This window comes from Canis lupus, chromosome 31, assembly GCF_011100685.1.
Source record: "Canis lupus familiaris isolate Mischka breed German Shepherd chromosome 31, alternate assembly UU_Cfam_GSD_1.0, whole genome shotgun sequence".
NCBI lineage: Eukaryota > Metazoa > Chordata > Mammalia > Carnivora > Canidae > Canis > Canis lupus.
The window spans coordinates 37,792,852-38,067,721 of NC_049252.1; the positions used below are offsets into that span (position 1 = coordinate 37,792,852).

General features: G+C 57.4%; 7 protein-coding genes and 3 long non-coding RNA genes across 16 annotated transcripts in view; 7 read left to right on the forward strand and 3 right to left on the reverse strand.

Annotated features, from left to right (window-relative positions):
- Positions 1-11,333: 11,333 nt before the first annotated feature.
- On the forward strand, positions 11,334-100,363 carry TRAPPC10 (trafficking protein particle complex 10). Of its 3 annotated transcripts, XM_038581612.1 has the most exons (23): positions 11,334-11,463; positions 30,684-30,765; positions 35,286-35,421; positions 45,767-45,963; positions 50,664-50,859; positions 52,963-53,074; positions 55,411-55,658; positions 66,629-66,775; positions 67,390-67,504; positions 68,291-68,367; positions 69,162-69,253; positions 71,331-71,471; positions 71,772-71,884; positions 74,823-75,337; positions 76,357-76,498; positions 77,545-77,703; positions 78,500-78,729; positions 85,991-86,091; positions 87,673-87,799; positions 89,006-89,176; positions 94,145-94,322; positions 96,550-96,744; positions 97,076-100,363. In XM_038581612.1, the coding sequence occupies exons 1-23, from the start codon at positions 11,397-11,399 to the stop codon at positions 97,312-97,314; spliced, it is 3,780 nt and encodes a 1,259-aa protein (XP_038437540.1). In that variant the 5' UTR covers positions 11,334-11,396; the 3' UTR covers positions 97,315-100,363. The 3 variants fall into 3 exon arrangements, with proteins under 3 accessions (XP_038437540.1, XP_038437542.1, XP_038437541.1); XM_038581614.1 differs by lacking the exons at positions 11,334-11,463; positions 30,684-30,765; positions 45,767-45,963 and having other exon boundaries at positions 35,284-35,421; XM_038581613.1 differs by lacking the exons at positions 11,334-11,463; positions 30,684-30,765; positions 35,286-35,421 and having other exon boundaries at positions 45,799-45,963; positions 50,777-50,859.
- A 578-nt stretch (positions 100,364-100,941) lies between these two features.
- PWP2 (PWP2 small subunit processome component) lies at positions 100,942-113,621 on the forward strand. The gene is made up of 21 exons (XM_038581615.1): positions 100,942-101,017; positions 101,339-101,451; positions 102,298-102,392; positions 102,639-102,738; positions 103,469-103,612; positions 104,372-104,507; positions 104,724-104,950; positions 105,170-105,313; positions 105,436-105,506; positions 105,883-106,019; positions 106,199-106,347; positions 106,502-106,649; positions 106,859-107,009; positions 107,456-107,636; positions 108,637-108,784; positions 109,181-109,289; positions 110,537-110,602; positions 111,399-111,617; positions 111,772-111,922; positions 112,040-112,114; positions 113,071-113,621. Exons 1-21 carry the CDS (start codon positions 101,000-101,002, stop codon positions 113,240-113,242), a joined length of 2,754 nt encoding a protein of 917 aa, XP_038437543.1. The 5' UTR covers positions 100,942-100,999; the 3' UTR covers positions 113,243-113,621.
- Positions 113,622-115,225: 1,604 nt separating this feature from the next.
- Positions 115,226-128,694, reverse strand: LOC111093532. The gene is made up of 2 exons (XR_005382463.1): positions 128,092-128,694; positions 115,226-117,863 (listed from the first exon to the last, which is right to left on the reverse strand). It is a non-coding gene; the product is annotated as an uncharacterized LOC111093532 (long non-coding RNA).
- Positions 128,695-128,797: 103 nt separating this feature from the next.
- GATD3A (glutamine amidotransferase like class 1 domain containing 3A) lies at positions 128,798-137,921 on the forward strand. Of its 3 annotated transcripts, XM_038581617.1 has the most exons (7): positions 128,798-128,933; positions 129,063-129,115; positions 130,172-130,285; positions 131,038-131,157; positions 133,904-133,996; positions 135,971-136,127; positions 137,193-137,921. In XM_038581617.1, exons 1-7 carry the CDS (start codon positions 128,823-128,825, stop codon positions 137,319-137,321), a joined length of 777 nt encoding a protein of 258 aa, XP_038437545.1. In that variant the 5' UTR covers positions 128,798-128,822; the 3' UTR covers positions 137,322-137,921. The 3 variants fall into 3 exon arrangements, with proteins under 3 accessions (XP_038437545.1, XP_038437546.1, XP_038437544.1); XM_038581618.1 differs by lacking the exons at positions 128,798-128,933; positions 129,063-129,115 and adding an exon at positions 129,683-130,016; XM_038581616.1 differs by lacking the exons at positions 128,798-128,933; positions 129,063-129,115; positions 130,172-130,285; positions 131,038-131,157; positions 133,904-133,996 and adding an exon at positions 134,018-134,711.
- A 35,725-nt stretch (positions 137,922-173,646) lies between these two features.
- Positions 173,647-178,906, forward strand: LOC111093479. Of its 2 annotated transcripts, none has more exons than XR_005382027.1 (3): positions 173,647-173,890; positions 174,225-174,470; positions 178,740-178,906. It is a non-coding gene; the product is annotated as an uncharacterized LOC111093479 (long non-coding RNA). The 2 variants fall into 2 exon arrangements; XR_005382026.1 differs by having other exon boundaries at positions 173,661-173,838.
- A 6,441-nt stretch (positions 178,907-185,347) lies between these two features.
- Positions 185,348-195,315, reverse strand: ICOSLG (inducible T cell costimulator ligand). The gene is made up of 7 exons (XM_038581619.1): positions 195,065-195,315; positions 193,051-193,091; positions 191,908-192,267; positions 190,996-191,286; positions 188,672-188,840; positions 187,885-187,919; positions 185,348-187,130 (listed from the first exon to the last, which is right to left on the reverse strand). Exons 1-7 carry the CDS (start codon positions 195,076-195,078, stop codon positions 187,120-187,122), a joined length of 921 nt encoding a protein of 306 aa, XP_038437547.1. The 5' UTR covers positions 195,079-195,315; the 3' UTR covers positions 185,348-187,119.
- Positions 195,316-196,357: 1,042 nt separating this feature from the next.
- On the forward strand, positions 196,358-198,050 carry LOC111093475. The gene is made up of 2 exons (XR_005382028.1): positions 196,358-197,146; positions 197,723-198,050. It is a non-coding gene; the product is annotated as an uncharacterized LOC111093475 (long non-coding RNA).
- Positions 198,051-199,670: 1,620 nt separating this feature from the next.
- On the reverse strand, positions 199,671-215,570 carry DNMT3L (DNA methyltransferase 3 like). The gene is made up of 15 exons (XM_038581157.1): positions 215,277-215,570; positions 213,014-213,147; positions 212,708-212,847; positions 212,204-212,290; positions 211,946-211,990; positions 211,289-211,368; positions 211,098-211,210; positions 210,686-210,901; positions 210,266-210,437; positions 209,069-209,156; positions 208,402-208,490; positions 206,168-206,243; positions 205,532-205,671; positions 202,296-202,381; positions 199,671-200,139 (listed from the first exon to the last, which is right to left on the reverse strand). Exons 1-15 carry the CDS (start codon positions 215,568-215,570, stop codon positions 199,974-199,976), a joined length of 1,926 nt encoding a protein of 641 aa, XP_038437085.1. The 3' UTR covers positions 199,671-199,973.
- A 24,307-nt stretch (positions 215,571-239,877) lies between these two features.
- Positions 239,878-250,656, forward strand: AIRE (autoimmune regulator). Its single transcript, XM_038581151.1, has 14 exons — positions 239,878-240,129; positions 240,582-240,756; positions 240,959-241,114; positions 241,433-241,504; positions 242,027-242,140; positions 242,897-243,039; positions 243,134-243,217; positions 244,115-244,230; positions 245,243-245,342; positions 245,737-245,919; positions 246,385-246,500; positions 246,587-246,686; positions 248,245-248,313; positions 249,234-250,656. Exons 1-14 carry the CDS (start codon positions 239,884-239,886, stop codon positions 249,312-249,314), a joined length of 1,755 nt encoding a protein of 584 aa, XP_038437079.1. The 5' UTR covers positions 239,878-239,883; the 3' UTR covers positions 249,315-250,656.
- A 6,143-nt stretch (positions 250,657-256,799) lies between these two features.
- Positions 256,800-274,870, forward strand: part of PFKL (phosphofructokinase, liver type) — a 22,316-nt gene continuing 4,245 nt past the window's right edge. Inside the window, exons 1-15 of one of the 2 annotated variants that reach the window (XM_038581620.1) lie at positions 256,800-256,977; positions 261,380-261,453; positions 264,406-264,483; positions 266,305-266,494; positions 267,093-267,258; positions 267,589-267,633; positions 267,822-267,930; positions 269,639-269,734; positions 270,427-270,519; positions 271,121-271,246; positions 271,988-272,052; positions 272,648-272,711; positions 273,948-274,094; positions 274,402-274,472; positions 274,804-274,870. The exon at positions 274,804-274,870 is cut by the window's right edge and continues 21 nt beyond it. In XM_038581620.1, coding sequence (XP_038437548.1) covers positions 256,893-256,977; positions 261,380-261,453; positions 264,406-264,483; positions 266,305-266,494; positions 267,093-267,258; positions 267,589-267,633; positions 267,822-267,930; positions 269,639-269,734; positions 270,427-270,519; positions 271,121-271,246; positions 271,988-272,052; positions 272,648-272,711; positions 273,948-274,094; positions 274,402-274,472; positions 274,804-274,870 — 1,476 coding nt within the window. In that variant the 5' untranslated portion in view covers positions 256,800-256,892. Of the gene's footprint in view, positions 256,978-257,537; positions 257,561-261,379; positions 261,454-264,405; positions 264,484-266,304; positions 266,495-267,092; positions 267,259-267,588; positions 267,634-267,821; positions 267,931-269,638; positions 269,735-270,426; positions 270,520-271,120; positions 271,247-271,987; positions 272,053-272,647; positions 272,712-273,947; positions 274,095-274,401; positions 274,473-274,803 lie in introns of those variants that run through there. The other variant, XM_038581621.1, reaches the window with a different exon arrangement.

A 274,870-nucleotide genomic window follows, 5' to 3' on the forward strand; every position in this document is an offset into this window, starting at 1 on the left:
ACAACTGGTGAATTTGGCAAATGCCTTTTCTGAGCTAACAGACATTTACAAGGGGTTTCTCCTTAGATCTATTCCTTTGATGTGTTATGTGAGCAGATTTTCTAGTATTAACTCACCATTTTACTTTTGCAACAGGCTCCATCTGGTAATATCTTATTCTTCAGCACGTTGATAGATTCTACTTGCTAATATTTTAAGACTTTTGCATTGACATTTGTAAGGTACGATGGTTTCTAGATTTCTTTTATGTGCAGTCTTTATCGGGTTTTGGCATGAATATTATACTTCTTTAATGTAAAAGAGTTGTAAGTTTTCCTTTCTTTTTTTTAATATTTTATTTATTTAATTGACAGAGAGAAAGAGAGGGGGAGCGACATGAGCTGGGGAGAGGCGGAAGGAGAGGGAGAAGCTGATTCCCCACTGAGCAGGGAGGCTGACATGGGGCTCCATCCCAGGACCCCAGGATCATGATCTGAGCTGAAGGCAGGTGCTTAACTCACTGGGCCCCCCCAGACCCCCCTCCCTCTTCTGTGCTCTGGAGTAGTTTGGAGAGGGTGGACTTTCCCTGGGAAGCCGTCTGAATGAGGGGCAGTTTAGGGAGGGGGGAGCTTTAACAACAACTTTCCCTAATGCTTTGGAAATTATCTGTTTAGTCTTTATTTTCTAGAGTCATTTTCTTCCCTAGAAAATTAAATTTCATCCCACTATAAGATTTATTTTAGGGCAGCCCCGCGCTGGGTCGGAAAGGGCTCCCCGACTTGTAGCTCACTGATCGGTCTTGAATGTGGTCACGTTTTGTCCTGGTTCCACCTTGGACTGAGAGAGGCAGAGCCACTGTTCCTGCTGCTGCAGGGCCAGCCTCTCCCCCGAGTCTCCCGACGTGGGGATGGGCCTTCAGCAAGGCGGCACGTCCTTCGTCCACGCTCCCGGCCGGGCGGGCCCTCGGGGGGAAGGCCAGGAGCACGGCCAGCGCCCTCCCCGTCCCCCGTGTGTCTGTAGAGATCCCTGCGAAGGAAGAAGCGGGGCGGTGCGGGGAGGGCTGTGGGGTCGGCGGGGCTGCCGGGGCCTGGGAGATGCAGCCCTTGGGGCCGCGAGCGAGGGGTGCGAGGGGGACAGCAGGCCCCTCTACTCGGAAAACGCGGCAGGACAGACGGGCCGTGGCGAGCCATCCGCCAACACCGACACGGTGCCAACCGGTTCGCAAGCCGTCTGCACCTCTGGTCTGGAGCCCCGGGCCCGGTGTGCGGGGGGGGGCAGCTGGCTGACCCGTGGAGCGAGGCCGTTGGTGCCCACCCGAACCAGGCCGGGGCGTGCGGCGGCCTCCCTGGCCAGGCCCTCCGGGGATGTGGTCCGCCACAGGGAGGGGGCCCTGGGTGGCTCAGAGGTCGAGCATCTGCCTTCGGCTCAGGGCGTGACCCCAGGGTCCCAGGATCAAGTCCCCCATCAGGGTCCCCGCAGGGAGCCTGCTTCTCCCTCTGCCTGTGTCTCTGCCTCCGTGTATCTCTTGTGAATAAATAAATAAAATCTCAAAAAAATAAAAATAAAAGATGCAAGGAGAAACTGGGTTTTCTGTTATTAACAAGTAACTCAATGTTCACAATGAAGCGTGTATTCAGTGTGATTCTCTGAGCCAGGCAAATTCTGGGGCAGGGTATTAAACATTTAGCATTTAGGCGAGGGCGCGTGATGTCATGAGCACTGGGTGTTGGATGCAACTGATGAATCGCTAAACCCTACCTCTGAAACTGATAACATACTCTATGTTAATCAAATTTAATCTTAAATTAAAATTTTTTTAGATAAATGAATTATTGAGTATTTGTAACCAGGCCATGGAGGCACCTGTTTCAGACCTCTGGGCAACCATGGGTGCCCCCCGTGGGTTAGTGGGTGGGGCAGCAGGACCTCATCCATTACTGACTGGCTGCATCTTGGGGGGACTCGGGTGCAGGTGGTTTATTGCTGGTGGCCCCAGAGAGAGGAAAGAGGGAGGGGGGAGAGGGTGAGGAAGGGCAGGGCAGAGAGCCACAGGGGCTGTCACTGGGCTGGTCATCTCTTCGGGCTCAATCCCACTGGCCCTCTCAGGAACCACGCAGAACGTGCTCTGAGAAAGGGAGGTTTGCACATTTGTCCATGCTCTCAATGGAGGGCTTGCTGGTATTAGTTCCTTGGAGAAGATCCTGGGCCCGAGGCAGGAAAGTGGAGCCCCGGCGGTCCCCGAGGTGAGACCCTACCAGTGCCCGGGCCATCCAGCTGCCACTGACCAGACAGAGCTGTAGGCATGTGGCCTGGGGCCCCTAACGTGTGTCTACTACCATCTGGGTGCCCCACTCAGGCCCCCGTGATTGGACAGTGGTACCTTGTGCTGGTTTGGTGGGAAGAGACTCACAGAAACCTGGGTTAGCTGACGTCACCCTTCCCAACTATTCTGATGGAGTTTTGGTGCCTTTGGAGGTGAGCATTCGGGTTGCCCAGCCCTGAACCGGTGCTTAAGTCCTAGCTCCCTCTTCTGCCCCTGTGACCGGACATCGGACGTGTCAGGGGCTGGCACAAGACATGTGGGCCCCATTGGCAGGGCTAAGCCAGCCCACAGCCGGCTTCTGCTGCCGTGGTAAGGGGCAGCTCCCTGGGTGTGAGAAGCCAGAAAGGGTGGCTGGAGGGCAATGAGGGTCTCCAACAAGGTGGCCCCTCCTGCCCCTGCCGCCCACCTCCATCAAGCAGGACAAAGGTGAGGGACAGGCCTCTCGGGGGATAACCTCAGCTTGAGAGGAGAATGCGAGACTCCAGGCTGTCAGAAAGCCAAGAGAGAAGGCAAGTGAGCTAAATATAGGAACACTGAGCAGAATGTCCGGAAATGTCAACCACGGCGCCAGGTCTGACTTCATTACTCCTAATTATTTGATTTGAGTCACATTATGCAGAGTCAAACCTGGGAAGAGGGTGCTGTCCCCGCACAAGCGGACGCGGAAGGTGGGTTCTTCATGCAAGCAATGCGCCAAGACAGCAGCAGTTCCAGGAGGGGCGGGGGCCCGGGGTGCATCCCCCCACTCTTGTTAACCAGGTGGTAACAGCAGGTGCTTTTTATCCGCCCAGGTTTGGGAGAGACTATTTCCTTCAAGAGAGCCAGAAGTGCAACCGCAGGGTGACAGGATGGAACGTGATCCATGCTTTATCAAAAGGTGGCCTCCGGGCGTCTACCGATGCCCCCTCCTGTGCACTGGACGCCTGTTTCACCCTCCCCTTCTCCGCTCTCCCACCCCGCCAGGGTTAGTTCAGTAGGAAAAAAAACAAAGCAAAAAACCTTTCTATGGCATTTTCTTGATTATCTGAAGGGTAGATTATTTCTTTTTTTTTAAATTTTTATTTATTTATGATAGTCACAGAGAGAGAGAGAGAGAGAGAGAGAGAGAGAGGCAGAGACACAGGCAGAGGGAGAAGCAGGCCCCAGGCACCGGGAGCCCGACGTGGGATTCGATCCCGGGTCTCCAGGATCACGCCCTGGGCCAAAGGCAGGCGCCAAACCGCTGCGCCACCCAGGGATCCCAGAGTAGATTATTTCTGCACAAAATTGTTCCTACTTCTACTTTTCTTTCATGCACTATTTGCCCACCCCAGGCACAAATCACCGATGGCTCCGTTGCATGCACAGAAATGTGACCCAGAGGCCCGGGACCCAGGTGGAGGAGATGCTCCTCAAGCCGCGGCCAGCACGCCGAGCGGGATCACAGAGGAGCGGGCTCGGGGCAAAATGCTCAAGCATCGCACAGTTCACCCTGCGGATTTTTTGTAGACTCAGGTGTTACGACTTTAAAGTCAGTTGGTTTTTTTTTTTTTAAAGATTTATTAATTAATTTGTTAGTTATTCATGAGAGACTCAGAGACACAGGCAGAGGGAGAAGCTCCCTGCAGGGACCCTGATGCGGGACTCGATCCCAGGACCCCGGGGTCACACCCTGGGCCGAAGGCAGACGCTCAACCCCTAAGCCACCCGGGGGCCCCCATCAGTTGGGTTTTTCATTAAACTTTTATTTTGGGATAATGTAGATCCACATGCACCTGCAGTGTGTCCTTTACCTCCTTTCTCCCCGGGAGTGAGTGGGGCAGAGCTCCGGTGCCCACCTCGACCGGGATACTGATGATGATACCGCCCAGATGCAGCACGACCCGTCCCCACCAGGACTCTTCAGCCCCCTTCCCTGCTTACCCCACGCCCTCCCCTGACCCCATCTGTTCTCCAGATCTGTGATTTTATCATTTCAAGAGTGTTCTATGACGGAATCACAGAGCATGTGACCTTTTGGGGGTGGGTTCCTTCACCCGGCACCATTCTCTCAAGCCCACCCAGGTCCCTGCACCTGCCAGCAGTGCGTTCCTTCCTATCGCCGTGTCGCGCTCCACGGTGCAGGGGGCGTGTTTAACGAGTCACCCATGGGGGGACATTCTGGGTCGTTCCTGCTCTTTCACTACTAGGAACCAACCTGCCATGAACATCTGCGGGCTGGCCATTCCTTCAGCCAGGTCTCTGTGGAGACAGCGCAAACGCCGTGGACCCTCCCTGTAGACACAAGCAGACGTGGAGAGTGGGTTCTGCATGTGCGCGAAGCACAAGGACAGTAGCCATATCCCAACACATGCAATATCCCAATACATAATTTAACAGGCTCTTGGATGCCCAGAGACAACGTAATGGGCTACCAGGAAAGACCATTTGAGCACAAGTTCCAGCAACCTTAAAAAAACAAAACAAAACAAAACAACCCCCCCCCAAAAAAAAAACAAAAAACAAATGCTGTCTCAGGAGAAAAGGATCTGGAGAAAAGAATAGACATCGATTAATAGGAATAGCGTCATGTTCACCCTTATTAAAAGGAATCACTAAACCAATATCTGAATTCAAGTATTCAAGTGCTGAATTCAAGTATTTTCTAAATTCCCATGTGTAAAAAAGTTCTGATAAGTCTGCTGAGAGGGAAAAAGCCCAGGAGTCCCCTTTCAGCTCACGAGCCAGAAGGTTGGCTGCAGCCCTCCCTCCTTCCAGAAAGGAAACTTCCATATCTTGGCGATTATAGACATTGGGGTGCACACATTTTTTCAAATTAGTGCTTTTGTTTTCTTTGGGTAAACACCCCGTAGTGGAATTATTGGCTAGCATGTGGTAATTGTGTGTGTGTATATATATATATATATATATATATATATATATATATACATATTTTAAATATTTTATTTTTATTTATTCATGAAAGAGAGAGAGAAAGGCAGAGGCACAGGCAGAGGGAGAAGCAGGCTCCCTGGGGGGACCCTGATGCGGAACTCGATCCCAGGACCCCGGGGTCACGCCCTGAGCTGAGGCAGATGCTCAACCGCTGAGCCACCCGGCGTCGCTGTATTTTTAGTATTCGAGGAACATCCATACTGTTCTCCATGGGGAGAAGGGTGGGGGAGATGGGCCAAACGGGGGAAGGGGAGTGGGAGGTAGGGGCTTCCAGTTACAGCATAAGTCACGGAAATAGAGGCACAGCCCAGGGGATACAGTCAATGACCATGTGCCAGTGCTGTGGGATGGTAGCTGCACTTGGGGTGAGCCCAGCACGCCCCACAGAATCGTTGCATCACTGCGTTGTACACCCAAAACTAATGTGACATTGTGTGTCAACTGTACTGCAAAAAAAGTACCTTGTAGGGCAGAAAAAAAAAGAAAAGAAAGGAAAGAAAAGAAAATTCTTCCAAAAAGGAGCCAGGTGGCGCGGGGGGGGGTGGTGGCAGGACATGGCACCTGCACGGTCATGAGACAGAGTGCTTAGTGTCCGCTTTCCCAGAGCCTCTGAACGATGTCTCGGGGAGGCTGGGCTAGTTAACGCAAGTCCTGCGCTGGGAGTCTACACTTCATATTGGCAGATTTTTAAAAATTTTATTTTGGGGGCGCCTGGGTGGCTCAGTCAGTTGGGCGTCTGACTGTTGATTTCAGCTCAGGTCAGGATCTGAGGGTCATGACATGGACCCCCCCACCGCCCGCCCCGCACTCAGGAGGGAGTCTGCTTGGGACGATTCTCTCCTTCCCTTTTTCCTCTGCCCTTCCCCCTACTGCTCAGGTGTTCTCTCTCTCTCTGAAAAAAAAAAACTGAACAATTAAAAAATTTTTATTTTCACTATTCGAATAGGCGTGAAGCGATATGTCAGTGCCCCCCTCATTTGCCTTTCCCTGATACCTATGGATGCTGAGCATCTTTTCAAGTGATAACCACTTGGGCTGGTCCTCTCTGTCCTTACTCTTCTGCTGTTCCTTTCCTGCTTTCTTTTGGATTAATCAAGTATTTCATAGGATTCCATTTTATTCTCTCTATTGGTTTCTTGGAAAATCCTTTCAAATTATTTTTATTCTTTTCTAGTGGTTTTGCTGTGGGGCTGGATATAAGGATTCTTCCGTCGAATTCCGTTGAGTCAGTGTTGTATTACTTCAGTCCCCACCTTCATGCACATCTGCGATGTCCCGCTTCGCAGGTGTAACCAAGCGGCACAGGTGCTCTACCCTGATCCACCCCGTCCTCTGCGCCAGCGTTGTCACGGCTTTGACCACCACATCCATTCTAAACCATCACACCACATCATTACGCGTGTTTTAAATAGTTGTCTTTTAAGGGAACTACGGAAAGAAGAAAGAAGCATTAACAATTCATGTTTACCTATTTGTTGATCATTTCCAGAGCTCTCCTTCCTACTTTCCACCTGGTGTCGTTTCCTCTCACTCTGAAGAACACCCTTCACCAGGTCTTGTCGTACTTGCTCGCTGGCCACAGATTCTGTGACGCTATCGGAAAATATCTTTATCTGTCTCTGTTTTTATTTTTATTTATTTATTTTTAAAGATTTTATTTACTTATTCGGGAGACACTCAGAGAGAGAGGCAGAGACACAGGTGGAGGGAGAAGCAGGCTCCATGCAGGGAGCCCGATGTGAGACTCCATCCAGGGACCCCAGGATCATGCTGTGGGCCGAAGGCAGACACTCAGCCACAGAGCCACCCAGGCATCCCTATCTGCCTTTGTTTTTAAAGAATATTTTTGCAGGATGTAGAGTTTTGGGATAAGTTTTTAAAAATCAGCACTTTAAAGGAAGATACCATGGTTCTCTGGTTGACACGGTGTCTGACGAAAACTTGGTGGAAATTTTTGTCATTGCTCCACAGTGGGTAACATGTCTTTATCACTGCTTGCTTTCAGGATACTCTGGTCCTCAGGTTCTACTGAGGCTCTTTTTTAAAAAAATTTTTAAATTAATTAATTTATTTATTCATGATAGAGAGAGAGAGAGAGAGAGAGAGAGAGAGAGAGAGAGAGAGGCAGAGACACAGGCAGAGGGAGAAGCAGGCTCCACGCTGGGAGCCCGACGTAGGACTCCATCCCGGGACTCCAGGATCACCCCCTGGGCCAAAGGCAGGCGGTAAACCGCTCAGCCACCCAGGGATCTTCTCTTTTTTTTTTTTTTTTTTAATTTAAGATTTCATTTATTTGAGAGAGAGAGAGCATGCACATGCATGCACAAGAAGAAGGGAGCAGCAGAGAGAGAGGGAGAAGCAGATGCCCCACTGAGCAGGCAGCTCGAGCCCAGAACCCTGAGATCATGACCTGAGCTGAAGGCTGACACCTCACCAACTAAGCCATCCAGCTGCCCTCTGCCGAGTTTATTGACCAATAAGTTGAGATTTTTCACCAAATTTGTGAATTTTTGGCCATTATTTTTCAAATAAATTTTCTGCCACATTCTGACAGCACCGCCCCCCCCCTTCCGAGACTCCTGTTAGGCCACTTTATATTGTCCCATAGGTCTCTGAGGCTTTGTTCATTTTTCTTCCATCTTTTTTTCTCTTTTTCAGATTGAAAATTTGTATTGATTTCTCTTCAAGGCCACGGACTCTTCCTGCTATTTCCAACTTGCTGTTAAGCCAATGCGGTGAACTTCTCATTTCTGTAACTATGCTTTTTAGTTCTAGGCTTTCCATTTCATTATTTTTATACTTTCCCTTACTCTGCTGTGAGTCCCTGTCTTTACTCATTAAGAGTATCTTTCCTCTTAATTCTCAGAGCATGTTTATTATAGCAGCTTTATGGTCTTAATCTGTGAATATGATATCTAGGCCATCTGGAGGCTGGTTTCTATTGAATGCTTTGTTTCTTGATTATGGTTTATGCTTTCTGGTTTTTAATTTTTTAAATTAATTTTTTTAGACAGATTTTATTTATTTATTCATGAGAGACACAGAGAGAGAGGCAGAGACACAGGCAGAGGGAGAAGCAGGCTCCATGCAGGGAGCCCGACGTGGGACTCGATCCCAGGACGCCGGGGTCACACCCTGAGCTGAAGGCAGACGCTCAACCACTGAGCCACGGGGGCCCCTTACTTTCTGGTTTTTTAGGAGTAGTGATTTTCTAATATATGTTGAGCATTGATAAATCATGAGTCGTACAGACTCTGGATCACCTTCCACAGAAGAGTCTTTTGTTCTTGCTGGCAGTTCAACTACTATCTTTATCACCTTGACTCTGTATAGGATTGGTTTTATGCTTTCTGCTAGGTTGGATCTGAGGAATGTTCAAGGCATCCACAAGCCCCACCACTTTGGCAAGATTCAAATCCAAGTGCTGTCTGTCTTGAAGATCTTGTCAAGTCTTTGTGTTATACCATTTTAAGGTAGGCCTTATTTTGGGGTAGGGGTTTGCAACCTATGGCTCATAGGTCACATCTGGGCCATGCCCTGTTTTCGTTTGGCCCTTGAGATATGAACGGTTTTTATATTTTCAAATAATTGTTTTTTAAAAGTCCCAAAGAAAATATGTAAGGCAGAAACTGCAGATGGCCTGCAAGGCCTAAAATACTCATCTGGGCCGCCACAGATAAAGTTGGCTAACTCTTGGGCACATGGTCCTCCATCTAGTGTCTCAGTGGAATGCCCCGGGAGTTGGAGAGAAGTTACGGAGGGCTTTGTAGCCCTGCTTGACCTCTAGTCTCTGTGCCATGCTCGACTAGGTCACAGGCAGAGGCTTTCTGGTAAGCCCCGTGGAGCCTCATCCTACAATGCTGAGCCCGGCTGAGGCCAGGACTTACAGGGAACCCCCACACGGGCTCTGGCTCTGCACCCCTCCTTAGTTCCTTCTTCTCCGGCGCTCTGCCTCACTGGCTCCATCTGTCCAAAACTCTGCTCTTTGCATCCTCACTCAGCTACAATGCACATGCTACACTATGCACGCACGATCAGCACCTTTGTTCACACTCAAGCTATTTCCCACATACACTTGCTTTATTTCATCTGCAAAGGCTACCCCAAAACGACTTTCCTTGCACAAGAAATTTACATGCATTACAGTAGGGCCTCTTTTTGTGGCATTCCCAAAACTCACCCACTCCATGGAAGGCCCTGGGTGGCTCAGTATGGGGGAAGGTTTGGGACACAAGTAGAAGGCGCAGTCCCTCGTGCAGGCGTTTGTCACCGAGACAGGAAAGCAGTGCTAACAGGAGTGTGGGCAACCTGCTATGGAATTTCAGGAAGAGGCAGTTCATTCCACCACCGGAGGGTTGGGGAGTCGTCTCCAAGGTGAGACTCGAGGAGTAAGTGCAGTGCTGTAGGGTCTTTGGTTACAGCCAGAAGGTAAATAATCCTGCTCGACTTTATGGCAGCAATAATACTGTAAAACCAGTGTAACAAGAAAACACCAGACCAGGAGTTTCGCAAGGAGCAACTGCCATTCGGCCCAGCGGTGGGAATTAATCTGGTGCTTTGACTGTTTCCCCTGAGGCACTGGGTGTCTGTAAACACAAGGAGAGCAAGGTTCTGGGCAGCACACCCCGAGGGTGAGCAGCTGCCCGGCCACTGTCCACATGCTCCTCCTAGTGACCGCAGGGTGGTCCCTGGGTCCACGGGTGTCAGTGCCTCTCACGCCAGTGTACAGTGACCCCCGGGGGGCATCCTGTGTCCAGGTGCTGTCAGTGACCTCCAGGGGTCGTCCCAGTGTCCACCTGCTGTTGGTGACCCCCGGGGGGCATCCCATCTCCCCGTGCTGTAGGTGACCCGGGGCTGGGCCCGTGTCCAAGTGCTGATAGTCACCTGGGGGAGGGGGGCAATCCCCATGTCCAGGTGCTGTCAGTGACCTCTGGGGGTCATCCCTGTTTCCACCTGCTGCTGGTGACCCCCAGGGGCATCCCATCTCCCTGTGCTGTAGGTGACCCTGGGGTCGTGTCTGTATCCAGGTGCTGACAGTGACTCTGGGGGTACATTCCTCTGTCCAGGTGCTGAGAGTGATCCTGAGGGGCATCCCCATGTCTAGGTGACCTCTGGGGGACATCCCCATGTCCAGCTGCTGCCAGTGACCCCTGGGGGGCATCCCGTCTCCAGGTGCTGTAGGTGATGCCAGGGTTGTGCCCGTGTCTAGGTGCTGACAGTGACCCCGGGGGTACATCCCTCTGTCCAGGTGCTGACAGTGATGTGGGGGGGGTGGGGGGGCAGGTATATCCCTCTGTCCATCTGCTGTCGGTGACCCCCGGGGGTCACCCCATTTCCCTGTGCTGTAGGTGACCCCGGGGATGTGCCTGTGTCCAGGTGCTGACGGTGACCCCGGGGGGGGGGGGGGGTACATCCCTCTGTCCAGGTGCTGACGGTGACCCCGGGGGGGGGGGGGGTACATCCCTCTGTCCAGGTGTTGAAGGTGACCCGGGGGGGGGGGTACATCCCTCTGTCCAGGTGTTGAAGGTGACCCCGGGGGGGGGGGTACATCCCTCTGTCCAGGTGCTGACAGTGACCCCAGGGGGCACCCCGTCTCCCTGTGCTGTAGGTGACCCCGGGGCCGTGCCCGTGTCCAGGTGCTGACGGTGACCCGGCGGGGGAGGGGGGGGATGTACATCCCTCTGTCCAGGTGCTGACAGTGACCCCAGGGGGCACCCATCTCCCCGCGCTGTCGGTGACCCCGGGGCCGTGCCCGTGTCCATGGGCTGCCAGTGACCGGCGGTGGCTGACGCCGGGGGCGGAGGAGGGTCCCCTGGGCCGTCGGGCCCGCGGAGGGGCGGCCGCAGTCGGGGGCGGGGGGGGGGGGGGGGGGTCCCGGCTCCGAGGCGCACGTGGGGCCCCGCCCCCTCCCCGCCCCGCCTTTCTGTCGGAGGACAGCGCGCGAGCGCCGCCGGGAGGCCGCCCCTTTAAGCCGCGCGCCCCGGAAGCGGTAGCGCGGCGGCGCCGGGGCCGGAAGTGGTGCTGCGGGAGGCGGCGGCGGCGGCGGCGGGCGGCTCGGGAGCTGCCTCGCGCGGCCGGGCGGGCCTCCGTGTCGAGGCGCCGCTCAGGCTCGGGCTGGCCCGGCGCGGCCTCGGGGCTGCCCATGGGGCGCGGGGGGCCGGGCCGGTGACGGCGGACGCCCATGGCCGCCCCTGCGGAGCCGCTGCCGCCGGTGATCTACACCATGGAGAACAAGCCCATCGTCACCTGTGAGTGCCGTCGGCGCGGGAGGAACCGGGGCCCCCCCGCCCCGCGACCCCCGACCCCTGACCCCCGACCCCCGCGCTCCGGGCCCGGCCGCTCCCCGGGTCGGAGGCGTGGCCGGGGCGGCGGCTGCGGCGGGGCCTCCGCGCCCGAGGGTGACCTCCGACCCCGGGACGCCCGCGGGCCGTGGCGGGGGCGGGGCTGGGGCTTGGGGGCGGGGCCGAGGGCTTGGGGGCGGGGCTGAGGGCTTGGGGGCGGGGCTAGGGGGCTTGGGGGGCGCGTGCGCTCGGATCCCCGCGGTCCCCGCAGCTGCCCCTCTGCCCCGGGTCGGGCTCGCGGGCGCGCACAGGCCGCGGGGGGGGGGGTCCTCCTCCTGTGACCGGAAAACGCCCCCCACTAACTTCTCTCTGCAGCCGCAACTTTAGGATTAGACACTTTTTTGAGAAGTGCGGAGGGTACAGGCCGCGCCGAGGCGTCGCTGACGTTCCGTTCGGACCACGGGGATTTCAGACCTTGACAGTGTCCCGTCGACTCTCCTCCTGTGTCTTCCGTGCTTTCAACGGAGGCCCTGTTTTCTGCGGAAAAAGCGGGCGCCCAGGCCGCCCATGGCCGACTGCTGTGCGAGTCTGGGGCACGCTCGTGTTCTTCTCCCTTTTCCCGTCCAGCGGGCGCGCCCCTAGCGTGTCCTCTCTGCTCAGGTCGCGGAGGGACTGGGTGTCTGACCTTGAAGTGTGTGGCTTCATCTCCGGGTGACAGACTTCCTTAGGGAAGTGGGCTGTCTCCTCCCGACTTGGACCCTGGCGTGCTCCAGCCACAGCCGTTTCTTCCCCGCCCCCCCTCCCCCCCTATATTTGTCGGCGGGGCGTCTTGACTTCGGTCGTCTCTAGAGCTTGCTCCACCTTCAGCCCCAGAGGACAGGTGCACGCGGACCTGGAGGCCCCCCCGCAGGTGCTCTCCAGGTGCTGGGGCAGAGGAGCCGCACCCCCGGTGGTCATCCTGCCGGGTGTCCCCCGTATAACGCAGACCCTGGAAACGCCTCCCCCAGTGCCCACAGCCCCTGAGCTCGGGAGAATCCGCATCATCTAATTGCATCTCGCACCCCTTGGCCTAGACAGGGTTCTGCAGGCGTCCTGTAAATACAGTTCTGGGGAGGAAGTTCCTGAATCTCATGATGGACTGAGTAGCTGGCTCTCCCAGCAGACAGTGACCGGCGTGTTTAGCGTTTACTTTCATGCCCACCTGCGTGACAGCGAGGGGACAGAGGGGACAGCGTCGTCTCCTGTAGAAGGTAGCCGCAGCCTCTGGATGCAGTGTTGTGTGGGCCAACGACGTCTCTGTCGTAAAGGCCAGAGCCTTCCACTCGTCGGAGTCCCAGGAAAGAAAGTGCCGTCGGTAAACTTTCAGACAAGTTAGCTGGAATAATAAAAAAGGGCTCTCTAAACTGGACAGGTGTGTTAGCGTGGAGAAAAGCTGGCTTCCCTGTTCACACTTGAAATTACACTTGGGTGTTTCCGTGTTTGGGGCTGCGGCTCTGGGAGGCACTTGCCCTGGTTTTTGCCCCATACTTTCTTTATCTGTCCCGTTCTCTCCGGCCTCCAGCCTGTGGTTTGAAGGGAGGAGTTGGCCTAAGCCCTGTAGACAAAGGCAGTAGGAAAATTGCTTTTGAAGAATCCACCCCGAGGCTCCTTATTCTTGGAAGTTTTGATGTCATGTACATGATCTCTTAGTTTGCAACACATCTGTGTTCCCAGTGGCTCTGCTCCCGGGACACCTGGCTATCCTCAGCAGCCTGATCCCCTGTGAAGTCGGGTTTGTTCCTTTTCCGATGAGAGCACAGTTTGTGCTGCTTTGGCTTTTGCTCTTGGAATTTAGGACACTTTGAGTCGAAGTGAACTGTGAGTGGAGCTTTCTGAGGAGGATGTAGAGTGTGTTCAAGTAAGTGTAGGAACCAGTTAGATGTGTGTTGCTGGGAGAAGAACGGAAAGTCCCCAGAGCCGAGCGGTAACTACAATGCACGATTACTTGAAAGCTTGCTGAGTTATTTTAATAATATTCTGAAGCTACCTAAACATTTTTTATGGCCTTCACTCCATAACTAAGAGCCTCTGAACCTGCTGCCTAGCTGCCTCTTACCAACAGCCTCAGCAGGGGATCTGCTTAGACCCCAGACTAGTTAGGCTAGTAAGTACCAGAGACCATCTGTGAAATAGCGGTGCTGATGGTGTGATGACGGCTGATGCATTACCTGCTCATAGCAATTTGAGTGCCTGTAGCATAATTCATTAATCATGAAAAATGTACAGTTCAACTGAAGCAAACCCAGCAGATTTATTTGATCTAAATTTAAGTATTAGCTTAGATTTTTTTTCTTTTTCCCCAAGCACTGGGTCAGTTCTCTGCTTTAGATTAAGACAGGTTTCTGTTACAAGGGTATGTTGGGGAAGACCCGTTCCTTTTCCAGCTCTCTCCTTTTGTGGACAAAGTTATTGTAATTCCACTGATTTGTGGCATTTCTTTGTGGGCTGTTAGCATCGTGACAAGACTAGAATATACAGTCAACAAAGAATTGTATAGTATTTGAAAAATCACAATGCGCCATGCAGATGATCTCATCTTACCAGTCACTTCTTAGACTGTGTGGTTTACTTTTCTGGATCTCTCTATTTGGGGTTCCACATCTATACATTTGAAAGCGGGGGAAAGGCAACAAAAATGAGTAAAGCCATGATGCTTTGTGTGTGGAGTTTGACCCCGCCCCCCAGGTTAAAGTTTATAAATGTGCACCTTGTTAATTTTTCACCCACCCCGTAAGTGTGGTGCTTGTGATTTGACCACTGTCGCAGTCTGAGTCCCAGAAAAGTCACTTAAAATATCTTTTTTTCCCAATTGATGCACATAAATGCAGACCTTGGTTCATACTGAATTCTTAAGCTGGTAACAAATCAACAGCTGAGACGCAGGAGAAGCGTTTGTCCTCAGAAACCTCAACTGTTCGAGGACTGAAATGCTACCACATGCCCTTGCCTGGCTCCGTGTGTCCGTCGTGCCCGCGCATGCTTAAGCACACGTGGATCCTTTATGTGGGACCAGCTCGTCCTCATCTGTGAAATAAGGATGGCCACGGTACCAATCTCATAGGGTTGATGCGGAGTTGAAAGAATGAACGTGTGTAAAGCACGCAGAAGAGGCATCAGCGTGCCAGACTGTTAGCTGCTAAGGAGTAAGTCCTGAACTTCATTTGTTCACTGTGCCTTTGTGTCTCGGTAACTTTGTCATGGCATCTCTAGGTTAACGAGAATACTGAATAACTCCATTTATTAAATCGTTAGGTCCAACTAATTTTATTAAATAAGTATTATGCCCTAACAGTCGTTATTGGGGAAAGTCATACACATAAATTAGAAGAAACATTTTTATTTCATTCTTGGATAACCGTGGTGACATACTAATGGGATGGTTGCACCTCTTGGGCACTGCACAACTTCTCTAGCTTGGGAGTCCAATGGACGTTGCCGCCCTCTGTGGTTTTTTGGTTTTTGTTTGTGGTACTTTCCTTTTATCATAGCAACCCCGCTGTTTTGTGACATAGTGATGCCATGGAGAGGAATGTACCAGCATCTAATACTGAAACTGAATACCTCAAGTGGGGTCCGGTCCATCTCTGGCGTTGCATTTTCCTCTTAAATTCAGAATGCCCTGTGGGGCCTCTGTGGGTTTGCTGTGGTACACGGAGGCACCCAGGTACATGGTCTGGAAACACCTGTGACTAGCATGTTAACCCAACTCTAGGGTGGGTTTGAACTGGTGACATTGAAGTAAAAAGTGCTTCTCTGTTTGAACTTTTGCTTACAGGCCTGATTTACAAGATGTGTTTCAGAAGTGGTTCTATTAAAATTTGGTTTATGCAAATGAAATGCAAGGGCCTGATATTTGTTCTTAAGTTCTGAAGAATGTCCGAGATAGTCGAGCGTGGCGGACCTTGCAGGAGCTGGTCTCTGCCTGGAAAGGAGTGGTCGGCAGCGTGGTGGGGCCCCCACACTGACACGGGAAGGGCCGAGGGGCTCGTCTTCGATGGAAGTGCGAGTGACGGGCTAAAGAATTTGTCGTCTAAGAGAAGCTTTCCCCAGGTGTCAGAGCGTCTCTTCATGGGGATCACGTGGCGTCGCCTGCGTGTGGTCTCAGGGTACGCCGGTCCCCCACTGTCTCTGCACAGCTGCCTGGGCCTGAGCTGTGGATCCAGGTGTGGAGGGCAGCATGGCTCTGCCTCGGGCAGCCTCCTCGCCCTGCTGGCCTCGGAGCCGGCTGCGGCTCTCCTGCCTCCCTTCGAGTCTGGGCTCTGTGACTGCTCTGAACCTGATTTCATGTGTATTCACAGTGGTTTGGTCTTAGAAGATATTATTTTTTTCTTAAGATTTTATTTATTTATTCACAAGAGACACAGAGAGAGGCAGAGACACAGGCAGGGGGAGAAGCAGGCTCCATGCAGGGAGCCCGATGTGGGACTTGATCCCAGGACCCCGGGGTCATGCCCTGGGCCTAAGGGAGATGGTCAACCCCTGAGCTACCCGGGTGCCCGTCCGAGGGGTCCCGAGAGGCATGCAGTCCTCTGCTCGGACCCTTCTTGGGCTAGCCACCTTCTCAGCAGCATAACACTCGCAGACCTTTCTGGGGACCAGGAGCCCCTCCATGACTTACAAGCCCTGGACCCCCAAGCCTGGCTTCTGGCTGTACCTTCACCTCCCCCAGCCTTCCCCTTCCTACGAGCCTGCACTGCTCTCTGGCCCCCCTCACTGCCTCCCCCTCACTCTGGTAGCTGCTCACATACTACCTCCCACACCCCGCTCCCTGTTTGGCACACTGTTGACTATTCAGTCTTCTTGGCTCAGCATCCCCCTGACACAAACATTTGTTTTTTCTTGGCTTATTGTCTCTCTCCACCCCTGACCCAGGCTGCCTGCCAGCTACAGTGAGAGGGTCCGAATTTCTGTTGGTGACTCCTGTGCTTCTGGCAGCTGCAGCGGTGCTGGGCACACAGTAGGTGCTCAGTAAATACTTGTCGAATAAACGAAATAGATAAGTGAGTGAGCGTCTCTAAGGGAAACACCGTGCTATCTTTAACGCCTCCATAAGTTAGAGGCTTTGGACAGCGTAGAGTTATTTTCTCCCAACACGTGTCTCATCGAGATAAGACAGCTTTGTGGGAAATGCTTGGATGGTTTGAACCCTGATCACTCAGACTTGGTTTTAGTTAAACTGCTCTGTGCTTAAGTCTTTTTGATATTGCAACATTCCCTGGAGTTTTTGAATCCAGGGAATATATGTTAATCTGGTAAAAGAAATAAAGCTAACTGGTATGCTAGGGACCATATTCTTTGAACTGGTTCCTCTGAATTGAGTTCAGATACGGTTTCTTTACTACAAGTCTGTGGAAACTGGAGACCAAACCGGAGCATTCTTGGGTTGAGTATTTGGCTTCTGAGGTGGAATGTGTAGGATTGGAGGACTGTCAACCTGGCATGTAGATGAAGCCTTGAAAGAAGATATATCTGTAACTTTCAAAACCACCTTTAAGCCTTAAGAACACATAAACAAAGGAGGAATAGGTTTTTTAAACAAAGAATGGAATCCAGAAATGGACTTGCTGGGTCAGAAGGTAAGAGCAGTTCAGATATTGGAGGCAGCTTCCGAATCGCCCCGTGTAGAGGTGCACTCCGAGTGACACGGCTCCGCAACACACGCAGAAGTTTTCTTTCATCGCTGCATTGAGCTTTCATCCGGGTACAGTGAGGGTCATCCATCCTACGTGCACAACTCTGGACCCCGTTCGTCCCCAGAGCTGTGCAGCCGGCACCACGATCCACTTCCATCACCCGTCGGGTCCCTCATGCTCTTGAGCAGGTAATCCCTGCTCCCACCCCTGGGCGTGGGCAACCTCTCTCTCAACGCTGGTGTTTTCTAGACCTTTCGTAGAAATGAGATTGTGCGGCTTTTTTCACTCAGCGGCATTTGGAGGCTCAGCATCCTCCTTTGTGGAGTTGTGCCGTCATCTGTCGTGCGTTCCTTCTTTCACCTCTGGGTAGTAGTCCTCCGTACGGATGGCCCACATCTTGTCTGTGTTCACCAGCCGATGGACTTTTAGGTTGTTTCCAATTTTGGGGTGTCGGGAGTAACGCTGCCGGGAACATTCGCACACCTGTGCGTGGGCATGAGTTCCTGTCCTTTGTGTGAAGGTTCTCAGGGGCAGAATTGCTGTGTTGCATGATCAGCTTATGTCTGACTTTTTAAGAAACTGCTGGATTGTCTTCCCAAGTGTCTGCAGTTAACATCCCCACCAGCAGTGTTTGAGGGTTTCGGTTGCTCCATATTCTTGTGGACACACACCTGTCTGTCTTCTTTATCGTAGCTGTCCCAGTGGACGCGAAGTGGTATCTGATTTTGGTTTTAGTTTGCATTTCCCTCATGGCTAGCAAAGTTGAGCATTTTTGCCCTTCCTAATCAGCCATTTGTCTACTTTCTTCAGTGAAATGTTTATTCAGATATTTTTTCATTTTTAAATTAGATCATCATTGAGTTATAAGAGTTTATGATTTTTGCTGATACGTGTCCTCTGTCAGATCCATGGTTTGCAAATACTTTCTCCTAGTCTTTGGCTGTCTTTTTAATTTTCTTAGTGCTATCTTTTGAAGTACATTTTAAATTTTGATGAAGTCTAGTTACCAGATTTTTTGTGTGTGGGTTGTGCTTTTTTTTTAATATTTTATTTATTTATTCATGAGAGATACACACAGAGAGAGAGGCAGAGACACAGGCAGAGGGAGAAGCAGGCTCCATGCAGGGAGCCCGACGTGGGACCCGATCCCGGGACTCCAGGATCACGCCCTGGGCCGAAGGCAGGCACTAAACCGCTGAGCTACCCAGGGATCCCTGGGTTGTGCTTTTGATATTGTATCTAGAATCTTTGTCCAGCCCAAGGTCATCGTAGTTGTTTGGGGGTGCATTTACCTGATGATTAGTGAAGTCCTTTTTATATGTTTATTGGTGATTGGACCTCTTCTGAATTACGTGTTCAGCCGTGTTTCTTTGACATTTAAGAAGTATAGTAAAAAACATGTCTAAAACATGAATTGGAATAGCATTAGGAAAAATGCGTTCTATTTTTGTATTTTATAGCATATGCATTAGTTTCTTAGGGCTGTTGTAACAAATTATCAGAAACTTAGTGGCTCAAAACAAGGGGAATCTATTCTCTCACAGTTCTGGAGACCAGAAGTTGAAAATCAAGGTGTTGGTAGGCTGTGTGCTCCCTCCTGTGGCTCCCAGGGAGGATCCTTCTGTCTCTTCCAGCTCCCAGTAGCCCTTGACGCTTTGCTCAGGTCTCTGCCCTGTCTTTGTGCGGCTCCTCTATCTCTGCATTTGCTCTCCTGTCCCGTATGAGGACACTGTCGTTGGATTTAGGGCCCACTCAGATGATCTGGGGTGATCTCATTTGAGAGCCTGAACTTCATTACACGTACAAAGATCCTTTTTCCAAATCCGGTCCCATGCACAGGTTCTGGGGGTCGAGCGTGGACATGTTGTTTGGGGGCCGGGTCCTTTCCTACACCACAGCATCTGTGTCTGGTGCGTATCAGCCAGCATCCATTGTGCTTCTCTGGTTTTTATATCGCTGCTTCTGTCTTTAGAGGTTTGTCCTCGTTGAACTGTTGACCAGGGGGATGATTTCTTGGCATCTGGGATTTTGGCTCTAGATGTTGACACAAGGTGGGATGATCTCTTAGAAATAGTGAACATTTTTTGTAATCTCTCTTTTATTATTTTCCCCTAGGGAAATAAATGTCTTTACTTGGCTTCTTGCCACTCATGTTCCATAATGTTTTGTTCCTTCGTATTATTTTAGGCCCTTGTTTGCAAAATTAAAAAAAAAGTGAGTAGAGAAATTATGAAGAAACTGACAACAGATTTAGACCTTGGTTTCGCTGGGAACTGTTGTATGTTTGGAAATTTTTCTTGTTTTTAACAGATCTGTTTAGCATTTGGAACTAGCTGCATACATTCTAGAGCTACAATTTTAGGTAGAGCCATGGAGCTAACAATAACTCATATGGGTAGTAATTTTTACTACCTCCCTAGCTCACCGTTTATGGGTACTTTTAGATCAGCTGGATCAGTTAGTAAGTTTCTAAGCGTGCAGGTGAACACCAGGATGGGCCGTCCGAGGGCCCATTTTGAAGACGAAGATCCGAGGGCCGGCTGCGCTGGGCCCGACCAGGACCTCTCAGTGTGTGATAGCGCAGTGAGGATCAGCATCGAGGTGCCTGGCTCCTCCTCTACTACCACTTTACCAAGCAGTTGGGGAGGCAGACACCATCTGCCCAGATGGAAGGAAGGGGGGCTTTTCCCTAAAATTACCCCTCAGAGAAAGCCTTTGCCACAAAGTTAAGTAAAATAAAAACCGCGCTTCCTTTGGTTCAGCAATCTAAGGGCTGGTAAGTCAGCCACACTAGAAATCGCCAGTATAATCTTACCCATTCTAAAATTGCATTCCTATCGTGAGAACATGTTCTGACAGCCAGCACTGTTGTTCCCTCTGCGCGGGGTGTCCGTGTCCGGGGACCCTGGGTTGTCTGGCGTAGGATATGAAGGGGCCTGGCGAGGCTGCCCAGTTGGGGTCAGCAGGGGTGCGCTCGGCGCCTGGCCTGGCCGGGCACTGTTGCAGGGGCTGGGGTTACATCCAGCAGCAAAGACCCCAGCCCTCGGAGCGCTTCCACCAGGGGGAGGAGGGACACGATACGCATAAATAGCGAATTATGTAATCAGTGATAAGTGCTGTGGAGGAAAGAGAAGGATAAGGGAAGTGGGAGAATTGTAGCATTTCATACTTTTTATTATGGAAACTTACAAACGTGTGCAAAAGTGGAGTAGTCCAACAAAACCCCACAAACCTGTCTACCCAGCTTCAGCAGTTGGGAGAATTGCCCAGTCTTGCTTCCCTGAGCCTCGTTCCCTGTAACCCTGTGTTACTCTGAAGCAGCCCCCGGGCATCACGTTCTTGCCCCGCAGGCAGGTGTGTGTTACGGACGGAAGGTGTCTCCCCTCTCCCAGCTCGTGTGCTGGAGCTCTGGCTCCCAGGGTGACGGCATTTGGAGATGGGGTCCCCGGGTGGCCGGTAGGGCCCTGGGCGGAGAGCAGCCTGGAGAGGAACGGAGGGTGGGCCCTGAGGGTCGAGCCAGTGGCCTTATGAGAGGGGCCGAGGGTGCTGCCCCCACCCCCTCGTGCACACCAGGGAAGGGCCCCAAGCAGGAGGAGACCAGGCTCCTGCACGAGTGGTCAGCACCTTGGCCTGGGACTTCCCGGCTCGGGAGCCGGGGGAAGACAAGTGGAGCCAGTGGGGCGCCGGGAGCCAGCCTGTCGTATTGTGTCACGGCAGCCGGAGCCGAGGTGGCGGGTGTCGCTCAGGACAGCGCATCTCTGAGAGAGCAGGGCTTTTAAAACCAGAACTGTAAAGCCTTTATCATACCTAAAATACTGTCCCCGATATCAAATATTCAGCGTTCACATTTTCAGTGTGTCTCTTTCTTTTAAAGCCTTTGAATTAATTAGTATCCAGATGAGGTCTTGAGTCTCTTCTAATCTCGGGTCCCCCTCGGCCTCCCTCCGGCTCCTGGCCGGTTCCCGAGGAGCCCAGGTCCTCCATCCGTGGCCGAGTCACACTCACTCTCCCACTCGGCCGGCTGTGTCCCGCGTGACCGCCATCCTCTGTCCTGGGGGTTCTGTGTCTCCCGGAAGGTGGTCCCTGGAGCCGGGGGCTGGGTCAGGTTCAGGCTGCGTGTTTTTGGCAAGACTCTCCCGGCTGGTGGTGCGCAGGCTCCGCAGGGGTGTCGGGGGGAGCGGCCCTCGCCCTGTCGCTCAGCCCTGTGGGTGCGGGATGGTCGGACTCTAGTGTTCCCGCTTCTTCTTCGTTTGTTAGCAGGAATGTGTCTGTGCCAAGTGTGCGTGTGTGTCCCTCGCTTACCCAGTAGGGTAGTTGTGTGGGAAAGGCAGACTACATGCCTGGCTCGCGGGGCGCGGGGTGGCTCCGTTGGAAGCACCTGCCTTCGGCTCAGGTCGTGACCCCCGTCCCTTGGGCTCCCTGCTCAGCTGCTCGCTCTGCCCTCCCCTTGCTCCCCGCTCGCGCTCTCTTTCTGACAAATAAAATCTTAAAAAAAAGTCAGCGCCTCACTCCCTTCCTCTGTAGCTGTTCTCAGGGTGAGTTGGTTCACTCGGGGTGGGGGGGGTGGGGGGGGTGGGGGGGGCCCTCGTGCTGATCAGTTACTTTGTTTTAAAGTATCTTGAATCTAAGGCTTCAACCTACCTGCTCTGTCACAGCCCATGGCCGTGGCCCTGCTGTCCTTACTGCCCTGCAGGCTGCTTCATCTTTGCCGATTAGTGGGCCCCCCGAGTTGGACGAACCCTGAGAGTTTCTGTGCTCTCTGTTGTGTTAAGTGTTCCACACGCCTTTCCTGCCCTGGCCCCAGAGTCTGCCGTTTCTCCAAGAAGCCCTGCTGCTTCTTAATGGGAAAAGGTTTGTCAGGACCCTGGTCTGCGTGCTCGGACTCCTGGTTGCTGTTGGGTCTTCTTTTTAGGGGACAGAGCTAGGAATTTAAAGATAAAATACACCCTAAGTTCACACTGGTCTTTTTGATTTGGTTTCAGGACTTAGTTTTTTTTTTTTTTTTTTTTTTTTTAAAGATTTAATTTATGAGAGAGAGAGAGACAGAGAGACAGAGGCAGAGACACAGGAGGAGGGAGAAGCAGGCTCCATGCTGGGAGCCCGACGCGGGACTCGATCCCGGGACCCCAGGATCACACCCTGGGCCAAAGGCAGGCGCTAAACCGCTGTGCCACCCAGGGATCCCCGGACCTAGGGGTTTTAATGAGCTGCTGGATCTTCTGTATTTTCTTTCTTCTCATTCTGTGGATACTTGGGGCTGACAGAGGTAGGGCCTTCTCCAACTTGAGCTGCATCAGAATCCCCTAGTGGGCTTGTTAGAGCCCGATGCTGGGCTCCACCCCAGTTTCTGATTCAGTGAGGCAGGGCGGGCCTGGGAACGAGCATTTATCAAACACCTAGCGGATGCCACAGGTCCTGGGAGCCCCTTCTTCTACCTTTACAGTCTCTGACACTGCTTCAACAGTGACTCAGGAGCACAGATTTAAAATGCTTTTACTGGTTCTCTGTGGCATTTGGACATATTGCACCAGGAGCACATGGTCTGACCACCAGTCTCACCAGAGTTCTTTCTCTGTGGCTGTACTGCCAGCCACACGTGCATTTAACTCACTTTGTTTGATTTTTTTCTGATATTTTTCGGGAAAACTTTTTAAGCATTTAACTTCGTTTTGTAATTATATGAAATGCTTGCTTTTGAAACCAAATCTTCCAAGCAAGGTATAATTATAAGCAATGTAGTGTTATTTCTGTCCTTTCCACCCTGACCCTTCCCTTATCTAAGTATTCTCCTATCATAAAAAAAAAAAAAATTCATACACATTTGTGCTTCCCTCCTCAGATAGGAAATTGCAGACCAAGACACATTTTTGCCCCTGGCTTTTTCTCTCCACGTTTCCTGGAGATCTTTCCTGTTGCTTTAACAGTCCTGTAGTACTCTGCCATGTGGCTTGTGGATGTTCTGTGGTTATTCTACTTGGGTGCTATCTGTGGAAATTGCTTTTGCTCTTTCAGGTAGTCCTGAATCAAGTAGCTTTGTGTGTGTGTCTGTTGGGATGGATTCCTTCAGGGATTGCTGGGGTTTTGGATTGAGGTGATGCAACAGTTAGGGTCAGGGATGAAGCTGGAAGCTGGATGGGGGAGGCATAACTTGACCGCCAGCAGTGAAATGGCAGGACATACTGACGTGTGAACTACAGTTGGCATTTTGGCGGGACAACCGAAGATAAAGGTGATCCCCATCATCCCCATCATGTTGACTGTAGGAATGACTTTTCTTTAGAGTTGTCCTCTGCAGTAAAGAGCTGTGGGAGGGCCCACTGGTTTCTTCTCATATATGCACCTCGCAATGAAGGGAGGGCAGTGTGTTTACACAGAAATGGGGGTCCATTCCCCAGTCATTTTAGGGCACAGAATAAACCTCGGCTTTTACTTCCCGAATCTGGATGACATATGGATCTTGTTTGTTTTTTCTTTTGAGCCTCACTCCCCACCTCCAACCCCCAAATGTGAAAGCCTTTTATGTGCAGGTAAGTACTCTGAGAGGACCACTGGGGAGGGTTTCCATATTCTGTGAAGATGCATTTGGTATTAGTTTTCCCGCAAAAGAGTGACTAATTTGAAGAATCCATTAATTTTCCTTGCTGTGCTGATGTTATACAAGAAGTATAGCAAGCACGTTTTATACGTGATTGTGGGTAATTACAGACATGGCCTCCCAGTTTGTGACCTTGGATGTTTCTATCATCCATTTGAAAGTCTGTTTTACCAAAAGCCGTTGAACAGTTAATTCATGTGTGCATTATTGGTCTTGGGCAAGTGTATACACCATTGTTAGGGGTAATGCCTGTATTCTCTTTCACCCTTGTAAGTCCCACCCAAGTACAGGAATGTACTGCTGCTTCCTGGAGAGCTGGAGCTTTCTTCCCTTAACAGCATACTTTAAGAATGGCTCTTTCTGAAAATTTTTCTGTAAAGCAAAGGCTAGGAAAAGTATACATTTCGTTTGACTTATCTGTTCCAAGGTGGACTCCTAGAATCCCTTGCTTGGAAGGGCCTTGGAACTGGTCATCTGGTCCCAGTCCAGCCACTCCATGGCGGAGGAGGTCCTCAGAGGGGAAGACACAGCAGTGCTCCAAATGCAGGTCTCTCAGCACAGCACTTGGTTATATTGGGCTGCAGTCTGCATCGTCTTTGCCACCCCTCAGTGCCAGGGAGCCTGTGGAGGTAAATCTAATGCCTTTGAGACGTTGCCCATGAGATGGTTGAATACACCCATTTTGTTAGCAGACTAAAATAATCTGGATGTCTTCAACAGCTTAAGATAAAGTGAGAGATGCGTTTTATTGGAGAAGTTACTAGTTCCCTTTACTAAGATTATACTAAAGAATTTGAAGAAGAATTATACTGTATGAGAGTATCAATCTTGATTTAAAATCTTTTACCCAACATAAATTTCCAAATAAAAATATTGATCTTAAAAATGCATATATTATGAGGAGAGTTACCCATCAGCTGCAAATCGGCTGAACCTTTTGTTTTTTTTCTGCCACTTTTCTCACGGTTACCGTGTCCTGATCCTTTTCTCCGTTAGTGTTGAGATTTCATAGCTTTGCATGTTTAAGGGCTAGTGACTGGTAAGCAAATGACAGAAGTGTTCACTATTGATGGAAGGTCTTTTGGAACCTGTACCTTCAGCCAGACAGCATTGACAGAGCCTCCGTGCAGTTTAATTAGCAAATAATAAAATTAAGAAATAGAGAAGCAACTCAGGGCAGCAGAGAAGACTTTTTTTTTTAAGATTTATTTATTTATTTATTTATTCATTCATTCATTCATTCATTCATTCATGAGAGATACAGAGAGAGGCAGAGACACAGGCAGAGGGAGAAGCAGGCTTCCTGTGGAGAGCCTGATGTGGGACTTGATCCCAGGACCCCAGGATCATGACCTGAGCCAAAGGAGACATTCAACCTACTGAGGCCCCCCCGGGTGCCCCAGCAGAGAAGAATATTGAGTCCAGAGCCAGGCTGCCTGGAGGTGAATAGGTCCCAGGTTTGAAGCTCATTAGCTGCTTGTCCTTGAGCAGGTTTCCACGCTTGACCTCTGGCTTAGTTTCCAATCAATGGAATAGCCCTCTCTCCACAGGCTGGCTTGTGAGTGAGTGTGTGCCAGACCCTGCAAGTGTTCCAGGCCCCTCGTGCTGTGTATTGGTGGTAAGCAGATGGCTCCTCTGACTTCTTTTAGCTAGCTCTCACCTGGTGCTAAGCCCTCCTGTAGCATCAGAAGAAAGGTAGTATGTAGAATTTTTTTTTTTTTTTCAAATTAAACGCTTTAATTTTTCTTGTGGGTGCTATAGCAAATTACACAGACTTAATGCCTCAAAATAACACAAATGTATTATTTTGGAGTTGTGGAGGTCAGAAGTCTGAAATGGGTCTCGTTGGGCTCAAATCAAGAGGTTGCCAGGGCTGATTCCTTCTGGAGAGAATGCATTCCCTTGTCCTTTACCGGCTCCTAGAGACTGCCCACGTTCCTGGGCCCACGGCCTTTCCTCCATCTTCAGAGCCAGCAATGACCAGCTTAGTCCTCACGATACCAACTCTGGTTCTGGGTCTGCCTCCATCGTCCCCTCTGAGTGCATTGGCCTCCTGGATGATCCAGGATAATCTCTTTATTTAAGTTCACCTGATTAGCAACCTTATCTACCACCTAATTTCTCCCTCGTCTTGTAACATATTCACAGGCTCTGGAGAGCAGGGCTATGACAGATTTCCAAATGCCCTTAACATATGTCTGGGGAAAAAAAAAAACAAGAAACACAGGGAGTAAGGATTGTACAAGCATGAAAACCCTGTGTCCTTCCTGACTGAGTAACTTCAAAATAGCTTGTGTCTCCCCTGAGGCATAATTTATAGCTGCCAAGCACTCAAACCACATTTGGTAATTCATGCTACTCTTTCTGTACACTCAGTGCCAAATTCAATCTTAATGTCATATTTGAGTCCTAAAATCTTTTAAAAATTGTTGTATAAACATTATAGGACCATTAGCAACAACCAGTGCATAGCTTTTGAATGTAGGTACGAACCTTTTTCTTTTAGGTTAGAGAGACTATGTACCTTTTAGTTTAGTTTAGACACCCTATATATTTTTTTTAAAAATATTCATTTATTTATTTATTTATTTATTTATTTATTTATTTATTTATGAATGACACAGAGAGGGAGGCAGACACAGGCAGAGGGAGAAGCAGGCTCCATACAGGGAGCTCGATGTGGACTCGATCCCAGATCCTGGGATTATGCCCTGAGCTGGAGGCAGATGCTCAACCGCTGAGCCACCCAGGCGTCCCTAGACACCCTATTATATTCCTGAGATGCAGAAAGTGAACACCCCTGTAATCTTGTTCTCAAATTGAAACCCTCCCGATGGTTTGGTTTAGACCGAGACTTCTGATAGGGTGCAGTGCCGGTTGTCTTGTCTGGGACATTTCGCTGCAAAACAGGACATCCCAAAGTCCTGTGCTCCGTCAGCTTAGTGTTGTTTCTGTTCCAGTTGCCATCTAGTGTTAAGAATTAAAAATCTGAATTTCAAAAATGTCTAAATAACACTTGTGACTTTGTAGTTCTAGTGGGCCCCCAAATAAAGGTTTTGGGCATCAAGTGATTGAAAGTGAAAGTGTCCACTGCTCTTCAGGGAGCAGACCAGTGAGCTACATGGTGTAGGACTGGTTTGGGGCGGGGGTCTGGCCTGCTGTTAGGCTTTAGTTAGATTCTAATCTCAGTGACAGCATCTTGGGTCAGGAGACTGGCCTCCAGATTTCTATTTCTGTTATGATCGACTGCTTTGAAGGTTAGAGTTGTTTCAAAAATAGCCATTTTCTTACTGTCTTACTGTCGGTGATCTCAAGTGTAAGTGATGTATTTATATCTGTAGTTACTTTTATCTTATAAACTGGATACATATTAGTGTCTTTTTAATGTTGATACAGGTTACTAATTACTTTTTCCATAATTGAATTCCCAGTTCCTTCTGTTGTAAGACAAATGTTGAATTGGTTGAAATAGGACCCATTTATGCCTAAATCACTGAAATCTTATTTTTTGGCTTCTTTTTCCCTCCATATTTAATTAGCTCTTACTGCTTTTAGCATTAAAAAGTTTTAAATTACATGATTAATACATGCAAATATATGCTGGTAAAAATGTGAGAATGTGGGAGGTAACAAAGGTCTGGCCAGTCGTCTGACTGCATCTGACAAAATCTAGTTACTGCTGACAGAAATAAGGAGAAAACAGGTTCATACCATCAGAAATCTGGGACTCTGCCTGCCTTCACTGGGGGCCGTCTGAGCGGGGCTTTTCTCAGCCTGGGGCAGGTGCCCAGCAGGTCTGGGCAGCACCCTGGGTGCCTGTGTCCCTCTCTTCCCAGCAGGATGACTGTCCCGATGTTTGCCTTCACATCTGAGTGGCTCCTGTGTCTGCCCCTCGCAGCCCTTCCTGCCAGGGCCCTGCCCTGCCCTGATACTGGCCAGGGGTGGAGGCCGACCAGCCGCCCTGGTCTGCACACCCCGGGAGCTGCCTGCGGGTGGCGCGGGCACGGTGTGCTCCCCCAGCCCTCTTGTCTCCACGTGTCCCCTACAGTGATGGGAATGGGCCCGGCAGAGCAGGGAAAGAGAGGTTTTTTGTTTTTATTTTATTTTATTTTATTTTATTTTATTTATGATAGTCATACAGAGAGAGAGAGAGAGAGGCAGAGACATAGGCAGAGGGAGAAGCAGGCTCCATGCACCGGGAGCCTGACGTGGGATTCGATCCCGGGTCTCCAGGATCGCGCCCTGGGCCAAAGGCAGGCGCCAAACCGCTGCGCCACCCAGGGATCCCGAAAGAGAGGTTTATGTTAATGGGATTATGCTTTGAATTACCCTTATTAAGGACTGAGGAGGCTCCCCTTTCTCACACGAAAAGGGATCTTAGTTATTACAATAAATACTTTGACTTCAGTCCTTTAATAGGCCTCTTGAGGTGGAAAAATAAACACAGTTCTCTAAACAGGGTTCTCTGAAGCTGGGCGCATCAGTCTTCCACCTCGTTTTTGCTGTTAGTAGCTACTTTCTGATGAACATCAGCCCAGAAGTTGCTCCGTCTTCTATCTTCTGGTTCAGACCTCAAAGCTCTAAGGACCTTTCTACTCCATGGTTGGGCTATTTTGGGGATTCTACTAAGTACGTATTGTAAATTTGGTCACCCATCGCGTAAGCAGAGATGTAATTGGGATTCTATGCCTACACACAGTCTCCTATCTTCCTCCCTCCACTCTCCTGCTCTCTGGAGCCCATTTCCAGGGGGCATCGCAGCTTTGCAGGATGCTCCATACAAAGATTGAAGCTATTAGGACAATGATGGCGTGCGTTCTGGAATATCAGGTAGCTTTTCTTTGTTCTCAGTCCTGGTAGAGCTTCAGTGGGTTAGAAGAATTTGACCTTCAGGTATAACTTGAGGGGGCAGGGGTGTTAGTCTGCAGAGGAGCACAGCCTGCGTGGCTGGAGCAGCGAGTGGGCAGCTCTAGAGGATGGAAGGCCAGTATCAGGGTGTCTGTGGGGTTGGCTGCAGAGCCTTTCTGTTCTTGCTGTGTACATAGATGGCTGTGTTCTCTCTGTGTCTTCATGTGGGCTTGTCTCTTTCTGTGTATCCACATTTTCTCTTTAAAAGGGCACCAGTCAGATTATATCAGGGCCTGGAGACCTTAAAGACTTGATTTCCAAATACGGTCACACTCAGAGGTCCTGGGGGTTAGGACTTCAACAGGAATTTTGTGGGGGCACACCGTTCAGCTTGTGGCAGGCACCGGGGTCAGACAGTCACATTGAAGTCTGCCATTAGTGTGCTAGTTGACCTCTGATCTTTTAAAATTGAACTTAGGACAGAAATTAAAGATTTATTCCATGAGATAGTGTAAGAAAACTTACCTTACGGTCCCCATTTACATGAGCTTTACTCTAACAGGATTTTCCAAGAGAGCTAGCTTGGGGGATGTAGGGGGCACTTTATTGGGAGGCTCTGTACCCAGGTGTATTTGTGTGAGACTTTGTTATGAGGATGAACACAGGTGAAGCAGGAGAGAGCTTCTACTGCTTGCCCTCAGGGCCACTCAGCAGAAGAGTGGCAATTTTTGTACATTAACCTTGGAACCTTCTAAGGAGGCCATAGGGATGGCAATCCAAGGTAAGAAATCTGAGGCTGATTATTTTCTTACTTTAATGATTTCTAAGATGATTATCAAATAAAGAAATACAATGAAAAATGCTAAGTTAAAACATAAAAATTGTTTTTATTTGAACAGAACATGTAGTAAGAGTAACCTAAACTACTTTGCATCAGGCCCGGGTCAAGGCTGATTCATTTGACCATCACCACAGCCCTAGGTGTTATTTCCCATTTCACAGGTAGCCCTCTGAGGCCCAGGAGGGGTGGCACACTCAACTGAGGGGCTCTCTGTGCCCATCTGACAGCTGCGCTTGGCTGTTCCCCACAAGCAATGCTCCTCTCAGCAGTGATCATCTCGTTATGTGGTTTTGGGGAGGTCTTTTATTTATTTATTTTTTAATGTTCATGATAGCAAAATAAGCCAGTGTATTAATGGCCCACATCAATTCCCAACGATTTAAGATCAATACAAAAGCAATTTGGATAATGGTTTTGCTTAAAGTTTGAGGATCTCCAGTGTAAGAGTTTGAGTCATCTACATTAAAAGGTTCTTTTTTAGCCTAAGGATAATGTGGTTATCCTCTCATTTTATGGGAGCTAATGGACCTTGCAGTTCTGTTAACACTAAGATAAAAGAGCTGAGTAAAAACTGAGCCTGTAGCGTGAAGTCACACATACCTGGATGCAAAACTAGGATCCCCAAGAGCCAGCTTTGTGTTCTGAATGGGCGGACCCCTGTAGCCTTGCCTTCCTGATCTGAGAAGGCTGGTCGTGCCCTAGCAGGGACTGCGAGGACTAATGCAGAGAAGCCACGTGTCTCGTGTCTTGTGTGTCATGTGCACAGAGTGTTCTGTATGTATTTTAGTTCCTACTAGTGTCTGGATGCATATTGAGTTTATTTGGGTGAGGAAATCCACGTTCACTTCCTGGGGTTTCCTTTTCTGCATGATGTTTGTGGCCGTTTGCATGAAGCAGAAGCAGTAGCTGCGGGCCATACGCTCAGGAGGTTGCTGGTGGAGCTGAGCCAGCTCCCTCTCTCCTCAGCTTTGTGGTCTTGGGCAACGTACTCAGCTTTTCCGATCCTCATTCTCCTTGGGGAAAACCGTTCGAACCACATGGAGGTGTCGTAAGGGTGGAGTTAGACTGAATGTCAAGGGCTGGGTTTTCTTGAGATCAATAACTTAAAGGTATAAAACAATCTTGTTTTGTGATGTCATTTTACTAAATATAAAATTGTGTAAGTTACCAATTCAGTACGTTCTATAGCCCATGTTGCCTGTTGTAACTCTGTTCTTTATTCCTGTTGTAGGTGCTGGAGATCAGAATTTATTTACCTCTATTTATCCAACGCTTTCCCAGCAGCTTCCAAGAGAACCCATGGAATGGAGAAGGTGTGGCATATTTGCTCTTTGGCTTTATCTCCCTCTATATTTTGTAGACATTTCTGTGAGCAAATGAGGTCATAAAAGTTAAAGCCTAAGTTCTAAGGTGTTTTGTAAAGAAACTGAACATATCACATAATCTGTGGGACTCACTCTTTAAGGATTATGTTGATTTTCTTACTGAGACCTAGGGTGGTAGAAACAAGACAGTTCTTTTGATTTAAAGGTTCTCTTTTATAGGAATGACATCTGATTCCTCGTGGTATATCAGTGTCTTTTAAAATTTTTTTTTGAATTTAAATTCAGTTTAGTTAACATATGGTATAGTATTAGTTTCAGGGGTAGAATTCAGTGATTCATCAGTTGCATATAACACCCAGTGTCCATCCCCCAGTTACTCCCTACCTTCCAGGGACCCTCAGTTTGTTTTCTGTGATTCAAAGTCTGCATCAGAGTGTCTTAAAGGTACGGGCACTTTGGAGGGGAGGCATGCGCTCAGCCTCCACATTAGTGTAGAACCCGTGGCCTTTACCTATGGTCTCAGCACGACCTCTCCACCCTGAGCTCCCGTGCTCTTTTTGTAAGGATGAGGAAGTGTACAGAAAGATGCTATTTAAAAATTGAGGGAAACCAGACCAACAATCCTATGTGTCCTTCTGTAGGCGATTGTTTGTCTCAGGACTTGTCTGGAGAAGTAGTCCATGTTTGAATTATCTTATTGGAAAACTTCTTTCTGCTATGGTTAGCTATTATTTCTAGAAAATGTTTGGATTCTGACTTGTTGGTGCAGGGAATCTGATTTTAATCGAGGTGTGTACACATCCCGGCTGTCATTCATGCTCACGTAGCCCAGCTCCTGCCACACCGTTTCCCTCTGACCAGCAGCATGCTGCACCTCCACCACCATGAAGAATTGACGTGGCTTTCTGGGTGTGACTCACCAGAGATGGGGTCTAGTCTCATTTTTGTGTGTGATACACTGTTAGAAGGAATGCATTGAACTACTACATTGACTAGAAAGAGCAGATGGAAAGTGGGAGAATCGTTCAACATCTGAGCAGGCCCTGTGCTGTCAGCGAGAGAAGGTAACTCAGTGGAGGAAGTAACGTCTGGAGAGGACTTCTAATACACATTAGTTAAACATTCAGAAAGAGAAAACAAAGAAGCATGTCCATGAAACAAGACCAGGGGTTGTAAGGAAACAAGGAGAGACATAGATTTAGTGTGTGTTCATCTCTTTGCCTCCCTGAACCTGTCTGAGCCAGAGGAAGGGCTGAAGAAGGGTGAGGGTGCAGAGACAGAGTGCGTGCGGGTGACACAGTGGAGACTGGACACCTGCTCGAGAAGGATGACAGATGGAGGCCTCGGAGAGGAGGCTGAGCCCCTGAGTCTCGTATCTGCAGAGGCAGCTCCTGGAGACGCAGGGAGCGAGCCCAGGACCACAGCAGGCAAGGCCAGAGCACGCGGGGAGGGGACTGGCGGCGCAGGGCCACCTCTGCGGGAGCCTGTGGCTCGTGGCCAGATGAGCTCCAGGGCCGTGGATATGAGGCACCGCAGGAAGCGCGGGAAAGGGCCAGTCTGGGTGTGAGCAGGTGCGGCCAGCACCAGAGCTGTCTGCCTCCTCCACACTCTGCAGGCGGGGCGGGATGGACCGGAGGGCGCTGCAAAGAGCCCTGCTCTGGCCCCCGGTGCCTTCCCCATGGGAGCAGGAGGCCTGCGGGATACTAGCCCAGAGACAGGACCGAGACAGGGACCGAGACAGGGACGGACGGACTAGCTGAGGCTTGGCCCCGTCGGTGGCACATGGGGTTTGCAGTGCCCGGGCAGCTGTGAGCTGAGGGAACGAGGATGCAGGAGGACGAAAAACACATCATAGAGCTGCGTAACTGGAGGTGATGGCACATTTAGTAGGAAGGGAGTCCCGGAGTTGGGACAGAGGACGGCGACAAGGTAGTTGGGAGGGCGGGGGGCAGGCCCGAGGATGGCGGGCAGCGCTGAGCCCGCGTCTCCCATCGTGGACATTTGGACCTTGTGTCAAAAATGAGAGTGTTGGGGGAGATGCAGTGGGCTGAATGGTGGCCCCGAGGAGATGCGTCCCCCTGGAAGCTGTGAGTGTGACTTTATTTGGTGAAAGGGGTCTTGTAGCATAATGGAGGTAAGGATCACGGGAGATCAGCCTGGAGCAGTGTGGCCCTAAGTGCAGTGACAGGTGTCCCGAGAAGACATGGACGCAGGCCGAGTTGCGGTCCGTGCAGAGCTGGCCTTGGAGATCGGGGCACCCGGGGAGAGCGGGGCCCGGCTGCAAGCCCAGACCGCCCGGGTTTGCGGGCAGGGTGGAGGGCAGGGCGGACAGACGCCCGACACGGACGTGTTCTCCCACCAAGGGTCAGGGAAGCCAGCGCTGCCGGCTCCTGACCTCCCATTGCTGGTCTCCTGCGCTGCCAGACAATTCGTGTTGTTTTAAGCCTCTGGGTTTGTGGTAGTTGTCAGAGGAGCTCTAGGAAACCCGGAGGGGGGCGGGCGCGGAGGGGGCCGGGCGGGAGCCGCGCGTGAGTGTGAGAGAACGAGAGGCCGGTTGATGCTGCCTGACGTGTTAAAGTAGGTGCGTGTGACTGTGATAAAAATGTACAGTTGATTGAGCAGACCTCGGAACGAGAATTGAAGCCAAGATTCTGCTAGCTGCAGGGACGGCTGTAGGGCGCCGAGCACATCGGGGAGTGGCAAGCCGGAGCTGCGCGGCCCTGCGGCGCCCTGGGGCTGGGTGCCCGGAGCTGCACGCGGGGGCGCTGGGCCGCGTCGACGTGGGGGCGTTAGCTAGAGGTTTCAGAGCAGGGGGTAGAGAGTAGGGGACGAGCAGCATCTGAAAAATTAAGGTCAGGACTTTCCCTGTGGCGAATCAGGGGCTTGCTGGAGCCCCCACTACCAAGTCCCGTGGAATGAAAGCAAAACAAAGCGAACCAAAAGCCATGCCAGGAAGACAGACAAAAAAAGAAACCAGATCTGCCGTCTCTGACAACATCGAAAATCGAGAGTAAGAGCCAGCACTTCTCAGAGTCCTGACGGAAAACTTCTTTCGACCTAGAAGTCTGTGCTACTCCAACTCACACGCAGAAGGGAAGACTGAGTCAGCCCCCCTCCACCACCCCTGCCGTCTGCCCCCTGCCCTGCCCCTTGGCCTGTGGGCCTGGCTGAGGTAGGAGCGACAGGGTTTGTCTCTCCAAGGCCTGGGGACCACCTGGGGCCGCAGGATCCGTCACTTCTGGCTGCACGGAGCTTCACGTGTGTGTTCCTGTGTGCCATTCGCCTGCTGTATTCATTACTTGCCATGACGTGGAGAGGGTTGGGAAATACATAAAATGTTTTCAGACATGTCTGATCACAGACCTTACCACCCTGAAATAATGAAAGGACACATCTCAACAGGAAGGAAAATGAGCTCAGAATTCATAGATGAAAGAAGCAGCTGTCAGCAAACAAGTCATAAAAATATTTAGTTAATAAGCTCAAGATATCACTCAATTTGTAAAAATTAAATCTACAATTTTAGATGTAAGGAAGAAAGCAGAGAGAAGAAAATGTACTTGTCTTGTTCAAGGAGAGGGTAGACATCTACTCTACTTTTAGAAAGAAAAATTTAAGTTTTTATGTATTAAAAATAGAAATGTAACCAACAGCAGAATAGAAATAGAAGGTTAAACTTTCAAACCAACAGAGAAAAGGATGGAAAAAGAAAACTTGATGAGTCTCACAAAGGACAGAGAAAAATAGTCTCTGAATAGAAAGTACACAAGTTCAAGCATCCTCATAATCGTGTTAAATACAGTTAGTTTCAGTTTATTAGGCACAGACCCCTCAGATTGGACAAAAAATACAAAATGCAGCTAGAGATGTGTTAGAGATGCAGCTACTAGAAGTGGGAAGTAAGTATGAAGGAAAAATAGATGTAGCCTAAGGTATGTTGTAGAAGTACAGTGAAAGCGTCCACACCCTGCCAGCCCTGGCTTGGGCGTATGCAGCCTACGGGCCTCCTCTCTGTGCCTCCCTCGGGGCCGAGGGCGCTCTCTGTTTTCTGTTTTGGGTCATACAGGGGATCATAAAACAAAAGTATTTGTATAGTTTGAAACTTTCCTATCTTCAAAATCCCCTTTTGACCTTTGGGAATCTTTTTTTTTTTTTTTTTTTAATAGTGACTTACAGATTCAGTGAAGCTCTAAATAATACCCATTTTTCTCAGAAGTCTGTGTTGTTGCAAATAGTCCTGGTTAAGTCGGATATTACTGTGCGCGTGTCACCTGAGTAAGGTGAAAGACTTACAGAGAGGGAGCTTTGACAGGTACATAGGAAGCGTGTTTAGATATTACAGAATTCTTTTGGACAGAGTATTGCCATTATAATTCAGGATTAATACTGTATATTATACTTTGAACTCGTGGATATGATTTAATTATTGTTGCATTTTTCCCCCCTTTTCTTTCTGCTGAATCTTCTGTTGTCATTTTTCTCAGTGATGTTTTAAAAATTGTTCATAGGTCCTATGGCCGGGCTCCAAAGATGATTCACCTAGAATCTAACTTCGTTCAATTCAAAGAGGAGCTGCTGCCCAAAGAAGGAAACAAAGCCCTACTTACTTTCCCCTTCCTTCATATTTATTGGACGGAATGCTGTGTAAGTATTCACAAAGGGAGAAGAAATTATGAGAAAATACCTTGGAATAGGATTGAGAAGTCACCAGTCTGGCTGTTGTTCAGGAAATCGTAATTTTTCAGATTGACTTTTTAATGTACTCTACTTGGTGTTCTCTTCTCTCCCGTCCTCAGGCACATGCCTGGTTGTCGCCCCATGCTTCTGCTCTGGTTCGGGGTGTGCCCTCTTGGTAACCACCACGTATGATCTCACTGCTGTGTTTGGAGTTCTTGTGAGCTCCCTGCACCCTCATGGCCTCTGGGATTGTTATTTACTCCCAGCTTTGTTTGCCTAACCTCCATATTCACTGTCCTGGACTTCATACTCCCTGTGGGGCTCTCCTGAGGGCTTCCTGAGGGCAGGGGACTGACCTGCTTCCTCACCATCACAGCGCCTCCAGAGCAGGGATGCTCTGGTCACCAGAGCCCTTACTAGTACTTTGCAGTTGCATATTTATGAACCTGGAAAGAAGCTTGTCACTGTTGACAGAATTCTTCTGTCATTAACTGACAGAAAACACTGTGGTTCATTTCTTGTGTGTTTTGGCTCTAATAAAACAGGCATTTAGTGAAATATAGCATGCACAAATCATTACGTGTTGTGACATTTTCACCTGAGGATGTAGAAGTAGTGTTGTGTGGTTTCATAAGAAAGGGCTGGAAGCTTACTCCTACACCCTTTTGCCTTTGCAGATTTTGCTTTGTAGCTTTTTCAGTGGAGTCTGTTGTGCAGAGTGGGCTTACACCGTCAGCAGTGAGCGAGATGACGTATGTGACACGTTGTCTACCAGGGAGCTCGTCAGAGGTCAGCACCCAGGGCTTTTATTGGGGTTCAGGCCCATGGGCACCCACCCTCTGCCTGACTCATACCAAAACTCTAGACCCCAGAGGGAAAGCAAGTATTCGGCACAAGCTGTGTTATTTGTATGAAGAGCTTATGCCCAATGAGGCCCTCTGATCCCACGGTGGTGGGACCCTCCCACAGTTCATGTTCCCAGGCCTCAGCCAAGGGCCCACCTTGTGAACTGGCCTAAGGATGGCTGTCCTGGGCCTGTGACCCTAACTACCTCTTTCTACGGCCCCCTTGGCAGTGAGGTTAGATTTGATGTTATGGTCAGAGTTTCTCCATGCTGTAATTAATGGTTTTCCCCTTGCAACTAGTAAGCCATCTCTAGGGGGAGTGGGGGGTCACTTTAAGACCACAGGATTAGGGGTACCTGGGTGGTTCAGTGGTTGAGTGTCTGCCTTTGGCTCAGGGCATGATCCCGAGGTCCTAGGATTGGGAGGCATGATCCCGAGGTCCTGGGATCGAGTCCTGAATTGGGCTTCCCGCGGGGAGCCTGGTTCTCCCTTTGCCTGTGTCTCTGCCTCTCTCTCTGTGTCTCTCATGAATAAATAAATAAAATCTTACAAAAAAAAAATAGACCACAGGATTTTCCTGCTCCTCATCCAGCATTCTGACTTCGCTTGGGCACCAGCGATGATTCTTCCTGAACCAGTCTTTCCTGAGGGCTGTGACCAGCACTCCAGACCATCAGTGGTGCTCTGCTCTGAAAGCCTCATGGGTTTCTGTCCCATTTAATGCTTTGCCATCAGTTCCATCCTTACCTGTGATGCTTAGGTCATAAGAGTCACTTCAGACTGGCCCCTGGGTCCTTTTCAGGGACTTCTCAACTTTCAGGCACAACGAGGTATCCTGGGCTCTGGTACCTCTGTCCTGGGGTCTGCCCTTCATTCCCAGAGCTCCGGTGCCCCTGGTGCTGTGGGCGTGTCAGCGCTGCTGGGCCTCTGGTTGACAGAGGTGGGAAGGTGTGGGTCTCAGAGACCACAGGTTGCCACTGGTGCCTCTGGTTTGAGCCTCACCCCACAGGCTCTCTGTTGTGTGGTCCCATTCCATGTTTGCGTCTGCCCTGGCTCTGCACAGCATCACGCAGGTGCCTCCTCGCTCTGTCCTAGACACACATAGCCATGGTTTCAGCTCCTGAGCTGCAGCCAGACGTGTCCGGAGACCTTGGCCTGCAGTCGCCACGCACCCGCATCATGGTCCGAGTTCCCACCTGGCTGGCGAGGCCGCCCTCCTTTTCATGGTTTGCCTCTTGCTCTCTTGTGGTTACTTCTCTGTAGGATTATCAGTAGCAAGTTACTGAGCTCTAGACAAAACTTTCTGTGTTTTTTATTGGGACCATGTTAAGCTTATAAATTACCATATGCAGATACAATATCTTGATGGTGTGGAGATGTTCCGACCCAGAACGAGGGATGTCTTTTCTATTTGTATGAGTCCGCTTCTTTGCCCTTCAGAAGTGTTTTGTGCTTTTCTTCATTGCAGATTTTGCATGTTTCTGGTTAAATTTATTTCTAGGCATTTTACTTTTCTGTTGCTAAAGTACATGGGGTTTTCTGTCTCATGGTACCTTCTAGCTGATTAGTGTATATGGGAAGGCTGTTGTTTTTTTTCACGTTAGCCTTGCCAATTCTCTTACTGTGTGAATTCGTTCTATCACTGGTTCCCTAGGCCCCAGAGTCTAGAGCTCTCCTACATGTCTCGTCATATCTCTTTCTCAGTTTTTAGGCCTCTAATAATTTCCTCTGAACTTGTTGTTAAATAGTAGTAGAGACAGTGGGCCTGGTTACCTTGTTCCTGACTTCTGTGGGGGTGCCTGCAGTGTGTGCCCGGTTGGAAGGGTGCTGGCTGTAGGGCCGAGGAAATGTGCATGAGCTTGAAGGGGGTTCCATCCCTTCCTGATTCCTCAAGGATCTTTATTAGGAATACATTCTTGAATTTTGTTCGGAAAGGCTTTTTCAGATTTGGTGGAGATAATCATGGATTTTTTCTACTTAAATTTACTGATATGTTGAAATATATTAGTGGATTTCTTATTATTGAACCATACTTGCATTCCTGGTATAAAAACTGCTTGGTGAAAGTATTATTTTTATAAAGTGATAATGGTGTCTGTTCACCTAATTTAGGATTTTTTTTTTTTTTTTTTGCATCTATGGTCACAAGTGATTGGTCTATAACTTTTTTTATATTTTCTGTCTTACACATAAGTATCAATATTATATTTGCTTCCTAATAATTTGGAAGTTTTCATTTATTTTCTATTTTTGAGACAATTTATATGGCACCAGAACAGTTTGGTCTCTAAGATTTGATGGAATTCTCCTGTGAAACCATCTGGGCCTGGTATGTTCTTTTTTTTTTTTTTTTTTTGGGCCTGGTATGTTGTTATAGGACAGTTCCTTGATCATGTTCTGTGTCCCTTTCACGGAAGTAGGTCTTTTGCAGCCATTTGACAATTTTGATAAAACTATATTTTTCATAGAAATTGTACATTTCAGTTAGGTTATAAACATTTCATTGAGATGTGCAAAGTGGTCTTTTTTTGGACTTTTAACATATGCTCTTGTGGCAATTATTATTTCTTTGTATGTTTGTATTTTCCCCCTTTTCTACCTTGGTTAAATTAGCTCTTTGTAGTTTGTGGATTCTTTCTAACCAGGGAACCAGGGTTTTCATTTCTGACATACCACTAGTCTGTTTTCTACTTTATTAATTTTTGCTTTCATTTTTATTTCCGTCCTTTTGTTTTCTTATGGTTTACTTTGTTCTTTTTCTAGTTTCTTTCTTTCTTTCTATCTCTCTCTCTTTCTTTCTTTCTTTTATGAGTTGGGAATGCATTTATTTTCTTTTTTTTAATTTTTTTTAAATTTTTTTTTTTAATTTATTTATGACAGTCACACAGAGAGAGAGAGAGAGAGAGAGAGAGAGGCAGAGACACAGGCAGAGACACAGGCAGAGGGAGAAGCAGGCTCCATGCACCGGGAAGCCTGACGTGGGATTCAATCCCGGGTCTCCAGGATCGTGCCCTGGGCCAAAGGCAGGCGCCAAACCGCTGTGCCACCCAGGGATCCCTATTTTCATTTTAAATTTAAATGATACAGATCTTTAGAGATAGGAATTTAAATCCCAATAGTCAGTCATTTTTCATAAATTCTCTGTTTTTTGGCAGCCCTGGTGGCGCAGCGGTTTAGCACTGCCTGCAGCCCAGGGTGTGATCCTGGAGACCTGGGATCGAGTCCCACATCGGGCTTCCTGCATGGAGCATGCTTCTCCCTCTGCCTGTGTCTCTGCCTCTCTCTCTCTCTCTCTCTGAATGAATAAATAAATCTTAAAAAAAAATAAATTCTCTGTTTTTAGTTTGTATTGGCTCTTTCACTCAACAGTTTAACATGAAGTTAATTTCCAGAAAAAAATTCTTTAAATTTTTACTTTAAATTTTCTAATTTAATTGCATTGTGATTAGGATGTTCATAATTCTGCTTTATGAATTATTTACTTTTTCTCTGTGATCTAATAAATGATCAGTTTTTGTGGATGTTCCATGTGTGTTTGAGAATGTATTTTCTCTACTTTTTAGATTGTAATGCTAAATATAGATCCTTTAGAGCTGTCTTACTGATTTAATGTTTAGGTCATTTATATTATTTTTGTTATTTTTTTATTTGTTTTGTCCACTTGACCTGCTTGTGGCTGACAGCGGTGTGTTAGAGTCTTCTGTTACTGGTGTGTTTCTGTTTCTCTTGCTTGCATCATCTGTGGTTTGTGTTTTATGTAGATGGTTCATGTATCATTCAGTGCATAGGTATTTGTGACTGTTACAGTTTCTATGGCGTGAAATACGTCATTTTAAAAAATGGTTTCTGAGTAGAGTTGATCATGTGTAGGAAGACCATGTCTGCCTAAAGGTAATAATTGGTTTTCTCCTATATTTTCTCTTAATAGTTTTATAATTTGTGTTTTATATTTGAATCTGTAGAGCTTCAAGTTTTTTTTTGTGTGTGCAGCAGGAGGTGTGGTGGTTTAGGGTCTAACTTTACAGTCTTAACTAGGTAGCATATTGGCCTAACATCATTTCATAATTATCTGTCTCTTTTCCACGTATTGAAGATGTCCCCTTTATTTTAAACCAGTGGTCATGTGTGTGCAATATTGTGTTGATCGTCATCTATTCTGTGCCAGGACCAGACTTTTAATTATTACATTTTTATAACATGTATTGATAATCTGCTCTTTTAAAGTAAATCCCTTGTCAAGTATACATTTTTTCTTCCATATAAATTGTAGAATCAGATTGTTAGTTGTACAAATTTTATTTTCCAAAAATGACTGTGTCCACATATTCCATCTCCCATGCTCTTCTCTATGTGGCAGTGACATTCTTCCATTGAAAGACCGGGTCTGTGTTTCCTCTAGTTGACTCTGAAGTGGCCCTCTGACTGGGAGGAGAGGCACTCTGACTTTTGAGACTAAGTCATAAAAGGGGTAATACACCTTCTCTGGGATCCTCTTGGGATGCATGCTCTCAGAGCCCAGCCACTATTCTTTGAGGAAGTCAAGGGCCCACATGGGGAGGCCACCTGGAGGTGTGCAGCCCCGGTCCCAGCAGATTCTGGCCAACAGGCTAGCATCTGGCAGCAGACACGTGATGGGTTTCTTGTTCCAGCCTTCATGCGCCACACTGGGTGGGGCAGGCAAGCTATGCATCTGGTCTTGCTGAGGTTGTAGATTGGTGGCAGAACGAATGTTCTGGACTGCTGTATGTTGTCATGCTTTGTTACAAAGCCATACAGAGCAGTTGAAAAGAGAAAAAGAAACCAGGGAGGTATTTTGGTTGGGATTGCTTTGAATAAGTTGCAGATTCATTTGGGGAGAATTTTAATCACAACTCTTTGCATGTGGGACCATGGTTTTTGTTTCTCCATTCTTTATGACTTTTTGATACCCTGAGTAATGTGTGCTAATGTTTTTCATAGACATCTTGGATTTTTATTGCTAGATACACTTTTTTGTGGACATTATGAACGGAGGGGTCCCCCCCCCCCTTAAAATTACATTTTCTAATAGGGATCCTGTGTTTTGTTGTTGTTGTTTTGCTTTATTTTTGATCATTATCTATTAAGGGAAGTTTTCTAGAACAAGTAGATAATGTTTAGGATTTTAGAATTAAAAGTAGAACCCCTGTACGTTAGTAGTTGCTTTTGGGTTTCTAGCACCCATCTTCAACATCACCTCCTCCCTTCATATGGTGCTGGGCCACCGCCCACCTTTGCGCAGGCCTGCTGGTCCCATGCTTGTTACAGACCTGACAGTACGTTGTTACTGTTTTTGCTTTAAACAGTTATGTGGTAGAAATTAGACGTAGGAAGTATGTCTCTTAGCTACTACTTCAGGGCTCCTCTTTCCTTTGCTATAGGGCAGGTCCATGGTGAGACTTCTTTCAGTTCTATGCAGCTGAGGAGGCCTTTATTTTTGCAAAATTTTTTGCTGGATGAGAATTCTAGAACTGACAGTTCTTTATTTGTTCCCAGCATGTAAGAGACTTGGCTCCACGGTCTTGGTTTACATTGTGACCGATAAGTCTTTCATTCTTGTCGTTGTTATTTTGTATGTAGTGTATCTTTTTTTTTCCCCCTTCCATGGTTAAAGGTTTTTTTCTTTGTCACTGGTTTTACACTGACTATGGTGTGCCCTGGTGTAGTTTGCTTTGTGTATCTTGTGCTTGTGCTGTGGGTTTGTAATTTTGACTTAGATTTGGAACATTTTTGGTTGTTATTCCTTCAGATACTTGTGTTCCTCTCTTCTCCTCTGAGGACTCCAGTCACTCACATATCAGGTCCTGAAACACCGACAGCTCAATGACACTGTGTTGGTGGCTTCTCAGTCTTTCTGTTTCATTTGGATGATTTCTGCTTCTGTGTCTTCACATTACCTAGTCGTTCTTCTGTGGTGTCTAAACTGCTCTTAATCCCTCCCATCCAGTGTATTTTGCAGTTGAGATGTGGTTTTCATCTCCAGAAGATCCGTAAGGGTCTCTACCTTTTAAAAATATCCTCAATGTCTCTGCTTAACATCGTTTTTTCCTCTGATGGAATCTTCCTGAACACATGGGATGTGGTCACAATATGTTTTTTAATGGTTTTGTCTACTAATTCAGTTATCTGTGTTATTACTGAGTCTCTTCTGTTGATTGATTTTTCTACTTGTTATAGACCACATATTCTTCTTTGACTGCTCGGCAATTTTTTATGGGCTGCCATGCATCGTGAATTTTTTATCTTCTTGAGTGCTTACATCCTAGAAATTTTCTTGAGCGTTGTGTCATTAAGTTACTAGAGTGTGATCGTCTCAGGTGTGGCTCTTGTGACCTGTGGGTCTGGAATAGAGGTCAGTCAGGCACTGATTCTCTCCTCCTTCCCGAGTTCTCCACCTAGTGGATCTGAAGGTTCCCAGCCCCATCTGTGGGAGCAGGCCCTCATCCCAGTCCTGTGTGGCAGCTGAGTCCTGTCTGGAGGGGTCTCTCCCTGGCTCTGAGTCGCTCTTACACTTGTGTGCTGGTCAGCCTCCTGCTGATCACTTGAGGGGCCCCCGTCCTCTGGCCTCCTGTGAAGTCAGCTGTCCTTGCCTCCCAGGGCACTGTGCCTGCCTTTGGCTCTATGCAGGGTGCCTGGCATACAGGACCTCAGTGCCCCTCGTGGTGCCGCAGGCTGGGAGCTTCCAGCAGTCATTCAGTTCCCTGCCTGTTCGTTTTGTCTGGAGGTCATCCTGTGTGTTGATGTCAGGATGCACCCGCTGATTTCTGATTTGGGGAGGGTAGTACTTTCCTATTGGTATTGATTTTCATGCTCACATTGTCCCAGATTTGGCTTCTAAGACCTTTGGACATGTCCTTATTTTCTGAGCTCTCCCTAACACAAGGTATGCCAGGGTCGTCCCGTCCTTTCCCTGTCTGAGCCCAGGGGTCAGCTGGTTCCCAGCGAGCGCTGAGCTCTGGTTTGTCTTAGTGGGAAACTGTATTTAGAAACCAAGCCCTGGAGCTAGACGTGTTATCTCTGGAGCCTTTGCAGTGGGCCCAGCTGGGAAGTACATGTATGTGTGCCTCTGTGTGCCCACCCATGCACACATTTACATTTATTTCCGTTTGTAGGTGTACATGTGTGCACATACATGTGTGCATGTGTATACACGGTCCGATTCCAGTCCTGCACCACACGGCAGTTCTTTCTTCCTTTTCCATGTCCGTAACTCCTTCTCCGGCATGGAGAGGCCAGGTCCTCACTGTGCTCCAGAGGTTTGCTTGTTTGAATAACTGCTGTTAGGGAGTATCCTGCCACTGCTGTCCTGCTCCTCTGCACCCCACCCCCCCAGCATGGTGCCCTCTCCCTGCCCTGGGGCTGATGCTCCACATTGGATGACTTCCCTTCTCCCCTCAGCTGATCCACAACACCCTAGATTAAGTCACCCCAACAGGGAGCCCCTCTTTGCCCTTCTCGGTCTCTGACACCTCCTGCCAGCCCTATGGTCCTTCATCCTCTCACTTGGGCTTCCATATCTTGTGCTGTGTTACCCTTCTTGCCCTTTGTGCCTCTGGCGCCCAGGCAGGGCCACTCCCCACCTTGGTGCCCTCCTCATCCCTGACCGTGGGCACCTTCCCCACCTTCCCTGACTTTGTTTCCTGGAGACATTCTTAACTTTACTGGCTCAGCTTGGACTCTTCTTCTGAACAGTCAGCGGGTCTTTTTAGTGGTTTGCTCACTGTTGCAAGTGAGGGCCTAGATTACATACCACTTACTTCACCAGAACTGTGGGGACACAGCCAGGTCTCTGCTGCAACCAGAGCATCCCAAGAGGAGGCGATTGTGTTCCCTCAGGGGGTGTGGGAGTGCCTCCCTGGTTTGGAGAGCTGGGAGCCAGGGCTGGGGGTGCTGGAGTGGGGAGAGGGTGCCTGGCACCAGCCCTGGGGTGGCCTTCCCGTGCTTCTTGGCTCTTCCTGCTCCCTGTCCTGCACCCTGAGGTTTGATTTTAAAGACGTTGGGGTCTGTGGCCTTTGGTTTCACTCTGCAGGCATGATGCTTGTGGGCTCCTAGAGCCCAGCAGGGCGCTGGCATTGCGAGGCGGAAGCATCCAGCCCAAAGAGCTGCCGTTCCATGGAGGCTGTAGTCTTCACGAGATGGTTTTCCTCGGTTTTTTTTTTTCAGCAGAAGATCTTTCCAGTTTATATTTGTTTTTAATTTAAACTGAGGACACAGTGGGTTTAAAAATCACACTAAAAATGAAAAGTACTCACTTCAGTACTCACCTTCACTTACCAATTAAACCAAAGAGGAAATGGGTACAGAAATTGGGATTTCTCATTCATAGATTGATCCCGTTAGCATATTTGAGAGAGACTAAAAAATCCAGAGAAAATATGGGCATGATAACAAGGAATCTTTCTATTAAAGAAAAGGGGGGAGGGTACATATTTAAACAGTAGCTATATAGTATAGTTTGTGAAAGTTTTTAATTGCCTGATTTGGATATGAATTAAGTGTCTTGCTTTTAGATTTTCACTCCAAGTCTGATAAGTAGATTTATGGAGTGTAAGGGCGATCATCACCAGTTACCAAAGGCAAGGAAATGTTCTGTGTTCCCACTTTTTTCTGGATGAGCTGAGGCAGGCTCACGGGCTTTTGTGCAGGCTGGTGTTTGGGACTCTGGGTCAGAAGCAGCAATGATTTTCTTTTTCTTTAGGACCAAGATGATTCTCCTTTCGGTCTTTCTGAATGAGAACAGCGTTCAAGAAGCCCTAGATTGGGGATGCCTGGGTGGCTCAGCAGAACGTCTGTCTGCCTTTGGCCCAGGGCGTGATCCTGGGGTCCTGGGATCAAGTCCCACATCGGGCTCCCTGCGAGGAGCTTGCTTTTCCTTCTGCCTATGTCTGCTTCTCTGTGTCTCTCATGAATGAATAAATAAAATCTTAAAAAAAAAACAACCCTAGATTGTTATCTTGGGCTTAGGTCCGAGGCTGCCTTGCACCTGCTGTGGCCTGCAAGTGGCATTCAGGTCAGAGTGGTTCTAGGGGCAGGCAAGGAGTTGGGGAGCCATGAAGGACACTGCTCGAAGGCAGCCTAGGTGTCCTGCAGATGTGAGGCCTCTGGGCCGCGAGACCTGGGTGGGAGGAGCCGCTTCGACATGAGGCAGGTGGCAGGTGGGATTATGCAGTTCTTGGGCACGAGGCCTTTGGCAGAGCCAACCTGAGTTTTTAAAGTCCCAGCTTACCCCGTGGCCTATGTTGCTGTGGGTAGGTCTGCCTCGGTCTCTTCCTCTGAGACATTAGGACCGTCTCCTGTCATCGGGGCAGGTGGGCATGGGGCCTGGCGTGCAGTGTCGCAGCTCCCAGCGAGGTCGTGCTGTGGCCGATGTAGCTGTTAGTGGACAGCTCGTGCTGTTGCACTGAAGGGCGTTGATGAACTTTGCTTCACAGTGACTTATTTGTTTTTAGGATACGGAAGTGTATAAAGCTACGGTAAAAGACGACCTTACCAAGTGGCAGAATGTTCTGAAAGCTCATAGCTCTGTGGACTGGCTGATAGTGGTAGTTGAAAACGATGCCAAGAAAAAAAACAAAACCAACATCCTTCCCCGAACTTCTATTGTGGACAAAATAAGGAATGATTTTTGTAATAAACAGAGTGACAGGTAAGTATACCTTGAATTTTACCCCATTGGCTGACCCCTGGGTGATAGAGATTACTAGGAGTAGCCCAGGTCACCGCCTCCCGGCCTCCCGGGTAACTGGCTGAAATGCTGGAAGTTGTAACTACGGCGGGAGAGACCACACCGGGGTCCCCTTGGAGGATCCCCTGAGCGTGTTAGTGCAGCCGGGGCTTTGGGAAGTGTCGTCCTCGTGGACAGCAGGGTTCCCTGCATGCACTTTGTGAGGGCGCCATGTGTTTCATTTACCTTCGTATCTATCAAGAGTTCCTCAGAACCAAGATTCTAAAATGCTGACTTAATCTTCAGAATCTGTAGAAGGGAACCTTGAGGGTCTAGTGTCGGCATCCCTGCGCGGACTCTACTTTCCCCTTGCTTCTCTCTGTCTGGCCCTGTTTTGTCTCCTGGGGGGGCAGCTCGCCTCCCTTCTCTGCTGTGAGGCCTAGCTGGGCAGGCCGGCCTACCTCCTGGTGCCCGGTGGTGGTGTGCTCATTGCCTTAACTCCCCCCGGGTCCTGGGGTCTGGTGCTGGGCGTGGTCCCACGGGGACACAGGGCACTGCTTCACACCCACGTCGCCACACCCATGGCACCCCGGCAGTCAGTGCTCAGAGCATGACAAGAGATTGGAGCCGGGGGCTCGGCTACCGAGCAAAGGGTACTGAGGTGCTGGGGATGGGCTCTGGCGGAAGGCCCGGGTATGTGGCCGGGAGCATGACTGACACTGTCCTGTGCTGTTCTCATTCTGAGACCACATCCTGTGTCGGGGCCACCCAGTAAGTTGACAGTTCTTCAACTTAACTGTGGGCTTCCTTTTAATGTTCCACATGGTTCTGGACACAGAGTAATGTTCAAGCTTACTTTACTTATAGTTTGAAATAAATGTTAGATTGTGGAGCTTATGGTTCATCTTAGAGAAATTTCATGGCATCTGGACTTGTGGGACTTTTTCCTAAGGCCTGTTATTCATAAGTTACTTAGCCTGAAGGAATCAGCTTCGCATTTCAACAAGGTGCCCCTTGACTGAGTGTCCTTCCTGTGTGGTTCGGGAATACTGCACACTTGTTCTGGAAAGGAGGAGGAGCAGCCGCCAAGAGGCTCTGGGGTTCCTCGGGAGGGTGGGGGGGTGGGCAGCACGGGGTAGCGAAGGGGTGGGGAGTGGTGACTGGCGGCCAGACCTAATGGCCTCTTGGTCTCATTTCAGTGTGATTTTATTAAGTACATAACCTGGGACTAATGGGGCATATTAATCTAAACCTGTGACATGTTTGAAGTGTAAGATTTTTTTCAAAGTGCCTGTTGATTCCTTTTAAGTCTATGTTTTAATTTTATCTGACAGCTTAAAGTGTGTTCCTGCTGAGTCCATCAAAGCCTAGCTTGTTTGTAATGAGTCATTCTATATCCATACACATAAAATCTAACTTACTAAAATTTTTGACATTTCCTCTCAGTATATAAACATGCCTTCCAGCATTTAGATTTTCATTAATTTGCAAGCTCCCTTTAACAAATCTGTACTTTATTTTTTAAAGAGTGGGGTCAGATTTATATATATATATGAGTTTGATAACATCCGTATCAGCAATTGTTTTATTAGCTGGTGTGATTTCTGGCCTTTGGAAATGATGGTGCACTTGGCCATGGGGAGGCTTACTGGTTTAATTTTAACCTTGTATGTAATTTGTGATTATAAACATTGCATGTTCATGGTAGGGTTGTAAGAAGAAGGTAATGAGTAAAGTGAAAATAGATCTTAGCTCTTAGTATTTGGTGTGTATGTTTCAAACTTTTTCTCTTTATGTGCACACAAAGAACACGTGTGTGTGTGTGCACAGTATACCATGCACAATGTTTCATACTTGCTTTTTTGCCCTTAATATGTTATAAAAATGTTTCCATGAGCAATAGGTGTATTTCTCCGCCATTACTGCCAGTGAGTGTGTAACACTCCCTAGTGGTGATGTACTCGGTCTTTATCCAGTCCTCTGCTGGATGGATGCGTTACCACTTAGGATGAACAGCATTGGAAACATCTTTCGAGCTTGGATGTTCTGTATGTCCTTAATTATTTCCTTAGGGTACATCCCTAAAAGGAAAATTGTGTGGCCAAAGGTTCTGTGCAATTTTCAGGCTGTTGGTGAGTATTGCTGTCGGAGGGCTGCCCCGCGAGCTGCCGGGGCTAGTGGTGGCCCCGTGACGGGTGGGGCCGGGCCCCTGCCTGTGGCTGCCCTGGGCACAGCGCCGCCCGTGCTTGGGGGGGACCCTTCTCTGAGCAGGGTTTTGGGCTCTCCCTTCCGAGTGAATCATCCAAACTTAATGCGAATTTCTGAAGCATGGTTCTTTTTTGTTAGATATATATATATATATATATAAAGATCTAGAAACAGTAGAAGTTGCAGGGCATAAGAAGGGCTAGAGGACTTAAAGAACATGGGGTCTGCTGGGTAAGCACCGGGTCACGGGACACAGAAGGTCTCAGGACGCTTCCTCTCCCTTGCACCCCTGTGGCTTCAGGGGAGAATTCTGTGTCTGGGCCGGAATGAGTGGCGGTGATGTTCAACCTGGAGGACAGCTTAGGGATAAACGGCCCGCCGATAGGTTCCAGCAGCTCCTGGAGTGAATCAATGCATGTTAGTCCTTTGGGGCGCTGGGAGAGAGCTGGTGGGACCCCTTTGTTTTCAGGGGAAGAAATAGCACCAGGGGGCGGAATGTCTGGAGTTGAAGCCTGTTACCGGTTTTTAAATCTTCTTGGTACTCATTGTTCAACTGGTGGATCATCTGGACCATGGGCGGCTGCACATTTTTTGTCTTTTGTCCACCAATTTATAATTCCAGAGATTTGGCTCTTCCTCCAAAGGGTATAATGGGGCACAGAGACTTAGAATCTGTCCAGCTTGCTGCTTGCTAGTAATCAAAGCAACATATTTACTGAGGAGAAATATTGAAGCTCCAGCATTTTATTTTATTTTATTTTATTTTATTTTATTTTATTTTATTTTATTTTATTTTATTTTATTTTAATTATTTTTTTTTATGATAGTTACAGAGAGAGAGAGAGGGAGGCAGAGACACAGGCAGAGGGAGAAGCAGGCTCCATGCACCGGGAGCCTGACATGGGACTCGATCCCGGGTCTCCAGGATCGCGCCCTGGACCAAAGGCAGGCGCCAAACCGCTGCGCCACCCAGGGATCCCAAGCTCCAGCATTTTAAAATTATTTGAGTTCATATTAAATAATTTTCTTTGTAAATTATTATTACTGAGGATAAAGAAATCCAGCTCTTCCAATCTCTTAGATGGACACATTGCCTTTTCCAAATCCATTGGAAACTTGGAATTTTATGCCTTTGATATTTCCATACCATAGTATGGATAGTCTTTTACTTTACTTTTCTTTTATCTCTCTCTCTCTCTCTCTCTCTCTTTTTTTTTTTTTTTATTCATGATAGTCACAGAGAGAGAGAGAGAGAGAGAGAGGCAGAGAGACAGGCAGAGGGAGAAGCAGGCTCCATGCACCAGGAGCCCGACGTGGGATTTGATCCCGGGTCTCCAGGATCGCGCCCTGGGCCAAAGGCAGGCGCCAAACCGCTGCACCACCCAGGGATCCCCTTTTTTCTCTATTCTATTCTATTCTATTCTATTCTATTCTATTCTATTCTCTTCTAAGTAGGCTCCATGCCCAACATGGGGCTCAAACTCAGAGCCCTGAGTTCAAGAGTCACGTGCTCTACTGACTGAGCCGGGCAGCTGCCCCACAGATACTCTTTTTGTAGTGAAATTATATCATATCTATGTGTTAAGACACATTCTTGAAGCTTTTATTATGTTTTTAAAGATTATTTACTTACTCATGAAAGACACAGAGAGGCAGAGACACAGGCAGAGGAATAAGCAGACTCCCTGCAGGGAGCCCCAAGAGGGCCTCGATCCGGGTCTCCAGGATCACACCCTGGGCTGAAGGTGGCGCTAAACCGCTGAGCCACCTGGGCTGCCCTCTTTAAGCTTTTATTTATGAATTACCTATTAACCCTGCTCTTGTGGAGCTCACGGTCTGGGCTCTGGTGGGAGAGATAGGTCTACAGAGGGGAAGGGTGTACAGCCTGGCACCTGCCGTGGTGGTGGTGCGATCACAGTGAGGCCCAGAGGGCAGAGCAGCGGGGGAGAGGTCCCATGAGGACCTGTGTCAGCCCAGCCGGGTTTGGAGAGTGAATAGGAAAGTGCTAGATTTAGAGAGCAGAGCTCGAGGAGTTGAGTGGGCTCGGCTGGATGGCGAGGCTGGGTCCCCGCTGTCACCACCCTCACGTGCTTGGTAGTAACTCAGCCCTGGCCTGTTGGTTACAGGGAAGCAGAGAGGTTTCTGAAGGGGGCTGCGTGGATGAGGTTTGGGGGCCAAAGGCGACGTGATTGCCCTACTCCACAAGGAGCCCCGGAGGCCGGCTCCCACTCTCTTGCCTTCTCTCCCTCCCCGCTGCCCATCATTCTGCAGCACAGACAGCTCGTGGGGCGTTAAGCCAGTTGATGATGAAACCTTTCCTAACCTAGTTTCTCACCACCTGCCTGCTGTTTGTCACCAGTGGACAAAGGAGGAAGTGGGGCAGGACAGCAGTTGGCCGTGCAGGGAAGTAGCAGCCGCGGGCCATGTGCTGTGCTTGGGGAGGATTTTCAGACCGTCCGTCCGTGTCTCTGCAGGTGTGTCGTGCTCTCTGACCCCCTGAAGGACTCTTCTCGAACTCAGGAATCCTGGAATGCCTTCCTGACCAAACTCAGGACATCGCTTCTTATGTCTTTTACCAAAAACCTAGGCAAATTTGAGGACGACATGAGGACCTTGAGGGAGAAGAGGACCGAGCCAGGCTGGAGCTTCTGTGACTATTTCATGGTCCAGGTACGTGACTCAGCGTGCAGCCACGCAGCTTCCTCTTTCTCTTCCTGTCTCTGTAAGTGAGGCGGGTTTTTTGTGGTAATTCTTAACTGGCATAGTTTTTAAAACCAAAGGACAACACACAGTAGCTGACAGCCGTTTCCTTCTCTGGGCTCCCCAGGCAGATCCGAGGTGGCCTCCTGGGTGGTTCTGTCATCAGCTCTCCTGCTCCTTCAGAGCTTGGCATCTGGCTTTTTATGAAATGGCCTTGTCCTCAGAGTAATTTGGGTTTTGTTAGTATGTTGGGCCTTCTGGGCATCTCCCATGGAAGTGACTAAGGCAGAGAAGCGCTGGTGGTGGTGACAGTCCTGAGGACGGAGTTGCCTACTACCTGCATGACACCGTGGGTACATTGTGACTTCCTGGGGCCATTTATTTCCTCTGTGGTTTTATTCTATGGTCTTGGGTTCCAATAAAGACAGTCTTAAGCTAGTTTCCAGGGGACCTTTCTAACCCTGCAAAGAGTGACAGGAATGATACCCTTAGGCTTCATTATTCTTGTTGACTATATTTGACTGAAAAAAACCTAATTTTTGTGTTTAAATTGCACTTATATGTAAATTACTGAAGAAATAATGCACCTTGAACAAATGAGAGACCAGTTCTGATTAGAAATGTTGACCCTTATCTCAGACTGTTGCCTGTGTCTTAGTGGTATTTGGGTGACTGGGTGCGTGTAAGGGGATTGCACAAGTCCACAATTCACTGTAGGGTTGAATTGTTGCAAACCTTTCAGTGGCCCTGTCACTTCACCTTTCAAACTTCTTAAACTTGGTTCCTAAGAGTTACAAACAAGGAACGGGGGAATCCGAGTGAACCCTGTGGGGTGGGATTGGAATCTGAGATATCCGAATGAAGCCATGGATGGATAGATGGATGGATGGATCAGAAATACAGACACGTGTGTGAGGATTATATGAATGCATATATTTCCTTTGTCCTCTGACAGGGCCTAGAAAAAAAATATTTCTCAGTAATGTAAACACACTTAGTGCCAAAATCTTGGTTTCTAAACTCCATTCTTAGTAACAAGTGCCAGGGCTCCTTCTAGAAGTGTTTGATTCCAGGGATGGGGTAGGGAAAATACAAGATGGACCAGGAATAGGACTTAGCAGAAAGTAAGGAAGCACCCTCAAACAAGCTGAATATCCATTAAAAGAAAGTTAACACTGGGCAGCCCAGGTGGCTCAGCAGTTTAGCGCTGCCTTCAGCCCAGGGCGTGACCCCGGGGTCCTGGGATCGAGTCCCACGTCAGGCTCCCTGCCTGGAGCCTGCTTCTCCCTCTGCCTGTGTCTCTGCCCCTCTCTCTGTGTGTGTGTGTGTCTCATGAATAAATAAACCTTAAAAAAGAAAAGAAAAGAAAGTTAACACCACCTAAAGGAGCCTCCTCATGGCCATAGCTGGAACAGTCTGTACAACGATGGAACTGGATTTTAACCATGGAATACAATTCCTATCCATGAACCCTCATAGATATAGATAGTTGGTTAGATTAGTAAATGGAGGAGAAGGTTCAGCTTTTCCATATAGAAGAATGCCAATTTTATTTATATTTTTATTCATTTATTTATCTATTTATTTATCTATTTACCTATTTATTTATTTGAGAGAGTGAACGTGTGCGTGCACAAGCAGCGGGAGAGGGAGAAGCAGGCTCCCCACTGAGCAGAGAGCCCGATGCAAGGCTCAATCCTAGGACCCCAGGATCATGACCTGAGCTGAAGGAAGATGCTTCACTGACTGAGCCACCTGGGTGCCCCAAGAAGAATGCCAATTAAAAAGCATGTGTCTGGGAAGGCAAGGGCAGTAGCAGAGATAGAGGATGCCCAGTTGTGTCCCTGCTGCTGAAGGGCCATGGATGGTTCCAGGGGTCATAGAGGCCTTTTCCTACTTCTTCTGGCCTCCTCTGTGTGCATTTCTACATGTTGACACTTTAGGTCCTAAAACTGACTTTTACTTAGTATAATAGAAATGTTACTTTTAATGCTGCAACTTTAATAACTATGTGTTGTTTCAAAAAGTTGATTGACATTTTTGCTTTTTAAAAACCTTTTGTTTGGGTAATAGGAAGAACTTGCCTTTGTGTTTGAGATGCTGCAGCAGTTTGAAGATGCCCTTGTACAGTATGATGAACTGGACGCTCTGTTTTCTCAATATGTTGTCAACTTTGGTGCTGGGGGTGAGTAGTCCACTTTTGGAAGCAAATTCTTTCTTAGTATAGCTTTTCCCACTTGTAAATAGTCTGGAAGCTGCCATTATTTATTTACCTAATGATTAAATCACCTTTTGTGGTTTTTTGCAAATTATATGGGATATATTCTCATGGTTCTAATAGGAAATGATAGGAGAATTAAAAATTAGTCACTTTCACTGTTAGAGCATCTTAAGAAAGCATTTACAAAGAAGGTATTTTTCTGGTATAAAGAGTTGTTTATACATAACAGCTGGCCAGTTATGCTTCTAATTTCCGTGCCTCCTTGCTAGCGTAAGAGTGGGAATCGTGTACTTCTGTTGATAAGCTGTCTTTGTAATATTTGAGTGCTCATTGCAGAATTTTAAATGGCACCATTGTACATCTTTTTTTAAATTTTGAAGTCTTGAATTATTTTAGAAGTGTGAAATTAGCTCAATGAAACCACATACAGAGAAAAGAGTTCGTAATCATTCTCACTGTTTTGGTTGATACTTATTTCGCTAGAAATGACATCGTATTATATAGATGTTTGTAGCTTCTTATTCTTATTAACAGCCCATCATGGACATTGTTCCAAGTTAACAGATCAAGTTTTCAGTTATTTTTGCTGTGGATTCATTCATTAATTCAACCATCCCTTGATGTTGGACTTTTGGGTTGTTTCCATTCTGGCCACCACACACAATTGGGTAATTGCTAGGTATTCTTTTTGAAAGAACGCTAAAGTTTCTGAAGAAAGGAATGATTTCAAGGAATCCTAGTGCCTACTAGAAAACCTGTAGGAAGATGAGTACTGGTACTTAGCTTGGGCACTGTCTTCTAGAAATGATGATGAATGGCACCTATTGGTTCTCTCTCCAAACCAAATTTAGGAAGCTCAGAGGTTGGATCTCTTACTTTGCTAAGATACAAATGTAAACATAACCAGAGCAAAGTATTTACTAATTAAATTTTAAAAATTTAATTTTCATCTCCATATTGTACATATTTAGATATCTTACATATTTCTTACATCATATTTCACATAATTTCTTTGTACACTCAGCTTTTAAATAAATCTTGGATAAATTAAAACCCAAAAGTATGCCTGGACCACATTTTGCAGGTGAATGTTAAGATTGTTCATTTTTGTTCATTCATTTCACGGATGCTTATTGAGAACCCTGTATGTACCAGGCACAGTTCTGAATATAGTAGGTAACAAGACAAAACCTCATCCTTCATGGAGTTTATGTGAAAGGGAAAAGAGTAAAGGAATAAAAATCTTCAAGTCAGGTAATTGTAATGAGTACAGGCTGTCAGAAGGGGTTGTGGGTGAAGGGGCAGAGTGTGATGGTAAGTGCTAGGTGGTCTTAGTGTGGTCCGAGAGGTTTGAGTAAAATGTGAAGGGGAGCCAGGAGAATGCTGGCCAGGGGGCCGGACAGAGGGGCCTGCTGGTGTAGGCACCTCCCTCAGTGTGCACTTGAGCAGTTCTGAGTATAAGTTCTGGTCAGTAAAGGGTAGTTGCACTTGGCATTTGAGATGTTTAGTAACATCAGTTTGCCAATATTGAGTTGCTTCCTGGTGGGAATGCAGCATGATGAAATGGTACAACAGCTCTCTTTTGAAGTGAGAAAAATAGATTAAATTTTTGCCATATGGGTTGAATGACTAGTTATCGTGGGCTTTTAGGCTTACTTTAAGGCCATGCTTGAGTCTGGAGCTATAAGTTAGAATTGCGGAGCCTAGTTAGAAATTTTTGACAAGCAAGGATGTTTCCCTCCTGCTTCCTGCTACTACTCTTTCCTTGTACCTACTGTCCTTTCCTCTAGGGTTGTGATTCAGGTAGCTGACATGGTTGAGTTAGAGACAGGCATGAGGCTTCAGTAAAGAAGGACAGGGTAAGGGAGGCAGAAAGACCACATCATATGAACAAGCTAATGTCTGGCATGCAGGCAGAGAGGAGCTGGCCCAGTATGCTCCGGCCTTGTGCCTTCTCTCAGACCTGAGTACGGAGCCTAAGGTCTCCCTGACGCCTTAGCCCGCCAGGGTGCAGTTGCATCCCGACCTGGTCATGACCCCTGGGCATGGTATGTTGGTGTGCCTCATGGTCTTGTGCTCATCATCGATTGCCACGCAGGGGTGGGACTACTCGTGGCTACTGCTCTGTCCCCCCATCACGAGACTGTTCCATGCTAGTGTAAAGGGGGCGGGCCCATGGCTAGGGACTAACTGGTTGTTGGGCCACCTGCTGGTACGTGAGTTCTCACAGCCCCGAGTGGGAATCTCAGGAAGGTGAAGTCATCTGTAGTCAGCGCCTTTCATGATGTGTGTTTGTTTAGATGGTGCCAACTGGCTGACTTTTTTCTGCCAGCCGGTGAAGAGCTGGAATGGATTGATCCTCCGAAAGCCCATAGATATGGAGAAGCGTGAATTGATACAGAGGCAAGAAGCCACCCTGTTAGATCTGCGCAGTTACCTGTTTTCTCGCCAGTGCACCTTGCTCCTCTTCCTGCAGAGGCCGTGGGAGGTGGCTCAGCGCGCCCTAGAGCTGCTGCATAACTGTGTGCAGGAACTGAAGCTCTTGGAAGTGAGTCTCCCATTTTCCCAATTTACCCGTTTCTTCATTGTTCAAACAGATAACTCTGAACCTTGGATCCCAGGCATTGAACTGTTTGGGCCGGAGGAGAGGGTTCTCTTTTTCTCAATGTCCTTAATTGTTAGCATATGATTTGTATAGCTACTCTGTATGTTGATTATTTAACTGTTCAAAAGTGTCATTCCTGCTGTCAACATTGGGGAGTTCATGTTGGCCCAAAGCAAGACTCTTAGATCAGTTTCTTTATGTAGGTTCTGAGAGAACTTTGGCTCATTCCCTGAGGAAGATCGCTCACCTGCCACACACGCAGCATGAGGCTTTGTAGGCGGACCTTTGCGTGATTTCAGAACCACTTTTTTATGTTGCATGTGAACACGTGGATAACAATGTCAGTGACACACAGCAAGCTGTGCCACATTAATCAGTAGCATGAAGGTTCAGGAAGGTACTTTACAAACGTGTATGCATGTACGTTTGAGTGAAACCCGTTAGTGAGGCTGTATATTGTGCGTCGATTGTGGAATATTGGCCTTTGAGGATCGATTCCCCCCAGGGCTCCTGCACCCTTACTGCTCATAAAATCATACACGTTTTGGTGAAGTCAGGGACCTTTAATGACTAACTAGTCTGCGGGGGGAATCTCACCTTTTTTGTTTCAGTGATGTCTTTACCTAGAAAGGGGCACAGATGCACATACACAGTGTCACGTATCATCTAGAGGGTTCATGGACACCCCTACCTCCCCCACCCCATTCCGCGGTTAACGACTAGCTGAGCGATCAACTCCATTTTACAAATGAAGAAAGCAGGCCCAAGAGTGACTAGGTGATTTACCCAGTAACCAGTCACAGAGTCAAACCCTCCACGCCAGACTCGTGTTCTTTCTTTCGTGCCTCCTGCCAGCGCTCCCAGGGGCACAGTTCTAAGAGGTCCCCGAGTGTAACCGTACTGCGTTAGCCAAACCATGGTGGAGGCAGTCCCCCATAACATAGTCACTTTCCTCCTCTGTACCCCAGGATACTGAGGAACAGGCTCAGCACTTAGTTTAAAGTGATCTTAAGAGATTAAAATTTTTTTTCTGACCTAAATGAAGAGAAATTATCTTAATTTCTAAAGGAGAAATCCCTAGCCTAGCTGAGAAATCCCTAGCCTAGCCACAAACTCATGAATGTAAGAATTTGTATCAAATTATTATTCTTGCCTAGGTACTTAAACAAATGAGGGAAGATCCTGCCTTCCGTCCTGAAGTGATGATCCTTTAGCTCCCATCTTACTGTGTAGACCTGGGTGATCTGCTTTGGCTGCTCCGATCTGGCTGTACACAGCGGGGGCTGTGAGGCAGGGCACTCTGTGTATGTGTGTGCCTGCACACTTGGCCCGATTTAGAGATCCTGTCAGGGGTTGGAGGAGAGCTAGGGTGTGCAGTAGAGCCCAGGTGGTTCACACTTAGCGTCTGCAAACTGTGCTAACCCCGGGAGGGTTCATTAGCACGTGCTTGTGAGGCTCAGGGCGCGGGGGAGTTGGGGGATGCTGGGCCCCACCTGTCACCAACTGCAAGATTTAAGAATCTGTCCGAAATTCTTGCTCTTGCCTCCGGAAGTTGACTAGTCAGAGCCTCGTGGCCAACCTGCAGAGGAGAGGAGAGGAGATGTTGTCAGTGGCTGCCGCTCCTGGGGAGGGGCCTCTGGCCCTGCAGGGAACCACTTCCTGCCACTCCTCCAGGCTTCTGGAAGGCAAGGGAGCCTGTGGATGTGTTACATACAGCTCCCCGGATCTGTGAGGCCAGCCTAGGGGAGCAGCGGGGAGGCCTCTTGCTCTGACGCCAGCACACAGGCGTCCTCGTCCCAGCACAGATCCCTTCTCACGCCGGCACCCACACGGTGCGAGTGGGCTGCATGGGGGCATGCGAGGTGTCCCACTCGTTCTCAGCACAGCACACATGCAGCAGCATCTCCTGCCCACCGTGGCTTGTCTCTGAGTCCCTGCTACCTCTGGCCATAGTAGGAGCGCATGGAAACAGGTCGGTTACTGCCCTTCTGGCTGGAAAGAGAAGCATGCAAGGAGCAGGTGGTGTGGACGCTTCCTGGGAAATGCTCCTGCCTGCAGGTCAGTGTGTCGGCATGAGGTAGTTGGATCCTCTGCTCCCGTCCTCTGGTGCGGGAGTGCGCTGCGGGCTTTCCACGGGCGTGGTGGTGTGGTGTGCACCTCGTGTCCGTTACACTATCCTTTCTCCTGGTTGTTTTCTGAGTGAACGGGTCATCCTTTGGGCCGTTCCTCGAGGGGCTGCACCCCCACTATGAATCACGGTTATTGTACTTTGTACTTTTCTGGTTCTGCTGTGTGCTGTGGAGATGAGTTGACCAGAGCGGAGTTCAGGGTGAGGACATACTACCCACTGTTTGCTTTCTCTTTCTCTGTTCTGATGACCCAACTTCTCGTTCGCTGTTCTCTGCTGTTCTCCTCATCCCCCCACTGGGGGTGGGGTGGTCTGTGACTGTGCCTTTCTTCTGCATCCTGCCACGTGAGTGCCGTGGACAGTAGCTGGGCCCCAGAGGCGTGCTGCGCCCCATGAACTGCCCAGGGCACAATCTGCTGACCTCCCTTGTGCTCTGCTTGTCCCACAGGTGAGCCTGCCCCGTCCTCCAGGGACACCTCCTCTCACGTGTAGTCAGCACCGATGTGAACACCGTCCCCTTGCAGCCCTTTGCTACGAGCCGCTTTTTTGTCCTCTCTGCTGTCCCAGCAATTTTTTTTTTAAAGATTTTATTTATTTATGCATGAGAGACATATATAGAGAGAGGCAGAGACACAGGCAGAGGGAGAAGCAGGCTCCACACAGAGAGCCCGACATGGGACTCGATCCCCAGTCTCCAGGATCACATCCCGGGCTGCAGGTGGTGCTAAACTGCTGCGCCACCGGGGCTGCCCTGTCCCAGCAATTTGTAATCTTGTCGTTAGGGGTTCTTTGTGCAGGTCAGCTTTTAGGAAGACAGTTCAGCTTGGAGGCAGGGAGAGTGGGCTCTGGAGCCGTAGGGCCCACACTCTGGCCACACCCCGCCCTGTGCCTCCCTGCTGGGGACCGGGGCTTGTTTACTTGCCCCTTTGGGCTCCCCTTCTCCGTCCAGGAGATGGAGGCAGACAGTAGCTGCCGTGTGGGTGCTGCAGACCCGCCAGGTAGCAGGTGTCCAGGGAGCTGAGTGTCAGCCCCCCGAGGTGCCAGTCAGGTCTTAGTGTGACCCTCCTGTTAATGTCTTCTCGAACATTTCTTTCCAAGGATGGAGAGCCCATGCGAACATGTGTGTCAGCATTATCCTAAGGCTAGATGCTACATGATACCTGAGGCAAAAATTATTCTCTTTGCCTTCTTATCTCAGGTTCTTTCTGGAGGTTGGTTTCTGGCGGGGTGGGGGAGGGTGTTTTGTCTTGAGTAAAGTTTTCAGTTGGCAATTATTTGGAAAAGTGTATTCTTACAGTTTCTTTTAAATTTTTGTGGAAACTTAGGGAAAAGACCCTAAATTATTTACATTTTGTATACATTTAGTTCTACTATAAAAAATAGGCTCATTTCCTGGTGTCTGGGCTAGCTTTTTGGTGGGGGTGTTTGGCACATTTATATCAGCAGCCAGAAGCTATCATGGAGCCATGGCTTCTGACACAGGCCCGAGGGGGCTTGAAATGGTGCCATCCCAGGCTGTGCTGACGGAGAGGCCAGGAGCTCAGCCAGCTTGCAGCCTGGGTCCGTGTGTAGCTCTTGTAGCTTTGGCTTTTGTTCATCCTTTTAAGCCTGTTTGTGCATCTCTAATTGTGACACTTCTTGAGCAGAAAATGCTATGTCTGTTTGCTTCTGTGGTTTGTAAAACATGTCCTGATAACCTCCTGGTTGATTTATCCGTTGATCTGAAGTGTCTTCTTTGAGACTGGGAGGCCACACGCTGGCCAGATGCCATGGGAACAGAACAAGCCCCACCTCTGTAGTGGGACCTGGAATTCCCGTGCCAGGGGTGCCACTGAAGAGCCTTGGGCCAGCACGTCTGATTGAAAATGTGTAAAAATGGAAATTGTACCTACCCTGTACAGCTGTTAGGGATTGAGGCGTAACATCCGTAAAGTAGAGCAGTTCTGTGTGAGCTCAAATGTCTTTCCACAGAGTATTTTTTTCCAGAACACTTAAAAAAATTCCCTCCATTTATGAAACATTGAATGTATTGTTTATATGAATTTGGAATAAAGATAGGTATACAGAAGGAAATGTCATCGCTTATTCTAACAGCAGGTCCCCTTTTGGGTCTGTGGCCTGTCTGCAGAGGAAGTGCATTCATTCAGTCAGTCCTGTTAGGAACATTTGGATTGCTCAGAATTATTTGCAACTTCATCAGTGTGTATTTTTGTTTATCTCTGTATGTGATGTATTCATTCATGTTGAACTAGTAGCTCGGGGACATATGGGACATACATGTTTTTTTTTTATTTTATTTTATTTTTTTTAAATTTTTATTTATTTATGATAGTCACACAGAGAGAGAGAGAGGCAGAGACACAGGCAGAGGGAGGAGCAGGCTCCATGCACCGGGAGCCCGATGTGGGATTCGATCCCGGGTCTCCAGGATCACGCCCTGGGCCAAAGACAGGTGCTAAACCGCTGCGCCACCCAGGGATCCCCATACATGTTTTTAAAGCTTGTATTTATTTATTTTTAAGACTTAATGTATTCATGAGAGACACACAGAGAGAGAGGCAGAGACACAGGCTGAGGGAGAAGCAGGCTCGCTGTGGGGAGCCCGATGCGGGACTCTGTCCCAGGACCCTGAGGTCACGCCCTGAGCTGAAGGCAGATGCTCAACCATTGAGCCCCAGCAGGTGTCCCTTAAAGCTTTTAATATACATTGTCAAATTGCCTTCCAGAGAGATCGTCCCATTTTTCAGTTACACTAGCAGTGCCTGTTTCCCTGCATCTTTGGTAAGAAAAAAAAAAAGTAATGTGCATATATTTTAATCTTTACCAAATTGTGAGACTATAAGGAAGATATTTTCTAGAAGGTCATTATATATGTTATAATGACTTCCCAAATGATTTTTTTAAAACATGTGTCCCCCTCAGTACTGATTCAGTTGGCAGACAGGGTCGACCAAGAAGCACCAGGATCCCAGAGGAGCCACTTGGTCTGGAGACTGGCCAGAGCCAGGCACAAGAGGCCATCATAGCCAGGCCACCAGTTTGCAAGCAGAGGCTGCATGTAGTAGAAGCTTTTGGGCTAAACTAGATGAAATAGAAAAGGCGTGCCTTCCAGGCTGGCCACTGGGATCAGTGTTCTGAGGTTCGGGCTCAGCTGAGGACAGAAGCCAAGGCGTAACTGAGGAGAGTGGCTTATGGTCAGTGAGTGCTTGCTGTGGGGCTCCTGGGTAGGCAGGTGGGAGTTGTTGGCGTGACCTGGAGCCATGAGGACCTGACGTGGAAGAGGAGTAGGAATGGACAGGAGGACAGGTAAATGGTGGAGGTGTTGCTGAGGAGGAACTGGAGAGGGTTGGTGGCTCTCAGGAGGAGAGAAGGGTGGGAAGCATTCGGGAGCCAGTTGGTTGCCCTCAGGACACTGGTAAGTATGGGCTGGGGGCACGGCGCACAGACGAGGAAGAGCAGGTCCCTCTTGACCCGAGGAACCCACAGTCGAGTGCACCGAGCCGGCCATGGGTATGGAGGGTCAGCAGTGTCGCCAGGCGGTCAGAGGAGAATGTTCGGGTACAGAAGGTGTATCAAGGATGCAGAGGTCCCATCTCTGCACAGAGGCTTCAGTTCAGTTCAGGGAACATTTCTGTGGCACCTACTGTGTGCTAGGGAAGGTTTCTAGAGGTGGTTTTGGATGATGTATGCCAAGCAGGCATTTATTCTAGGCACTGCATTTTTAGCAGAGAACAAGATAGACCCGACCCTATCCTGGGGAGTTTACATTTTAATGGAATGAGTAGGTTGGGTGAGAATTCGCCAGGTAGATGTAGGCTTGTGGTGGCAAACGCGAGAGCAAGTTTGGGGCAGAGAAAGTTTTAGTGAAGGGAGCATAAAGGAGCTCAGTCTTGCGGAACTTAGGGGGTGAGACAGGGTTTGCTGGTGAGGCTACAGAGCGATTGGAAGTGTTTGTATGTCCTCCCGAAGCCTGGGTTTGGTTCCATAGCCTGGTAAGGAGCCGTTGTTGGATTTGAAGTCACGGTGCCATGAAAAGTGTGGGACCTGCTGGGGCAGAGGGCAGATGGAGGCCCACAATTAGATGGAGGCAGGAGAGCCAGGGACCAAGGCATTAATCCACTGGGGAGGACAGCGGTCTGAACTAGGGCAGTCGGGGTACATTTTAAATAAATGGATTCAGGAAAAATTTATTCGTTGAGTCTATTGAATATCTCAATATATGTAAAAGTAAATCTCGATCTCGTACCAGATACAGTTCCAGGTGGAGTTTTGATCTAAACATGAAAGATAAAGAAGCTTCTAGGAGGGCATGTGGGAGACTATCTCCACGACCTGGAGGCTAGCAGATATTTCTGACACAGGACCAAAAGGCAGTGACCGTAAAGGAAGAGAGTGTGGGACTGGACTACAGGGAAGAGGCGCGCCACGGCGTGGATATGCAGGCGGGACGGGCTCTCCCCTAGACAGCGTGAAGAACTCTTGCGCATCAGGGAAAGGGACTGAGCCATCAATAGAAGAATAGGCCAAAGAAGCTCTCCAAATGGCCACAGAGCACATGGACAGGTGCTTCATGTCCTTAATCATAGCGAAGGGCAAACTAAGTCTGCAGTGGAGGCCAGCACAAGCCCGACCATGGCCACCGTCGCAGGGCTCCACCCGTGGTAGCAAGCAGGGGGGAATGAGCTCCTTGGTGGCCGAGGGGGTGGCAGTCTGCGCCTGCACCGTGCAGAGTTGTGTGGCAGTACCTGTTGGAGCCAGACATACACGTGCCCGTGAGCCAGCTGTCCCGCCCTGGGTATCTCCACACAGGGCCACACGTGTATCAAGAGACAGGTGCAGAAATGCTTGTGGCAGCAGTATTCATAATTGCTGGAAATGAAATAACCCCGATGCCCATCACGTACCAGGGGTACTATCCTTGTGGTCCGCTTGCACGGCGGCCTAACAGACAGCAGTGGAAACGGACGGACGGCTAGCGGACCAGAGGAGCGAAGAAGTTGGACACCGAAGAATGTAGACGTTTTGCTTCCATGTACACAGCATTCAAGATGAAAGTTGTAGCAGCCTGTTGTGAGGCGTCTGGCCAGGGCTGGGTTTGTGAAGGGGGTGGCTACCAGCGAGCTGGACGTGGGGGCGACTGAGGGAGGGGAGTCCTGGGGGCAGGGGCTCCAGCAGGAGGCCAACATGTGCCGGTTCCTTATGATGCAGTGTTTCTCAGTGTTTGGTCTTGGAAAACATGAAGGTTTAACAAGAGAAAGAATAAAAAGAATGCCTTTAACTGTGGGCTTAGAAAACGGTAAAATGGCTCTTGGAGTCAGATACTAGAGGTCTTAGGAAAGGAGGGGGTTTCAAGAAACTAAAGCAGATACGCGGGTATCCCCAGTCCTCAAAAGTTCGTTTTACACCACTTCACCTTTACAAAAGACCTGCATTCGTACTTGTTCGCATTAACCAGAGAAAATCCGAAGAGGATTTCCACTTTTAGGGAAAGAAAGGGAAAAGGTGAAAACAGCGTCCAGCAGCCATCCGCTGCACCCCCGCAGCTGTCCCAGGAGACCAGGACTCCTCCGAGGGCCATGAGGCCTCCTGAGAGCCCTAGTCTTGGTCTCCCTGCCCTGGTGCCGCGGGCCTTCCTGTGGGAGAGGGGTACCCGGTGCTGCCCCCTTAGCCTCCTGTGTGGATTGGTGTACAGGGGCGCTGGGGAGTCTTGGTGTTGGAGAAGGCTTCCTCCCCCAGAGAGGCGGGCCGTATCGCAAATAGCGTTCTCCACAGTAGCCAAACCCTGGAAACAACCCAAACGCCTGTCGACAGGGATGGATTAATAGACTGTGGCGTATTCGTAGACGGGCGTAGGGCCCGGCAGTGGAGCCGAGCTGCTGACAGGCCCCGCAAGCTGGGATTGTGGCCACGAACGGATGGGCTCGTACCGGGCGATTCGGTTTGTGTGAAGTTCAGCCGCCAGTGCCAGGGCAGGAAGGGGTTACTCTTGAGGGTGGATTTTGACCGGGAAAGGGCGCTTGAGGGAACCTTCCAGGGTAATGAAGGTGATCTGTTCTTGATTTGAGTGCTGGTTGCAGCTGTAAACATTCACGGAGCTCTAAAGTTAGGATTGGTGCCCTTTCCGTCTCTCACTGTGTGTATGTGTAACTTCTTTTTTTAAGGCAATGAGAAGAGGAGGACTGTAATTATATTTTAAAGATTTCTGAAAGTCTTAGGTCCGCCACTCCTGAAGTTGGGGCTGCCGTGGAGCCCAGCTCTGTCAGGCCTTGGAGTGTGTAGAGGGCAGTCGGGCCCTTTGGGGTATTGGGCTTTGTTTGGAAGCCAAGTGGGACAGACATACACACACACAGCAATGTCAGAGGGCAGCGCCCCGGGAAGCACCAGGTCTGGGGTGCTGTAAGATCCCGCGGGACGTACCGGTACTACACGGATGTCTTGCAGTAAAAACTGCCATGGCCTGTGAAGGAAGGTGCAGGAAGCTGCGGTAGTTTCTTCCACTAACCAGAGCCAGTTAGCACGCGGAGCTCTCGAGCAGAGCTTGGAGAAGCCGAGCAGCGGCCAGCGAGCGGTCACCCCGGGGTGGCGTGCGTCCCCAGACGAGGGCCAGCAAGGCGGCACCAGCCAGGGCTTGAACCAGCAGCATGTCCAGGGAGTAGGATGGACAGAAGCCCCTGTGCTCCTTGGGGTGCGGCCGCCTCCAGAGCCTCGGGTGGGAAGTCAGAATGGCCGTGGGGCCGTGGGGCCTCTGGGTGCACCTTCTGTACGGCGCCAGGGCTGCTGCGCGCCAGTGCTGCTGCCTTCTGTGCACCGGGTTTCAAACTCACCAGGGTGGTACTTGTCCTTGGTGGAGACAGAGGTGCCTCGGGAACATCTGTTCATGGTCTTTCACAGAGGAGTAGCTTCTCTCGTGCTGCGTGCCGCCCATCTAGTCTGCTCGCGTCCGGGCCTGCTGTCGGGGCTTCTGTCTCAGAAGCTGCTCTCAGCTCCTGCCTGCTCTGATCCCACGAACCTGCCTGTCTGCACCAGGCCCCTCTCAGTGCCCCCACCAGCCGCTCTCAGTGCTCCCCCCACAGCTCCTCAGTGCCCCCCCCAGCTGCTCTCAGTGCTCCCCCCATAACCCCTCAGTGCCTCCCCAGCCACTCTCAGTGCCCCCCAGCCGCTCTCAGTCCTCCCCACCCCACAGCCCCTCTGGGTGCCCCGCCCTGCGGCAATTCCCTGCTGACTGCTGGGTGTTCCCCTTCCCTCTCTGGGTTAATCGGGGTCAGAAGCCCTGTGGATAGCCATGGTGCGTCCCCTTTCTTCTTGCTGACAGACAACTAGCGTGTGCCTGAGGACAGGTGGCATGTTCAACAGAAGTTTCCACAGAACGGGTGCCCATGATGGTTGTGTCTTGTGAGGTGATAGTACCAGCGTGTGCGGCTTGGAGCCAGGAGGGCCGCGAGGCTGGGTCAGCTGTCTGAGAGCCCAGCCTGGGGTGACTGGCGAGGAAAGGATGCGCCCTGTGCAGGCTGCCCAGGATGCGTCCTGCCCAGCAGCTCTTCTGTGCGCCCCTGGCGTGTGGTCCATTCTCTAGCCAGAGGAGCTGCTGACGCTATAAGCGGTTTCTATGTCAGTTTTTCTTCTCGAAGGAGAAGAGTTGTTTATCTCATTATGCAAAAACTGGGCAACTTAGCTTCTATGGGAACATTAGGGGGACTCTGGTTCTTTCCAGTTGGTTCCAGGTCCTTGTATTTGAGCTCAGGGTATATGGAAGGAGTCTTTTGTGTCGGCATTGGGCAGTCTCCCTCATCAAGGGATGTACAATTACCTCTGCAGTTCCGATTTTTGAATAGTACCAGTTAACAGATCTCACCCAACTGGGGTACCAGTTGGAAGATCCCTTAGTTGTTAGTGCCACCAGGAAAACAGCCCCGCCAGCTTGAAGTGTTAGGATGCCGTTGATGGTGAGACGCATTCCTAGTTCAAAGATGCTTGAATGTGGGGAAAAGTGCATCTTAGAATGAGTCATACATATATGGTAGATGCTTTTTGCATTTGTGATGATATAGGGTTTACTTGATTGGTTTTGTAATGGGAAGGCTCAGATATATGCAACAGTAGAGAGGATAATGTGGTGAGCTTCTGGGTCTGCCATCACCAGCTACGGCAGCCACCCACCCACGTGTCCCATTCTTTTCTTTATCTGTGTCCCTGTCCACAGTCCCCTGGGTTATTTTTAGGCAGATCTTTGACATCATGTTTTTCTTGTGGGTAATAAGAGTTCAGAGAGTATCTCTAAGCAACAAGAGCTCTTTTTATGCAAACATAATCTAACACTTAAGAAAAATGAATGAATTAAATAATTCCTAAGTATCACCTGTTGTCTACTTAATGCTCAGATTTCACGTATTGAGCATGGTCTTCCTGAAACGGAGCTTGGTGCTCACCTGAGGTCCTCGCTTCCACCCTTTCTAATGTGTGTTCCTCAAACTTAAAGTGGTCAGAGTCAGCCTTTTTGTTGCCGCCTTTTCCTAATAAGCTTTTCAAAATATATTATTGGAAGTTCTGTCCCTCCCAGGACTCTCCTTAACACTGGAAATACAAGACCAAAGACTGTGTTTGGATGTAGATCCCCACTCTCCTCTCCAGAGGCGTGAACTGATGTGATTATTTTCACGTCCCGTTTCATCCTCCTAGCTGTGTGGACGCAGCATTGGGTTGGGTCGCTGCTGGAGGGACGTGGTAGAGTGTGGGGTCTGGTGCCTTCCCCAAGCTCTGTCCTCATGCCCGTGCTTGTACCTTCCAGGTCTCTGTCCCGCCTGGTGCTCTGGACTGCTGGGTGTTCCTGAGTTGCCTCGAGGTGCTGCAGAGGATAGAAGGGTGTTGTGACCGGGCGCAGATTGACTCCAACATTGCCCACACCGTGGGTTTATGGAGCTATGCCACTGAGAAGGTAACCGCCCGAATGCAGGCGTGGCTCTTGTTCTGCGCTGTGCCTCTGGGGTGGGAGGATGGAGGAAGCTGTCTGGAGAAGTGTTGTTCACTTAGTCATCATATGGGTGATTCTAGTCACTTTGGGGTGTGTCCATAGTGATGCACAAAATGGTTCTCTCCTGGTGTCACTCTTCAGCATAGACCACATCCTTGCCCTGTTTGTGCTGAAGATGTTCCACACCAGGAATTGGGGGAGGGGGGGAGTGGGGGGGTACAGAGAAGGGTGAAGTGTGTAGAAAAGCAAGGGGTTTTTGTGACAGTGATTGATGGTCACCCCGTGTGCCCGCTGGGGTCAGGTTGCAGGTGTGGATGGGGCGGGAGGCCTGGAAACTTGGGACAGTGCAGGTAGGTGCGTGGCACAAGCTGAGGACTGCCAGCCTGAGAGTCACTCAGAATTACCACGTGCAGGTGTGAGGTCGAGATAGGTTTTTATGTTCAGGTGAGAATTACTTACATAGGAAAGCTCAATTTCTTCTAGAATTTAGTTGGATTTTAATTTTTTATATTCAAATTCATAAATTCTCTGCTGACTGCTATTGGAAATTACCTGAAATTGTGGGTTTATCTCAACAGCTAAAGTCCTTGGGCTATCTGTGTGGACTTGTGTCAGAAAAAGGACCTAACTCAGAGGACCTCAACAGGATAGTTGATCTTTTGGCAGGTTTGGGAGCTGAGCGACCTGAAACAGGTACTTTTGTTGTGTATCTGGACCAGTGATACAGTGAAAAGTAATGAAAATGTCGGTTGTATCTTGGCATGTTTAACTCAAGTCCTAACAATGTAATTGTTCCTCATGTGGGAAATTATACTCCTTGTTAGCTGACCAGATTAATATGCAAGATATTTTATTTGCTTTTTACTAATGTAAAGAAGTGTTAGGGTTAGTTTAAGAAACTGGAAGGATTTCTAAAAATTTTTCTGAGTTTCTCACAGGCTTATACAAGCTGATCATGACTCTCTACAGCCTGTGTGGAGTTAAGATGCACCATCTCCCTCTGAATTACAGGGGATCTAGTTTCTGAGCAACATAGACAGACAAATCCTTTTACTCACTAAGTTACTGGTAGCTCATAGAGCCCTCTGGAAGGAGCCTTACCGATTCTTGCAGGTGTAAACCTGAGCGAGTAGTAAGAGTGAGATTTAGCCAAAGCCTGGTGGCCCAGACCACCTATGTGACGTGTGAGGTCACATTGCCAGGCTCCAGCTTAAGACACATCTGATCATCGTGAAAGTGATGGAGTTACAAACTCTAGTCTCAATCAAGAATGAAATATTACACACAGGGGTTAGGCTCTTTCATGACTATCCTACTTGGGCAAGCACAGAGGTCGTGATTAGTTCCAGGTGGCATGGCTGTCCGTGATGTCCCCAGGCAGCAGGTGAACTCCTGAACCTGTAGCGTGTGAGGGTGGGTGTGGACTCATGACTGGACATACTGAGGACGGATAAGGACTCTTCTTTCTTTTCATTTAAGCCAACACAGCTCAGAGTCCTTATAAGAAACTCAAAGAAGCATTATCATCAGTAGAAGCTTTTGAAAAGCACTACTTAGTAAGTATTACAAATGGTAGCGGTCTACCCCTGGCCCCCTGGCAGAAAACTGTCTCTGGAAGACTTTGCTGCTACGTGGCCTTGGGATAGGGCATGGGATGGTGTTCCCGACCTCCTTCTTGTTGGACTCGTCCGTTTCTTTGTGGAGTCCTGGGGAACTGCAGATGACACCCGGGATGGTTGTTGCTCATGAAACGTTCATTAGTATGCACGGTGCCATAATTAGGCATAAAGGCATCTTCGGATATTTATAATTTTGTTCAAAGTGGTATTGCTCATTCAACAGAATAGAAATTATAAGGAAGGATAATGAATGGTTTTCCATGTACAAAAAAAGTACTTTGGACTTGAACAGAGAGGTATTGTACTTGATCTTTAAAAGATTTTGCTTTGGAGAGCCGGTGGGAAGCGCAGTGCAGGCAGGAGCTGGGTGGGCCAGCTGCAGTCCTGAGCCCCGGGTAACCTGGGAGCATTTGGCAGAGCTTTTTTGTCCCTGTTCTCCAAAAAGTGAGAAAACTATTAAAAATGTTACCCACATACAGAAAGTACTCTCAGAAGTTCAATGTTTTCTGCCTGTCAAATTCGTATTAGGTTATTATTCTTCATAATTTATGTACAAGTTAATGACTTTGTATAAATCACACGTTACATAAAAATTCAACACAAGCAAAGCTGTGAAGTAAACAGTAATGTTGTATTAATAATGAGGTCTTTCGCTTCAGCATTGAGTGACTAAGTGTAAGATTTGTATAGCGTTGAAGCGTGGTCTGATGCGGGCGTTTCCTTCCCTGCAGGAGCTGTCCCATGCTGCCATTGAGATGCACACGAGCATCGGGAGGACCCGCTCTGCCAGGCTTGTCGGGAAGGACCTGGCTGAGTTTTACATGTAATTGATTGTGAACGTTTCTTGGGGTTTCAAACATGCCGCACATCCAGTAGGAGAGGGTCTCTCTTGTGTGGGGTTGATGTGAAGTGCCCATCAATATGCAGAATGGAAAATGTATATAGCCTGCCAACCAGTCGGCATCAGCTTTATTTTCAGTTTCTTCTGAAAGCCAAATGGAGAGATTTTCAGCTTGTTACCCCCTTAATATCTGTTACCGATCTTTGTGGGTTTTTTATTGCATTAAATTAACGTAATGTACTTCTCTATATGCAGGTGGTATTTAGAACATATATGATAATCGAGCATTATAATTTACTTAATAAAAGAATCATGAATAGTTAGAGATTTATGCAGTGGCATAAATTGGGATGCAGATTCTGAAATATTCTGTTATAAAGAATTTTCTCTAGGTTATGTCAGTTGCCTCGTGGGCAGATTGAAAGCCTGGAGGTCAGCGATACGCAGTACCTGCGTGTCTTTTGTCTGCGAGAGAGGGCTGCTCTGGGCCTGGGGGACACAGGGTGTACAAATGCCGAGAAGCTTGCTGGTCTCTCTCCAGCTCTAGGGTTGAATGCTAGAGAAAAGACTCAGAACTTAGCATATTTCTCATGTGCTTGATAAAATCAGCCTATTGAAGAGTAGAAATCGTATCTGGCAGCATAATTGCTATTTCAGAGCAAGCCCTGGAAAGGGATAGAAATTATAAGGGAAATGATGTTTAAGTCTCAAGTGTGTGCTTGAAATGCTTTCTTGAAATGTATAATTAATGAAGTAATTTTATTAGATGAAACCAGAAAGAATAATTTCACTGATTAAAGTGGCTGCAGAGGGATTCGTAGATCATCTGAGTAAACTTCCTGGTGTTCAGATGTGGTTGGAGCAGTTAGCCAGGCACACACCTGGCTGTGGGCAGTCAGGGGTTAAATTTGGCAGGTCCCGAGTCTCCATCTAGGGAACCTGAGGAGTAAGGGTTCTGTTAACAGCAAAAAGCCGCAGCCTCAGATGTTGTGAGTGGGCCCGCCTGGACGCTAGTGCATCCTGCGCCTGGGAGCCCCCGCGGAATGGCACCGGTCTGCCGACCAGAGACTCGGGTGCTGCTTCAGCCTCCACAGACTAGCTGGGCGCGCTGGCCTCCACTCTCGGGGCTGAGGAACGGCCTGTAGATTCCCTGCTCTAGGACGTAAGAGGCTTTGGCTGGAGCTAGTGACGGAGGAAGTATTGAAGGTTCTGACCCCTCTGAAACATGAGGACATAGGACCACCAACACGTAGTTTGAGAGCTTGAAAATTTATGTAATTTGAGAATTTGAGAGCTCTCATTTCTGTAATAAGAGTAGGGTGGTGAATGCTGGGATGTCTCTCTCCCAGGGGTGCCTAGAAAGGGGAGTGCTTGTTTGGCCTTGGCCTTGGTCCCGTGAGTTCGGTAGCTGCGGCCCCTCGGGGAAGGGCCGGGTGGGTATCGGCACCGAGGCTTTGGCCGGCTCTCCTCAGCTGTGCTGTAAACTTGTTTTATTCTGAACATCTTGACAGTTTAAATTGGGACTGGAAGATCCTCTCCTGGGTGATATGTGTTGCTATTTAAATTCTCCAGAGTTCTCTGTAAATCTCTGCAGCCTGCTCAGGCTGTTCGCCTGAGTTTCAGCGTGGATCAGGCGCCGTCTCCCTCTGGGCCCTGCAGACGGCTTCTGTGCGTGTCTGTCTTCAGCGGGTGGTGTGGCACCGGCTGAGATTCAGAGCTTCCTGGCTAACTAGCTGCGTGCCTGTGGACACGTCCTTCCCTTGCCTTACCCTCAGTGTTCTGTGTCAGCTCGCAGTAGGGAGCAGCGCCGTCTTGTCACCCTGAGATTCCCTGTGAAAGTCCTTTGGCCAGGGTGCGATGCTGGGCACAGCGTGAGGGCTTCTCACCAGCACGTGTGTCAGGTCTGCTCATGCGCTCCCGAGTGGGTCCGCCCCTCCCTCTGGGGAGGTCAGGGAAGGACTAGGATGGCGCAGTGTCACGGCATGGGCTTACAGAGGGTGGCGGGCAGGTTATGATGATTGTGAACCATGACGACAGCTTCTGTTTGTTGATTTGCAAGGAGGAAAAAATCTCCACAAAAGGCAGAAATCTATCTTCAAGGAGCATTGAAAAATTACCTGGCTGAGGGCTGGGCGCTCCCCATCACGCACACAAGGAAGCAACTCGCCGAATGTCAGAAACATCTTGGACAAACTGAGAAGTATCCTTTAAATCTGTTATTCCCTCGAGAGGGGAACCTGGTTTCTGTGCCCGCAGGGGGTGTTTAATAAGCACCTAGTAGTTCAGAGAGGAAAAGCGTACCTCGTACTTACGTACCGTGTCCAATGATAAATTAGGTGCAGAGTTGACGTGTCTGATCTCCCTTTAAGTTCCTGGTAACTTAGCCCAAGCAGGATCCCCACGGGGCTGCACCTGGGGACTCCAGGGACCGTGGAGCGGGTTGCACCCAGCGCCACTTGGGGTGGGGTCCTTTTCCCAGACCCCTTGACTCTCCGTCCAGCTACCTTCAGACCAGTAGCCTTTTGGCCAGCGACCACCACCTAACTGAAGAGGAGCGGAAACACTTCTGCCAAGAGATCCTCAGCTTTGCCAGCCGCCAGACAGACAGCCCAGGTCAGACTCGCTCTTTGGGGGGCTTTTACAAACCTTTTTTGTTTGTTTGTTTGTTTGTTTGTTTGTTTGTTTTATTTGTTTATATTGAAGTCTAGCTATCGTACAGCTTTCTGTTAGTTTGGGTGTAGGATAGAGGGAGTCAGCACTTCTCCACATTCCTCATGCTCAGCACCTCCTCGCCGCAGGTGCACTCCCGTCCCTCTGTTTGCCCATCCCCACCTGCCACCCCTCTGCCTCCAGCACTTTGGTCTGTATTTAGGAGTCTGTTGTTTTGTTGTCTGTTTTTTGTTTCTTCCTTCGTTTTGTTTTTTAAGTCATATATTTAAGAAATATATGGGTGAGACCATCAGGTCTTTGTCCCATTTCCTTATGAGAGATACTGAGCTGACACATGGCCCGGGTCAGAGTGACTTTTAAAACTTCTCGTGAAAATGTTCAAATGCTATAGCAAAGTAGAAAGGCTAACACAGCGTGTGACATCGGCTCAACACCTAGGCTCGGCAGCTGTGTGGCAAATGTGGATCCATGCTGTCTTACTGCTGAGCTTCACCACGGAGCCGCTTCGCGTGGCCTTCTGAAATCAGAGGTGCCCCCAACCAGCCGAAGAACGAGGTTCTAACAAAGTTCTAATGTTTAGTGGAGTCGAGTCGGGGACCACATGCTGCTGCCTTTGATTGCTGTACTTCAATTCTCTTTTAATTTAGAATAGTTCTTCCCATTTCTTTTTTTTTTTTTTTTTTTAAGATTTTACTTATTTATTCATGAGAGACAGAGAGAGAGAGAGAGACATACAAACAGGCAGAGAGGGAAGCAGGCTCCATGCAGGGAGCCCGACATGGGACTCGATCCCAGGTCTCCAGGATCACACCCTGGGCCGAAGGCAGGTGCCAAACCGCTGAGCCACCCAGGGATCCCCTAGTTCTTCCCATTTCTGTTTCCTTTTTTAATATGCCAGCTTTACTGACATAGAATTCACCCACTTACAGTGTACAAGTCAGTGGCTTTGAGTATATTCTCAAATATGAGCAGCCATTGCTATAGAGTTAATTCTAGAACATTTTTATCTCCCCAAAAAGAAGCCTCATACTTCTTCCCAGCCTTCCTCCTGCCACCCCCACCAGCCCCTGGCAACCACTGATCCACTTTGTATCTCTATAGACCCCTATTCTGGGTATTTCACGCGAGTGGAACCATACCACGTGGGATCCTTTGTGACTACAGTATGTCACCGAGCATCTTGTTGTTAGGACTCACCCATGTCAAAGCCCGTGTCCGTGCTTCATTCCTTCTTGTGGCTGAGTAATAGTCCGTGGTAGAGATGGACACGTTCCATTTATCCATTCAGTTATGTGACATCTGGGTTTAAGGCACTGACATTTTAAAGACTTGGAGTCAGTTACCTCATGGGCTTTCCCACCTTCTGGAATTTGCTGAGTGTCTCCTCATAGGAGCATCTGCAGGAAGGTAGGTCTGAAAGGCTTAGATTTAGGCTAATGATTTGGCAGATTTACTTCACAGATGGTGTGGTGTGGTGAAGTTAAATTTATTGTGACATTTAGCTCCTCGTGTCTAGTTGATCAAGGAGAGTACTTATGTAAAATAATTACTGCCTTAGTCAACCCGGCTGCTATAAGAAAATGCCAGAGACCAAATGCTTAAATTAAACATCAGACATTCTTTCTCACCATCTTGGATGCCAGGCGTCCAAGGTCAAGGTGCTAGCAAAGTTGGTTTCTGATGATACATCTCTCCATGATGTGTCCTCACGTGGCAGTGGGAGAGACAAGGACAGAGATGGGCTTGGGGTGGGGAGGGCGGAGAGGAGAGAGCAAGGGACCACTGCAGTGTCTCCTCTGAGAAAGACACTAATTCCTCATGACCTCACGTAAACCTGATTATCTCCCAAAGGACCCCCTTCCATGTACCGTCACATTGGGGGTTTGGGCTTCCACTTCAGAGGCGGACCACAGTGCAGCCCATAGCGGTTACTAACTTCTTGAAAGCCCAGTGTTTCCAAAGATTTTGGCCTTAGGTAGATAGGGTCGTTGATTACTGGGGTGTATTTCACTCACATTGAGCCATCTAAGTGGGTTTCCCCGGAGCAACATGGCCTGGTTTGTTTTTGTAGATTCTGTAACGTGTCCAGAATGGTCATTGGTAGAACCACGTGACAGGTCTGTGATCCTGTGGAGTTTTGCTTCTCCTGCCAGCATTCCTTGACGTCTCTGTATGAATAAAATATTCTGTGATTGTTCACTGTTTTCTTGTGCTTTTAGGACACTAATCTCTGCACGTCCTTCCTTTAGTTGGTTGGTATTTATTAAACACTTAACCAGTCAGTCCGGTGGCCTTGTGGATTTTCTCAACAAGCCAGGTGCTTGTAGAAAGGAGGCCAGAGTATGTGCTGCCCTGTAGTCACTGTGGGGCTGGGGCTTCAGTGCCCTCTTGGAGTTTAGGAGGTGGGGCTCCCCACTTCATTAGCTGACTTCATAGGTTGGCAAGCACCTGGGTTTATTTCCAGATATATTGCGGGGGGAGGCGTAGAGGATGGGCGGATATAGACATCGTTACTTGAGAATTTCTTTATGTAGGTGAGAAAGTGGTGGGATTCTTCAAAACAGCTCTGAGGATTGGACTGTTTACTAATATTGTTTTGAAATTCAGGTTCAGAACTTACAGTCCTTAATTTTCAGATTTTATGATTTCCAGGAGCTATCTAGGCACCCATTTATGTTCTCCTTTTGACAATATAATGTGTTTTAGTGTGTGAAGATAGTATGGGGTCGGGAGGTTTTAGGCCATCTCTCTTGAATAGCAGTGCTTCTTGCCTGTCACGTTGAGTCTATTCCAACAGGCCTGGCAGTAACCAAGGCCCTGCTGCCTCTAGGTGGTCTAGAGTGAGACATGGCGAGTAACTCGTGGTGATGTGCGTTTACAGGTCACAAAATAGTACTCCCTCTGCATTGTTTTGCACAACTGAGAGACCTCCATTTTACCCCTTCCAACGCTGTGGTCCACGTGGGCGGTGTTTTGTCCGTGGAGATAACCATGTGCAGTCAGATGCCCATCCCCGTCTACGTGGAGCAGATCGCCATCAACGTCCACTTCAGCATCGAGAAAAACAACTACCGGAAGACCGCTGAGTGGCTTACCAAGCACAAGACGTCCAACGGGATTATTAACTTTCCGGTGGAGACCTCGCCTTTCCCCGCATCCCAAAACAACTTACCAGCGCTGGAGTTGTATGAGATGTTCGAGAGGAGTCCTTCTGATAATTCCTTGAACACAACAGGGATTATATGCAAAAATGTCCATATGCTCCTGAGAAGACAGGAGAGCAGCGCTTCTCTGGAAACACCATCAGGTGTGGCTCTGGAGGATGGGGCCCACGTGCTGAAATGCAGCGGCGTAACACTGGAGCCGGGGGCCAATAGGATCACGTTCAGGACACAGGTAGGTGTCGGGGTGAGGAGCTGACTTGAAAGATGGTCAGGAAGGGTTTCAAGCTCTCCAGAGCCGTTGGAAGTGTGGTGAGAATCCTGTAGAGGCCTCGGTGTGTTACCCTCGTTTTTGTTTATATCCTTAAAGAAAAATAGCCTAATGTTTAAAAAATTTTTATATGCACACAATTTTATGACAGTTGATGCATTTTGCAAGAAGTTCTTACCATGGGTAATTCTTTTTGCTCTCACTGGATTGAGAGTTTTTCCCCTTTGTATTAAAATATACCCTCATTTGTTGAAATGACATTCCAGAGAAGATGGCACGGTTTCATGTCAAACTTTGTTTTCCTTTCACTGGCTGCGTGGATATCAAAACAGCGGCACCTGCTCTGATACAAATCTTCCCCTCAGGCAGCGTGTCCCGTGAGGCCCCCTTGAGCCACGAGGACTCGGCCAGTGCAAAGTGCAGCTGTTGTCACTAGGCCTTAGTCTAGGCTCAGAGCAGGTCTCAGATCTCAGGCAGAAGGTTCCATTAGACCTCTTTCAGGGCAGCCCCAGTGGCTCAGCGGTTTAGCGCGGCCTTTAGACCAGGGCATGATCCTGGAGACCCGGGATCGAGTCCCGCGTCGGGCTCCCTGCATGGAGCCTGCTTCTCCCTCTGCCTGTGTCTCTGCCTCTCTCTCTCTGGTCTCTCATGAATAAATAAATAAAATCTTAAAAAAAAAAAAAAAGCAAAAAACAACAACAAAATACCCCTTTCAGAAGAGAATGCCACAGATGACATTTATTAAATTGAAAGTACGTTCTTAGAAGCGGACAGGCAGATTTAAGCATCAGTTACTCAGAAAATTTTCGACCAAGAGACTCTGAGGGCTCTGGCAAATGGCCCACAGGCTGAGGTAGAAGCATCGAGTAATAGGTGAGAGGGTAAGGAAAACGGGCATCTCAGGGATGGTGGCGCAGCCTTCCCTTGGGAAGCCCATTACAAGAGCGGGGGGTAACTTTCTGAACACCCGACTTTGACCGTAGGCCAAGGAGCCTGGAACATACACGCTGCGGCAGTTGCGCGCCTCAGTGGGCCCCGTGTGGTTCGTCCTGCCTCACCTGTCCCCGCGGGTGCAGTACGACGTGTACTCTCAGGAGCCGCAGCTGCACGTGGAGCCGCTGGCCGGTGAGTGGGCCGCCGGGGGAGCCGGGCCGCTCTCGCCGCGGGCCGCGCTGCGCTTCCCTCCCTACACGGGAGTCCCATCCAAAGCTGCTGTCCTCCCCTCCGTTAAGTCCTACAATTGGAAGGAGTTAGAAACAAATGATCAAAGACCATGTGGCACTCGATTAGAACACTAACGAGTGAATTTCTCAGTTGTCCAGGCTGAATAGGATATATTTATTTGGCTCATTTCTTGATTTGGGAAAAAAAAAATTCAAGGAAGGCATTTTTTTCAGTGTGTCCATACTCCTTACTTTTCTGATTTTGAAGTCTCCCCGGCTGCCAGGAAAGGCCTTGAGATGTCGCCCAGCCTCTCTGACGGTTCCGTTGGAGGAGCGCTCACGAGGAGAGCTGAGCACCGCCACTCTGAGGGCCTGGGACACCCCAAACCTCACCCGGGACCAGCCGCTGGTGCTCCCGCCCCTGCTCCTGTCCACGGCCCTCACTCCTGTTCTTGCCCGTGCCTTCCCGTCCCTCTCATCTGGCCACTCCTCCTCCTGGGTCCTGATCTCTCGCCTTCTCCCTTCTGCCTGCCCTGGCACAGGACTCCGGGGGACCTCAGCCCATCTCCGCCCTCCCCATTTCTGTCCCGAGGAGAGCAGTAGCCGCACCTTCCACCCAGTGGGTCCTGAAGGTCTGACCTAGAAAAGCCAGAACAATTCTGAGTAGCACCAGTACATTCGATTTCATTAGTCTGTTCTTTAGCCTCCTTACCTGCATCTCTCTCACTAACATTTTGGGACGTTCATAGATGTGGTTGCCACCGTGAGCCCTGACTCTGTCTCTGGTGCCTCTGAGACTCAGGTTCTCATGTTGCCAGCAAGGCCCCCCTCAACTCTGCATCCTTGTAATCGAGATGAAAAGTGAGGGTGGAGGGGTGGAACAGGAGTGAAACGGGGAGTATCTGCAGGGACCAGCCCTCTAACAGAAGAAGCAGAGCACCCTCTTAGCCTCACACCAGGCCCTCCGTTGATTGATCATGATGCTGATTGCCGTCTTTTTCCCTTCAGATAGCCTTTTGGCTGGTATTCCTCAGAAGGTAAAGTTCACTGTCACTACTGGCCATTATACAGTAAAAAACGGGGACAGCCTCCAGCTCAGCAACGCAGAAGCCATGCTCATCCTGTGTCATGCAGAGAACAGAGCAGTGATCTACTCCAACACAAGAGGTGAGGCGGCAGTCACCCGGTGAAGGCGGACCCTTGCCATTGTTGCGCACTGTGAGGCCGTAAGGCGCCCGTGGTCCCGGCCATCCGCAGGCGGTGTCTGAGGATCCCTTCTCCCTGCGACTCTTTCTTGGCAACGTCCTGCCTGTAGGTGGGCTGGGACCCTGACCTTGGGCGGGCCTTCGTATTTGGGATGAATAGGCAAAGCCATGTGTGTGCTGGGTGGCCAGGCGGTGTGACCTAGCTAAGGGCTTCTGATGCAGCATCACGGACAGGGCCTCTGGTCCTAGATGAAGCCTTGCCAGCCTGCAGTCTCTTCCTACCTCCTTTACCCTCCTCACCGAAAAGTAAAAGAAAATAGGCCTTTTCAGGCACTGGCCAGAAGCCCTAGAAAAGTCCCATCTCCCCTGGTTCCCAGGCAGGAGGTCTGGAGACGCAAGGACCTGCTCTCATTCTGGATGGGAGCCAGTCTGATAGTGGAGTGGAATGGGAGCATGTTGTACAGGGAAACACACAGCACATGGGTGGGCCACGTGGGAAGTGTCCCTTCTCTGTGTTTAGACTTAGCGCAGTGGCCGTGTCTGGTCTACAACCAGCCAACTTATACGACATTAGTGTCTGAGAGGGTGTTCGTTTCTCATTTTCCTGCCTCTGCCCTCCCACCTTAATCCTTCTTAGATACACTCTTCCAGGTGCGTAGGAGCAGCGGGAGTTGGGCTGGGCCTGTCACCTACTAGAAGAGAAAGGAACAAGGAAACACAGGGAATGTGTTAGAAGTGACTTTTTCTGTCTTTCCTAGAAAAGGCTTCTGATGTGTCGCTCCGGGTTCAGTCGTCTGACAAGGTCACAAGCATCAGCCTGCCTGCTGCTCCTGCGTACCACATGATTGAATTTGAACTGGAAGTTCTCTCTTTACCTTCAGCTCCAGTAACTGGAGGAGACAGCAGCACGCTGGGGGTAACAGAGCCCCACAGGAAGCATAAGGACACACAGAAAGCTGGCTACTGCATGGCTACCACAGACCATAAAGTAAGGAGGGCTGGAAGTGCCCAGCCTGCGCTGGCAGCCTCTGCCTTCGTGCTTGTTCTGAAAGACAGTACTTAAGAGATGACTTGTGTCGAAGTGGCACACTTCCCATTCCCGATTCCACATCCTCTCATTGGGGTTAGCATTTATATCTTTGAATCACCCCTTCTTAGATAAAGGGTGCACCTTGCAAGGACAAAGCCAAACAGGCTCTAAGTTTTCTATACCAACTCCAGGGGGGAGGACAGTTTATTAGAAGAGAGAGCATGTTTGCTTAGGGGAGGTAAGTTTGGGTCTGTAGTCCATTTGTCTTGGTGAACAGGCTAGAGTGAGTTCTGTGTCTTGACATGCATTGGTTTCTGTCCACTGAAAGTCAGGTCAGACTTAGCAAAGAGGAAGCTCTATCATTATATGCTTTGATGTTGGTGTTTATTGACAGTTACCTGAAAGATCCATGAACTTTTGTCCCAGATCCTCAGCTCAAGGAACGCATCTCTACCATTGTGCTTTTTCAGGTGTGTCCATGTCTTATAACATAAATACCACTTCTGAGGACTTTTTTTTTTTTAAGATTTTATTTATTTATTCATGAGAGACACACACACAGAGAGAGGCAGAGACAGGCAGAAGGAGAAGCAGGCTCCATGCAGGGAGCCCGATGTGGGACTCGATCCCAGGACCTCAGGACCACGCCCTGGGCTGAAGGCAGGCACCAAATCACCGAATCGCTGAGCCACCCAGGGATGCCCTGAGGACTTTTTAACACATAGAACTGTACCCTTGCAGTCCACATGTAGAACTGTATGCTTGCAGTCCCATAGGAGTATACGTATTTGCATACTTTAAAAAGCTGCTGCCTGTGGGTCTGGCTTCCAGTCACCCTGTGTCTAGGTGCTGAGATACTCCCCTCTAGGACAATGACAAGTCTTGGCACATGCCTCACCTGCTAGGAGGTATTAAAAATATAGTAAGCCCTTGGACAGCACAAAGGTTTGAGCAACAACCAAAAACTGGAACAAGATTGAATTATGAGGCTCAGCTCCTACATTAGGCTGCACCTCTAAGACTGGGAAAGGTGGTTATGCCATGTACTATATAGACACAGAAAGTCCAGCAGGATGAACAGAAGAATATGTTCCAGTGATGGAATAACAGGGTAAAACCTCAGGAAAAAAAATCTTAATGAATTGGAGAAAAGAAATTTACCTGATAAGGAGTTCAAAGTAATGCTCATGAAGATGCTCACCACATGAGAGAAAAACAGATGAACATAGAACCTAACAAAGAAATGGGAAGTATCAGAATGTACAGATAGAAGTTCACAGAGTGAAGACTCCAATAGCTGAACTGAAATATAGACTAGATGAAGCAGAAGAAAGGATCAGTCAGCTTGAAGTTAAGGCAGTGGAACTCAGTCAATCAGAACAGCAAAAAGAAAAAAGAATGAAAAAAGTGAAGATAGCTTAGGGGCTTATAGAACAAATGGAAACAGACTGTTATTTGGATCGTAGGGCTTCCAGAAGGAGAAGAGAGAGAGAAAAGGTAAGAAATCTTGAAGAAGTAATGGCTGAAAATTTCTTAATCTGCAGAAGGAAACATATCCAGATCCAAGAAGCCCAGAGAAACCCACACCAAGGCATATTATAATTACATGTCAAAAATTAAAGACTGGTTGAGGATCTTAAAAGCAACAAGAGATGGGGTGGGGCAGGGGGGAAGGAGGTTAAAAAAAAATAAAAGACAGCAAGAGAAAAACAATTTATTACATACAAGAAACCCTCCCCTAAGTCTAATGGTAGATTTTTCAGCAGGAATTTTGCAGGTCAGGGGAACTGACCTGAAAGTCAGTCAGTCAAAGTGCTGAAAGTAAAATCTCTAACTAAGAATAATACTCTGTTAGGCAAAGTGATTATTATTATTTTTTTAAAATTTTATTTATTTATTCATGAGACACACACAGGGAGAGAGAGAGAGAGAGAGAGGCAGAGACACAGGCAGAGGGAGAACGGCTCCATGTAGGGAGCCCAACGTGGGACTCGATCCCGGGTCTCCAGGATCACACCCTGGGCCGAAGGCAGGCGCTAAACCGCTGAGCCACCCGGGCTGCCCAGGCAAAGTGATTATTCAGAAGTGATGAGAGATAAAGTGTTTTCCAGAGAAACAAAAGCTAACAGAGTTCCTCACCACTTACCTGGCTTTATAAGGAATGTTCCAGGGACTTCTTTAAGCTGAAAAGAAAGGATATTCACAAGAACACATGTGAAAGAACAAATCTCACTGACAAGATAAATATATAGGAAAAGTATAATGGGTTAAGCACTTATAAAGCTACTATGAAGGTTAAAAGACATAGGTAGTACAAATAACTATGATGACAATAATTAGTTAAGGAATACACAGATAAAAAGATGTAAAGTGTGAGATCAAAAACATCAGAGGAAAAAAACATCAAATGTGGGGGTGAGGGAGAGTAAAAATATTGAGCTTTAGAAATAAGTTATTAACTTATAGTAGATTATAAACATAAGTTGTTACATGTAAGCCTCATGGTAGCCACAAAGGCAAAAGCCTGTAGCAAACATAGAAAAGATAAAGAAAAAGAAATATAAGCATACTGCCAAGGAAAGGCATCACACCACTAAGGATTAGAAAGCAGAGAAGTAAGGAACAGAAACTACAAAAACTGAAAGAAAACAATTAACCAAAATGGCACCAAGCACATGTCTACCCACAATTACTTTAAATGTAAATGGACTAACTTTTCCAATCAAAAGACAAGGAGTGGCTTGAATGGGTAAAAAACATCAAGACCTATCTATATAATGTTTACAAGAGACTTCAGACAGGGCACACAGACTAAAGTGAAACCAAAACCTAAAAGAAATCTGGAGCAGCTCTGCTTTTATCTGACAAAATAGACTTGAAAATAAAGGTTATAACAAAAGACAAAGAAGATACAGGTCAGTATCTCTGATGAACATATGTGCAGAAATCCTCAACAACACTTTAATACCACATTTATTTATGTCAATTGATAGATCTCCCAGACAGAAAATCAGTAAGGACACACTAGTCATAAGTGTCACATTAGACCAAGTAGACTTAACAGATATTTACAGAACATTCATCCAAAGGCAACAGAGAATACACATTCTTCTCAAGTGTACATGGAACATTTTTCCAGGACAGATTGTGTATTAGGCCACAAAACAAGTCTTAATAAATTTAAGAGGGTTAAAGTCACATCATGCATCTTCTCTGACACCACACTATGAAACTAGAGATTAATTACATGAAGAAAATGGGAAAATTCACAAATATGTGGGGGATTAAACAACATGCTACTGAACAACTAATTGGCCAAAGATCACATCAAGAGAGATCAAAACAAACCTTGAGACAAATGAAAATGGAAATGTAACATACCAAAATCTATGAGTTGTGGCAAAAGCAGTTCTAAGAGGGAAGTTCATAGCAATATAGACCTACTTTAAGAAGAGGAATTGTGGGCAGCCCAGGTGGCTCAGTGGTTTAACACCACCTTCAGCCCAGGGCGTGATCCTGGAGACCCGGGATCAAGTCCCATGTTGGGCTCCTTGCCTGGAGCCTGCTTCTCCCTCTGCCTGTGTCCCTGCATCTCTCTCTCTCTCCCCCTCCCTCCCTCCCTTCTTCCCTCCCTCCCTCCCTCTCTCTCCCCGTCCCCCCTGCACTGTCTCTCATGAATAAATAAAATCTTTAAAAAAAAAAATAAAAGGAAACATTTCAAACAACCTCACTTTACACCTTAAGGAACTAGAATAAGAAGAACAAACAGCCCAAAGTTAGTAGAAGGAAGGAAATAACAAGCATTAGAACAGAAATAAATGCATTAGACTACAAAGACAATAGAAATGATCAGTGAAGCCAAGAGCTGGTTTTTTGAAAAGGTAAAATTGATAGACTTTTTGCTAGACTCGCCAATATAGAGAGGACTCAAGTCAGAAATGGAAGAGATGTTGCAGCTGACACCGCAGAAATACAAAGGATTGTAAGAGACTACTATGAATGACTATATGCCAACACACTGAACAATCTAGAAGACATGGATAAATTCCTAGGAACACACAACCTAGCAAGAGTGAATCATGATGAAATAGAAAATCTGAACAGACTTACCTTACTGGTAAGGAGACTGAATCAGAAATCAGAAACATCCCAACAAACAAGGATCAGGTGGTTTCACTGTTGAATCCTATCCGATGTTCAAAGAAGAATTAATTAATACTAGTTCCTCTCAAACTCTTGCGAAAAACAGAAGAGGAGGGAACTCTTCCAAACTCATTCTTCGAGGCCAATGTTAAGAAACCAGAAAGGATGCCACAGGAAAAGAACATTACAGGCCAGTATCTCTGATGAACATATGTGTAAAAAGCCTCAAAAACACCTTAGCAAACCGAATTTAACAATACACCAAAAGGATCATATACGTGATCAAATGGGCTTTATTTCAGGGAGGCAAGGATGGTTCATCAACCACAAATCAATCAGTGTGATGAACCACAGTAACAAAGTAAAGAATGAAAATCATATGATCATCTCCGTAGACTCAGGAAAAGCATTTGGCCAAATTCAATATCTGTTTACCATAAAAACTCAACAAAGTAGATATAGAGGGAACATACATCAACATAAAGGCCATATATGATAAGCCCTCAGCTGTTATCATGCTTAATGGTGAAATACTGAAAGCCTTTCTTCTAAGATCAGGAACAAAACAAAGATGCCCACTCTTAATCACTATTGTTTAACATAGTACCAGAAGTCCTTGCCAGAGCAATTAGTCAAGTAAAAGAAATAAAAGGCATGCTAATTGGAAAGAAAGAAGTAAAATGTCACTATTTGCAGATGACATACTATATATATAAAGACCTGAAGACTTCATCAAAAAACTTACAATAAATACAGTAAAGTTGCAGGATACAAAATAAATACGGAGAAATCTGTTGTGTTTCTGTATGCTAATAATGAACTATCAGAGAAATAAAACAATTCCATTTACAATTGCATTGAAGTTGTAAAGAATAAAATACCTAGGAATAAACTTAACCCAGGAGGGTTAAGACACATATCATGGAAACTATAAGGCATTAATGAAAGAAACAAATGCATGGGAAGGTATTCTATGCTCTTGGATTGAAAGATTTAATACTGTTAAAATGTCCATACTACCCAGCAATATATAGATTTAGCATAATCCCTATCAAATCCAATATTTTTCATAGAAATGGAACAAATAATCCTAAAATGTGTATGAAATCACAAAAGACTCCAAATACCCAAAGCAATCTTGAGAAAGAACAACGCTGGAGGCATCATGCTCCCTGACTTCAAACTGTATTACAGAGCTGTAGCTATCAAAACACTATGGGAGCAGCATAAAAGAATATACAGATCAATGGAACAGAATAAATAAACCCACATATATATGAGCAATTAATTTATGACAAAGGAGCCAAGAATGTGTAGTGGAGAAAAAAGTGTCTTCAAATGAATGGTGTTGGGAAAACTGGACAACCACATGCAGAAGAATGAAACTGGACTCTTGCCTTTAATCCATTTTGAGTTACCTTTTTTTTTTGGATGGTTTAAAGCTAGAATGTAAGACCTGAAACCATAAAATTTCTAGAAGAAAACGTAGGTGGTAAGTTCCTTGATACTGGTCTTGGCGATGATTTAATGGATCTGGCAACAAAAACAAAAGTCAACTATTGGGACTCCATCAACCTAAAAAGCTTCTGCACAGCAAAGGAGACCATCAACAAAATGAAATGACAACCGCGGAATGGGAGAAAATACTTGCAAATCATGTATTTGATAAGGTGTTAATACCCAAAATATATAAAGGACTCCTATAACTTCAGTAGCAAAACCTGCAACAGTCTGATTAAAACATGTGCAGAGGCTGAATATTTTTCTGGAGAAGACATGTAGATGCTCGACGTCACTAATCAGGTTGACGAGGATGTGGGGAAAGGGAAACCCTCGTGCCCTGTTGGTGGGAATGCAAACTGGTGAAGCGACTCTGGAAAACAGAATGGAGGTTCCTCAGGACGTTAAAAATAGAACTACCCTATATGATCCAGCATTCACACTACTAGGTGTTGACTCAAGAAAATGAAGTTACCTGAAAAGCTGTCTGCACCTCCATGTTCACTGCAGCATCATTTGCAATAGCCAAGTCATGGAAACCACCTAAGTGTCCGAGGATGGATGAATGGATAGAGAAAACATTGTGTATGTGCTCAGGGCAATAGTCTTCACCACCAAAAAGAAGGAAATCTTGCCATTTGCAATATGGATGGACCTGGAGAGCATTAAGCTTAGTGAAATAAGACAGAGAAAAATAAATACAATTTGATCTCTCTTATATGTGGAATCTGAAAAAAACTAAAATCAAGCTCAGAGAGCAGATTGATGGGTGCCTAGGATGGGGTGGGGTTTAGGAGAAATGGATGAACTGTTTTTTGTTTTGTTTTTTAGTTTAAATAAGTTGAATCATTAAAAAAAAGACATGCATGCACAAAAACAGTAGAACAAAAGGCTAACAAACAGTCATAGCAAAGACGTTATGGCATAGAACATTAGACCGGCCAGCACCTAAGGGTGCATTTTAAATTTTCATTCCCTGAAATTTCTTTTTTCCTTATCTTGTAACAGAATTCAGGAGGCTGAAAACCAGTGCTGGCTGAACACTGGTCTATGCTTGGTGTATTCATTTGTCCTGTGGGGGACCTCAAAAGGCAGGCCGGTGCTCTTAGGGCAGTTAGTGGCTTGGCCCACGCTCTGCCCCCAGGATTGCCTGCCTTCCTGTTATATGTTCATTGTGTACAGTGTTTGGACAACTCATTTAATTTTGTGATAGTTACTGATTGATCATGTCATATTAACGAAGTGACTAAAAGCACTTTTGTCATAATGTCCTGCGTGTTAGAAAACCTGTCTGGCCATGTCAGTGTGGGAAGCGCGAGGTGGGGCATATGGCCCAGAGCTTCCAAGACCCTTCTGGTGACTCGCAGATGTCTGGCTACTCCCGTGTTTACTATTCTTGTCTGGGTGTGCAGCTTTACGTTTCTGCTTTGTTTATGCACACGTTTAGTGGGGGTTTGCTTTCTAAATAGGAAGTGGGAAGGCCATCAGTTTGGCAGCCGCTGCTGACCTGGGTGGCTGCTGTGATGGCTGTGGTCGGGCAGGTGGTCTGAACGCACGGCCCTGTGTTTCTCCTCAGGTGTCCATTGACTGCCCGTGGTCCATCTACTCCACCGTCATCGCCCTGACCTTCAGCGTGCCCTTCAGGACCACACACTCGCTCCTGTCAGCCGGCACACGGTAAAGGCGCACTCCGGGCCCCACTCCCGTGCCGTGCTCTCCTGCATGGACACTTTTGCTGCTCAGAGCTTGGCCTCAGTGATGCTGAGTGTGCTTTCTTATGCAACCATGACACCGTTCTGATTCGTTCTGATTCCCCTTGTTCTGATTCGTGGTGACTCCCTGCTGTGCTACAACACACTCAGGGTTCCCCAGCTGCCTCTAAAGAACTTTGGGCAGTTGGTTTGTAGCACGTGGGATCCACACCAAGGCCCTGATCTTTTTTCATCTCTCCTTTTATTTGTCAAGCCAGTGACCCATTGCCGAACTTGGTTTGGTTTTCCTTTATTTTTTATTTATTTTTAAAGATTTTATTTATTCCTGAGACACACACAGAGAGAGAGGGGCAGAGACACAGGAGGAGGGAGAAGCAGGCTCCATGCAGGGAGCCTGACGTGGGACTTGATCCCGGGACTCCAGGATCACGCCCCAGGCCAAAGGCAGGCGCTAAACCGCTGATCATCCTCTCAGTTTTCCTTTAGAAAGAAGGTCTACCATTCTGAGTTTGACTGGTCACATTCTTGTGGCTCTCTGCCGTCTGCTGGTTGCCTCAAGGGCGGGGTTTTCAGCCTCAGAGCTACTCATACTTTGGGTCCGAGAACTCCTCGTTTGTGGGGCTGAGGGGTTGCTGTCCTGCACATGCAGTACCCCTGGCTCTCCCATTCTATGCCCGCAGCACTCTCCATCCTCCCCACCCCTTTCGTGACAACCAAAAATATATCTTGAGATGCAGCATGATGCCCCCTGCAGGCCAGAATTGCCTCCAGTTGAGAAGCACTCATTGCTCTAGAAGCTGGATTAGACTCCAGCTCTGCCTTTGGAGGAGACTGTTTGGAGGTGGAGCCCCGTGCTTCATCCTTCGGCATCAGGGGGCAGTGTCGGCCTGACCCCAATCAGTCATGGTGTGCGCATGGACCCCTGGGCTCAGGGCTGAGTCTGGCCTCTCACTGTGGAATTCCTTTTGCTTTCATCTGTTGACATTTGCATAAATTAGTAATAAAAATGTCAGAACTGTATGTAGAGTGCAACATTATACTAGCAGCTTGCTTTCTTGCCCTTCCTGTTATGGGGACGGGACTGTAGGTAGGAATGGCTAAAGACACCAACACTGCTAAACAGAAGTTGGGTTGCTTCCTTTCACACTGGCTTTTCAGACTCCTCTTCCCATGTGACAGGGACTGATGGGAACCCTGTGTGTCCGGGGTAGCGAGCACTTTCCTCACCTAGTGCAAGCTGCTGCTTGTTTAGGAAAGCCAGTTCTGATCATGTAATAACATGGGTCACAAGCAGAGCGTTCTTTGATCCATTTTCCCTCAGAACTGGCTTGCTCGGGAAGATTTGATTTTGGGGGACACTTTCCCCTGTGAGGTTGGAAGTAGAAATATAGGTAGCAACTGGTTCTTTTTTTTTTTTTTTTTTAAGCAACTGGTTCTTATTTTACTTTGTCACTCTTTCAATTCCCCAGAGAGTGTCTTCTCAACCAAAATACATGTATTAAAATCCTTAGATTTCAAAATCGTCTTTTTTGTTTTTCTGCTTTAGGAAATATATTCAAGTTTGTGTCCAGAACTTGTCAGAACTTGACTTTCAGCTGTCTGACGGTAACCTTGTGGATACTGGCAGTAGTGGTGACCTGCAGCTGGTACCGCTGAACACCAAGACCCCGCAGGTAACCCTTCTCCAGAATGGGGCAGAGAACAGGGGGAGCGAGAGTGTGATGAAGGAGTATCTAGAAAGTTCTGAGGAAAACACAGTGTGTTTGTAGAGGGAATCTGGCAACACAAAAACTGGGAGAAGTGAACAGCAGGAGGCGCAAGCACATTCCCAAGGGCTCTGAAACTGCAGCTTTGTGGCTGGATGTGCATGTTTGGGTTTCATTCCGTGCCCCGAGCAGCATGGTGGATGGATTGGGAAATAGAATGATGTTTATATTTGTGGAAGAATTAAACTTGTCCTACTGGCGCACAGATTTATGTAACTATAGGGTCATTCTTGAGCTCCGTGTTGATTGCATGGACACCCTCACTCCCGTCCGCCCGGAGCTAAACGCCTGTCTGCACCCAAGGAGGGAACCCTGTGTTGGTGTAGCCGTGTGAAAGAGTCCTACTTGTGTTCACGCTGCCTGGCTACTGCTCACCTTCCTGTTTCAAATACTCGTTTGTCATGTGTGTTTTTTTTTTTTTTTTCGTCTTGTGTGTTTTTGACAGTAAATGCTGAGTGTTTAGGAGATAAAAGGTTTTCTTGGGATGTTTGATCAGTAGCATTTTTCAAGGACTTTTTCCCCAGCTAAGATTCCACCCATTTCAAATGCTGGCCCAGCCTGTCCCTGTGCTTGTAGGTGTGGACATTAGGCATGAGATGGTGCTTATTCTGTGTTTAAGTTAACATTAAATGCAAAGTACTTGGCATGAATGCAAAGATGCCCTTTTTGATTGGTTGATGGCATTTCTGTTTTGGAAATGAATGAGGTACTACACACAAATAAATGTTCTGTTTTATTTAGAGAGAGGGAGTGTGCGCCTCAGCATGAGGGGGCTGGGTAGGGGGAATCTCTAGCAGCTCCAGGCCGAGCCCAACATGGGGCTTGATCCCAGGACTCCAGGATCATGACCTGAGCTGAAGGCAGGCACTTAACCGACTGAGCCACCTGGGCACCCCAAAAGATTAAAACTTTGTAACCAGCTTTGCCCAATCTCGTTGCGGCAAGGCAGGCACGGGGCTGTGGGTGGGGCTGTGGCCACAGGCCTCCAGGTGACCCACATGGGAGCACCAGGGGGCAGAGTCGTGGCAGGTGGCTGGCAGCGCGGCTTGGAGCGCAGCCGAGGCGCGGTGTGGGCTGCGTCTGTGTGTGCAATGACAGTGACTCTCTTTGCAGCACATCTACAGCAAGCAGTCAGTGTTCTTTGTGTGGGAGCTGAAGTGGACGCGGGAGCCTCCCCCTTCTCTGCGCTGCCAGTTCTCCGTTGGATTCTCCCCAGCTTCCGAAGGACGGCTCTCTATCCCCTTAAAGCCGTATACTTACGAATTTCAAGTGGAAAATTTTTTTGTATGTATCATATTTTTTGGCGGGGGTGTGCGGTGGGAAAATGGAAAGTGGCAAAAAAAAAAAAAAAAAAAAAGGAAGGTGGCATCACACTCCTTTTAATCTAAAAAAATCAGGTAGGAAAAAACCTTTCAATATAATGAAGCAACAGATCCGGGAAAATCAACAGCTCAGTTGTTGGCTGCTGGTACTTCAGACGCCCAGCTGCTCCTCGGGTGACATGCCTGGCGCGTGTGCAGTCTTGCCAGTGGCTGTAAGATGAGTGTAAGGAGCGAAGGCTCCGGGTCTCTGCTCCCTTTTCCCTTGTTCACGTTTAGAATATCCTGGAACTATTTCCTAGAGTCCTTTCGTCCTGATCCTAGCTGCCACGCGGGGTGGTTACTTTATAAAGGGGTTTTATTTTTAAAAGAAAAAGAAAATATCGTAGAAATCTACTTAATCTGTGAATCTGTGCTGTGAAGACTCTCCTATAACCTGTGCATTACGTGTGGAGCTGGAGGTGGCCTTGGGCTGAGGAGGGAGATGCACTTGTGTTTCGGTTTCTTTGTTGAGACTTGGATTTTGTGTTGGGTAGATGAGAATGTAAATACATAGTTTTGTGGTGTTTCCTTTCCTTCTCTACTGAAATTGTAAAACAACACTTCAGGTGTATTCGTCTTTATAGCTCCTGATGTTAGCAGTTTTTTTAGTATGTCCTTCCAGCCGCCTCCCTGCTCCGTTTCACTGTCTTGATCAGCCTTAGGCTTCCGCAGCATCTCCAGCATGTTGGGTCTTTCTGTAGCACACACACCCCTTCCCGGTGTGTTCACAGCGCGCCACGTTAAATCATTCATGTGCTACAGTGCACATACATTCATCGGGTTTGCTCGCTGCCCATGATTATGGGTGCTGGCGGTTTCACTGCTCCTTCTTCCTTTGTTTCCTCTTTGAATCACGAAGAGCACAGATAAGGTTTTCTTTCAGACTGTAGAAACTGAAAAAAAAAAACTGTACAAACTGAGTGAAGAACCTATCTGCTGGGATTGCTGTTCGAAAACCAGTATTCTGTGAGGACTGGAAATAGGGATGCCACTTCTCTAAGGAAAGCTTTATTGAGTTATATAACTTAGATGCCATGAAGTTCAGCCATTTGAAGTGTCCCCTTCGATGCAGGTAGCCATCACTGTGATCCTTATTTTAGAACACTTTTATCATTCCAGAAAGAAACCTTGTTACCCCACTCACTGTCACCCCCCTACCGCTGCCTCGTCTCAGGCCTTGGCAACCACTAATCCAGGGGCAGATCTGCCAATATTTTGGCCTATTCTGAACATTGTGTGCAAATGAGGCGTATTACATGGGTACTTTTATTTATTTATTTAGTTTAAGATTTTATTTATTTGAAAGAGAGAGCATGAACCGGGGGAGAGGCAGACTCCCCATGGAGGAGGGAGCCCAATGTGGGGCTCCATCCCAGGACCCTGAGGTGACCTGAGCTGAAGGCAGATGCCCAGCCAGCTGAGCCACCCAGGTGCCCCTACATGGGCACTTTTTGCCGCTGGCATCTTCCCCCTGGCACCCTGTAGTGTATACCAGACTTCATTTGTTTTTATGGAGGAAGAGCCGTCCATTGTGCGGGTGGACCACATTTTCCTTCTCATATCTCAGTGGCTAGGGTCTGGGCTGTTCTCACTATGGGGCCGTCAGGAATAATAACGCTGTGAAAATCCCCGTGTGACTTCTCAGTGCTCACTTCTCTTGGGTGAGTATCGGGGCAGAGTCGCTGGGCTGTGTGGGAACTCGGTTTAACTTTTTGAGAAGCCACTGCTGTTTTCCAAAGGGACATCACTTTACACACCCCAGAGATATGTGAGGGCTCCAGCTGCCACATCTTCACCAGCACGTGTCCTCGGCATCCTTCCGCTTCCAGCAGGTGCGAGGGGTCTGTCAATGCAGGTTTTTTTTTTTTTTTTTTTAATATTTATTTATTTATTCATTCATGAGAGACACAGAGAGAGGCAGAGACACAGGCAGAGGGAGAAGCAGGCTCCCTGCAGGGAGCCCGATGCGGGACTGGATCCCAGATCCTGGGATCATGCCCTGAGCCAAAGGCAAGATGCTCAACTGCTGAGCCACCCAGGTGCCCTTGTCAACATGGTTTTGATGAGCGTTTCTCTGACGGCGAGTGGCCGAGCACCTCTCATGTACTTCTTGGCTGCTTGCATGTCTTCTTTGGAAAGATGTCTATTCATATCCTTTGCCCATTTTTAAAATATTTAGAGTTGTCTTTTTATTCTAGTGTTGTAAGAGTTCTTCATGTAGACTAGATGGCAGCCCCTTGTCACAGGTGCCACTTGCACACATCTCTCATTCTGTGGGTTGTGTTGTCGCCTTCCCCATGTGTCCTTTGAAGCATAAAAGTTTTTAACTTTGACGAAGTCCACCTTATTAATCACTTTATTGCTTGTACTTTGAAGGGTCTATGAAATCATTGCTTATCCTAAGATCAGAAAGATGAGAAAGATCTTGTGTTTTCCTTTTTTTTTTTTTTTTAAAGATTTGAATGTTTGGGAAATGCTTTTCTTTTAAATTTTTTATTTAAATTCAATTTGCCAGGTGGCTCAGCAGTTTAGCACCGCCTTCGGCCCAGGGCCTGATTCTGGGGTCCCGGGATCGAGTTCCACATTGGGCTCCCTGCAGAGCCTGCTTCTCCCTCTGCCTGTGTCTCTGCCTCTCTCTCTCTGTGTCTTTCATGAATACATAAATAAAATCTTTTAAAAAATTAATAAATTCAATTTGCCAACATATAATATAACACCCAGTGCTCATCCTATCAAGTGCCTTCCTTAGTCCCCATCATCTGTGTTTTCCTCCAAGAGTTTTATACTTTTTTGCATTAGGTCTGCAATCTCCATGAGAGGTGGTCCAAGTTCATTCTTCCCATGAGGCTACTCCGATGTCCCTGTAGCATTTTTTCATAAGACTAGTCATTCCTACCCCATTGGATGGTCTTGACATCCTTGTTGAAATCAGTTGGCCATCGGTGTTAAGAGTTTGTTCCAGGTGTGGAAGGCACCTCACTGCTACCTTCTGCTCCCATGGTTGCCCCGCAGCCACCCGTCTCTGTCCCACTGCCGTCAGAAGGCAGCATCGAGGACATGCACTGAGGACAGCATGTCCCTTCACCACTGTCTCTGGGCTCCCTTCCAAGATCCAAGCTCCAAGCAAAGCTCACCCTTCCTCAGCTGAGCTCGCAAACATTCCAGACTGCACGCGTCCAGCTGGGAGCTTCTTGGGAGCACAGAGCTGTTCAGTCGGCCACCCTAGAGCTGCCTTTTCTCCCTGCTCCCTCCTGTGCTTCCTCCTCCTTCCCTGCCCCACAGATGCCTCTGCTCCAACCCTGTCTTTTATGCCCTTGACCTTGGAAGGCTGCAGAAGATCCTGGCAGTGGCTTCCTTCAGATCTGTAGAAGTCGGTTTCCACTCCCAGACAGATGTCATTGGGTGTTTAATGGGAAAATCCCCAGCAAGGGGCAGCCAGGGTGGCTCAGCGGTTTAGCACTGCCTTAGGCCCATGGTGTGATCCTGGAGACCCAGGATCGAGTCCCGCATCAGGCTCCCTGCATGGAGCCTGCTTCTCCCTCTGCCTGTGGCTCTGCCTCTCTCTCTCTCTCTCTCTCTCTCTTTCGTGAATAAATAAAATCTTAAAAAAAAAAATCCCCAAGCAAACCCATCTGGGACTACTTACTGTTAAACCTCGCTGGCTCCCAGGAAAACGCTTTATTTTGGCAATAGGCTTCTTAATATTCTAAAATGTATTTTATTTGAATGTTTCCTAACACCAGTAGATACTTTTGAATCCAGTTTGCTATAATGATTTCGTGTACATTATATGACTTTAGTAAGATAGCTCTTGTTGCGTGTAGCACAGGGCACCGGATGGTCAGTCCTGGTTCAACAAAAGGCCATGAGCAATTGCATAAGAGAAGTTGATTGCTCACAGGTCCTGGAGGAAGTACATGGGGGCCCCCCCTGAGGGGCCACATGGGGAGGTGAAGGCAGAGAGCACCTGGGGGCGCAGGCAGGAGGGGGCCGGGTGCTTTTATTGGCATCTGGGGTTCCCGGGCTAGGACTGGACTGGTCATTTTGAACCAGGACAGTGGGGCTCGTGTAAGCCCCATGGGGCTTTTATCTCGGGGGCACATGAGGGGAAGGTGCTGGGGGCTGTTGATCACAAGGGGGCTTAGGGAGACGCTGTCAGGAGCTTACGTTTGCGTGTGACCCCGTACCCAGGGCATGTGCCTGCCTGAGGGCCGGTGTCCATGCAGAGCCCCCGCAGGCTGCTTGGCCAACAGAGCGGATACTGAGGCAGCAAGAGCAGGAGCAGCGGAGTTACTCTCACAGGATCCTGAAGAAACAACCCTTACCTTCCAAAGTAGCACCGCCAGGCTTCAGGTCTTTGTCCCAGGTGGTGAGGATGTCAGGCAGGTGGGAATAGGTGTGGCTGTTGGGCGAAGAGGTCATCGAGGAAAGGAGAACGTTTGGCCAGAGGCCAGGAAGGAGTGTTGCCTTCGCTCGTTGCGGTTCTGGGTCGTGTTTGTAAGAGGATGTGCGTGTTTTTAGGGGTGCCTCCTGAACTACTGAGGGGTGAAGCGACAGGCTCTCTGGGCTCTGCCCTCAGTGCCCCAGGAGACAAATACCTGTCAGTCCAGAGAGAGAGAAAGCAGATGGAGCAAACTGTTGATAATCCTGAGTCGGGTGACAGCGAGCGGCAAGGGTCCGCCTGAGAAAGACTCGGGTGCTCGCGGCGGGGGCTCGCCCAGCACGTGTCCCTGCGAGGGGGTTGATCCGGGGCCGTGGCCGGCATCTCCTCTGACTCCTGGAAGCGGCCGAGCCAGGCCCTCCTCCTCCGATGCCCGCGGGCAGCCGGGGCCGAGGATACCGTCCCTGCAGGCTGTTCACACACGCGCTTGTCTCTCCCCTTCTTGCCCAGACATTGTATAGCGTGAGAGCTGAGATCCTGCCCCCCTCAGGCACGGAGCACTGTCGGACAGGCTCGCTGTGCTCCCTGGAGGTGTCCATCACGCGGCTCTCGGACCTCCTAGAGGTGGATAAGGACGAAGCACTGACAGAGTCGGACGACTATTTTTCGACCAAGCTTATGTATGAAGGTAGGTCTGGGGGTGTCTTTTCCCCTAACTGCCGTGCTACCCCGTGTGTGATGGGCTTGTGCCCCCTCTTCCCACAGTAGTGTTCCCTATCTGAAGAGAGAATGTTCTAGGATCAGAAAAGCTCATTTGAATGTTTTATTACATGGCGTGGTCCTAGGCGGGCGGGATGTTGGGCTTGGTTGCCAGGGAGTCAGGTTTTCTCAAGCGGTCGTTGGGAACGCCGTGGCCCCCAGAGCTGCCCTTCCCTCTCTGCCTGTGATTCAGGGTCTTCCCAGCGCTGCTGCCCAGCAGTCCATGTGTCCTGGAGTCTGGGCCTCGTTACATCCCCAGCCCCAGCTCCATTCCCCCCATCTCCCAGCACTGGCCCCCTGTACGGGCTCCTCCCTGTTGCCCACTGCTCCAGACTCCCCGTCCCCATCTGCCTCCTCCAGGGCCTGGGCTGCTCAGTTTGGGGTGTCAGGACCGTTTATGCTCTAAGAAATGGTTGAGCCAACGATTTCTTGTTTTAGTCCCTTAAAAATCACAGTAAATGCATTACATGACGTCATACTTGAAAAAGAACTGTTTTCCAAAACAAAACAAGACAAAAAGAATAATGACATAATTGTGCATCCCCTGGATTCTCCTAACGTCTGGATTCCCAGAAGGGAGCTGAGTCGTCCTGCTGCCCTCCGTGTGTGGTGACGTGGCTGAAGGATGTGAGGGCGCCCCAGGGTCGCCCAGATGGGTAGTTGGTAAAGGGAGGCCTCCTTCGACAGCCCTCTTGTAACCGTGGTTCTCACCAGAACTTGACAAGTGGAACTTTCTTCCAGGCTGGGTCCATCCCAGAGTGGACTCTGAAACCACGTGAACCAACTTTTCATACTCCGTTTCCTCAGAGCCTTAGATCTGGCTTGTAGTTTGAGAGGCCCTCTTACCTCCGGCTGGCACCCCTTTCCAGCCCGCTCGGAGCTCATCAGGGTAGTCCGAGTCCTGGGACGCTGCCGGGCTCGCAGTGGCAAAGGCAGATTTTCTGAAATTCTCCCTTTTGATCAGAGTTTCGAACTGTATCATTGGCCACTTCTTTGAAGTGACAGGCTCACGCCCTTCTTTTTCGAGATGACATCTGCCCAGTACCGCAGACTGAAGAGCACCGCTGGCTCAGTCCCAGTGAGCCCGGGAGCCTGGGGGCCCAGAGTGAGGGGTACACGGGGCCCCTCTCGAATGGTTTGCAGCTTCTCAGGAGTCTATAATCATTTCAGAGTTAAAGTTAAAAAGATGTTTCTTTAAAGATTGGATTTAATAAAATTAATTTTGACTACTCCACGAAGGACAGCCTTAAGTAAAACTGGCAGTTTCTATCCTCAAGTGTGTGGTGAGGAACCCACTGTCCTGACCCCTTGCATGTGGGGCCTCGGTTCACCCTCAGGCCTCCGGCGCCAGCCACCGGTGTGCCTGGCAGCCCAGGGAGAAAGGCAGGGGTATGACCCCCTGGTGCCCCAGGGACCACCATCTGAGAACTGCTGCGGCACCTCCCTCAGAGGCTCCCCTGCCCTGTGTAGGAAGCCGGCCCTCTGCCACCCCTTCCCTTCTCTGCTGTTGGGGACCTTCGGTCCTTGGAGCTCCTGGGCCCTGCTATGTGCCCCCTTGACAGGGCTGCTGTCACCTCTCTGCAAGGCCATCTGCTTGTCCAGACAAGGCTCCTGATCCGCCAACTTCTTGAGTGCTCGATTACATATTTGAATTACACTGAATTATGTCACGGTTGTGTTTTAATAATTAGTGCTAATAACTGCATATATTAGGAATATCTGCTGTGCTGCAGGTAGAAGGGCTTACATACGTCTCTTTCCGTCCCATCCCAGAGGCTTGTCCAAGCGGCAGGTTGGGATTGGGACCCCCAGTCTGATGCCACCACCTGCTAGACGGACCACCACCCTGTTCCACCCCATTCCAAATTTGACAGCCAGCGTGCCCGTAGTCTGACACACCGCCTTCCAGCACAGTTTATCACTGTTCGTTTATGATGTTGAGCAGAACAAAGTGACTTTCCCTGTGCATCCAACACGTATCTTATTATCAAACCATACGTGTTTCCTGTTCAGGTACAGTTATGAGGCAGCAAGATATAGAATGTATCCAGTTTCGGATTTTACACTCTGGAGTGTGGGGCTGCTGGTGGCTCTTATTTTGGTGTGAACACGGAGTGCCCTCTCCTGGGGTAAAACCAGTGCTTTCCTTGTTTCAGTGGTGGACAACAGCAGCAATTGGGCAGTGTGCGGGAAGAGTTCTGGCGTCATCTCCATGCCTGTGGCCGCGCAGGCCACTCACCGGGTCCACATGGAGGTGATGCCCCTCTTTGCGGGGTACCTCCCCCTTCCCGACGTCAGGCTGTTTAAATACCTCCCCCATCACTCTGCGCACTCCTCACAACTGGATGCCGGTAAGGATTCTTGGAGATGAAGGGTGCGCTCGCTGTTGGGAGTGCGAGGAGGTGGTTGACCCAGCTCCAGCCACCGGGCTTGTGGATCAACAGCGTGGGTCTGGTGCCAGCGGGGTCTGACACCAAACACCCGGTCGGGGTCACAAGTTGTAGGCACCTGCTCTGAGACCCACACGGGTCCTCCGAGGGCCCACGCACTAGGTTCTCTCTAAACGGGCTGCCTCAGGCGACGTGTATGTGCACCTGAGGTCGCTCGGGCGGCCCGCTGCTCCCGGGATGGGTCACTGGTCCGTGTCAGTGGGCCCGTGTCTCACTTCCGTGCATTTTGCAGACAGCTGGATAGAGAACGACAGCCTGTCGGTGGACAAGCATGTGGATGAGCAGCTGGACAGCGGCAGCATCAAGAGCAGGGGCAGCGTGCACTCGGCCTCCAGCAGCGAGCACAAAGGCTTGCCCATGCCCCGGCTCCAAGCGCTGCCGCCCGGCCAGGTCTTCAACTCCAGCACGGGCATGCAGATCCTGGTCATCCCCAGCAAAGACGACCATGTGCTCGAAGTCAGCGTCACATGACCCCGCCTCGGGTCGGCACACGCCCCCGGCCGGGTGTGCGCGCGCTTGAAGGGATCCTGGCTCCACTGCTCTCTCCATCGCAACATTCTCGCGCTAACCAGACTTTCGGTGATCCTGCCTGGCCACGGAAGCCTCCGAGGAGTTCGGCGTGCGGCTGGTCGGCTGAGTTACAGCGTTTATTTTTGTGTTGTCAGTGGTGTTGTTACTCTCTCATCTCCCCATCCCAGTGTCCCTGTCCCCGTGCCGGCGTCCTGCAGTGTTGGCCCAGAGCCCCACTCCCTCCCGTCGCCCCCTCCCCGCTCACCTGGCAGCCTCCTGGTCCACGGGTTCCTTCTGGAGTCTGTGTGCCCTCCGGGGAGACACACGGCTGCCCCCTCGATACTGGACCAGGTGGATCCGTGAGTCTCCTGGGGGATAAAACACTGTCCTTTATCCCAGATGAGCAGTGCTTTTCTAGAATAACAACTCCCCATTAGGGCAGGTCAGTGAGGCTGAGGGCTGGGGTGGGGTGGGAACAGAACCCCTTCTGTGCCTTGGGGGTCGCACGGGGCGGACCTGGAACCTCCATTAGCTGGAGCCATCTTAAAGGTACTTTGGGAAGATTAGACCAGGGCCTAAGGGACGACTTGGCATCGAAGTAGTTTAGGAATAACTGTTTCTGGAACCCCTGCTCCCCATGATGTTGACTGAATGTCATATGCACTTGGAATTAAATATGTATTTATTTTAATTATCATTATATATGTGGGGGTTGATACATTGTTTTCTTCTCACCTTTAAAGTCTTCACATGTCATCGTCACTGTGTAATCAATATGTTTCTTCTGCACCGGAGTCCTAGACATTAAGAGGCTCCATTTCAGGGGAGAACTGGGAGTGCCCTCTCAGTGTGCTTCTAGTTTGGTTGTGGGAAGGACGAAAGTCTTGGAATGTTCTCTGCCGGCCCACTAAAATTGCCATCATACCATACCAATGGATTAATTTGCTTTCGGTTGTAAATTTAATTGTACATATGGTTGATTTATTATTTTTAAAAGTACAGACTAACTGATGTAATGTTTATGTATAAGTTGCACCAAAAATCAAGGATAAAATAAATGTGTGTTTGTTTTTACTGGTGTGAGAGTCACAGCTTGTAAATAAGTGTTGGGTGTATGCAACCTTTTCCAGCTCTCCAAAGCGATGTATTTTTGTACATAAGAAATAGAGAACTCTTACTTCCCTGGCAAGGCGTGGTTGGAATCGAGCCTGACCGGGCTGCTGCAAGTGAGTGTAGACAGGTCCAGCACGGGGTGCGGCCGCGCGGGAGCAACCTCAAGCATGTGAGCCCGAGAGGAGAGGGGGCCTCTGCAGCAGCTGCCGCCAGTCCTGCCGGTCACCTGTGGGTGTGGGAGCGAGGCTGGCGGGGTGATGGGGTGGGGTGGTGGTGGGGAGCAGGGAGCGGGGGCCGGCGGGAAGCTCGGAGCAACTAGAACAGAGCAGTCGTGTCCACGCTTCTGTGCGCTGTCTTTTCACTCAACAAATGAGGTGGCGTGATTCCCCCTACCCTGCCCCCTGTCTTTTTCATTTACAGAAATTGGAAATGTGTAAAGAAGATCAATATCTGTGTGTTTAATTAAACTTTTCAGAAATTTATCTTCCTTAGGTGCACTTTAAAACTAATCAACGAGTTAGGCAAATTAGAGCTTCAGAATCTAATAATAGATAGTTTAGGGTTTCTAAAATAAGTTTGTTTTGTTGTAAAAAATTGATGTTTTCCCTACAGATCTGCCTTCAAGCCCTGGGAATAAAGAGATCTTTGAGATTCGATTCTGTCATAAAAGCCTCACACTCTGTATAATGTGGCTTTCCCTCTCACCTTCCGGAAGGGGGATTTGATTCGATGGTTACCTTATTTCTGCTTGATTTCTTTGTGTCTGGGTTCTAATCCCGCGATGAAATTCTCTAGTTGTATAATATACTTAGAGGGAAAAAAATGAAGGGGGAATCCAAAATGCTCGTGGTGGTTTCTTTCTATCTTCAGTTTGTATAAAATCAAATTTATTGCAGGTTTGGCGCTCCACCACCCCACCCTGGGAATTACCCAAAAGATCTTTTGCAACCTAAGTTACATGGGTGCCTCTGTTTTTGTTTGGTTCTACACAAAAGAAAAATGTCACCTAAGCTTCACTTTTTTTTTTTTTTTTTAAGGCAGTACTTGGATTTTTGTTGTGTTTAAAATAAAATAAGGCTTATACGTTTGAGACAAGCTGGTTTTGTTAATAAAGATGCAGCAGCTGTTAAATAATTGTGAAGCCGGATATAGAATGTGCATCTAAAAAGCAGAATATGCAGCCGTTTTACACATATTGTGGAAGATGTAAATACTAGCAAATGGAAAAGGAAATAAGTTATAATTTTGGTGAATTTCATGGGGTTTCCTATGATCGGAAAAATTATAACTTCTGATTCTAATATGGGAATTGTATTTAATCTGAAAATGACTTTTACCTACAGTCCATTGTCAGCGCAGCTGGTCATGGGTTGGATTCGTGTACCAGTAAGTCTTGGTTGGTATCCCATGGTTAGCAGAGGAGATACACACCGGCTCCGGTTCAGTGTTTCTTTAGTGTTTAAAGTAAGCTTGAGTTATAAAATGAAATCAAGGAGTCTCTCCAGATGTGTACATAAAATGAAACGTTATACCACTTTTTAAAGAACAAACTATGCTGATCTAAATGTTTTTGCTGTCGATTGTGATCTTTAAAATAAATCCATGATTTTGGAATTTGATTTTTCATGGAAGTGCCCCTTTCTCTAAATTTAGCCGTCGACTATATCAGGCTGTAAGACCCGAAAGCGTCGTCAATAAAATTTGCTGGGATTCTGTGACTGGAAAAGGTGACAAGTTGGTGACTTTGACACTGCAGGTATTAATTCCATTTTCATGGTTTACTATGAGAGTCATTTTTCACATTATTCTGTAATATATTGTTAGACTAAAGCCATTGTATTAAGACTGTTTAAAATGTAAGCATTGTAATTCTGAAAATACACATTTTAAGAAGAAACTTTGCTGTTTTGAACTTCATTCTTTTGCCAAGGGGCTTGAAAGAGGAGCGTGTGAAGAATTTTCTTGCCTTCTCCCTAATGCTTCCTGACTCGAAGCAAAGATTATTTATTTACGTTGTGGGGAGCATCAGGGATTTTTTTCATAGTTCATCCCCCGGTGGCCCCTAGGAATAAAGACACTTGAGTCTTTAGGTTTTTTGTAAACACAATGTGCCAACCTAACGTGTCACAAGGTAACTACCCTTGTGACGTTTGGTAGCATCGCGAAAAGAATTTCTAAAGCTGCTTCGAGTCTTGCTTTTGGTCCCCGGGTCGTAATGCGGAAGCTGTTGAAGCTGCACGTGGGGTCGGAGCTCCTCACCTCCTAGGGGGAGCTACCTGAGCCGAGGCGCGCACCCCGCTCTACAGGACGGGAGCTCGGCCCTGCTGGGTGCAGGCGGGGGCGGGGCCTGGGGCCGGGATCCGCCTCGGGGCGCGGCGGGGGCGGGGCCTGCGGCCGGGCTCCTCCCTGCGGCCCTGCCCCTCCGGGCCGGCTGGGGGCGCTGTGGCGCGGCGCGGCGTGGCGGCGGGTCCCGGAAGTGCGCGCTTGGGGCCGCGGGCGGGCGCGGCGCACACGTGCGGCGGCGGCAGCAGAGATGAAGTTCGCGTACCGGGTGCGCGCGGGGTCGGGGTCCGGGTCCGGGGTCCGGGGTCCGGGGTCCGGGGTCCGCGGGCGGGGGCGGGGAGGGGCGGCAGGGCTGCGGTCCCGCTCACGCGGCGCGGCCGGGGCTCGGGGCTCGGGGCGGTGGCGCCCCGCGGGGTCCCCGGTGCCCCCCCCGCCCCCCTCCCCGCCGGGGAGGCGGCCCGAGGGACCCGGGGCTGAGCGGGGCCGGGGCTGGGCGGGGCCGGGGCTGAGCGGGGCCGGGGCGGGGCTCCGTCGTTGCGGCGGCGGCTGGCTCCCGGGCCCGGTACCACGGCGAGCGCCTTCCTTTCAGTTCTCCAACCTGCTGGGGACGGTCTATCGCTGCGGAAACTTGAACTTCACGTGCGACGGCGATTCCGTCATCAGCCCCGTGGGGAACAGAGTCACCGTATTCGACCTGAAAAAGCAAGTGGGCAGCGGCCCCGTCCCCGCCCCGCCCCGCCCCGCCCGCCCCGCCGCGCCAGGCCGCCCGCTGCACCGCGGGGCACAGGGGGGGTCACCGCTCTTGGCAGCGGGAGGCGCAGTCGTGAGGACAAAGTTAGACCCGAGCCGAGGGGTGCTTGTACTTGACGTTCACCTTCCTTGTTTTTTCGTAAGAGAGAGGGAGACCCAGGCGGAGGGAGAAGCAGGCTCCCGCGGGGGCCCGCGTGGGACTCGGTCCGGACCCCGGGGCCACGGCCGAGGCGCCGCGCACCACTGAGCCCCCGGGTGCCCCATTCCGTCCCGACGGCTGCATGTGCACGCGCTGTCCTCGGGGTTCATCCCTTCTGTTGAACAGGTGGCTCGGGGAGCTCTCCTACAGACAAAATCAGGAACGGCCAAGGCCCCTCCGCCTTTTTTTTTTTTTTTTTTTTCTTGCTGAGAGAACGAGAGAGAGCAAGCGAGTGAGCTTGTGCGTGGGAGGAGGGCGAGGGAGAACGAAGAACCTGCAGGGCCCGTCTTCTTCCTCGGGGGGCTCCATCCCACGACCCTGAGACCGTGACCTGAGCCAAAATCAAGAATCGGTCGCTCCACTGAGTCCCCAGGGGCCCCAAACCAAAGCCCGATTTTAAGGGCTTGAATACGTTTCGCCAAGTCTTCTCCAGGAACCTGGTCTTACTTCCTCTTCTCCAGCAGGGAGCTGGGGACGAGCCGTGAGCTCTGGGCCCGGAGCCGGCCAGGGACAGGAGGGGGCAGGGGGTGGGTGGTCGGAGGCTGCCCCCTCGTCCGACAACTGGGACCAACTACCTGACTGTGGCTTTTGTTTTATAGCAACAGATCCAACACTCTGCCCTTGGCTACTCGGTACAACGTCAAGTGTGTAGGGCTGTCCCCAGACGGCCGCCTGGCCATCATCGTCGATGAAGGTAACCACCCTCGGCCGGGGGGACAGCAGCTCAGGTGGTCGGTGGGGGGGCATGAGGCCAACACCCGGTCCTGCCAGGGATCCAAGCCGCTGGGTCCTCTGCCCCGGTCACTTCCTTGCCTGGGGCCCTAGTGGGCTTTGGGGTGAGGGTGTGTGTGCGCAGGATATGCGTGTGCCTGGCTGTCCTGGGCTGGGCTGTCGGGGTCGTGCGTGGGGTGACCACACATGCCACTCCCCGTCCCTGCAGGGGGGGACGCGCTGCTGGTCAGCCTGGTCTGCAGGTCCGTGCTCCACCAGTTCCACTTCAAGGGCTCCGTGCACAGCGTCTGCTTCTCTCCCGATGGCAGGTGAGGGCCTGGCGCTTGGGGCAGGGAGCTCTCGAGGTCCAGACGCCGTGACTGATGCAGCAGGGCTCTGGGGCTCTTCCAACCAGAGGCATGTCCATGGGAGCCGTGCTCCTGCCTCAACAGGCGTCCATGGCCACAGTCCCTGCTCCCCCTGCTCCAGGCTGGTGTTCCCACGTGAAGATTCTCAACCAAAACTGCTTTCACAGCAGTCATGGGCCTCGGTGGGTCTCGTGGCCTCCAGGCAGTAGAGCCGCCAAGGAGCCCCTGCCCCCCAGCTTCACCATCCACCGTGAGGAGAATGTGCACGGACAGGGTCCAGGCCAGCCCCAGCCTTGCTGCGGGTCCCGGGCCACAGGAGAGGGCTCGTTCCCAGGTTGCTCCCCCGAGGCTGACCCGGATGTGCTGGGCAGGGGGCGGCTCTGGGTTTCAGCTGTGAGCCGCATCCCGTGTCCGGCCTCAGAAGGCCCTTGGAGGGCAGTGGCCGCTCCCCTGCGCCCGTCACGCGGAGCCCATGTTGTCCTTCCAGCTCTGCAGGGCTGGCCTGGCCTTGGCCATGGTCTCCCAGGCTGGCGGCAGCATTGGAGGAGCCTGTGCTCCGGGGTTCGGGGTCCTTGCCGGAGAAGAGGGGGCTTGGGGGCCACAGAGAGGCAGGTGCACACGGCCTCCGGGCAGGGCGCTGTCCCCAGCCTCTGAGCTGGTCTTGGGCCACGACGCCCTGTTTCTGCGGCAGGAAGTTCGTTGTCACAAAAGGCAACCTCGCTCAGATGTACCACGCCCCTGGGAGGAAGCGGGAGTTCAACGCGTTTGTCCTGGACAAAACCTACTTTGGGCCGTACGATGAAACCACGTGCATCGACTGGACAGACGACTCGCGGTGAGGCCCGGGTGCGGGGCCTGAGGGGGACGCCGGAACCAGCCTCTTGTGGGGTGGGGAGCCCTGTGTGTCTTGTCGCATCCCGCAGTTCTGTTCTGAAACGGGCGCTTGGGCGTCCTGTGGGGTGGCAGGGCCGGGTGGGCTGCTGGTCCTGGGCTGGGCTGCACCGCCCTGGCGTCTGTCACTGGAAACCAGGGCGCAGACCTAGACCAGGATGCTCGAATCTGGAGCAGCTGTGTCAGTGGGACGTCGAGGCCTGGAGCACGGGGCCGGTCCCGTCCTCTCACAGCAGCACCCCTAACCACCCTGGGAGGCTACTGGCTCGTTCTCGGCTGCCCTGCACTCTGTGTGCAGGGAGTGGTGGGGGCTGGTGGTTGGTGCCAGTGTGTCCACCGGCTCACCGTGGCGGGGCAGGGGGGAGCCCCCGGCAGCCCTCGTGCTCCTAGCAGGTGGGTGTTCGGGCCGGGTTGGGTGCCCTGCAGCCAGGCCTTCCACCTCTTCAGCGAGGCACCGCCTGTTCCGCTGGCTGTGTGCGGTAAGCGGGGTCCCCTCAGGTTGGGACCCGGGGAGTCAGGGAGGCGGGTGCTCATTGCCCTCCTGGGCCACCTCCTGGAGGGACTGCTTCGTGCAGGGGGGCGGTGACCCATCCCCCAAGAGACACAGACGGAGCTGCCGCTCAGGAGGAGGTGCGGGCTGGGCAGACCCAGCTGCGTGCAGTCCCCCAGGGCCCCTGAGGACGAGCGTGGGCTTCTCTGGCAGGTGCTTTGCGGTCGGGAGCAAAGACATGTCCACGTGGGTGTTCGGAGCCGAGCGCTGGGACAACCTCATCTACTACGCGCTGGGGGGACACAAGGATGCGATCGTGGCCTGCTTCTTCGAATCCAGCAGCCTAGACGTACGTTCCCACGTCTGGGGTGTCTCACCCGGTGGCATCCCGGGTCTCAGCCAGGCGCCAGGCCTTCCCGGGTAGACACAGGTGGCCTCCCGGGTCACTGGGGTGCGTAGGAAGCAGTGGCGTCCCTTGGCGATCTCCTGGGCGTGGCCTCTGCCAGGTGGCTGACGTGGGCTGCCGTCAGGGTGACCCGCGCCCACTCGCCCGCACCCCCTACAGCTGTACACGCTCAGCCAGGACGGCGCCCTGTGTGTGTGGCAGTGCGACACCCCCCCGGAGGGCCTGCGGCTGAAAGCCCCCACGGGCTGGAGGGCAGACCTGCTGCAGGCGGCGGCGGAGGAGAAGGAGGACGGAGAGGAGGGGGAGGAGGAGACCACCGTCCGGGGCAAAGCCACGCCGGCTGCCGAGGAGCAGCAGGGGAAAGTCAGATACTCTCGGCTGGCCAAGTAGGTGCCCCCCGGGGGTGGGGCAGGACCTCGCACCCTCCACGCTGAAACGTGGCGCGGAGGCTGCCCCGTGTCCCAGGGGCAGGGCCCGGGGCTGCAGGGCCAGGGGTCCTGCGTGGAGCTGGGGCCCTGTCCCTGGGTCCGGGGGCTGGGCGCAGGCTGACGCAGCCTGGCTCCCTGGTTGCCCGTCCACCGTCCTCTGACCACCCACCCGTGTAGGTACTTTTTCAACAAAGAGGGAGATTTCAACAAGCTGACCGCTGCGGCCTACCACAAGAAGACCCATCTCTTGGTCACCGGCTTTGCTTCCGGAATCTTCCACCTTCACGAGCTGCCTGAGTTCAACCTCATCCACTCCCTGAGGTGAGCGCCCCGCTGGGTGCTGTGGGGGCCCGGCTGTGCAGGGTGGGGGTGCAGAGCGGCCAGGCGGGCGGCGGGCAGAGGGGCTCGCGGTGTCGCCTTCTCACACCGCGCTCTCCCGCCAGCATCTCTGACCAGAGCATCGCGTCCATCGCCGTCAACAGCTCCGGGGACTGGCTTGCCTTTGGCTGTTCAGGTTCGTCTCCTGCAGAGTCAGGCGAGAACAGGAACAGGACCGCTGACCGTGGCCCCCTCACCCCCCAAGGCCGTGGGGCTGCCCAGCTCCCGGGAGAAACCCCCCCGAGCCTGGGGCCCTGGGGCCTGGGGGCAGTGCAGGTCCAGGACTGGCGCTCTTCTGAGCTGCGAGCGCCTTGGTGCCCGAGCCGCTGGGCCTGTGAGCCGCTGGGCCTGTGTCTGGGGGGCGGGGGCACCCTGTGGCTGTCGGGGGGGTCGTGACACCACAGCAGGTGCCACCCGCAGTGACTCTGCTGGGTCCCCTGCTCGCGTGTGAAGGGGTCCTTGCCTCGGCGGCTCAGGCGCTCAGGCCCCCCTCCCTCACGTGTGCTCCGAAGGTCTGGGCCAGCTGCTAGTGTGGGAGTGGCAGAGCGAGTCCTGCGTGCTCAAGCAGCAGGGTCACTTCAACAGCATGGTGTCCCTGGCCTACTCCCCCGACGGGCAGTACATCGTGACCGGCGGGGACGACGGCAAGGTGGGGCTCCTCGGGCGGCTGTGGCCTGGGTGGGGGGACCCGGGCCCTCTCCTGCCACTCACCGGGAGGCAAGGGGCAGGTGCGCGTGCATCTCCCGGCTGGGGGGCCCTGGTTGACGTGCCCGGGTGCACGTGGTCCTGAGCCCTGGCCACCCCGCTCCTCACCCCGCCCGCCTGCAGGTCAAGGTGTGGAACACCCTCAGTGGCTTCTGCTTCATCACTTTCACGGAGCACTCGAGTGGGGTCACCGGTGTGACCTTCACTGCCACCGGCTATGTCATCGTGACCTCTTCCATGGATGGGACCGTGCGTGCCTTTGACCTTCACAGGTGACTTTCATGTTCGTCCTCCCTGTGGGCGGGCGTGATAGCGGGGCTTTAGGCTCATGGCCCTGCTGGGGGGCACGTAGTGTAGACGGGCTCAGGGCAGCCCCAGGGACTCGGGGTGTGAGCAGTGTCTGCCTGGACTTGTGTCTTTGGGCAGGTACCGGAACTTCCGCACCTTCACGTCTCCGCGGCCCACCCAGTTCTCCTGCGTGGCCGTGGACTGCAGCGGGGAGGTGGTGTCTGCAGGGGCCCAGGACTCCTTCGAGGTCTTCATCTGGTCCATGCAGACAGGGAGGCTCCTGGATGTAAGGGCCACGTGGCCAGGGGCCGGGGTGGGGGTGGGGCAGGGGCACGGCCCACGCGGGAGAGCGTCTCTGCGGGCTCGAGGGCAGGAGCAGCAGGGTCCTCTGGCCGCGGACACCCCGTGAGCCCGCCAACCCACAGCCTCAGGGTGAGGGCCTGGTGCACGGCGTGGCCCCACTGTCCCTTCACACCCCTGCTCTGGACGCCGCAGGTTCTGTCTGGCCACGAGGGCCCCATCAGCAGCCTGTGCTTCAACCCGGTGAAGTCGGTCCTGGCCAGCGCCTCCTGGGACAAGACGGTGCGCCTGTGGGACATGGCGGACAGCTGGAGGACCACGGAGACGCTGGGCCTGACCTCGGACGGTGGGTGCCTGGGGACGGGGACCAGGTGCAGCCATGGGAGGGAGGCCTGGTCTCAGGACCCCTGGGGTCCCGCCGGGCGTGTGTGGGTGAGGGTGGCCTGTGTCCGCAGGGCCTTGACCACACTGACCTCCCGCCTCCCACCGCTCTGTTCCGAGTCTGTCCTGTGGTCCTCTCAGAGCCCCCTTGGCTGTGACCTCCGTGTGCCTCCCCCGCTCGGCCTGTCCAGGCCTTGTGTCTGTCCGGGACCCCATCTAGACCCCGGGGCCTCCCTCGCAGGGCGGAGCCTCTCTGAGAGCCGGGTGCCACTGCCCATCGTGCGCAGACTCAGGGCGCTGCTGCTGCACACCTGGCTTTCCTGGATGGAAGCTCGGGCAGGACTTGGGAGGGTGCGGCTGCTGCGGGGGCCTCGGCTCCTCCTCGGGGCCTGATCACATGTGTCCCTTCAGCTCTGGCTGTGACCTTCCGCCCTGACGGTGCGGAGCTGGCTGTGGCCACGCTGAACTCCCAGATCACCTTCTGGGACCCTGAGAACGCCGTGCAGACGGGCTCCATCGAGGGCAGGCACGACCTCAAGACGGGCAGGAAGGAGCTGGACAAGGTCACCGCCAAGCACTCGGCCAAGGGGAAGTGAGTGCCTCGGCGAGCCGTGTATGCGCTAAGAAATGGTTGAGGAGCCAACGATTTCCTGTTTTAGTCCCTTAAAAATCACAGTAACGGCGGGGCTCCTCCTGGGGGCGTGGAGCACTCACGGGGGTCATGATCGGTGTGTCCTCGTTGGCGTTGGCGTGCACGGCCGTCCTCACGTCTTTGAGCGTGTGTTGGAGGGGAATGGCCAGTGGTCACGCGGTAACCGGGGTTGCTTCTCTAGGGAGTCCGTGTTCTGCGAGGTGGCTGTGCCGTCCACAGCCCCATCGGCCCCTTCCCACGTGCTTTCTAACCGGCAGCCCTTGGGCTGGGGGGGGCCAGTGTCCGCACGCGGTTGGGGTCCGCATGTCCGAGAGGGCTGGTGCGGTCCCGCGTCCTCTCTGCCGACCGGCCCCCCCGGGGACGGGGACTGGGGAAGAAGGTCTGTCTGGTGCGTGGTCTCGACTGGTGCCGTGAGAGTTCATGCGCTCGAGATGGGCGACGCCCCAGCGATCTGGGTTGGAAATCTCTTGGCGCTCTGGGGGCTCTTCTCACCCTCGATGGTGTCTTTGGGTTTGGTGAAGTCTCACCCTCCTCCTGTGGCTTGCGCTCTCGGGTGTCGCAGGCGATGCTGCATGGGGTCCTGTGAGCAGCCGGGCCAGTGCGTGCCTGGTGCCGCCCGCTTGGGGCCGCATCGGCAGCCCTGCCGGTAGTCGTGGTCGCTGCGTGCGTGGCAGGCAGGGCAGCCTCCTTTGCCGTCTGATTTCGACAAGGAAATCTTGCAGCGTGAGCCACGTGGTCCTTCCCATAAATGGGTCCTGTCTCGGGAGGTCCCTCCGGGGTGTGCTGCTCCCATAGTGCGGAGTGGGTGACGGGGTCTCGTGGGGCCCAGGCCAGAGCCCTGCCCAGGATGCTGGGGGCACTGGGTACCCTCTGGGGTGTGGGGGGCGGAGCACACGCTGGGGGTGCCCGGGGCGACTGTGGTCCTGTCTCCCTGCCTCAGGGCCTTCACGACGCTGTGCTACTCTGCGGACGGCGAGAGCATCCTGGCAGGAGGGATGTCCAAGTTCGTGTGCATCTATCACGTCAAGGAGCAGATCCTCAGGAAGAAGTTTGAGATTTCCTGCAACCTGTCGCTGGACGCCATGGAGGTGAGGGTGCACAGGGCTGCCCGGCCTTCCCTGCCCTCCGCACACCCTGGCCCCACTGCGGGGCGACGCCTGCCCCTGCTTAGTGACCCCAGGGCACGGGTCCCATTGCTTCCCTGAGGACCTGGGGCGGGCAGGCTAGCGAGCAGACGCCTGGCGTGTCCCGGCCTCGTAGAGGCTGCCGAGAGCCCTTGTCCTGGTGCACTGGAGACTCGGGGCACCACGGTGGCCGCAGGCTCTGGGGACGAGGGCTGCGGACGGGCTGGTGGCCGTCTCAGGATCGTGCAGCCCATGTGCATTCCAGTGCTTGTGGCCTGTGAGCTGGGCAGGGGCCGGGGGCCGGGGGCCGGGCTCAGGCCCTCCACCTGATGGCGAGACATCTGGGCTTTGTCCTTCCAGGAGTTTTTGAACCGAAGGAAAATGACAGAGTTTGGTAACCTGGCACTGATCGATCAGGACGCTGGGGCGGAGGACGGAGTCGCCATACCATTGCCGGGCGTGAGGAAAGGTGAGCAGAGGGCCTCTGGTGTCCCCCAAGGTCCTGGTCGCCGCAGGCTGCCCTGCCCACCGCCCACTTACCCTGGGTGACAGCAGCTGTGCTGTCTTGCTGCGGCCACAGGGATTGTGTCCAGGAGCTCTTGCCACACACGAGTGGCCCGCGCCACCCCCCCCCCCCCCCCCACCGCCTGTCTGGGCCTGTGGTTTTGCTCATTGGCTGACGCCCAGCCCTGTGCCTCGTGCTAACCCCCATGTGGGCTCCGGGGAGAGCTCCAGGGTCAGGGATCAGGGGATCCAGGAGGCCCAAGGGGTGCACACCCTTCAAAAGGTCAGGGCAGGAGAGTGGGGTCCGTCAGGCCCCGGTAGATTGTCGGGGGGCCATCCGCCAGCCAGAAAGCCTGCATGCCGGCCTCCCCCCGGGCAGGCTCATTCCAGCCCTGCTCTTGCCATGGCCAGCGCCTGGGGCCCACCCTGCCTGGCCGCGTGGTGGAGGGAGGACTGCACCTTCCACGCAGCCCCTGGAGCAGCCCCTGCCTGCGCCACGTGTTCTCGGGAATCTCCTGATGAGCACGGCGTCCCTAACCTCTCAGTGACGTGCACAGGTGGGTCTCAGCCTGTCTGGAGACGTCTCGATGGTCACTGTTTGGGCAGAGCAGGTGCTTGTTGGCACCAAGTGTGGAGAGACCGGGGGGTCTGCTGGACCCAGAAGGTCATCCCGAGGTCGAGAGCCCCCAGCGGAGGGTTTCTGGGGAGCCAGGCGTGAAACATCACGGAGGTGGTCTCCAGGTGGCCTGGGCCCGGCCGAGAGGAGCCCGATTGTTCTGACGATGGCCGTCACTGGACTTCATGCCATGGGGACGTACCATCCCTGGGACCGCAGATTTGAAAATAAATTTCCAGAAGGGATTTTTTTTTTTTCCACCCACAGCTGCCCCGTGCGGTCGTGGGACGGGCACTGCACAAAGAGCCTGGCAGGACGGGCCCGTGGGGGCTGGAGCCAGCCTGCCTCACAGCCCTGGGTGGGAAAAGCAGACGTGCCACTCACCGGCCAGGCGGGATGCCTGCGAGCGGTGCTCCAAGGGCTCGTCCGTGGAGGCCAGCGGCGCCCGTCACAGCCTCCGGGGCCCTAGCGCAGGACTCCCGTGCTGCACCTGCAGACGGGGCAGGGAGGCCGGGGCAGGGCTGCGCAGATGGCCCAGAGCGGCAGGGGCCCTCCCTCCATCCGGCCAGGGGCAAGGCGCTGCTGCTCTCTTCCAGGTGACATGAGCTCTCGGCACTTCAAGCCTGAAATCAGGGTGACTTCGCTTCGCTTCTCTCCCACCGGTGAGCCCCGCGCGACTGGTGGTTGGTGCTGGGAGGGGTGGGGGAGCCGCTGGGCTTTCGGGCTCACGGTGACGCGGTGCACCTGTTGCCTGTGTTCCCAGGGACGAGGCTGGTCACACTCCCGGCTGGCTCAGGGCCTTGTGTCCCCATGGGTAACACGTGGTCACCTTTGTCCTCCTCTGAGGACGCTGAGGGGGTGGCCTCAGATGCGCTGGGCTCTCAGACTTGCCCTGGGCACCACAGACATGTGCCAGTCTGGGAGGGGCCGCATGGGAGAGTCTGTCCACGGGGCCTGGAGCCTGGGGCGGAGCATGCAGGAGGGAGGCTCGTAGGGGGCTTGTCTGTGGGGTCACAGCCCCCCTCCCTGGCATCGAGTGAGTGCCGGAAGCAGCAGGGTGCAGAGCAGCACGGGGCCGCGTACCGCAGTGCGACCAGGGATGCAGACCGGGGCTCGGGGGGCGACTCGGGCAGCCCCTCGTCTGTGGGCCTGGGGTTCAGCTCCACGCCGTGCTGGGTCTCCCGTGTCTTCCCCGGGGCACCACGGCGTCGCAGCAGAGGCTGCGTGGCCCACAGAGCAGTGTGTGCCCCACAGAGGAGTTCCTGGGTCTGCTGCAGACAGGACGGCAGCACACACGTGTGTGTCTGCTCACAAGCACACGCTGGCGGGGCTGGGAGTGGCGGGAAGGCAGCCCGTGCACCTCCCTGCTGTTGGGGGATAAGTCAGTACCTGTTCTTTAAAAAAGTGGGGAGAGTGGAAATGAGCGCGGAGGAAGGCCCTCGCTGCTTTGCCTCCCAGGGCACTGCTGGGCGGCCACCACCACCGAGGGGCTCCTCGTCTACTCCCTGGACGCCCAGATGCTGTTTGACCCGTTTGAGCTGGATGCCAGCATCACCCCCGCGCGGATCCGGGCGGCCCTGCGCCAGCAGGACTTCACCAGGGCCATCCTCATGGCCTTCCGGCTCAACGAGAAGAAGCTGCTGCAGGAGACCTTGGAGTCGGTGCCCTGGGACGAGGGTGAGCGTGGGCTGACTCCGCGGGGGCTTGGCGCACGAGGTCGGTCTCTGGGGATGCTGAGGGGCTGAGCCATCCTCGCTCTTGCTCCTGATGGGGGCGGTGGGGGGGGGGGAGTTCTCCGCAAAGCGAACCCGGCTTTCTCCTCGTCCCCCAGTGGAAGTTGTCAGCTCCTCGCTTCCTGACCTGTACGTGGAGAAAGTGCTGGAGTTCTTAGCTTCGTCCTTTGAAGTGTCTCGCCACCTGGAATTTTACCTCATCTGGACCCAGAAGCTGCTCATGGTGCACGGCCAGAAGCTGAAGTCCAGGTGGGACGTGCCCCCTGCCCCTGGGCTGCGCCTCGCGTGTCGGGAGGGGGACATCGTGCGCGAGGGGCCGGGCGGCCCTGGGCTGGTGCTGTGTACCAAGGCAGGTCTCCCTTGCAGGGCGGGGAAGGTGCTGCCGGCCGTTCAGTTCCTTCAGAAGAGCATCCAACGGCACCTGGACGACATCTCCAAACTGTACGTGTGGCCCACGCGAGGGTGGCCGCCTGCGTCGTCTGTCTGGGGGACTGGGGGCCAGTGTCGCAAGGGGCTTCTTCCCCACCTGGGCTGCCCCACGGTGGGACGCGAGGTTGGCCGGCTTCAGGTACGGCCGGGAGCTGGAGGGAGAGCGCCCTCCGAGGAAACAAGTGTGCTCCGGGTCAGGGCGGTGGAGGAGGCTGTGCCCCAGCGGAGAGGTGGGCACGCAGCGACCTGGGGCCGGGTGTCCCCACGCCATCCCCGGAGGTGTGTTCTCTGCCTGGTGTGCACAGGTGCAGGTCCGTGTCTGTCCTTGACGGCGTCCTGGGTCTTTAGGAGCCGAGGACAAGCCTCCCTCCCGGAGGCTTTTCTTCTGAGAGTCCCGCCCGCGGGACGCCGCAGAGCTCCTCTCAGACCAACGCTTGTACTTCGGCGTTGGCGTAAAGGCATCGTTCCCGGGACTCCCGCGTGGGGCCATTTGCTGCTGCTGCACAGGGCGCAGCCAGCTTTTGAGTATTCATCCGCGGGAGGCTCCAGTTACGTTGCCAAAGCTAGATTTTGTTTGGATTTCCCGCGGGGGCAGTCGTGGCGCCCTGTGGGCCCTTTACCCTTACCTCGTTCTTGCCACATGGTTTTCTATGTGAAACATAGAACAAGGGAACAAGGGTGTGATTTTTGTCTGTGTTCATGTGGAGAATTAATTGACTTGGGGCATCCCTTCTGCTCTCAGGCTGCGCGCCGGCCCCTTCCTCGGGGGCTGCCGGGGCTGCTGGGGCCGCCTGCGTCAGGCCCAGAGCAGGGCAGGGTGGCGAGGACAGACCGGCATGGGTGCATCGCGCCGCAGGGCAGGGCGGGCAGGTCGGGGGCTCACAGAAGGGGGTCGGGTGCCGGGCGAGCCAGAGTCCTGATGGGAGAGAAGAGCCATCACTGACGCGACCCCTGTGTGCTTTTAACAGCTGTGACTGGAACCGCTATAACATCCAGTACATTCTGGCAGTGTCCAGGCAGCGGGGCAGAAAGCGCCCGTCAGAACCGCTGGGCAGCGAGGAGGAAGCAGACCCGTCCGATGACGACACTCTGCACCTGCTCGGGGGAGGGCAGGGCGATGGGGCCGCACAGCCGGTGTAGGGCCGGCCCCGTCCCAGCCCCGCTTGTTTGGATGAAGACCCCCGAAGACTGGAGCCCGTGGCCTGGGCCCCGGAAGCGAGGGAGGGCAGTGCGCAGGGCTGCGGGGGCACCGGCCCGGAGGACTCCGAGCCAGACGCGGCTGCAGCTCCGGAGCCAGCCGCTCCCCGGGCCAGCACGGCCTTGGCACACGGCCGGGCACCCGCGCTCCGAGCAAACATGAGCTTGGCTCATCTGCTCTTGGAAACGCCTCTCCAGGGAGGCAGATGGGTTCGTTTTTATAGACTTGAACTTTGTAGGAGTGTAACTTATATTTTTAATACAGTTGGGATGATAGATGAAAAGGAGGTTTTCTACAATAAAAGTGTGGAGTAAACCTGAACCCTGGATTGAAGATGTTCAAGATGGATCCTGGGTCACGGGATCGGGCCTGTGGCGGGGGAATGAGCAGGGCAGCCCGGCACGCCCCAGCCCTCGCCCCCAGAGTCCCTGCGCACTGGGGAGGAACTGCACGGTGCTCTTGGGAGCTCACTCGCCCCTGTGCCAGCTGGGCACGGGTGGACGGGAGACACGCTGCTCTTCCCTCCTGGGCCCTGGGGCTCGGTGGGGAGGTGGGGACAGCCTCCATCCAGGGGCAGGACGGGCACAGCTGGGTGCAGCACTTCCCCGACTGTGGTGGACACAGTGTCCGTCCACTGGGTCCCAGCCTGGGGCTCCCCGCAGGCGCTGCCAACCTCCCCAGGCCCGCCTCCGTGCCCGGGAGCCACTGCAGCCTGCACCCGCGCCTGGGGGCTCCGTGATCTGGGCTGTGCACCCACACTGCAGTCACCGGGGTCTGCCCACAGCCCCCCCCCAATGCACGGCTAACCCAGTCCTTGCCTCTGTGGTTTTGGTAAGGTTCACGGTTTTGGTAAGGTTGACGTCTGCGCACAGGTCTTGAAGGTTGGCAAAAGGGACTGTCCTTTAGAGCGGAGTCTGGAGGCCAGCGGGGGGAGCCCCCGGCCCATCCCTCTGGGGTTCCTGCAGACCAGCCGAGGAGAGGCTTCCAGGCCAGCACACTTCCAGCCCCCACTCTATGGGCACTCCTTTTACAACAGCCCCGCCCCCCTTTCCTCTATAAAAGAGCCTCCTCCGTGCTGTTCTCTTGACTCCTCTATGGTTTCCGTTTTCCTGCTGGGTCCTTCTCATGGTCTGCAATTCTCTGTTTTCCAATGAACACACTTTTGTTGGTAAAACAACTCCGCTTTATTTTTAAGATTAGAGCTCCATGGGACGCCCGGGTGGCTCAGCGGTTGAGCGTCTGCCTGCAGCCCAGGGCGTGATCCTGGAGTCCCGGGATCGAGTCCCGCATCGGGCTCCCAGCATGGGGCCTGCTTCTCTCTCTGCCCCTATCTGTGCCTCTCATGAATAAATAAAATCTTAAAAAAAAAAAAAAAAAAAGCACCGTGAGCAGACCCCGGGGTGCAGACGAGTGGGAGCAGGGCTCTGCACATCCCAGAGCTGTGGCCAGGCTCCTCCCCGTACACGGCCTGGCAGCAGCAGCACCTGCTACAGGCCTGGGAGACCGGCTGGCTGCGGCTCGGCTCCTGGACCCACCAAGGCACAGCCTGCACGTAGCATAACCTGAAAGGAGTGGATCCCGCGATCCCACCACTCCAGCCAGCCCCTGGCCTGGGCGTGACACTGACCCGCTGGACCCCAGCTGCAGTGAAAGGACGAGAACAGCTCTCCTGGGTCCATGTGTAGAAATGGAGGGTCAGGGATGAAGGTTCACGAAGCCGTGACTGTTCCAAGCTCATCTCTGGTTCTACTTTTATAACATCCACTGTTTATTCTCATTTCCCAGGAGAATCTCTGCAGACATTAACCGTAGAAGTCTTAAAAATTGGGACAACTGTGAGGGGCAGCCCCGGTGGCTCAGCGGAGAGCCCGGGTTGTTGTGCCCAAGATTGCGAATCCGAGAAACCACCAACGAGCCGACACCGATGCAAGTACACGAGGGTTTATTTACAAGCTCAGGCTTGGGTCCGAGTGTACTGCACACAGCGGAGCAGGGGCTTGGACCCCGAGGCTAAGAGGCGGCACAGCTTTATAGGGACCGGTGGCCAATGGGATTGTAACACACACAGAAAGTTGCACAGTCATGTCGGTCCACACGCAGGTGGCCAGTGGAATCACAATCCACCCCTATAGTGACCATTTGAACTGGCCTATCGCCCTCGTCAGAATTGGCGCGGTTTTGGTGGGCACAAGGCAGGGTTACGTTGTTATGAGCCAGTTTCTGTTAAGGGTGTGCTCAGTGGCCTGACTAGGGCGGGGAGCACCCTGAGCACTAAGCAGGTCATGTGGGGGTCATACAGAAGGTGGCGGGTGCAGCACAAAATGGAGTTAGTCCTGTTCTGCTTGTCCAGGGGTAGGGGATTTTTGTTGAATTTCCTGGGTCCCACATTCCCCCCCTTTTTCAGAGGATCCTATGCAGGACCCAATCATGGGTTCTGGGTTTCTGTAGAAAGAGGCAGTGGTTGGCATTGTTGCCTGAATACCATGAGTTGGACTGTATTGACTCAGTCCTTGACAAAAGCTACTGCTCCATCAATGAGGCAGGGTCCGAAGGTCAGGAGGAGGAGGGTGACGAGTGGGCGGCCAGGGAGGATAACACGGTAGTCAGCCAGGGGGAATGATGGTACCGGGATTCGAACCTTCCTTGTTGTTCTCGTTCCCATTTTCGTCTAGCTAAACCTTCTCTGAGCTTTGCCATAGATTCTCGGACTATTCCCAAGTGGTCAGTAAAGAAGCAACATTCTTTGTTTAGGGCACACATAACCCCCCCGGTTGTAAAAAAAAAAAAAAAAAAAACAAACCTAATCCCCTTCTGTTTTGAAGGACAACTTCAGACAAGGATGTTAGGGAGTCTTGGAGGTGAGAAATAGACTCGCTCTATATCCCGATCGATTGCTGCTCGCAGACCTTTACAGTGGGACTGCATAGTCCGTGAAGCGACACCTGTCCCTGCGCCTGTTAATCCTAATCCTACTGGCACAGCGATGGTGATAGCCGAGATGGGTTCTCTTTTATCCCGTCTGTGGGTACCCACATCGAACCACTGAAGTACCTGCTCATCTGAGTGATAATTTTAGGGAGTAGCTGTACTAGCACACAGAAGCCCCCAGTTCTGTTTATAACGTGTCCATGAGCACAGGGAGTCCATCCCTCGGAACAGGCCCACCAGCTGTCTTGGGGCGGTAGATGACACCCGGTACTGTTTACGGGCTGTGTAACGTTGCACAGAATCTGGTAGTGGCGTGGAGGAGGGCCTATGCAGAGCCCCTGGCCTGACACGGATTGTAAGGTGAGGCCTTTACTACCAGGCTTTGGGTTCCACCTGCAAGCATTAGGGTCCGTGGTTGTGTCATATTGACCCGTTTTTGCAATTCCTTCATAGAAGGGGGGCCGGATGTCATAGCACAGCCAGCAGGATTGGGTAAGATTGGGTTTAGTTGCATTGAGGAATTTGTAAGCTTGGGACGTCAGGGCCCAAAGAGGGTGTTGAGAAGGGTCGAGAGGAAGGCGAGTCGGGCCTGGGGTGCCCCAACCGGAGGAGTTGTGGGAAAATTTCAAGAGGGTGTTGTAGATATTACTTGAGATTGAGGAGGCACTAGCACAGGGTCGGGGCCTATCCCTTGGGTTTGACCTTGCGGCTTCTCGACTTGTCTGATCATGAATAGGACTCCATTATCATACCCGCTTTGGTAAAGTCGGAGTCCCCAGAGAAGTCCTACCCCCCAATTTGTATCTCGTTTTCCGGCCTCTGTGAAGGAAATGGTGACTTGATTACAGAGATAGCGGCCTGACTTCCCAGCGCCCGAGCATGTGGGGCTCGTGGCTTTTCGCTGGATTTTTATAAGGCCGGTCGGATTCTGTGACAGCCAATGACATGTCCCAGTCTGTTCACAACCCCATGCTTTACAGAAGTAATCCTCGGGGCCTCCACATCTGGAGACCTTATTATGGTCAGACAGAGAGGGGGCCGGGCATGCATAAAAGCAGGTGGCACGGAGGGAGCTTAAGCTCCACCTGCCGACACATCCGGGTATTCGGCCATGGAGAGCCGAGGGGCCGTGGTGGACCCCGAAAAGTTTTGGGTCGCATAAGTCAAAGGTTAGATTGGGCCACCAGGTTCCCCTAGGGTGTATTCCTGTCAGCTGGGTTATTATTTCCATAGAACTCGGGGTGAGGATTTGCCAGGTTAGATTTAGTGGCTGGTGGGGGTTAGTTTTAGCCGCAAGGGGATACAGTGCAAGTAATACTAGTGGGGTAAGTGGGAGCGACGCAGCCTTAGCTTTAGGGGATTGTCCTTGTCGGGCTGACTCTTCCATTCCGGAACAAAGTCCTTGAGGACGGCGTGTGGGTCAGCTGGCCGGACGTGGGTGTAGTCGACCCAGGGAGTAATCCCGTCGACCTTGAGAGCGGTGGGAGCGGTCAGGATCTCGATGTAGGGTCCCTTCCAGCGGGGTTGGAGCGTCTGGTGTTGGTGTCTCCGCACATACACCCAGTCACCTGGTCGATACCGATGGGAGTCCAGGGGTGGCCCAGTCTCGCAGAGGGCCCTCAGCTTAGGCCACACCTGTTCGTGAGTTTTTGTAACATTTGGAGGGAAAAAAAGGAGTTGGTGATCATCAAACTCAGCAAGCACCTCAGGTTTTAAATTGGGGATAACAGGTGGAGGAAGACTGAACATGATCTCCCAGGGAGTCAGTACCATCTTATATGGGGAGTTCCTTACCCTATATAGGGCGAAGGGGAGGAGAGTCACCCAGTCCCCGCCAGTCTCCAGGGCTAATTTAGTTAAGGTCTCCTTTACTGTTCTGCTCATCCTCTCTACCTGTCCTGAGCTCTGGGGTCTATGTGCACAATGTCATTTCCAATCTGCCCCAAGTACTAGGGCCACTCCCCGTGTTACCTTAGAGACGAATCCTGGGCCGTTGTCTGATCCGATCCTAACAGGAAAACCATACCTCAGTATGATGTCTTCCAGCAGTTTCTTCTTGGTCACAGTCTGTGCCGTTTCATGTTTGGTGGGAAATGCCTCTGTCCATCCTGAAAAGGTATCTGCAAACAGTAGTAAATACCTGTATCCGTATTTTCCAGGTTTCACCTCAGTGAAGTCCACTTCCCAGGAGGCTCCTGGGCGGTCCCCCTGGAGCCGGGTGCCTGGGTTAGATCCATGGGCAGTGGCATTAGTTAACTGGCATGCACTGCAGCTCGCCACAATCTGCTCGATCTTTGCTCGAGAGTCTTGAATAGTGATCTTTGCATGTCGTATGAGGTCTTCCATCTTCCTTGTTCCCGTGTGAGTACCCCGATGCATTCTGGACAGGCCTCGCCGTCCTAGTTCCTCTGGCAGGATGATGCTGGAGTCTGCGGCCCTCCCCCAGCCACACAAGCACTGGGTCACAGGCAAGCGTTTGATCCAGTGTAAATCAGCATCAGTATGGTTGGGGGTGTCAGGCAGGGCCGGTGCCCCCGGATCAGGTAGCTGGTTGCTAAGACTTCGGTCACCGTAAGGGCCGCCTCCTTTGCTTTTAAATCGGCTAGCCGGTTTCCCCTGGCTACTGGCGTGTCTGCCTTTGGGTGCCCCGGACAGTGGATGATGCCTAGGGCCTTGGGCAGCCAGAGGGCCCTCAGGAGTTCAAGGATCTCCGTTTGGTTTTGAACAGTCTTTCCCTCTGCTCTCAGGAGCCCTCTCTCCCTGTAAAGGGCTCCGGGGATGTGAGCGGTGGCGAGGGCGTACCTGTGGTCGGTGTAGATGTTGATTCGTTTACCTTCCCCCATGGTCAGCGCCTTGGCCAGTGCGGTCAGCTCTGCCCGTTGAGCGGATGTTCTGGCTGCCAATGGCTCCGCCCTGATAGTTTCCGTCTCCATGGTTACGGCTGCCCCCGCGTACCTGACTCCTTCTCGGACAAAACTGCTGCCGTCCGTGTACCAGGTGGCGTCCACGTTCGGCAGTGGCTGGTCCTGGAGATGAGCTCTGACTCCGTGCACCTGTGCCAAAATTTCTTGACAATCATGTAGAGGGGGGGTCCCAGTCTGGGTTAGGGAGTAGCGTCGCCAGATTCAGGGTTGTTGGTGGCTTAAATAAAATTCTGGTGGGGTTTAGCAGCAGGCTCTGATAATGGGTCAGACGGGCATTGCTGATCAGCGGTCTGGGGGCTGAGTACCCCTTCAATGGCGTGTGGGGTGGTAACATGCAGTTCTTGCCCCCTGGCCAGCTTGTCTGCGTCTTTAACCATCATGGCCACTGCAGCAATAATTTTTAAGCATGGGGGCCATCCAGCGGCCACCGTGTCTAGCTTTTTGAAGAGATAGGCTATGGGTCTCTTCTAAGGACCTACGTACCGGACAAGGACCCCTTTTGCCACTCCGTCTTTCTCATCCACATACAGGTAGAAGGGCTTGGTTAGGTCTGGCAACCCGAGAGCCGAGGCAGACAGCAAAGCCCATTTAAGGTCATTAAAGGCTTTGTCCATGGCCTTTGTCCATTCAAAATTTTGCTGGTGTCTGGTGGCCTCATGGAGGGGTCTGGCCATGTCGGCAAAACCTAGAATCCATAATCGACAGAACCCTGCTGACCCCAGGAATTCACGTACCTGGCGGACGGTTCGTGGTTGTGGGATTCTTAGGATAGTTTCCTTCCGTGCATCCGTCAACCATCTTGGTCCATCTTTTAATTTGTACCCTAGGTAGCTCACCTCCGTTCTGCAAGAGCTGAGCTTTTTTAGCTGAGGCCCGGTATCCTAGGGCTGCTATGGTCTGGAGCAAGTCCCTGGTGCCTCGCAGGCATGTGTCCTGGTCCTTTGCCGCCAACAGGATATCATCTACTAAAGGCGTCCTTTAAGTCTAATACCGTAAACCAAGTTTTATCTGGAGGCAGGGTGGAGAGGAGGGTGTATGGGTTTGGGACTGTAGGATGCATATCCTCTACTCGCCGGTTGATTTCCCTTAAGTCCTGGACTGCCTGTAATCGTTAGAGTGTGGTTTTCGCACCAGCAGCAAGGGGGTGTTCCATGCTGATTGGCAAGGCCCCAAAATGCCCGAGTCCAGTAGTCGCCGTATGTGGGGTGTGATTCCCGTACGCGCCACGAGAGGCACAGGGTAGTGGCGGACCCTGACAGGGTCTGCTCCCGGTTTCAGTTCTATGTAGATGGCCGGTCGGGGTCGTGCCAGCCCAATTCCCCCCAGTTTCTGCCCACGCTTGGGGAAATTCCCGCAGCCAATGGTCAATGTCAGTCATCGGGGCTGAGGGTGTCTGGTGGAGACGATATTCATCTTCTAAACTTAGGACAAGTACTTGGATCGGGTGCCCTTCCTTATTTAGGACTTTTGCCCCTTCGGGGTGGAAGCGAATCTGTGCCCCCATTTTGGTGAGCAAGTCCCGACCTAATAACAGGTAGGGACACTCAGGGATAACCATGAAGGAACGGGATACCCGGCCCATGCTGAGATCTACTGAGCTTCGGGTAGTCCGTGAGTGCTGTTTGGTGCCCGTGCCCCCTTGCACCCGTGAAGTCTTGCTTGCCAATTTTCCTTGGGGTTGTAATAAGACCGAGTGTTGTGCCCCAGTGTCCACTAATAATTCAACGGGTTGCCCCTCCACCCTGAGAGTTACCCTGGGCTCAGGAAGGGGTGCTGAACCCCGACTCCCCTAATCGTCCAGGTCCTCCATTTCTAAGATCTTGGCAGGGGCCTTAGGTCTTTTATTAGGGCAATCTTTTACCCAATGGCCCTCCTCTTTACAAGAAGCACATTGGTTTTTGTTTAGTTTAGGACGCTCCTGACGGGGACCAGGGCCATCCTCCTTACCTGTCCCTGAAGCCAGTTTTTTGAGGTGTCTCCGTTTTTCCTGGGGGTCGTCCATGGTTGTGGCCAGCAGGATCTTGGCCAGGTTTCGGGTCTGCCGGTCACTTAGTTTGATTTGTTGTTCTTCCGGACTTTCTCTATTATTATAGACTCGTTCGGCTACTGTTACTAAGTCCTGCAAGCTCTTCTCTCCTAATATTCTAAGAAGGCTGCTGTTCTCTCATCCTTACCCTGTCTCACACCACAGACCTCGGCCAGATTGGGAGGCTTGCGCGCGGCAGCCTGGAGACCTGCCGGGAGAGTCTGGCGGTGGACCCGGGGTCTCTCCTTACCTTCAGCCGAGCTGTGGTCCCAGGTGGGGCGGGATAAGGGGAAGGCAGCGTTTATGAGGTCTGGGTTTTGAGTCGGCTGTCTGTCCTCTCCCAGGACAGACTTCCGGGCTTTCACCTGAATTCGTTCTCTCTCCTCGGTGGTGAAGAGAACCTGCAAGAGCTGTGGGCAGTCCTCCCAAGTAGGCTGCTGGGTAAAGAGAACAGGATCTAAAAGCCCGATTAGATCTCTTGGATTATCAGAGAACTTTGCATTTTGGGTTTTCCAATTATATAAATCACTGGTGGAGAACGGCCAGTATAACATTAGCTGTCCGCCAGTCTCGTGGGGGGGGGGGCCATGGCGCAGAGGGGAAAGGCGGGGAGTGGGCCGGCCCGCCTTAGGGGTGGGGCCGTCCGCGTGGCCCACGCACAGGGACTCCCTCGTCAGGGAGGGGGGTGCCCCTTCTGCAGCCCCCCCACCACTGATGGGGGGGCGGGAGGGCGAGGGGGTGCCCAATCGGGCGGCGGGAGGATCAGGTCCTCCGGAGAGGAATCCTGTAAAACTGAATGAAGAGGCACTTTTGTCTTAGAGTCGGTCTCCTTCTCGGCCTTTCCGCAGGGCTAGAATCTTGGTAGGTCCTGCTTGGGGGGGAGAAATAGTTTTAGCCAAGGAGGGGGATTCTCGATCATGTCCTGCCAGGCCAGGACGCAGGGCACCTGGTCAGAGTGGCCGGCCGGTTTGTCCCTGAAGATCACGGCCTTAACCTGTGAGATAACAGGTAGGTGGAAAGTTCCTCCTCGGGGCCATCCCACGTCAAGGGCTGGCCATTCTGACGTGCAGGAAGTTCGAAATTTCCCTCTCCGTAGGTCTGTGCTCAGGTTGTGAGCTCTTTCCTTAACATCCGAGAAGTAGGGGAGCATAAGGGACGGGGGTGGTTTGCGTCCGCCCCATTACGTCCCCTGTCCACACCAAGGCACAGACAGGACAGTTAACAAGTAACACAGTCAAACGCACAAACAGTTGACAGTGAACACAGTAACCCCGACCAGCCGCACAGCCAACAAGGACACGGTAACAGACGAACGTTCCCGGGCGGCCGCAGAGACAAAACAGAAGGTAACCCGGAGGGCTGGCAGCCGGCCCTCCTCACAGACAGGACCCCTCCTCCTCTCAGATGAGGACCCCGTCCTCGAACCTCCGTCCTCCTCACGGATGAGGACCCCGTCTGTGGGCGGCCACGGACTAGCTGGTGTAACTAAACCAAACCAGGCCCGGGCTTGCGTCCCTCATTCACTCAAAAGGCTCGAGAGCCCAAAGGGTAAATAGTTAGTTGACGCTTGAGAAAGGGCTTGAGCAACGGTTTTCAGGGCTCGCTTGTAGGCGGTCGCCCACACAACACAGTAGATTCAATGTGCTCTGGCCTGGCCACAAAGTGAACTAGGGGCCTGTGCTGTCCTTGCTGGCCTGTTGGCCACATCTAATGTTCCTCCGAGGTATGTACATCTGGAGCAACAAACCCACCTCTTAACCAGGATCCTCTGGCGCCAGTGGGTCTGCCTTGCATGCTGACTAAGGGGAAGCTTGGAGGGTTTCACAAATATGCTAAGAATAGATACTTCCTTATCTTTGTCTTGCCTATAATGTTGTAGAACCTTGAATAAAGCTGACACTGCTTGGACATCATCCACTGTGTCCCTCCTGTCCTCATTTCTTTACTTTTCTTTTATTTCCCTAGCCCTTTCCCTCAGGACCCTGACCGTGTTGCCGCAGAGCGCACAACAAGTGGTGCCCGAACAGGGACCTGAGCACATGCAAGAGGAAGTGCACATATAGGTAAGTCGTCGCTGACAATTAGGTAAGGGGAGCCCGGCTATTTAGGGCCACAACAGGAGTAAAAAAATAATGGGGAAATTGCAGTCTATGGAACAGGTCGTTTTCATGACCCCCTTGCAGGCCCTTATGAAGCGAGAAGGGTCCAAGGTCTCTAAAAAGGCCTTGCAGCAATTCTTTTGTACCGTATCGGACTTGTGTCCCTGGTTTCCAAAAGAAGGGACTGTCCGTCTGGACGCCTGGCAAAGGGTAGGACAGAAAATTAAAAATCAACTTAAAAAACGTGGTCCTATGGCCTGTCCTCCAGGCACCACGCAAATTTGGGAGGAAATAAAAGAGGCTTTAGATCCACAACACACTTTCGAATTAATCTCTATAGCCTCTCATGAATCCCTCCCTGAGAATGATGTTCAGACCTCGTCAGAGGAACAAAAGGAGAATAATAATTCGATGATTGAATCACCATCACCACCAGGACAGATATCGCCCTCTCAATTCCCTCCCCGACAAAAACTGCAAAAGGAAACCATAAATATGCCTCAGACGAACATCCCTACGGCACCACCTTTACTTGAAACCCGAGGAGATGAAATTGAAGGAGATGGGGTATATTTAGATAATGATAAGGAAATTTTTTTTTCATCTTCAGCTCCAGGGCCGTCAGGGCCCCCCCTCTAAACTGGAAAACTTATAAGCAACTTGCGCTCCTAATCATGATATTGATCCCTTTCCAGGCATGAGCAAAAAAATACGACCCTCTTCCATGGATCATGCCAAGCCACAGCCATGCAATTTTGATCCTCCCTCTTACAGGAAAGATCCTCCTTATGGTCGTCATATGATGACACCTTACCCTCAGTCTGGGGTTCCATTCTAAAAGCATGTCGATATCCAATGGTCGATATCCCCCTGTATTTCCCAAACACCTTCCTAGCGGGCTGTCTCCTTTGAAAATAACTCCTCTTCAACAAACTTCAAAGGACACCTCTGCCTTTTTGGCTTTCCCTGTCATGCAAAATGGTAATGGCCAGAGAGCCTACTCTACTGTCAATTTTAAGATACTAAAAGAGATTGAGACAGCCACCGCCCAGTACGGGCCCACCGCTCCTTACACCCTGTCCTTATGAGATAGTGTGGGACTGGACGCCCTCTGCCCAGGAGGCTGGAAGGTCATAGCTCAGGCCTGCCTATCAGGTGGGGACTATTTACTTTGGAAAACTGAATTTTTTGAAAGAGCTAATGAAATGGTGTGTATAATCGTAGGACAAATATTCCGGTTCCTTATGAAATGCTAACTGGGGAAGGGGCTTATGCTGAGGTAAATATGCAAACTGATTATCCAGCAATAGCATACAGTCAAATTTCACAGTGTGCCCTTAAGGCCTGGAAAAGACTTCCTTCAACAGGGACCAGGTCGGAAGAGTTATCCGAAATCCGACAAGGACCAGATGAGCCTTATCAAGACTTTGTGGCTCGCTTGTTAAAAGCAGTAGGACGCATAGCGGTGGATGGGGAAGCAGGCACAATCACTGTGAAACAACTGTCTTTTGAAAATGCTAATTCTGCCTGCCAAGCCACTGTACGACCCTGGAAAAAGGAACCTTGGAAGACTACATTCGTTTATGTGCTGAAATAGGGTCTTCATATATACAGGGAGTTACCCTCGCTGCAGCACTGAGGGGGATTTCCCCTCAGGAAATGCAGAGGCGTATGCAGCAAAGAGGTAACCAAAAAAGACGAACTTGTTCTCAATGTGGACAGGCAGGCCATTTCAAGGCTAAATGCCCTCAGTTAATAGGTGGGCTGGAAAGACCTGGAGAAATAGGGAAAAAACCCTCATCTCTGTGCCCCAGAGGTCAAAGAGGCTATCATTGGGCAAATGAGTGCTATTCCCAAAAGGATAAATTTGGAAATATTCAGGGAAACTGGAGGCGGGCCCGCTGCGGCCCCAACAAACAATAGCAGCAATGTTTCCTCAGATGTCCGCCCTGGGGCCAATACCGCCGACCTCCCAGACATCAGCAAATTACACCGGGGTACCCCGGCCAGCGCAGGATTAGACTTAGCCCCAGACACCCTGGTATATCTAGAAGCTGGACAAACCCCCAAAGCTATAACAACAGGAATATGGGGACCCCTTCCCAAGGGAACCTGGGGATTGCTTTTAGGAAGATCTAGTTGGACTATGAAAGGACTAAATGTTCACCCGGGAGTAATAAATGAAGATTATACAGGAGAAATTAAAATTATAGTAACACTAAAGGAGGGCATTCTCCATTTACAACCTAAAATGCCTATCGCCCAATTAATCATTATTCTTAGATATGAAACTTCTAACCCATCTGTAAAAGGAAAGCGGGGAGCAAATGGCTTCGGCTCCACCAATATTTGTTGGACTCAGCTGATTTCAGCCGACAAGCCATATATAACCTTACAAATACAAGGTCGCCCTTTGTCGGGTTGAGATAAATACTGGAGCTGATGTCTCTGTTATCGCCAGGCAACACTGGCCAAAGTGTTGGCCCCTTACAGATTCAGAGGTTTCTATAAGGGGTGTAGGCTACGCGTGTGCCCCTCAAATAAGTGCTAACTTTCTTAATTGGTCTACATCAGAAGGACATTATGGAACTTTTCAGCCCTTTGTCCTAAAAATAGATTTAAACTTATGGGGCAGAGATATACTAACCGACATGAGAGTTTTCCTCATTACAGCCCCAATATCTATGCCAAATCAACAAAAAATAGTAATGACTTTAATGAATAAAATGGGCTATGATCCAAGCAAAGGTTTAGGAAAAAATTTACAAGGAAACCCAGCCCCCATTTGTCTGATAGGTCAAACCACTGGAAAAGGACTGGGTTTTCAAGGGGGCCACTGAACTCTCCCCATGCACTGCCTATTGAATGGAAAAGTAATGACCCTGTATGGGTAGACCAGTGGCCCCTACCAAAAGAAAAATTAGAGGCAGCAGCAGCATTAGCAGAGGAACAGCTGCTTTGGGGTCATCTACAGAGCACTCACAGTCCTTGGAACACTCCAACATTTGTAATTAAAAAGAAATCAGGAAAATGGAGACTATTACAAGACCTCAGGGCAGTTAATGCTACTATGAAGCCCATGGGGACTTTACAGCCAGGGCTTCCCACACCCTCCGCTATACCCTTACAATTCAAGATGATTGTATTGGATCTAAAAGACTGCTTTTTTTTACCATTCCTCTGGCTCCCCAGAACTATGAGAGATTTGCCTTTTCTATTCCTAGCATAAATCATATGGAACCCGCAAAAAGATTTCATTGGAAGGTTTTGCCACAAGGAATGGCTAACAGCCCCACCTTGTGCCAAGAATTTGTAGCTAGAGCTCTTTCGCCTTTTCGTAAGAAGTTTAATTCCATCGTTTACTGTATTCATTATATGGATGATATTCTTCTTGCTGCACCGACCGACCGAGGAAATGTCGCAAGAAGCTTTCTCAGATCTGACCAACAGATTACAGCAATTTAATCTAGTAATTGCTCCTGAAGAGATACCAAAAAAATGGAGCCTTTTGAGAATCTCGGCTTCATTGTTGAAAATAAAACAATCAGACCTCAGAAATTATCCATTAGAACGCACTCGTTAAAAACATTAGATGACTATCAAAAATTAATGGGGGATATTAATTGAATTAGACCCTTCTTACATATTACAGCTAATGACTTAAAGCCATTATTTGATACTCCTAAGGGAGAGAGTGCTCCCTCATCTCCTCGCAAATTATCTGAAGAAGCCCAAAGGGCTTTACAGCTTGTTAATAAGTTGTCACAGGCACATGTAACTCAGTATGATCTTACACAACCTTTAGATTTAATCTTGTTAATGCCTTCCCAATTACCAGCTGCGGTCATTTGGCAATCTCATGGACCTTTGGAATGGATCCATTTGGCCTTAAATCAATGACATGTTATAAACGATTACACTAAAATGTTAGCCCAATTGATATTAAGAGGTCATCAACGCATTATTCTCATGATTGGTAAAGAACCTGATTACAGGGGGATCCCTGGGTGGCGCAGCGGTTTGGCGCCTGCCTTTGGCCCAGGGCGTGATCCTGGAGACCTGGGATCGAATCCCACGTCGGGCTCCCTGCATGGAGCCTGCTTCTCCCTCTGCCTGTGTCTCTGCCTCTCTCTCTGTGACTATCATAAATAAATAAAAAATTAAAAAAAAAAAAAAGGGGCTTGAGCAACGGTTTTCAGGGCTCGCTTGTACGCGGTCGCCCACACAACACAGTAGATTCAATGTGCTCTGGCCTGGCCACAAAGTGAACTAGGGGCCTGTGCTGTCCTTGCTGGCCTGTTGGCCACATCTAATGTCCCTCCGAGGTATGTACATCTGGAGCAACAAACCCACCTCTTAACCAGGATCCTCTGGTGCCAGTGGGTCTGCCTTGCATGCTGACTAAGGGGAAGCTTGGAGGGTTTCACAAATATGCTAAGAATAGATACTTCCTTGTCTTTGTCTTGCCTATAATGTTGTAGAACCTTGAATAAAGCTGACACTGCTTGGACATCATCCACTGTGTCCCTCCTGTCCTCATTTCTTTACTTTTCTTTTATTTCCCCATCCCTTTCTCTCAGGACCCTGATCATGTTGCTGCAAAGCGTACAACACCTGTCCTCCTTACAGATGAGGACCCCGTCCTCCAGGCAGGGGCAAGGGACATCTCAAGACCCCCGGTCGAGGGCCCGCCAGCGCGTCCGCCTAAGCCGATGCTGACCCAATACAGATTGGAATTCCTACAGGTAAAAGTACGGTTTAGGGCTCTCAGAGAATATGCGCTCAAAAAGGTGGAAAAAGTTGAGTGCACTCACCACGCGTGGGACCCTCCGGATGGGGTCCTGGGGGGTCCCTCGGATCCCGGGCCAGCCCCCAAATGTCGCGCCCAAGATCGCGAACCCGAGAAACCACCGAGGAGCCGACACCGATGCAAACCCACGAGGGTTTATTTACAAGCTGGAGCCTGGGTCCAAGCGCACGGGACGCGGCGGGGCAGGGCCTTGGGCGCCGGGGCTAGAGGCGTAGCAGCTTCGTAGGGGCCAATGGAATCCCGACTCACCCCACAGCGACCGCTTGAACTGGCCTATGGCTCTGGGCTCGGGTCGGAATTGGCGCGCGGTTTCGGCGGGCACAGGGCGGGCTTCCGGGAAGGGTGTGCTGGGCGGCCGGGCCAGGGTGGGGGCGCCCTGAGCTCTGAGCAGGTCACGGCGGGTCACGCGGAGAGGGCGGGCGCCGCACAACAGGGAGTTATCCCGCTCTGCTAGTGCAGGGGTAGGGGATTTTTGTTGAATTTCCTGGGTCCCACGGGGCCGGACACCCGAGGGCCCCGCATCCCCGCATCCCCGCGGGCGACGACTCGGGCCGGGAGGCGAGGGCGGGGGGGCGCCTCGGCAGGTGCGGGCGGGAGCCGAGGCCGGGTCGCACGGGGGCGGGGGCCTGGCTGTGCGCAGGCGCGGCCACGCCCACCGGCGCGCTCGCGGGCGGGGGCCGGGCGGCCGTGCGCAGGCGCAGGCGCACGCGCAGACGCAGACGCAGCCGCGCAGTCATGGCAGCGGTCAGGGCGCTGGGGGCGTCCAGGCTCCGGGCGGCCTCCGCGTTCGCCCCGCGCGCGGCCTTCCACGGCTCCGCGCCGCGCCCGGGGGCCAGGGTCGCGCTGGTAGGCGGTAGGCGGGCGGCGGGCGGCGGGCGGCGGGCGGGCCCCTCCCGGGTTGGCCGCCGTCACCCCGTCCCACCCCCCGCCCCCGCCGGTGCCCCGGGCGGACCCCGTGACCGCTGCCGCCCGCAGGTGCTGTCGGGATGCGGGGTCTACGACGGGACGGAGCTGCAGGAGGCCGCAGCGTAAGCCCCGGGGCCGCGGAGGACGCCGAGCGCGTCGGGCGCCGTCCCCCGGGCTCAGCCGGCAGCGGGCGGCCGTCCCAGCCCGGAGCCAGCCCTGGCCGCGGCCGCCTCCGCGGGGACCTGCCGGCGAGGGGCGGCGGGGGGCGGGGCGGGGGCGCGTCCCTGCGGCCTGCGGGCGGGGGCGGGGCCGGGGCGGAGCCAGGGCGGGGCCGGGGCACGTCCCTTGCAGCCTGCAGCTGGCGGCGGGGTGCGGGAGGCGGGGCCCGGGGCGCGTCCCTGCGGCCTGCAGGTGGCCGCGGGGGGCGGGGCGGGGGCGCGTCCCTTGCGGCCTGCGGGTGGCTGCGGGGGGCGAGGCGGGGGCGGAGCTAGGGCAGGGCTGGGGCATGTCCCTTGCAGCCTGCCGGTGGCTGCGGGGGGCGGGGCGGGGGCGGGGCTAGGGCGGGGCCGGGGGCGCGTCCCTCGCGGCCTGCGGCCGGGGGGTGCCCTGTGGGCGCCGAGCCTGGAACAGACTTTGCACTGGGCGGTCGGCCCCGACAGCTTCCAGCCCGGGCTGCGTGTGCAGAGCCCTGCGGGTGCCAGAGGTCAGGGCCTGGGCACCGGCGTGCTGCTGGCTCTTCCCCGCACCTTACGCCGCCGCCTCCTCCGAAGGGGGAGCCCGGCGCAGGGGGGCCCTCCCTCCGGCTGTGACGGGAGCCGTGGCACAGAGCGGGACCTGGACTGAGTGTCGGGCCCTGCATCCGCTGGCCCGCGGGAGGGAGTGCATCCCGAAGCAGCAGCCTGGGAACCTCAGCGTCCAGGCTCTGACACCAGTCACCCGTGCTCTGCACCCCGGTTTGTAAAGGGAGCCTGGGGCCAGCTGGGCTCCGCAGGCTAGTTCAGGGACAGCGAGTTGGCGCCGTGGGTAAGGCAACCCTAGCTTCCTGTAACCCAGTACGAGGGTCGTGTGCGGGAGGGGCTTCCATGGGGCATCCGCAAAAGTGCTGCTCGTAGACGCACGTTAGCAGGGACGCCGGGTCGGCTGCGGCTCAGAGCCTCGTCTGATTTTCTTCCGTGCAGGGTGCTGGTTCACTTGAGTCGTGGCGGGGCCGAGGTGCAGACCTTTGCTCCTGACATCCCTCAGATGCACGTGGTTGACCACACCAAGGGGCAGCCTTCTGAGAGCGAAAGCAGGTGCAGGTCCTGGCGCCGGCGGCCTGGAGGGTGGACAAGGCCTGATAGAAGCTCCCTGAGAACCTGCATGCTTAGGTCCTCTGTCCCACTGGGAATCTGGCTGCGTTCCGAGGCACGTGTCCCTGGATGGAAGCCTGGGAGCTCTGGCCGTTCTGTGACGGCGCCCTGATGATGCTCTTGTGACTTTGTCACACTTGCCAGACGTCCTCCTGCCGTGGGGCTCAGTTTGGACTCCGGCCTCCTCCCCCTGCGTGGGCCCCAATGTGTCGGGGCGTTTCTGTCCTGAGGGCTCGTGCAGTCTCTGCACTCTGAGCTCCTCCGTGCCCATCCTGTCCGACTCTGGCAGCAGGGCATTTTCCAGCCAGTCCAGACAGTGAGAGCTCTGTCTCCTGGGAGCTGCAGTGCCCCCGGCGGCCCCCAGGCTTTGTCCTGCTGCCTGGGATGTGGGCCTCGGGCCGCACAGCCTGGGGAAGCAGCGCCTGCCGTGGCTGACCCCAGGTTCCTTCCCTCGCGCCCTGCGCTGCCGTGACCTTCTCACCGCCGTCCTGTTTTTCGTCAGCCCACACGACTGAGTAGTTCAGATGCTCAGAGGGGCTCTACTGTCTTCTGTAGGCCCCGACCTCCAGCACACGTGCCAGTGTCTTCCCTGGACCAGAGGAAGTGTTTCCTGGCTGTGGGGTGGCCTCCCCTGCACCCCGCTCTGCTCTCTGCAGGCCGACACTGGCTTCAGGCCTCCCTGTGTTCTCTCCCAGGAACGTCCTGACGGAGTCCGCAAGGATCACCCGGGGCAAGATCACCGATCTGGCCAGGCTCAGCGCAGCCAATCACGACGCTGCCATCTTCCCTGGAGGCTTTGGAGCCGCCAAAAACCTGTGCGTGTTGGAGCTCTGGGGTCTCTGCTTTTCACCTGTAGCACAGCGGTAGATGGGGCTGGGGGGCCACAGGCTGCATGGAGGACACTGCTCTGGGACGGGGCGTGGGCGGAGCTCTAGCAGCACGTGGATTTTTCTCCTTTCTGGGCGCTCCCGGTACCAGCCACCGTGTGTTGGGGGAATGGGGGGGCGGGGGCGTTCTCTGATTAACCACCGTGCTGGCCGGTCTTGTCATATCAGGACTGAGTCCCGTACGTGTCCCTCACTGACACCGACTCACCTGTTGACCTTGCAGCAGGGAACCCGCTGTTCTAGCGGGCCGTGCGGTGCCTGGTTCCCGCCAGAGGAAGGGAGGCCCCTTGCTTGGGTCATTGCTGGGGAGCTGGCCCTCAAGCTATCACCACACCAGCGTGACGCGCTCCCGGTTTCAGGTCCTCTTTCTGTTCTCATTTGTTGATCTCTTCTTTCTGGGCACCTCATGGAAATTCTCCACTGGCCTCATCGTGCCAGCGTGTCCCTTTTGGGGTGGCTTCCTCGCAACTGACGTGGAAGACCGCGAGCAGCTGCACCTCACGCATCGGGCTTCAAACGTGTGCTGTGGGGGTGACAGCCTGGACCGTGCGGTTTTCATTGGAAACAATACGTCGGCATGTTGGGCTCTGGGTGGAGTGTTTTCCTGTGTCGTGGGCAAGGAGGCAGCCACTCTGTCCCACGCCCAGGGGCCCCTGACAAAGTGTGTGGCTGTGAACTCAGATGGCCGGCCCCGGCCCTCCGCCTCCCTGCTCCCAGACCGCGTGGGTGCTGGGTGCCGCCTGCACCCTCCCCGCACGGGCTCGGCCAGCACGCACCCCTCAGGCTCCCCTGCTGTGCCATCTGGGTCTCCTGTCCAAGGTCTCGGCCGCCACTGCCTCCTGTGACAGGCTCTTGCCCTCCCTGTCCTCCTCTGTGCTCTCCGGGTCTCTGTGAGCCCCATGGGACCTGGCCAGGCCCTCTCCCCTGCTGCTCCTGCCCCAGCACCCCCTCTGACCTCCCCCTCCCTGACCTGTGTGCCACTGCCTGCCTGAAACTCAGCTGGGACGTCATGTTGGTGTTCGAAGCTGCTTCCCCTAACCTGGGCCGACTGTCAGCTCATCCCCTCCCTCTGGCCTCCTTGTACTCAGGGCACCACGTGGGGCAGGGTGCAAGCCAGATGCCTTGGACCCCTGTGCTCGCTGCACCCCCACTTAGGTTAGCTGACGGGCTGCAGCGCAGTGGGTGGCGTCCTGTGCCCAGAAGTGAGGGAGGCGCCCAGGCAGGCTCCCTACATGTTCGGACAGCTGTGGCTGCCCTCGGCCTGCAGACATCTGAATGGGTCTTGTCCAGGGCCGAGCCGGGTGTCCCGAGCCCCTTGAGGCAGTGCCCAGACTCCTGCCTCCTGCTGGGAGCCCTGCCTCCCCTCACATCCACTTTGTCTTCCAAATCCAGCCTTTCCGGTGATCGCCCCTTGTCACCGCCCCTTCCCACACCCTCTGGCGGTGGGGGACAGAGGACGGTCTCTGTTAGCCAGACTTACGCTTCTGCCAGGATCAGGGTTTTTTTCTCGGGAAATGAGCCTTATCTCTGGCCAGCAGCACACCGCCCCTGGGGTGAGGGCCCTTTAGGGATCTGCCGGGGTGCTGTCTGTGGCCCAGCCGACCGCCCACACGCGGTTGACCTGGAAGCACAGGTGCGGTGTGCTGGGCTGTTGGTGGGTCTTCGTCTCTGCATTTGAGGGAGCAGTGGCCTCGGGTCAGTGCTCCTGTCTGTGAGCTCGCCCCTCCTGGGGGAAGCTGTAGCTTGCGGGCGTTTACCCCAGTCTCCCCGACCTTTCTAGAAGAGAGGCCTGCTCCTGGGGGTTGGCCTCCTTAGCCGTGGCTGTCAGCTGTGCAGTGCGCACGCAGCAGGAGCGACAGGTGAGATCGCTGGGGCAGAGGTTCACAGTGGGAACCCGGTTCCTCCTGGTTGGGGCCCTGTTAAGCCTGTCATCCTGAACGTTGTGTTTTTCACAAACGGCGTGGCTTACTGGTGGCCTATTAGCCACCTCACAGCGGCACAGGCGGGATCCGTCAGGTAGATGACCCGACTGACGGACGCTTGTGTGGCCTGATGGCTTCGGGGGGTGCAGGTGTGAGTATTTAAGGTGTAAGACATGGTACGTAAGGACGCGCGTGCCTACCCTGAGCCTCCGTCGGTGCCTGGGCGGCTCACGGGCACTGACGCAGCAGCAGACCTCGTGGGATGGCGGCGTCCACACGTGCACGGGGCAGAGAGCGTGTACTCTGGGATCTGATGGGTCCCGCCAGTCGCCTTCCGTGGAGGTGCCAGCACGTAGCCGCCAGCTGTGGGGGGAGGCCGCCCAGACCCCTGAGCTGCTCGCCTGGGGAGAGGAGCCGCGTCTCATCTCACCACGTGCCTCTTCCTCGTCTGTGGGGTCCTTGTCGCAGCTTCTGGGCCCGTGTGGGTTTCGCTGCTCCTGGGCTTACGGAGCAGAGCTCTGAGGACCCACGCACCTGCTGGCTTTGGTTCACTCTGGGGTCTGCTTCCCCTCCCCCTCCCTCCTTTTTCCTGATTTAAAAAGTAGAAAAAATTATATGTAGTTACGTGTAAAGCCACGCACACGCGTGTTACCTGCTTACGTCGGATGCTGGGAGTTAGAGCCACACGTTCGTCTCCGGGGGGGTCAGAGGCTCCCCAGGCACACAGACCTGAGGACGCCTTTTCTTGTCAGGAGCACATTCGCCGTTGACGGGAAAGACTGCAGAGTCCACGAGGATGTGGAGAGGGTCCTGAAGGAGTTCCACAAGGCCGGCAAGCCCATCGGGTACGTGGGGCGGGGAGGGCAGGGCCGCGTGGTCCTAAGGCTGACTTCACTGAGGGGGTTCACGTGCCGTCACGGGTGCCTTCCAGCTTGGAGAGTTCCCCGGTCACGTGGTTACGTCAGTTTCTCCTGGTGACATAATGGGAAGGAGAGCTTCTAGAAAGTTCCCCCTGCAGCCCTCCCCGCCCCCCAGCCTTTTCCAGCACCCCTTCCCTCGCCTGGTGTCTGCCTTCCTGTCCTCACGCCAGGTAGCCTGGTGCGTTACCTGTGAGCACCATTCCCCACGCCCTCCTGTGGGGCCGCGTGGCCCCTGCATGCTCAGGACGGCTGGCACAGCCACTATGCACCAGATCTGGCCTGCGTGGACCTCCCAGCGGTCACCCCTGGCTTGTGCACCAGCGCATGTGTTGGCCATCCACATCAGCGTGCTGGAGCGTGGAGAGGGCTCGGCTTGGAGTCCACCGTGGGAGAAGCTCCCTCGCAGCCCTGCTCTGCCTGGCGCACCAAGGACCGCTCCCTGGGGCTGTGTGAGCAGGGTCCTGTTAGGACAGGCTCTGTGCAGGAGCTCCCTCCTCGTGAAGGTGGTAGCCGTGGGTCCGGCGGTCAGGCTCGTCTGCTCGGAAGAGACCTTGCGGAGCCGTCAGGGAGCTGATGACAGTGGTGCCACCTGCCTCTCCCCTCCCGGGATGCCATCCCTGGAGCGGCACCCCACATGGGGGTGAGCGCCGGGGAGGACCCTGGTGCCCTGCTTGCTGGGAGCACAGCTGGGGGCGAGGGTCCGATGGTGGTGCCACCTTGCTCGTGTGCCCCCTGACCTCGGAGCGGGAGTGGTGCCCGCGGGCGCCTGCGTCTGGAGCACGTGGCTCGGGCGGCTTCCGTGTCCACAGCCGGAGACAGGGCGGGTGCTGGTGTGTGTGCGTCCTGTGCTGGCTGCCAGGTCCCCCGCGGGCTTGTGACCTGGGGCGCTTTGGAGACTCCACACCTGGTGACTTTACCTACTTGGTGGCTGAGGGACGTTTCCCCCCCACAGGTTTTTAAGCAAGTTGTTTTAGGTTTTGTGATGTTTGAAAACAGATGTGAATGTGTTTTGACGCTATTTTTTCACAGCTTATTTTGGCAGGTTGTGCACAGAGCCTGTCCGGTGGGCACGGGAGAAGCAGGCCCGCTGAAGATGAGCGGGGGGAGAGGGCTGGGCTGCCGCTGGCAGTGTGCGTGGACCCCGAGGGAGGGGAGGGCAGGGCCGTCCCCGCCAGCCTCACGACGGGGTGGCCCGGCCTGCAGCCGAGCAGTGGATGCCACACGCATCCCCCGAGTGCACACAGCTGCAGGCAGGGCTCTGGTCCTGTGTCTGGCACCTGGGGGTCTGGTGTTGGCCGAACGACCAGGCTCAGGAGCTGCAGGGCAGTGGGGCCCCGGGTGAAGAGCAGAGCCTTAGAGGAGCCCCAAGGGCACACATGGGCCACACCGCCCTGCATGCCACCATGTGCACCTGGGAATGAACAGCGGGGCTCAGGTGCTGTGGGCATGGCCTGGGTGGGGGTGCAGTGGGGCTGGCACTGCTGCGAGGGGCCCCTGGAGGCTGTGGTAAGATACAGCTGCTGGCATCTGGCACGTGGGGCAGCGGGTGTGCGTCCACACGCCCTTGCTCTCCAGCAGGTCCCATGAGACTGCTTCTGGCGCCCTCTCCAGAGAAGGGTCCCTGAGTAGTCCGGCTCTGTGGTGAGCTGCGGTTGTGTGAAAAGCCCCCAAAAGTCGGGCCTAAGTCCATTGCTGCCATCTGTTCCCCTCTGCGAGGTGGCCCGGCACCCACTGGCATTCCGCTGTGTTCCTGGGGCCCGTGGGGCGGTGGACTGAGGCTCGGGGCATATGTGGCAGCCTGGCGCCCCTCCCCAAGGCCACTTCCGTTCCTTCCGTGTGCCCCGCTGCGCCCCAGCATCCACATGCGGCCCCGTGCTCACCTGGTCCCTCACTTTTCAGCTTGTGCTGCATCGCGTCTGTCCTCGCAGCCAAAGTGCTCCATGGCGTTGAGGTCACCGTGGGCCACGAGCAAGAGGAAGGTGGCAGGTGGCCGTATGCGGGGACCGCGGAAGCCATCAAAGCCCTGGGCGCCAAGCATTGTGTGAAGGAAGTGACCATATCCTTTCTGCCAGCCGTGGTGACGGGACCCCCCTCTGGGCCTGGGGGACTGCGCTGCTGGGGGCGTCTGGGAGCACGTGCATCACAGGCGTAGCACCTGTCCCCTGGCCGCGTTTCTAAGTTGGCCGGATGTTGCTGCCCCGGCCCAGAGCTCCGCTGGGCTGCCTGGTCGGGTGAGCAGACGGCCTCGGTTCAATGGGGCAACACTGCGCCCCGAGGGCAGGGAGCGCACCCCCGGGAGATACAGGCTGCAGGTGGAAGAAGCACGGGGGCTTGCCTGGCTTTGCTGGAAGTGCTCTGGGTGGTGGGGATGGGCAGGCAGCCCAGGCGCTCCTCCTCCTGCAGGGGACTCAGGCCGAGCACGTTCCAGGTCCACACCAGGACCCAGACTCCATGTGGGCCAGAGCCCGGGAACAGAGCCGCACAGCATCCCAGAAGGTGCTGGAGACGACAGGGTGACCCCTGGGTGTCTGCCTTTCCTTGCAGGCGGTTTAAGTGTCTCCCTGCTGCGCAGAGTGGCCAGCAGAGCCGGCGGCTGCCTGGGTAGAGCTGGCCGCAGGGCCTTTGCACTGAGTCCAGGGAGGTGCATGTTGGCTGGGGCGGAGCGAGGGCCAGGCCTGTCACTGCCTGGTGTTGGTGTGACCAGGACAAGAGTGCAGCCATGTAGGAAGGGCCCCGGTTGGACTGGCCTCTTGCTGCAGGCACTGGGACGAGCTGTCTGTTACAGTTTCTTGGTGGGAAGACCAGAGGTGCTTCTGCTGTGTCCAGGGTTGCTGTGGGGCAGCCCAGGTGTGCGGGTGTGTCCAGTCCCTGGGCTGTGCCGCCCTGGGGTGTCTTGTGAAGCCAGCAGTCTGCTTGGGAGCTCCTCTCCTCCTCGTGGGTGTGTCCTCCGCTCACGGAGCGCAGGCGGTGCAGGCCGTGCAGGCTTCGGGTCGGTGTGGGTCGTGGGCCCTGTGGGCAGAGGCAGCAGGAGGAGGAGCCCTCGGGGCGGAGGCGGGGGAGCTTCACGCCTGCACACCCCCTGGTCCTTGCTGGGTGAGCTTCTTCCATAACTTCTGTGCACGAAGCCCACGTGGACAAGAAAAACAAGGTGGTCACGACCCCGGCCTTCATGTGCGAGACGGAGCTTCACCACGTGCACGACGGCATCGGGGCCATGGTGAAGAAGGTGCTGGAACTCTGCGCCAAGTGACGCGGCCGCAGCCCTGCCTCCTCCAGCAGGGGGAGCTGCTGGCCTGTTTTCCTCCGCTGCTCGCTTGCTTGGGGCAGGAATTCGCTGTCCTGTTTGTAGCTCTGTCCGTAGCTATGTCCCGCCTGAAGAGGCGTCCTTGAGGTGGGGCTGGATCGGGGTGCACGCTCTGTCCCCGTGGCAGAGGCTGGACTCTTGTGTGACCCGAGATCGAAGTGGGGCCTGCTTTTCCAGGAAGAGAATCGGGACTGACGTCACCCTGCTCTCACATTTGACCGGCTTAGGGTACTTGGTGTTGGGGGAAGAGTTTCTGTAAGTTCACGAACTAGTCATTAGGAAATCCACCTGTCACTGATCGATAATTGGAAGCTATCTAATCTGTAATAAATATGCACTAAAATGACGAGGGGGCTGCATTTGAGGCAGAGAGGACGACCTGCGTGCGGCGCCTTCTGAAGCTGGCACGTGAGGGGCGCTAGCGAGGGTTCCTGCCCTCCAGGAAGGAGAGGTCACGGAGGCCCCGCAGGGTGGCCCCAGGCCACGAGCAGCGGCCCACCTGAGGTGTACGAAGAAGGACCAATAAAGTGTCTGGCAGCACCACCAGCCGGTGTCCGTCGTCGTGCGTGCGTCCGTCGTGGGGAGATGCGTTCAGGGTGGCAGCCTGTGTGGTGCGGGCTTCACCCCCAGAGGCACGTTTCCCCCTCTGGTCCGGGTGCTGTGACCCCCGGGAGGGTGTCCCCAACCCCAGACGCTGTAGCGTTTGTGCTTCATTTGGATTTGACGGAGCTGCTGGGGTCCACACAGCGGCCGTTGAGTTTGGTCCAGCTCACTCTGAGCCGTGTCGGTGCCGGCCTGGGAACAGGGCACGGATGCGCAGGCCCCTACTCACCCCCTATAAGGGGTAAGTGACGCTGAATCCGCGGTTTCCCCTGGCGGGAGCGCGGGCACCTATGGACACAGCAGTAGCGCCAGGTATCACACCCCCGGAGCCCCCGGTGCCCTGCCCACCTGGCACCTGTGCCCGCTGGCTGCACGTCTCTGACCCTTCCTCCACCGCCCCCTGTGCTCCGAGGGCCTCCCTTGGTCCTGCTGTAGCAGGAGCCCCCTCGGCCCACCCGCGGGCCCAGCCGCCCTGGCCACGATGGCCCTTGGCCGGGGAGGCGGCACATGGCGAACACCGCTGTGGACGGAGAGCAGACTCCACCCCCGGAGCCGCGCTCAGGGCGATGGCGCGCCGTGCGGCTGTCCCCTGGGCCGTGTTCTCAAATGGGCCTCCGCTGGGGCTCTCCCGTGTCCTGCGAGCACTGCGTCCACGGTGTCCTTGGGGGTGCGCTGGCCGTGTCCCAGTGTGGGGCCCCCGGGCGGGGGGCGTCCCCAGCTCTCCTGGAGGAGCTGCAGCAGTGCATGGGCGTCCCGGCGGCCCCAGCCCACGTGGCGCCTGCGCCTGCGCCTGACGGGCCTTGCTGGTGTCCTCGCCCCCGGCGGGTGAGCACACTGTGGCCCTGATGTCCGCCGAGGCCGATCACCCTTTTGTCTTTTTCTGTGCCTTCGGCGACCTGCTTTGGTGAAGCGCACATTTGGTTTCTTGTTTGTTACCGGAGCTACATGTGCGTTTGGGTTACGGGTCCCCTGTCGGGCACGTGGGCCCCTCGTGATTTCTCCCGTTCTCCCTGGGGGCCTCGGGGAGCAGACCCTCCTAGTTGCCGCGGAGGCCCGTCCCGGCCCTTCGTGTGGAGGACGACCCCTGCTCCCAGGTCGGGGACGCCTCTTCCGTGCTCTGTCGTGGGCCCACCTTTACGTCACCAGGTCATCCCGAAGCAGCGCGTGGGAGTCCATCTGCTCTGCGGTGCAGCTCATGTCTCCTGGAAATGCCCGGGGACGTGCCCCGCAGCAGAGTGGTGTCCAGCGGCCCAGGAGCCATCACCACGCAGCCGGGTGCCCTCGGGAAGTGGACCCTGTGCCTGTGCCCGGGCAGCCCCTGGTGCCGCCGGGAGCCCCCACGCGCCTGTACCCCTTCAGGGGTCTCTGCGCGGGGCGTGGGTGATCTCGGGACACAGATCTGTGCCATGGGGCGCAGAGCCCGTGCTCGGGACACGACAGGCTGACCAGTCCCCTCCCGCGGTGCTTCACGGGCAGGGCAGGTGAGCAGAGAAGGAAGGAGAACGTAAGGAAAAGCCCCCCCAGCAATGCTCGCGAGACCGGGCGGCATCCGCGCAGCTCTGTGCTGGCCGTCGTGGACCCTCCGGGACCTTAATAAAGGATGGAGCGTCTGACCGCCCAGTTCAGAAGGGCGCGTGCATGTCCTGCGTTCCTAAAATCCCACGGCGGTGATGAGGCCATGTGCCGGAGCCCGGCGCACTCGCACCCGCTTGCCTCGCTGACTGCCCACGCGGGAGGGTCAGGCGGGAGGACCAGGCGGGAGGACCGGCGGGGGCCCGGGCTCGGGAAGTGCACGTGAAGCGGTGGGAACGCCCGGAGGGTGGCCCTGGCAGACCGGAACCAGAGGGAGTCCAGGTGTTTATTTGTGGACAACGATTGAGCGCCTCCTGCATGCCCAGCACTGTTCGGATCCAATGGGGGGGCAACAGGTGGATGCGACGTGGCCGGCTGTGTGTCAAGAACGTTCCAGATGGAGGCCAGCAGGAATGGCCGAGAGGGAGTTCAAGGGCCACGGAGGTCACGGGTGATGTGCCTGCTGTCCTTGGCAAGGCTGTAGATGGGGGGCCCCGGAAACTCCTGGACACCCCCCAGGCCGGGGACATGCCTGTGGCCCAGACCCTTCACCCCTCGTCCCTTCCCCTGCAAAGCCCAGCTCCCCGTGCCCCTCAGCCCTTGCCTCAGCATCACCCCACGGGGGGTTCCTGCACCCCCCGGCCTGCTGTCGTGAGCTTGCGGCCCTGCCTACCCGTTCCTGGTTTGTCGTGTGCCCTCGGCATGGCCCAGGGGCTCCGGGAAGGCAGCCGCCAGCGTCCCCAGGGCCAGGCGGGAGCCCCGGCAGTGGTGAGCTCAGCATGAGCTTGCCGCCCGCCCTGCGTCACGCGGGGCCCCCGGTGCCCGCCCTCAGCGCACCACAGGGTGGCTCCAGCTCCTCCTCCGTTTCTTTTTTCAGCAAGATTTCCCTGGGAAGCACGTTTTATTCATCTGTTTTCTATCGACTTCATTTTTTTACAGCGGTCTTAAGTTCTCAGCAAAACTGAGCAGAAAGGGGCAGGGGGCACCCGGGGGGCTCAGCGGTTTGGCGCCACCTTCAGCCCAGGGCGTGATCCCGGGTCCCAGGATCGAGTCCCAGGTCGGACTCCCTGCATGGAGCCTGCTTCTCCCTCTGCCTGTGGCTCCGCCTCTCTCTCTCTGTGTCTCATGAATAAATAAATTTAAAAAAATCTTAAAAAAAAAACCAGTAAGTACAGAGGTTTCCCGCAGCCCTCCTCTCCCTGCCACATCCCGCACCCGCGCTGTGTGTGACCCCAGGTGAACCCGCACCCACACGTCGTCATCACCCGGGGCCCGCAGGGGAAGTGAGGTCGGCGGGGGTTGGGTGACGACGCACCCAGCACTGCGGCCCCTCACGGGTGCTGGCCCTGGGAGTCCTCCCTCCCACCCCCGGCGCCCCAGCCTGCCCCATCCCCGCGGCTGTGTCTGCCCCAGACCATCGCGCAGTGCGCAGCCCTCCTGCTCTGGCTGCCGTCGCCGGGTCACCTGCCCTCATGGTTCCTCTGGGTCCCTGGAGGGGGGGGCAGCTCCCCCTTAGTGCTGGGTGCACTCCTGCTGCCCGCTGGGCCATCTCCCGTCCGTGCCCCTGCTGAGCGGCAGCGTGGGCGCCCCAGGGCCCAGCCGTCCCGCAGAGAGCTGCCGTGGACACTGCGTGGGTGTCGCGTGGACACCAGGGCCGAGGTTGCAGGGCGCCCGGAGGAGCGCGGGTGATCCTGGGAAGATGCCACCCACTGCCCTCCCAGGAGGCGGCCCGTCCCGCAGCCCCGCCAGTGGTGAACCAGCGCCTGTCGCCCGTCCTCGCCACCGGAGCCGTGGCCTGGGGCCTGGGTGGCGGCCGTTCTCAGAGGCCGTGCGTCACCCATGTCTTTGTCGCTGTCTCCCTGACGGCCTGGGACGCGGAGCAGCTTCTCATATACTCGCATATTCTTCGGCGAAGTGCCTTCTGGATTGTTTGCCCAATTTAATTTTTTTTTTTTATTTATGATAGTCACAGAGAGAGAGAGAGGCAGAGACACAGGCAGAGGGAGAAGCAGGCTCCATGCAGGGAGCCCGACGTGGGATTCGATCCCGGGACTCCAGGATCGCGCCCTGGGCCAAAGGCAGGCGCCAAACCACTGAGCCACCAGGGATCCCTGTTTGCCCAATTTAAAGCCTGATGTTTATTTCCTTGAATTTGTAAAAGTGGTCGTGGGGGTCCGCATCTTCTCCGATGTTTCGCGTGCAGCCCTTTCCCCAGCGTGTAGTTCGTCTCCCGGGGGTGGTGGTCCTGGCACAGCCCGCGTTCTCCCTGCCAGCGACTCTAGCTCACCAGTCCCGTCCCACAGGCCGTGGCTGCAGGGTCGTCTCTAAAGAGGCATCACCGCCAGGCCCGTCGCGGTCTTCTCTGTTGTCTTCTAGGAGTTTTATAGTTTGCCTTTTACATTTATGCCTGTGACCTGCTTGGAGTTGATCTCTGTGGATTTTGGGGTATTTGCCTGTGGAGACTGGGTGTTCCGGCGCCGGCTGTCGGATGGGCGGTGTTCCCCCCCACTCCCACCCCGCCCCATCCTGCCTCTGCTCCTTTGTCGAAGTCGGCTGGTCGGGCCCCGTGGGTCTGTGATCTCCTGCTCCGCTGTCCCCGACCCCGTACTGCTGGGAGTTGAGGGCCCGGGGTAGTTCTCGGGGCCGGGGAGTGTCAGCGTTGGGACTTCGCTCCTCTTCAAGGTGTCGTGTGCATCCACCTTGTGCCCTGCAACGTTGCTGCAATGGCTCACCAGCTCTAGGAGGGGTTTTTGTTGACTCCTTGGATCTTCTCGTTGAAAATCGCATCATCTGTGAACACAGACGGTTTTGTTTTTTCCTCCCCAAACCCTATACCTTTTGTTTTCTTACCTTATTGCATTAACAAGGTTAATTCAGCATCGTGCGAGATTTCCCGCACGATGCTGAAAAGGAGTGGGGAGAGGGGCCATCCTTGCCTTGTACCTGGTCTTAGTGGGAAAGCTCTGAGTTCCTGGCCGTCAAGTATGCTTTGTAGGCATTCTTCATCAGGTTGAGGAAGTTCCCCTCTAATTTCCTAGGAGTTTTTATCATAAATTGGTGTTGGGATTTCTCAGATGCTTTCTCTACATCTGTTGATACTGTCATGTGATTTTTTTTCTTTAATCTGCCGATGTGATAGATTCTCTCTGATTTTTTCTATTTTTATTGGTGGTTTTTTTTTCTCTCAGTGATTTTAAATATTCGCTGCACTGTCCTCCTGCTCGTGCTGGTGTCTGAGGACTCTTTGGAAAGTCATCTTTGCTCCTTGGTTGGTAAGGTGGTTTTTTTCCTCCAACTTCTTTTAAGACTTGATCTTGATCCTGATTTTGCGCAGTCTGAATGCGGTAGGCCTAGTTGTAGGTCCTCGGGGTATTGCCTGCAGCGTGCTCTACGCCGAGGGCAAGATTTTGCTCCGGGGCCCCGGCTTTTGCCCAGCCGACCAGCAGTGTCTTCTCTGTGTCCCACTTGTGCAGGAAGGTCGTGTGGCTTTGGTTCTTGTAGGACCTGGAAGTGCTCCCTGGTGCCGACTCCTTCCTCTGTGTGAGAAAGGAGTGGGTGGGAGCCAAGGGAGGGGCCGTGCTGGCTTGAGAGACGCGCCGCAGCTGTGCTGTGCTGTGTGGTGGGTGGGAGGCGGATGCTGTGTCCAGGGCCAAGTGCTCCCGAGAGACGGGAAGCCGGAGCGCCGGACATCCTGCTCCAAGGGGCGGCTGGGGGTCCACGTCTGACAGCTGGACCCGTGAATGAATGGTGACAGGCGCACAGGCTGCCCAGACTGTGGACTCGCAGAACCGTGAGCAAATAAAGTGAAGTGTTTTTTGTTTGTTTGTTTTTGTTTTTTAAATTTTTTTATTTATTCATGATAGTCACAGAGAGAGAGAGAGAGAGGCAGAGACACAGGCAGAGGGAGAAGCAGGCTCCATGCACCCAGTGCCCGATGTGGGATTCGATCCCGGGTCTCCAGGATCGCACCCTGGGCCAAAGGCAGGCGCCAAACCGCTGCGCCACCCAGGGATCCCTAAAGTGAAGTTTTAAGCCACTAAATGTGGGGGTAGTTTGTTACTCCGAAGAGGTAAGGGGTCGAGACCCGCCCAGGCTGGGCCCAGGCCTGTCCAGCGAGCATAGGGTGTCCTGCGCCACGGGCTCCGTGCCTCTGGCTGAGCCCCAGGGGCTGTGCAGGGCTATGGTTGCTCGTGTCGGGGCCGAGTCCCCCGCACAGGGCCTGCCGTGAGGGGTGCAGTCAGCACTGGTGGGCTGAACAAGGACATTGAGCGCGCCAGGACCTTCGCAGCCGCCCCCGATGAGCCTTTCCCCCCAGTCTGACCAGACGGCACGGGCTGGGATCTGGAGCGGTCTCTGGGGAGACTGCAGCCACCTGCACACCCAGGCGGGCGGCCCAAGGACGTGGCTGGGGCGGCTGGGTGCAGGAGAGGCCTGAGCTCCGCAGGGCGCAGCGGGACGGGCGGTCTGCAGCTTCAGGAGAACATCAGACCTTCCCAGGGGATGGGGGGCAGGGGCGTGGGAGGGCGGGGGGCTGAGGCCCTGAGGCTCAGGAGGAGGGAGAACAGGAGGGGGATGGCCAGGCACAGGGTGCTGGGCGGCCGGGTGGGCATCAGGGCTGCACTGCACTGGGGTCACCCCGCTGCAGCTCCGGGCCGGCTGCCCTCCTGTCAGGTTTCCTTCTTTCTTAAACATTCTCTCTTTTTTATTATAGTAAAATACACATAACAAAGCTTATCGTTGTAACCATCCTGGAACGTACCCGTGAGTGGTGCTGAGTCCCCAGCGCCCACCTCCAGGATCCGTCCCTACCTCCCAGCCCCCAGCCCCGCCCTGCCCCCCCCAGGGTACTTTCTGTGTCTGAATCTGGCCACTCGAGCCCCTCGGCTCAGGGGGCCCACATGGTGTTTGTGTTCCGTGACGGGCGTACGTCCCTGAGCATGAGGTCGTCCGGCTTCATCCGCGTTGTAGCAGGTGTCGGGACGTCCTTCCTCCGAGTGGCTGGATGGTTCAGCGTTCCGTTTGTCCAGTCGTGTGTTGATGACCCCAGGTGGCTTCCACCCTCAGGCTTTGTGTGTAACGAACATACCAGGTGCCTGACCGGCCCTCTGTGGCGGGTGCAGAGGTGGGATCCATCCCTACCTCACATGGTGGCTCCCATTTTCGAGCCCCCTCCGCCCCGTGCTGTTGTGCCCAGTGGCTGCCCCATTTCGTGTTACCGCCAACTGCACAGGGTCCGACTTCGGCACCTCCTTGCCTACGCTTGTCATGTTCAGATAATCGCCCCCCTAGTGGGTGTGAGGTGGTCATGGCGGTTTCTTGCTGGACCTTGTCTATGGTGTTCCTTCCCCAGGCAGCCGCTCTTGGCCCGGTGGGTCATGTGTCCGTGGTTTTGCTGTCCCCGCCCACCAGCCGTTCTGGACACCAAGTGACCTGGAGCCCCAGCTGTGACCTTGTGCATATCCTCATTCATCGGTTGTTGAGCGGCTGCCGCACGTGGGGCCTCGAGCTAGACCGTGGGTGCACAGCAGGACCCGGAGAGAGGGGTGCTCGGGAGCAGCGTTGCCGGTCCTCTGGGCCTGCAGAGACCCGGTCAGGAAGGCTGGCTGGACGCATGTCTGAGCCCACCCTGGGTGTCAGTGTCCAGGGAGCATCCACAGCCGGTGCTGGAGCCGCAGGGGCAGGGGTGGGACTTGGGGGGAGGCGTGTGCGAGGGGTCAGGGGGTCACCAATAAAAGCCCAAACCATTGTCCATCCAAGAGAAAAAGAGGTTTTAGTGAGGAAGCAGCGTGCTAGGTATTTGTGTGCTCGGGGTCCACCCGTGTGTGAAGAGGGGCTTCGTACAAGCGTCCCCAGCAGGGCAGGCCCGGCCCCCACCACGTGCACGTGCCGTGAGGCTCCATCGGGCCCCAGCCCCATCCTCCCCCCGTGCACACAGGTCCTCTGGGGAGCCGCCCGGGGAGCCACAGGCTCCCCCGTAATCACCGGGCGCCGCCAGTCCACGCTGGTTGCCCGGGTGAGACCCCACGCCCGTGGCCGCCAGCAGCACCACCCAGGACCCAGGGCGCCTCCTGTTCCAGGGGCAGTGTTGGTCACTCAGTGCCGGACTCTTCTACTGGCGGCGTCAGGCAGATGACGGGACTGCCGTGGCCGCAGAGAAGGGAGGTGAGAACGCTCGCTCACAGGGCTCGCGAGGGTGGGGTGTGGGCATGCCGCTGGGCGGGCGTGTGTATGTGGTGTGTATGCGCGTGGACAGCTAGGTGTGCTCGTAGGTCCTCGTGTGGGTGTGTGGTCGTGTGTGCGTGTGTGTGCCTGCAGGACGTGTTGCGTACGCGTGCAGGCTTGCAGGGATGGGAGCGTGCACGGGAGCCCCTAGGAAGGCGTCGGGCACTGTGGGTGCGGCACGGGTGCGTGTGTTCATCGCTGTACAGTATGAGTTTCCTTCTTAGAAAGCGGCGCGGCCGCAGGGAAACAAGCACCAGCCAGGCCTCCGGAGACCCGACCGGTGCCCGGCACCATAGACCACGGAGCACCGGGCGGGGGGCGGCCAGGGAGAGGCAGCGTGGATGCCGCTTCTGGCCACGGCCCTTGCTGTGTGACAACGGGCCGGCCTCCTGCCCCACCTCCACCTTGCTCAGAGAAGCTTTGAGCAGCTCCCGGGACCCTGGCTCTCCACCTGGAGGGCGGAACTCGGGGGGACTGGGCGTGCTCAGCGGGAAGCCAGAGGAGGCCTGACGGACACGACCCACACGAGTGTGGGGGCTGCTTTGGAGCATCTGTGATTTGTGGGACGAGAGCTGAGGTCCAGGGTCAGTGGCGCCCACGGTGGTGGCCGGCCTGCCCTGTCCACGGGCTGCCACAGGGGTGTCCTCAGCAGTCGCCTGCACCCTTCCGTCCACGCGGTCCTGGGGGGCAAGCGGGGAGGCACCCGCATCGGTGCTCTGAGAACGGAGGCTGCAAACGCAGAGGCGCTCCGCGGTCATAGGCGTCCCACGTCCGCTGCTGAGCGGGGCAGCCGCCAAGACCCCCCGCAGGGAGCCCCTGGGGTTTGCCGCGGGGCTGTCCAGGTCTGCTCTGGGCTCGCAGGCCTTGCTCTAGGTGTTGGTCGGGCTCAGGGCGCGGCTCACGCTCCCCCTCCTCCTTTAGCCTCTCCGGAACCTTCTAGTTCCCAGGCTCCCGTTGCTCACGTCAGCCCGTTTTCCCCAGGCGTGCCCCAACGTGCCGGGCGCTGTCCATACCTGGTCTCCCTGTCTCATCGCTGCACACCTGTGACAGGTGTGGCGCCTTCCTAGGGCTGCCGGTGAGGCCCGCACAGGTAACAGTTACACGGCACGGTCGTCCCCCCGAGTGAGCCGTGAGGGAGAATGTCCCACACTCTCTTAGCTGCGGGGCGTTTGCTGGCGGCTCCGGGGCTCCCGGGCCTGTGGAAGCATCTCCCGCTGTCTGCCCGCATCCTCCCTGCCTGCCCGCGTCCGCGTCTCCCCATATTAGGGGGACACCGGTCCCCGTGGGAGGAGCCCGCCCCGGTGACCTCCGTTCAGCTTCGTCCCATCCGCAGAGACCCTGTTTCCAGACCAGGCCACTTCCCCAGGTACGGGGCTGGGACGCGCTAGTGTGTTCACACAGGCACTGGGATCTCGTTGAGGGAGCAACGGAGGCACCAGGTGAGAGCCCCTCCCCAGCCATGGCTCCCAGACCCCCTGGGTCTTGGTGGTGGGGGCTGGTGTGCTGCCCTGCCCTCGGGTCCCGTCACTCAGGCACGCACGTCGGCCACGCAGTCAGGACGGGGGCCGTGCTAGGGGCTCCCGTGCACCCGCTCATCGCTGCGCACCTGCACAGGCATGTAACGTCCTGCGTGCACACGCACACGCACACACGCCCGCACACCTACACGTGTACCTGTGAGCACACCTACGCCCCGGAGGACGCCCACCTCCCAGGCTCACGGGCCTTGGGTCCACTCAGAGTCTCCCAGAAACCCCTAGCGCCTCTCGGAGGTCCAGGCCCAGGCCTCTGCCCTGGGAATACGGGGCCACGGGGCCCTCCGTGCACAACGGCCCCCAGCACCTGGCCGTCCGCGGCGTCCCCGCGTGTGGCCCCCGCATCCCCGCTCCGCCTGCGCCCGTGTCGCCCGAGCTCTTGGCTGCAGGGCAGTCTGTTCTGCGGGGAGAGCAGCAGGGACATGGGAAAAATCCATGGAATCGTCCTGGGAAAGTGCTAACGTCACTGTGTTTTTTTAATGATCTCGTCAATGTTTTCTGCCCCGTTTTCTCGCTTCCCTGCACTTCCTGGTGGGGCTGCGGTCAAATAGCAGAAGTACTGAAATATTCCTCCCGCGGCGTCTCGTGGTGCTTCTTGTCTGGCCCGAAACAGGAAGTTCCGTGAAACGTGTCTCCAGGAGTCTCTGTGTCCACCTGGGGCGCCGTGCACATGGCCGGGGTCCCACGGGCGCCCAGACCCTCCGCTCCGGCCCGGGGGGAGGTGGGCGCCCGTCTGTGTCACGTCCTGGGGAGGCCGCGGCACGCCGAGTCCCGGAGGCCCGCGTGTGCGGGCGGGGTGGGCAGGGCCGCTCCCCTGCCGTGTCTCCCCGGCCGTAGGCGCCGTCGTGTCCTGCATCCTCACGGACGAGGTCCTGCAGCTTTAGGGCCACCCAGTGAGCTCCCTTGAACTGGATCCCTGTCTCTGCAGCCCCGTTCTGGGGTGCTGGGGGCCAGGGCTTCAACGTGCAGGTTTAGGGGGACCCAATTCAGCCCATTAGACCGTCTTTGTTAGGTCCCTACAGAGGCGGAGGTGAAGCCAGGAGCCGTCCTGAGTCAGAGCCCGCCTTCAACGGGACAGTGGGTCCTGGGGCGCGTGAGGGGGACCCTCCCGGAGCCTCGAGGGCAGGACCGCGGCGGGGAAGGACCCACGCTCCCCACTCCGAAGGTTTTCAGGGGGCACATGGACTGTGCCTTTTAATTTCGGAAAATTCACGCACGAGTTGCCTACCGTCGGGTCGGGTGGCAGTGAGGACAGTCAGCACCGTCCGGTTCCGGGACCCTCGCCACCCGCCCAGCTGCCCCCTGCCCGCCTCCAGGGGCTCCTCCAGCTGTGGGCACGGGCCAGGCCTGGACGGGCCACGGACCGGGGTGCCTTCTGTCGCGGCTGCCCCTGCCCATGGGGCCCCCAGCCGCCATCCTGACCGCTGCTCCAGAAACAACCGGAGACGGGGCCCAGGGAGTTACGGGGGAGGGTGTGCTGTGGGGGCGACAGGCCGGGGTGGGGCGGGGCCCCGGTGATGGCTCTGGAGGACGGGGTGCGCCCCGGGGTCGCCGGCAGGGCAGGGCGAGCACCCGGTCCGTCGGTCCCGAGCGCCTCCCGGCCCAGACAACCCAGGGTGCCGGCTGCGGAGCCTGTGCCCGGGTGCCCCTCGGTGTGGGGGCGAGGGGGTGCCCGGCCTGGGTCCCACCGCCGGCTGCTCCTGCGGGGCAGGGCCTGCACGGGGCCGGAGCCGGGCGGTGACGCAGGCCCCACAGGCCTCAGCTGGCCCCGGTGGAGGAAGTAGGTCTGTGGAGCCCAGCAGGGGATTTTGGGGGGGATTTCCAGCCGGGGACCAGAGTTTATTGAAAGCACTTAATGGGTCTCAAAGGTTTGTCCCTTATCAAACGGGTCACCTTGGAGGAGAGCGCGGCCACCGCATCCTCGGGCCCCAGGCTGGGCCCTGGCGTGGCTGCAGCGGGGGGGCCCGGCTCCGAGGACGGGCCATGGGAGCCTCCCCAGCGCCGCGCTTCCTCCGGGTCTGCGTGGTTCCTTCTGTGCGTCCCCTGTGCCAGGGGGCCCCGGGGGGCCCTGTGACGTGTGTCGGTGAGGGGGCTTCCTGGGAGTGTGCCCCCTGCCCCCGCCACGCCAGCGCCACGCGGAGCCCCGACACCTGCCCCGTGGGTGTCCGCGAGGACCTGGACTCTGGCTCCCGCCCAGCCTGGGCCCCCTCGCTGGCTGAGCCAGGGACGCCCGAACCCAGCGCTGCCGGCCGGGGAGGGGGGGCCCGCACCCCCCTGCTTTGTGAGGCTCCCGGGAGGCCGGGCCGGCCGCGAGGGTGGGCGGCGGGGAGGGCGGCCGGCCTGGTGGAGGGGAGCGGGCCCCCCGCGTTCCCGCCTGGACGTGCTGCCGGAGAGCGTCCTCCCCTCCGCGTTGGACCTGACGGTGCGATGTTTGCAACTTCTCCTCAATGAAGGGGGTCGCGGGGGCGCCTGCTGGCCCCAGCGCTGAGCGTCCGACCCCTGGTGTTGGCTCAGGCCGTGACCTCGGGGTCGCGGGGGGAGCCCACGTCTAGCTCCGCGCTCAGCACCAAGCCACCGCGTCGGCTGGAGAGTCTCCCCCTCTGCCCCTCACCCCGGCTCGCGCGCTCTCTGCTAAAGAGTTATTTCTTGAAAACTGATAATAATAAATGGAGTTACAAAGCACATTCTGGTCTCCGAGACTTTTTCCTCGGAATTTCCTAGGAAACGGGGCTGCAGGCTGCGGGTGCGGGCCGCCTCCAGCCCAGCCGCGGCAGAGCAAGGATCCCAGGGGGCTGTTGTCTCAGGATGCTTTCGGGCCCCTGTGGTCCTGAGGGCCTGACCCCAGGGCCTCCCGCTGTGGGGCCTGGCAGGAGGGTCCCCAGGGCCTTCCCTGGGGGTTCTGTGGGGAGATGCCCTGTGCTGGGAAGCCCCACTCGCGGGCTGCTCGGGCCGTGGCCGTGGCCGTGGGGGTGGTGGATGGCGGGAGTTCCCACGGCACCTCGCCTCTGCCCTCCTGGGCTCGGGCGGTGGCCCCACGGCAGCTCGGCCGCCTCTCGGGGTGGGGGTACCGCCAGGCTCTCGAACACGGGCTGGCCTCTTGTCGGGTGGGTGGCGCGGGCGGCCAGCAGGGGACGGTGGGCTCGGCTCTCGGGGACGGGGGCTCGGCTCTCGGGGCCAGGGGCGGCGCAGGGTCAGGCTGAGCTGGGCTATGCTTCAGTGTCGGGGGGCACCACCCAGGCCCCCCTGCCATCACCACGTGTGTCACGGCCCACCTTCCCGCTGACCTGAGGTGGTGGGAGCACTCAGACGGGGCTGTGGGAGGTGCTGGGCACAGTGGGGCTCCCGGGGCCCCCCTGGAGGTGTCGGGGCCACCCCTGCCCTGGCCCCCCGTGTCTCCTCCTCCTGGACGCTTCTGCAAACCCAGGTGCCCGTGGCAGCAGCAGCACTCAGCTCCTCCGACCGCCCCGACCTGCGGCCCCCCTTGCCTGTGCGCCCCCGCCTGCCCTGCCTCAGCGTGGCCCCTGCATTCGCCGTGTGTGGCGGGGGCGGTTCCCCTCACCTGCCCCAGGTCCCCCCACCAAACCTCAGCCAGGCTCCTCGAATCTCCACACGCTGTGAGCCCCTCAACCTCGGCACCCGGTGCAGCCGCATCCACCCGTGCCCCTGGCCCGGCCCCCGACGGGCGGTGTGGGGGTGCGCGCCCCGTCTGCTCTGTGCAGGCACCTGAGTACACGTGTCCAGCCGCCTGCCCCGACTGCTGCGTCCCCGAGGCCGCGGAGCCCTGCACCGAGGACCACGCGCTGTCCCGTCTGGGGGAGCACAGACCCTCGCGGCCGCCTGGACGTCTGCCTGCAAATCCTCCGGGCTCAGCCCCCTGGGAGCCAGGCTCACAAAGGGGGCTCCCCGGGGGCCACGCTCCCTGCCCGACCTCTGCGCCACGGCGCGTCCCCATGTGTGAGGTTCCCGAATCTGTCATCCTAGTCTGGTCACCACCACGGAGGGGACACCTGTGGCCCAGGCCCTTCTGTGCGTCCCTTCCTGGTGCTGGGCCACTGGCCCCACCTGGCGGGGCTCTGCTGGAGGGGCCCCCGAGAGGGAAGCCTCTGTGAGGGGCAGGGGACATGCCGCCCGTCCCCAGGGGGCTCTGGCCCGGGCCATGGCAGGGCCACCTGTCCTCAGAGCCGGGCCCTGACTCGCTAGGACTCACCCTGGGGCGCCCGCTCCCGGGAACCTGCCGCCTCCACCCCTCCTGGGCTGGGGCCCCCAAGCTTGTGGGGGGTCAGGGGACACGTCAGACCCCCAGCCCCGGGAACGGCGTCTTCCAGCCACTCGCCTGCCCCACACCCCACAACGTCAGGTCCCCCCGTCCCCACCGTGTGTCCCCCGACCCTGACACCGAGACCAGCCGCAGCCACACCACGGCCTGACTGTGCCCTGGGCCTCTCTGCCGCCGCAGGACCACAGGGTGTCCCCCAGAGGGCAGTGAGGCCCGTGGGGGCTGGGACACCCTGGGGCGGGCGGACGGGTCCCTCGGAGGGACCCCGCGGGGAGACACCCAGACTCTGCAGGGGGACACAGTGCTGGACTGACTCCTGTGGGTGGAGGGTGGGGGGTCCTGACCCCAGGGCCGCGTGCGCCAGGAGAGCTGGGGGCCCTGCTGGAGGCCGCGGGTGGGCAGCAGTCGCCCTGCTGACCCCGCTCCCCTGGCCGAGCTCCCCGCGGCCTCCTCCAGGTTTGGGCCGCGCCGAGGGACGGAGCACAGGCCACGGGCCGCGGGTGGGAGAAGTGGAAATGAGCCCTGAGCGCAGCCCGGGGCGGGGGCGGCTGACTCGGCGTGTCCCGGCCCGCGTGGGCCCCCTGGACCTCCGAGTCTGCGGCCGCGGCCTCAGGAAACATTCAGGAAGTTCTGGGCGCCGGGGCCGCGGGCCTGAATTTCAGGATGACTGGGCTGGCGGCAGAAGCGCCCCCTCCCCAGCCCGTGCGGCCCGGGACGGAGCCCCCGGGGGCCAGTTCCCCTTTCGCCGGCCCCCCCACCCCGTCCCTGTCCCCGCTCGCTGGCAGGCAGCTTTGTGCGGCCCCACGGGCGGGGCTGACGGGGGTGACATGACCGGGGTTTCTGGGTCAGGACACGGGGAGATGGCTGCGACCTTCTGTTGTCGGGGCCGCCTCTGGAGCCACCGTTACCTTTGCCAACCGCGGTGACGTGCATGTGCCACCAGACGTAGCACGGGGACCATTTTCGATGCTCTCAGCACCTCCACGCGGTGGGGCAGCCGCCCCCCCATCCACGTCCAGGACACGGTCCCCCCCCCCGCTGAGCCCTGTCCCCGTGGGACGCCGCCTCCCCGCCCCCCACCCCTGCCCCTGGTGCCCCGTCCGTGCTGTCCCTAGGCCCTTGCTCCCCTGGGGCCCTCCCGTGAGTGACCACGTCGCCCTGTTTGGCCCCCGGGGACCGGCTCGTCCCCCTGGCACCTTGTCCTCAAGGCTCATCCGCGGGGCAGCAGGTGCGGGGCGGCCTCCTGGTCGGGGCTGACCTGTCGTCACGCCGACGGGCCGCAGCTGGCTCAGCCCCTCTTCCGTGGGCGCCCACGGCCACCCCCACATCCTGGCCGCCGTGGGTGACGCTGCTGTCGACGGGGCTGTGCGGGCCTCCCTCTGAGATCCTGCTTTCACTTCTTTTGGATAAACAACACAGGGGGGGGATCTCTGGGTCTGTTTTCAACATTTGAGGAACCGCCGGAGCCACCCACGCCGTCCCCTGCTTTCGCTCTGCCGCGGCGGCCGTCCTCAGGGCTGCGGGCCGTGGAGACCGTGGCCCAGGGTGCGAGCACCTCCGCGTTGCCCGTTCCCAGCAGACGTGCACGCGGCCTCCGAGGCTGTGACTTGGAAGCTGTAGGCGTTTGGATGCCTCTCCTGGGAGAAGGAGAATGTCCTCACGCCCCCTTGCCCTAGAACATTCTGTGGGAGTTCCCACGGGGACGGCTCTGCTGCTCCCCATACGCCTCCCGGCTCCACGCGGGGTCCGCCAGCTTCTCTGCGCCCGGACTCAGTTCAGGAGGACGACCCCTTGGCCCGGACAGGGACCGGCACCCTGGGCCTCGCCCCCCACACCCCGCCTGGACCTGACCCGGGGCCTGACTCGCCAGCCGCCCCCTTCCTGGAGGGCGGGTCGAGGGGGGCTGTTCTGGGCCTTCTCTGCCCTTGGAGGTGCTTGCCGGTGCCCCGGGGACGGCCGGGCCCCCACCGTGTAGGGCAGCCCCCCGTGTCAGCACCTGCGGACCAGCATCCGGTCCAGAGGCTCCCCGAGCTCCGGGCGGAGCATCTCTGGCCAGGCCCCGCGGGTGCTGCGGGCGCGGGCGGCCCCCCACTCTGGCCTCCTGGCCGCGGGGGCCGGGACCACTTCCCCTGCCGGCGCCCAAGTGAGCCCCACGGGGCGCCCCGGTCACCCACGCGGCGGCTCCCGGCCGACGGCGGGGGTCCCTCCCTGCTTTCACCGGCTGGCTGCCCCCGCGAGGAAGAGCCTTCCCTCCGCTCCCCTTCTTCCCGGCCTCTTCCGCTTTCCTCGGTTTAGTGTCTCTCTTAGATTCACTGCGACCTCTCTCTGGAGGCTGCGTGTTTACTCGTCCGGAGTGTCGCAGCGCGGAGCCGAGTGGAGGTGCAGCCGCCGGGCTGCCGCAGCTGCGGTTCCAGGTGGCCGGCGCCCCCCTTCCCGCCTCCCCGGGCCGGCGCACCCGCGTCTCCGTCCCTTCGGGCGACGCTTCCCAACCAGTCCCGGGCCCGGGCGCACGTGGCGGCAGGTGCTTTCTAGGTTATTTGTGGGCCCAGCTGCGGGCAGGCAGAGGTCGGGGAGCGACCGCGGAGGAACCTTGAAAGCACCGGCGACGTTTGCACCTTCAGCACCGTCAGGAGGACCGTTGGCCTCGCTCGTTGTCTGGGTCCCCTTTGTCTTATTCTGAAACTCTCGGTTTCTAAGAATGTCACCGTATTACTCAGTTGCGACGTCTCCCGGGGTCCCTGGCTCGGCACCTGCCTCCACCCGCGGGAAGGGCCACCACCCCAGGGCACACGCGCTTGTGTCAACCTGCCTGTTGCCGGTCGGGAGATTCTTGGAAACTTAGCTCTGCTTCCTCAAAATACCAAGAGTCCCACCTTGCACGTGGACTTTGTTCTCTCAAATCTTAAAAATATATCGAAAATGTCAGTGTTTTCGGGCAGCGCCCATCAGCCTACCCTGGGGCGGGGGCTCCGTGGCGTGCCGGGTGGCCTGGGGCGGGCTGCCCACCGCTCCGGGCCTCAACTTTCTCACCTGGGAGACGGGGAGAATAAGAAACTACGTCCGGAGGTGCCTCGAGTTAGGGCAGGTTAGGCCAGGGCTGCAGGTGTGCCGTCCGCGCCCCGCGCCCCAACCACGGTCTCCACGGCCGCATGCTCACCGGGGTTGGGGGGGGCCCAGTGCCAGGACGCAGGAACGCGTGGTGCACCGACTTCACCGCGCCGCCCGGGCCGCCGGCGCCTCCGCCACACCTGCCGCCCTGTCATCACAGGCCCCGGCCCACCCGGGGTGCGGGGGGGGGGCACGACCTCCTGGTGTGGGGGCACCATGCAGACGACGCCTCCTGGAACGGCCCAGGGTCAGCAGCCTTCTCACCACCCCGGGCTCCCGGCTCCGTGGGCTCTAAGCAGGGCCAGGCCGCGTCCCCTCTGCTGGGCCACCCCGGGGCGTCTCCTCCCCACCCTCCTGCGCGCAGAGCTCCAGACCCCGTGGGCCCTGCCCCGCAACCGCCCTCTGTCCCTGGCCGGCCCTCTTGCCTTCAGAGTTGGGGTCACCTCCAGCTGTCGGGGCCCGGGCACCCCTGCTTTGCCCCATGCCCCTCGCTGACCACAGCTAGTCCACCCCCCACCCCCCGCCTCGGGCCCTCGCCCTCGTCCCCAGAGGTCACCACATGGCTGCCGTCCCTGTAGCAGAGGCCCGAGTCGGGGACGCCCCACGCCCTGCCCCGGGAGCAGCCGGCGGCCAGGGGCCTCGGGAGCCCGTGTCCTGTTGGGCTGGTCGGGCCTGGTCCTGCCAGGCCTGGCCTGAGGCCCGCTTTTCCTCGTTGACTGTGCTCTGGGAATTTCCTGGTCAGGCTCTTTGCCACAGACACAGCTCCTGGGGAAACCCCGTGTGAAAGTGGAGTCACCCAGGTCAGCGGGGAGAGTGCTGGCTACGCCAGGGCCCTGGGGGGACACCGGCCGCCGTCGCGGGAGATGAAGGCGGGCACTGCCCACACCCAGGGTGGAGCGTGTGTCCAGCTCACACTCTCGGAGGCCCGGCCCTGGAGCCATGCCCGGCCCTGCCTGGACCTGGGACCCCTCTGAGCTCCGCGGCTCTGCGCTCCAAGCACCTCTGTGCCCCAGGGCCTTTGCACAGGCGGTCCCTGTGCTTGTCATGGAGGGCCGGTGCAGGGAGGGGCCTCGCAGAGTGTGGCTGCGCATCACGGTTCCTTTGGATGGAAGCCAGTGAATAGCAGCACAGACGCCTCCAACCTGAAGAGAGCAGAGATAAAGGACGTCGGGGCCGCGGGAGAGGGACTTGGCGGGCCAGCGTTGGGAGGGCTGCTGTTAGGGGCTGGGACCAGGCGGCCCTGCAAGGCTCCGGGGAAGCAAGGATGACAGGGAGGAGGGGCCGGGCATGCCTCCCCCAGGGACTGTCCCCCCAGCAGGGTCTCCAGGGGCTGCCACACCTGCTGGAGCCCAGGACGCTGGAGCCCAGGACGCTGTCCTGTTTGCCCTGGCACCTTCCCCAACCCCACGCACACCTGCTTCTAGGCCCCTATCTGCAGGGGCCTCTGGTTCCCGGAAGGCCCGCAGACCCCGTTGCCCCAGGAAAGCCCTAGAAGGCATGAGGCCGAGGGTCGAGGGTTGAGTGCCCCCCTTCCGTGGGGCGCCGTGGGTCCCGGCCTGGGGGCGCCCCCTCTGCTCCTCCGTCCAGGGATCCTCGCCTCCCCCTGGAGCCCGACGGCCAGCAGGGCGGCCTCAGACTGTCGGCCTCAGGAGGAAGAAATCCCCTTTCCTCCTCAGGCTAAAATAAGCCTCATGAAAATGTCGGGAGGGAGCGGGACTTTGTCGGGACTTTCCTGGGAAGCAGCAGGGGGACTTGCCCTGACTTTTCGTTTCTCCATGTGGGAGCCTGACCTTGAGACAGGCCGGACTGGGAGGAAGTGAGCCGTTCTCGCGGAACCTTCTGGGTGGCACCGTGCTGGGGCGGGAAGCTGGCGTCCTGCCGCCAGGGGTGGGGACTGCAGCCGCCTGACTGCCTGGGAGCGCCCGCCCCGGGCACAGCCCTGGACCGCGGGGTCACTGCGGTGGGAGGGGGCACCACGGCCTGGCACCCCCGCCCCTGCGCCTGCCGGACTCGGGCTCCTGCCCTGGAGGATGCCGGGGGCCAGAGCAGGGCGGACGCCTTCCGGCCCCACCGGGCAGCGCAGCTGGGGCATTTCTGGGCTCGCTCCACACCCACCTGAGGTTGGCCGCGGGTGGGACGCTGCCCGGTGCTGGCCCTGGAGCGCTGGGCGTGGAGTTTCCCCAGCGGCCTGGAGAAAGTCAACACAGGTGGGGCTTGCCCGGAGGAAACGGTGTCCGGGCCGTCTGCTGAGCGCAGCGGGACTTCCCACGCCGCGTGGCCTCCGGCCAAGGCTCACCACTTTCTCCAGGCCAGTTGGCAGAGGCCTGGATCTGGGGCCGGCGTTCCCCGAAGGTTCTGAAAGCGATCGAGGCGACGCGTGCAATCCCGCGGATGTTCTCTGTGCCACGGGAGCCTGCATTTTAAAATACACACCACGGAGAATTTCGTGACGCGTGTGTTAGCACAACAGTAGACGTGAAAGTGGGAAGAACCCGCACCCGCGTCCCCACTCGGGCTGTGGGCAGAGTGCGCAGCAGCCCGGTGGGCTCCCGGCTGCCGACTCAGCAGGCCACGCAAGGTGCCCACGGGGCGGGTGCAGCCTCGGCCGACTGGGTGGCGGCAGAACCCCATGCCGCCCGGGGGTGGGGGGCCTCCCTGGGGGGGCAGGGGGGCTCCATGTGCAGGCCAGCAGCGGCACGCAGGATCCTGACCGCCCCTCACGTGAGGGCCGGAGAAGACGGTGCTCCAGGGCTGCCACGATGAGGCCGGGGACCCTCCCCCAGGAAGCTCAGCGGACGTGTCACTGAGTCGCATCTCCAGGATCCTTCTCCACGTGGGGCGTGGTCCCAGGAGCGGCGTGGGCGGGGAGCACTCGGGGCGGACGCCACATGGTCGTCCTGGAAGTCCGCCCGCCCCGGCCCTTTGCCGACCGTGGCACATGGGCGCGTTGCCCTTCCACCAGAGTCCTGTCCACCCCAGGGCCTCTCGGAAGCGGCTGCACCCAGTGACCTGGGGTGCTGCTCCCCACAGGCGCCCCGCTCCACGCAGCCCGCTCCCACCGTTCCCGGGCTCACACGTGCCCCCCTCGCCTCCCCTCCTGGCTCAGGCTGCCTGCCTGCCCCGTGGGAATAACTCCCTTGTCCCCAGCGGCTGTGTCAGGACGCCAGCTGTGCACGTGTATGCTTGTGTGTGTGTGTGTGCACGTGCGTGTTGGAGCCCACACAGCCTCGCATGCACTCCCTGGGCATAGTTCAGGGCGGTGCCCTCTGACCCTGAGGACCCCACTGAGCAGGGGAGAGCTGAGAGCTCGGCGGAGCAGGGGTGCACAGTCAGTGGAGCCTGCGTGGACCCCCAGCGCCCAGGGGCCTGCCCACCTGCCCCACGGGGAGAGCAGGCCTGAGTGGCTTCCCGGGGCCCGAGGGCCGGTCCCGCAGAGGCCGGTCAGACGTGGCTCCCACCCCAGTCGTGCCTGCACTTGCCTGGGCCTGCAGGTCCCTGCTCCGTCATCATTGGTCCCCACAGGCGAGCGCCCTCGCCCTGGAAGCCTTGTCTGCAGGGGGAGCCTCCGCAGGGCGGCCCTGCCACCGTGTGCACCCAGCTGTGTGCCCCGGTTTCCTTGCTGGAGCCTCGGAGGGGAGGCGCTGGTGTGGGAGTGGGGATCCCGTGAGACCCTGCCTGGGACTCCAGGAGTGGGGGCGTCTCCAGGGGGAGGGGAAGGGGAGCTTGGGCCTGAGGGCCGGGCGGCCGGGGCCGGGTGCCCAGGTGCTAACACGGAGCCGCGAGTGGTTTCCTGCTGAGTGTCTGGCGTGGAACAAGTCAACTCTGCAAGAGGCTGCGGATGAGGCCAGTGAGGAGGACTCAGACTCATCACCGCAGAGTCGAATGGGGGTCCTGGGTTACATGACACTTTCCCCCCCGCCCCCGACTCAGCCGGTAGTAATTTGAAATCACCGGGTTGGTGCCGACCCAGGACGGGGTGAACACGGGGCCGTGACCTGCGGGCGCAGGGCTCCTCCCGGGGACGTGGGCTGCAGGGCAGCCTCGCCAGCACGTCTGGACCCGAGTGTGCGGGGGTCGTGGGCGGGAAGCCCGGGGGCCGGCGCCCTGGGGGGTGGACCCCACGGGGGGCCTGGCTGGAAGAGGGTGGCCTCTCGCAGTTCAGGGTCTGCAGCTGGAACTGGAGGCGAGAACTCCTCTCGGTTTTGTTAAGTGACGGTGTCCTCGGCTCAGGGGAGATGCTCGTAGTCCTTGCCGACGGCCGCACAGCATCTCGGGAGGGAAGGCACCGTGTCTGTGATATTTGCTGCTGAATTCTTCACCTGTTCTCGTTTCTAGCTTATCCTGACCCCCAAATACGGACGAACCAGCTCCCCTGGGCCCCAGGACCTCAGCCCCACTGCCTGGCAGGCGCGCGGCCTCCTCGGAGGGGCAGGGCAGGATGGGGGGCACGCTCTGAACGGCCCGCGCCCCGCCTCTGCCCGGGGTGGGCACCGGACCCAGGAAAGCCCCCGGCCCTTCCCCGGGAGTGTGGGTGGTGACCCGGCCCTGAGAGCCCAAGCAGAGGACTGTTGAGAGCGGGGTCGGGGTCTGCTTGACCTTTGCCCCACGGCGCCTTCCCGACCTCCGGGCACGCACCTGCAGGTCCCCGCAAGTCCCCACGCTCCTGCCGTTGCGCCCACCTCTGCCGACCCCGCCCGCTCGGGCCTCCCACCACGGGAGCCGCTGCTCCCGGGGAGCACATGGCGCGGGTGCCTGCCGCCTTCCTGCGTGTGTTCCTTCCCGGCTCGCGTGACGGCCCGCTCCCCACGCGTGTCGGCGCTGCTGGCGCGGACGGGGCTCGGGGGCAGCGTGTGGTGACGGGACACGTTGGCCCGGTGGCCGCTGCGTCGGGAGAGTCGCGTCTATATGTCGCCTGACGTGGCGTCGTTCCCTGTGCTATATTTAGGGGGGGTTCCGTTTTCGTAATGAAAGGAAGCTTTCCATCTTTCTGTGGCCGAGAAGGGTTTACGCGAGATCGAAATAGCTGTTGAAGAAGCAAGGAAGATCGGGTTAGGCTGGTGTTTTCCAAAGACAGCGCTGACCCTCTTCCTGGTTTCCCCGGCGGACGCTGAACCTTCCAGATGGACTTCTAGGACTGAGTCTGGCATTGTCTGTTTTGCCAAGAAAGCAGCCGTTTGCTCCCTGTTTCCATGGGGTTGGACTCGACACCCTCATTTCAGCCCCAAAGTCCTGGAGCAGCTCCGTGCCCAGCCTGGGTGCCGTGGGCCCCGGGGGACCCCGGCCATGACGCCCACAGACATTTTCAGGAGAGGTGAGAGGGTGTCCTCGGGGGCCTTGACGTGCACGCTCGCTTTGACTTCTGATGCCGTCGCCTCCGTCAGCGGATGCTGTTCCCGGCCACCACCTGGCACCGTCTCCCCGGACACGGTCATATCGCCGGAGTGCGGGTTCCACTGGCGACAGTTAGGGACCAGCGGCGTGACCTCCGGCCTCGTCTACACTGACGGCTGTGCCCTGGCTCTTCATTAAAGTGAACTCCCCTGCACGCTCCAAGGTCCCTGGTGATTCCCTGACGGGAAACATGACAACGCAAGCGAACCGAACCTCCCAAACACTCAAATCACTCTGATTTATCTAATCCACGCGCTTATAGCAAATCAGGGTCCGCTTACATCTTCTGCTACTGGTTTACAGACTTAAATTATTTAAGGTCTCTTGGCTTTAAAGTCACAACTCTCACAGAAGTAGCAGGTGTTTGCCACACAGGAGTTTAAAGGTAACCAACGGCAGCACGGCTGACCTGGGGTGTCGTCCCCGCGAGGCCTCCGTGCGGTCGCGGTGCCCGCCATCGAGAGGTAACCATAAGGAGTTTTTGTGAACCGTAAAGCTGAGCGTTTTTATCATGAAAACACGTACTCAGTTATGCCCAGGGCCTTTGTCTTCTAAGTCGTGGTAGATGATACGTAGCATGAAGTTGACCATTCCAGCCATTTCTCAGCCCACAGCTCGGTGGCACGGAGCACATTCGCGCTGTTGTGCAGCCGTCCCCACCGTCCACCCCCAGAGCTCCTCGTCTTTCCAACCTGAAACCCCATGTCCCATGAAATACTGACCCCCCATCCCCAGCCCCCCACGCCCACTGACTCTCCTGGTGTCTGTACTGTCCACGTTGCACTTATCCATCCATCTGCTGGTGGACATTGGCTTGTTTCCTTCCACTGTGCAGCTATTGGGAAGAGCGCTGTGTGAGCATCAGTGTGCAAACGCCCACTCACTTCCTGCTTTCATTTTTTGGGGGGCCATATGCCCAGAAGTGGGATTTCTGGATAATGTGATAGGTCTTTGATTTCCCACCCCATTTTCCACCATCGTATGTTCCCACCCATAGCGCACAAGGGTTCCAACGATTCCTCGTCCTTGCAAATGCTTGGGTTTTGTCCTTTGTTTTTTGTTTTTGTTTTTTTCCATTTAAAGCTCTTGATTTTATTTTTGTGTATACACTTTAAAAAAATGAATAGATTTTATTTTTTAGGGCAGTTTTGGGTTTAAGAGACATCGAGTAGAAAGTACAGAGACTTCCCAGATACCCTTTCTTGAGCCCTTTGGTTTTCTTGGTTTGTGTTGTTATTGTTGTTTTCATCAGAGCTGTCCTGAGGAGCATGAAGTGATGGCTCATCTGGTTTGGGTGTGAATTTCCTTAGGGATTAGTGATATGGAGCATCTTTTCCTGTGCTTATTGACAGTTTTTATATCTTCCTTGGAGAAATGTGTGTTCAAGTCCTTTGCCTATTTTTATTTATCTTTTTTTTTTAAGACTCTCTCTGTTTGGCAGAGGGAGAAGCAGGCTCCCTGCGGACAGCCCGATGTGGGACTCAATCCCGGATCCCAGGATCATGACCTGATCTGAAGGCAGACACTCAACCACTGAGCCACCCAGGCATCTCTGCCCATTTTAAAAATCAGGCTTGTTTTGGTCTTTGTTGGCCACTAGGAGTTCTTTGTATATTCTGGATATCAGCCCCTTATCGGATCTATGGTTTGCAAATCTCTTCTCTCACCCTGGGGCTGCCTTTCCCCCTGCTGACTATGTCCTCTGATGCATTACAGTTTTTAATTTTGATGCAGGTCCAATTCACTTATTTTTTCTTTTGATGCTTGTGCTTTTGGTGTCACATCCAAGAAATCGTTGCCCAATCCAGGGTCAGGAAGCTTGTCCCACACTCTTTCCTCTACCAGTTTTGTGGTTTAAGCTCTCGCATTTAGGTCTGGGTCCAGCGCGAGTCAGTTTTTGTACCTGATGTGAGTTGACGGTCCAGCTTCATCCTTTTGCACCTGAATGTGTTTGTGGGCTTTTTCTTTTCCATTTTTCTTAAAAGACTTTATTTATTCATGAGAGACACACAGAGAGAGGCAGAGACACAGGAGAGGGAGAAGCAGGCTCCGTGTGGGGAGCCCGATGTGGGACTCGATCCCAGGTCTCCAGGATCATGCCCTGAGCCAAAGGCAGATGCCCAGCCGCTGAGCCACCCGGGTGCCCCTGGTGGGCTTTTTCAAGAAGAGTTCCTCACTTTCCCACTGGAGATTTCCCTGTGTTCTTGTTTTGCTTTGCCTCTGGCTGCAATCCTGGTGGATTGTGCAGCTGGGGCTGAGGGAATGTTTAATCAAGGCCATCTGTTCAACCTTGGCTTGAATTTGCAAGCAACACACTTGAAGACAGACATGCAGAACTACTTGATAAATCTCAGCTAAAAACAATAAAAATTCGCATGCAAATGGAAATCAGACAATGTGAAAGTCTTCGTGGAGGCGTGCCCCATGGCGAGGTGAAGGGGGATGAGGGCATGAGCTCTGGCCCAGTTGTCACTGTGGTTGCTCCCACTGTGGTTGCTCCCCAGTTGCCACTGTGGTTGCTGGCACCCGCCCTTCCATCTGGGGAGCCAGCAGGGCTGCCGTCCTGTCTTGTCACTGGGTCACTGTCCCGGCCGGGGCTGGGGTTTGCTGGCCTTGGGACCTTCCGGGTGGACCGTGGACCTCTCTCGTCCATGGGCCTGGGTCATGCTTGTCTTATCCCTGCCCTCGGCTGTGAGGATGTCTGTGCTCGCATGTGCCCACGTGTGTGGACGTGGTGAGCATCACTCCCAGCCTCCACCGTCTTCCCTCCCTCCCGAGTCACTTCCCCTGCCGGGCCCGAGGCTCCTTGGGGGTCAGGGCTCTGACTGCTATCCTTCCTGTCCCCGTGCGCGGCTGGTGCTGCTCTGGGCATGTTCCTGGTGTGCACCACACATGGGGGACCTCGGTGGGGCCCGTGTGGACCCCGTGCACCCGAGAGAGCCGAGCCCTGCCCACGCACGGGACCTGCACGCACGGGACCTGCACGCACGGGACCTACACGCTGCCTGCCAAGCCAGGGGCACCCACCAACCTGGACACTTGAGCACAGCGAGGACAGCCTGAGTCGGGACTCGTCTAGGAAGGCTGAGCCCCATGCAGCTCCCTGTCTGGGTTTGGCGGGTGAGGAGGGTGAGTCAGCAGGCTCAGGAGTGCTTCCTCCGTGAGGGATCGGGGATGTCCCTCAGCCAGGAGACCAGCACCAGCCAGTCCCCCTGGGCCCGCCGGCCCTTCTTGCTTGGCCGGGAGTCTGGCCGGGGCCCTGCTGGGCTGCCTGGTGGCTCCCCGGTGGCTCCCTCCATGACGGATCTGCCCGGGGCTCAGGTTACCTGGAGTGGCCACACGATGCACGGCTTACATCTCTGGGCGCCAGCGCTTTCTGGAGTCTCTGGGGAGTGGACGCCACCTGTGGTCCGGGAGCCAGGGTGAAGCTTCGGCCCCTGGGAAGGAGGAAGCCCTCCCCGCCTTGGACACAGAGCTGAGAGGGATCCCCCGACATTGGCCTGACGCTCGGTGCCTGAGGGCCCCCAGTTAACAATGTCACGCGAAGGAACGCAGCGCAGGCCCCAAGGCACCCGTGGGCTGGGGTGGGTGGGCTGGGCAGAGGTGCCTCGTCCAGGTGGGGCTGCAGTGAGGATACTGAACACGCGGGCTGTGCTCTGACCCTTTGCAAGTGACACCACGGTGACACCACGCTTCACCTCCGCGGCCACAAGGGTGCAGGTCACATGCTCGTTTCTCAGAGGAAGGCAGTGGCCGCAGAGGTGAGGGGGCAGGGCTGCGTGCACTCTGCAGCCTCAGCCTCAGCCGCCCCCCAGCCGGAGAGAGCCCTGGCGGCGTCTCACACCAGCTCTGTGGCCAAGGACACCACGACAGCCTCCCCGGCTGAGATGTCAGCTCCGAACCCGGCCGTGCACAGGTGCCCTCTGGGCGTCGGGCCTGAGGCCTTGAGTGACCTGGGGCGAGGGCTTCCCCTCGTCCCCTCGCCGTGGACTCTAGGTCCCAGGGGCTTGGCGACGTGTTGGGGTCTTAGGATCACTACCCACGCCCTCCGGGTCATGCGGCCCGAGGGGACGGCGTGGAGCTGTGTCTCGGGGCCTCGGGTCGAGGCAGCTCTTCCACTGCCCAGCCATAGGTTCCTGGCGGGGTTCCTTGTCCCCCACGGGGCTCGGTTCCATCCCAAGGCACATGGTGGCGGCCAGCTGGAGGGGTGGGCCGGGGGAGGGTGACCCTTGCTCACAGCGGCCGCCCGGGGGCTTGTCGTGCCCACCCCTCTCTGCCCTCTCTGCTCACTCATCCGGCTCTTTCTCAGAAACTTCCAGCAGCTGCAAGCACAGCCATGGCACCCCCAGGGCCTCCCAGATGCACAAGCTAGGCCGTCACAGGGCCAGGCCGGGCCCGGTGGCCACCAGCCTGCTGTCCAGAAAGGATGCCGAGAGTGGCTGCAGCAGCTGGCATTCTCTCCTGTCCCCAGAGAGTCCCAGGAAAGCCCCAAGAGGAAGGGAGCTGTCCCGGGATGGGTCTGTGAGTGCCTCCTTCTTGGCTTCTGGTCTGCCTCCTACCGCGGGGCCTCCCCTGGCCCCTGAGTCCTCTCCGGCCTGCAGGAGAATGCTCCAGACCCGAGGGACAGTGCCTCAGGGTCACCCCGGGGGACCCCCTGCCCCTGCCCCCGCCCGTCGCCGTCCCTCCTCCCTGACCTGTTGGCCCCGTGTGGCTCTGTGCTGGGGGGTGGGCAGGAAGGAGGCAGCAGCCCCGTGATCCACCCTCCGCTGCTGGGGACATGGGCAGAACCCCAAAGAGGCCAGCCATGGAGGTGGGGGGTGCTCTGCGGCTCCCCTGGGCCAGGGGGTAGCCCTTGGCCTCCAGCTGCCAGTGCCCGGCCCCACTGCTGGGGAGCTCGACCCCGGGACTTGCCCCGGCCAACGGGCTGTAGCCACAGTCGAGCCAAACTTGTGTGTTTGCTTCTTGCCCTCTTGCCGTAGCCGCTGCCGCCGGGAGAACCCTGGGATGAGAGGCCCCCTCTAGGCCGGCCGTGCGGGCAGAGCGGTGGTGGGCTCGCGGTCCCCGCTCGGAGCCCCTGAGACGTCGGGGCTGCTTGTCACCCCAGCAAATGCCGGCCAGTGCGACAACTAAAGGAAAGAATAACTAATGGTAGAATTGGAGATGCTAGGTTTATTGTGAGAGCAGATGCCACCGTGGCACCATGACAGGTGGTGACATAAACGAGGTGCAGGGATGGCCGTCAGGCAGAGGGGGAGCATAAAGGAGCCTGAGAGTCAGACTCAGGTTCCTGGTGGGAATGTGACTCTCGGGGTGGCGCGGGGCCTGTGCTTGGCCAGAGGGGCCTCGGGGGCAGGTGGTGTGGGCGCCAGGTCTCGGTTCCGCCGGGGCAGGGGTGGCCTGTCCTCGATCGAGCTATCGTCCTGTGCCTTCTGGGAGCGCAGCGGGTCCGCACCTCCCAGCCCTGGGTGCCGCCGGGTGACTGAGCCACACGGGTCGCTGGGGGGCAAGGGTGGTCCCCGCACATCTAGGCCGGGCCCTGAAGCCTCCCTTGCCTGAGCCCCGCGGCCCTTGCCCTGTGTGCCCGAGGGGACGGCGGAGCCTGCATGCACCCTGCACTAGACCGCGGCCGCTCAGAGCAAAACCTGGGAGCCGCCCCAGGGCTCCGCCTCCGGGGGACGCACCTGCCTGGCCTCCCGCCGCCCGGCTTCCTACCGCCTGGCCTCCTGCAGCCTGGCCTCCCACCGCCTGGCCTCCTGCCGCCCGGCCTCCCACCGCCTAGTGTCCCACAGCCTGGCCTCCCCGCAGCCTGGCCTCCTGCCACCTGGCCTCCCGCCGCCCGGCCTCCCACAGCCTGGCCTCCCCGCAGCCTGGCCTCCCACCGCCTGGCCTCCGGTGCATCCGGTTCAGCCACTCCCGCCGCGAGCCCTGCGGTGGCCCCAACTGCCCGCGGGATGAAAGCTGGGCGCCCTGGGGCTGCTGCCCGCCTGCCCCCACCGGGCCCCAGGCCCCCCTCGGCCAGCACCCCGTACCCTGGGCCAGGACCAGGATCAGCGCTTTCCCCTGGAGGCCGGTGGGTCACCGAGTCTGGAACGCAGCTCGAGACTCCGAGCCGCGGGCACATCGTACAGTTAAGTACCGCACCAGCAAACACAGACGCCCCGCTCTAGGCCCTCTGCCAGTTTGCTGTAGCAGGGTGAGGTGCAGGAGGAGGGGGTGGGGGTGCAGGAGGCAGGGGTGGGGAGATGGGGGGCAGGGGTGCAGGAGACAGGGGGTGGGGGCCAGGCACCCATGTGCCTGGGGAGGGCAGGGCTCCAGGTGGCTCTGAGCGGGCGGCAGTGGGTGGCTGTTTGGGGCCGGGGTGGCGCCTGGCTGGAGGCCCTGCCCCCCCCCCCCCCCCCCCCCCCCCCGCGCTGGTTTGTCAGGAGCTCAGGTAGTCCGCAAGGGGCTCACTTGTTCCCTCCTATCGGCCCTGACTGAGCAGCGGCCCTGAGGTGCGTCCGAGGGCCTTGGCCATCACCCGCTGGGGACAATCCAGGAGCCACGTCCGCCCCGTAGGGACTCCCTACCTTCCCCCTCCCGCCCCTACAGTCGAGTTTCCGCCCACCCGCTGCCCGAGAACCGTCCCCCACCCGTTTGCTGGAGGGTCCTATCCGCCCGTCTGTCGCCGGCAGCCGCAGGGCCCGGGGCAGCAGGGTCCCGGGTGCCCAGGCAGCACAGGGGGTGGGGGACCCAGGACGCCCGGCCCTCCCTGGCGGCGGGGCTCACCCGGCCCGTGGCTGCGGGGGCGGCTCTGGAGGAGGCGGGCGAGGCCCTGTTGAGCTCAGGTTTGCGGGACGAGCCCTCTCGTGGCCGGGATGGCCCGGAGCCCGGTGCCAACTGCGGCCGTTCCCTCCCCCAGCCGTGGCGCGGGAAGACGTTGGGCGGCTAGAGGGTAAGCGGAGAAGCGTCCGATTTCCTTCCCAGGAAGCCCCCGAGGTCGCAGGACAGGTGGCTGGCGAGGCCCTCCGTGGTCGCGGGGGTCGGGGTCTCCGGGTGCCCAGAGGCGATGGTTCGGCCACCAGGGACACCGCCGGCTCCGCCGCTTGCGGGGAGGGACCCGTCCCCACGTGGCTGCGGCTTTCCAATCCGTCTCGGCCTGCGAGGCTCGTAGCGCCACCTGTTCACAGAAGCTCGGGGACTGGGATCCCTGGGTGGCGCAGCGGTTTGGCACCTGCCTTTGGCCCGGGGCGCGATCCTGGAGACCCGGGATCGAATCCCACGTCAGGCTCCCGGTGCATGGAGCCTGCTTCTCCCTCTGCCTGTGTCTCTGCCTCTCTCTCTCTCTGTAACTAACATAAATAAATAAAAATTAAAAAAAAAAAAAAAAAGACGCTCGGGGACTGTTTGACATTAGCCTCGTTTGTTTCATCACACGTTTCGCTGTCTGGCATTTGTATGTATTTACACACGTAGAAAATAAATTGAACAACTGCACATAACGTGCGTGTATATTTACGTGCTTCAAATAGATTTTTGCAGAAAACACCGAGCTGCCGCCGTGAGCCCCCACGAGAGGTCAGCATCCTCGCTGGCAGCTGTCCCTCCCCCGCCACACCCGTCACTGGAGATTCGTTTGTTTGCCGGTGGACACGCGCCAGTGGGGCCCCGGAGATCCCAGGAGCCGTGGGTGGACGCGCCGAGCGAGTGCGACCCAGCCGGAGCCCGGGCAGAAGCCGTGTTTCCTGTGGCTAAGCTGCGCCTCCCTGCAGGCTGTCCCGGGCCGGCGCGGCAGGCCGGGCCCGTCACTGTTCGTAGAAGGGCAGTGCGACACGTGGCGGGAAGCCTATGCCTGTTGTAACCGCGGGGAGTGAGCCCAGGCCTGGTGTTCCCCGGCGGGACGTGTGCATGTGAGGACGAGTCGGGGTTCGGGGAGGTGGGGCGCGTGCACGCGTGCTGTGCCCGAACCAGACTCGTGGGCTCGTTAGTTGTTAACTACGAGTCAAGTGTCAGTCGGGCCAACACGATGGATCTGTCACCACAATTGGGTGGTCGGGCGGCTCGGACCCACCGGTGCGCAGCCCGGCCTGGACGGGCAGGTCCGTGCCTACTGGCGGGCTGCGGGAACGTGGCTTCTGTCCAGGACGCTGGAGGAGGGTGCGCCGGGCCTGCAGGTCCCCGGACCACCGGGCTCAGGGCGACCCTCTGCCCACCCGTGTCCACCGCGGGCTGGCGAGTGGCGGAGGAGGCCCGCTGCCTCTGCGTGTGCAGGGCTCACCCTGTGCCCTGTCTCTGCTGTGACCCTGGCTCCCGGCCTTCGTCAGGGTGACCCCGCAGGTCACCCCCCTGCCCCTCACCCCGTACCCAGGAGAACCCACAGCGCCCGGCGGGTGCCCGAGAGCCGCACCCACGGCCAGGCTCGCCCCCAGTGGGGTGTGTGCTGGCACCCAGAGCCGCGGCTGCGGGCGTCTCCCGAAAGGAACGTTCCCACGTGGGCGCTCTGGCACCTGGTCCCTCCCTGTGCCCCTGGGGACGCGTTCCTGTGAACCCAGTTTGAAGGCTGGCAGCCAGGACGCACCTGTTCCGGCCCCGTGTCCTCCTGGTCGCCTGGCCTCGCCCCTCCACGCCCTCCGCCAGCCGCCTACACCCTGGGGACGGGGCGCCCAGCACTCTTCCTCATTTTCACCTTCTTCCTCTTCTGTAATTGGCAAAATGTTATTAAATAACAGTTGCTCTCAGGAAAAAAAAAAATCCAACAAAACAAAAGAAATAGGAACAGCCTGTAAAGAAGGGGAGCTCTGTGTCCATCATGCCGCCCACCCCCCTGCTGGCCGGGGTGACCCCCTCTGGCCCCGTTTGCCGTCATTTCGGAGGGTCACCTCTACTACTCTTTGCCTTTTTTTTTTTTTTTTAATCTTAGTTTCCTACTTCTCTGGAAAGCTTTGCTGCAAACCCACACAGGGTCTCCGTGTAGCAGGGGGCCTCCTGGTCCCCCCGGGACCCCCGCAGTCCCGTCCCGGAGCCTGGGAGTGCTCCCCTGCAGGGGAGCCGCACTTCGCAGATGGGAGGACACTTGAGAAGGGAGGTGATCCTGGGCTCCCGGGGCCCAGGGGCTCAGAGTCAAGGAGAGCAGGGGACAGAGCGGGAGGCCCGCCCAACGGCCACCAGGGCAGCTCCAGACCCCGGGAGGGGCAGGAGATGGATCCTCCCGGGGCCCCCTCGGGGAACGCGGCGCGCTGGCACCTTCGTTCTAACCGTCTGCTGTGGTTTTGGACTTCTGGCCTACAGGACGGTGGGGTCACATGCGTGTGCTGTGGTAAGCCACTAAATCGGGGTGTTTCCTGACATCGCAGTAGGAAACTAGCACCCCACTGTTACCAGAATTTCCGTAAAACTCACTTAATCAGCATGAGAATGGACACATTTGAGTGGTGGTTATAAAAACTCACATAAGGGGCCCCTGGGGGGCTCGGTCGGGTTGAGCGTCCAGCTCTTAGTTTCAGCTCAGGTCGTGGGATCGCGTCGGGCTCTGCGCTCAGCACGGAGTCTGCGGGAGACTCTGTCTGTCTCTCTCTCTCTCAAATAAATAAATAAATAAATAAATAAATAAATAAATAAATAAATAAATTTTAAAAAGCCAAAAACCTCACATAGGAAGACCACACTGAAGAAAAGCCAAAGGAGAGCAAGGCAGAATGAAGTGGTTCCTAGCGAACAGCTGCACAAGCGCCGTAACAAACAGTGGCCTCGGGCCAGAACCTTGACCCTGATGTTTATTTTGCCACTTGAAAGAGTAGGATGACCTTCCTGTCAGTTGCATTACTGGGGACGTTTCCAGGGCGAGTTCTTGCGGGCAGCGTGAGCGCGTCGGCCCCAGCCTGGGCGCCAGGCGCCGGGCGCCGAGTGTCCGAGAACAGTGGGCTCCGGCCAGCGTCCGGGGGGGGCGGGGTGCGCACCCCAGGACGAGCCGAGCCGTGGGCAGCAGGAAGGCGCTTGGCCGGCGGGGGCGGGGAGCACAGAAGGCGAGCCCCCCCACGTCACAGGGGTTCAGGGGGTCCCTGGTGGAAATGAAACCACCAGGGTGCAGGGTGCTCTGCAGCCCCGTCCAGACCCAGAGAAGCTGCGGGGGGCCCTCGACAGCCCCGCGGAGCACTTGGATCTGCCGCGTCTCGGTCTCTCCCCATGTCAGAGGTGCCCCGTGGGAGGCCTGCACCCCGCTCCCAGCTGGGAGCCATCAGGCAGCTCCGGAGCGAGAGCCGAGGCTGGTTATTGGCTGGAGGGAAGCAAACCAGAGTCCCACTTCTTAAGTTCCAGAATGTGAAATTCCCTTGGAATGCTGTCCTTCGTGGTGGGATGCATTTAATTGTTACCATTCCCGCTGGCTCTCCTAAGGAAGCACAATTAATCCACGAGGGCCCGGAAAACAGACACGCAAAGCTCTCACTGACTCGAGAAAGGACGCGTTCTCAGACCAGATGCTGCTTGACGCCCTCTGGAACCTGGTCTTCCTGACAAGCTGCCGGAGGGTCTTGCCCAGAGGCCAGGTTCTCTCCAGCCAGTACACAGGTGCCCAGGACCCCCAGCCTGGCGGAGGGGCTTCGATTTATTTTTAATTCACTCTAAGGGCGATCCTCCAGCTGCATCTTATTCTTTTCTACGAGACATCTCTGCCAAGAGGAATCCACGGACCGACTCTACATGGAACCGATTCTCTTCTTGGCCAAATAGAACTAAAACTTCGCTGGGTGCGCCTGTGCTCCTTACCGATTCGCTGGAAAGGCAGCATAAACCTCCTGTCTCCGTCTGAGATACTCCGTGTCACTTTTCTCGCCGTGTGACTTTATTTTTTCCCTGCTGCGCTTTATTGAGACAGAATCGGCATATAACATTTTGTACATTTGGGGTGCGCGACGTGTTGATTTGATACACTTATAGTGAAATGATGATCACCGTCCTGTTAGCTCACACCCCCACCTGGCCACGTGATCAGCACCTCTTTCTGTGGCGAGAACGTTTAAGAGCGAGTCTGTTAGCAAGTGTCCTGTGCACAGGACAGTGTTATTAACCATCATCGCCGCGATGTACGTTCGATCCCCAGAACTTACTCATTCTATAACCTTTGGCAGTAACCAAAGTCTGTAACCTTTGGCAACATCTGCCTGTCTCCCCTCACCCCACCCCCTGCGGCCCCTGGTAATCACCTTTCAACTCTCCGTGTCATTTTATAAAAAATTTGCACGACACAAAATTTCCCTTAGGGAATCAAAAGAGCAAAATTTCTAAAAATAGGCACAAAAAAGATCCAACTTCTGAGAAGAAATTTTAGAACCAACATTTCCATTAATAAGAAGAAGTCTGGTCTAAAAATGTACCGGGCACACTTGAATTTCACGCAGAAGCTGAGCTCCGGTGATACAAAGTGTGATCAGTAGGAAATGTTTTAGGCTTCCTGTGGGATCTGGGCACTTGCTGGGTGGGCTTCTCCGGTGCATTAGGAATAAACATGTAATTACTACTTCCAACTACTTGTGACATTGCCAGCTGAAATCATTGATTCAGAACTTGAAGCCCATTGTTTGCAGACACTTAAACTTTTTACATCTGTCAGCACCAGGTTTGTGAATGGCAATCCTATAACATTAGTTGCCACCAGGGGCAATTGGCGGGGACCTGTGGTGGTGCCTGAAGACATATCTGCTGTTGGCACCTAGCAGGCCGAGGCCAGGGATGCTGCACACGACCCTACAGTGCAGAGGATGGCTCCACCGTAGAGAATGTCAGTAGTGTTGAGGGTAAAATCTGTGTTCAGAAAGAATAGACAGAGGGCACCTGGGAGGCTCAGCGGTTGAGCGTCTGCCTTCGGCTCAGGGCGTGACCCCAGGGTCCTGGGATCGAGTCCCGCATGGGACTCCCCGCAGGGAGCCTGCTTCTCCCTCTGCCCATGTGTCTGCCTCTCTGTGTCTCTCATGAATAAATAAATAAAATCTTCTTTTAAAAAGGGAAAAAAGAAAACAATAGACAGGAACTCTGCCAGTAGTCTACTAAGGTGCCCCTCTGATGGGTTGCGGGGTTACCGGGGGACTGGAGGAGGTATGTGCTTTCTGTAGACACATTTTTACGAGTGCATTAAGGGCATCAACCACAGCCACAACACAGAGAGCATGCCACCTTGATGGTATCGTTTTTAGACTTTATTTATTGGCCTTTTGCTATGAATAGATTTTAGCTCTTTTACACTCAAATTTCTCATCTTCAGTCTCTCAATATCATGATTCGTAATCAACCATGTATGTTATTTTGATGGAATAAATAATGCTTAGAGCAAAGGCCAGAAGTACACTATGATTACATTTCTTTTCTATTACTGCCTTATGTTTTTCCTGGTCTTATTACATGCTTTTCTTTTTTTCTTACACTCCTCTCTTCCTCCCAGCCTCTCCACTCTCTCCCTGGGAGCTTATTAAAACGCCTCCTCCCGGGTGCTCTTCAGCCCCTACATATCAATTTGTGCAAATGGGTGCTCCATGATGGAACCGTCTTCCTCCTGTCAAGGCCCAACGGGGTTGACCTTGATGAAGCAGGGGGCTGTTTCCGCTCATTATGTATACCCTACTTCCTCTCACAGAATCCTGCAAAATGAGGGGCTTCCTTGAAGCAGAGAGGGGGCCAGATGGAAGCCACCTAGGACAGATTGTCTGACTGTTTCATCTGCTTCTTTTTTTTTTTTAATTTTTTTTATTTATTTATTTATGATAGTCACAGAGAGAGAGAGAGAGAGAGAGAGAGAGGCAGAGACATAGGCAGAGGGAGAAGCAGGCTCCATGCACCGGGAGCCCGATGTGGGATTCGATCCCGGGTCTCCAGGATCCCGCCCTGGGCCAAAGGCAGGCGCCAAACCGCTGCACCACCCAAGGATCCCTGTTTCATCTGCTTCTTGACTTCCTGGCGCTGAGCATGGAGCAGGCACTCGGGACACGTTTGCAGAGGTACGCCTAGAGCAATTAATTGCTCAACAAGGCGAGTATTGCCTGGAGGGGCCTCGGCTTAGGGCTGGGTGGACCCTGCAGTGGGGCTTTGCTTCTGTTTGCTTTCCTGGGAGCCATGGACACGGAGGGACTTCGTCCCATTAATTGTGGTCAGAGTGCAAATTTGGAATGTGCTTCTCTCTGGAAAATAAATCCCAGTGGCCCCAATTTTTGGGGCTTTCTGAGTTCTCTGTGAGTGTTTGGGGAAGAGAAACGTGCATTGGTCTTCTAAAAATCCCTAGAATTTTCTCAGAGATTCTAGTCTACTTCTGTCCATGGTCACTAGGGAGATTGTCCATCACAGATGACACTGACCAGGTCTCCGTCAGAGCCCCTAGGCCCACCCTGACCGCAGAAGAGTCTCTTGGCCAGTAGCACAGTATGATTACATTTCTTTTCTGATACTGCTTTATGTTTTCCCTGGTCTTTCTACATGCTTTTCTTTTTTTTTTTTTCTTATGCTCCCCTCTTCCAACCTCTCCACTCTCTTCCTGGGAGCTCATAACAATACCTACTCCCGGGTGTCCTTCGGCCCCTGTAGGTCAATTTGTGCAAATAGATGCTTTGTGATGCAACTACTTTCCTCCTGTTGACTAGGTCTCCAGGGATAAGCCTATGGCCCAGAGCACTGCCCCCGTGCCCCCAGAGCTGTTGGCTCCAGGCTCTACCTGATTCCTTCCAGTTAGAACTACAGAGGCCTGGGGTCCCATCCCAGGAACCGACACACACCTGAGGAGCAGAGCAGCCTATAGAAGGTGGGGTCTGGAGCCTCAGCTCCTGGGGGATGGAAGGTGCAGCAGGGCCAGGGTGAGTCCCTCATACCTGGTTGGTTAATGCCCCCAACCCTTAGCCTCCCCAGGTGCCTGCTCCACCCTACCCAGCACTTCCCACCTAACCTTGTTCCCTGTAAACACCCCTGCCTCCCCAGACCCTGCCAGCTCCTTATCCCCAGTGAGGAGGCAGAGGGAACCCAGACACCAGTCGACCCAAGGGCAGCCCAGGAGGGTGTGTGTTGGGGGGCATGCTGCACTTGAGATGGACCTGGGTGGGAGGACAGGGAGGTAAGGAAGAAGCCACTGCTTCTCCCAGGACAGAGGAGCAAGGGTCCAGCCCTTATCCATTGACAGATTATTACTTGCAGAGCACCTCAGGTGTTGGCGGTGACAGCTACAGGAGAGACGCTGTTCTAGGTGCTGGGGACCTGGGGTGGAGAAGACGAGATTCCATACAAATGCAGTAGAGCATGGCCAGGACTCTGTGGGGAAGGCACGAGTGGGGGTGACCAGGCTTCTCTGAGCAGAGACCAACTGGAGTTCGGAGTGTGTGCCCTCAGAGACCCGCAGGGGAGCACCGTAGGAGAGGGAGCAACAGATGCAAAGGCCCTGAGGTAGGCCAACCTCTGCAAGATGAAGGAACTGTGGGAGGGGAGGGCCGGGCAGAAGATTGGAGTTTTGTGGTGGTGGTTTGGGCTTTTGAGTTGGGAATGATGCTCGCCAGCTTGGGTGTTGAAGGGAGAGGTTTCAGGGAAGAGGAAGTGAGGCTGGGAGAGAAAGGGATGCTCAGGGTGGGTCTTTCCGAAGGTTCCATCCGTGCCCCACCCCACCCTGTGCACAGAGCCCCAAAGCCCAGCCTCTCAAATCTCAGCCCCAGGCCTATGGGTTCTTTGGACGCCTACCCGGGGGGCCCCATAGGCCCCGTGTGCAGAGCAGAGCTCCCACGTCCCCAGAGCCTATGCCTGCAGCCCCAGGTAACCAGTGAGCATAACAGTGACATCTGTCATCCTACAGGCCCTGAGTCATTCTCTGGGGACTGAGTGTAAGGGAATTCAGAATGAGCAACAAAGACTCAGAGAGGATGTCCTGTAGGAACAGTAACTCCTCCTGGGCTTTCACTTGCTGTGAATTATACATGACTGGTAGCAGAGTGGGCCGATCTTGTTCCCAGGCGGCGGGGGGCGGGCTGGACAGTGGCCCAAGGAGACACGCCCGCCGCAGCCCCGGCACCCATGAGTGCAGATCCTATTTGCAGGTGTAATTAACTTAGGGGATGAGATCACCCTGGATTAGGGTGGGCCTACCCCGACCGCAGGAGTGCTTATGAGAGAAGGGAAGGGAGGTGGGACCCGCCCGGGCAGCTGGGGCAGATGCCAGACAAGGGGGTGCAGCCGCCAGCGTGTAGCTGGGCAGCGGCCGTGACCGAGGCCCCACCCCCACCCCCGACCGACCGTGGGAGCCGCCGGCCGTGGGGAGGCCCTCGGGCTGCAGCACCTTGATCGCCGCGGCCTGCGCCAACGAGCGCGGCCGCACAGGAGTTGTTCCCGGGGACGCAGCCCGCCTGGGGGTGCCTGGCTCCCTGCCTGCGCCTCGTGAACTTAGGCTCCCTCACTTCCGCTCTGAGCCGCCTGCAGCAGCGCCCGGGTCCCTGGCGAAAATGAGTCACGTCAAGTCTCAGCACGAGACGTGACTGTACCTCGTGGGAAGATCGCCTCGTAATACGTGTGCTGGGCTGTGATATAGAATGTTCTGGACATAAATTGGTCTCTTGGCCGCCGATCCCAGCACCTGCTCCATCTACTTACTCATGATTTACAAAAATCAGTAAGTCTCGGTGCTCAGGTGGGAGATGCCTTTAATCCCACGAGGCAGCCCTGAACCCAGGAGGAAATGGGCCCGAGAGCCGGCCTGTCGAGGTCTGGTGAGGCCCCCGGATCTGCCCCCAACCCCCCCGCACCCCCCCGCCGCCAGGAGACACACCCCGGGGCCTCAGGAAATGGCTGGGACAGGCATCGGGGTGCCGTCTGGGGGACAGGGCGGCGGGGGGCCTGTGCCCCTGGAGCCCCCCTCGGGGTCAGCGCAGCCGAGTCACAGCCGGGCCCGGGGGTGAGCAGGCCCGCGGCACCTGCTGAGGCCGGGCCCCCTCCTCGGCCCGCGCTCTCATCCGGCCCCTGGCACCCCTCCCGCCGCTGCCTTCTCCCCGCTGGTTGAGATGGGGTCGGCTCACAAAGGCAGTCGTAATTCTCGGGGGGCGCGGGCTGAGCCTCACCACCCCGACAGTGAGCCTTGCGGGCCCCCCACGGCGCCCCAGCTGAGGGCCGGCCGGGCCACACTCACGCCGCATGCACGGGGGCCCTCGGGGGACGCCGAAGCCCAGCGCCGGCCACCAAGGCCAGGCCAGCGCCCACGGCCCCAGGTGGGCTGCACGCCCCGGCGCCTGGCGGTGCAGGAGGGGTTCCGGGCCGCGGCCCCTCACGGGTGGCCGCCCGAGCGTGGCTGCCCCGCTGTTGTGCTTTATTTCCTCCTGCAATAAACCGCACACCTGCTTTTACTAGACTTTTCTGGAGGGGTTTTCCGAAGTTAGAGAGCGAAGGCCCCTCCAGGGCACAGGGGTGGCAGGGGCCCTAACCCGGCCCGTCTTGGGCACAGAGAGGCGGCTGCCGCTGCACACGAAGAGTGACCGGCGTCACCACTGCCCTGTGGTGGCAGGGGGTGGGCGGGGGGGCCCTGACCCGGGGGCCTAGCTTGCTGCCTGCGACCGTCCTCAAACTGCACGCAGTCTGGGGCCGCGTGGGCTGTCGGTGCTGGGGTGGGGTGCCCTCGGCCGGTCGCGGGTGGCGGCCAGGGTGCGGCTCTGCTTCCCGCGGAGCCGGGCCCCCAGTGGGCCTGGGAGGAGTCCTGCCCCGGACAGGGCCTGCGCTGCCTTCCTTGGCTGCGTTTGGCTTGTTGGCATCGCTGGTGTCCCTGCCCTCTCGGTGACCAGTCCCGTCCTGCACATCCCCCCCGACCCCACTTTGCCCTCCTCAGCCCCGGGTGTGGGGGCCTGTCGTGCCACGTCGCGCCCACCTGTCACTTCCTCCTTCCCTGGAGAAGCAGCCCTCTCCCCTGGGACACACGGTGTCAGAACGGGCCACAGAGGGTAGTGGTGCTGAAACCCATGCCCCTGGGGCAGGCTCCTCACAGCACCCCAGGGCCCAGGTGACCCGCCAGGGCCTTCTGTCGCTCTCTGCCTCCAGCAGAGGTGATGGGGTCCTGCCACACCGCCACCCCTAGGAGCACGGGGAAGGCTTGTGCAGGAGGTGGGCATTCAAGGGGGAGCCCGAGGCACGTGTGAGCGGGCGGGTGCAGGAGGGAGGAGGTGGGGCAGGTGAGCGGACACCGAGGCGAGAACGAGGCCTCTTGGAAGCCAGAGACCCCCTGAGCCCATGGAGGAGGCGAGGGAGCAGGGCCACTGTGCAGGCCGCCGACCTGGAGGGTGTAGCCGTCGTGGGCGTCCGCCTGCATGTCCCTCCCTCAGCCTCCTGCTCACACCGGCCAAATCCCCGGTCCCCAGACACGCTGTTCCTGGGGGATTGTCCTGGGCATATCATTCTGAATCCTGATTTCTTGCATGTTTTCAGGTCAGAAGATAAATGTAGATCTTGTTCCATTACCGCAGGGTCTGGCCCCATGGGGATCAAGACCACAGAGATGGGCCCCGTCGGGGGTTGGGACCACAGTGATGGGCCCCATGGGAGGTCAAGACCACAGAGATGGGCCCCATGGGGGTCGGGACCACAGAGCAGGGCCCCAGCACTTGCATGTGGGCATCTAACAGGCCACCGGGGCCTCTGAAAGCCAAGGGCACCGATGGATCATTTCTAGGTCTTTCTGAGGCTGAAGCACAGGGCATTAGCCATGGCAGCTAATGTCAGAGGTTATCTGGGAACGGATTCTGGAAAAAGCTTCATCAAGTTCCTGTCCACCACGAGAGAGAGGCTCAGGTCTCCCTCCTTCCTCCACCCACCACGGGATAAGGGACAGTTGCCTCAGAGTCTGTGCCAGGGCTGAGTCCCCTCCCTTCTCTGCCAACAGCTGTGAACCCCAGCCCTTGTGGTGGGCAGGCCCTTCCAATGCTGGGGACCTGAGATGTGGGGCCTTTCCAGCAGCTAGGGGGTGGTCAGGGGAGGGAGGGTGGCTCCCATCCTGCTCACCCAGACAACGCCCTTCCGGACACGCGTGCCAGCCCCTGTCCCACGCCTGCCAACGTCAGAACACCCCAGGGATCTGGAGCCTGTGCAGACGGATCATGCTGTGGGAACCCCACGCAATTGCCAGGCACTTGTTGACACGCCCAGCCCAGTGCCTGGATGACCCGGGCCCCGGTGGCAGGAAGAGCCCTCCCAGGGCAGTGGGCTGAAGATTCGGGCAAAACAACACGCTGCTGGAGCCGGGGAGAGGAGGGGGAGCAGGAGCAATCACCGTCCCAGTGAATGCACATCTGTATCAACGTACCGTGTGTTCTACCGCTTCAAAGTAAACCCACCCACTGCAGGATAAGCCCAGCCATCCTCCATCCTGAGGAGCAGGTCTAGGGGGCCCCGAGTCCCTGCTCACCACTGGGTGAGCCCAGCCCCTGCGGGGAAGTACCCCCTCCTCCACTGGCCTCCCCTGCCACCTGGTTTCTTCCTGGTGTCTCTGGCAGCAGGTGCGGGCTTGAGTCCGGCCGTGGGAGAAGGTTGATGGTTGAGCATGTGTCTTCCCTCCAGCTGGTCACAGCTCCTCACTGCCCAGAATGAATGCAGGGCACAGGGGGTGGGTCTGCACACACACCACCTCCTCAGACCCCTCTAAAGAACACAAAGTTCCCCTTCTGCACTGTCACTCTCTTGATTCTCTTCCAGAGCCCTGATCACCTGGTCGTTCTCTTGTTCACCTGCTCTCTCTGCAGCACAGCCACATCCCCAGTGCCTCGAACAGTTTCTACCTGACTCAGCACTCAGTGAACATTTGAACTCTCCTGTGGTGCGGGGGCGGGGAATGAATATCCAGTGAATAAATGCTGGATAGTTGGATGAATGGATGCTGGGTGGGTGGCTGGCTGGCTGGATGGGTGGTTAGATACTGGGTGGGCGAGTAGATGGGTGCTGGGTGGGTGGCTGGATTAGATGGATGGGTGGGTGGGTGGCTGGATGGGTGGATGGATGGTTGGATGAGTGGATGGATGCTGAGTGGGTAGATGGATGGGTAGATGGATAGATACTGGATGAGTGGATGGATGGGTGGAGGGATGGATTTAGTTGGATGGGTGGGTGGATGGATAGGTACTAGGTGGGTGGATGGGTCAGTAGATGGATGGATGCTGGGTGGGTGGGTAGATGGATGGGTGAGCGGATGCTGGGTGGATGGATGGGTGGAGGGATGGATGGGTGGATGGGTAGGTACTAGGTGGGTGGATGGAGTGATGGATGGGTGGATGATGGATAGATGGATGCTGGGTGGGTGGTTGGGTGGACGGATGCATGACCAGAAAGCCCCAAGGCTGCTGTAACAAGACAGTTCCCTGAGAAGAGAAAGTACTTGGATTTCGGACTTAAAAAGACAAAGGGGGCCTCAGCTGAAAGTGTTAAAAATAGAGGCCGTTAAAAACATTTTAACGAACTGATGGAAATTCCCCTTATCAAAAGGAGCTACTGTAAATCAAGCCACACAAGTGATGTGTCCTGGAGCTGAGCACCGTTTCTTGAGCGAACAATGCAGTCTTTGGGGGTTTCCCTGGGGAGAACCTCGAGAGGCCGCTGCTGCTGGGGAGCCCTGCGGATAACCAGTCTGCTGGGCTGGGGGGTGGTCCTCCTGTGGAAAAGCAGCCATTCAACATTAAAAAAAAAAAAAAAAAGACACTAACAGTTCATTCCTGGGTTTTGCAAATAAACTATGGGCCCCTGTAGAGCATCGTTATTTAGAGAAAATGCCCTTGGCTGATTGCTGCGGAGGGTGCTTTTAGCTAAACAGCATTTCATCAGTTAGGACGTTTGGACAGGAAATGCAAAAATCCAGATAAATAATCTGGGGAGGGTTCTGGGCTCAGAGACCAGGGAACAGTGTGCGCTGGCAAAGTGGCCCTCCAGGACGGAGCCGAGCCCACCCCAGTCCCGCCGCGTGTGCCCGTTTCTGCAGCACGAGCACGCCGCACCTGCTGCAGCCGTCCGCACGCTGCCAGCGCCTTCGCAACTGGCTGCAACGTTTCTGAACACCTAACCACGGTTTCAGCCTGGGGTCAGCAGGGCCAGGACGGTGCCATGTGGCAGGGGGGGCGTGCTAGCGGGGTCAAGGGCGTGTAGGCCCCTGTAGGCGAACCCTGCCTTAGACTTTCGCCCTGGGTGCCTTGCCGGCCTTGGATCACAGACCCCTGGGGCCTGGTCTTCGTGCCGTAAAATCGGGAGGTGGGATTTCCTTCAGGTGTGGCTGTCACCAGCGCCCCAATCCCCAGAGCCAGGCTGGGTGGCTCCTGGAATATTCACCCTGGAATTCTTCACCTGGGCAGCCTTAAAACCTGGTACCTGGGGCCCACTCCAGACCCTGTGACATAATTGCGCTGGGATGGGACTTTGCTCACGGCTCCCAGGAAATCCTGACGTGACCGCAGGGTACATATCAACAATTGAACCCCCTGGGGGGACACCCAGGAGCTCAGCTGGTAGAGCAGGGACCCCAGCACAGTAGAAAGAGGCCGTAATATGGAACTGGAAGATTCTGCTATCTGCAGTGTGACAGGCGGGTGGTTTTGCTCAGCTTCCTTGCCACTGGGAAGGGGCATTCTTGCTTGTCCTACCTGCACTGTTATTATGAAGATCCGATGAGCTGTGACTTCTAACAACGTGCCATGCAAATACTCACCATTCATGGTGTGGCTGCGTAGGAAGACACAATAGGGTGAAATGCGAGAGGCTTGTTTTTAACTCCGGGGGCGTCAGCGCCCACAAGCAACACAAGTGCACAAGCCATAGAGCGTGACTGCTCAGCCCAGTGGGTAAGCACCTACAGAGTGCCCCACCTGGAGCAGAGCCTAGAGTAGGGCCTGGAGCGGGGCCTGGAGCAGATCTGGAGCAGGGTCTGGAGTGGGCTCTGGAGCAGGGCCTGGAAAAGAGCCTGGAGCAGATCTGGAGCAGGACCTGGAGCAGGGCCTGGAGCAGATCTGGAGTGGGGCCTGGAGTGGGGCCTGGAGTGGGACCTGGAGCAGATCTGGAGTAGGGCCTAGAGTAGATCTGGAGCAGGGTCTGGAGCGGGGTCTGGAGAGGGGCCTGGAGCGAGGCCTGGAGCAGATCTGGAGTGGGGCCTGGAGTGGGGCCTGGAACAGATCTGGAGCAGGGTCTGGAGCAGGGTCTGGAGCAGGGTCTGGAGCGGAGCCTGGAGTGGGGCCTGGAGCGGGGCCTGGAGCAGATCTGGAACATGGCCTGCACCAGGGCCTGGAGCAGATCTGGAGTGGGGCCTGGAGTGGGGCCTGGAGCAGATCTGGAGTAGGGCCTGGAGCGGGGCCTAGAGCGGGGCCTGGAACCGATCTGGAGCAGGATCTGGAGCAGGGCCTGGAGTAGATCTGGAGCAGGGTCTGGAGTGGGGCATGGAGCAGATCTGGAGCAGGGCCTGGAGCAGGGCCTGGAGCAGGGCCTGGAGCAGATTTGGAGTGGGGCCTGGAGTAGGGCCTGGAGCAGGTCTGGAGCAGGGCCTGGAGTAGGGTCTGGAGCAGATCTGGAGCAGGGTCTGGAGCGAACCTGGAGCAGGGTCTGGAGTGGGGCCTGGAGGATGGCTGGGGCAGAGCCTGTAGCAGGTCTGGAGCAGGGCCTGTAGCAGGTCTGAAGTGGGGCCTGGAGCGGGGCCTAGAGTGGGGCCTGGAGCAGATCTGGAGCAGGGTCTGGAGTGGGGCCTGGAGGGTGGCCTGGGGCAGAGGCTGTAGCAGGTCTGGAGCAGGGCCTGTAGCAGGTCTGGAGCGGGGTCTGGAGTGGGTCTGGAGTGGGGCCTGGAGAAGGGTCTGGAGCAGATCTGGAGCAGGTCTGGACTGAGGCCTGGAGCAGATCTGGAACAGGGTCTAGAGTGGGCCTGGAGCAGATCTGGAGCGAGGCCTGGAGCGGGTCTGGAGCAGGGCACAGCCAACCTCTCTGGAGGGAGCTGGGGAGTGAGGCCTGCCCTGTCTCCCCTCCGTCTGACCCTCCACCAGCTGAACCCAATGAGAGTGGTCCCAAGGGCCCTGGGTTTGGGTTCAGTCTGTTAAATGTTCTTGTCTGAATGAATGAGGCCAATCTTTTTTGATGGAGTAAGATCAGGAGGTTGGCCTGATGGTCTAGAGGAATGAGTCCAGCTGTTCTGGAAATTTTTTTCAGAAAAAACTGCGGCCATTGAGGAATTTGATACAATTTCCAAGCTAGTTTGTGTGTTTATCTAATCGTATCCTTTGGTCCCCAGAGCTTCCTGTCTGACCCTTACCCTACATGGCTGCCTCACCTCCTTGCGTGCCTCCCCGGTCCACCTGCTGCGGGGCTCCCGTCTCTGAGCAATGCCAGGAAGCTTCCCTGCTGACATGCGCGGGGCTCGGGGGGCCCTGGAGTGTGGCCCTGGGCAGGCCCTCCCTTGGGTCAGGCGCCGTGGGCAGGAGCACAGCAGGGCCCAGGAAGGAGGGGGGCGCCCTCCGGGGACCTTGTTGGCCTCCCTTCATAGGGGCCTGCTGCAGCCCCTCTGGGAAGGTCCAGGAGCTCAGTCAAGAGGCTGAACCCGCAGAGGCCCCGGAGCTCCGGGCATGGCCTGCGCTCTGTGCAGAGGGGCTGAGTTGTGGGCATGGGCAGGGTGGACGGCACCGCCTGGCACCCCCGTCTCACGCCCTGGCTCCCAGCCGCAGCTGCCCTGCCACCCACCCCCCCACTTCCCTGGGAACCCTGCACGTTCAGGGGGCCCTTTCCGAACTGGCTTCTTAGGCTGTGAAGTGTCACTTCCTCTTTCAGACCCAAAAAGCAGACAGGAAGTTCAGGAGGTAATTTTAACTAAAAATCTGTTGCTTTTTCCTCTAACCGAGTTGGGTCTTACTGCAACCTTGCCCGTGGCCCTTCGCCGCCGTTTGCCAGGGACGCCCTGGCCCGCACGGGATGTGCCTGCCGGTTCCAGCCCCACGGCCCCGCGTGTGCGCTCTGGCAGCCCGGGCGACGCTCCCCGAAGCCTGGCACCCCCCGCAGGACTTCCAGGCCGGGGCGCCCGCCTCTTGAGGACCAGCTCACTACTTCTCACCCTGTGGCACGACGCTCCATAATGGGACCCACCCCGGACAAGCCCTTCCTGGCCCTTCCTGGGCACGGCAGCCGTGGGTCTCCCCCTGACCGTTGATCCCCATCTGGCCCTGGGTACCCCCCGACTATGGGTCCTCTGCCCCCGTAGCCCGTAGCCTTTCCCAGACCCGGCCCCTCAGAATTAAAGATCCGTTCAAGGCGCCGTTATTGTCGGACGTAACTCCAGCATCTGCTCGCTGCTTTGTTACGGAGGGAAAATGATGCCCGAGTTTGCTCGACCCTCAAGCCACGTTCCACAAACATCGCTCCCCAGTTGGGGGCGTTTCCTGTCCCGCGAAGCCCACGTGGCAGGTCTCCCCTTGTGGGTCCCTGGTCCTCCGGAGACCCCTCGTTCCCACCTGGCGACTCACACGTAGATGGCCACCCGCGCTCTCTGCCTTCCCAGACAGGTCTGCGTAGGACCCCGTCCGCCACGGCACAGGAGCGCGGGCTCCCGGATCTTGATCGCGCACGGGGGCAAACAAGAAACGTGGCCAGAGCCTGAGATGCTGACCCCCTGCGCACACAGCCTCAGGCGCGGCGCCTCAAGTCCGCGGAGAGCTGGGGGGCCCGGCTCCCAGGTGGCGAGGACCCGCGCCCCCGCGCAGCAGCCCTCCCGCCGACACGCCCCCGAGGGAGGAGGCATCTGCAGGGCGCCCGGATGGCACCCTTTGGGGGGAGCAGCTGGAGCTCCGGAGTCTGGACCCAGCAGCCCTTAAGCGCCCTCTCCGCGGTCAGGCTGGAACCCCCAAGACTCGGCTGTGGCTGCGCTGACCCCTGGGCTGCGCTGGCCGCTGAGGCGAGGGGATCCGTCCCATTCAGGCTCCGCTATTTATCCCCCCCCCTTGGTTGTGAGGAAGCGATTTTTCTAAAAGTCACTTTTCTGCGCCCTAAAAACCAGTGTGGCTCTAGGGCCTCTTGACTTTGGAGTCTGGTGTGAAATCTCATCAGTGACTTCTCTCGGGGCCAGTCGGCCGCCGACATCCTTGGGCGGGGTGGGCGCTGGGCTCCGTGGGCTCCGTGGGCCCCGGGGATCGCCGCGGCCCCTTGTCGCTGGGCCCCGGGCCCGGACGGAGCCTGGTGTTTGCGGTGACACAGGATTTGGTAGATCTCAGTCCCCCGGAGCCTGGCGATTGCTGGGTCTGGAACCCTGGCAGCCCTGGCCACGCGCCCGTATATCCCGGCACCCCTCTGGGGTTGGCCACGTTTCCTTCTCAGGACTCCCCTGACCAGCCCCGTCCCTCACCCACGGCCTCCTCCAGCCTCAGCCCAGCCCAAACTGTTTCGTGCAGGGGGGCTGAGATGGGAGCGCAGGTGCCCGGCTGCGGCTGCCCGCACAGGGAGGGGCGTGGCCCAGAGGGAGGTGGGGGTCGGGGTGGCCAGGCCACCCCTTCCCCGCCAGGCTCCCTCGCAGGCTCTGACGCAGGCTACAGCCGGACACAGGTCCCCCTTGCTACAGACAGGCTGAGAGCGAGACCACGGGGAGGGTGACATGGGGGCCTGGGCAGCCGTGGGAACCGTGGCCGGCAGGGCAGGACCCAGGCCTGGGCCTGGCCCATGGGAGGCGGGCGCTCCTCGGGTGGAGGGAATGTGGACTGCGCTCCCCGGTCCCCAGGGCTCAGCTCCTGGCCCCTGAAGGCGCGCTGACCACATAGGACGCCCCAGATTCTTTGACATTAAAGCCCCTGGGCCCTGCATGGGGGCTGGAGAGCTCAGGAGTGGCCAGGCGGGTGGGGGGGTTCTCACGCCCTCGAGTGTTGGGGGTCTAAGGGTCAGTCTCTAAGGACAGAATGACCTCAGATCCCTCAGGCCCGCTGCCTTGTTTCTGGAAGGCTGGGAATGGGGGGCGGGGTAAGGGCCAGATGTGGGCTGGGGGAGCTTCAGCACCACCCAGAGCCCGCCTGGGCCCGGGCCCCCGAGCAGCTCTGGGGAGCCCTGCGCTGAAGGGGACAGGAGGCCAGGAAGCCGGGCCCCACCACCCTGCCTCCCATGGGAAGATGACGGGAGGGCAGGGATTCCCACTCTCACGCCGCTGCCTCTTGAGGGGATGCCCGTGTGCCCCTGCCTGTGGGAGGCCAGTGCCGACCCCTAGTGTGACGACCAAAGACGCCACCGGACCTCGCCCGGTGCCCTCCGGGGACAAGTCCCTAGGCCCGCGGTAAGGACGGGCCACCCGAGTGCCGATGAAGCCACTAGACGCAGACACCACTTCCACCTTGTATTCTTGTAAATCAGGTTTCCAGAAACACATGGAAACAGGGGCCTCCGGCCTGTGCAGAGCACAGCACAAGCGCAGTGACGTCAGGCCAGAGGGTGCGGGGCCACCGTGCGTCTTCCCACACCCAAGGGTCCGGGCAGCAGTGGGAGAGCGGCTGGGAGCGTCCTCCAGGGCGGGGTCCGCTCACGGGGAGACCCCGAGCCAGACCCTGGGAGGGCGCCCAGCGAGGTCTGCCGCGGACGGGAGGGCCACAGGCTGGTCGGGACCCCGAGCCCGAGGCCGCAGACGGGCCCGCGCCCCCTCCTGCAGCCCAGCGGCCACCTGCTGCCTGCTCCGAAGCCGTGGCCTCCCCGTCCCTCTGCAGGGACGCGCCCTTCTAATGCTTCACGTGAAGTCCGGGTGCCGTCCTCACCACTCTCGTGCCAGAGCCGGGCGAGGCGTTCTGGGTACAAAAATACACAATGGATCCTTTTTTGTAACAAGGCTTGGGCTCAGCTTCACCACCGAGCCCGGTGCCGGGGATTGTCGCGGTCTGGGGCGTGCAGGCCTCTTATGCCCGCCCATCCGTGCCGAGTGACCGCAGGCAGGGCGACAGGCTGCATTTCCCAGGGGCTGTGCACGCCTGCGTTACCCGCCGGCCTCCTTTGCAGAACCTTCTGGAGACATTAGCTGCTACATTCATTCGGGGGAACCATCAGGGCCGTGGCCTTGGGTGCTGCCCACCGCCTATCCGCCTGCCAGGCCCAGGGCACTCCGAGGAGCCTGGAGTTGACGTCGGAGGCTTCGTGGTGACCTTGCAGGTTCTGGGGCCCCGATGGTGACGGGTGCAGAGGGTGGCACGGAGTTAGCGCCACATGCTGAGTAGCTGCCCCTCTGCCAGGACAAGGCCCCGCCGCACGTGACGTGGTGCCCCGAGGGCCCTCGCCGGCCACCTGGTGAAGCCCGCGTTCCCCATCCCACCTGAGCGAGTTTCTGACTTTCTGCTTTGTCCCCGGGTGTCCCCCGGAGGCCGCTGCTCCTGCCAGGGTGGCCGCCGCAGCAGACTGCCTTCGCGAGAAAGCCCCGTGTGTCTTTAGGGAGGGAAACCCAGCTTCTGACCAGAGCAAGGTCGGGTTCTCTTCCCAGTGAAGATGTCAGAGGCTCCCAGGCTCCCAGGCGTCCTTCGGGGAGGGGCTTGGCAGCGTTGACTGCGTCCTGGACACACACGCGCGCAGACACACAGGTCCTGCATCCTGGGGTGCAGGCAGGGTGGGGCCCCCGCATCTACGTGTCCCACAGACACCCCTGGGTGACCTTCACCCAGCAGGGAAGGTGAGGAAGAGACCAGGCACCCGCTCTCTTCTTCCCAAAATGAGACGCCCTCCTCTGGTCTCAGAAAACCCCGTCCCCGGAGCCCCCGGGGGTTTCCGACATCGAGGAGGCCGTGGAGTCAGGAGCCACCACGAAGCGCCGGGGTGGGGAGCCCGCTCCCGTGGGGGCTGCGTGTTCTGGAGCCGCCGAGCCTGTCGGAAGGTCCTCATCCCAGGATGGGGGCAGCAGCCGGGACACTCGCCCTGGCATCCAGCACGATCCTGCGCGTCCCTTCCAGGTCGGAGAGGTCCCGCGGCCACGAAGCCCCCTTCTTAACGGCGCCAACGGGAGCAGCCGGTCCCCCTTGGCCACCAGGCCTGCCCGGGTCAATTCTCAAGCTGCCGTCCGCTGTCCCTCCTGGTGGCATCTCGCAGAAGCCCTGTCCGCGTCCCAGGCGGCGAGTTCTCTTCAAACGCAGTCTTGGAAAAAAAGAGAAGTGGGTGTCACGGAACACAGTGCCTGCTTCCTTCCGTTCAGGAGGCAGACGGGTTGCTTGTCTCGGGACTTAGGATGGCGGGATCAAAGCCAGCCACCGGGACCCAGCTTGCCCCGGGAAACAGTGGGGCCCTTGTGGTGGGCGCTGCGGCCCAGCCTCCTCGGGACGCCCGCTGCGTGGGTGGGCAGATGGGCTAGTGGAGCGGCCACCCCCTCTGGTGTCAGGTGCAGGTGGCCAATGACGGGCCCTTTGCCCCCTGCCGCCCGAGGCACCTGCCATGTGGGGAATGGAGGCTCCGTGTGCGGCTGCATCCCCCAAACGGGTGGGAATCACATCGACCTTTGCCCCCGGGACAGTGGGGTGCCTGCCCTTACCAGGGGACACTGGGTAACTGTCCTCTGACAAAGGGCGCAGGGTCTGCACCCACTTGAGCCCCCCGTGGGGAGGGGGCCGGGGGGGGGACTTGGGGAGACAGAGCGCAGTTTGGGGGACGTGCCTGGGGTGCGTCATCCCAGGCTCTCTGCTGCCCTGTGTGCCTGGAATGTTCTGTGACCGGACGTCAGCAAGTGTACATAAGCATCGGATTACATCCCAAGGGGACAACCGGGAAGCACCTTCCCTAGGGCTCCACTGTGTCTCCGAAAACAGAAACACCCATCCCCCGTCCGTCAAGTTAGCGTGGGCCCACGGCAGCCACCCGGAAGCCAGCGCCCTGTGCCCCGCTCCCCGCGACTCACCGAAGAGGGCCTGCTCCGGCCTGGCAGCCCGCCACCTGCAGGGATGAAGCAGACACGCTCAGGGTGGGCGGCAGAGGGAGGGGAGGCGCTGCTCCAACGCCCCGGGGCTCCGGGAGCTGGGGCAGCACGGACCCCACGACCCCACAGGAGGGCCCGGCGGGCCGCCCGCGCTCAGGGAGCTGCGCCGTCGGAGGTGGGCCCTGGCGCCTCCCGGGGCTGGCGGGTTGGGCAGCGGGGCAGCGGGCCGGGAGTGTTCCGGGGATGAGCTGCAGGGACCCTGCGTGGGGGGCCTCCGGCCGGGAGCTAACGGCCAGTCCCTTGACCAGCACGCCCTGGCCCCCAGCCTCCCAAAAGGCCAGGAAGGTCCCCGACTTCGCCAGTTCCCTCAAGGGATGCCGGCCAGCCTCCCCCAGCAGACCGGCCTGGGGCCCCAGGGCCTGCCTTGGTGACCCCGGGCGTGTGACCCTGCTCGGATCCTGGGCTCCTCTGAGCTCCGCCGCTTGGATTTTAGAGGGTCGGCGGCACCCAGACTGTCTAGATCTGCCCTTGAGCTTGGCCGCTGGGGGCCCAAGGCAGCTCGGCTTCCCTAGAGCCGGACTGTGGCCTGGCCCCGCAGCCAAGAAGCTGGAGGAGCCGCGAGCCCTCACGGAGGACGCTGGCGCGACTAAAGCCACACCTCGCGGGGAAAGCCACAGCTCGCAGAGCTTTTCAACGTCCCGAAAAGGGCAAACCGCTCCCGCCAACCACGGAAATGGAGCGCCGCGGCGACCGGCGCCTGGCCCCCTACCTGCACGGGTCCGTGCGGGGGCACCTGCTCCTGCACACACAGCCCACGGCCCCGAGCACGAGCGCGAGCACGAGCAGCACGGCCACGGCGCTCAGCACCGCCCCGTGATCCCTCCTGTGGACGTCCCTGTGGCTCCCTGTGTTGCCGGGCTCGGTTCCAGGGATCGGTTCTACGAGAAAGCAGAAAGCAACCGAAGACTTAACGGGGTGCAGAGGAAAGGAGGGGCCTCCACCACAGAACTTCCCGGCACTGCTTTGTGAGGTTAAACCCGGAGGCTGCTGGAGGAAGGGGTCCTGTCCCTCAGGTGAGCCTTCACCTCCTCCAGGCAGGCCTCAGTCCTGCACACACAGCGCCCGCGCCCCTGAGCCGCCCTCGGCCCCACCTCTGCGGCGCCCGCACCTGGGCAGGGCATGGCGGGAAGCACAGAGGCCTCCTGGCTTTTATACATTTTAAAATATGATTTAATGTGATTTTTTTGTGTTTTTTGCTTTATTGCTGGCTTAAAAAAAAAAAAAAAAGAAAACCAAGGTGAAATTCAAATAACGTCCACGTAACGTCCGCGTTGCCATTTCCAAGTGACCAATTCAGCAGCATTTCGAACGTCCACAGGGTGGCACGGCCATCGTCACTGTCTGGTCCCAGAGCCTATTCTGGGCTCCACAGGGGCGCCCTGTCCCCGTGGACAGTCCCTGCCCTCCGGGCCCCCTGCCTGTCTGTGGATCTGCCTCCCCTGGACGCCGCGTGGACACGGGATCGCAGCGCGGCTCCCACTGCCCAGGATGTCCTCACGGCCCACCCACGTGGCAGTGCTTCGTCCCCTTCCGTGGCTAACATCCCCCCGCGTGGATGGACGTGGTAATCCATTCGCCACTTGGTTCGCGTGAACGAGGCCGCTGTGCCTGTTCACGGACGAGGCCATGAGGCTCGTTTCCAGTCCCGCGGAGCCAACACCTGAGCGTGGCATTTCTGGGCATGCGGAAACCTTGCGAGGAACGGCCCGACTGTCCCCCACGGCGGCTGCACCATTTTGCATCGCAGCGGCCGTGCACGGGGGTGGGTGGGTGCTAAGCCCTCCTGTCCCCCGAGCCGTGGCTTAGCCCCCGGAAGGCGGTGCCCAGGGGCAGACAAGCAACGGAAGCTCGTTACCAACGCCCCGTGTTTCTCCCAACCTGGAGAAATCCCTCCGCGGCTCGGCCTGGAACGCACGTTAGAATCATCCGGAAGCGTTTAAACGTGTCCTGGTGCCCGACGGCCCATAGATGCTAATCCGCGGGGTGTGGGCTGACACCAGTGCCCTCAGAGAACCTCCTGGTTCCCCTGCTGCCTGGGCTGCCTGCCGGGGGGACACAGGCCGAGAGGCCGGGCTCAGAGGCGGGCTTCTTGGTACAGCCCTGGTCCTGGTCTGTTTGGGCTCAGACACCGTGACCCCTGAGTCACAAGGCCGTGCCCGGATTTCAGGAAGGCAGATGGGGGCCCTGCAGGAGTTCCTGGGGGTCCAGGCCAGCCTCAGGGCATGCGACCCACACGGCTCATGGGCCCACACCCACAGGGCTCATGTTTGGTGATGAGCTCTGCGGCTGCCAGCGTGAATTCTCATGATTCCAGAACGAGGTGCCTGCATTTGTCTGCTGTGCTCGGGGCCCCGCGGGTTACGGGGGACGGGGTAGGGCCGCGGGTCCTGCAGGCAGCACGGCTTTCCTGCAGCAGGCAGGCGCCACCGACCCCACCCTGGAGCTCTCTCCCCCTGCACCCCCTGGGAACTGTCGTCTCAATGCTAGTGACAGGGGCCGCCCCCCGCTCCAGGAAGATGTCCCTAGTGACGAGGACACACAGACTGAGAGCCCGTGGCCCCTGTGAAGGAGTCGCCTGCCGGCTGCCCTCCCGCAGGGAAGCCCCGACCAGCAGCCACCCCGGTGCCAGCCGTTGGAACCCTCCCTCGCGTGGGGGCTCTGGCCCTGTGACGGGCACAAGCTCAAGGACTGTGCAGGCGGGACCCTCACCCCCCGAGGCCCCCACTGCCCGCTCCTACACAGCCTTCCAGGCCTCAGTGCCTCGTCTGCAAAACGGGTCCACAACGCGGAGGCTGAGAGTGAAACTCAAACGCAAGCAGCATGCGCTGAGCGCCCAGCCCCGTGCCTGCCCTCAGCAGCCCTGGTGCACCGCGTCTCCAAGGGCTGCCTGTCACCCCCTCGCCTTCCAGCCAGCTTTTCGGAAGCCACTGCCAAGTCACCCTGCAGGGGCCTCGGCCTCAGAGAGTCGCCCGAGTCACCACAGGCCCACGGCCTTGGGGCGGCCTCCGCGTGCAGACCCCGGGGGCACCGTACCTGCCGGTCTGTTGGTCAGGTTTTGGTGCAACAGTACATTCTCTATGCAGCAGCCGACGTTGATGCTGGGGGCCCAGGGGACCCGCAGGACGCTGACCACGTCGTACAAGCCCTGGGCGTTCACCGAGACTGTGTGGTTCTGCAGGCCCCCGTCCAGCACGCTGTTGTCCGTCTTGTTGATCCAGTACACGTTGGGCCGCGGATAGCCGTTCACAGACGTGCAGGTGAAGGTGAGCTCCCGGTCCTTGGACGGGTCGCTTGGGGCGCTGACCACGGGCATGCTGTAGTTCGCTGCGGGGAGGGGAGATGGTGGTGAGGCCACTGGTTCCGGAAGGTCAGAAACGACGGGCACACGCGTCAGGGGCCCCGTGAGAGGGGAGGAGGCCCCATCAGGCCGCTGACCCCGGTGGCGAGGCGGGACCAGGGCTGTAGCCGGGGGCATCCCCCACCGCCCCCCGGAGCAGGGCTGCTGAGCCTGGCACCCACCCCGCGACCCAAGCAGGCGGGCCTGTGCGAGCCTGGTGACATGGAAAGCTCGCAGCCCGCGTCTCCGCTGCACTGAGGTCCTTGGTCGCCTGAAATCCTCCTCCTCCTAAATTCTGATCTCACTTGGTGCTTTACAGCACTTTCTCCTGATTTCATTTAGAACATGCAGTTGGAGTTGATTTGGGGAATTTAAGGCAAACACAGCAAGACGAGCAGGTCTCCTGTGAGACCAGGTCAACTCAGGCTATAGAAACCTTCCTACGAGTTGGACGAGTCTCGAGCCAGCTGTGCCTCACACCCCGTTGAGATCAGGAGGTTCTTTGGGGAAGAAACCGGGGAAGGAGCGCGGAAACGGGCCTTGTTAATCCTAGGTCTGGGCTGCAGGGTTGGGGATCGGGAGGGTCCCGTCCGCGGCCGTGCTCTTACCTGCGACGTGCAGCGTCACCTCCACATCCAAAATCTTTTTTAACTCCAAGGACTTCCTAAACACCAGGCAGTTGAACTTCTGTTCGTCGTAGGGGGTGATGTTGTACAGGTGCAGAGAGAAGTCGCCCCGCTGCATGCTCTCGGGCGACAGCCGGGCCCTGTCCCTGTAGCGGTCGTCCTCCTGGCCGGTGGAGCTGTTCCCGGACAGGTAGTAAGTGACGGTCTTGGGCTGGCCCACGACGCTGATTTGCCAATACACATAAAGGTCATCTAAGTCGAACGTGTGTCTTTCGGGGAAAACGCAGCGGAGCTCGACACTGCTGCCCACGAGCGCCTTGACTTCTTGCTCTTGAGTGTCTGCTGTGATTCGAAAAGCACAAGATGGATTTTTTGCAGTTGATTCCCAGCCTGCAAAGTTGCCCTACCGCGGGGAGGGACGCCCTTTTGGTGGCAAGACTCAAATGCCACTTCTGACTCATTTCAGCAGAAACGAAATGAATTGTAATCAGAGGCGCAGGAACGCAATAGCGTGTCTAGGATGCAGACGTTGTTGGTGAGCCCCGTATCGCCCAACGTGGACTTCGATCCCTATACGAGAGGCGAGCTTCGGGAGAAGTGGGGGAACAGGTGGGCACCCAGGACTGCTCGGCCCTGTTTCGGCTACTTTTTTGGGTATTTACAATTAATTCAAAATAAAAACTGGGTTTTTTTCTTTCTTTTTTTTTTTGGCGGGGGGAGAAAATTTGAATGTTTAAAAGAAAATGTTTAAAAGAAAACAGTTTCTCAGCCACGGCATGAGAATGCTGCCCGCACGACGTCAGGAAGGCTGAGTGGCTGTGTCCAGAGCGGTTGTACTGCCACGGCCACGGACTGCGTGCGCTGCCCTCGGCCTCGGGGCTGGAAGGCTTGGCGGGGCCTCCCGCTCGGCTGCGCTGCCCAATCCCTGCTCTTCTGCAGGTGGCGGCTTTGGAGGTGCCCAGGGCTGACTGCAGCCAAGGTGTCGGGAGAAACGGGGAGCCCTGGCTCCCCTTCCTCCAAGGGGCCCCCCCGGAAGAGCAGGAAGGGCGGTGGTGGGGACCCTGCTGACGCCCGCATGCGCAGCCTCAGCGCTCAGCCCGCCGGAGCCCCCACCCCTGAACTTACTGGCTTGCAGGGTGCCGAGCAGCAGCAGGAGCACTCCGGGACTGGAAAGAAACAACCAGAAAGGCAGGTGAGTCCTGCTTCTTCCAAACAAGGCCACAGGCCTCTCCTCATGGGCAGGAGCGGTTGTGTCCACAGAGGAATGTGAATACACCCACCGCCTCCACCTGTCGTGGTTGGGAGGGTTCCCGGGCCACGCAGGGACTCGGCGAGGGGAGGGTCAGCACCCCCACCCCCCGCAGCCCCAGCGAGGCCCCAGAAACACAAGGCTGACACGTGTGATCCCGAAGGGTGCTGAGAGGCACCCCCAAGTCCACGGCCTTCAACCCCGTGCTGGCCTGGCCTTTGCTCGGGATGGACTCCAAGCACTTGTGTGAAACCAGAAAAATACACTTTTCAAGGTAGCTGTGGTCAGAGCTACATTTAAGTTTTGGGAGATGGGAGACGGAGGGGGCCAGGGGGGCTCAGTGGCTTAAGCGTCCGACTCGTGGTCTTGGCTCAGGCCATGATCTCGTGTCGTGGGATGGAGCCCCAGGTCTGGGTCCACGCTCAGGGGAGAGTCTGCCAAGGTTTCTCCCTCTGCCTCTGCCCCTCCCACTCGTGCTCTCTCTCTCTCTGAAATAAACAAATAAATCTTAAAAAAAAAAAAAAAAAAAAAAAAGCTTTGGGAGACAGAGGATCTAACGTGCCCAGTGGCAGGGCCAGCTGGGCTGCCGGACAGCCCTCTGAAGGAACAGGATCATTCTGCGACCAAGTCAGGTGACTCTTCTGGAGCTGGTGGGCAGCTCGGCCCCAGAGGCCAGCAACCCCCTCTGGGGACTTCCCAGACTCCCTGAAGCAGACTTTGACCTGCGAGAACCCACACCCTGCAGCCTAAGCCTGGCCGCCTGGTCCTGCGGGCCTCCCAGCATCCTGCGAGTTCTGATCCACCGGAACCCCTGCCCGCCCCCACCGGCTGCCATCCGGGTGCCCAGTACATTCAGGCATGTGCTGCAGGCCTGCCAAGCCAGACTCTGGGCCACCAACCCCCCCGCCCCCCCATCCAGAAGTCCCAGCCTGCAGGCACGCCTGTCCTCTCTCTGTGCCTGTAGGGGCCACCACTCCGGCTTGCGGGGATGACAGCCGCCACCCCCAGCCCCTTACCCAGAGCTGGAGCAGCCTTCTAAACCACAAAGCTGTGAGAACCCCTGGGTGACCCCCCCCATTGGCCTCCTGGTGCCCATCAGACCCCCCCACCCCGTTCTGTGCTGAGGGCCCAGGAAACATTTGCCTGTGAGAGTCGCGGGCCTCCTGGGGTTATCTGTGGGCTCCTGGGGGCATGAACACAGGCTCTGGGCTCTGGCCAGGGAAACAGGTTTGCCTTTTCCCGGGGTGCTCCCTGCACCCTCTTCCTGGGCCCTCCCGGCCCCCAGGCCAACCCCCAGGCTCTGGGGTATGGGTGGCTGTGGCATCCGAGGACCGACATTTATAGCTGGGGAGACCCGGTGGCAGGACCCGGGTGTCACAGACACACCAGCTTATCAAAGGGGGCACAGGCTGTGGACCCCACAACACGACCTGAAGGGGGCATTCTGGCAAAAAGCTGGGGGCAGAGCAGTCACCCCACCTGCTGCTGGGCACCAGGAGTGGGGCCGCTTGAGCCAGCTCCACCCTCCCTCCCCGTAGGCCGTGAAGGCGGAGGATCCCAGGTGCGTGGGAGGGTGCGGCACCCAGCGGTGGACAGCAGCTGGCCTTGGAGAGTCACCCCGGCCTCTGTGCTGGTCGCCCAGGGTGCCCTCCCGCCCTTCCTCCGCGGGGACCTGCCTCCAAGTACACCCACGCGCGGCCACAGGTCTCCCATGAGCGCCCCACCCCCCCCCCCCGCGATGCCACCCCCTGCAGGTAGGGGCTCCGGACGGCTGCCTCCCAGGGGCCGGCGGTCCCACGGATTCCGCTGTGTCACCCGGGGAGCGCCTGTCCCATCGGGCCACCTCCGGACCCTGCTCCCGCAGGCCTCCTCCCCGAAACCGCCACTCACCACCTCAGCCACATGGTGGGGGCGGGACCTCGAGCTTCGGGAGCGCTCCGAGCGCGGGGAACCTCCGGAGGCGGGAGCCGTCGGAGCGCCGGGGACCTCGGGTCTCGGAGCGCGGTGACCCCGGGCCCGGAGCGCGGGGCTCCCCGGAGCGCGGGGGTCCTCGGAGCGCGGTGACCCCGGGTCTCGGAGCGCGGGGGACCCCGGAGCGCGGTGACCACGGAGCACCCGAGCCCAGCTGTAGCCGCGCCCGCGCGCCTCCGAGGCTTTGAGCGCTCGGGCAGCCGCGCCCCAGCCCTTGGCCAGGCCCCCGCCCCCGCCCCCGCCCCCGCCGCCCTGTGACCCCACCCCTCGGGCCCGCCCTCGACCTTGGCCGTAGGCGGGGCTCAGCACGCGGAAGCTCGGGCCGGGCTGGGGGTGGGCCGGCTGGGGGTGGGCCGGGCCCCGCGGAAGGCTGCGGCTGCGGGCGCTCCAGGCCCGGGGGCTGCGGCGGGCGGGGGCGCGTGGCACGGGCGGGGGCTCGCCAGGCCGGAGGGGCGCTCCCGAGGACCCCGCGTCGCCGGCGAGCTTCCCTGCCCGGGGAGGGGTGGGGGGGCCGAGCGTGCGCCTCCGCGCGACCCTCCGAGGCCGGGGACGCAGCTGCGCCCGCGGAGGAGCGAGTGGATGGAGGGAGGGAGGGGAGGAGGGAGGGGAGGAGGGAGGGGAGGAGGGAGGGGAGGAGGGAGGGGAGGAGGGAGGGGAGGAGGGAAGCAGGCGAGCGCGCTGTCCGTTCAGGTCCAGGCCCAGGCCCGTGGCGTCGGGGACACCGCGCCGGCCTCGCCCCGTGTGCCTTGTGGGGTCCCGGCCGCAGGCCGCGGCGCAGGTGGGTATGAAGGGCTCTGAGAGGCCCGCGCTGGAAACCAGGTCGTGTCTGCCCCCCCCACGCTCGCGAAGCTCTCCCCACCCCACCCCCCGCCCGGTTCAGGCCCCGGGCGCTCCCTTCCCCCACCGCGCTGCCCGCTGAGTCACCTTGCACCGCCCCCCCCCCCCCCCCCGCAGGTACGGCCCGACAGGTGAGGTGGGTGGGGCCACAAGGGCGCACGGTGCCCCTCCCGCAGGGCTGGTCCTGGGATGCCCGGGGCCCAGACGCCCCCCTCCCCGCGGCCCGGCGGAGCTGGCAGGTGCGGCGTGACGTCGCGCCATCCCCCGCCAGGTCTGTGCCTGGGCTGCTGCGGAGGGCGCGGGCCTGGCCGGGAGGGCTCCCCGACGGCGCCACCGCCGGCCCCACCCCCTCACGGGCCACACTGCGCGCCCACGGCAGGCCAGGTCCACACGGGCAGTCTCCGGTGGAAACGGGAGAGGAGGTGGCTGGAGGCCGGGCAGGGCGGGGTGACCCCCGAGGGCAGCCTAGGGCTGGGGTGGCCCCTCCCCTTGAGCTGGGACCCGCCGTGGAGGGGGGCCCAGACGACAGCGGGTTTGGCGGGGGGAGCGGGGTGCGGGCCCACACCAAATGGCCGGGGGCCTCAGGACCCCTCCTGTTCCCAGAACCAGAGCACCAGAGCACTGGGGCCGTCTGAAGCCCGGGGTGAGCCGAGGGCACCGGGTACACCTGCGGGGAGGGGTGTCCCTGGGAGCGGGAGGAATGTCAGCGGCGGGGATGGGACTAGCCCAGGCACATCCCGCAGGTGAGGACAGCCTGAGGACGCGGCGGGGATGGGACTAGCCTGGGCACATCCCACGGGTGGCCGGAGGCACCTCCACCTCCACCTCGCAGCCCTCCCGGATCGCCCTGCGCGCAGAGCCCGGGCCAACCTCTGATTGGACCAAGGAGCCAAGCCTTGGGGGGAGCACTCAGCGGGTGGGAGGACAAGGATGGAGAGGGGGGCAGTGGGGAGGGAGGCGAGCTGAGGGGTGCTGGGTTCCTCGGGAAGGAGCACCCCCACCCCAGACCAGCCCAGGGGCTCGGCCTGGTCCGGGCTTCCCCTCCGAGCCCCAGCTCTGTGTTCCCAGGAGCTGTGCCACCTGGCAAGTTGCTTGACCCCCCTGTGCCTGCACTGCCCCCCCAGTGCCCAGGGCACCGTAGTTACAACAGCTTCTCCCATAAGCGTGAGTTGCCGCTGGTTCTTGTGAGCCCACACATAAACCCTTCACGCCCACGGTGGCGCGTGGGTCACACACAGAGTTATATGAAGACAAGTGGAAACAACTCCCCTGGGGAGGCCCCTGCAGTCGGGCCAGCGCTCCTTTCTCCCCCTTGCCCCTGACCTTGCCTCTCAGGGAGTCGGAGGGACCAATGTCGGGGCCTCCTGGGCACAGCTGGGATGGTATTGCCCCTCCTCCGGGGGGTGGGGGCCCAGCCGGGGCAGGTCGCAGGTCGCCCGGGGATGCCCTGGGATGCTCGAGACCCAGGCCTCGCCCTCAGTGTCCTGCGCTGCCCCCGCCCGGGGGATGTCCCAGGGTCCCAGGTCCCTGGAGCCTATCTCTTCCCCTCCGGGGTATGTCCCTTTTCTGGAGGAGCCATAACACGTCACCACCAAGCTGGGCTCTGGGCTCGTGAAGCACCAGAAATGCGTTCTAAGTCCTGGAGGCTGCAGGCCTGGGCCCTAGGCGAGGGCCCTTCGGGTGCTTCTGCTCCCGGTGCCGCCAGGCCCCCTGGCCTTGCAGCTTCTTCTCTGTCCCCAGGACCGTGACCTGCCCCGCATGAGGTCAGGCCTCCCTCTGGCTGCCCTGATAAGGACCTTGGTGATCACAGGTGGGGCGCCCCGGGGTCCTCCCAGACAACCTCCCCATCTCACGTTACCGTATGGGCTGCATCATTTTTTGCCACAGAAGGTGTCACTCAGAGGCTCCAGGGATTAGGACGGGGACATCTTTTGGGGTCTGTGGGTGGGATTACATACTTGGAGCATTTCTGGGCATTTGAGAGCTGGAGAGTGTCAACCTGTTTTGAGCAGCTCTGGGTCCCCACTAGGGCAAGGCCTGATAGAGAGCAGACACGGGGTCCCTGGGGTAGACCAGCCCACCTGTGCGGAGGTCACCATGCCCCGTCCGCACGGGCACTGTCACAGGCACGCACCCTGGTGGTCAGCTTGCCCTAGACCTGGCCTACCGGGAAGGTCTTATCTGTGCCTGGATGCCACTGTCACCGCGACCCTACCTTCTTCTCTGGGGCTCCTGGGGCCTCAGTTTCTTTAACATTTCATTCATTCATTCATTCATTCATTCATTCATTCCTTTATTTGACAAAGACAGAGTGTGAGCGGGGGAGGGGCAGAGGGAGAAGCAGCCTCCCCCCTGAGCAGGGAGCCCGCTGCAGGGCTCGATCCCAGGACCCTGAGGTCATGACCTGAGCCGAAGGCAGACGCGTCACTGTTGGAGCCCCCAGGCGCCCTGGCCTAGGTTTCATTACAGATCTTGCTAAATGAGCCCCTGGCCCCTAGACCTGTGACAACCACCCGTGAACGGAGGTTCATACGGATTCGGTGACGATGTGTCCCCAAATGTCAGTCGGGACCCTCTAGAGAGCAGAGCCAACAGGCTGTGCCGTATATACAGAGAAGCTCAGCGCAAGGAATTGCCTGGGGTTGTGGAGGCTCGACGAACCCAACACGTCCAGGCTGCGCCGGCCGCCAGAGACAGGGGAGCAGGGGTCCCCGGGGTCCCCGGGCGGCCTGCTGAAGGGCTCCCTGCTCCGAGGAGCTCAGCCTGGTGGCACTCGGACCTTCAGTGGTGGGTGGACGCCCACGGTCGCAGGCCGGCGGGGCTGCTGTAACAAAGTGTCACCCGATGGCTTCTAAACGCACTGCTCCCATTCGGGAGGCTGGAGGGCTGAGGTCCGGGTCCTGGCGGAGCCGGGTGACAGTCCTCCTCCTGGTCACACGCTTGTCATGCATCCTTCAGGGCCAGGGAGCGCCTGGGCCTCATTGATAAGGGCTCCTGTCCCACTCTGGAGTCGCATCCCAGACGCCCCCTGGGGTGCGGCACAGACCTTCAGACCGTGGCACCCACCCACGCTAGGGGGTCGTCTGCTTCCCTCAGGGTCCGACGGTTTAAACAGCAACCTCATCCAAAAAACACCTTCACAGAAACATCCAGAATAATGTTTGAACAAGCGTCTGCGCCCCGTGGCCCAGCCATGGCGAACATAAAATTCACCATTACGACGAGTGTCCCGCTTCAAGATACTCTTTAAAACGATCCTCAGAGGGGCAGCCCGGGGGGCGCAGCGGTTTAGCGCCGCCTCGGCCCAGCACGGGATCCTGGGGTCCTGGGATCGAGTCCTGCATCGGGCTCCCCGCATGGAGCCTGCTTCTCCCTCTGCCTGTGGCTCTGCCTCTGTGTCTCTTATGAATAAATAAATAAAATCTTAAAAAAATAAAAAAGATCCTCAGAGGCTCCAGTTTGAGCCCCGCTGTTCTGCAGGGACGTGCACACCGCTCACGGCGCCGGCGCGGGCCCCGGGCCCCCTCACCCCTGTCGTGACGCTCAGGACACGTCGTGTGTCCTGACGACCTAGGTCTACGTCACTTGGGGGATTTTCTGGCTAACGGGGAAAGATCTCTCTAGGATTCGTTCCGTGTCACTTGAAACCAGCTCTGCGACGCGCACAGAAACACGAGAAGATGACCAGTGACGACCACAATAAATATATTTTTAACTTCTCAACCGGCACACAAGAAACATTTTCAGTGGCAAATCTGCTTCCCAACATGAGGCTCGTGTCCCTGGCTGGGTGCTGGGAGCCTCACGCCCTCTGACAAGGTGCCCTGCGTCACCACACCCAAAGGAAAGATGTGTCTGTAGCAATCTTGGGAAATCCAAGGTCAAGCAAATAAAATAACAATTTGGAAAGGAAAAAAGAAACAATGTAAGGAAAGTTCCCCACTTCTAGGAAAAGTCTTTTTTTTTTTCCCTCCTCGGTAAAATATATCATTTATAAAGCGGAAGCGAGTTCTGTTGAAAAATATTTGAAATATTCTCTCAGGGGGAGAAAGCAGTTCTTCACCAGCTTGGCTGGGCCCTGGAGGGGCGGCTTTGTCCTCTGCCTGTTGTGCGCCAGCAGGGACAGTTCCTCTCGGGAGGCCAAGGCTGAGTGCCTGCTGCCAAGGAGAGAAGGGGGCTCGTTACCAGCCGAGCTCCGCCCGGGGCCGGGGTCGGGGTCGGGGTCGGGGGGCACCGGGGGGAAGCTGGCCGGTGCCAGTCCCGCTAGACAACCCGGGGGGCTCCACGATAAACATGCTTAGAGGCTTCCCCCGCCTCAGTGGCAGGTGCCGAGCAGTCCTGGGCCCCAGGGGACGAGACGCCCCGTGTCTCCCGTGCCCCCCGGGGGCGAGCAGGGCCGGCCTCTGCTCAACGGACCCACTGCCCGTGTGAAGAAGCCCCTGCCCACTCGGTGGGCAAGGCTGGCTAAACCACCATGTGCATCCTCCCAAGGAATTACTGCACCCACGATGCAGAGGGTACCACGCGCGTCCCCTCCGTGCTGGAGGCCCCACGGGGGGCCGGCGGGGTGGGGAGCGACACGTGGACCTGGCTGCAACATGATGCGGCCGGAGGGACGCCCGGCTCTGGACCTGGCAGCGGCACCCCCTCTACCGTCTTGGGGCCCGGGCTTCCCACCGGATTCAGAAGCTTCTGGGTTTACTTAGTGGATTAAGGCCACAAATGAGGAGCGGGAAGCACGCAGAGCCCCTCGCCGCTGCCTGCCCCCCCCCCACTTCCCCAGGGCCGCCCTCCCGTCTGGGGGGCGACGGGGATGACCGCGACCATGACCGGGATGACCGCGGCTGGCTGTGCGGAGGCAGCTGCCCACCTGCAGCGAGCTCGGGCTCTGTCCTCACCGCTGGGCTGGGTGAGCCCTAAAGACTGTGCCCCTGTGAGGCCACTTGGGGAACCGGGGGTGGGGGGTTGGGGAGGAGAGGTGGTGCTCGGGGCGAGAAGGGCATCAGGAAGCTGCTCCCCGGGGGCTCCCCCTGCATGGCGCCCGGCCCTGGCGGGCTGGGCCCAGAGCACTCGCCACACTATAAGTGGGGGGATGCTGGGACTGGGAGGTGGGGGCTGGGGGGAGAAGTTTCCAGAAACCTGCTGTCCGGAGGAGGAGACTTAGCTCAGATCCTGGCCACGCTGGCTCAACCCGAGGGCAGGCGCCACATGGTGTGGGGTATGGGGGGACGGCCGTGTCCTCCGGGGCTCTGGGGCACAGCGTGCAGGTGTCCTGGGAGCAGAAAGCTGCCCGGAGGTGTGAGGCTGGGGCACCAGGGCTGGGGATGTGGTGGGGCCCAGAGACAGACGGGATGCTCGTAAGAACAATCACGAGAATGTTCCGGCAGCAGAGAAGGGGCGCGTGTGAAGGCCCAAGGCAGGCGTGTGTCAGGGACGGTGGTTCAGTACAGCCCAGGAAAGCACTGTGGTTGCGCTTGTGTTAGCGTGGGAGTGTGTGAGCCTGTGTGTGCAAATGAGCGTGAGCCGGTGAATGTAGGAGCAGCTGTGTGAATGAGTGTGAGCAGGTGGGTGTGAGGATGTAAGTGTGAGCTAAATAGGAATGCGTGAGCAGGTATGTAAATGAGCATGAACAGAGGACTGTATGTCCTGAGTGTGAGCAGCTGTGTGTGAACAGGTGTGATGTGTGAATGAATGTGAGCAAGTGTGTGTGTGTGAGCAGTTATGTGAATATGTGTGAACTGGTGTGACTGAATAAGTGTGATCACATGCGTGTGAGATGTGTGTGTCAATGAGTATGAGCAAGTTGTGGATGAGTGTCAGCAGGTGAGTGTGTGAGCAGTTATGTGAATATGTGTGAGCTGGTGTGGCTGTGTCAATGAGTGTGAGCACATTGGTGTGTGAGCAGGTGTGTGGGTGAGTGTGAGCAGATAGTGAATATGTGAGCTGGTGTGGGCGTGTGAATGAGTGAGCACACAGGTGTGAGTGTGAGCAGGTGTGAGCAGGTGTGTGGGTGAGTGTGAGCACACAGTGTGAGTGCGAGCAGGTGGGGGTGTGGGCAGGGCGGAGCTCCAAGGGGCGGACAGGGTGCCAGGGCGCAGGGGGCGGGTACACGGGTCCCGGGGAGACGCCGGCCCCTGGTGGAGGAGCGAGGGAGGGTCCCCGGGCGGGAGCGGCACTGCCGAGCTGGCGCGCCCGGGATTGTGGGGGTGGGCGGGAGGCCCAGCAGGCACGGCCCGGGACGGGGACACCCGGGCTCCTCCCCGCTCGTCGGCGTCCCCAAAGCCCCCACGTGCCCGGAACACGCAGCAGACACCTTTTCACGGCGGGGATGTTGCTCCACACGTGCACGGCGTCCCGCACGGCTTGGCCACAGACGTCCTGGATGGTCACGGGGTCAGCCTGACGGGTGCAAAGGCGGCGGGGGTCAGGGTGACGGGCACGAGCTCGGCCCCGCGGGGACCGTCGCCGCAGCCGCCTTCCCGGACCGGCCGCCTGGCTCCGCGGCGCTTACGCGTCCCGCGATCCCTCCAGCACCTCACGAGGGAAAGGAGCTGAGAGAATATCCTGAAACTGTTCACCAGGAGACCCGTCGCCTTTCCGTCCCCGCGGGTCCCGGGGGCAGGGGTTCCCGCCCGCCGCAGCTCAGACGTGGCTTCCCTGAGGGACAAAGATGTCCTTGGTCCTTGGGCTGAGGTCGTTTTGCTCCCGGAAGGTAGGAGGCTTTGCCGGCAGACAAAGGGTTTGTGCCGGGGCCTCGAGCAGCCGGGATTCCGGAGCCTCGGTGACCCTGGAAGGGAGGGCGTGGGGTGGGAGGGGACAGACCTCCCAGCAATGGGAGAGCGAGCCACGGAAGGGAGAAACTGAGGCAAGAAGCCACCCAGGCCCTGGCCCCTAACAGGAGATAGGCTGACTGTGCCCGCGTGGACTCAGGGGCCGGGAGGGTCCCCCGTGGACCGTTTCCGACCCCACATGGGCCTCCCCGACCCCAACACCGGGCTGGGGGAGCCACCCGCCGCCGGTCGCTCTGGGCGGATGGAGGTTTCTGTGCTGCGCCCCGCGGAGCCAACCGCCTGGACCCGCACACGCGGCTGAGAAAGGCTGACTGTGGGCTCGGGCCGCGTGCGTGACCCCGGGAGCACCGGCGTTTAGAACGCGTCCGTCGGGCCTCCTGGTCAGACCTGGCCCTTGTGCTCCGGGCACCCGGGGCTGTAGGTCTGGTGTCACATCCCCTCCTGCTCCAGGCGGGGCTGGCCCCCGGGAGGGCACCCGGGAGGGGACGCTGACACCGGCAGCCCAGGCTCCTTGACCACAGAGGAACACGTGGCACTGCAGCTCGCTCCTGCGCTGCAGGAGCACATTTAACCCGGACCCGTCGCTGGGCCCATGAACACGGCCCGGGGGGTGGGGGTGGTGATGGGGGGACCCGTCACCGGAGGGAGGAGGAGCCGGCCCGGGCCTCTCCCTGGGGACTCCGGCTGCTCTGACGCAACCGCCCCTCGTGCTCACGCCCGCCTGCTGTTCCCTCCGCCCGCGTGCCTCCCTCCCTGCTCTGCTCCCTACGCTCATCACAGGTTTTCCTCCCTTTTCAAACCGAAACACGGCTGTCGCGACCCTTTCATTCAAAACACGGGTTCGCAGGCCGGAGCCGAAGAGCTGGGACCTGCACCGGGCACGTCTAGGTCCCCCCCCACCCGCTCCTGGCAGGACAGAGGGTCCCCAGCACCATAGGAAACATGGGGAGCCGCCCCTTGGGCTACCTCTGGTTTGGGACCACTTGCGACCCCGCCAAGCGCATGTGCGAGATGCAAAGTCAGCACGTGTGCCGCTGGTAGCCGGTGCCCAGATTTGGAATCTGCACTTTTTGGGTGGACCCACAATTCTTATTTAAAAAAAAAAATTTTTTTTAAATAAATAGTGCAGGTTACAAACCTGGTCCCGGCTGCTGTTCCGAGGAGGCTTTAGGCTCCTGACCGAGGAGAAGCCATCAGGGACGAGGAGGAAAGCAGGGGCATCACGAGGACGCGTGGCGGCCCCTCGCGCAGACGACTTCTAAAGCTGTAGCTCACGGGTGGCACTCTAGGGGAACGTCACTTAGCGACCTCGGAGGCCGGGCCGCATAGCCTGTCCCCTCAATAGATCGAAAGAGGAAAGCGACCCAGTTATCTCCGCAGACTGGAAAGAAGAACGTCTGACGGAGCCGACAACTGTTCTAGACGAGCGCACCGCAGAACGTGGGAGCCGATGGAAGCTTCTGGAAACGCCCTCAGCTGAGTGAAATCCATCAACCCCAACCTACGAGCCAGCGTCAGCTTCGTAGGGAAACACGGGAACGCCTCTGCGACCGGCAGACACAGCCAGGGCCGCCCCGTCGCGGCTGCGGCCCGACATCCTGGGACAGGCGCCTGCGCGGCGAGACCGGAGGGGCCCAGGGACCGGCTCAAGGACCCAGAAGGAAGGAGAGAATCAACCGGGAACCACTGTCACCCGCACGGGACCCCAGGAGGCGCGGGAGCCCGGGGATGCAGAGGAGCCAACCCGGCTCATCAAATGCAGTCGGACGGCAGAAAGGAAGGTCCTGCTTGTGCCGCCGGAGAAAGTGCCAGAAGGGAACGGGGGTCCCAGGCTGAAACCCAGCAGGACTGCACGGGAGGGAGCCGTGCACCCCACGTGACCCCACGGCCCTTGCCTGGGGGCACTCGGGGCAGTGGACACGGCTGTGAGAGTGACAGCTTGCCCAGCGGTGTCACCTCTGGGGCACGTCCCATGATGTCCCCGCTCGCCCGCATCGCCGTGCCGTCGTCCCCCCATAAAGCCACGGCAACCCTGACACCCAGCAGCGGGGAGCAGACCGCACGCGTCTTCGCGGCCGCACAGAGCAGAGCCGCACAGGGTCCTGGGTCAGAACGACCAACGAGGGGGGCATCTCTGTGGAGGGAGGGCTTCCCAGGGGCTTGGGGGGGGCCCTCCACTGACCGGCTTGTGTTTGCATAAAGCATGGGGGCGGCTGCCAGGACGTTAAGGGGACAGAGTCAGCGGCGAGGACTCCTGCCATGAGCGCAGGGGACATGTCCTCAGAGGGGGACACCAGGCCCCACCGGGGGCTCTCCTGGGGGGCGCAATGCTGGGAGGGGCCCGGGCCAGGTGAGCCCAGGACGGCTGCTCCCAGGGTCAGGACGCTGGTGGTGCCCCCCGAGGATGAGTGCACGCCTGTGAGCGTGAGTGCACGTGTGAATCCGTGTACGTGTGTGGCGTGTGCCAGCGCACTGCGTATTGTGTGCACGTGGCATGGGGGTGGCATGGGGCCCGCGGAAGCACACCTCTTGGGTCCTATGTGCATGCATGAGCTCCTATGTCGTGTGCGGTGCGTGCCCCTGTGCAACGTGTACGGAGATGGTCGTGTGCACACACGAGAGCCCCGCGGTGGCCTGTCTAGAAGTGCAGGAGCAGCGTGCCCGTGCAGGGGACGCCCTCCAGGCCACCTGACGGCCCGTGCCTGGCGCGTCCCGGGGAGGCCGCCCTCACAGGCGTGGACGGTGGTGCCGCACGTACCTCCAGGAAGCGAGTGGCCACGGTCTGTTCCTCTCGCGTCAGCACCAGGTTGTCCACGAACATCCAGAAGAAGGGCTTCGGGCAGCCCGGCCGGGGCCTCGCGTACTGCAGGACGCGGTGATACTGGAACAGGTACCAGGCTGGGGAAGGGACGCGGGCGTGTCTGGGCCATGCCCGCGGCGGAGGGGGGAGGCTGAGTGGCTCTGCGAGGGCGCGGGGTGACTGCAGACGGGCCCCTCGGTGTGGCTGGCCTGGCCCCCGGCCCCACCTGCTCCCCGGGCAGGCCTGTCCCCCCAGAGCCAGGGTGGCCCCAGCGCCCAGCCTCACCCAGCGCACCCACATTGGGATGGGTGTAACGGGGCTGGCAAAGCACGTGCGTGTGTCCCCCCAGGGAATCCGTCCACGCAGAGCAACGGGGCCAGCAGGTGGGGGCCGCTCTCAGGTGGGGCCACGGCTTCCCGTGGGTCAAATCCACCGCACCGTACTCGCCGAGCAGATGGGCTACTCGTGCCGGTGACACGCGAGGACGGCCATGTCTGGGAGCGTAGACAGGTGGCACCTTCTGCTGTCCGTCAGGGTGCAAATGGGCGTGGGGACCAGAGGCCCCGGGAGGGCGGGTGGGCCGCGGACGCTTACCCGGAGGATGGTCACAGGTGTGGCCCAGGGCGGGTGTCGAGCCGTACACCAGGTTGAACGGGCCCCATCCTTCCACCTGCGGGACGGGCACACTGCAGAAGGCAGCATGGGCACAGGTGCCCACGGGCCCACAGCCGCAGGCGCCTCGTGTGTCCGGGCGGGAGGCTCACCATGAGGCCGAGCCCCCACGGGCCCTGGGCGGGGAGGTGAGACCCACCAGGCCACACCCGCCGAGTGGGCTCTGGGCCGCCACCGGCCTCGGGGATGCGGGGAGCCCGGCCTCTGTCATCAGCGGGGAGACCAGCCCTCCTCAGGGACTTGGAGTCTGAGGTGGCTGCCCCGCGAAGGTGGGCACGGCGACCCCCCAGGATCCACGGGGAGGCTGTGTGCGCCCCTGACGTGACAGCCGGGCACGGCCTTCCCTGCCCACCACGCGGCCGCAGGGGTCAGCAGTCACTGCAGGCTGGCGGGAGCACACGAGATCCACCCCACCCCGTGCCCAAGCAGACCAGAGGGCACCCTTCAGCCCCAAAGTGACCTAAGTGCCCCCCCCAGGAGGCCTGAGGGACTCCCACTAATGACAACCCTAGCTCCTGTCATTCTACTAAAAAAAGACCGAGACACGCAGTCCCGGGCCCCTGGTTTTCAGAGAGCACCTGCTCCCGAGCCGACCTGTGCTTCCCGGACCGGCCGCCTCCCCGCTCAGCAGGCGCCTGTGTCCTGCGGAAAGCCCCCGGCCCCGCATCCCCCGCCTGCCGCCTGTGTCCCCAAGGGCTATTAATGCTCTATGTGTCCCCCTCCTGGGGCAGGGGGCTGGGCAGCGGGCTGGGAAGGGCAGCTGACTGGAGCCGAGGGTGGAGGAGGGGGTACGGGGCGGAGGTGGTGGGTGTGGGCTGATGGGCCGGACACGCAACCCAGCCGACCCCGCTGACCCCCACCTGCAGTGACGCGCCCAGAGGAAAACCCAGCCTGAGCGACAAGTCCCCGTCCCGCCGGCAGCCTGGCCGCCCCCTCCAGCTGCACCAGAAACCCCCTGAGCTCCCTTGAAATCCGCCCAGAAACCCACGGCAGGAGCAGGTGGTGCCTGCTGCTCCCCATCGCTTGGGGGGCTGCGATAGACCCGCCCAGGGGGGCACAGGGCTCGGGACGAAGTGAGGTGGGGACGGGGAGGCCGAGCGAGGCCACACCCGCCTGAGCTGGGGTTGCAGTGACAACCCATGTCACGCACTTACTGGTAGGAAACAGATTTCAAGTATTTGTATCAAAACTGGACGCCCAAAGAGCCAGCCCCTGGGACCCCGCAGCTCCCTGGCCGGCGGTCAGCACCCCCTCAATGGCCAGCACCCCCGGCCCAGCCCCTCTGCCCACGGTCGCTGGCTCAGGGGGACAGGCTCTGTCCTTCCTGGTGCCAGGGACCCACAGACCAGGGCCTCCTGCCCCGGGGCCCCCAGGAGGAGCCTCCCGGCCCCTTCCCATCATCTGAGGCCTGGTGAGTCATCTAGGCGCTTCCTCCAAGGTCACTGCCCAGGCCAGCAGAAAGCAGCCTCCAAGGGAGCCGGAACATTCCGTCAGGTGTTCAGAGGATGCCCCCCGTGACTGGCTGTTCAGTTCAAGACTTTGTCTGAGAGGGCGGTGGGGGTTAGTCCCGCTGCCCGGGCAGCACCGGCCCCGCTGCTGGGACCTGGCCCCTCGAGCCTCAACCACCCGGACTCGGACGGGACCCGGCCCGTGGCTCTGCTCTGCGCCCGGGCGGCATGGGGGCCGCGAAAGCACACCTCTCATCTCCGCCACTGCCTGCGGGGTGCCATTCCTGCAAGCTCCCCGGCCCCCTGGGCCCCCAGGACCCCTGGTTCCTCAGGCCCCCCCAGCTCCCCAGGCCCCCACAGTTACCCCCAAGCCCCCTGGGCCCCCAAGCCCCTCAGGTCCCCCAGCTCCCCAGGCCCCCCAGGCTAGCTCCCCAGGCCCCCACGGCTCCTCCCAAGCCCCCTGGCCCCCCAGGACCCCTGGTACCCCAGGACCCCCAGGCCTTCCAGCTCCCCAGGCCTCCACGGTGCCCCCACGGTGCCCCCCAAGCCCCTGGGCCCCCAGGCGCCCCAGGCCCCTCTGGCTCCCCAGGCCTCCCTGGCTCCCCCCAGCCCCTGGCCCCCCAGGCCCCCCAGGCCCCCCAGGCTCCCCTGGCACCCCCACGGGTCCCTTGCACATCTCCTGGCCCCCAGTCACACGGCGGTCCTTACATCCCTCCTCACGACATCCGTGACATCATCCAAGTGCTTCAGTCCTGCCGGGTTGGAACCACCCTCCAAGAAGCCCAAACTCACGAGCTCTGCACGGGGAGACACGAGGGGAGCACAGGGGGGCGAGCGTTCATTTTGATCCCGCACAGAACAAAGGGCCAACGAGCGATCAGGAAACAGCACACTCAGACTCGGTCTCTAGGACGACGCGGGGGGGCGGGGGCGGGGGCGGAGGCCGCTTGGGAGCAAGCCAATCCCACTGTGGATGGATTCAAGAACTCAAGGAATTTGTTGCAAAAGCAGACTCCCCCCCCCTCCCCGGCCCCACTGTTGCGTCACGCCCCGGGTTAGGAAATCCTGACGCCCTGGTGCTGGCGCTGATGTCACCCAGCCGGGCTGTGACAGCTACGGGCGTGGGCTGCAGGGGCGCGGGCACAGCCCGGGAGGCCTCGGCCTGTGGGCGGACGGGAAGGCGGGAGCAGCAAGGGTCTTATGATTTCCCCCAGGGAGGCATCGCCTGGGTGGGCAGATGAGGCAGGGTGGCCTTGGGCCCTGACCCCGGTCGCCCCGAGCCGGCCGGGTGTCTGCGCATCACGGGGCGGCCTGGGGTGCGAGGGAGGCACGGGCGTGTGGCCGCTCCAGGAGAGCTGGGCCTCAGGTCACTCACCTGTCCTGATGTCCCCAAAGAGGGACAGCACCCGGACCGGCTCTCGCTTCCACACGGGCACCGTTTCATAGGTCTCCAGGGGAGTCTCCTGTTGAAAACCCAGTTCTCGCTGTGACTCGGTTGCAGAGCCCGTGAGGCTCGGGAAAACCCCTCTCCGGTCCAGGGAGACACCCTGGAAGGCGCCTTCAAGGCAGGCTGGCCCCGGCCCGCCCCCGGCCCCCCAGCTGAGGTCTCCAGGCCGGACGCCCACCCAGTGCAGGGAGGCAGGCGCAAGGGGCCTTTCCTGATCGCGGAGGAAGAAAAGCCTTTCCTGGGGAAGCACTTCGTCGGGACTTCTCAGGGGATCCTGACTACCTGGAGTGGGGTTCCCCGACTCCTGGCCTGAGCAGCCTGAGCAGGAGCCCCCAAGCCACGTGGGGCAGGGTCTGCCTGTGGCTGCAGCCGATGGGTGGGGGGTGGCGAGGTCAGAGGGCACCAGGAGGGCAGTGGGTCTGGAACAAGTGCAGCTCTGATGGACACTGGGGGGGTTCTAGTGTCCTGCTGTGCTGTGGGGGTGAGGGTGGGGAGGTGAAGGCTAGGGGTGTGGAGGCTGCGGGGGCTGCAGGGGTGGAGGCTGGGGGAGCGGGAGCCCGGGCTGCTGGGTCCAGTGTGGCCCTGCCGTCCCTGCCTGCTGACCCAGGGTCACTCTTGCGTCTTAGGTTCCAGGGCGCCCGTAGCGGTGAGTATAAGCTGAGACCTAAAACCACTAATTTACTTCTACTCTGGAGGCACAGTCCCAAGTCCAGGGGTGGCGGCTCTGGGTCCCGCTGGGGACGCTGAGGGAGAGCGTCCTGTCTGGACCCTCGCTCCCATTGGCTGGACTCGGTGGTGCCCCTGTGCTGAGCCCCCTCCCACCCGCTGCTAATGCCTCCCTCCCTGCCTGGCTGGAGGGAGCACCCCTGCCCAGCCAAGGTGCCGGGAGCAGGGAGCACTGGGAGCATCGGGAGCACCGGGAGCACTGAGTGCAGGGAGCGCACCCCCAAGAAACAGGAAGGAGCATCTGCTTAGAGCCCTTGGCCTCCCCCTCACTCAGAACCCAGGGCTCTGCAGAGAAAGCAGGGCTGGCGCGAGGCCCTCAGCCTAAGGCCCCCGCCCCCCTCCCCTCTCCCCTTCTCCCCCCTCCCCCCTCCCTCTGCCTCCCCCCTTGCCCCCCCTTACCGATTCCCGGTCGCAGAAGGCCTTGAGCCAGCCCCGCCACTTCCTGCGCCTCTGCAGGAGCCCGCTGCGCGGGAAGGGCCGGCACAGAAAGCACACCCAGTTGCTCGTGGCCTGAACTCTCCCCGACGTCCCGGGGGCCACCAGGGTGTCCACACACTTGAAGCAGTAGCATCTAGAGTCAGAGAGGAAGCGGCAGTGACCGCGATGGCATCCCGCTCCCGCCCTGGACACAGACCAGGGAGCCTGCCTCCTGTGAGAGGTCTCGCCCCCCACCCAAGGTGCAGGGGTGAGGGGGAACTGTCACCCAGCACGGGGGGGGGGGGAGGGGGTGCAGTCCCTGCCAGGGACCTGCAGGGACAGGAAGGAGCCACCTGCAGAGGACAGCGAGGGGGGAGATGCCCTCAGCCTCCGGCCGCCCACCTGCGGAGCCAGGAAGTCAGGGGCTCCCAGGGACACAGGTGCAAGGACCCCAGCTGGGGGGGCGTGGGGGGAGGACCATGTGAGTGGGATGGTGGCCCAGGACCCCAGGGGAGGGAGCACAGCTGGAGCTCGGCCTCCGCCCCCGCCAGCCCCGGGGGAGCGGGCTCTGCGTCACTTCCCGGCTGGCTCCGACCGAGGGAGCCGCAGAGCTTGGCGCTAACAACAAAAAGAAAAATCAGGAACATAAATCTTTCCACACCCGGGGCCCTCACGTCAGGGCTCACACCAAACACAATATTTGGGATGAAAGCGGAAACCATCTTGGCGGGAAGCCCCCACCGGGCTCCTTCGCCCGCACTAGCCCCCCAGCGCCCCCAAACTCCCCCCAGCCTGGCCGGCGCCCCCGCCTCACCGGGTGCAGTCCGGGTTTTCGCAGATGAGCAGCGTGTCCCTGGAGCAGCAGATGGAGCAGTAGGACTGGTAGCCGTCGTCGTCGTACAGGAACAGGCAGTCCAGAAACTTGTCCTCGGAGAGGGGCGGGGCCAGGCTGGCACCTGCTCTGCCCCAGGCCCCCTGCAAGGCCCCCCTCACCTCCCCGCTTACCTTGCACGGAGCGCACATCCCCCCCTCGAACAGGGGGTGCTGCGTGTGCACCTGGAGGCTCCCGCAGCAGATGCACATGCCTTCGGGGGACGCCCAACGTGCCGCAGGAGCCGCGACGCCAGCAAACAGAGCACCGCGCTTAGCAACGCACGTGCGAAATAAGCGCAAGACCCCGACTCCGACAAACCCCGGATGTTGTGGGAAAACATGAAGAACTAAGCAAACGGGAACGGATCCTAGGATCTGGTCGCGCTCACGGATCGGGGGCTTAGCCGGGTGACAGGTCTCCCCAAGCAGGTCTACAGATCCCTCTCCAGATCCCAGCTGGCTTTTTTTTTGCAAAAATTGATAAACTGATCCTAAAATGCCTATGGAGGGGCCCTGGGTGGCTCAGTCTGGGAAGGAATGGACTCGTGATTTCGGCCCAGGTCACGATCCCAGGGTCCCGGCATCCGGCCCTGCGTGGGGCTCTGCGTGGGGCTGTGCGTGGGGTGGGGAGCCTGCTTCAGGATTCTGCCCAGCACACCCGCTCTCCCAAATAAACAAATAAATCTTTCTAAAAAACGTACAGGGAAATGCAAGGGAATCGAGAACTGGCAAATGGACAGAGAAAGGAGACTCGGGCTGCCCGCCCGCCTTCGCCCGGGCCGCGCTCACCTTCTATGTCTCTCCGGTCCACCTGGACTTCATAAGCACCGACACCTGCAAAAGGCGGCCGCACGCCCGTTCCCTCTGCCTCCTGTCTCTCCCGTGTAAACACGGCCGAGGGCCCCGGGGGCTGGGGGCCCTGGCGGGGGGTGGGGGGCCTCCTGCCCCTGCCGGTTTCCGAATCTTGTGTAAATATTCCAGAGGCCCGGGAGTCGGGCGCAGGCCCGGGTGGCACCCTCAGGGATGGATCCGCCCCGGGAGCCTCACCTCTGCGGGGCCGGCACGAACCGGGCGCCGGCTTGCTGGAGCCCACCAGGATGATGTCCCTGCTCGGCTCTGCCTCGGGCTCCAGGACTGGGACGGCCACCAGGGGACCCGCACCGGGAGACGGGCGTGCACGGGGGGAGATGGGCCAGTGGGCCTCTGCCGGGAACCCTGGCGCCCCGCGTGGGGGTGAACCAGACCTCCCGGGGCTCTGGGGACACCTGCCCCTCCCGCCCCAGGCCCCGGGGCCAGGGAGACCTGAGGTGGGCGCAGGTCCTGACAGGAGGCCCGTGTGCCCCTGTGGCGTGTCCCTCCCCGCCCGGGGCCCTGCCACAGTGTGGGGTCCGGTGGGCTGCTCCCCACAAAACGGAGGGCGGTGGGACCCAGGTCCTCCCGCAGCTGGGGTCCCTGGCACGCCCTCTCCTCCCCGGTCCCCCCAGACCCCCGCCTGCGGTCTCCCGGGAGGGCACCCCAAGCACAGGAGGTCGGAGAAGTAGAGGGGCTCACGGATTTCATAGGTCTCAGGCCAGGGCTCCTCTGCCAGCGGGGCAAGGACTGAGCAGTCCAGGGTTACCCGGGGGGACAGGGCCATGGAACCCGCGAAGGGGCTTCCTGGTGACCCGCAGGACACGCGCGGGGTGGAAGAACTGGGGGCAGGGGTGCAGGCCCACAGGAGAGCACTGGGGTGGGGGCGCAGGGTTCCCACGTGACGTGCGGGGGCGGGGGAGGGGGCGGGAGCGCAGGGGAGGGGCGGGGAGTCTCACTGCCAGGGGGTGTGGGGTGGAAGAGTGAGGGGCTCCTGGGGGCGCTCACCCTGGGGGGGCTAGGGAGTCCAGTGGGGGAGGGGGAGCCCTCAGGGTGGGTGGGGTCCAGAGCCCACCTCTTTGAGGGGGTTTAGGGTGTGGGCGGTTCAGTAAGGGGGCGCTGCTGGGCGAGGAGGTGGGGAGCTGGGGGGAGGGGTGCTGGGGGCGGGGCTTGGGGGCAGGGGGAGGTGGGGCTCCAAGGGGGGGCTCCAAGGTGGGGAGGCGCCAGTGTGGGGCTCCAGTGTGGGGGGCTATAGCAGGGAGGGTCCAAGGGGGGGCCTCTAGCGGGGGCGGGGGCTCCAGTGGGGGGTCTTCAGCAAGAGGGGGGGCTCTAGTGGGGGGGCTCCAAGGGGGAGCTCCAAGGTGGGGAGGCGCCAGTGTGGGGCTCCAGTGTGGGGGGCTATAGCAGGGAGGGTCCAAGGGGAGGGGCCTCTAGCAGGGGCGGGGGCTCCAGTGGGGGGTCTCCAGCAGGAGGGGGGCTCTGGGGGGGCGGCTCCAAGAGGGAGCCTCCAGTGGGGGGTGGTTATAGCAGAGGGGGCTCCAGTGGAGGCGGGGATCCAGCAGGAAGGAGGCTCCAAGGGGAGGAGGCAGGAGGTGCAGAGGGCAGGGTGAGGGGGTTCTGTGGGGTGGGGGGGCTTAGGTGGCTGGGGTGGCCCCCAGGGCAGCTCGAGGAAACAGGAGCCGGGGCATTTGACGCAGGCGGGAGGGGGTCCGTGTGGCGGGAGGCGGGCCCATAGGGGAGCCACAGGGGCCGTGAGCAGGAGGTTCTGGCTGGTTTGGTGCTGGGCAGACCTGGGGGAGACATCAGGGCGGGGGTCAGGACTCCCCTCCTCCCAGCTGGGGCGTGGGCCTCGTGACTTGGCAGGATGGGGGGGGTCTGCAGGGAGAAACCCGACAGGACACCCCCCCCCAGGTCCCCAGGTGGACGTCAACAGGGACAGTTGCCTGACCGCGTGAGCCCTGGGCAGGATGTGCCGACGAGGGCCCCCCAGTCGCCCCCCAGCACCGCAGGACCCCTACGTGTGTCTGCCCGCCAGCAGATCACCATGAGACCCCCGTGGACCCTGCCCGGGGGTTCCCAGAAGCTTCGAGGTCATCAAAGGCAAAGTCCAAAGCCCCGGCGCAGCCAAGAGGGACCGAAGGAGCCCCGGAGGTGACACGTCACTGCGGATCTTGGGACATTAGGGAAAACCAGGGAAATGTGAGCAGCCTGCGGCTCCTTGGTTTAGGTCACGGCCCATCCGTCCCCGCGTGCAACACAAGACCGTGACCGTGGGGGAGCCGTGCAGGGTGCAGGGCTCTGCGCTCCGAGCTCCGCAAGTTGTCTGCAAATACTAAACCGTTCGGGAATTAGCATTTTTCGTGTAATACAGTGTCAGTAAGCGTGGCCACCATTCTGCACGCGCGGCGCCTCCCCGCGACTCGCTTGTTTGGGATCTAGGACTTTGTGTGTCTTGATCACCTTTACCCATTTGTCCCCCGACCCCTCACCCCCCGCCGCCGGCAGCCTGTTCTCTGTAGTCGAGTCCAGGGCGTGTGTGTGTTTAGATTCCACATACGAGGGGCAGCCCCGGGGGGCTCAGCAGTTTAGCACCGCCTTCAGCCCGGGGTGTGATCCTGGGGTCCCGGGATCGAGTCCCACGTCCGGCTCCTTGCATGGAGCCTGCTTCTCCCTCTGCCTGTGGCTCTGCCTCTCTCTGTGTCTCTCATGAATAAATAAAATCTAAAAAAAAAAAAAAAAAAGATTGCACATGCAAGAGAGGTCCTGTGGGAGACACAGTTATCACATGGTCTCCCTCATACGTGGAATTAAGAAAGAGCACAGAGGATCACAGCCGAAGGGAGGGGGAAATAAGACAAAGTCCGAGAGGGAGACAAACCATAAGAGACTTTTTTTTTTTTTATAAGAGACTCTTAATCACAGGAAACAAACTGAGGGTGGCTGGAGGGGTGGGGTTGGGGGACGGGGTCACTGGGGCACGGGCGTGAAGGAGGGCACGGGATGTCACCAGCACTGACTGGGTGTTTCGTGCGACAGATGAATCCCTGACCTGTACGTCTGAAACTAATAATACACTATATGTTAACTCTTGAATTTAAATAAAATAAGATAAAATTAAAAAAAAAAAAAGAGAGAGAGAGAGAGGTCACCCAGTGTTCGTCTTTCTCTGACTTCTTTCGCGGAGCATCGTGCCCTCCGGGTCCATCCGCGTTGATGCAAGTGGCAACACTTCCTTCTTTTTGGTGGCGAGTGCTACTCCCTGAGCGCATACGCATGTCTTCTCCGTCCGTCCATCCAGCCTCGGACGCTTAGGTGGTTTCCGCGTCTGTGTTGCTGCGAACGACGCTGCAGGGGGCTCGGGGGTGCGGACAGCTTTGTGAGTCAGTGTTTTCCTTTTCTTTGGATCAAAGCGCAGAACTGGGGTCGCCGCCGGGTCGTAGGGCAGCTCTATCCTCCACCGGCAGGTAAGAGGCTCCGATCTCAGCAGCGCGCGGCCCTTCCTGTCATTCCGATCCCAGCCATCCTGCCGGGTGTGAGGTGATGTCACTGCAGTTCTGATTTGCATTTCCCTGATCAGTGACATTGAGCATCTTTCTCTGTTCCTGTCGGGCACCTGTAGGGCTCCTTCGGAAAAAGAGGTACGATTCCGATCTGCTGCGCGTTTTGTAATACAGGATTGTTTGCTTCGCCGCTGCGGACTTATCCAGGTTCTTTATATATTTCATCTATTGACACCTCATCAGATATCGGATTTACAGATGTGGAGTTTTGCAGTTTCAGGTCTTACATTCAACCCCCCCCCTTTTTTTTAAAGACCTTATTTATTCATTCACAAGAGGCAGAGATGCAGGCAGAGGGAGAAGGAGGCTCCCTGCGGGGAGCCTGATGCGGGACTCGATTCCGGGACCCCGGGGTCACGCCCTGAGCTGAAGGCAGATGCTCAACCGCTGAGCCACCCAGACGTCCCACATTCAAGTCTTTAACCCATTTTGAGTTTATTCCTGTGTGCGCCTTGTGTGGGGTAAGGAAGCGATCTAGTTCAATTCTTTTGTGTGGGGTTGTCCAGTTTTCCCAACACCGTTGATAGAAGAGACCGTCCTTCTCCCTCAGTGGATTATTGGCTCCTTTTTTCATAAATTCATCGGCCACGCACGTGTGGGTTTATTTCCGGGCTGTCTACTCACATCCGTCTACTCATCTGCGCGTCTGCTTTTGTGCGGCGATCGCACCATTGTGACTACGACAGCTCTGGGTACGGTCTGAAATCAGGAAGTATGATGTCGTCAGCTTTGTTCTGCTTCCTCACGATTGCTCTGGCCATTTAGGGTCCTTTGTGGTTCTGCACAAGTTTAATTTTTGTTTGTTTGTTTGTTTTTTTGCAAGACATGCCATCAGAGTTTTGCTCGGGATTTGCACGGAGTCTGTAGATTGCTTGATGTGGACGTTGTAACAATATTAGTTATGCGAGCACGGGATGTTTTAAGATAGCCTCTGAACATTTAAAAATATTTATTCTAAAATTGTTTTTACATTTTTTAAAAAGATTGATTTATTTCTTGTCAAGAGCGTGGGCACGTGTGCAAGCGCTCACAAGCAGGAGGGGCAGAGGGAGAAGACACGGAGAATCCTAAGCAGACTCCCCGCCGACCCTGAGGCCATGACCTGCGCCAGAACCAAGAGTCGGATGCCTAACGGACTGTGTCACCCAGGTGGCCGTCCCCCCATATTTTTAGTTTTAAATTTACGGGGGGGTTTTGTAGTAAAAATTGTCTATATTGTTTTCTTCTCCTTTTATTTGGCATGGTTTTGTTTTTTAACAAGGACACCAGAGTGAAAATCATCACGGGGACCGGGAGCAGTTGGGGCCCCGAAGCCCCCGGCCCATCCGCAACGTTCCAGCTGACACAAAGGGATGTGGGGCTCCAGGGGCCCTTTTGGCTCCACGGAAGGGACGGTTTTCTCATTGTTGGGCCCAAACAGGCAGAGCACGTGGGTGGCAGGAGTCGCTGGTCCTCACGGGTGGGGCAGCGGCTCACAGAAGGTCGTGCACTTGGGGAGTGGACAAGCCCTGGCATGGCCCCGGGTGCTCCCACGCAGGTGCCGTCCTATCAGTCCTGGGGTCCCTTGCACCCTGTTGCAGCTGTCTGGAGTGGGGCACAGAGAGGGGGTGCCCTGGCGGTCTGGAAACGTGCTTCAGAGGAGCCGGCGTCTGGGTGACCAATCCCTCGGGCCACCACCAAGGTCAGACCCTGAGATATGCGGGCTCGTGGGGTGCTGGGCCTGCGGGGATCTCTGGACAGCTGTTTTCACCCATGGAAATCACAGGAAGCCTAAGACCACACACACGGAGAGTCCCATGTGCAAGCAAAGGGCAGGACCTAAAATAGGCTTTCTCCACCTCCATGGGAATTACTCGTGGGGCCAAAACCTCTCCAGCCCTGGCCGCAACCCTGGCATCGTCCATGCCCTCCGAGGGCCGGTTCTGAAGCTTCCCCGGTGAACCCCACCCCCGCCCAACCCAGATCGGGTTCCCGGATACCCCTGCCTTCCCAAGGCCAGGACGTCACGGGGTTGGGGTGGGCACCGTGCAAACCCCCTGGCCCCCTGTGCAGGAGCCGCCACACCCTCAGAGCCACAGTGGGCATGTGACTGGATCCCTCTTGGCCAGGTGGTCACTCCCGGGTGGCTGCTAACACCCTCCTCTGGCCTGATGGATCACCCACAACTTGATCCTGGGGGAGTTCAGATGCTTTCGGGCCCGAGGGAGTCCTCCAGACCCCTGGATGGCCTCCAGCCCAGCTGGGGTCTGCGGGTGCTCACACACAGCCAGAGTGGGTCCCACCCTGGTGTCAGGACACCAAGCGGACTCGACACTGGCATCCCGGCCATCGTGAGGGAAACCCCCACCCCACGTCAGCCCTCATGCTGTCTGTCTTTCTGTGTTTGCACAGTGGCCCCAGGAAGAGCAGGATGGCCTCAGGGTCCCATACCAGCAACCAGAGAGGGTGATGGGGCAAAGGAAGCAGAGAGGGGCCCCGCAGCCAGGCAGTGATGCGCCTCTCCCGGAGTGCGTGCTGGCCAGGGCAGACGACAGGCACGGCTGGATGACAGGTACCGCCGGACGACTGTTGCTGCTGCCCCGGATCACGTTTGGGAAGCGACAGAAGTGTGGGTGTCCATCTGGGGCCTGGGGTTCAGGTCCTTTTTCTTTTCCTCCAGGTAAGAGGTGGGGGCTCCTGTAGATGAGTCGCACAGAGGAGATGTGGAGACAGCTCCCAGGCCGTGGAGCTCACAGATGTCACAGCTCGGCCCTGTCCACAGACGACGGCAGGCTCCTGGGGTAGAAGCTGTGCGGTCACCTCTCGGCTCCGGAGCGGGCTTCCCCAACGGGGCTCCGTGAACGCACTTTGATGTGTAGTGTCTATAAATGCGCCTAAGGCAGATGCTCTTTGCCAGGCGTGTGAAGGGGGGAGACAGAGGGCCAAGCGCTTCCCCCGCAGGGCTTCTCCCAGAGACTAAAATGCACCCATGGGAGTCATGAGCCCCCCGGGCAGAGCACGGCCACATGGCACATCCTGGGCCAGTCTGACCTCCAGCCCCTCCCAAGGCTCCCCGTGCCCCCGCCCCCCAAGCTGCTGGCCCCGGGCTGGGCACAGAGCTTCGGCGACAGAGGCAGGGAGGGGCCCCTGACCACTAAGAGCTGGCCGGGCCTCACCACAGGGTCCCCTGTGCTCCCGTGGGAGCTTGGTGACTGTGACCAGAGAGGAAAAGACAAGGTGCCTTCCAAGCTGTGTCAGCACAAGCCGTCCGCAGAAATGACCAGACAACCCCCTCTCCTGGCTGAGACGGGGACTGCCGCTCCTCCCTGCCTCTGCGGGGATCCCCAGAACGGGCCCCTTCCCCACAGCACCCTGTTCGGAGCTGGGGCAGGGGAGCCTCGGGAACGGGGCCGCGGGCGACTGTGCTGGACACACCGCGTCCACCGAGCACACCGCGCTGCCGACCTGCACCGGACGAACACGTGCGCCCCTCACGGCCCGTTCATGGGGGTGAGGTGTGAGGCATGTGTTCTGCGGTTTTCATTCCTTGGTCCTCGTGCATAATCTGCAGGGACCTCCCCTCCAACCATGAAGCAGGTGACATTTGTCCTTTGTTCTCTGCAGACTCAAGAGGGAGGCAGGTAGGGACGGGCCAGCCCCCACCTTGTGTTTTGGGCCTGAGGTCTCCAGAGAACCCTGGTCTGGGTGGTGCTTCCCAACTGCCGTGGCTCAGCCCCCGGCCCCCACCACCAGACACTCGGCAGGGCCAATGAGTGTCCAGGCCCTGCCCAGGGGGGGCCGGGTGGGTGGGGGGAGACTGGGAACATTGGTTCAGGGGTGCCCGTCCGAGGCTCTTTTTTTTAAATTTTATTTATTTACTCATGAGAGACACAGAGAGAGGCAGAGACACAGGCAGAGGGAGAAGCAGGCTCCCCGCGGGGAGCCGAACGCAGGACTCGATCCCAGGACCCTGGGTCAAGCCCTGAGCCGTAGGCAGATGCTCAACCCCTGAGCCACCTGGGCATCCCAGGACCTCTTAAGTGATTTAAGGCTGTCGAGTGCCCCCCAGGGCAGGAGTCTCACTCCCCCAGCCCCGGGCTGCCAGCACCTCCCCAACTGGTTCCCTTGTCCCCTGTCCCTGAGGCTGGGAGACTCCCCAATAAGCATAGCTTGACTCTGTTCCAGGGGCCGGGGGCCCTGGTCGAGGCTGGGCAGGTGACAGCCTGCGGCCAGGTGGGCAGGGGCCTGAGGATGGGGGGCTGGGGCCGGGAGGCAGAGGAAGGGCGGCCAAGGACACCGAGGTGGCACGCGGGCAGCCAGCAGGGCAGGACACGTCCATGTGAGGGGCAATGTGGGGAAGGCCATGCAGCCCAGGTCCCCAGATGTGACATGTTTCTTCGGGGTCCCCTGTACCAGCTCCGTTTGTCCCATCTGGTGGCAGGGCTGTTGGCGTCCCAGCTCAGGCCCCAGCGTTGCCCTCCCTCACGTCTGTCACCAACCCCCGAGGCAGGCTCCCCGTGGGAAACCCCCCGCCACGACCCCAGCCGCCCCACGGTGCTTTCCCCATGTTTGTTCAGTGCCCAGTGTCTCTTCTTCTGGGCTTTTCTGTGATGCTGGGCCGTTGGAGACACGCTTTTAACCCTTGGGTAGTGGGAGCTGCAGTGGCACCTGCTACTGAGCGGGTCCACATCCAGGGCTGGGCCCAGGGCGCTGCTCCCCGGCGCCCCACGGCCCAGGGCTTTGGCTCCAGGTGGAAGGCCTGGCAGGGGAAAGGCCACCGAGGGCCGAGGCCAGACGGAAAGGTCCTGTGCTGGACGCTGGCCCGGCAGACAGAAGACAGAGGGGACAGGACGGGCCCTGCTCCACAAAGTCCCAGGAAAGCCACAGCGGGGCAGGCGGGCACCCTGTGGTGGGCGGAGGTGGGGTCGGAGCCCGATTTGGGAAGATTAAGCCGCTGACATCTGGACCATGAGGCACAGGTGAGGGTGCACGGGTGCAGAGCCGTGGAAGAGTGGGGACAGCCAGGCAGTGGCCCTCCTGCCTCAGGCCCGCTGGCCTGTGACAAGGGAACAAAAGCCATGCAGCAGCAGGGACATGGTGCTGGGATGTTGGACCACCCCTCCCCCCCCCCCCGTCCCTGCTTCTGCTCCACGTCGGCACACTGTCAACCCGGGGAGCACGGTGCTCCAAGGGAGCACACGGTGTTCGGGGCAGTGAGGCCACTCTGCGTGCTCCTCCAATGGTGGCTTCGCGTCATCACACATTTGTCAGAACCCACAGAATGTGCGACACCCACAACGAACCCCGGTGTGAACGCTGGCCTCTGGGTGACGGTGACAGCGGAGGCACCACAGAGGCTCCATGCCCACGGCGGTGGGGAGGCCAGATGGGGGTGTAGGGTAACTCCGAACTCTCTTCTAAGTTTTACTGAGACCCTAAAGGTTGAAATAAAATCCATTTTTTTAAAAAAAGGAAGTGATATGGCTTTTAGAAGAGAAGAGAAGGTGACCTCTGAAGTGGGGGTGGGCACGGATCTGGGGAGGGTGCAGGAGGACGCAGTCACCATGAATGCAAAATGGACACATGGAATTAAATTTATCAGAATTAAAACTTTTAATTTATCAGAATTAAACTTTTTACCAGAATTAAAAAGTTCTGCTCCTCGAGGGATGCCTTTAAGGGAACGGGATGGCAACACCCAGATTAGGGAAAATACGCGCAGAGTTTTTGTATTATCTGACTGAAACTTGTGTCTGGAATATGCAAAGAACCCTTACAGATCAATAATGCAAACAACAATTTTTTAAAAACAGTCAAAACACTTGGACAAGGCAGTCCATGGGACGACAAGCAAGCGGGCAACCGTGCATGGATGTCAAAAACATTCCGCATCACGCGAAAATGCAGATTAAAACAACAAGACACCACCTCAAACCCACCAGAATGGCTCTAACCAGACAACACCTGGGTTTCAGCTGGGATCCTCGGGTGCTGCTGGCGGGGATGCAAAATGGTGCAGCCGCCGCGGAAAACCGTGGCATTCCTTCAGTTTGTATTCACCTGTGGCCCAGGACCTCGCCCTTGGGTGTTTACTTGCCCCCAAAAATGAAAAAATGAGAATCCCACATCAGCAGTGTCCACGGTGCCCCAAACCGCCCTCCAACGGGCAGGTGGAGGCGCAAACCTGGTGCGTCCAGCCGCGAAGGGACTGGCAGCCCCGACGCTGCAGAGACGGGGCCCTGACCTCAGGCATCAGCGGAGCGAGCGGAGTCAAGTGAGAAAGGGCTTCCATGAGATCATTCCCTTTACGGAAGACCCCGTGGAGCAGCAGCACGGGTCTCCAGTGATGGGGAGCGGTCGGGGTGGCCTCCAGGAGGAGGCCGGGGAGCCCCTGGGGAGAGGCAGGCGTTCTCTGTATAAAGAGAGTGGGAGCCGCAAGGTGGGGACATCTGTCAAACCTGAGGATTACTCAAGGTCTGTGTGAGTCACTGCATGTAACTCAATAAAGACAAAATGGAGAAAAAAAAATCCATGAGAGGAGTCTGCAGACTCAGGTCCATCATTACCGCTGTTCTCTAGAATTTCTGCCTAAAATGAAGGTCTATTTTATGAAGCCAGTGGTTCCAGCAGAATCTCCTCCCCTTCTCACCACCAAGGTCTTAGAAAAACATGGTTGCCGGGCGCTCCCCAGAGTGGTGGACTCTGCAGACCTGCGTTTCCAGTGCGCTCCCGGGGATGCCAACGCTGCTGCTCCAGAGACCACACGCTCTCAACGGAAGGCACTAGCCAGACCCCAAGGGGTGGGCTTACCTGGCCATGCTCTGGGCCACTGGCTTCCCTGCTGGACAGGTGCCGCCCCAGGGCCTTTGCACCTGCTGCTCCTCTGCCTAGAGTGCTGCTCCCTGCAGAGCACCTGCTGCTCAGGTCTTTATTCAGAGGTGTCTTCTCAGGCAGCCCCCTCCCTGTCTCACCTCACCCCTCCTTCCCTATGCCCATTTCTCTCATCCTCTCTGCTTTGTTATCCTCCTCTGCACTCTTCGCCTCTAGGTGCAGCATGGGTCACTTATCTATTCTGTTTATCATGAATCTCCTCCTGCTAGAGTGAGAACTTCTTGGGCAGGGAGTTTGGTGAGTTTGCTCTCCCGGAACACTGCCTGGCACAGAATCGGTGCTAAATAAATGCTTATACACTTCACCCTGCATTCATACCTGGCACACCTGGGATCCTGGAGGAAGGAGCATGCCTGGTGTCCTCCCTCTGATGCCTTTTACTCAAAAAAGGAAGTGAATAAACCCTAGAACCTTCTGTCAAAGCAAAGACCACCTGGGAAGCCATGCGCAGGTTAGAAAGCATGCATTTATTTTTTTTAAAGATTTTATTTATTTATTTATTCATGAGAGACACACACAGAGAGAGAGAGAGAGAGGCAGAGACACAGGCAGAGGGAGAAGCAGGCTCCATGCAGGGAGCCCGACGTGGGACTCGATCCCAGGTCTCCAGGATCACGCCTTGGGCTGAAGGCAGATGCTCAACCACTGAGCCACCCAGGTGCTCCTGGAAAGTGTACATTTTTTACATGCTTTTAAAATAGCAATGTCAGTGTAGGAAGATGGATAGGCATGCTTTTCTGTATTCCTCCTGCTAAGTCTAAAGAAAACCCCTGAGTGTTATACACAAAATGACCATAAGAAGATTCTGAAAGGCAGAAAGAAGGCAGACCAAGCTTCCAAAGGAACTTGGAACTCAAGGGATACCATGATGATGACTTCCCTGGTTTGATTTGTTTCTAATTTTTGCCTCATATATACCAGACTCACCACTTGAGAAGCCACCAACCCAGACACACCAACAGAGACAGACAAAAAGTGCTATCCAATCAGTGCAAGGCCTGAAGAGAGTAAAAAGGCTGACCCTCCCATGAGCAAGAGAACTCTTCCTCCCTGACCACGCTGAGCTGGGGCCATTGGTCTTCTCTGGCCTTCAGACTGGACTGAAACATTGGCTCTCCTTGGGTCTCAAGCCGCCTGCTTTCCTGACTGGAACTCACACTATCAGCTCTGCTGGGTCTCCAGCTTGCTGGCTGTACATCTTGGAACTTCTCGGCCTCCATAATCCTAAGAGCCAATTTTTAAATAATATACATCCATTCTACTGGCTATGTTTCTCTGGAGATCTCTGAGTAATATAGCAGCCATGATAAAAATGCATCAGAGAGTAATTATGAACATTAGAAACAAATGGAAAAATTTGTCCCAGTAAAGAAAAACAAGTTCCAGTAAAGAAAAAGTCTCAGCAAAGAAATAGAAGATATAAGGAAGAGCCCAGTGAAAATCCAATACTTAAATAAATAACAATTAAATAACTAAAAGTTAAAAAAAAAAACTCTATGAAGGGATCAGAGGAAAGAATCTGTGACCTAGAAGATAGAACAGATGTACTCAGGGGTGCTTGGATGGCTCAGTTAATTAAACATCTGACTCTTGTTCTCAGCTCTGGTCTCGATCTCAGAGTTGTGAGTTCAAGCTCTACGTTGGGCTCCACACTGGGTGTGTAGCCTACTCAAAAATTTTTTTATTTTATTTTATTTTTATTTTATTTTTAAAGATTTATTTATTTATGATAGACATAGAGAGAGGCAGAGACACAGGCAGAAGCAGGCTCCATGCCGGGAGCCCGACGTGGGACTCCATCCCGGGACTCCAGGATCGCTCCCTGGGCCAAAGGCAGGCGCGAAACTGCTGAGCCACCCAGGGATCCCCCCCCCAATTTTTTAAATTAAAAATTTTTTAAATTAAAAAAAGAACAGAAGTACCCAGTCTGAACAACACAGTTGAAATATACTGAGAAAAGTAAACAGAGCCAAAAAGATGTGAGAATACACCACAGGATTTGTGATCAGGGTACCCGAAGGCGCAGAGAAAGAGCATGAGGCTGAGAAGTACTTGAAGAAATGATGACAAAAAGTTCTCAAATTTTGGCAGAAGTCATAAAGCCCTATCGAGTCAGTAAGCTAAACAAATCCCAAATAGGATAAATCCAAAGAAATTCACATGAGATGCATCATAATGAAACTTTTGAAAACTAAGGACAAGGAAGTCTTGAAAGCAGTGAGAGAGGTGTGGCATCATACCTACAATAGGAAGAACAGTTCAGATGACACCAAATTTCAGAAATTGTGGAGGTCAGAAACATTTTTCAGGTGTTGAACAAGGAGAACTGCTAACCCAGAATTCTGTGTCCAGTGTCAACATCCTTCAGGAGTGGAGGAGGAACCCAGAATTCTCCGATAGAAGAAAACTAAAAGAATTTGTCACCAGCAGACCTACCATAAGAGAATGTGCAAACAGAAGGGAAATGATTCAAGAAGGAGTTCTGGGACGTCAACAAGAAGGTAGGAACAATGAAAAGAGTAAAAATGTGGGTGAATACGTTTCCTTTCTTCTCTAGAGTTTTATAGATTTATGTTTGATGGTGAAAGCAAAAATAACACTGATGTAGTTCTAAATGTACTTAGAATAAATATTTAAGGAAATTATATTATAAATGGAAAAGCTAAAAGGTTGTAAAGTGAGGTGAGATTTCTACGCTTCATTCAAACTGGTAAAATGTTGACACCAGAAGATCGTGATGAGTTGTGTATAGATAATATTGTACCAGAGCAATCACTAAAAATCTATATGAAAAGATACTGTCGACAGATCACAACGGGGTTCTCTAAGGTGTTGGGTAACCCACAGGAAGGTGGGAAAAAGAAAGAATGAACAGAAAAAGTAAAATAGTGGAGCTAAGCTCCAACACATCAATAATTACATTAAATGTAGATTTTTCTAAGTTTACCAGTCAAAAGCCCTATTGGACAGAGCAGATTTTTTTTTAATGACCAACTGTATGTTGTGTACAAGAAATTAACCTCAATTTTAATAATGTAGGTAGATGGGGAGTAACAGGATGGGTGGGAAAAGCTGTATCATGCAAACATTGATCACAAGAAAGCAGATAAAGTACAATTCAAGGCAAAAAAATGACCAGAATGATGAAAACTGGCCCTTTTATCATTACATAGTGTTGGAATGGTTAACCCACTAGGAAGACGGGAAAGCCTAGTCATGATTGCAACCAACAGGGGCGCTGAAAAGCATGTGGAGCAAACCTAATAGAACTGAAAGGAGGAACAGACAAATCCACAGGGCAACCAGAGACGTCAGCATCCCTCTCTCAGCAATAGACAAAAAAATCAGCAAACACGTAGAGAAACCCTACATCACCAGCAGCTAACAGCCAGCATCTAAGCAACATTTATAGAACATTCCACCCAACAGCGGCACCTACACATTCTCTTCAAGCGTGCACAGTTGTGTACCACGCCCAGATGAAGTCCTGGGCCATGAAACAAACCCCAACAACCTTAAAAGAAGTGAAGTCATATAACATGTGTTTTCTGATCATATTGGAGTCAAACTAGAAATTAATAGCAGAAAGATAACAGACAAGTCTCCAACCACTGAAAACTCAACACCACACTTCTAAATCATCCATGGATTAAAGAGAAATCCAAAAATAAAAAATAAAAACACATTGGATTCGATAAAAACGTATAAAGCAACATACCCAACATTGTGGGCTGCAGCTAAAGCAGGGCTGAGAGAATGCTATTGCGCTGACACAGACATTAGAAAAGAGGCAACATCTCCAAGCGATAATCTATGTCCCCACATCAAGAACCTAGAAGAGAAAAAAAAAAAAAGAACCTAGAAGAGGGTCACAAATCTGGTCTCTACTGGGACCGGAAGATTGGGATGATCCCTGCATATTTTCAGACCACGATGCTTTGAAACTTAAACTCAATCACAAGAGGAAATTTGGAAGGAACACCAATACACGGAGGCTAAAGAGCATCCTATCAAAGAACAAATGGGTCAACCAGGAAATTAAAGAAAAAAATTTTTAAAAAATTCATGAAAACAAATGAAAATGAAAACACAGAATGTTCAAAACTTTTGGGATGCAGCAAAGGCGGTCCTAGGAGGGAAGTTTATAACAATACAAGCCTTCCTCAAGAAATAAGAAAAGTCTCAACTACTCAACCCAACCTTACACCTAAAGGAGCTGGAGAAAGGACAGCACATAAAACCTAAACCCAGCAGGAGAAGAGAATTAATAAAGATCAGAGCAGAAATCAATGAAATAAAAACCAAGAAACAACAGAAGAACAGATCAACGAAACTAGGAGCTGGTTCTTTGAAAGAATTAGTAAGATGGACAAATCCCAACCCAGACTCCTCAAAAAGGAAAGGAAAAGGACCCAAATTAATAAAATCGTGAATGAAAGATCCTGGAGTCTTTCCTCTATTTATACACGAAACATATTTTTTTCTCTTCAGTTATTTATTTATCCATAAGCAATCTTTACAATTTTCCACTCTGGTTTTACATTTTCTGGGACTCACAAAACAGCTAAAAGTGTCTAGATCCTGCATCAGGGGATGTGTGTGTACGTGGGCACCCACGGGCGTGGGCGTGTGTGTTTGCCATCTGAGAAAACTTGTAACTTGACTGCATCAAATTTACCAATGTGAAATAACAAATAGTATCTTTTTCTTTTCTTTTCTTTTTTTACACAACAAACAGTATCTTGAAACAAAGTTTAAGAAATTACAGAACAAGAAAGAAATGATTGCAAATTCTTAAGTTTTCCTATCTATAAATTTAGGATTGAACTAATCCTATGACTTTAGGACTAAAAATAAGAATTTGGCACAAAATGTGAAATTAAGAATAAAATATAAATTTAGGATTCTAATAATAGTTTGGGACTAAAATATGAATCTAAGACTAACATTTGAATTTAAGACTAAAATATAAAAAAATAAAAAAAATGTAAAAAAAGACTAAAATATGATCGTAGGGCTAAAATTTGAATTTAGGACTAAAATATGAATAGGGCTACAATACGAGTTTAGGACTAACATGAATTTAAAACTAAAATTTGAATTTAGGACTAAAATATGAATTTACTTCTAAAATATGAATTTAGGACTAAAATTTGAATTTAGGACTAAAATATGAATTTAGGACTAAAATATGAATTTGGGATGACACTAACAATTTTATGTTGTTTCAATGGGAAGCTGTTTTTTTTCTCTTTGTTTTTAAAACCAGCCACATATTATTCACGTAAATATTCAGTAACTTCTGAAGACTCATAACCCGAGGCCTAGTGCCCTAAGTGGTCTTATTTTGACGTCTCTATCCTTGTCAACCTTCAAGGATGTGGGAAGTCACAGTGGCATTAATTTCCATCGAAATACAGCCCTTATATAATTCTAAGCGTCTGACAGGGAAGCTACGTAATCATGAGACCAGTAACCGAGCTCTAGGACGTAACGCTGTCGCGCTGTCGCTGAGGCTAAGTGTCACTGAGGCACGGGGTGACAACCGTAGCTTCCCTCGGGAGAGCGTCAGGCCTTATTCACAGGGACTCCAGGCAGAGCAGCTCAGGACCCAGCTGCCCCGAGCCCCGTCCCACCTGCAGGCCACCCCAGACCCCTGCGCCGTCCCGGGGCAGCCCTCCTCCTTCCTGGGGCCCGATGACCCCGGGGACCCCTGCCCACGGCCAGCCTCTGGGGGCTGCGGGGAGGAGCAGGTGCGGGGGGCCAGTCGGGAAGGGCCGGCAGCTCCTCTCTACCGCGGCCAGCCTCTGCCTCTGGCGCTCACGTTCCTGCCTTAGCTGCTGGAACTTTCCCTCGCTGCACACACCTGCCACCCAGCTTCTGGTGGCCCTGTCCTGACAGAAGATGGCCTCCTCGTGACGGTGGGTGGGGTGTCCCTGCAGCTCCAGGCCAGGGCTTGGGCCACCTGGCCGAGGTTGCGAGTCTGCTGGGCGCAGTCCAGGCGTCTCTGCAGGCCGGCCAGTCGCTTCACTGCCAGGCTCTGTGCCTCCTCCCGGAGCGCCGCGGTGAAGGACGTGGGCGAAGGACGTGGGCTCCTGCTCCTCCCGTGATGCCGAAGGCTCAGCCTCAGCCCCGGATCCCACTCTCCAGCTGGGAGCTGTGCGCCTGCAAAGACGCTTCCTGGGTTTGGAGGCTGTGTTTGTCGGACCAGCTCTGGGCTCCTGGCCTTTCTGCCCAGGGCCGTGTGGCTCTGTCCCGATGCTCCCCTCCGGGACGTCGAGGGGACACACCGAAGCCGGCGTCACTAGGGACAGGCCTCGGTCAATGGCTGCCCGCTGGACGGGGTCATAGTCGTGGCCTGCTCCCCTCTCCGGCTGGACTCCCCGGGTCCCTGCACCCCCGAGATCTGCAGTGGGGTCAGGCGAGGGGACGGCCTGCAGCCCGGGGCCTGCCTGGGGACGGGACAGGCTGGATCTTTAGGGAGCGGCTCCGTGCCTGCCTCCCCCTGCACCAGCCTTGCTTCCTGTGCCTTGTCCTGCCCTCCCTCCCTCCATCTCCAAATTTCACGGGGGAGCAGATCAGACTTTCTGGAAAGTGAATGTTTCCACTCACATCATTCTGGACTTCGCTCAGAAGTTGGTCTCCATCCTTCTCTGATGCTCTTCAAATGGATTTGTCACCAGGGACTTGGGGACGTGGATGACATAGGCTCTTCTGTGCCATCCTCACAAAGTTGAGAGTGTGCTCTGGCACGCGACGAGTTCAGGTTTCTATTCGGTTCCAACAAGCACAGGATTTGTAACCTGGGTGGCGGACCTCCCCCCCCAGGAGGCCTGCGGGTGTCAGCGGCATGTGCGGTGGCCACACTGTCCTCACTGGGGGCTCCGCAGGCTGCGTGGAGGTCAGAAGGGCTCCTGCCCAGCCCTTCTCCTCCTTGGAGTGAGTGAGTCGTCTCTTCACGAGGGAAACCGGCCCCACAGTGCACAGCAGCGCCGCCCAGGGAAACTCGGGGACACGTGGGCTGCATCCCCGGCTTCCAGGAATCACCAGCAGCGCTCGCCACAGGTGCCCCAGGGCCAGCTGGAAAGGATCCAGTGGCCGAAGCAGGGCCCTCCGTGGCTGCGTAGGGCTCCAGGGCTCTGGGTCCAAGGGCCAGTGTCCTGTGGGCCACAGCTGACCACTCGGAACCCCGTGGAGGGTTCCATCTCTAAGGTAAACACGTGCCAGGCAACCAGGGCAGGTCCATTGGGTGGGGGAGGGGAGGCCAGCAGAGCCCTGGAAACAGTTCTCCCCAGCTTTGCTCTGAAGGAGAAAGTGATCTCAGTCACACAAGCACTGGGGGAGGTGGGAAGGGACGTCCCAGCCTGGAGCTGAGCCACCCAGGCCCCCAGCAAACCTAGGGAGTCAAGGCAAGGCCAGGCCTGTCCCTTTCTGGGCAGAAGAGAAGTCAGGGCAGAGAGTTAGGGCCTCCTCCCCCGGGCAGGCCCACTGCCGCTTCTGCTGCTGGGTCCTGTCTGCAGAGGTCCAGGGAGCTCTCTCCTCTGATGCTCCCTCCCTCGTTCACGTGGTCCCTGTGGGCAGGCTGGTCACTGTGCGGCTGAGACCCAGGCTGACCCCAGAGGTATTAACTAAGACACCAGGATTCCAACCCTAACGACCCAGGAAAAATCCCCTGGCACCGGCCGGGGCTTAGCATTTTATGGACTCTGTGGGACCAGCCTGTCCTTGTTCACTGCAGGTGTTCCTGCAAGAGGGTGACTGTGCTGCAGGGTGACACAGTGACCTGGTCTCTTTCCCTCCATACAGCCGAGCCCCCCAAGGAGGATCTGTGGGTTTTTCCAACAGCCTCTCCTCCTCACCTGATATTTTGGGGTCCATGATGGAGCCTGGAGCAGCCAGGCCGCTTGGGAGGGGTAGGAATGGTCGGCCCCTGTGGGAGAGGTCCCTGCCCGTGAGTCCTGGATGGGGAGAGCCCACTTGATATGTCACCCTCGCCATGGATGCAGGACCCTGAAAGCCTAACTCTGGGCACAGTCACCCACACACCTTCCCAGGGGATTAGCCTTCTGTGCTAAGGCCAGGGTTCTAGTGGGTATTCTTTGTACTCCCAATGTTCAATGTGAAAGTCTATTTAATTAATTAATGAGTTTGTTTGTTTATTTATTTAAATTCAATGGACCAACATACAGACCACATTAGTTTTAGATGCAGTTTTCAATAATCCATCAGTTGGTTATAACACCCAGTGCTCATCCCATCACGTGCCCTCCTCATGCCCATCATCCAGTTATCCCACATCCCCCACCTCCTTCCCCTCCAGCGACTTTCTGTTTCCCAGAGTTCAGAGTCTTTCGTGGTTTGTCTCCTTCCTGGTTTTTTCCCTCACTCAGTTTCCCCTCTTTCCCTTATAGTCGTCGGCACTATTTTATTTCTTAAATTCCACATATGAGGGAGACCGTGTGATAACTGTCTCCCTGGCCGACTCGCCCCCCTCAGCATCACACCCTCCAGCTCCATCCACGTCGATGTAAATAGTAGATCTCCCCCCTCTGACTGCCGAGTGACACCCAGGGTGCGCAGAGACCACGTCTTCTTCCTCCATCATCTGTCCGTGGACATCGAGGCTCCTCCCACAGCGCGGCCCCTGTGGACACGGCTGCTGTGAACATTGGGGTGCAGGTGCCCCTTTGGATCACTACATTTGTATCTTTGGGGAGAATGCCTAGTAACACATTTACTGGGTTGTCGGGTAACCCTATTTTTAACTTCTTGGGGAACCTCCATACTGTTTTCCAGAGTGGCTGAAACATTCCATGCTCATGGATTGGAAAGATAAATACTGTTAAAATGTCTATGCTACCGAGAGCAATTTACACGTTCAATTCTGTCCTTATGAAAATATCATTGACATTTTGCTCAAATTTGGAACAAATAATCCTAAGATTTGTGTGGAACCAGAAAAGACCCAGAATAGCCAAAGGAATGTTGAAAAAGAAAACCAAAGCTGGGGGCATCCCAATGCCTGACCTCAAGCTGTATTACAAAGCTGTGATCATCAAGACAGTCTGGCACTGGCACAACAACACATAGATCAATGGAACAGGAGAGAGAACCTAGAAATGGGCCCTCAACTCCATGGTCAACTCATCTTCGACAAAGCGGGAAAGACTATCCCATGGAAGAAAGACCGTCTCTTCAACAAATGGTGTTGGGAAATTGGACAGTCGCATGCAGGAGGATGAAACTAGACCATTCTCTTACACCAGACACAAGGATACACTCAAAATGGATGAAAGATCTAAATGTGAGACAAGAATCCATCAAAATCCTAGAGGAGAACATAGGCAGCAACCTCTTTGACCTCGGCCACAGCAACTTCTCGCAAGGTGTGTCTCTAAAAGCAAGGGAAACAAAAGCAAAAATGAACTATTGTGACTTCATCAAGATAAAAGCTTTTGCACAGTGAAGGAACCAGTCAACAAAACCTAAAGACAACCTACAGAATGGGAGAAGATATTTGCAAACGATTTGTCAGCTAAAGGGCTGGTATCCAAGATCTATAAAGAACTTGTCAAACTCAACACCCCAAAACCAACAATCCAGTCAAGAGGTGGGTGGAAGACATGAGCAGACACGTCTCCAGAGGAGACCCACACGGGGCCCCAGACAGGTGGAAAGATGCTCCCCGTCCTTCGGCGTCAGGGACACACACCAACACCACGTGGGACCACCCCCCCCACCCGCATGCCCATCAGGACGGCCACCATCGGGAGGCGACAGGTGCAGGGAGGACGTGGAGAAAGGGGAGCCTCTCTGCTGCTGGTGGGAACACAGGCGGGCGGCCACTGTGGGGACAGGGGTGGGGGTGGCCTCGAGGAGCCGGACACGGAGCTGCCCTACGACCTGGCAATTGCACTGCTGGGTACCGACCCCACAGCCCAGAGGCGGTGAGCTACAGGGGCACCTGCACCCCACGTTCCCAGCGGCCGTGTCCACGGGGTCTGCGCCGCGGGAGGAGCCTCGATGTCCACGGACAGATGCTGGAGGGAGGAGAAGTGGTCCCTGCGCACCCCGGGTGTCACTCGGCCGTCAGAGGAGGGAGATCTCGCCATTTACATTGACGTGGACGGAACTATGGGTTCTATGCTTAGTAAACAGTAAGTCAATCAGAGAAAGACAGATACCATATGATTTCACTCATATGTGGAATTTAAGAAATAAAACAGAGGAGGGATGCCTGGGTGCTCAGCGGTTGAACGGCTGCCTTCGGCTCAGGATGTGATCCTGGGGTCCCGGGATTGAGTTCCACATCAAGGTCCCCACAGGGAGCCTGCTTCTCCCTCTGCCTGGGTCTTGCCTCTCTCTGTCTGTCATGAATAGATAAATAAAATCTTAAAAAAAAAAAAAGAAACAGAAAGAAAACAGAAGAGCATAGAGGAGGGGAAGGAAAAATAAAACAAGACGAAATTAGAGAAACACACGAACTGTAAGAGACTCTGAACTCTAGGAAACAAACTGAGGGTGGCTGGAGGGGAGGGTGGGGTGATGGGGTCACTGGGGGATGGGCATGAAGGAGGGCATGTGATGTCATGAGCACTGGGTGTTATATAAGACTGATGAATCCCCGACTTCTACTTCTGACACTGATAATACACAATATGTTAATTAGTTGAATTTAAATAAAATAAAATATTTTAAAAAAGAGCCTAGAAGAAAAAAGAGCAGAATAAGGCCAAAGCAAGCAGAAGAAAAGGAATAATAAAAATAAGAGCAAAAATCAATACAGGTGAAAACAGAAAAATAATAGAGAACATCAATGAAACAGAGCTGGTTCTTGGAGAAATTTTTAAAAATCAATACCTATTGGAGGACCTGGGTAGGGCAATTGGTTGAATACCTGACTCTTGGCTCAGCTCAGATCATGATTCTGGGATCCTAGGATTGAGCCCTACATTGGGCTCCATGTGGCTCTGTGCTCAGTGGGAAGTCTGCTTGAGATTTTCTCTCCCTCCCCCTCTGCCCCGGCACCCTCCTCTAAAAATAAATAAATAAAGCTTAAAAAAACAAAAAGAAAAGAAAAATCAATACATCTCTAGCAAGACTGCGATGAAGAAAAAAAGAGGAGGCACAAATGACCAGTTTTGAAACTGATACAGGGAACATCATTACAGACCTTGAGGACATCAAGAGGATAATATGGAAAAACTGAGAACAACTCTACACTCAAAAACTTGACAATTTAGTTGAAATGGATCAATTCCTTGAAAACCACAAACTGCCACAATTAACCTATAAAATAGGTAATTTGAATAGCCTATAGCTTTTAAGGAAATTGAATTCTTCATTTAATGTAATTTTTTTTTTTTTTTTTTAGATTTTATTCATTTATTCATGAGAGACACAGCGAGAGAGAGGCAGAGACACAGGCAGAGGGAGAAGCAGGCTCCATGCAAGGAGCCTGACTCGGTCCCGGGACCCCAGGATCACATCCTGGCCTGAAGGCGGCACTAAACCGCTGAGTCACCCGGGCTGCCCTTTTTAATGTTTTTTTTTTTTTTTTTTTTTTAAGATTTTATGTATTTATATGAGAGAGAACAAGAGAGAGGACAGTGGGAGGGATGGAGGTAGAGGAAGAGAGGAACTTTAGCAGACTCCTTGCCAAGCTTGGAGCCTGATGCTGGGCCTGAGCTCAGATCCTGAGATTGTGACCTGAGCTGAAACCAAGAGTTGGACACTTAGCAGACCACAGGTGCGTGCCACACCGGGGCCCCAAGGAAATTGAGTTCTTAATTTTAAAACTCCCCCAAAAGAATTCTCCAGGCTCAGACAGCTTCACTGGGGAATTCTATCAAACATTTACAAAAGAATTAACATCATTTCTACACAATCTCTTCCAGAAAATGAAAGAGCAGGGAATATGCCCTGATTCATTTTATGAAGCTATTATAATTCTGATACCCAAGCCATGCAAAGATCATAAAAACAAAAACCAAACCAACAAAAAAAACTACAGGCCAATATACCTCATGAAAATCCTTGAGAAAATATGAGAGAATCAAATTCAAGAGTATATAAAAATAATTATACACCATGACCAAGCAGAATTTATTCCAGGGATGCAAGACTCTTTCAAGATTCAAAAATCAATCTATGCTTATCTACCATTTCAGGAAAGAAAATCACATGACCATGTTGATCAATGCAGAAAAAGCGTCAGACAAAATTCAACACACGTTCATGATGAAAAACTCTCATAAATAGAGGAATAGAAAGGGGCTTTCTAAAATTGATAAAGAGGACTCACATTATACTTAATGTGCAAGACTGGATTCTTTCCCCTTGAGATCAGAAAGAAGGCAAGGATGTCCATCTCCTCTAGTCAACATGGTGCTGGTGGTTCTAGGCAGTGCACCGAGGTGAGGCAAGGAAATCGATGGTCATGTAGATAGATCGGGAAGGAAGAGGCCACACTGTTTCTATTACAGATGACGTGATTGTGTTTGTACAAAATCCCAAAGATTCTATAATAAAACATGACAAAACAAAAACACTTCCGGAACCATAAAAGGGAGTTCAGCAAGGTTGTGGGATATAAGATGAACGTGCAAAAAAAAAAAAAAATCTGTATTTCTACATACCAACAATGTACAAGCATGTAGACACTGAAAATAGAACCACACAACTATTTATACTTGCACAAAAAATTAACTGCTCAGGTGTAAGTCTAACAAAACATGTATGGGGCTCGTATGCTGAAAACTGCGGACACTGAAGGAAGAAACCAATGAGGCTCCAAATAAATGGAGGAACATACCATGTTCATGGATTGCAACACTCAACATAATAAAGATGTTAATTTCCCACCAATCAGTATATAGGTTTAACGTCATTTCTATCAAAACCTTGGCAAGATTTTTTTTATAAACAGGGTCATTCTAAAATGTATATGGACAATCAAAGGAACTAGAGCAACAGAAACAGTTTTGAAAAAGAAGAATAAAATGAGGGACACCTGGGTGGCTCAGTGGTTGAACGTCTGCCTTCAGCTCAGGGTGTCCTGGGATCGAGTCTTGCATCCGGGTGGGGGGGCTGCTTCTCCCTCTGCCTGTGTCTCTGCCTCTCTCCGTGTCTCTCATGAATAAATAAATAAAATATTAAAAAAGAAGGAGAAGAAGAAGAAAATGGAGGAGATGGCCTACCGGGTTTCAAGATGTATTATATAATTCCAGAAGTCGAGACTTGGTGGGACTGGTAGTTGGATAGACACACAGCTCAATGGAACAGAACAAGAACCCACAGATAGATCCACACAAATATGTCTGACTGATTTTTAGAATTAATTTTTATTTGCAGTGAGGTACACATATCATAAATTTTACAAGTTTTACCATTTGCAAGTTCAAAACGCAGTAGTAACTAGTATATGGTAACATTGTGCGCCCATCACTGTCAATTTCCAGAACTCTTCCACCACCCCAGATGGACGCTCCGTACCCATTAGCAGTCACCCCCTCTGCTTCCCCCAGCTCCTGCAAACCAATAACCTGTTTTCCATGTCTACGCATCTGCATGTTCTGAGTATTTCACATGAATGGCCTTTTATGTCTGGCTGATTTCAGTTGACATCACGTTTTAGAGGTGTGTTCCCACGTGGTAGCAGGTGCCCGCACTTAACCTTTCCTCACGGCTGAATAATTCTGTTGTAGGGACAGGCCACCTTTGATTCGTCCATTCCTCTATAGATGGACATTTGGGTTGTTTCCACCCTTTAGCTGTTGCCAACAGTGCTGCCATGAACATTTGTGCACAAGTTTTCTTTTCTTTTTTTTTTTTTTTTTAAGATTTTATTGTTTTACTCCTGAGAGACACAGAGAGGGGCAGAGACATAGGCAGAGGGAGAAGCAGGCTCCATGCAGGGAGCCCTGACGCGGAACTCGATCCCGGGACTCCAGGATCACGCCCTGAGTCGAAGGCAGACGCTCAACTGCTGAGCCCCCCAGGCGCCCCCATGTACCAGTTTTTGTCTGAACATCTCGTTTCAGTTTTCTGGGGGCCTAACTAGGAGTGGAATGAACGGCTGGGTCACATGGAGATCGGGGCACCCGGCTGACTCCATAGAGCACGTGACTCTTGATACCGGGGTTGTGGGTTTGAGCCCTGTGTTGGGTGTGGAGATGACTTAAAAAATAAAATCTCTAAAGGAAAAGATTTTAAGCTTATTAAGGAACGCACTGAGGAGCCACCAGGCGTCTTTGTCAGCAGGTGCACCATTTGCGCCCACCAACCACGTACGAGCCTTCTGATTTCTCCACATCTTCACGCACACACTGCTTTCGGCTCTTAGCCCAAAGCCCTCCTGGAGGGTGCGAGGTGGTGGCTCGTTCGGCCTTAATTCCCATTTCTCTGATAATTAGTGATGCCGAGCATCTCTCATGGGCACACTGAAGCTCGGGAAGGGTCACCCTGCGAGCTGGTGGCCTATAGGGCCCTAAAGTCCCGCAAGGTGTCACCACTGGGAGACCGGGCCTGCCCTACTGCCCCACCAACTGGGGAGTCCCCAGGGGCAGAACCCAGGCCCCCCCACGTTCCCCAAGCTGAAGCCTGGGCTGCTGTTCTAAGGCCCCTGAAGCACCCCTTCCCTCCTCACTGCGGGGACCCAGCCCTTTCTGGGAGCCGCACATGCTGACGCCTCTGTCTGCAGCAAAGCAGAAGGTCACTGCGTCCAGGCTTCGTTGAGGGAGCCAAGGCCCAGCAGCCAAGGAGCAGGCCCCCTCGGTGCCCCCTCCCCCCGCCACCACACAGTGCCACCAGAACCTTGCTCGTCCCCCGCGGCCCGGGCACGTGAGCAGGGTCCTGCGTGCTGAGAGCATGGACCCGGCCACTATCCATCCAAGGCCATTTACTCGCTGTGTGACTTGGATCGAGCTCCTTAGCTTCTCTCTGCCTCAGTCTCCCCATCTGTAGAATGGGGTGATGATAACGCCGACCCAGCAGGGCAGTTCTGAGATCGAGGGTGATGGCAGCGTTCTCAGAACAGGGCCTGGGGCATGGCGGGCTAGACGGATCTGACAAAGAAGAGAGCCCCTGCAGGTGAGGACAGAGGCTTGGAGGTGGCCCACCAAGTGGCGGGCATGTCGCTGTGCCCAGCACCTCGGAGTGGGGGGGGACCTGAGTGAGGCCTGGCCCTACAAAGGCAGTGGGCAGCTGAAGGCAGGGCTGGGCCCCTTGCCCTGGGTCCCCCATGGGTCTCACAGGCTGCCCACCCCCCGTCCCCAGGTCACCTGCAGGGAGGGGCTGCCAGGGAAACCCCCCACGTGCTGGAAAGTCCAAAATTCTCCAAGGAGCCTCGTTGCTGATGTCCAAGCGAGAGGCCGGGTGGCACCTGCAGGCCCGGCCGGCTGCTGACCCAGGGGCGCCACAGGATTCCGCAGCCCGAGGGAAGTGAAGCCTTGAGCTTCTTGACTATTTTTAATCCCCGGGACACTTATCTTGTGGCTAAAGTATCCCTTGACCGGTTGGGCACTGGGGAAAAAGTCGCCGGTGTGGGGTGGTGCTGGAGGAGGGACACTGGGCTGCCGGAGAGGCGGCCGCTGCTCACCCCTAGAGCCACAAGCCAGGCTCCACGGTCCCCCCATAACCCCAAGCCTTATGTGGGAGCTCGGGAGCTAGCTGGCTGAGCAGGTGCCATTAGATGCGACACGAAGTGGCTCTGCTCCACGGGGCCCGACCCACATGAGCGGGGAGCCTCGGGGTGCTCGGGCGGACACCAGGCTCAGCAGTGACGTTGATGTCTGCTTGCTTTTGGGTGCTACCGTGGATACGCACATGCAGACGTTGGGGGAAGGCCAGGAGGGGGCTCCCAGGCCCGGGCAGGGGCGAGGACAGACCTCTCTGAGAGGGCAGCCCGGCACAGGGTGGGCGGGGGCCCACGGGGTGTGCCCTCTGGGGGTCTGTGGACGGCGCCACCCCCAGCCCCACACCTCCACGGCCATCACCATGGCACCGCAGCCCTTGAGCTCGGGCCCCAGAGGTGGGCAGCGCGAGGGCAGAGGCCCCAGAACATTCCACAGCAGCGCCAGCCTGTTCCGACCCTCACTACCCTCGGGGTCTGCACATGGGCCCCAGCTCTCTGGGTGAACCCCCCCGCCAGAACGCCCAGAACACCTGCCCTGGGGCGGTCAGCCTGTCTAGGACTGAACTCCCAGGGACCCAGGCCCGGGGAGGCCAGAAACCCAGCCAGGACCCCGTGCCGGGAGGAGGGGCCCTCAGCCCCCGGAGGACCCCCACCTCAGGATAGAACAGAGCCACCTAAACTCCTGAGAAATGCCAGGCCCCGCCCCCGCCCAGGCCACCCCTCCCAGCCCAGCGCCGCCCTGCCCGTGGCTCTGCAGCCTGGCCGCCCGACGGCCGCTCCCTGTGACCCTGGCCCCTCTGCCCAGGCCGTGCGAGGCCACCGTGGGGCCAGCGCCCTTGCAGGCCCCGGTCCCCTGCCCTTGCCACCACGGCCTGGGATGCGCGTCCCCCTCTGCGCACCTCCCCAGGACGGCTTCCCCACTGCCCGACACCACCATCCAGCCTCGGACGCAGCCCCAGGAAGCTTCCTGGGCGTCGCTGCCCCGGGCTGTGAGCGGCCAAGCACAGGAGCCCCTGCGGCCCACATCAGGCACATCAGTCCGCAGCTCAGCTGCCTTGTCCACCTGGAGGAAGGGGGGCTGGGTGGCACCTGGGTCCCCCAGGGCGATGTGCTCGGGCTAAAGATGAGGGTGGCTGAGTCTCAGAGAAGGAAAGCAACTCGCCCGGCATCACACGGCCTCCGGGCAATGCCCAGTGCTGTGCCCACGGGCACCCAGTCCGCCCTCAGACAGGCGCTCCTCCTCCCCCTGACCCTCCTACGTCCCAGGTCCTGGGCCCCGGGCAGCGGGGGCCCAGGTGGTCATGCCCACTCCCCACAGGGACTCTGAGTGCTGGGGCCCCTGAGCAGCCCCTGCAGGTGCCCGGGAGCTGGGCCTCGGGTGAGGTAGAGGGCACCCGTGCTGGCTGTCTCCCATCTGAACGGAACCACAGTTCAGGAATCGGGGGGCCTCCCAGCCCTCCCACTCGAGGGGTCAGGCCCTGGTCCGGAAGCTTCCTTTACAAAGGACAGAGAAGCCAACCACCTGCTGGCAGGTGTGGAATTCAAGTTTCCATTCCTGCCCCTCCCTCTGGCCCTGATTGGCTCCGGGGACACACAGCCTTTGCTCTTTCCACGGGGAGTCGGGGAGTCGGCTATAATAGAGACTGGGTGCTGGCTGGGCTCAGCCCTGCAGACGTGCCTGCCCAGGTGAACCTGACCAGGTGAGCCTGCTCAGGTGAGCCCGCCCAGGTGCCCCCCCCACCCAGGTGCCCCCACCCAGGTGCTCTCGCCCAGGTGCCCGGCAGGGCAGGGCCAGCTCGGGCCGGGAGGCAGAGATGGCCCAGGTGCTCCACAAGTCCAGTGGCACCTCGAGGCCACGGGACCCCAGGCGGGGAGAGGGGGCCTCCAGCCCTTTGCCCCCAGACCCTGCGATGGCGGGCGAGGCCCGGGCCGGCGGGGACGCAGGGCTGCGCCGCCTCCTGAGGCTGCACCGCACGGAGATCGCCATGGCTGTGGACTGCGCCTTCCCACTGCTGCACGCACTGGCCGACCACGACGTGGTCCCCGAGGACAAGTTCCAGGTGGGCCCCGACCCGCACCCCCCACGCCCCCTAGCCTGCCCCAAGCCCTGCCCTGCCCTCGAGCCTGGGGCAATGTCTGGGAAGACAAGTTCTGGGGGGGCCCCGCCCCCGGGTCCCCCCGAGTGGGGTTGAGGGGGTTGGGATGGGGCTGTGGGTGTGAAGAGGGGACGGGGCAGCGTCTCCGGGACAAGCTCCCGCGCCTCTCCAACGCCCTGCCAGCCCTCCTGAAGCTGCCCTCCAAGCCGGGGTGAGGTCCCCGAAGAGGAGATCCAGGTGGCCTCCCGCCCCCAGCATCCCCGGGTAACCCCGCGCCCCCGACAGCCAGGGGCACGGGCAGGTGCTGGGTCACCTGCAGCACCTGGGGGCGGGCGGACGGCAGGAAGTCGGGGGGCTGGGGGCCTGGGGGGCAGGAGGCAGGAGGCAGGACCTCCCACTCCCCACGCTCGCTTCAGGAGACCCTGCGTCTGAAGGAGAAGGAAGGCTGCCCGCAGGCCTTCCACGCGCTCCTCTCGTGGCTCCTGACCCAGGACGCAGCTGCCATCCTGGACTTCTGGAGGGTTCTGTTTAAGGACTACAATGTGGAGAGATACGCCCGGCTGCAGCCCATCCTAGACAGCTTCCCCAAAGGTCGGGGGGAGCCGGGGTCCTGCGGGGCTCGACCTCCACGCTGGGGGCCGGGTGGCTGGGGTCGTCCCAGCTGGATGGCAGAGGGAAGGTTGGGGGGGTAGGGAGCCCCCTACATCGCCTAGGACCGTCCCGCTGAGGTCTTGCCCGCCTCCCAAGGTGTGGGTCCTGGTGTCGAGGCTCGGCCCCTGCTTGCACCCTGCAGACGTGGACCTCAGCCAGCCCCGGAAGGGGAGGAAGCCCCCGCCGGGCCCCAAGGCCGCGGCGCTGCTGCCCAGACCCCCTGCCAAGAGGAAGGTTCCGGAGGAGCCCAGGGCCACCCCGCCAGCAGCACTGTCTCCAAGGGTCACCTCTAGCCCAGGTACCTATTTGGAGGAGCCGGTGGGCCGCAGATGGGCCTGGGGAGCCCGCCACGACCTGACCACACCCCCCCAGCTGGGCCCCTCTGGATCCTTAGGGGGGTGGGCCAGGCCGTCCCCTGTTGTCCCAGGAGCCCGGAAGCAGGCAGGCGGGTGTTACTTCCTTTTTCTGGTTGTGGACAGCAGCGCCCAGGAAAGCAAGGGCATCCACAGGAGCTGGGGAGGCACCCCGGGGGCTCTCTTGCCCCCCGCACCGCCCTTGGCCGCAGGTATTGGCCACGTGGGGCGACGAGGCCAGGCTGGTGCGGCTCCCCCTGCAGGCTCCCAGGCCAAGGCCAAGCCCAGGAAGCCCGAGAGCAGCGCAGAGCCGCAGCGCCTCCCGCTGGGGAACGGTGAGCCAGGCCCGGAGGCTCCCCCGGGGCGGGCGGGGTGGGGGCGGAGGGCCCCCTGGGGTGCTGACCTAGCGCCTCACCCCAGAGCCTCGGCTGGACAGACGCACCAAGAAAGAGGAGGCTCCTCGAGTCAGCCCATGTACGCCTGGCCCCTTCCTGTCCCCTCCTTGCCCCAGAGTGGGGGACCCCGGAGACCCCCTAGGGTCACCTGACCTAAGGGCGGGCCTGCGAACTCTGCCCCCCTCCACGCCCTGGGGTCCCTGCTCGTCCTGCCCACGGCGTCCGCCTGGCTCACACAGCAGCGCCCATACTGCACACCCCGTGCACACACACGCACATGCTCACGCGTGCATAGCGCACATACCCATGGCTGTCTGGCTGTCTGTCCTGCCCCGGGCGGGAGGAAAGGAGGATTCCGCAGCCCAGACACCTTTTGCCACCTCCTTGCCTGCAGGAAAGAGGTGCTCAGGGGTCCTCTTTCCAATGGATGACGCCCCCCCCACCTGGTGCTCCCTTCCCCAGGAATTCAGACCATGTCCACTTCGGTCCAGAGAGCCGTGACCGTGTCGTCCGGGGATGTCCCAGGAGCCTGTGGGGCCCTGGAGGGGATCCTCATCCAGCAGGTGTTTGAGTCAGGTAGACGGCGCTGCCAGAGGGGCGGCCAGGGGCATGCAGGCCCCCTGGATCCGTGTCCCTCCTCAGCACCTGGCGGTGACCACATCCTGGGTCACCTCTGCCCGCCTGGATGGGCCCCTCAGGGTCTTGGTTCTCCAGCGGGACGGCCTGCAGCGCCTTCCCGCCCCCACACCGCCTCCCTCCCCTCCGTCTGGGCTGGGCTCCGGCCACCGGGGTGTCAGGACAGGGACACCTCACCCCCCAGGGAGGGTGCCCGGGGCCCGCCCTAGTTCAGCATGGCAGTTATAACCACTGGCCACAAACTGGGCAGCTTAACACAACAGGAGATCCAGAGTCCAGGCGTCCAGAGGCTCTAGGGCAGGGGCCCGTGCCCGTCCGGCTGCTGGCCGCTGCGGCTTTGTCACTGCAGACTCCGCCTCCAAGCCAGGCTCTTCTCCCTATGCCTGTGTCCTCTCCGTCGGACTCAGTGTCCCTCGGGAGCCCGTCTTAGCTAATCCCCCCTATAAAGACCCTGCTTCCAAAGACGTCTGCACTCCGAGATTCCAGGTGGATGGGAATCTGGTGGACAGGCTTCACCCAGTACAGCCCCTGAAGACGAGCCGTCCTGTGCCCAGGATGCGGGCCCGGAGCCCGGGGGGCCAGGTGGGGTGGGGGAGGAGGGGCAGCAAGCGGCAGGGCACCCAGCCTCCCCCTGCCTGCACCCGGCGCCCAGGCCAGAGTGCGGCCGAGCGGGGGCCAGCCAGCCTCTCCTCCCAGGTGGCTCCAAGAAGTGCATCCAGGTGGGGGGGGAGTTTTATACTCCCAGCAAGTTCGAAGACCCCAGTGGGGGGAAGAACAGGACCCGTAGCAGCGGCCTGAAGACCCTGGTCCGGGCCAAGGGGGCCCAGGCTCCTGCCCCCGTAAGCACAGCCCCTGACACCCGCCCCCAGCACGCCCAGAGCTCAGCTGGGGCTGCGCCCAGCTCATTCCGGTGACCCTCCCTCTCGTCCCCAGGAGGGTGGAGGTGACCCGAGAGCAGGCCAGCCGGGCAGGGTGCAGGCCCCTCCTGCCCTCCCCAGCGAGCCCCAGCTCCAGCAGGTAATGCCCAGGCCACGGTGGCAGGGAGGGGGGATCTCCTTCACCTCCACGGATGGTCCTCAGGGTGGCCCATCCGCCACTTTGCCGCTTGACCGGGGCCCTTGCTTGGATGGTGAGGACAGAGGCCTAAGCTTCTGTTCACAGAGTAGAGCCTTTTTGTTTTTTAAATAATATTTTTTCTGATAACACACAATTGTAAAATTTCAAATAAGTCAGAGAAAATAAGTCCTACCAGGCTTTTGCCACCGCAGGGCTGGTCGGGGCGCCAGCTGTCCTTTGTCTCACAGCGGGCCGGTGGGTGGGGACGTGGCCCCTGCTGGGGGCCAGGAAGCTGAGCATCGAGCACGTCATGGGGCTGAGCACGTCGTGGGGCTCCCAGCACAGACCCGGGCGCCCCTCGCTCATGCCAGGTGCTGAGCCCCAGGCCCCCAAGAAGGAGCAGGACGCGCGCCCGCCCCCCGGGAGCCCCCAGCCGCCTGGCGGGGCAGCGGGCAGTATCACTGCACACGGCTGCCTGCCCTGGTGGGCTTCCGGAGGAGGTGGCACCACGCGGGCTGGGGTGCAGGCAGGTGGCACCGGGCCCAGCGGGTGCCTGGGAAGAAGGGGCGGCGCGGGGCCAGGCGTGCCGCGTAGGGGCCGCCCGGAGCACGGTGCCCACGAGAAACTGGGCTTTCGGAAGGCTCAGCCTTCCCAGGATGGACGGCCCGGCCCCGGGGTGCGCGGTGGGCACCAGAGGCTCAGGGGCGGCAGGGAGCCGGCGTCTGCCGGCGGGGAGCAGGCCGGGGACTCGCGCACCCCCGGGGAGCGCCACGCTGGGGCTGTTCCGAGGGGCTCTCGGGGAGGGCGCTGCCCCAGCCCGGGATCCTCCAGAGGATGCGTGTGTCCGGCCCGTGTCAGAAGAACGAGGACGAGTGCGCCGTGTGCCGGGATGGCGGGGAGCTCATCTGCTGTGACGGCTGCCCCCGGGCCTTCCACCTGGCCTGCCTGTCCCCGCCGCTCCACGACATTCCCAGGTGAGCCCGGCACCCGGGTCAGCCTGGCCACCCCCCACCTGCCCTCATGGCCGTGTCTACCCATCTGCCCCCTGAGTAGGAGGCTGCCCAGAAGGGTCCCCGTTCCACGGCTGGGAAGTGGGGTCCCCCAGGAGGGAGGCAGTGGGGCTGGAGCCTCCCACCCGCCTCCCCATGTGGCCACACTGCCCCCCACCCCCAGCCTGGCCAGCAGGGCCCCAGGGGGCAGAGAAGCAGAATAAGGCCCCCCATCCTGTCCCATCTCACCACACTCCCCAGCCCAAATCCCCAGCCGGGCCCCCCTCCAGGCAAGGTCCTACCACAAGTCAGGCTGAGCGGGTGCCCGTCCCTGGCAGGGCACTGGCCCTCCCGGCCCTGCCCGCTACCACCGGCTCCCTCGGGTCACCGCAGCCAGCGGGGGAGAGCCCAGGCGGGAGAAATGACACCCCCAGCCCTGGCCCTGCCCAGCCCCCTGAGTGGCCTTGGCCAGGTCGCCCGTCTCTGAGCTCCAGATGCTCGTCACTAACGTGAGGGCATCCGGCGGGGCCATCCCTCAGCTCCAGCTTCCTTCCTGCCCTCGACCCTGTCCCCCCCCCGGCTGGCCGCCATCCCCTCTTGTGGAAACGTGGGTGGCCCGGGGGTATAAACACCCCAGTTCTCCGAGGCCCCACTGACAGGGTGGGGCCCATGAGAGCCACGCACAGGCCGCTCCAGGTTAGCTGGGGTCCGGGGTTCTGGGGCTCATCGGGAAGCTCTCAGAGGGGACACCGACCGCGCCGGGGAGGGCCGCCCCCAGGGCTAAACTTCCCCGTATCCCGGGCTCTCCCGCTGACCGGCCGGGGCAGCGCTTCCATTGTGCCTCTGCCCACCGTCCTGCCTGGGCCTCAGTTTCCCCATCTGGAAAAGGGAAGGGGTGACTTGGAGGAGCCTCGGGCCTCCCCTGCCCTGTGTGTTTGGGAGTCTACTGTCCCTTCTGCTGGCCTTGCATGACCCTGGCTGGTGACCGCGTGAGCAGTGGGACCTGGAGGTGCTCCAGCTGCCTCCAGGGAAGAGCCCAGCGGGACGTGCCCCAGGCCGAGGAGCCCCCACCCCAGGAGCCACCTGCGGAGACCCCGGTACGCACCAGCCCCCTCCAGGGCCCTGTGTCCGGCCTCCCGGCCATTCCTGTGGGCCATAGACCCTGCACCCCCTGCCCCTGGCCTGGCCTCGTCAGTTTGGCCGTCTACACCGGGAAGTGGCCCCACAATGGCCCGTTTCTCAGGGCTGGCCCAGGGGCCTCTGCTCTGCCCAGGTACACAGCCCGTGTGGGCTGCACACGCCCCGCCTTCAGATGGGGACAGGCTCAAGGACCTTGCTAGGGGCACAGAGCCAGCATCTGCACCCAAACCCCAGGGTGGGGTCCCCCACACCAGCTCCCGGGGTTCCCAGGGTCCTGGCGATACAGACCTCCCTGGGGGGTGCTGTGCAAGTGCCCTGGGGCCTCGCCAAGCACTGATCCTCTGGTTCCAGGTCCTCCTGGGACTGAGGCTGGCAGGAGAAGACGCGAAGGGCCCATCCAGGGAGCCCCCAGCCGGGATGGACGCTGCTGGCCCCTACAAGCACCCGCTGGCCCCACCTCCTGCAGCCCCGTCGCCGGTGCTGGAACCCTCAGCCCTGCGCCCCCTCCTGTGTGTGGGTCCCGAGGGGCAGCAGGTGAGGAGGTGCTGGGGGGTGGCCCTGTCTTCTGGGAGCCAGGACCTGCACAGCCGCCAGGTGGAGCTCTGACATGCAGGGCATTGGGAGGAGCGGGGAGGCTTGGGGTCCAGGCTGAGCCAGACTGGCCATGCAAGGGCGGCCCCGGGGTTGGGTGCTGGGAGGAGTGCACCCGGCACGAGGGTGGAGGGCTCTGAAGCGCGGGGCAGGAGTGATGGTCCGTCCCTGATCCTGAAGCCCCTACCTCCCACCGTCACCCTCCAGGACCCACAAGGAGGACGGCCGTCCTGTTGGGGAGTCCCAGTGCCCCAGACCCTCCTGCCTTTTCTGGGGGGGCGGTTCTGGGGTCCCCTTGACCAGCCCCAGGGGCCCACCAAGGGGGAGCAGATCTCCTGGGGCTGCAGCCCCAAGGTGCCCGGTGTCCCTGAGCTCCCCGGTCCCCAGTCACCGCGCTGCTCCCCGCAGGGCCCGGCGGCGCGGTGCGGCGTGTGCGGGGACGGCTCCGATGTGCTGCGGTGCACGCACTGCGCCGCCGCCTTCCACTGGCGCTGCCACTTCCCCGGGGGCGCCCCCCGGCCAGGGTGAGTGCGGCGGCGGGGAGGGGGGCACAGGGCCGGCAGGGGTCACCGCGGGCCGCCAGCCCGACCCCCTCCTCCGCTGTGCACAGGGCCCCTCGCTGCCGCTCCTGCTCCGGGGACGCGGGCCCGGCCCCCGGCGACGGGGCGCCCGCCTCGACCCCTGCCCGTGCTGCGCCGGGGCCTGCCAAGGTCAGTGCTGCCCGGGGAGGTGGGGACCCCGGGGGCTGGAGCGGCCGGCACACCTCCAGGGACGCTCCCGTGCCAGCTTCGCGGGGGTGAACATGCCCCGGGCCGTGGGTTGTGTGTGTAAATAGCCGCCTTCGAGATAACGTCTACCTGGAAGGGAGAGCCAGCTACAAGCATTGGTGGCATGAGATGGCAGTGGGATGCACCTGTTCCCTGGTGACCCGGCCCCGCCCTCAGTGCCCCCTCTCCCAGCCCCTGGGGTGCACCTGCCCCTGGAGGGGTGGCGGCGAGAAGGCGCCCAGCAGGGATGAGCAAGCGCGCGTGACGCCCAGTGTGACCCCACCTGGGCTCCTGGTCCTCCAGCAGTGACCGCCCGGGAGCCAGCGGGAGCCCCTGGGGACAGCTGGCTCGCTGCGGTCTTTGTCTGCCTTCCTGCTGAGTGGCAGTCCTCCTGGGGCTCCCTCAGAACTTGGGGGGTGGGAGTCCTGTGTGTCCCTTCAGGAGCCTCCGGGTGGCACCCTCTTCCCCAGGCCTTCCCGACCGGGTCCCTGCCCCCAGAAGAACCTCTGAGGCCCTGGGGGAGGCAAGGAGTCCCACCCCCATCCGTGGCCCATCCTCCTTCCCAGCCACACGGCACCCCCCAGCGCTCTGAGCAGGAACCCGGCTTGGGGGGGGCCAAGGCCCTGCCCATGAGGGGGCTCACCGGCAACCCCAAGGCTTGGCCCGCACCTGCCTGCTGCAGCGTGGAAGCCTCCCATCACCCCGCCCCTCCGCACTGCCCGTGCTCAAGCCCTCTCAGGGGGACCCCTGCTCCCCCACCAGGAGGGGTCCTTCCCTCCAGAAGACGCTTCTTCACGGACACCTGGGCTCTTTGCTCTTAAACGCAGACTCCTTTCTTGTCCTTGAGGTGGAGCGCGCAGTGACCTTGGAGAGGAGCACATGCCAGCCCCTCAGCCCCTCCCGCAGCCCCACTCCCTACGGGAGAATGTGGGTGTGGCCCCATCCCTTCCTGGGTGCCCTGCACACCCCGAGGCTGTGCTCCTCCCTCACTGCCTGGGTGCTGTGGCCTCCCAGGGCCTGTGTTTATGAGCTGAGACTCGGCTCTTTCGTGCCAGTCTCCTGTGGCTCATGCCCTGCTCTGGCCCCCTCCCCAGGGGCGCCGTGGGCCCTGGCAGCCTTTGTGGGGTGGTTGAGTGGCTGGCATCGGACCAGGGACTTCCCTCTCGGGGCCTGTTTCTCCACCCATGACAGGCTCCCTTCGAGCTGGTTCTCTGAGTTGCCCGGCTCTCCCCGGAAGGCTGCGTGTAGCAGGTGGAGGCTGGCGGGCCTGGGGGCCTCGGGCAACCAGCTGCCAGCGGTGCCAGGGCCCTTGCGGGCAGCCCACACTCGCTCATGTGCACCCTGCCTGTGCCCAGCACCCTGGGAGGAGTGCCACCGCACTGCCCTGGCATGAGCGCCTGTGCCCCAGGCCCCTGTGGCCTCTGCAGGGAGTCCTGCTCTGTTTCGGGGTTCCCTAGCAGGGGTGCTGAGATTGGGCTGACCCTCCTCTCCTGGGCTCCAGGCAGGTGACGGCTCCTCTGGGCACGAGCCGGTTCTACACAGAGACGACCTGGAGTCCCTCCTAAACGAGGTAATGCACCTCCAGGCTGGGCCTCCGCCTGCACCTCCTCCTCTACAACCCCCTAAAGGCTCTGGGGGGCTGGGAGGTGCCCCCCCACCCCAGCTGTGCCAAGCACCACAGGCCAGGCTGCTTCAGACGCATGCAGGAGCCCGAGCACACCAAGGGGCCTAGAGGGGCCTAGAGGGGACCCTAGAGGGGATCCGGTTCCGAGGGCCTGGATCCTGGGGGGCTGGGGGGCTGCACAACCTCGGGGCAGGGCGGGCGGGTGCCCCGGACCTCTCACTGCCCTCATCAACCCAGGCTCTTCTCCCTTCGGTGAACAGCTACACTGGCTGGGAAGGAACTGGGGCTTTCAGGGGTTCCATCTCTCTTCGACGGGAGGTCAGACTCCTCCAGCCATCCCCACACCCAGGAGGCTGACACGTGGTGTCCGCGGGCCGTGGGGCCCCTCCCTGTGTGCTGGGCTGGGCACAGGAGGGTCCGAGACAGTGCGGGGATTTTGGGGGGGACCCCAGGTGCTGGGTGAGGGCCCTGGAGCTGTGGCGGGGGCGGCCGCCCAAGACCGTTGGAGAAAGGGGGGGAAGACTCCCCAGCCCCCTCGGGGGTGCAGGCACCCCATCCTGCTGGAATATGGGGCCTCCTCGTGACTCCCCCATCCTGTGGGGTGCCAGGGCCCTGAGCACAGTGAGGGCAGGAGCTGGCCCTGCCTCGCAGCCCTGGGGCGAGGAGGCCGTGCCCTGTGCCCCCGGGATGCTGTGATGGAGCACTGCGTGAGGAGTCCATGTCTTGCGGTGCCTCAGGCCTCAGTTTCCCTACCTCTGAAAAGGAGGGTCAGATGCTTATGACTCCCGCCGGCCCCGGCGGCCAGGGCGTGCCCAGTGTGCCCTGGAGCCTTGGCAGGTGCGAGGCTCCGCTCTGCTGTCTTGCAGCACTCCTTCGACGGCATCCTGCAGTGGGCCATCCAGAGCATGTCCCGGCCGCTGGCCGAGGCGCCCCCCTTCCCCTCCTGAGCCAGGAGGCCGGGGGTCTGCGGGGCAGCGCTAGGGGAGGGGAGGCCCCCCAGATGCCGCCTCAGCCGAGAGAGAGCGGACCCCCTCCTGCCTCGGGATCCACGGATGCCGGTGCGTTCCCGCTCGTGCTCACGGTGACCTGCTGCGGGAGGGGCCGGGGGACACACTCCCCCCCCCACTGGGACCTGGCCAGGTTAGGACCCAGGAAACCTGGAAGGTCCGGGTGGCGTCCACGCTCAGCTCGTCGGCACGGCCCGTGCTCGTGGACACACTAGGCATCGCGTGTCCTCAAATAAAAAGCTCCTCCTGTGGGGTCTCGACATGCTGTCCTGTGGGGTGTGTTTGCTCAGGCGGCTCTGGGCTCCCCCGCATTTCTGGTGCCTGAAGGGTAGGCCGCGCCGGCGGGAAGGGAGCTCGCCGTAACGGGAGGGCCCAGCCTGGGTCCCCCCCTTACACTCAGGCTCCTCCTCCTGGGGACTTGAGCCCCTGAGGCCCTGACCCCCTCCATCCGACCACGCCGTGGGCCACACAGCTTCGTGGGCTCCCCGGCCAGGCGGCACAGCAATGACCGGAGTGGCTGCTGTCCAGGCGGGGCCCCGAGCTGTGACCTCCCAGCTGTCACGCGTCTGCCTGGTCTCGGCTCTCCTCCTGTGGGGGTGGAGGTTGGTCTTGCTTGTCCGGCACGGGAACGACGGCCACCTCTGTACCAGCCTGCGTGGCACGTCCAGCAAACCAGGAGCAGGCCCACGCTGGATGAGCCAGCCGTGGACACCGGCGGCGGGGGTCCCGCCCTGCACCTTGCCACGTTGGTTACCCTCAGTGGCTCAAACGGTAGCCACTCGGTCCCGGGGGCCGGACGTCCGGGGTCCAGGCGATGGGCAGGGCTGGCTCTTCCCAGGCCCTTCTCCTGGGCGTGTGGACACCTCCCTCAGCCCGGGGTCTCCCCTGGTGGCCCTCCTTGTCTCATGGGGACCCTGGTCAGACTGGGTTAGGACCCACCCTCGTGACCTCATTTTAACCGAATCACCTCTGTAAGACCCTGTCTCCAAACGCCGTCACGTTCCGAGGTGCTGGGGGCCGCCGTGGATGGCGGGTCACGGGGCCGCCCTCAGTGGGAGTCCTGGCGGGGGCGTGGCCCAGTGCCCCCAGCTCGGGGTTTCTTCTCAGTCCTTCATCCGCCCCGCAGTATGTCACCTGCTCCCTGGCTGTACCTCCCATGTCCTGGGGCTGTGTTCTGGCGTGAGCCCGACCTCCCTGCCCTGCTGCACTGGTCCCCCGGAGAAGTCCCTCGCCATTGTTAGCAAGTGTCCTGGAAACTTTTTTCTATTTTTTAAAAAATTTATTTGGGGATCCCCGGGTGGCTCAGCGGTTTAGCACCTGCCTTTGGCCCGGGGCCTGATCCTGGAGACCCGGGATGGAGTCCCATGTCAGGCTCCCTGCACGGAGCCTGCTTCTCCCTCCGCCTGTGTCTCTGCCTCTCTCTCTGTGTCTCTCATGAATAAATAAATAAAATCTTAAGAAAAAAAAAGATTTATTTATTTTGGGGCTGGGGAAGGACAGAGGAAGAGGGAGAGAGAATCTCGAGCAGATCCCATGCTAAGCAAGGAGCCTGACCCGGGGCTCTATCCCATGACCCCAAGATCACGACCCCGAGATCACAACCCCGAGATTGCGACCCGAGCCCAAACCAACTGTTGGATGTTCAACCGACTGCACCACCCAGGTGCCCCCGAGACACATTTTCCTTCAGCGGGGACACGACTGGGCCAGAATACCAGCATCGGCTCTTCCAGTCCACAGATGCAGCAAAGCCCATGGACACATGGGCACTGGGTTGGAGGCTCAGTTGTCACCGATTCAAAATTATTAACGATTTATGAGCAAGGGGTCTGAGTTTCACTTGGTGCTGGGCCCTGCAGCCAGTCCTGCCCTGAGGTGCCCGGTCCTGTTTGGCAGATGGAGTAGGCCGGGCTGGTTGAGGGTCGGGGGTTCGCTAACAGGTGGGTGAAGGGCCTGGTGCCCGTGGAATTGCCCGGCGGGCTCGGGAAAAGCCAGTATTTCTGGGCACAGACTGAATGTAGCAAAGCAGGGCTGGAGCTCCTGCCCATAATCTGGACTAGAATGAACTGGTGCCTCGAACGCGGGCCCTGGGCAGGACCTCTGGAGCCACTCGGCTGCGACCCTGGTGCTTTAAAGACACTTTTGGGGGGCCACACCCCTGCCAATGTTCAGGGGACTCTGAAAGCCCCTCTGGGAGGGGTCTCACGGGGCTGCAGGGCCGGGCCAGGCTGCTCCACCTGCAGAGTTCCTTCAGCCGCCCACCCTCAAACTGGCTGGAAGCTGCCAGAGAACTGGCGAGTCCACGTGATGTGCTCCACGCGGCCCAGCCAAGCGCCCCAACCCCTGCAGAGACATACGGGCCAGAGCAAGCCCGCTCCCGTGTGTGAGGAGGGCAGCTGCATCCCGTCCCGCGGAGGCCCCCCGTTCCCGCCCACAGCCACCTGTCCTCCCATCAGTGCACACCCCCTTTGTGACCTTCTTTTGTCCAGTTACTTGCTCACCGCCTGTCCCCTCCGGACCGTGTGCGCCGGGGGCGTCCGTGTTGCAGTCGGCGCGGAGACCAGGCTGACCGGTGCAGGGCCGCGTGGCAAATACTTGCCGAATTAGCGAGTCTGACTTTGAAAGGGAACCAAACATTCAGCATTCAGGGACTGTTTTGAGAAACAATGTCACAGCCACAGATTGGGATATTATCCAGGAATAGAAATGATGAGTACACGCCTGGGGGCCCAGGCAGATGAGCATTAATGTAAGTTAAATTTGTTTACTTAACTTACAATGTTTATATATTTATATTACATGCTCAATATCCCTGTGCGCACACTTACGAGTTTAGAGTACGTGCACGTATAACGAGAGAAGGTATAGAGTGTGTGTGGAAGGATGCATAGGACAGGAGAACGTACGTATGTGGATACGTGTATGTATGTGTGTGCACATGTGTGTGTGTGTGTGTGTGTGTAGGTGCACGGGGAGAAATACCAGGAGAAAACATTGAACAATGAACACAGGGTGTTTATTTTTTAAAGATTTTGTTTATTTATTCATGAGAGACACAGAGAGAGAGAGAGAGACACAGACAGAGGGAGAGGCAGGCTCCATGTGGGGAGCCCAATGCAGGACTCGATTCCGGAACCTCAGGGTTATGCCCTGAGCCGAAGGCAGACGCTTAACCGCTGAGCCACCCAGGGGCCCTGAACACAGGTTGTTATAGCAGGGATTATGGATGATTTTTCCTTTGTAAATATTTTTGTCATTCAGATTATTTTTATTTTTTTAAGATTTTATTTATTTATTCACGAGAGACAGAGAGAGAGAGAGAGAGAGAGAGAGAGGCAGAGACACAGGCAGAGGGAGAAGCAGGCCCAATGCAGGGGGCCCAATTTGGGACTCGATCCCGGGTCCCCAGGATCACACCCTGGACTGAAGTTGGCGCTAAACCGCTGAGCCACCCGGACTGCCCCAGATTATTTTTAAATACCTGTAAGAGTATGATTTCTGAGAGGCACATCTGCACTTCACGCTGGACATGCCTGCCCAGGGCTGGGAGCCCCGGTGCGTGGGTGGTCGCCCACCCCGGCCCCAAGCCCAGGCCTACTGGTCTCTCGACAGACCTGTGCGCAAGTGAGTGAATGAGTGAATGGATGACATTTCAGCGTGATGCTTCCTACCTCGGAGGTGGGACTCCTGCTCCCTGTTCTCTGAGCAGCCCTCGTCCTGCCCGCAGGAGCTGAGCAGCTGCCCTGCCACTGCCGAAGGGCCGCCCAGGAGGATGGGACGGGCCACCCAAGTGGACCTCCATGAAGGGGATGTCCAGCCTGGCTAGCACCAACACCATCCCACCCTACATCCCCAGGCTTTCTGGTTGGGCCTCCTAAATACCCCACAGATCCTGCTTTGCCATCACCACCCTACAACCGGCCAGCACTGCTTGTGCATCACATATTTCGGCTTGGATCCTGAGCTGATAACCCCTGGTCCTGAGGCCTCGGCAGATGTACCTGGTGGGGACCCTAGCTCGGTGGAGGGGTGGGGGCAAGCCAGCTGAGAAGCAGGTGGAGAGACTCACAGCCCCTCCGTCACCCCAGCAGAGGTCGGGAGGCCTATTCTCTGGAGGGGGCACACAGTGTCTGGACCTGAGAATGCCACAAATAGTTGAGGCAGCAGCTTGACACTGAATGCACATGGTCAGGTCACCTCAGGCACCTCTCTTCATTCAGCTCCAGACAAGAGACGGGAAGATTCTTCTCGAACCTGACCTGCCTGTAGAGACAATGGTCCTGGGGAGTTCCCCAACAAGTGGCCCAGTAAGCTCACCCTACAAGGCCCAATGACTGTAAGTCACATGTCACGGAGGTTTCACAGACATTAGGAAGGCCTCTCACGTGGCCTAGACCAGGACAAGCAAAAAGAAAGAAAGCCACGTGGATGAAAGAAGAGACCCGGAAGGGAGCAGAGAATGTTTAAAAATGAAAAGAAACTGGCAAGATCCTTGGGGAGATGGGCCCTCTATTTATGAAACAAGAACAGGATTCTGTTAAAAGGAACAGTCAGAGAACAGCAGCTGTTGGAAGTCAAAACCATGCCCGCAGACACAGGGAACGTCGCGCAAGGTCAGGATAGCAAGTGGAGGAAATCCCTCTGAACATAGAGCAGAAACGAGTCAGAAAATAGGCAAGTACAGGTCATACATGGAGGTGGTCAGCCCAGGATCCAAGCTGTAAATGGCAGGAGCTCCCAGAAGAGGAAAGGGGAAAGCAGAGCGGAAGAAGTCCTTGGTGAAACAACTCAAGAACTTGTCCCAGACAGAAAATGCGCACCGCTGCACTGGGAGGAGGCAGTGATGCCCACCCCAGCGGCGGGAGGCAGACCCGCACCGGGCACCTCATCGTGGCATCCCACGACACCTGGGCAAGGAAGAGTCTACAAATACTGGGTCGTGTGCACATGATGGAGTCATGCAACACATTCCTTGATATCCGTCTCCTCAAGAAGGGGAGCTCTAGACCTCTCCCCTTAAGCGTGGGCTGAATTTAGCAACCTGTTTCTGGTGAATAGAATGTGCTGGAAGGGCCCTATGTGACTCCTGAGGCTAGGTCACCAAAAGCACTACGGCTTTTCCCTCGGATGGCTTTTTCTGGGGGAAGCCAGTGGCATGTTTGGGGACACTCAAGCGGGCCTGTGGTGAGGGCCCGCCCACAGCCATGTGCAGGTGCCATCCCGGAAGCAGCCCCTCCAGCCCCCGTCGAGCCTGCAGATGATGCGGCCGCCCTCATGAGAGCTCCCGGACCACCCCGTGGAGCCATTCTCTAAGCCCCGGCTCAGAAACCATGAGAGAGTAAAAAGCAAGAAAATGGTGAACAGAAACATGAGCGTATCGGTTACCCTGGAGGGAACGTACGGTGTCTTGTTCACAGGGTTTATCCGGGATACAGCGTTTGCTGCATTCGTATATTCCACGGTTCAGTAGGACGGGTGGTCTCTGTTCACACTCACCACTCCCCCTGGCTCCCTGCCCCCTGCCAAGCCCAAAGCTCTGTTCTTTCCCAATATTTCATATAATGGAATTTTTTTTTGTGGCAAGAACATTTTAAAATTTTCAATTACCCTCTTTATTCATTATTATCATCATTATTTGTGATAAAAAGACTTAGCATGAGTTTTTTTTAAAAAAAATATTTTATTTACTTGTTTGAGAGAAAGTATGACCAAGGGTGGTGGTGGGAGAGGGAGAGGGATAGGGAGAGGGAAAGAAGCCCAGGCAGGCTCCATGCTGAGCACAGAGCCTGACACGGGGCTCAATCCCATCACCCTGAGATCTGATCTGAGCTGAAACCAAGGGCTGGATGCTCAACCCACCGAGCCCCCCAGGCGCCCCTGCAGAATTGTCAGCAGGCGCCATGCAGGATGGTGGAGCTCCACGACTCACTCGTCCTGCAGAACTGACCTCTGCCCCCTCTGGACTAATCCCTCCCTGTTTCCCATACTGCCCCAGTGGAACATTTTTAGGGCAAACCTCTGATCAGAACATAACACATATTAAAAAAAAAAAAAAGCACAAATCACAGGTGATCAGCCTGCTGAGTTTTCATAAAGCAAACACATCATGTCACCACTCAGCTCAGGAAACAATATCCTCTGCCTCCCAAGACTCCCTGTGGGTGTCTGGGCCTTCCCAATGGCCAGTCCTGGGTCGGGGCTCCTGCAGGATGGGCGCTTTTCTGGGGAGCCCTGGATTTGGTTGACAGGGATTCTGGGGACCAGGCTCCCTGGCTGTTCTGCTGTCCTGTCTGGGTCCTCACTTCTGGGGTCCTGGCTGACCAGAGGGGCTCCATCATTCCACCTGACTCACCCATGGACCATGCAAGGTAGAGGCCCCCCAGGCCTTACACAGATCGCACCCCCGCCCATGACGTTGGGGGGCCAGTGTTCCAAGGGTCCAGCAGGTATTTACGGAAGCAGGAATAAAGGAAGGAGACAAGGCTGGCTTTGCTCTAACTTGCCTTGGGCCTCTGAATGAGGCAGCCGCACCCTCCCCGAGGGCCTCCCTGGGCGCCCAAACAGGACGCAGGGGTACTGGGCTCCCGGAACCAATTTCTTAAAGAGTTAGATTATTTATTTATTTATTTATTTATTTATTTATTTATTTATTTATTTATTTATTTATTTATTTATTCATGAGGGACAGAGAGAGTGAGGCAGAGACACAGGCAGAGGGAGAAGCAGGCTCCACGCAGGGAGCCCGATGCGGGACTCGATCCCGGGTCTCCAGGATCGCGCCCCAGGCTGAAGGCGGCGCTAAACCGCTGCCCCCCCCAGGGCTGCCCCTGGAACCGACTTCTTTAAAAGCAAAGTCAAAACAGGCCGGGCCTCGACCTGCAGGTACTTCGCAGGGGTCGCGGGGCCGGCGGGTCGGCTGGGATGGCCCCGGGGTCCCGGACGTGGACTGTCGGGCAGCGCGACGCGTTCGCGCCACGGAACAGGTCTGGAAGCCGAAAGCAACGGGGGCCGGGCGGGTCGGGCCTGGGCGCGGATTCCGCGGGCGGTGGGGGCGCGGCCTGGAGCCCTGGCCCCGCGACCTGGGGACCGCCTCCCGGCCCCGCCCCCGCCCTGGCCCCGCCCCCGTCTTCAGGGCCCCTGCCTCCAGGCCACGCCCCCGCCCTGGCCCCGCCCCCGTCTCCATGGCCCCTGCCTCCAGGCCCCGCCCCCCTGGCCCCGCCCCCGTCTCCATGGCCCCTGCCTCCAGGCCCCGCCCCCGCCCACCTGGCCCCGCCCCGTCTCCATGGCCCCTGCCTCCAGGCCCCGCCCCCGCCCACCTGGCCCCGCCCCGTCTCCATGGCCCCGGCCTCCAGGCCCCGCCCCCGGCCTCCCGGCCCCGCCCCCTCGCCGACCGCAGGCGGCCGTGACCTCACACGTGGCGCGGGGCGGGGACGGCGGGGACGGCGGCGCGGGGCGGGGCGGTCCCGGCGACAGTGCGCGGCCCCGGCGGGAGCGAGCGCGGCCCGTGTCGGCGCCGCCATGGCCACGGTGGACCTGGAGAAGCTGCGGATGTCCGGGGCCGGCAAGGCCATCGGCGTGCTGACCAGCGGCGGCGACGCGCAAGGTGCGCGGGGGGCGGGGGGCGTCGGCCTGTCCCCGGGGCCCTCGGGGCGCGACCCGGTCCCGCCCCCGCCCCCGCGCCCGCGCCCGAGCTGCCCGCGGACGTGCCGCCCGCCACGGCCTCCTCGCCCCGCCCCGCCCCGCCCCGCCCCGCCCGCCCCCCCCAGGGCCGGGGGCCCGCTCTTCCTGGTTCCCACGCGCGACCTGGGGCCGCGGTGCCTCCCGCCGCATCCGGGCTGGCGGGGCTGGGCCCTCGGCTTGGAGGCCTGGGGGAGGACGCTGGCTGGGCTCGGGGCCTCCTGGAGCGCGACCCGTCCTCCCGGTGGCCTGCTCCCTGGCGCCCCGCAGCCCGGCCCGCAGCCTGGGCTCGCCCTGACGGCTGCTCTCCGGGGCCTCTGGCCTGGGCTGGCCCGTGCGCCCCTGCCCTGCCGCAGCAGCTCGGCCACCCGCACACCCCGAGCCCCAGGGCGCCTGGGCCGCTGCAGGGGTGGCTGCCCCGCTGGGATGGGCGTCCGCCTCGCCTCCGTCCGATCCATCGGGAAATGCAGGCACACATCCCTGCTTCCCCATTCCGGAGCAGAGAGGAGGTGGGAGGGAGAGGCTTTCAGCAGCCCGGGAGGGCAGAGACAACTAGCCTCCGTCTGTCCGTCTGTCTGCAGCTGCGGGGGGCCTTCTGGCTCCGGCGGGCTGGCAGGCAGCGTGCCCTGCTGCACGTCCGCAGTCCGCGGCCCCGGTGGCGGGAGCACTTGTTGCCTGTGGGCTGGGCAGTGGCGGCTCCCCGGCAGGCAGCGCCGAGGTGGGCAGCCCTGGAGGGCGGCCTCGGGGAAGGATGATGCCTGGACGGTGGGGGATCGTGCCCAGGTGTGGGAGGATAGACGCCTCCTCCCTTGGTCCCGCAGACTCAGGGTCTCCACCCAGGCTCCCGCGTGCACAAGGAGCAGCAGCACCTGAGCGGGGCTGAGAAGGTGGAGTGGCACTCATTTAGGGACGGGCGCAAAGCCTGCGGATGGTGTGACCCTGCCCCTCTCCTGGCACAGGCGAAGCAGAGGGTGGCCCAGCGGTCAGGGCGGAAGGGGCTCTGGCGGTGAGGGTGCTGCCAGCCTGCCCGGGGGACCAGGTGAGAGCGCAGCCTGTCTGAGCTGTCGGTGCACCTGCTGGCCGCCCCCGGCCGCCCGCCACATGCCTTTCCTCGCTTCCTGAGACCGGCGGCCTCTGCTTCCCTCCCGTGTGCTCTCTGTGTTGTAGACGGGTAACCTACGGTTCTGGTTGGAGCAACCACGGAGGGCGACTCCACAGGTTCTGAGTTTAGGGTTCGGGCCGATGCCGGAAGGAAAATGCAGGGGCCAGCCGTTATCCTGGGGAGAATGGGCCTTTCTGGGGTGTAATCCCCGAAAGCAGTCCGTGGGTGCTTGCCCTCTTGCCAGCTCTGCCCCCACGATCTGGCTCCAGAGGGCGGGTTCTCAGCTTAGGGGGCCCTGTTGCCTTCCAAATAAAGGCTGAGCTCATAGGGACCTGATGGCACGCTGCGTGCCCTGGAGCATGGGGACCCTGGTGGGCACGGCCCGCGCCCATGCTGACTCCTGCATTTGTTGGAATGCGCGAATCCCAGCCAGCCTCAGGCGGGAGCAGACCTGACCAGGCTCGGGCTTGACCCAAGCGCTTGCCCAGGGCGCGGTTCCCCTTCTGTAAACAGGGGAGGGGACGGAGCATCCTCTGCAGGCTCGGGCCTCAGGCTTCCTGCCAGCTCATTGTGGGAAGGCAGCAGGGGGGTACTTTGTGCAGAAGTACCTAGAAGGCTATAGACTGGCGCCGCTTGCCCACGGCTCCCACCCTGCAGTCTCACCCCCAGGAGGTGTCCCTCTCTGCCCCCCACCCGCCTCCTTCTCCCAGAGACAGGTGTGGACCTGGGTGTCCTGTCTCTGCAGGCGCGGACCCCGCTAGCTCCCCACCCCACGACCTGGCATCATCCCAGCCGGGCTCCCAGCCTACAATTAGAGTTGTCCCTCCGAGCCCAGTGTCACCGCACGGCCACCACTTTCTCACACATTTGTTTTTCTGGGAGCTGATGAAGAAAGGTCATGTGAGACACAGACGCCTGGACTTCAGACAGTAGTTCACTGGTGTCTCTGTGGCCCATGGGAGGGTCGGGGGTCCTGGGTCCTGGGTCAGTCTGGGAGGCCGCAGCTGCTCTCCTGCCTGCTTTTCTGACCCCCCCGGGGCTTGGGGCTTGGGGCTGCCGCCTAGGATTTATTTGGAGAAGGAAAAGCAGATTAAAGGACCGTTAAAAGGCTTTTTTAAGAAGCAGCTTACAGTGAGGCGTATGGGAGAGCTAGCCCTCGGGCCGCGTCTCCGTGGCAGCTGGCACAGTCCTGTTGTGAAAGTCTCTCGCTGTCACATAACGGGGTCCCCGGCAAGCCCACCTGTGGGCTGCTGAGATGATGTGACCCCAGGGCTGGCCTGCCCAGGGGGCACCGAGGAGACCTGATCAGACATGGGCCTGGGTCCCTGGCCACTGCCCTCCCCTCCGCCTGCCCCCACTCGTGGCCTCTGTCCTCACCTCCTGGGCCAGGGTGGGGCTTGGACCTTGACCCTGCGGTGGACCCAGAGATACCAGAAAGTGGAAAGTCTGGGCTGGCCAGGGACTGGGGGCGGAGGGGGGGTGGTGCAGGAAGCTTTGCGGGTGGGTCGGGAGACATTTATGATTTCTTTAGAAATAGGATTTTCTTGCTGAAGTCAGGAGTATAAGCTGCAAGTGTGGCCAGGTCAGGTCCCAGCTGGCCTCTGTGCTCTGTCCCTGTGACATCTGGGTGCTCCTGCCCCTGGACCTCAGACAGCAGGACCCTGGGGCTCCCTGTGCCCAGGAGGAGTCGGGGTACCTCCTGCTGCTGCCCTCACCCACTGGGGCTCCAGCAGGTCCCTCCCCTCCGCTGGGACCTGGGCGTCTCCCCTGTGGAACGGGGCATGGTAGCAAAGGCACCACGCGCCCTCCTGGGAGCCTGTGCCCTGAGCCTGTGTGTGGGAGACGCTCTGTCTGCTGGGCTCCTCCTACGTGCTCCCTGCAGCCCTGGTTGTGACCTGCTCTGTCCCCCTGGGCCCTGCCTTCCAGGCTGCAGACCTGGGGAGACCCGTGTAACCAGGGTAGAGGGGCAGAGTCCTCACGTTGGGGCCACCATGTGGAGCACACGCCGTGAGGCACCCCGGGACCCATGCGCTGCTGCCCGCACTGGAGCCCATAGGCCCTGCCTGCCTCCCCCAGCTCGGGGGGACCCGAGGGCAGCGGCTCCAGGGCCTCGGCCGCGCCTGGTGTTTGCAGGGGCCTCCTCTGGGGACAAGCTCCGAAGCTTGGGACAGAGCCCAGGATGCGCGAGTGCGCTCCCAGCAAGGCAGGCAGGAGGAGCAGGCGGTGGTCCTCTGGGGGAGACCAGCCTGGGGCGCCTCTGTGGTCTGGCCCCCCGCCCGGCGTCAGCAGGTAGCCCCAGCGTGCCTGACCCGATGTGTGCCCCTGCTGGGTGCCCCTGCACCCGCAGCTCTGCCCCCTGGCCTGGGGGCGCTTGCTCCCCGGGCCGGGCCCCATCCCGCCGTCGGAGAGCAGCCGGGCACCTCCGGGCACCTTCGTGCGGGTGCACGTCCTGAGCGCCCGCTGCCTGCCGCTCCCGAGGGCGGGGCCTCACGGGGACACCTGGCCTCTGGGGGCCTCGGCGGCCACAGGAAGGGGCTGAGGTTCCTGTGGGCGTGGAGCATTCCCGTGTGCTGTGCCTCCTCCCACCCGCGCACGCGCTGGTCTTTGCGGTGGGGGAGGGGCAGCTGCCCGGCCGGGCCCCCGGCTGGGCGACAGGGAGGAGGGTGCCCTGCTGGAGCCTGGGGGCCCTGTTGGCCGTGGGCTGGAGGGCAGGAGCCGGAGCGCGCCTGGCTGCACTGCCCGGGCTGCCAGGCGCCCCAGTCGATGCTGGCCCTGGGGCACCCTGGGGGCACCGTCCTCTCCTGTGTCACGGTGCCCCCCCCCCCCCCGCCCAGGGCGTGGGGCAGGGGTGGGGGTGCTCCCGGCCTCGGGGCGCGTGGGCATCGCCCTCAGAGTGCTCCCTGAGCTCCCTGGTCCTCATCGCCCAGGCGGGGTCTGGCCTGTGGGGCAGGAGGGTGGGGGCTCCGCTGAGCACCCGGGGGTGGCCGAGGCCAGGCAGGGTCGAGCATTTGCACACCCCTGGTGCCCGCGCGGGCACAGCCGCATCCGGCCGGCTTCTGTAACCGCGTGCGCAGAGCCAGGTGGCCCTGCCGGGGTCCGCCCCGCCTGACCGGGCTCCCCGGGCTTGGACCTCGAGCCCCCGGCTTGGGGCCCCGAGGTGCAGGGCGATGGTCCCGGGCCCGCCCCGCGCGCTCCACTGATGGCTGCTGCCCTCACCCCCTCGCAGGAATGAACGCGGCCGTCAGAGCTGTGACGCGCATGGGCATTTACGTGGGAGCCAAGGTCTTCCTCATCTACGAGGTAAGGCGGCCGGTCACCGGGCCAGCGCGGTGCGGAGGGGGGAGGGTGGACACCTGGCCGCGGTCCTGGTTCAGAGAGCAGGGGTGGGGACGGGCGGCCCGGCCCTGGGGTGTGGGTGGGGAGCCCTCCCTGGGTGTCTGTGGGGTGGGCCTTGAGGTGCAGGGCGGAGGGGAGCTGTGGCCCCTGGAGGCCCGGGACCTCACCCTTGCCCGGGGTTCTCCCCGCCCCATCCTGGGGCCCCAGCCCTCCCGCACCCCTTGGCAGGCCCAGGGCACATGGGGCAGGCTCTGAGTACCCGGAGGAGCTACGGGGCCAGATGGCCCTCTTGTTCCGGCTGTGCCCCCCCCGCCGTGGTGCCCCCCCAACCGTGCCCCCAGCCCCGTCCCTGGGTCACATTCGAGGCTGACCCTCCAGCCTCGGTTCCCGGGCCCACACCCAGCTCCAGCCGCAGGCTTGAGGGATCCCCTGGGCCTGGTGGCCTTGGGCTCGGCTGTTACTTTGTTTCCACTTCTTACCTAGACTGTAGGGACCCAGGCTGCTCGGCTTTCCCCGCTCCCTCGGCCTGCCCCGGCCCTTCACCCCTGCCCTTCACCTGCCCCCTTCACCCTGCCCCTTCTCCTCTGCCCCTTCACCCTGCCCCTTCTCCCCTGCCCCTTCATCCTGCACCTTCACCCCTGCCCCTTCACCCTGCACCTTCACCCTACTTCTTCACCCCTGCCCCTTCACCCTGCCACTTCACCCCTTTCCTTCACCCCGGCCTCACTCTGACCCTTCACCCTGGCCTCATCTGGGCCTGTCTGTGCCCAATCTTTGGCTGCAGGAGGATGTCTGAGTAAATGAAAGAGCGAGCAGATGTGCAGCCCCCCATCCCCTGAACCACATGGGGCTCTAGACCCTCAGACCGGGCTTGGATGGGGGGATGTGGCAAAGCTGATGTCTCAGTCTCAGGAGCAGGGCATGTGGGGCCCATGCCTGATAACGCCCATCCCCCTTCTAGAACCTTCTGGGGGTCAGGGGGAGTGTCTCCAGGGACAAGCACCATTCACACAGGGCGGGGTGGGTCCTAGCCTGGGCTCCCTGAGTGTGTACAGGTGACAGGTGTGTCCCCTATGTCCCTGACCGTGATCTGTTCCTTCTGTGAAGTGGGGAAGTCAGGGCACAGAAGCCATTGCAACACAGTGAGCGAAAGCGCTTTCCCCAGTGCGGACACCCAGAAGGTCGGGAAGCGGGTCTGCTGTCACTGAGCTCAGAGGTGACCCAGGGAGCTGCCATAGGGCTGGGCCTGCGTGGGGGTGGGGGCAGGATGACAAAAAGTGGGTAGAGGCAGGCATGGACACTCTAGAAGTTTCCAAGGCTAGGAGAGGAGAGGAGTCCAGTCTGGCAGACTGGACTCCAGCCAAGCTGCCCGGCTGCGTCCGGATCTCCAGGGATGCTGGGTGTGCACTGGGGCAGGGGCCGGGCCGCCGTGGTGCGCGTGCTCTGTACCCAGTCCTGGGCTGCTGAGGCCTGAGTGCTGCCTGGCCGGGTTGCTTGCTCTGGGCGCTGTCTGCTGGGGGTCTACACCACTGGGGGTCTGCACTGTTGGAGGTCTACACTGCTGGAGGTCTACACCACTGGAGGTGTCCACTGCTAGGGGTCTAGCACATTGTTTTTCGGGCGTTTTGGTGCCTGGGTTGGGGGGAGGGATCGGCTTCCGTCCTAATGGCAGAAAGCGCCGGAGGGAGATGTGGAGGGAGGAAGTGGCCTGGTGGTCCCTCAGACCGGGGTCCCGGTGCCCCTGTGGCCCCAGGCACCCTCGCTCTGCTTCCTGGCAGGGCGGCACCTGCTCCCTCCTCCACGGGAGTGGGAGCACTTGCCCTGCCCGCCCCAGCGCCTCGCTGCCCGGGACCCTGTGGGCCCAGGTGATGGACCGAGGGTGAACTGGCCCGAGGGGAGGAAGCACGCAGGGGGTTGGGGAGCAGATATCCAGAGCCAGGCCGGGCTCCGGCCCCAGGTAGGACAGTGGCTGTTCACGGCTTCCCTGGAGGTGCTGGGAGGGCTGCAGGGAGGCGGCGGCCTTGGTCCTCTCCGCGCAGTGCTGCTGGGTCTTCTCGCGGGCACCCTCTCTCGGGCACTACTTACAAGGGCACCTGCCCCATACCCGGAGGGCAAGAGCCCTGCAGTTAGGAAGGGGGTAGGCCGCTGGGCGAGACGCTGGAACCCGCCTCCTCCCAGAGGCCCTGCAGGTGGCTGGCGGCCTGGGTCCCAGGGAAGCAGCGTGCGGTCATCAGGGGAATTCAAGGGAGAGCCACCTGCCGGGACCGATGCTCGGCTCCTGGGAAGCAGAGGGCGGCCCAGCGCTGCGGGGCGAGCGCCCAGGAGTCCCGGCCGTGTTGCCGGCTCGTGAGGAGGTGGCCATGAGCACGTCAGGTTCATGCTCCCAAGTCCCCACGTTCAGGCCTGTCCACGGACACGTGTGACCCCCAAATGTGCGTTGGCACCAACAAGCACGCGTCCCTGCACGTGGCTGATGTCCAGCCAGTGCCCGTAGGAGGCAGGACGGCAGCTTCCTCTGCAGGGACCATCCTGGGTGGAGGGCTGCTCACCGCGGGGCCGGTTGTGGGGTGACCTGGTGCGCGGCGGGGCTCGGGAGCTCACCCAGGGGCCGCCCATCCAGGGGCCACCCCCCCAGGGCCCACTGGCCAGCCTTCGGCGCGTGTTAATGCCGTCTGTGCCGCAGCAGGGCTTCTGGAAGGGCCAGCTGGGTGCCCCGGGCCTCTCCCTCTGATAGCCCGTGACCACTGGCCAACCCCAGCTTTGTCACCCAAGGCCCTGGGTGCAGGGGATCCTCGGCGGTCAGGACCCTGGGGTCTGCTCCCCCCCTGGCTAGGGTTAGGGCGGAACTTCGGGTGTGCAGCTCCCCCCCTGGCGGGGCTGGGGGCCCCTGGCTCACGCCGTCCCCTCTGGTTTCAGGGCTATGAGGGTCTCGTGGAAGGAGGTGAGAACATCAAGCAGGCCAACTGGCTCAGCGTCTCCAACATCATCCAGCTGGTAAGGGCTGCGGCGGGGTGGCCCCTTCTGCCCATGAGCACGTGTGTGTACACACACACACACACACACACGCATAAGCACGCACACGCACACAGAAGTGCACACGTCCACTGTCCTGCAGCGGGTGGGCTCAGGCTGACCGGGGTCACGGGGACCTGGTGGTCCCAGGATGTCTCTGCTAGAAGTGTCCTACTCCTGGTTTTCAGCAAGGGGTGGGAGGGGTCAAGACCTTTGGGGAACCGTGTACCGCACCTTCCCCGTGGCCCCTACAGCCTCCACCTGGTCTTCCCCGCGGTCCTCATTCTGAGCTTCCCAGGGGCCGAGGCCGCGGGCGAGCAGGCGTCTTTCCCCGGCTTGCTCACAGAGGATGGGGACGGACACCCTGCTCAGGCCGCGGGTTCTTGGAGAGGCGCTCTGTGACCCTTGTGCACCACAGCGCCAGGTCGCGTGGGCACGTGCCACCCTGTTTATCCCGGCCATCAGCCGATGTCCTCTTTGTTCAAGTGGCCGGTCATGGTTGTAAGCCACGCATGGGTCAGCGGGAGCGCTGGGGGGCCAGCTGGACCCTGGTGCCCGGGCACTGCCGACCCCTCCTGCCCCATCCCCTCCTGCCCAGGACGGGCGTTTCTGCTGGACCCGCTCCCCCAGGTGCCAGCTTGCTGTCCCCGATCTGGTCAGTCCACTGGGGCGTGGCTGAGCCTCGCTCTTGGGCTTCATTGGACACCCCCAGCCCCGCCGTGCCCGTGGTCACCTCCTTGTCCCTCAGCCCAGGGTCTAGGGAAGGTGTCTTCAGGCCTCAGGCCCTGATCTGGCCATTTGCTGTGGCCCCGGGTCTGGGTGGCTGTGGCCTCCCTGTTCTGAGCGAGCAGCCCCAGGGACGGGGCTTTAGGCCGAGTCCTGAGCCAGGCTGTGAAGCAGCGTCAAGTGGTCATGGAGGGGCCTGGGAAGAGCTGCTGTCTGGGGAGGAGCAGGGAGCCCGGAGCATGGACGCAGGAGGGAGTGGGAGGGGAAGAGGGACAGGAGGGGACAGGGGCAGGAGGGGACGGGGGGACAGAGGGAGCAGGAGGAAACAGGGCAGGAGGGGACGGGATGGAGGGTGCAGGAGAGAAGGGGCAGGAGGGGACAGAGGGGATGGGGACAGGGGACGGGATCGGGTACAGAGGGGACAGGGGACGGGGTACAGAGGGGGCAGGAAGGGACAGAGGGGTTGGGGCACAGAGGGACAGGAGGGGCAGGAGGGGGCAGGAGGGAGAAGAGGGACAGGAGGGGCTCCTGGGAGGAAAGCCGAGCATTTCCAGGAGGAGCCCTGGGAGGCTCCGTCCATCCTGCCTGGGGCGGGGGTGGGCAGACGGGAGGACGAGGCCATGCCCCCGGGCGGTGCCGCCGTCCCACCCCTTCAGGTCCGGGCGCAGCCTGGTGGGTCTCAGGATCTCAGGGTCTCGTGACCAGGGCGGGGGGGCGTCCTGGGGGAGCCCGGCCGAGCTGGAAGGGCCACGTGGCTGCAGGTGTGTTCCCCTCGCGGGGCTCTGGGCACTGGCGGCCGCCTGTGTGTGCGCGTGTGCTTGTCTGTACGCACGCGTGTCTGTGTGCACGCGTGTGCCCAGGTCAGATTCCAGAGTCCTCTCCCTCCGCGTCCTAGTTGGAACCTCCCGAGCCTGAGCCGCGGCCGTTCCCCCAGGCTCCGGGCTCCGTGCAAGGACGAGGCCCCGGGAGGGGGCGCCCCGTCCAGGCTTCCAGGGAAGCCCCGCCTCTGCTCTCGGGGTCTGCGCCCCGCGGTGCCCCAGGGCTGTGTGCAGGGCGGCGCCTGTGTGCTCCGTGCAGGGCGGCACCGTCATCGGCAGCGCGCGCTGTAAGGCCTTCACCACCCGGGAGGGACGCCTGGCGGCGGCCTACAACCTGGTGCAGCGCGGCATCACCAACCTGTGCGTCATCGGCGGGGACGGCAGCCTGACGGGCGCCGACATCTTCCGCAGCGAGTGGGGCAGCCTGCTGGAGGAGCTGGTGGCGGCAGGTGGGTGGGGGCCCAGGGCGGCGGGTGCTGGGGTGCTGGGGGTCGGGGCCGGGGGGCCAGGCAGGGCGAGGGCAGCACGCGGGAGGCGCCGGGCTGGGCCCAAGGTCAGGGCCACCCCGGCCTCTCCTGGAGCCTTAGGTGGGCTCGGCCCCTGGGGAGGGTGTCAGTGTTTGAGCCCAGGGCGCCCGGGGACACAGCGTCAGGGCTAGCGTCCCTGCTCCTGGTGGCGGCCGGCAGTCCCCGGACGGCATCCTACACCGTGTGGGCGCGTCTGGTCTGTCTTGGTTCCCGGGCGGGGGTGACCTCGTCACCTGCAGACGGAGGCCCCGAGGTTGCCAGTTGGAAGTGACCTCTTGGGGTTCAGTTTGGTGGCCCTCGTGGGGACCCGGACAGGAGGGGTGTGCCCAGGGCTCCCGGGGGGGGGTCTCTTGGGCCTGTATCGGTGGTTCAGCCGCCTCAACCCTTGCCGCGGGACCCGGGGACGAGGGCGGGCTGGGGGGCGCTCTGAGCCTGGGACCCGCTGGGACCACAGTCTCGGGGGCCGGGGCGCCGAGGGAGCGGGGCGGGCCGGGGGGCTCAGGGCTGGCCGCCCGCCCAGGCAGGATCTCGGAGAGCACGGCGCAGACCTACTCGCACCTGAGCATCGTGGGGCTGGTGGGCTCCATCGACAACGACTTCTGCGGCACCGACATGACCATCGGCACGGACTCGGCCCTGCACCGCATCATGGAGGTCATCGACGCCATCACCACCACCGCCCAGAGGTGAGCCAGGCCTGGGGCCCCGGGGCAGGGGTGCGTCCGCCGGGGGCGCCCAGGCTACGGCCAGGTCAGGCCAGGTCAGTGGCCTGCAGCCGGCGAACAGATCAGGGGAAACGGCCCGACGGTGGGGTGCGATGGCCTCGTAGGCAGGGACCCGGCTGTCCCGGGGCTGGACGGCTGTCCGGGGACCCTCTCTGTCCCGGGCGTTTCCCTGGCAGGGCTGGGGCCCGGACAGCAGGCGCAGCTCCCGTGCCCCGAGGCTGTTTGGGGTGCCGGGCCGTGGGGTCCATCCACCAGGTGCAGCGCTGAGCCCCCCACCCTGTCTGTCCACAGCCACCAGAGGACCTTCGTGCTGGAGGTGATGGGACGGCACTGCGGGTAAGGGGCACGGCGGGGGGGCCGTTGGGGAGCAGGGGTGGGGGCAGCACCTCCCGGTGCCCGGAGCGCAGCAGGTGCTGACTTCCTGCTGGAGGAATGAGCTGGGCGGGGCGCGTCCCGTCTGGGGGCTGGACTGGCTGCCGGTGACCGGTGACCGCCTGTGGCCCGCCGCTGGGCTGCTCCTCCAGGTACCTGGCCCTGGTGTCCGCCCTGGCCTCGGGGGCCGACTGGCTCTTCATCCCCGAGGCGCCCCCCGAGGACGGCTGGGAGAACTTCATGTGCGAGAGGCTCGGAGAGGTGCGTGCGGAGGGTCTTCCCGGGAGGTCCTGCCGCAGCAGGTGCCCCGGAGCGCGTCCTGGGGCCCGGGAGGCCGAGGAGGGTGCTCGGGGACGCTGACCTGGGCGGGGGCGGGAGCGGGTCATGCTGGCTTCCTGGGGGCCGTGGCCACTGAGTCTGCGCCAGGGGAGGTGGCCTTTGGAAGACAGGTGGATGGCACGTGGGGCAGTGACCCCAGGGGAGGAGGCCCCCCGTGGGACTGGGGAGGCAGCTGGGGGCTGAGGCCTTGTCCGGGGGCGGCCGGGGCGTTGGGGACGCGGCTCTGGCCCCCTCAGGGTGGAGCGGGGTGCTGGGGCAGGTCGGCCCTCGGCCGGGCCTGGTTCCTTGGTGGACAGGGGGCGGTGCTGGGACTGAGGGCCACCCCCGGACTGGGGGGCTGTGGTCCGGATCCGAGATTGTGCCCCGATGTTCACACACAGGCCAGCCTGTGCCCGCAGGGTGAGCACCCAGGCCACCTGGGGCTCGGCCCGTCCCTCGGTTCTGAAGCCCTGGGGGTCAGCACGCGGGCCCTCGCTGCTCTGAGGGACAGACGTCCCCTGGCGCTCTGTCCCCGTCCTCCTGCAAGGCCAAGGGCAGGGCCGGGTGGGGCTGGCCGGGCGCCCACGTCCTGTCCTTGGGGCGAGTCCTGTCCTTCTGTGAGGGCTTCGTGGCCTTGACCGCGTGGAGCAGGGCCGTGTGGCGTCCCTGGCTGACCTGGCCTTGGCTCGGCCGCTGTGCGCTCGGGGCCGTTCTGGAAGCGGCCTGCACTCGGGGTTGGTCCTTCCCTGCTCTGTGTCAGCCTCAGGCCCTCCCTCGGCTTCCCCGAGCCTCCAAGGCCCCACCCGTGAGGCACAGATGTAACCCCTCCCCCCCCCCCGCCCACCTCCTGCTCTTCCGCTCCCCCGCAGCCCTGGCTCTGGCTGTCGCACCTCACCTGCACCAGCGTCACCTCCTCCAGGCAGCCCTCCACTCCCGCTCCTCCTCCTCCTGCCCTGGGGCTCACGGGGGCTGCTCTGGGAGTCTTCCTCTCTAGGTTCTTTGGGTGCTGTGGGGCACACAGGGGGCTTACGGGCCAGAGTGAACGTTCTGAATATCTTTGAAGCACGTGACTGGGAAGTGCTTTCCCCAGGGAACTTTGGATTTGTGGTGTTGAGCCCCAGCCTGGGCTGGCGCAGGGTGTTGTGGGTCCCTTCGGTGCCACCTTTGATCCTCTGCAGCCTGGGGAGGGGAGGGGGTGTCGCTCTAGGGGTGTGGGGGGTCCAGGAAGCCCTGGCTGGTGGCCCACACCGTGAGGTCACAGGCTCGAGGTGACCTCGGTGTCCCAGGTTAGCGCTGGCAGGGTTGGCTGGGGGACCTAGGTCGAGGGTCCCTCTGCCCCTCGGTCCCCGCTGGCAGCCCCAAGTCCTGGGGAGGCTGCAGGGCCACGTGCTCCCCTTCCTGACTGCTCCCCGCCTGCTCCAGTGCCTGCACGGCCTGCTTGGTTCCTGGGGTGCTGGCCCCCTGCTCCCTCCAGAGCCTCTGCAGCCCCCTCCCCACCCCGGAGGGCAGTGGGGCCCCTGTGGGCTCATCTTAGTCCACCCCTCCCGCCTGCCCGTGTAGACCGTGGGCCTCGGGGGAGGACGTGGGTGGTGGCGTGTCCAGGGCAGGTGCCTGCAGGCTGGCGGCCGAGCCCGGGGCTTCTCTGACCTAGACTCGGAGCAGGGGGTCCCGACTGAACATCATCATCATCGCGGAGGGTGCCATCGACCGCAACGGGAAGCCCATCTCGTCCCGCTACGTGAAGGACGTGAGTTTTGGGCAGGGGCTGGGTCCCACGGGACGGGTGGGGCCTCGGGGCAGGCACCCCTTTATCTGCAGTCCCCACGTGCTCTTGCTGGGGCCCCTGGACAGCAGCTCCCGGAGGGTGCTTCCTCGCTCCTGGTGATAGCCAGACGCGGGGTGGGCGGGGGTGGGCCGGGGGCTCCCCGAGAAGGCTGGCCCCACAGGCCCAGTGCAGGCCCCACCTCACCCCAGGACCGGGCCCGCCCCGGGGGCCCCCCGCTAGCCCCCACCCAGGGCAGGACGCTCAGCTGAGGAACCGACTCCGTGGAGTGTTCCCCTGCGACCTCCGCCTGGGGCCCCGGGCCCTGCCCTCCCGATACCCTCTCCTTGGCCGCCCGTCCTGTCCCTGTGTCCCCGGTCGGGAACCGGCCCATCCATGGTGTCTGCCGGGGGGCCCAGAGCCACGGGGCCCGGTGCAGCCTGACTGAGGCACTAAGGGCCAGGCTGGGCTGCGGGGACGCCCCCACACAAGTGCCCCACGTGCCCACACGGCTGCGCACACGGGGAAAGGCCACGCTCTCTCACTGTGGGCGTGAGTCCCGAGCTGGCTGTGCGGGGACCCCAGGGGTGACAGCCGACATCCCTGAGAACCAGGGTGAGGGGCCCGTGGGGTGGGCGCTGAACCCAGGTCCCCCCCGACTCTCTCCCAACGAGCAGCTGGTGGTCCAGAGGCTGGGCTTCGACACGCGTGTGACCGTGCTGGGCCACGTGCAGAGGGGAGGGACCCCTTCGGCATTTGACCGCATCCTGGTAGGTGGGGCCTGGCTCTGGGCCTGGGTGTCGGGGTGGGTGAGCGTGGTGGGCGCTCCCTCGCTGCGGCCCCTCCGTGTCCCCGTGGGTGGGAGACGTAGCCCGGGGTCCTGTGTCTCGCGACGCACCCGTCCCCACGCTCCACAGTCAGCACCGGGCTCCGGGCCCCCCGGTGAGGTCTCCAGGGGAGGACGGTGCACAGAGGGCCGGGCCCGCGGCTCAGCCTTCCGGGTCTGACGTCCGGTGCTTCCGAGTCCCGCACCCCAGCTCTCAGGGGCCCGGCGTTCGCGGAAGACCCCAGAGATGGTCTCCAGCCTGCACCTGCTGCCGTGGGGCTGGGACCGTGGTGGCCACGTGCCCCCGGGGTGCGGGGCTGTTGTGAGTGGTGGTCACGTGACATCCTTTCTGGTGCCACCTGTTCTAGAAGCTTCGACCCGCATGTGCGCGTGTCGGGGGGACAGCTCTGAGAGCTGAGGGTGAGGGGTCGTCGGGTGCGTGGTGTGGGGGCTGGCCCAGCGTGGCCCCAGAGCCGAAGGGTCACGTGCCCACGGCTCGGGTGGGCGGCTCCTGCTCGACACCCGCCCGCCCCCTCCCTGCTCAGAGCAGCAAGATGGGCATGGAGGCCGTCATGGCGCTGCTGGAGGCCACAGCGGACACGCAGGCCTGCGTGGTCAGCCTCTCGGGGAACCAGTCCGTGCGGCTGCCCCTCATGGAGTGTGTGCAGGTGGTAAGTTCCAGGCCTGCAGGCGGGCCAGGTGGGGCTCCCGGGAGAGGGCCCCCGGCTCGCTGGCCCTGCGGCCCCCCCCTCCCTCCAGGGCCTCCTCGGGGCCCCACCCAGCAGGCGGGCTGCACCTGGCCCCTCCCCGCCCCGTCGCCCTTGGGGTCCTGCTGCTCCTCTGTTACCGGTGGCCCCCTCCTGTCGTGGCCTCCGGGTACCCGAGGCCCCCAGTCCTCTGGGTGGGGAGGGACGAGCCCCGAGGGGTGGGAGCTGCGGGGACACATGGCTTCCTGGAGCCGTCGGCCCTGGACTGACCTTGCAGGCTGGGCAGGGTGGGGTGTTTGGGGTAGGATGGTGGGGGGCGAGTGGGTGGCCAGGGCCACCGTGTAACTCAGCAGACGTGGGCAGACACTCGGCAAGGCTGGAGCGGGGCCCGTGCTGGGGAGGGGCGTGGGGGCGTGGGGGTCCGGCCTCCCTGGGACCCCTCCTTGGGAGAGGCCTCGGGTCCGACCTCTGCTGCGGGGCTGGGCCCGGACTCCTCTGGTCCCCAGGCCCTGGCGGGGCCCCATGGAGCTGGGGGGGGTGGGCCCGCTGGGGAAGCCCGGGCGGCCCGCTTGCTGTCAGCCAGCCCCCCGGATCGCCGGCCTGGCAGTGACCGCGGCGGGGCGGGTGGGGGACAGGCCCGCCGCGTCGGGTGGCCGCCGTGCGTGTGCACCAGGCCTCCTGCAGCGTTTCCTTGTTTCCCTGAAGACCAAGGAGGTGCAGAAGGCCATGGACGAGAAGCGGTTCGACGAGGCCATCCAGCTCCGCGGCAGGTGAGGGCCTGGCGGGGCCTGGCGGGGCCTGGCGCTGGAGCGGCCGTCTGCTCGGCGGGCCCGCCGGAGACGCCGTGTGGCCCTGGCCCGCGGGACCTGCACGCCTTGGGACGTGGAGCTGCACGTCTTCCCGCTGAGTGTGTGTGGCCAAGCCGGGGGAAGCGAGCGGCAGGAACGGGGCTCGGCGGTCCCTGCAGCTGGACGGCAGGCAGGAGCTGCCACGAGGGGCGAGGGGAGAGGGCGGCCTGGCTGGGGGCTGGGGCGGGGCGTCCACAGGAGGCCGCGGTGGGGCAGGTCCAGAGGGGCGGGGGGGCGGGGGGCCAGACCCGCAGCTCCGATTTCCGTCGCCGAGCCTCCCGCCTGCTCCGAGCCGCCCACCCCACAGGCTGGTTGCAGGGATGCGGCGCCCCGGCCTCGCCGAGAGGGGTGTGCGGACCGCGCGTAGTGCAGGGCTCCTCCGCCACCCAGCGATGCTGCCCGGCCGGGCTGGTATCCACAGGGGCAGGGATGGCGGCCTGCGGCTTCTGCGTGGCCGAGCTGTGGGGCTGGGGCTGGGGCTGGGGGCTGCATGATGCATGACCCGCTTCCTTTCCAGGAGCTTTGAGAACAACTGGAACATTTACAAGCTGCTTGCACACCAGAAGGTCTCCAAGGAGAAGGTGAGGTGGTGTGAGCCGCAGGACCCCTGGGTCCCTGTCACCTCCGCCTCCACCTTGAGCCTGTCCCTGCTGCCAGGGGCTGCCCGCCCTGGGGCCGCCCGCCCACGGGGTCGGGGTCTGCCCGGGAAGCGGGGAGCTCCGAGCGCCCTCCTGTCTGGGGGCTGAGCTGTGGGCTGAGAGGTGCAGCTTTGCTTGACCAGCGGGTCCCCAACGGCCAGCATCTGGGCCTGGAGGTGACCTTGGCTGCTTGCTTATTAGCAAATGACTAAAGGCAATTAAGTCGGGCCTGCGGATTTAAGTCACGACAGAGCGGTTCTAGTGCTTACGAAACATTCTAAAATAGCTAAAAGCCTTGCGAAACGGGCTTTCTTCAAGATAAGGATGACGGCAGGACTTGTTCCCGGAACCCTGGGGACGAGGAAGGGTCCCGTTGAGACCATCCTGGGTCTCCGTTCGTCCCAGGAGCTGGTCAGGCACGGGGCGCATCCCCGGACCAGTGGCGTGGTCTCTGTCCCCTCCGGGGACCGCTGGGCCGTGACCCTGTCTGGGGCGGCAGGGCTGTGTTGCCAGGACCCCCCAGGGCCGCGCTGCCAGGCGGAGCCGCTGGCCGGGGACATGTGGCCTCGAGGTGCCCAGGACGCAGCTGCCCAGCGAGGGCTCCGGGGACACAGCCTGGACGCCGGTGTGACAGCCCACGGGGCGTTTCTTAGGTTGATTCCTGGTCAAGGTGACCTTTCAGTTCGTGGGGTTAGACCAACCCTGGGACCCACACTGGCATCACCTGCCGCTTTTTGCACCTTGTTAACGTGGCTCCTAGAGAACCTCTGTGACATCCGTGGCCCCCGTCGCTGTGCAGCCGTGCCGCTCGCTAAGCGCTTGGGACGCTGGCTGCCCTGAGCCCAGAGCGTGGGGTGATGGCTGGAAGCTTCCAAACGGGCGCCGAGTCTGGCCCAAAGCCGCCCCGCTGCGGCCACCAGCCGTGCTCGGCTGAGAGCGACCACGGTCCTGCTGACGCCTTTGGCTGAGGCCCCAGGCTCGCTCCTGGCTCCTGTGGGTCCTTGCCAGAAGCTCGTGGAGGCAAAGGACACACGTGTGTCCTTCCCAGGGGAGTCCACTCGCTGGACGGCGTGCAGGCGGCCACGGGCCCCAGGCCCCGGGCCCCCTCGTGCCGTCCTCGTGGCTCCGCGGTTCGTCCCCAGCCCCGTGCTCACGTTCCTGTCTCCCTTGTCTCTCAAGACCAACTTCTCCTTGGCCATCCTGAACGTGGGGGCCCCGGCGGCTGGCATGAACGCGGCCGTGCGCTCGGCGGTGCGGTCGGGCATCTCCCAGGGCCACACGGTGTACGTCGTACACGACGGCTTCGAGGGTCTGGCCAAGGGTCAGGTGGGTGCGGCCGCGCTGGCGCGTGGGGCCGGGGCTCGCTGGGTCTGTATCACCCACCCCCGGCTCGCTTGCTTACGGGGACCGGGGGGCTCGCGGCACGAGGTCACGGGCAGTGGCCGAGGTCAGGTGGGCGGAGAAGACGGGTCAGAGGCCCTGGGGAAGGGGTGAGCGCCCCTGCTGAGCTGCAGCGTGCCGCGGGCCGCCTGCCAGTCTCTGGCCCCTCCCGGCCGTGCCCTCCCCGAGTAGCGAGGAGGAGTGGCTGCGAGCCCCCCGCCTGCCCCTGAGGCTGCACCCCCACCCCCCACAGGTACAAGAGGTGAGTTGGCACGACGTGGCCGGCTGGCTGGGCCGTGGCGGCTCCATGCTGGGGACGAAGAGGTGAGCTCCCGGCCACCGCGGGCCTCCGGGGCTAGAAACCTGTGGGCAGGCTCGGGAGGAGCAGGGGCTGCGAGGGGACACCTGCCCCCGTGGCCCTGGACCAGGGGCCACAGGTCCTCCGGCTGCCCCTTTGTGCCCGGGTGTCCCCCGTCCCCGCGGGGGCTCGGGCCTCTGCGCCCCGCTCTGGGCCCCGCGGGTCCCCCGGCGCTGAGGCTCTGCTTCCACCTCGGGAATCTCGGGACGGTGCCCGGGGCCCTCCCCGCGGGCAGATGCCGTGTGGCTGCGCGTCCCTGTGGCCTGGCCGCCAGTAACGTGGTTACGTCCCCCGCAGGACGCTGCCCAGGAGCTACATGGAGAAGATAGTGGACAACATTCGCACCTACAACATCCACGCCCTG

Bases quoted from the DNA above. Each gene is read 5' to 3' on its own strand.
- AIRE (XM_038581151.1), top strand. From the start codon at position 239,884: ATGGCCCAGGTGCTCCACAAGTCCAGTGGCACCTCGAGGCCACGGGAC. The intron at 241,115-241,432 runs GTACCTATTTGG...CTCCCCCTGCAG, and splicing joins AAGGGTCACCTCTAGCCCAG to GCTCCCAGGCCAAGGCCAAG. The intron at 246,687-248,244 runs GTCAGTGCTGCC...CCTGGGCTCCAG, and splicing joins CTGCGCCGGGGCCTGCCAAG to GCAGGTGACGGCTCCTCTGG.
- ICOSLG (XM_038581619.1), bottom strand. The intron at 192,268-193,050 runs GTAAGTTCAGGG...TTCGAATCACAG, and splicing joins GCTCGGCACCCTGCAAGCCA to CAGACACTCAAGAGCAAGAA. The intron at 191,287-191,907 runs GTAAGAGCACGG...CCCTCCCCGCAG, and splicing joins GGTGACGCTGCACGTCGCAG to CGAACTACAGCATGCCCGTG.
- GATD3A (XM_038581616.1), top strand. From the start codon at position 134,134: ATGGGAAGGAGAGCTTCTAGAAAGTTCCCCCTGCAGCCCTCCCCGCCC. The intron at 134,712-135,970 runs GTGAGCGCCGGG...CTCACTTTTCAG, and splicing joins GAGCGGCACCCCACATGGGG to CTTGTGCTGCATCGCGTCTG. The intron at 136,128-137,192 runs ATATCCTTTCTG...ACTTCTGTGCAC, and splicing joins ATTGTGTGAAGGAAGTGACC to GAAGCCCACGTGGACAAGAA.
- PWP2 (XM_038581615.1), top strand. The intron at 108,785-109,180 runs GTGAGGGTGCAC...TTGTCCTTCCAG, and splicing joins TGTCGCTGGACGCCATGGAG to GAGTTTTTGAACCGAAGGAA. The intron at 109,290-110,536 runs GTGAGCAGAGGG...GCTCTCTTCCAG, and splicing joins ATTGCCGGGCGTGAGGAAAG to GTGACATGAGCTCTCGGCAC.
- TRAPPC10 (XM_038581612.1), top strand. From the start codon at position 11,397: ATGGCCGCCCCTGCGGAGCCGCTGCCGCCGGTGATCTACACCATGGAG. The intron at 76,499-77,544 runs GTGAGTGGGCCG...TTTTCCCTTCAG, and splicing joins GCACGTGGAGCCGCTGGCCG to ATAGCCTTTTGGCTGGTATT. The intron at 94,323-96,549 runs GTAGGTCTGGGG...TCCTTGTTTCAG, and splicing joins GACCAAGCTTATGTATGAAG to TGGTGGACAACAGCAGCAAT.
- DNMT3L (XM_038581157.1), bottom strand. From the start codon at position 215,570: ATGCAAATCAGAACTGCAGTGACATCACCTCACACCCGGCAGGATGGC. The intron at 211,991-212,203 runs GTGAGGCTCCCG...CGCCTTTTGCAG, and splicing joins TTCGTGCCGGCCCCGCAGAG to GTGTCGGTGCTTATGAAGTC. The intron at 205,672-206,167 runs GTAAGCGTCCGC...TCCCTTCCCCAG, and splicing joins CACCTGTGACCATCCTCCGG to CCTGGTACCTGTTCCAGTAT.